The sequence below is a fragment of the Oncorhynchus masou genome, chromosome 32, assembly GCF_036934945.1.
Source record: "Oncorhynchus masou masou isolate Uvic2021 chromosome 32, UVic_Omas_1.1, whole genome shotgun sequence".
Classification (NCBI taxonomy): Eukaryota; Metazoa; Chordata; class Actinopteri; order Salmoniformes; family Salmonidae; genus Oncorhynchus; species Oncorhynchus masou.
Genome location: NC_088243.1, coordinates 33,463,605 through 33,714,443, shown reverse-complemented (window position 1 = coordinate 33,714,443; position 250,839 = coordinate 33,463,605). Strand labels below are relative to the sequence as shown.

Below are 250,839 nucleotides of genomic sequence, written 5' to 3'. Positions count from 1 at the left end.
CAGAACAGCGCAACAGAAGCAGCTCTGGCCTCTCTGCCGCCAACAGGCCTGCCAAGTACCTCATTAGTATTCCCAGCAGTGCCATTTGCCAGCCTGAGCGTTGCCGTGGTGACGCTGCCCACACAAGTGATGATAAATTGTGCTTTCACATCTACTCCCTCCCACAAAGAAGAGCAGTGAGCTGAGGAGTCCCTGGCCAGGCCCCAGGACACATCACCCAGGCTTGAGGCACCGTCGTCTGGGTGGTGCTGTGTGCTGCAGCCTGGATGTTTGGGGTAGTGTTTAGGGAGTAGGGAAGAGTACGTGGGTGTGTTGGAGATGGTGCATGTGAGCATGTGGGTGAGTTAAAAGGCAGAGAGTTAGTATAGTGGAATGTCATCTCGCATGGAGTGTAAGGGTGTGTCTCTGCATATGTGTCATCACACACTGAATTTTACATTCAAGACCCACCTTTAAGGCTATCTCACATTACTGAATTCGTTCATGTATAAGTTTAACTCGGATTCATTCCTGTGAGCACATTGTCATAACAATTAGCACTGATAAAACTAGAGCTAAAATAACCATTTGCAAGGACACAACCTCGCAGGAAGGCAGACTATAGTAATTATCTCCAACACAGAATTTCCTCAAGCTGAGGTAATTGCACTTCATTATAAAGTTTTAACAGTTGCATTTGTTATATATTGTCAAGGTGTCAAAAAGACCAAAACAATGACAGTTAATAGGCCTGCATCTGGTTGGCACAAGATTATTTTGACAGCGACTTTCATTTCTTTCCTCTGTAGGTGTCTCTTGTGGAGGCTTCATTTACCTTCCGCTGGGACACCATGTAGAGCTGTGGAGCAGGGAGGGAAGGAGGGAGGGTGGAGCAGGGAGAGAGGGTGGAGCAGGGAGAGAGGGTGGAGCAGGGAGAGAGGGTGGAGCAGGGAGAGAGGGTGGAGCAAGGAGAGAGGGTGGAGCAGGGAGAGAGGGTGTAGCAAGGAGAGAGGGTGGAGCAGGGAGAGAGGGTGGAGCAAGGAGGAAAGGTGGAACAGAGAGAGAGGGAGGGTGGAGCAGGGAGGGAGGGTGGAGCAGGGAGAGGGGGTGGAGCAAGGAGGAAAGGTGGAACAGGGAGAGAGGGAGGGTGGAGCAGGGAGGGAGGGAGGGTGGAGCAGGGAGGGAGGGAGGGGGGGAGGGAGGGTGGAGCATGGAGAGAGGGTGGAGCAAGGAGGAAAGGTGGAACAGGGAGAGAGGGAGGAGCAGGGAGAGAGTGGGAGAGAGTGTGGAGCGGGAGAGAGTGTGGAGCAGGGAGGGAGGGTGGAGCAGGGAGGGAGGGTGGAGCAGGGAGGGAGGGTGGAGCAGGGAGGGAGGGTGGAGCAGGGACAGAGGGTGGAGCAGGGAGGGGGGGTGGAGCAGGGAGGGAGGGTGGAGCAGGGACAGAGGGTTGAGCAGGGAGGGGCGGTGAGCAGAAGGGGGGGACCATGTAAATCCTCCTTATCCTCGTTAAACAGAGTAAGCTGTATTATTCCCACATTATGGTGCGCAGCTATGTTGGTATTAAGGGCCTGGTTGATGTGAGATTCCAAGGTGCTTTATTGGAAAAAATATTCAGCAGAAGTAGAAGGTTTCTTATTTGATATTTAAATCCTTTATTTGGCACCATAAGACTTTTAGATAGCATCTTTACTCAGAGTTTATTTTCAGCACAGTGCATGCATGCATTGGTGTAGCAACCACATTATAATTGAAATATTGAATTGTTCTATGATTTCATGTTTTATGCTTATTTTTGCTATGATTTCTTTTTTTACACATCATAATATAACTACTGGGCTGTTCTGGCGTGGACAAGTCTTACTAAATAAAGAAATATAAATCAAGGAGTCCCATGGCCATCCTTTTCTTACTATCACAAAAATAAACTAATTTCAGAGGTTTCAAAAGATACATTTTCAATAGATGAGAGCCAACTTTGAACGCCTAGCTGCGTTTATTAGCATACTACAATCTGTGTTCATTTTTCTCAAGGCTCTAGATTAATTTTGGAGTCAATGGCAGAGTAGTCCTGATTCATAGTGTCACAGCTGAATACACATCCACAACTCAATATGCCTCCCCTACGATAACTTCATAGAAGACAATTTGCAAAAGCAATTATAAAATCTCAAGTAATTATGAACCAACTGAGAGGCATACTCACAACCCCTCTACAATATTTATGTGAGGACCTAATGACAGATCTCGTCACTCAATATTTTTTACTTCACACATCACAGTCAGAAAGGAAGAATGTGTGTGGTAAAACAATTCCAGAACAACCGACTGCTGGTATTGTCATTGTTGCAATGACACAACAGCGAGCACAGACCCTCACCTCCCGTTTGACGAACTTGAGGATGATCTGACCCTCCAAATCAAGCCTGATTACACGTCTCTAGGACACTAAGAAGCAACCGACTTCAAAAAGACGAGAGACAATCGGCGAATATGAACCTCGGCCTGCCGCCCCCTCAGCCCCAGCCAAGCTGAACAGCCCTAGCCAGGGGGCCATAGCTATTAAAAGATAAATGTATTTCCCCTATCCATTATTCATGATAAGCGGGGGTGGGTGGGTGGGGGGTGGGGGGGTGAGTCAGAGGCTTAGCGCAGCAGTGGATCCTACTCGGCCATGTCGGGCCAAGCCCCCGCTGGACCACAGTCTGATATAGAAGACCAGGCGACAGCTGCGGGGAGAGACAGAGAGAGACGGAGAGACGGAGAGACAGAGACAGAGACAGAGAGATAGACTGCTAATATCTGCACACATGCACAAACACACACACACACTTAGATGACTATAGGCCTGCCACAGAGAGGATCAGACTGTGAGACTGCATAACCTCTCAGCCAATGATTGAGTGAAGGGTCTGAGCAAATATTTTGGAGTAATATTGGACTGGAAATATCGAGTTCTAAGAAGAACTGATCTGAAGGAAAAACAGATTAGGAGGACCTGTGTGTATGTGGTCACTCATTTAGAGTTTAGTCACAGTCCAGATCAGAGCAAACACACTGAAGTGAATGTCAAACAGCCTCAGCTCTTCTCGCCATCCATTCAGCCCTCCGCTAATGTTGGCCCAGATGAAGACAGTGATGAAATCATATAAAGAATATTTTTTGTACAATATTTATTTTATTTAATCCTCTTTAGTCTTGCCTCATAAGCAGACAAAAAAACACTGCTCAGTGTTTGCCCTAGGATTATTTTCAGCAGCAGTGGCAAAGGTGGGGGGGCCCGCAGGCCGCATTCGGTCGAAAAATGTATTATATTTCCTTGCCATCAAAATAAGCAAAGAAAGTCCTCTATCCATCACTTTTGGCATTTTAGATGCTACCTGACTGTCTAGCTTTTGTAACAGAGACTGTTAGCAAGCTGGACAGAGACTGTTAGCAAGCTGGACAGAGACTGTTAGCAAGCTGGACAGAGACTGTTAGCAAGCTGGACAGAGACTGTTACCAAGCTGGACAGAGAATGTTAGCAAGCTGGACAGAGACTGTTACCAAGCTGGACAGAGACTGTTACCAAGCTGGACAGAGAATGTAACCAAGCTGGACAGAGACTGTAACCAAGCTGGACAGAGACTGTAACCAAGCTGGACAGAGACTGTTACCAAGCTGGACAGAGACTGTTAGCAAGCTGGACAGAGACTGTTAGCAAGCTGGACAGAGACTGTTACCAAGCTGGACAGAGACTGTTACCAAGCCGGACAGAGACTGTTACCAAGCTGGACAGAGACTGTTAGCAAGCTGGACAGAGACTGTTAGCAAGCTGTACAGAGACTGTTAGCATGCTGGACAGGCACTGTTACCAAGAGACTATAAATGTAGGTCCATTATCTTTTCAGCACAGTTTGGTTTTAGTCAATATATTTTGGTTTGGCATACTTTGGCTATCTGTCTTTGTCCCAAAATGTGTTTTTTTTGCATCTCACATGGCTTATGATGAGAGACTGTGCCTGATCATTTTTTAATCAAATGCTACCCAAATTGTCTCATAATTGTCTATAATTGAACACACACTGTGCAATTTTTTTACTTCGTGCCAACACCTATTTACTGTAACTGTTCAAATGATGTTTTCATTATAGGCATCTCTACCAGACAAACGCTCCAGCCCCATTCTTTCATTCATTCATTCTCAAAGACGACACTTTCCCTGTAATATTTTTAATAGGACAACGATGTTGATGTTTACTGTGTGAATTTTGTAGAGAAACTTAAATTTCAAAATGCTAAAGATTATATTATTTGCGATTTATAAAATGAAATAGTTTTTTTTAAAGCAGGTTAAACCACCAGAAACAACCACCACAAACCACTTTAAACAGTATTCTCTAAGAGCAATTACAACAACAGAGTAGTCCTGTCCATTAAAAAGTATTTCCATTCAGGCACAAGTGGTCTCCATTACTTATATTTACATATCTGAGATATATTATACTGGCATAAAATGCACACTGGGGCTGTAGTGAAAAGAAGAGATACATTACAGCGTAGAGGGCATTCTGAACACACCACTACCCAGGACTTCATGCTGGGTTCATTTGTATTTAGACAAGAGGACACAAGAGTGGGAAAAAGAAGACGAGGAGGCCAAGAGATATGTGGGAGGTGTCAGGACAAGTGTGGTGTGTATGTGTGTGTGTGTGTGTGTGTGTGTCAAATCAAATCAAATTTTATTGGTCACATACTCATGGTTAGCAGATGTTAATGCGAGTGTAGCGAAATACTTATGCTTCTCGATCCGTCAGTGCTATAATATCTAACAGGTAATATTCAACAAATTCCACAACAAAACCTAATACACACAATCTAGTAAAGGAATGGGATAAGAATATATAAATATATGGATGAGTAGTGACAGAGCGGCTAAGATGCAATAGATAGTAAAGAATAGATAGTGTAGGATACAGTATACACATATGAGATGAGTAATGCAAGATATGTAAACATTCTTAAAGTGGCATTATGAAAGTGACTAGTGTTCCATTTATTAAAGTGGTCAAATCAAGTCTGTAAGTAGGCAGCCGCCACTCTGTGCTAGTGATGGCTGTTGAACAATATGATAGCCTTGAGATAGAGATTGAAAAACAGCTTCTCGGTCCCAGCTTTGATGCACCTGTACTGACCTCGCCTTCTGGATGGAAGCGGGGTGAACAGGCAGTGGCTCGGGTGGTTATTGTCCTTGATGATCTTTATGGCCTTCCTGTGACATCGGGTGTTGTAGGTGTCCTGGAGGGCAGGTAGTTTGCCCCCGGTGATGCGTTGCACAGACTGCACCCCCCTCTGAAGAGCCCTTCGGTTGTGGGAGGTGCAGTTGCCGTACCAGGCGGCGATACAGCCCAACAGGATGCTCTCAATTGTTCACCTGTAGAAGATAGTGAGGGTTTTCGATGACAAGTGTGTGTGTGTGTATGGGTCAGTATTCTTGTTTTCTCACTACAGCATCCCGGCTTAAATGAAACACAAAGACAAAAGCGTTCATATTTATGCTTGCATGTCAAGGATGACTTGTTCCATTGAATGTGTCTCCCATTATCTGTTCATCACTCTCTCTGACCTTTAATCTCCTGCTTGTTTCTGCTCAATGGCTTCCTCTCACCGTCTCCTGTCTAAAATGTAGTCTTTCTTTCCCTTTATTTTTTTTAACACTTACAAAACTGAAAAGGCCAGGCCTGGCCTGGGCCACCTGGAAGCAGCAATGGAGCTTTCTCCCAGGCCTGGCTCCCTGCCAGTTGCCAGCTGTAGCTTTGTGAGTGCCCATCTTAGTTAATTCCATGCATCGCAATTGTACTGGCCGCTGTTTACAACCACCTCCTACTCCGCCTGGGTCCCTCTCTGATTGTCCCGGGCCTCCCTTGTTTAATACTGTTTTGCAAGTTATTAAGCCCTGGAAGTCCATTAATCACAGTTCATGGGTTGTGTAAGCCCACACAACGCAGGGAGAGGAGGGGGAAGGAGGCACACTCGCTCCCCTGAATGGGCTTAGACGGTGGTCCATTCAGATCCTAACGAGATCATTACCTCTAACTAAATACAAACCTGACCCTGCGACCTGCTGGGAAATTACGTAGAGCCCCCGGTGCAAGACATTAATATGCCGTTCCTGCCCCCGCCCCTTTCTTGCACTGCTGCGCAAACGCCCACCCCCAACTCCAACTCCAACAACCCCCACCCACCCCCTAACCTCACCGCTCCCGCCTCCATTTTCACTTTCTCTCCAATGGACAGAAAACTAAACCTGTCATCAAAAGAAGCCTAATCACTGCTGTGATTGTGGTAAACCAAGCCTGACGGACATTTCACTGAGGCCTCAATGGCCACATCAGTGCCACCTCCCTGGCCAGCCCCTCTCCTTACCAGGCCCCCAGCCAATGAGCAGCAAACACCCGGGGCTTTTCAGATTACTTGACACACTGTGTCCACTTTTCTGGGACCACCTGGTAAGCTCATTTTAATACAAAACCAGTTCAGCCTTCTCTCCCTTTTTCTCCTCTAATTCTGCCTCTCAAGCCAAGCTACCACCATGAATTCTGTATAATCCATTGACCCCATGGAACATTCCTGGTTTACACTCCTCGGAAGAGGCTGGATTTGGGCGGATTACATGGTTCCAGTTCTGTTTGGAGGCACCTGCAACTGGGAACTGAGGGGGGAACAATCATGGCCACTGCGGAGAGAGATTCCCTTACCTCCTTTTTTTCTGTTTCTTTTGGATCATTAGCAGTCACCTTCCCTAATCTCTACCTGTAACTTTCATATTGTGGAGCCCGTGCCAGGGTGTCACAGCTACTCAGCATGGCTACAGTGTGGGCTGCTGGGAGATGGAGTAGGGGGTGGCAGGACAGGATGGGTGAGAGGGGGGATTGGTTGAGGGTGAGCACGGACTCTCTGTTTCCCCTCGGCTTATGTTAGGATGTTGTCACTTTCAGCATCTCAAGTGTCTCCACTTCAGAAGCTGGAGCTTAGCTGTAGCACAGAGAGGAGGTGGGGGAGAGTCTGGGAAGAGATCCTTGTTAAACAAACGCAACGTTAAACTTTGTCACGCAATCACAACTCCCATTTCACCATTTCTCAACTTCGCCTCTTTCTCCCTCGCCCCCCTCTCTTTCTCGCCCCCCTCTCTTTCTCCCTCACACCCCCTCTCTCCCTCGCCCCCCCCTCTCCCTCGCCCCCCCTCTCTTTCTCATTGGCACACACAAGCTCTCACTCTGTGGCTCTCAAGGACTCTTAAAGTAAATGCTCCTCCCAACGGACTGTCAAGTTTTCCCTGCAAACTTCATGATTTTAATTTGAGGTATTTTTTAAATACTTTTGAGCCTTTTGAGTTTTTAATTGTAAGTGTGGATTCTTAAGATGTGAATGGTAGGCAGATATGCATATTTTAAATTAGGGGTAATATCTCCACTCTAATCCTTGATAAGATCTCAATTGTTAGACGATCTGAAATGGAGATGTGGCGACAATTGGGTCTAAATTAAAAAGAAACCTTCATTTACCTGGATATTATCTTCCTGTGAAATATAATCACTTGCCTTGATAACTGAGGACACCAGCAAATTCTTATAATTGACTCTCACGATTGTCATGGAACATATTCCAACACAAAATGTTGAGATAGATTAGGAAAAGCCAGTCCTATACCCACTGATAAACATTTGCACACACATTTACATTATCATGCCGGAAAACACACTCACACACTTATAGAATTACTACACCAAAAATAGGCCCTACACACACACACCAGGCTTGTGAAGTGTCTGGCAAGAGCTGTGTTGATTGTTGATTGTTGATTGTTACTCAACATTGACCAATTGTAATCTCGTAATGATGATCTCTGGAATTACAAGTGATTTTAACCTGCCAATGGGCCACCCCCACATGTAGTCACAGAGCACAGATCAGCCCCCCGAGGTAAACAAAAACATTATAGGAGAGCGTTCCACATTTAAGAGCCCACTAATTAAAGTCATTCCTATCTGAAGTACTTTTTTGTGCAGTTTTTCTCAGATCACCAAACCTCCAAACCCTCTCATGTAAACAAATAAACATTCCCATAACAAAAGAGACAACACAAATAATGCAACACGCACTGTGAGAACTCGCTGAGGGGAAGAGTTGAAGAAGGCATAGCATCATGATGTTGTTCAGTGTGAAGCTTCAAGCTTCAGTGTTCTGTTGATCTCCAGTGAACAACAGTTCTTTCACACCGATCTCAACAAACCATTTCTGTATGGACCTTGCTTTGTGCACAGGGGCATTGTCATGCTGAAACAGGAAAGGGCCGTCCCCAACTGTTGCCACAAAGTTGGAAGCACAGAATTGTCTAGAATGTCATTGTATGCTGTTGCGCTAAGATTTCCCTTCACTGAAACTAAGGAGCCCGAACCATGAAAAACAGTCCCAGACTATTATTCCTCTTCCACCAAACTTTACAGTTGGCACTATGCATTGGGGCAGGGAGCCTTCTTCTGACATCTGCCAAAACCAGATTTGTCGTCAGACTGCCAGATGGTGAAGCGTGATTCATCAATCCAGAGAATGCGTTTCCACTGCTCAAAAGTCCAATGGCAGCGAACTTTACATCCCTCCAGCCGACGCTTGGCATTGCGCATGGTGATCTTAGGCTTGTGTGTGGCTGCTCAGCCATGGAAACCCATTTCATGAAGATCCCGATGAACATTTATTGTATTGACATTGCTTCCAGAGGCAGTTTGGGACTTTTTTGACGCACTACACGCTTCAGCACTCTGCGGTCCTGTTCTGTGAGCTTGTGGTGCCTACCATTCCACGTTGTTGCTCCTAGACATTTTAATTTCACAATAACAGCACTTACATTTGACCGGGGCAGCTCTACCAGGACAGACATTTGACAAACTGACTTGTTGGAAAGGTGACATCCTATGACGGTGCCACGTTGAAAGTCTCTGAGCTCTTCAGTGAGACCATTCTACTGCCATTGTTTGTCTATGGAGATTGCATAGCTGTTTATGCGATTTTACACACCTGTCAGCAACGGGTGAGTCTGAAATAGCCGACTCCACTAATTTGAAGGGATATCCATATACTTTTATATATACAGTATATAGTGCATTAACATCCTAATAACAAAACTTATAAGAGACGTCTTTGAGTACTCTGCTATTGTTTTGGCAATAGTTTTTGTCTGGAAACATTAGTCAAAAGGAAATCAAAAAGTAGTCACAATCTGAACTCATTCCATATTGAACACCTGACCCGACCGAGCATAAACTTTTTCCATAGGCTCTAGTTCCTACAAGCCAGGGAAGGCATGACTTATGGATGGCTAATTGAGAAGAGCCCAACAGGTGTAAAGGAAACAATTACCTCCAGCCGTATCCTGATACCCAGCACATGATTACCTCACCATGGTGGTGGTACAGCTCTGCTCTGTGGCTCATGGTGTAATCAGACAACCCTACTTGTCTTACCTGGTCTCATCCTCTCACCTCTGGCCATAGAGAGACAGCTGGGCAACTGGATCCTCTGGGAGCAGAGGTGGGAGGCAGGCGATGGTAATCAGAGCAGCCCAAAGCCACACAGCCCTCCAGGTGAGTCTATGTCTCTCGATTGGAGGATGAAATGAATCAGAAATGATGGAGTGTTTGTTTCCCAACATTTCTTTCCGCCCGGCCTCATCAGGGTTGAGCCTTGCAGACGTCAAGTGTTAATTTAACGCTCCCACCGAGCATGAGGTTGTCTGGCTTGGAGAAGGGAGGTGAGCTGTTGCAGAAAATGACCCTTATGGTCTGATTGTCTTCTGTGCCCAGAGAGGAAAACAAAGACAGGGAGATGTGGTTGAGAGCTAATGCACTTCCCTGCAATTAGAGAGGCTTACCTAACATCATGCACGCACACGCACGCGCGCACACGCACGCGCGCACAGACACACACACACACACACACACACATCACGCGCACACGCACACTGGCACACACACACACACACACACACACACACACACACACACACACATCAAAAGGCATAACTCATTGTCTTATAAACTGACTCTATCAGACTTTCTCTAAGGCACTCTCCCTCATCCTTTGTCTTTCACACACTCACACAATCACCCACAGCAATCACAACTTGTTACCTGCACCCAGTCCCACCGGTTGGCATCCCAGCACCTTTTAGCCCGGTGATTAATTGGACTGAGCTAAGATAGTTCAATCCTTTATTCTGTGAAAATTAAACAAAAAGACAGGACTCTCAAAAGATTACAGCAGCGCATTAAGCACAGAATGAACCATGAAATTGCTTTTTCCCCTCCCGCAGTGTTCAGACATAGTGGTCACTGCCAGTCATGGGGAATGTGCACAGACATTAGTGTTACATCACTGACAGATAACAAAACAACCACTCAGGGAGGAGCTTCTTCCTCCAATGCATGTCAGCTGACTGAATACAGCCAATAGCATATAGCCATGAAACGTATGTAAGGAAATGTACAGTGCATTCAGAAAGTATTCAGACCCCTTGACTTTTTCCAAATTTTGTTACGTTACAGCCTTACTCTAAAATAGATTAAATATGACTAATGCCTAAGCAATCTACCCCATAATGACAGAGCGAAAACAGGTTTTCTGAAATTTTGCCAAATTTATAAAACAGAAATACCTTATTTACATAAGTATTCAGACCCTTTGCTATGAGACTCGAAATTGAGCTCAGGTGCATCCTGTTTCCATTGATCATCTTTGAGATGTTTCTACATCTTCATTGGAGTCCACTTGTGGTAAATTCAATTAATTGGACATGATTTGAAAAGGCACCAGTCTATATAAGGTCCCACAGTTGACAGTGCATGTCACATCAAAAACCAAGCCATGAGGTTGAAGGAATTGTCCGTAGAGCTCCGAGACAGGATTGTGTAAAGGCACAGATCTGGGAAGGGTCCAAAAACATTTCTGCAGCTTTGAAGGTCCCCAATAAACACAGTGGCCTCCATCATTCTTAAATGAAAGAAGTTTGGAACCACCAAGACTCTTCCTAGAGCTGAGCAATTGTGCGAGAAGGCCTTGGTCAGGGAGGTGACCAAGATCCCGATGGTCACTCTGACAGAGCTCCAGAGTTCCTCTGTGGAGATGGGAAAACCTTCCAGAAGGATAACCATCTCTGCAGCACTCCACCAATCAGGCCTTTATGGTAGAGTGTCCAGACGGAAGGCACATGACAGCCTGCTTGGAGTTTGCCTCAAGGCACCTAAAGATTCTCAGACCATGAGAACCAAGATTCTCTGGTCTGATAAAACCAAGTTTGAACTCTTTGGCCTGAATACCAAGCGTCATGTCTGGAGGAAACCTGGCACCATCCCTACTGTGAAGTAGAGGTCGACCGATTATGATTTTTCAATGCCGATACCAATACTGATTATTGTAGGACCCAAAAAATCCGATACCGATTAATCGGCCGATTTTTAAAAATGTATTTGTAATAATGACAATTACAACAATACTGAATGAACACTTATTTTTAACTTAATATAATACATCAATAAAATCTATTTAGCCTCAAATAAATAATGAAACATGTTCAAATTGGTTTCAATTATGCAAAAACAAAGTGTTGTAGAATAATGTAAAAGTGCAATATGTGCCATGTAAGAAAGCTAACGTTTAAGTTCCTTGCTCAGAACATATGAAAGCTGGTGGTTCCTTTTAACACAAGTCTTCAATATTCCCAGGTAAGAAGTTTTAGGTTGTAGTTATTATAGGAATTATAGGACTATTTCTCTCTATACGATTTGTATTTCATATACCTTTGACTATTTGATGTTCTTATACGCACTTTAGTATTGCCAGTGTAACAGTATAGCTTCCATCCCTCTCCTCGCCGCTACCTGGGCTCGAACCAGGAACACATCGACAACTGCAACCCTCGAAGCAGCGTTACCCATGCAGAGCAAGGGGAACAACTACTCCAAGTCTCAGAGCGAGTGACATCACCGATTGAAACACTATTAGCGCTCACCCCGCTAACTAGCTAGCCATTTCACATCGGTTACACCGGCCTAATCCCGGGAGTTGATAGGCTTGATGTCACAAACAGTGCTTGAAGCATTGCGAAGAGCTGCTGGCAAAATGCACGAAAGTGCTGTTTGAATGAATGCTTACGAGCCTGCTGGTGCCTACCATCGCTCAGTCAGACTGCTCTATCAAATCATAGACTTAATTATAACATAATAACACACAGAAATACAAGCCTTAGGTCATTAATATGGTCGAATCCGGAAACTATCATTTCAAAAACAAAACGTTTATTCTTTCAGTGAAATACGGAACCGTTCCGTATTTTATCTAACAGATGGCATCAATAAGTCTGAATATTCCTGTTACATTGCACAACCTTCAATGTTATCTCATAATTACGTAAAATTCTGAGCCAGGCGGCCCAAACTGTTGCATATACCATGACTCTGCGTGCAATGAACGCAAGAGAAGTGACACAATTTCACCTGGTTAATATTGCCTGCTAACCTGGATTTCTTTTAGCTAAATATGCAGGTTTAAAAATATATACTTCTGTGTATTGATTTTAAGAAAGGCATTGATGTTTATGGTTAGGTACACGTTGTAGCAACGACAGTCCTTTTTTGTGAATGTGCACCGAATCGATTATATGCAACGCAGGACACGCTAGATAAACGAGTAATATCATCAACCATGTGTAGTTAACTAGTGATTATGATTGATTGATTGTTTTTTATAAGATAAGTTTAATGCTCGCTAGCAACTTATCTTGGCTTCTTACTGCATTCGCGTAACAGGCAGGCTCCTCGTGAGGCAGGTGGTTAGAGCATTGGACTGGTTGACTGTAAGGTTGCAAGATTGAATCCCTGAGCTGACAAGGTTAAAATCTGTCGTTCTGCCCCTGAACAAGGCCGTTAACCCACCGTTCCTAGGCCGTCATTGAAAATAAGAATGTGTTCTTAACTGACTTGCCTTGTTAAATAAAGTTGTAAAGTTTTTTTTTATCTGCAAAATCGGCAAAAATACAAAGGGTCTGAATACGATGTATATTTGATATTTCAGTTTTTTTTATTCTATAAACTAGCAAAACTTTCTAAAAATCTCTTTTAGCTTTGTCATTATGGGGTGTTGTGTGTAGAGTCAAGGGGTCTGAATACTTACCGAAGGCACTGTAGTTTGCATTAACTTTGGCTAATCTTCAGATAATGGGTTAATGTGCTGTTAAATCAAATCAAATTCTATTTGTCACAAACACATGGTTAGCAGATGTTAATGTGAGTGTAGCGAAATGCTTGTGCTTCTAGTTCCGACCATGCAGTAAAAACCAACGAGTAATGTAACCTAACAATTTCACAACAACTACCATATACACACAAGTGTAAAGGAATGAATAAGAATATGTACATAAAATATATGAATGAGTGATGGCCGAACGGCATAGGCATGATGCAGTAGATGGTATAGAGTACAGTATATAAAAGAGGGGGAGGGGGGGGCAATGCAAATAGTCTGGGTAGCCATTTGATTAGATGTTCAGGAGTATTATGGCTAGGGGGTAGAAGCTGCTTAGAAGCCTAGACTTGGCGCTCCGGTACCGCTTGCCGTGCGGTAGCAGAAAGTCTTTGACAATTTTTAGGGTCTTCCTCTGACACCGCCTGGTATAGAGGTCCTGGATTGCAGGAAGCTTGGCCCCAGTGATGTACAGGGCCCTTTGCACTGTCCTCTGTAGTGCCTTGGGGTCAGAGGCCGATCAGTTGCCATACAAGGCAGTGATGCAACCAGTCAGGATGCTCCCGATGGTGTAGCTGTAGAGCCTTTTGAGGATCGGAGGACCCATGCCAAAACATTTCAGTCTCCTGAGGGGGAAAAGGCTTTGTCGTGCCCTCTTCCCGACTGTCTTGGTGTGCTTGGTGTGCTTGGTCCTCTTTTTCCTGCAGTCCACAATCATCTTGTGTTGTCCTGGCACCACACGGCCAGTTCTCTGACCTCCTCCCTATAGACTGTCTCGTAGTTGTCGGTGATCAGACCTACCACTGTTGTGTCATCGGCAAACTTAATGATGGTGTTGGAGTCGTGCCTGGTCGTGTGGTCATGAGTGAACAGGGAGCAAAGGAGGGGACTGAGCACGCACCCCTGAGGGGCCCCTGTGTTGAGGATCAGTGCGGCAGATGTGTTGTTACCTACCCTTACCACCTGGGGATGGCCCGTCAGGAAGTCCAGGATCCAGTAGCAGAGGGAGGTGTTTAGTCCCAGGGTCCTTAGCTTATTGATGAGCTTTACCAAACATGTTACCAATACCAAACATGTTGGTATTACAGACTCGGACAGGGAGAGGTTGAAAATGTCAGTGAAGACACTTGCCAGTTGGTCAGTGCATGCTCCAGTACACATCCTGGTAATCCAGCTGGCCCTGCGGCCTTGTGACCTGTTTAAAAGGTCTTACTCACATTGGCTGCGGAGAGCGTGATCGCACAGTCTTCCGGAACAGCTGGTGCTCTCATGCATGTTTCAGTATTGTTTGCCTCGAAGTGAGCATAGAAGTAGTTTAGCTCGTCTGGAAGGCTCATGTCACTGGGTAGCTCTCGACTGTGCTTGCCTTTGTAGTCTGTAATGTTTTGCAAGCCCTGCCACATCCGCAGAGCGCCAGAGCCAGTGTAGTACGATTCGATCTTGATCCTGTACTGATTCTTTGCCTGTTTGATGGTTCGTCAGAGGGCATAGCGTATTTCTTATTAGCTTCCAGGTTAGAGTCCCGCTCCTTGAAAGCAGCAGCTCTAGCCTTTAGCTCAGTGCGGATGTTGCCTGTAATCTATGGTTTCTGGTTGGGAAATGTACGTATGGTCACTGTGTGGACGAAATCATCAATGCACTTATTGATGAAGTCAATGAATGATGTGGTGTACTCCTCAATGCCATCGGAGGAATCTCTGAACATATTCCAGTCTGTGCTAGCAAAACAGTCCTTTAGCCTAGCACCTGCTTCATCTGACCACTTTTTTATTGATCTAGTCACTGGTTCTTCTTGCTTTAGTTTTTGCTTGTAAGCAGGAATCAGGAGAATATAATTATGGTCAGATTTGCCAAATGGAGGGCGATTGAGAGCTTTGTATGCGTCTCTGTGTGTGGAGTTAAGGTAACATGCTGATAGAAATTTGGTCAAACAGATTTAAGTTTCCCTGCATTAAAGTCCCCGGCGACTAGGAGTGCTGCCTCTGGGTGAGAGTTTTCTTGTTTGCTTATGGCAGAATACAGCTCATTCAATGCTGTCTTAGTGACAGCCTCAGTCTGTGGAGGGATGTAAAACAGCTACGAAAAATACAGATGAAAACTCTCCTGGTAGATAGTGTGGTCTACAGCTTATCATGAGATACTCTACCTCAGGCAAGCAATAGCTCGAGACTTCCTTAGATATCGTGCACCAGCTGTTATTTACAAAAATACATTGTCCGCCACCCCTTGTCTTACCAGACGCCGCTGTTCTATCCTGCCGGTACAGCGTATAACCAGCCAGCTGCATGTTGACAGGTTCGGCGTTCTGCCACGACTCTGTGTAGCATAAGCTATTACAGTTTTGAATGTCCTGTTGATAGTTTAATCTTCCGCGTAGGTCATCGATTTTATTCTCCAAAGATTGCACGTTTGCTAGCAAACTAGAAGGAAGTAGGGTTTTATTCAATCGCCTACAAATTCTCAGAAGGCAGCCCGCCCTCTGGGTCCTAAATTTCGCCACCTCCTCTTTGTGCAAATCATAGGGATCTGGGCCTGTTCCCGAGAAAGCAGTATATCATTCGCGTCAGGCTCGTCAGACTCGGATTCTGCCAGTCCGTGGTGAGCAATCGCAGTCCTGATGTCCAGAAGTTATTTTCGGTCATAAGAGACGGTAGTGGAAACATTATGTACAAAACAAGTTAAAAATAAGTTAAAAACAACGCAAATAAATGAACAAAAAAACACAATCGGTTGGGGAAACGTAAAACGTCAGCCTTCTTCTCCGGCGCCATTTTGTGAGAGTAGGAAAGTGAAGTTTTCAAGAGAGGCCGTGGACATCAAATTAATTCCAAAAAAAGGTGTTTATGAAATTGTCGCGGCCGAGAAAAATGTTAATTCCTTAATTATTTCAATACCAGAAATAAATAATATATACTGTACCTTTGCCGTTTCTATCATTTAATTTGTTCATTTCGAAATTCATTTTATTTTCTTACAACCAAATTCAATCGGTCTGTGTTATGCAAATCTGGGCTGCTGAGATTGAACCCATTTAATCACCTGGTTCACCTCATGAGCGAGAAAAAATAAATTATTCCTCAATTTCAATCTGCCTTCCTTCTTCCTCTAACCATACAGCATCAAGGCTACATTTTACATAGCATCTTAATGTATTTTATCCTTGCGCAACGCTTTTCTCAGTATAATAAATGAGCAAGGCAGGGGATGCTCTCCTTCTATCTGCTGTTCTACAGTGGCTGCTGCCTCAGTCCTGGGGCTGGGCTGGGGCTGGAGCTGGGCAGGGCTGGGGCTGGGCAGTGCCGGGGCTGGGGCTGGGCAGGGCTGGGGCTGGGGCCGGGCAGGGCTGGGGCTGGGCAGTGCCGGGGCTGGGGCTGGGCAGTGCCGGGGCTGGGGCTGGGCAGGGCTGGGGCTGGGGCCGGGCAGGGCTGGGGCTGGGTAGTGCCGGGGCTGGGGCTGGGGCTGGGCAGTGCCGGGGCTGGGGCTGGGTAGTGCCGGGGCTGGGGCTGGGCAGTGCCGGGGCTGGGGCTGGGCAGTGCTGGGGCTGGGGCTGGGCAGTGCTGGGGCTAGGGCTGGGTAGTGCCGGGGCTGGGGCTGGGCAGTGCCGGGGCTGGGGCTCCACTACGATCCCTGTGTATGGAGGTGGGGATGTTTCAAGCCGGAAGTCCTTTGTTATGCTATTGATCGGTAACCACTAGACTACACTACTTACTTTGATCCTTTTGGCAACATTATAGTCTATTGGGGATTTCTATTCATTGGTCAGAAAAAAATAAATCAACTGAAATTAGCCACAGACGGTCCAATACTACCACCACAGACGTACAGTATACAGGTCCAATACATCACCACCACAGATGTACTGTATACAGGTCCAATACATCACCACCACAGACATACAGTATACAGGTCCATTACATCACCACCACAGGCATACAGTATACAGGTCCAATACTACCACCACAGACATACAGTATACAGGTCCAATACATCACCACCACAGACATACAGTATACAGGTCCAATACATCACCACCACAGACGTACAGTATACAGGTCCAATACATCACCACCACAGACGTACAGTATACAGGTCCAATACATCACCACCACAGACGTACAGTATACAGGTCCAATACATCACCACCACAGACATACAGTATACAGGTCCAATACTACCACCACAGACATACAGTATACAGGTCCAATACATCACCACCACAGACATACAGTATACAGGTCCAATACATCACCACCACAGACGTACAGTATACAGGTCCAATACATCACCACCACAGACGTACAGTATACAGGTCCAATACATCACCACCACAGACGTACAGTATACAGGTCCAATACATCACCACCACAGACGTACAGTATACAGGTCCAATACATCACCACCACAGACTACAGTATACAGGTCCAATACATCACCACCACAGACATACAGTATACAGGTCCAATACTACCACCACAGACGTACAGTATACAGGTCCAATACATCACCACCACAGACATACAGTATACAGGTCCAATACATCACCACCACAGACATACAGTATACAGGTCCAATACATCACCACCACAGACATACAGTATACAGGTCCAATACATCACCACCACAGACATACAGTATACAGGTCCAATACATCACCACCACAGACATACAGTATACAGGTCCAATACATCACCACCACAGACGTACAGTATACAGGTCCAATACATCACCACCACAGACATACAGTATACAGGTCCAATACATCACCACCACAGGCATACAGTATACAGGTCCAATACATCACCACCACAGGCATACAGTATACAGGTCCAATACATCACCACCACAGATGTGCAGTATATCTGGCCATTTTGAACCTGTAATCAAAACCACAATTGCTGATGCTCCAGATACTCAACTAGTCTAAAGAAGGCCAGTTTTATTGCTTCTTTAATCAGCATCAGCAGTTTTCAGCGGTGCCCAACATAATTGCAAAATGTTTTTCCAATGATCAATTAGCCTTTTAAAATGATACACTTGGATTAGCTAACACAACATGTCATTGGAACACAGGAGTGATGGTTGTTGATAATGGGCCTCTGTAAGCCTACGTAGATATTCCATTAAAAAAATAATCTGCAGTTTCCAGCTACAATAGCCATTTACAACATTAACAATGTCTACACTGTAATTCTGATTAATTTGACGTAATTTGAATGGACAAAAAAGTTGCTTTTCTTTAAAAAAACAAGGACATTTCTAAGTAACCCCAAACTTTTGAACGGTAGCGTATATGTATTCTTTTTGATTCTTCCTCTGTTCAGAGTTTGATTGACAGCAAGCCCGTGTCTGGGAGGCATGCGTAAAACAACTAGTATCACAACTTATATCTTGGAATAAGTCCAGGCAGCCCCAGCCCATGCATCCCCAGCCCCAGCCCCAACCCTAGGCCACTGCAGCCCCAACCCTAGGCCACTGCAGCCCAAAACCCAGGTCCCAGGCCCATGCAGCCTCAGCCCCATGCAGCCTCAGAACCATGCATCTCCAGCCCCAACCCCAGGCCCATGCAGCCCCATCCCCATGCAGTCTCAGCCCCACGCCCATGCAGCCCCAGGCCGATGCAAACCCCAGAACCATGCAGCCCCAAACCCATGCAGTCTCAGCCCCAGGCCCATATAGCCCCAGGACCATGCAAACCCCAGAACCATGCAGTCTCAGCCCCATGCCCACGCAGCCCCAGGCCCACGCAGCCCCAGCCCCAGCCTCAGCCCAAGACCCAGCCCCAGGGCTATGCATCCCCAGCCCCAGCAGGAAGCTAATAGACTGGGCCAGAGGAGACCCCTGAGGCTTAAGGAATTGTGTAAAGGCCTTGTCTACTTCACACATATTAAGGATCACATGCCACAATTTCACAGCACAGTGGGGGAACCAGCCCCAGCCCACCACTGATTGGCTTGAGTTAGATGGTGTTGACAGTTATAACAGTGTAGCATATTAATAGGGAGGTCAAGGTTGTTTCTGCCGTCACTGTCTATTAATGTATATCATTAAAGGTGTTGATGATAAGAACAAGTTGAATATCTATACCAGCATTGTGAGAAAAAAACATTTTAAATGGGCCCCCTCTTTACAGCGAATAATTGAAAAATATATATTTGTACTTCATTTTGTATCAATTCTACACATTTTGCCATGAGGTAGAAAGAAAATGTTGCGATTTTAAAGGAGGTTTGCTGCAATTATACACATTTTGCCATGGGGCAGAAAAAAGATTGACCAATTTTATAACAAATTCAATGCAATTCTACTCATTTTTGCCATGGGGTGGAGAGAAATGTTTGCAGCTTTTAATAGGATATCTGAGTGAGACTGACAAACCAAATCAATGAGCGCCCCCCCCCCCCAGGCAGTAATTCAATCAAAATAACAAGTTTAAATAGCAGGCCGTTACACTAACTTAGCAATCTAAAGATTGTTAGCTGACATGGGCTAATTGACTGACTATCAGTGACTGACATAACAAGAGAAAAATTGCTGGTGCATGAACAAATTTTGAAATTGCACATTGTGTATTTCACTATTCTACTATAACTCGCAACAGTAAGTGTAGACCCCGACTGTTGATTTGAGGGCCTTCAAATGGGGGGTGTGAGCAGCTAGTTGCCGGTCCCTGATCTATACTAAGGCAGCACAATAGAGAATTATAAAATTCCACGTCTAGTATATACAGTATGCTGCATTCACTGTCTATATCCAGTACATTCAGCATTCCATGTCTATACAGTGCATTCGAAAAGTATTCAGACTCCGTTTTCACATTTTCTCACGTTACAGCCTTATTCTATAATTGATGAAATAGCTTTTTTCTACACACAATACCCCATAATGAAGAAGCAAAAACTGTTGTTTTTTTAAAAATTGCAAATTTGTTAAAAATGGAAATATCACATTTGCATAAGTATTCAGACCCTTTACTCAGTACTTTATTGAAGCATCTTCGGCAGCGATTACAGCCTTGAGTCTTCTTGGGTAGGATGCTACAAGCTTGGCATACCTATATTTGGAGAATGTCTCCCATTCTTCTCTGCAGATCCTCTCAAGCTCTGTCAGGTTGGTTGGGGAGCATCGCTGCACAGGTATTTTCAGATCTCTCCAGAGATGTTCCATCGGTTTCAAGTCCGGGCTCTGGCTGGGCCACTCAAGAACATTCAGAGACTTGTCCCAAAGCCACTCCTGCATTGTCTTGGCTGTGTGCTTAGGGTCGTGTTCCTGTTGGAAGATGAATCTTCGCCCCAGTCTGAGGTCCTGAGTGCTCTGGAGCAGGTTTTCATCAAGCATCTCTCTGTACTTTTCTCCTTTTTATCTTTCCCTTGATCCTGACTAGACTCCCAGTCCCTGTCGCTGAAAAACATCCCCACAGCATGATGCTGCCACCACCATGCTTCACCGTAGGGATGGTGTCAGGTTTCTTCCAGACGTGGCATTTGGCATTCAGGCCAAAGAGTTCAATCTTGGTTTCATCAGACCAGAGAATCTTGTTTCTCTTGGTCTGAAAGTTTTTAGGTGCTTTTTGACAACTCCAAGGGGGCTGGCATGTGCCTTTTACTGAGGAGTGGCTTCCATCTGGCCACTCTACCATAAAGGCCTGATTGGTGGAGTGCTGCAGAGATGGTTGTCCTTCTGGAAGGTTCGCTCATCTCCACAGAGGAACTCTGGAGCTCTGTCAGAGTTTCCATCAGGTTCTGGGCTCTTCTCCCCGATTGTTCAGATTGGCCGAGCGGCCAGCTCTAGGATGAGTCTTGGTGGTTCCAAACTTCTTCCATTTAAAGAATGATGGAGGCCACTGTGTTCTTGGGTACCTTCAATGCTGCAAAAATGTTTTGGTACCCTACCCCAGATCTGAGCCTCGACACAATCCTGTCTCGGAGCTCTACGGACAATTCCTTCGACCTCATGGCTTGGTTTTTGATGTGACATGCACTGTCAACTGTGGGACCTTATATAGAACAGGTGCTTTTCCAAATCATGTCCAATCAATTGAATTTACCACAGGTGGACTCCAATCAAGTTGTAGAAACATCTCAAGGATGATCAGTGGAAACAGGATCCACCTGAGCTCAATTTCGAGTCTCATGGATAAGGGTCCGAATACCTATGTAAATAAGCTTTTTTCAGTTTTTTATTTGGAATACATTTGCTAACATTTCTAAAAACCTGTTTTTGCTTTGTCATTATGGGGTATTGTGTGTAGATTGATGAGGAAAATAATGTATTTAATACATGTATTTAATACTAAATGTGGAAAATGTCAAGGGGTATGAATACTTTCTGAACGCACTGTACATACTGGGGGGAAACGTGTTGTTGCCCATGCAGTGCCCTGCAACACGTGCATTTTTCAATATAACACTTCAGGTTGAAGACATTTCTACTGTCATTTTCCTCCAGTACTTCAGTGTAATTCTTTTTTCCCCCCTCCATTTTTCCAGCAAATGCAGTATGTGGCAGGCTGAATTGTGTGTTATTACCCAGCTGGAGACAATATCATTACCACATATTTGCTGTCAAGGGTCTGCAAAGAATAGTGCTGTCTTGGGCCTCACTGATCTAACAACCTCACACAGTGCTCCTGAATTACCCACTCCTGTCGCAGGGAAGTCAAACACTACCAGTTAAAGAGGTGAGTGAACAAAAGAGCTCTCTGTCTCTCTCTCTCTCTCCTGCTTTTGAGGAGATGACAACACACCTCCATAGTCTTAACACAGGGATCTATACTGCTCTCACCAACTCCATATTTGAAACATATTCAAATGCAGTATATTGGAGAATGATATTTGAAGCAAACAATGGCCACATATTTCTCAATTCAGACAGTTGTAAACCCATACCAAACACAAAAATGTTCCATAACCAGGGAAACAAAACAATAAGCCATGTGACTGAGAGAAAATGTTTCTGTTTTAAAAACAATTTCCTGCAGTCCTACACATATTCTCCACATTTTGCTATGAGGCTTAGAACATGTAGGATGTTTTAAGCAAATTTCCTGCTATTCTACACATTTCGCCATGATACTGAGAGAAAATGTTGCAGTTTTACAGGTAATTTCCTTCAATTCTAAAAAAATAAATATTGCCATGACTTATGACGTGTCCATATCCTATCTGGGGAGGGAGCGGGGTGAACAAAGAGATCCTATTAAAGAACTAGAGGGGCTATGTCATAAGCCCTCAGCGTTACAGAATGGGTTGAAAATGGCAGCCATATTGGTCAGGGGGAAATCCAAACCAGTCTAATTGGAATGAATGGCAGTCGAGGCTGTCACGCCTTGGTCTTAGTATTTTGTGTTTTTGTTAATTAGTTGGTCAGGCCAGGGTGTGACATGGGTTTATGTTGTTGTATTTCGTAGTGGGGTTTTTTAGTTATTGGGATTGCGGCTGAGTAGGGGTGTTGCATAGGTTTGGCTGCCTGAGGCGGTTCTCAATCAGAGTCAGGTGATTCTCGTTGTCCCTGATTGGGAACCGTATTTAGGTAGCCTGGGTTTCACTTTGTATTTCGTGGGTGATTGTTCCTGTCTCTGTGTAGTTTCACCAGATAGGCTGTACTTAGGTTTCACGTTCCGTTTTGTTGTTTTGTATTTTGTCTCAGTATTTTCATGTATTCGTCATTTGTTTCATTAAACAACATGAGTAACCAACACGCTGCATTTCGGTCCGACTCTCTTGCAACAAACGAAGAACGCCGTTACAGAATCACCCACCACACACGGACCGAGCAGCGTGTTAACAGGCAGGAGCCACAGGAGAGGCAACAGAAGCAGCTTCAGTGGGAGAGGCTGCACCACTTGGAGAATTGGACATGGGAGGAAGAACTGGACGGAAAAGGACCCTGGGCTCAGCCTGGTGAATATCGCCGCCCCAAGGAGGAACTAGAGGCGGATAAAGCGGAGAGGCGCTGGTATGAGGAGGCAGCACGGCGACGTGGATGGAAGCCCGGGAATCAGCCCGGGCAGGCACCGTGTTATGCAGTGGTGCGCACGGTGTCCCCAGTGCGGGTGCATAGCCCGGTGCGGTATATTTCAGCTCCGCGTATCGGCCGGGCTAGATTGAGCGTCGAGCCAAATGCCATGAAGCCGGCTCTACGCATCTGGTCCCCAGTGCGTCTCCTTGGGCCGGCTTACATGGCACCAGCCTTGCGCTCGGTGTCTCCGGTTCGCCTACATAGCCCAGTGCGGGCTATTCCACCTCGCCGCACTGGCAGGGCGACCGAGAGTATTCAACCGGGTAAGGTTGGGCAGGCTCGGTGCTCAAGAGCTCCAGTGCGCCTGCACGGTCCGGTCTATACAGTACCACCTCCACACCCCAGCCCTCCGGTAGCAGCTCCCCGCACCAGGCTTCCTGTGCATGTCTTCGGCCCAATACCACCAGTGCCAGCACCACGCATCATGCCTACAGTGCGCCTCGCCTCTCCTGCGCTGTCGGAGCCTTTCTTCTCTCCTGCGCTGTCGGAGTCTCCCGCCTGTTCAGCGCTATCAGAGCCTTTCTCCTCTCCAGCGCTGCCGGAGCCTCCTGCCTGTTCGGAGCAGCCTGAGCTGCCAGTCTGCATGGAGCAGCCAGAGCTGCCAGTCTGTTCGGAGCAGCCTGAGCTGCCAGTCTGCATGGAGCAGCCAGAGCTGCCATTCTGCATGGAACAGCTAGAGCTGCCAGTCTGCATGGAGCAGCCAGAGCTGACAGTCTGCTTGGAGCAGCCAGAGCTGCCAGTCTGCATGGAGCTGCCAGTCTGCATGGAGCTGCCAGTCTGCAAGGAGCTGCCAGTCTGCAAGGAGTTGCCAGTCTGCAAGGAGTTGCCAGTCTGCATGGAGTTGCCAGTCTGCAAGGAGCTGCCAGTCTGCAAGGAGCTGCCAGTCGGCAAGGAGCTGCCAAAGCTGTTAGTCTGCATGGAACAGTCAGAGCTGTCAGTCTGCAAGAAGCCACCAGAGCTGTCAATCTGCATGGAGCAGCCAGAGCCGCCAGTCAGCATGGAGCAGCCAGAGCCGTCAGTCAGACTCTTCCAGATCTGCCAGTCAACCAGACTCTTCCAGATCTGCCAGTCAACCAGACTCTTCCAGATCTGCTAGTCAACCAGACTCTTCCAGATCCGCCAGTCAGCCAGGATCTGCCGGATTCAACTGCCTGGCTGGGCTTCCTCTCAGTACTGGGCTTCCTCTCAGTGCTGGGCTTTCTCTTAGTACTGGGCTGCCCCTCAGTCCCGAGCTGCCCCTCAGTCCCGAGCTGCCCCTCAGTCCCGAGCTGCCTCAGTCCCGAGCTGCCCCTCAGTCACGAGCTGCTCCTCAGTTCAGTGGGGTTCTGGGTGAGGACTATTAGGCCATGGTCGGCGGCGAGGGTGGATCATCCCAGGACGCGAAGGGGAGGAACTATGACATTTATGGAGTGGGGTCCACGTCCCGAGCCGGAACCGCCACCATGGACAGACGCCCACCCGGCCTCCCTATGGTTTTGAGGTGCGTCCGGGAGTCCGCACCTTAGGGGGGGGGGTTCTGTCACGCCTTGGTCTTAGTATTTTGTGTTTTCGTTAAGTAGTTGGTCAGGCCAGGGTGTGACATGGGTTTATGTTGTTGTATTTTGTAGTGGGGTTTTTTAGTTATTGGGATTGCGGCTGAGTAGGGGTGTTGCATAGGTTTGGCTGCCTGAGGCGGTTCTCAATCAGAGTCAGGTGATTCTCGTTGTCTCTGATTGGGAACCGTATTTAGGTAGCCTGGGTTTCACTTTGTATTTCGTGGGTGATTGTTCCTGTCTCTGTGTAGTTTCACCAGATAGGCTGTACTTAGGTTTCACGTTCCGTTTTGTTGTTTTGTATTTTGTCTCAGTATTTTCATGTATTCGTCATTTGTTTCATTAAACAACATGAGTAACCAACACGCTGCATTTCGGTCCGACTCTCTTGCAACAAACGAAGATCGCCGTTACAGAGGCATATTGCTGATTTTATTGATGCAGGAAAACAGAACAAATGCATGTGATGTATCAGAAATTATAATTATTGTCAACCTTAAATATTGTCATATACTCATAAATACATTTTATACTGGTTTTATACCAATATTCTGTATAAATAGCCTCTAAATTATATTGTAAGACCATAAATGTCTACATTATTGTTTTCTTAGAAAGCTGAGAGTGCTTATTACATGATACAATATCAGTAGTTGTTGCATTTACAAGTTGTCTAAGTCCTATCATTGTCACGTATACTCCCTCTCCGGTCTCTAGGTCATCATGATGTCACCATCATCATGATACTCACCTGGACTCCATCATCTCCTTGATTATCTTCCCTATATCTGTCACTTCCCTTGGCTCTTTCCTAAGGTGTTATTGACTCTGTTTCATGTTGGTGCGTTGTTTGTGTTTCGTGTTTATTGTTCTGTTTATTTATTAAAACACTCACTCCCTGTACTTGCTTCCCGACTCTCAGCGCACTCGTTATAATCATCAACTGATTTCAGCCAGTGTATGGCTGTGGACTGACTGCATTGTTTGAATGGAATGTTGGCATATTGGCAGTTAATTACAAAAAATCATGGAATCATTCCTCTAAAACTGTCTGTCTCATTAGCTAACAAACATACAGTGCAGAAACATTCCTTAAATTCATTATTTTACACAATATCTTATCACAGAACTGGCAAACCATGGTTGACCAACTCCCTAACCAACATGGCTGACCTTTGGACCATCATAGGGTTAATGTCCATTATAGTAATCATTATTTTTTTTAATAATAAGGGATGGAAGCTTAACTCATGCAGTAATTGTCACAGCTACTGCAATTGAGTACTGTAGCACACTGCAATTGATTACTCCACCACAATATCAGGAGATGACAACATTGAGTTGGAGGACAGATACACTGAGGCGGGTGCAAGTGAGGAAATACACTATACCTCTCGAGGACCATCTACTTTTGTATTCTTCTCACTGAATCAAAAACATTTCTTTGTTCTATTTTCACCCTGGGATCGATATAATGGCACCGGAGGGGATTTAAAAAAATGTATTTCACCTTTTTTTAACCAAGTAGGCTAGTTGAGTACAAATTCTCATTTACAACTGCGACCTGGCCAAGATAAAGCAAAGCAGTGCGACGCAAACAACACAGAGTTACAAATGGAATAAAGAAGCGTACAGTCAATAGCACAATAGAGAAAAAGAAAGTCTATATACAGTCTGCAAATGGCGTGAGGTGGTAAGGCAATAAATAGGCAATAGTAGCAAAGTAATTACAATTTAGCAAATTAACACTGGAGTGATAGATGAGCAGATGATGATGTATGTGCAAGTAGAAATACTGGTGTGCAAAAGAGCAGAAAAGTAAATAAAAACAATTTGGGGATGAGGTAGGTAGATCGGATGGGCTATTTACAGATGGGCTATGTAGAGCTTCAGCGATCGGTTAGGTGCTCTTATAGCTGATGTTTAAAGTTATTGAGGGAAATATAAGTCTCCAGCTCCAGCGATTTTTGCAATTCGTTCCAGTCATTGGCAGCAGAGAACTGGAAGGAAAGAAGGCCAAAGTTGGTGTTGGCTTTGGGGATGACCAGTGAGATATACCTGCTGGAGCGCGTTGTTGTTATCGTGACCAGTGAGCTGAGATAAGGATGCCTGCAATTTTACGGGCTCCTAACCAACTGTGCTATTTTGTTAGTTTTTTCACATTATTTGTAACTCATTCTGTACATAATGTTGCTGCTACCGTCTCTTATGACCGAAAAGATCTTCTGGACATCAGAACAGCGATTACCCCCCTCAAATTAGACTTTAAAAAATTATTTAATGAGTCTGACGCGAAGGATATTCTGCCTTGTCAAGGCAAGGCCCAAATCCCTATCATCAGCTTGAAGAAAAGGGGGAGGAGCCAGGGTGTAAGAATTAGCCGACGAGTAGGTAACCACCACTTCCCTCCAAATTATTGGCCAACGTGCAATCATTGGGAAACAAACTGGACGATCTGTCACACACAGATCTGTTTCACCTGTCCTCATTATTGTCTCCACCCCTCCAGGTGTTGCTTGTTTTCCCCAGTGTATTTATCCCTGTGTTTCCTGTCACTCTGTGCCAGTTTGTCTTGTATGTTTCCAAGTCAACCAGCATTTTTCCCGTTCTCCTGCTTTATGCATTCTCCTCTATCTCGTCCTCCCGGTTTTGACCCTTGCCTGTTTCTGGACTTTGTACCTGCCTGCCTGACCATTCTGCCAACCTTGTCCACGAGCCTGTCTGCCACCCTGTACCACCTGGACTCTGATCTGGTTTTGACCTTTTTGCCTGTCCATGACCATTCTCTTGCCTACCCTTTTGGATTAATAAACATTGTAAGACTCCAACCATCTGCCTCTGTGTCTGCATTTGGGTCTTGCCTTGTGCCTTGATAGATGTACAATTAAGTCTATCCTACCAACGGGACATTAAAAACTGTAATATCTTATGTTTCACTGAGACGTGGCTAAACGACAACACTGATAATATAGAGCTGGATGGCTTCTCCATGTATTGGCAGGACAGAGCAGCTACAGCTGAAGTCCAAAGTTTACATACACCTTAGCCAACTACATTTAAACTCAGTTTTTCACAATTCCTGACATTTAATCCTAGTAAAAAAATCCTGTTTTTTAATTTTTTAATTTTTTAATTTTAATTTTCCCCCTTTTTCTCCCCAATTTCGTGGTATCCAATTGTTTTAGTAGCTACTATCTTGTCTCATCGCTACAACTCCCTTACGGGCTCGGGAGAGACGAAGGTTGAAAGTCATGCGTCCTCCGATACACAACCCAACCAAGCCGCACTGCTTCTTAACACAGCACGCATCCAACCCGGAAGCCAGCCACACCAATGTGTCGGAGGAAACACCGTGCACCTGGCAACGTTGGTTAGCGCGCACTGCACACGGCCTGCCACAGGAGTCAATGGTGCGCGATGAGACAAGGACATCCCTATCAGCCAAGCCCTCCCTAACCCGGACGACGCTAGGCCAATTGTGCGTCGCCCCATGGACCTCCCGGTCGCGGCCGGTTACGACAGAGCCTGGGCGCGAACCCAGAGTCTCTGATGGCACAGCTGGCGCTGCAGTACAACGAAAAAATCCCTGTTTTAGGTAAAATTAGGATCACCACTTTATTTTAAGAATGTGAAATAATAATAGAGAGAATGATTTATTGAAGCTTTTATTTCTTACATCACATTCCCAGTGGGTTAGAAGTTTACATACACTCAATTAGTATTTGGTAGCATTGCCTTTAAATTGTTTAACTTGGGTCAAACTTTTCGGGTAGCCTTCCGCAACCTTCCCACAATAAGTTGGGTGAATTTTGGCCCATTCCTCCTGACAGAGCTGATGTAACTCTGTGATGTCAGAAGGTGAATTCACCAATTTGTAAGTCGCTCTGGATAAGAGCGTCTGCTAAATGACTTAAATGTAAATGTAATGTAAATGTAACTGAGTCAGGTTTGTAAGCCTCCTTGCTCGCACACGCTTCCTCAGTTCTGCCCACAAATTTTCTATAGGATTGAGGTCAGGGCTTTGTGATAGCCACTCCAATACCTTGACTTTGTTGTCCTTAAGCCATTTTGCAACAACTTCGGAAGTATGCTTGTGGTCATTGTCCATTTGGAAGACCCATTTGTGACCAACCTTTAACTTCCTGAATGATGTCTTGAGATGTTGCTTCAATATATCCACATAATTTTCCGTCCTCATAATGCCATCTATTTTGTGAAGTGCACCAGTCCCTCCTGCAGCAAAGCACCCCCACAACATGATGCTGCCACCCCCGTGCTTCACGGTTGGGATGGTGTTCTTTGGCTTGCAAGCCTCCCCCTTTTCCCTCCAAACATAATGATGGTCATTATGGCCAAACAGTTCTATTTTTATTTCATCAGACCATTTATTTTTATTTATTTTATTTCACCTTTATTTAACCAGGTAGGCCAGTTGAGAACAATTTCTCATTTACAACTGCGACCTGGCCAAGATAAAGCAAAGCAGTGCAACAAAAACAGAGTTACACATGGGATAAACAAACGTACAGTCAATAACACAAAATAAAATCTGTATACAGTGCGTGCAAATGAAGTAAGGAGGTATTTACAGATGGGCTATGTACAGCTGCAGCGATTGGTAAGCTGCTCTGACATCTGACGCTTAAAGTTAGTGAGGGAGATATGTCTGCAACTTCAATGATTTTTGCCATTCTTTCCAGTCATTAGCATCAGAGAACTGGAAGGAAAGGCAGCCAAAGTAGGTGTTGGCTTTGGGGATGACCAGTGAAATTACCTGCTGGAGCGCATGCTATGGGTGGGAGTTGCTATGGTGACCAGAGGACATTTCTCCAAAAAGTACGATCTTTGTCCTCATGTGCAGTTGCAAACCGTAGTCTGTCTTTTTTATGGCAGTTTTGGAGCAGGTTTCTTCCTTGCTGAGCGGCCTTTCAGGTTATGTCAATATTGGACTTGTTTTACTATGGCTATACATACTTTTGTACCTGTTTCCTCCAGCATCTTCACAAGGTCCTGTTGTTCCTGTGCTGTTGTTCTGGAATTGATTTGCACCAACGTACATTAAGCTCTAGGAGACACAAGCATCAGGCATCTGGAAATTGCTCCCAAGGATGAACCAGACTTGTGGAGGTCTACAATTTTTTTTCTGAGGTCTTGGCTGATTTCTTTTGATTTTTCCATGATGTCAAGCAAAGAGGCACAGGGTTTGAAGGTAGGCCTTGAAATACATCCACAGGTACACCTCCAATTGAATGAATTGATGTCAATTAGCCTTTCAGAAGCTTCTAAAGCCATGACATCATTTTCTGGAATTTTCCAAGCTGCTTAAAGGCACAGTCAACTTAGTGTATGTAAACTTCTGACCCACTGGATTTGTGATACAGTGAATTATAAGTGAAATAATCTGTCTGTAAACCATTTTTGGAAAAATGACTCATGCACAAAGTAGATGTCCTAACGGACTTGTCAAAACTATAGTTTGTTTACAAGAAATTTGTGGAGTGGTAGAAAAACAAGTTTTAATGACTCCAACCTAAGTGTATGTAAACTGACTTCAACTGTCTGGTAAGACAAGGGGCGGGGGTGTGACTATTTAATAACTGCTTGTGCGCGATATCTAATATTAAAGATGTATCAAGGTATAGAATACATCATTATAAGCTGTAGACCACACTATCTCCCAAGAGAGTTTACATCTATATTATTCATAGCCATCTATTTACCACCACAAACCAAAGCTGGCACTAAGACCACACTCAAAAAACTGTATAAGGCCCTAAGCAAACAAGAAAATGCTCATCCAGAAGCAGTGCTCCTAGTGGCCTGGGACATTAATGCAGTCAAACTTAAATCTACTTTACCTACTTTCTACCAGCATGTCACATGTGCAACCAGAGGAAAAAGACCTCTAGACCACCTTTACTCCACACACAGAGACGCATACAAAGCTCTCACTTACCCTCCATTTGGCAAATCTAACCATAATTCTATTCTCCTGAATCCTGCTTACAAGGAAAAACGAAAGCAGGAAGTAACAGTGACTCACTCAGTACGGAATAGGTCAGATGACAGGACTGTTTTGCTTGCACAGACTGGAATATGTTCCGAGATTCATCCAATGGTATTGAGGAGTATACCACCTCTGTCACCGGCTTCATCAATAAGTGCATCAACGACGTCATCCCCACAGTGACAGTACGTACATTTCCCAACCAGAAGCCATGGATTACAGGCAACATCCTCACCGAGCTGATGGCTAGAGCTGCCGCTTTCAAGGTGTGGGACACTAATCCGGATGATTATAAGAAATCCCGCTATACCCTCAGACAAACCATCAAACAGACAAACCTTCAATACAGGACTAAGATTGAATCCTTCTACACCGGTTCTGACGCTCTGCGGATGTGGCAGAGCTGCTCGGTACCGCAAGTCTACCAGATGAGCTAAATGCCTTTTATGCTCGCTTCGAGGCAAGCAACACAGTAGCATGCATGAGAGTACCAGCTGTTCCGGACGACTGTGAGATCACACTCTCCATAGCCGATGTAAGCAAGACCTTTAAACAGGTCAACATTCACAAAGATACAGGGCCAGACGGATTACCAGGATGTGTATTCGAAGCATGCGCGGACCAACTGGCAAGTGTCTTCACTGACATTTTCAACCTCTCCCTGACCGAGTCTGTAATACCTATATGTTTCAAACAGACCACCATAGTCCCTGTGCCCAAGAAAGTGAAGGTAACCTGCCTAAATGATTACCGCCCTGTAGCACTCACGTTGGTAGCCATGACGTGTTTTGAAAAGCTGATCATTGCTCACATCAACACCATTATGCCGGAAACCCTAGACCCACTCCAATTTGAATAATGCCCCAAAAGATCCACAGATGACGCAGTCTCAATCACACTCCCCTTTCCCACCTGGACAAAAGGAACACCTATGTGAGAATGCTGTTAATTGACTACACCTCAGCATTCAACACCATAGTGCCCACAAAGCTCATCACTAGGCTAAGGACCCTGGGACAAAACACCTCCCTCTGCAACTGTATACTGGACTTCCTGATGGGCCGCGCCCCAGGTGGTAAGGGTAGGCAACAACACATCTGCCACTCTGATCCTCAACACTGGGTCCCCTCAGGGGTCTGTGCTTAGTCCTCTCCTGTACTCCCTGTTCACCCACAACTGCGTGGCCAAGCACAACTCCAACACCATCATTAAGTTTGCTGACGACACAACAGTGGTAGGCCTGATCGGCCACAACGATGGGACAGCCTATAGGGAAGAGGTCAGAGACCTGGCAGTGTGGTGCCAGGGCAACAACTTCTCCCTCAAGACAAAAGAGCTGATCATTGACAATAGGAAAGGAGTGCTGAACAGGCCTCCATTAACATCGACGGGGCTGAAGTGGAGCGGGTCGAGTTTCAAGTTCCTTGGTGTCCACATCACCAACAAATTATATCATGGTCCAAACACACCAAGACAGGTGTGAAGAGGGCACGACAACACCTTTCCCCCTTAGGAGAAAATATTTGGCATGGGTCCCCAGTTCCTCAAAAAGTTCTACAGCTGCACCATCGAGAGCATCCTGACAGGTTGCATCACCGCCTTGTATGGCAACTGCTCGGCATCTGATCGTAAGGCACTCCAGAGGGTAGTGCGTACAGCCCAGTACATCACTGGGGCCAAGCTTTCTGACATCCAGGACCTATATACTAGGCGGTGTCAGAGGAAGGCACAAAAATTGTCAAAGACTCCAGTCACCCAAGTCATAGACTGTTCTCTCTGCTACCGCACGGCAAGCAATACCGGAGCGCCAAGTCTAGGTCCAAAAGGCTCCTTAACAGCATCTACCCCCAAGCCATAAGACTGCTGAACAATTCATCAACTGGCCACCCAGACTATTTGCATTCACCCGCCCCCCCTTTGTTTTTACACTGTGGCTACTCTCTGTTTATTATCTATGCATAGTCACCCTTACATTGACTCAGTACCAGTGCCCCATGTAAAAAGCCTTGTTATTGTTATGTACATTTCTTGTGTTCCTTTTTATTTGTTTTATTTTATTTTATTTAGTAAATATTTTCCTAAATATTTCTTGAACTGCATTGTTGGTTAAGGGCTTGTAAGTAAAGAATTTTGCCTGTTGTATTTGACGCATGTGACAAATAAAATGTGATTAGATTTTTTTATTAACATATTCCTTGGTGACAGGAGCTGAAGTTTGAGCAAAGTGTTTGAAATCACATTTTGGTCAATACACAGAACATAATTTCTCTGCAGAAATAACTTCAGGATAGCCAAACATCCCGTTTTTATGGAGCCATGCACACTAGGCTAGGTGTATCTAAGACCAATAGAATTGCTCTCATTTTCTTTTGTGGACAGTTTATGCATACTGAGTGACAAAACCATCTATTTCCCTTCGAGAGAAAAAAATGAAGATATGGACCCTGGCAATTGAACAGCAAATGAGGGGAAAGAATTCTTCAAACTTCCATTCTCATCCAATTTCATTTATGCAAGCAATAGAAAATATTTGATTGCACTTGCATATCTGTTCATGTTTACAAGGCACAAAGTGTTATCTGACCCAGCAAAGCAATGTATAGTCTGAAACAGAGAATCAAAACTCTTCATGAAGAAATCATTAAACATCCCCACGCCTGCAGAATAAAACCATAGAGAGGAAGAAAGGAAGCACTTTGAAAGGCTCTTCCACAGCATTGAAGATGTAAACAGAAAGACTTTATTGAAGTATAGATGAGGCTACACCTCTAGTCTATTCTCAATCAGGCGAACCCATCAGATGGCAAGAGTCCTTGATTTCTCAGAACAATGGGTCCAAAGTACCCTAGAAAAAATACTTTTATATTCATGATGTAAACATTGGTGTTATAAGCATACTGGTATCATTTGGGTTGGGTGTGCAAAACGCCACTGTTGGCATTGCAGTGCATCTACTGATATAGTATTAAGTATTTTAAAATCATTAGAAGGCCTGTAAACTCTGTCAATACTGAATGGCTTTTCAACCACACTGACACACATACAGCACAAATACCGCAAGTTATAACCCAGATTAGGAATCAATACGATACTGTATCTGACATAATCATGTCAATTGACTACATTTACTCCAACAAACAGCGAGCACTCAAAGACACCAGAGTATTTGCACCAATTCGGTGCCTTTTGAGACTTACTCCCAAAAAACTTTGATTTCACCACATTTTTACATTTTTACATTTACAACTTAATAAAAAAAAGGTTTTACCATTTCAAGAGGTTAAATTTAAAAAAATGAATATAGTGCCTATTAAGTGCCAAATAAAGTAACAGGGTTGATGATTTCTTTTTAAATCAAATATGAATTCCCTTGTGACCGGGAAAATGGAAGCTTGTTGTGTGCAACATGGAGTGGCAATTGAATTCAAGCTTCACAAAATAAATGACGTTGTAAAAACTTTTTTTGTCTGTCTATCTACACTCTAACCTGTCTATCTACACTCTAGCCTGTCTATCTACACTCTAGCCTGTCTATCTACACTCTAGCCTGTGCTATCTAGAACATAAATTGTTTTGGGGCTGTACCCATAGGAGAACTCTTTGAAGAACCCTTTTTGGTTCTAGGTAGAACCCTTTTGGTTCCAGGTAGAACACTTTTGGGTTCCATGAAGAACCCTTCCCACAGATGGTTCTACATGGAACCCAAAAGGGTTCTCCTATGGGAACAGCCGAAGAACCCTTTTGGAACCATTTATTCTTTGAGTTTTTGGATAACAGGCGTGTTATGTGTTATAATGCGTTATGCTCGACATGCTCAGTTCTCCACCACAAAAAAGGCCAAAAGGGTAGAACCAGCACAGCACACCTGCTTTTACGCTATGATTTGACTATTAGATGTTCAATGTTTTTTGGGAAAAAAATATTCAAAAAAGGAATAGTTTCACCAAATTACAACGAGAGTTCAGGTCACGTAGCAGGGTAGACCTTAAAATGAAGGACAGATGTAAATGAATAATATGAAATAAATAATCATCTTCAGAAATAACTTTGTCAAAGCAACAAAATAACTTGCGCTTTACAATGATGGCGAAACTTGGGAGAAATGTGGGGAATAAGTGGGTTGATGAAGGGACATGTCAAAATGCAGAATTAGCAAGCCTGATTTATTAAATTCTCCATATGGTCGATATTAAAGGGCACTTCATTTAATATAACAGACTTTTAAAATTCAATATTGTTGCACAATTTCTACTTAAAACATCAAATGGACGTAAAAGCCCCTCATTTCATGAAACGACCCACCAGCTGATGTGGTGATATGAAGAGGTTTTGAAAATGTTGCCACCAAATTAACCTGATTCTAATAGGATTTGAGGTAGATAGCACGCCAAATGTATGTTTAACTTTCAAGCCAATACACTAAGTGGAAACTGCTACAAATTGATTTACATTTTCTCCTAGCTGCCTTTCCCCCCAACATTTTTTTCTCCTTTATTCGAGATGAGGAGAAAGAACATTAATATTATCTTATCACATCCTATAAAATTATTGGAGAGGATATGATTAGTTGAACAATGGCATGAGAACCTGCTTTATGGAAGCTATCCCACATCTTTGACAAATGGAGTGAAGCAGTCACAGAGTGGGACAGATAATCGGGAAGAAGACTTGTCTTAAATGGCCGTCATTGCCCTTGTCTCTGGATCTTGATTCGTACAGCAGGATATGTAAGAGTCCATGAGTTAATGATACATCCATGCCCATCGGTGCTAACCATTCACACACTATTACCATTTTATTAGTGTTTATAGGCCATTTAGGAAGGGGGAAGACAGTCCTGAGCCAATGCCAAAGGGCTGCTCTTTATCATTGTCTTTTGGGCTGGTTAAATGCACCATTAAGCCTTTTAAAATTAGCTCCACCCGTCGGGGGCCGAAAACGAACGTGGTTGTCTGGCTGTCAATGGGCGCCACTTTGAAGAAACAATGCTCTGTCGAGGCCCACCAGTTTTCTCATCAATGAACATCAAAGATGAATGAGCCCTCACTGACAGCTTTGTTTTGACTTTGCTACCCACAAAGGTCTGCTCCATATCATCCTGGGCTGCTCCTCTGTGCTCCCCTAACAGGTGCTCCCGGCTCATCAATGCACTGTTTGAGGGGATGCAGGGGGGCCCCTGGACTGCATCCGCCTTAATCTATCACACTATAAAACACTTTGAAAAACAAACATTTGTTTGGCCAAAGTCAAAGCCCTGGAGGACGGCTAGCTCGTCCGTCTGTCAGGCCAGACTTTCTGCTCTTTATACCAGGGCTTTTGTCAGGGCTTCAGCCCTTCCTTCCCTGCTCGTTTGAACAGGACATTAAATGATACCCTGGAGGATCCGATTCCCAGCCATTTCCCAGAAGAGTAACACCGGCCAATTGTCTGGATTATGACAACAGTGCCTGGAGGAGAGAAAAAATACAACAAGCCAAGAAAAAAAACACTGGCCTAATAAATAACACAGAGAGAGCAAACCAAAATGATCTTTCAAGTTATTCTTTAGATGGGAAGCGTCGTAAGATGGTTAATTTTCAGAGCGCTTTCTGTGCAAGACGGTGGGAAAACTTGAAATAGATAGGCCTAGCTACTTCATGGGAGATTAGAAATACTCCACTCAGGGATAGAAAGGCCTTCAGCCGAGGAGAGAGAGAGAGAGCCAGTGTTGAGCATTTTAATCTAAAGTTGTGGGAGATAAGATGCAATGGCAGATCAATATGTGCTTTATGGTGGCAGGTCCCCAAGACCTAGTCTTTCTGTGCCGGGGAGCATCCCGCAGTGAGGGATGCATACTGACTCGACATTGCCTGCCCCATGGCTCCATTTCTGCATGCAGCCATTATCTACACTGTCTTCCACTGACACACAAACTGGCATATTTAACCCAAGCATAGCAAGAAACAGACCGGGATTATCTAAATGGGATCCTCAGAAATGTCTAAAGATAAATCTCCAGTTAAAATATTTGACATCAGCCCTGTCACCTTAGGGAGAAAATGATAACAGATATTCATGGGGGTGATTAGATAAAAAATGCAAGAACTATATTTTGATTGTGGGTGATGCATAGCAATGATATGTGTATTGTGTACATTTGTCATTGGTGTAGCTGTGGCAAAAGCAAGGTATGCAGGCAGTCAGGTTAACATTATTTGTTCTCCTTCCCATAGCCAATGCATTCCATAATTTCAAATAATATCAGCTCTACTGTCTACATGAAACGCTTGATGACACCAACCTGTTGGAATATCTACCAATGCCTTTTAGAAGCTTTGGTGTGAAAGTGATTCACCTTGAACTCCTTTCATTTCCAGTCATATAGGCTACACCCTTAGAAAGGTGCTATCTAGAACCTAATAGTGTATAACACAATGTGCTATTGTGTTTTGAGGAGACATTTCCGGAAACTCTCATCCACATCAATTCAAAAGCATCTTTCCTCTCCATCCCATATTGCTGTGTTTATTATTGTTCTTCCGATTTCATCGGCTTGTAGCCTCTGAAGCTTTTGACACTGCTATGTTCTAACAGGATAAAATAATTATAGAAAATAAGCTATTGTCAATCATTGCTTGACTTTATTCTGGGCAACAGTTCAAATACTGCAAGGATACCAAGCTAAGTCATCTCTGACCAGCATCCAGAACAACCTATTAAGTAGAGCAGGGAATAAATATACATTTTTGCAAACAATACTGTACACAACAGCAGTGCTGGGGGTTTGGTAGGATTGGACAGGGTGTGTGGGGTTGGGGAATAACAGCCGAACTCACTGAGGAGGACTGGCAATCACCCCATTCAGTGCCTGCTGCCACACAGCTCATATTGTCACTTCCTGGTTTAAAGAAACCTTGAGCGGCTTCAAAGATCTTTTCAAAGCCTTAATCCTAATAGGTCGTGGTTTGTTCTGACACATCAGAAGGGAGAGCGGGAGGTAGAGGGAATAATGTGTCAGGGACTTTCAAAGATTCTTAAGGGGAGAAGATTGGCAGAGGATTTTCGGTGCGGGAGGACTGAAATCTGAAATATCAGCCTGCAGAATGCCTGCTGTAATAGATATGAAATAGGTCTTCTCAACACCATGAAAGGCTGACATTTCCCCGAAAGTTTGTCATGAGAAGGCCCTTTATTCCCTCTCATCTATCAGTGTTTGTACTGCCACCTTGTCCACGGTGGAAATTCGCAAGTGTCACTCTTACACGTTAGAGCAGGATTGGATATTTTCAATTTTTTCTTTCTTTGAATGTTTTGAATTTATAGTAAGAGACCAATTCAGTCAGGGGCCATTTTAGAAAAGTGCTTTTCCACAGCACTCAAGTTAAGATTCAGCAAAGAGCATCTGTTTCCTGGTTAGGAGGTTGACCCTGTGTAGCTACTACCAGTTCGATGACAATGCATGGTTTACTATGAGCCTTTACTGTATTTTATAGAGATGTATGAAGTAGGCCAAATAAATATTTATTTTCAATCAATCAAATGTATTTATAAAGCACTTCTTACATCAGCAGATGTCACAAAGTGCTTATACAGAAACCCAGCCTAATATCCCAAACAGCAAGTAATGCAGTTGTAGAAGCACGTTGACTAGGAAAAAGGCAGGAACCTAGAAACAAACCTAGAGAGGAACCAGGCTCTGAATGGTAGCCAGTCCTCTTCTGGCTGTGCCGGGTGGAGATTATAAGAGTACATGGCCATTAAGGCCAGATAGTTCTTCAAGATGTTCAAACGTTCATAGATGACCAGCAGGGTCAAATAATAACCACAGTGGTTATAGAGGGTGCAACTGGTCAGCACCTCAGGAGTAAATGTCAGTTGGTTTTTCATAGCAGAGCATTCAGAGGTCAAGACAGCAGGTGTGGTAGAGAGAGAGAAAGAGAGGGAGAGAGAGACAGAGAGAGGGGGAGAGTCGAAAACAGCAGACACGGTAGCACATCCGGTGAACAGGTCAGTGTCCCATAGCTGCAGGCAGAACAGTTTAAACTGGAGCAGCAGCACGACCAGATGGACTGGAGACAGCCACAAGTCATCAGGCCAAGTACTCCTGAGGCATGGTCCTAGGGCTCAGGTCCTCCGGGAGGGGAGGGAAAGAGTGAGAGAGAGATTCTTTCTCCTGTGTATAACAATGCTACAAGTAGGAGAAACATTTTTTATTAACCATGAATAACCATTAGTTATCCTCAGAAAATACTTCCATAAGAAAATATCATTATAACAATGACAATTACTTCCAAATGTGGGCATGTCAAGGCATGCAGTTACTGTGAGGCGTACTAGCCACTACGAACAGAGCATGAGTATCTCTTGTGTGTTTACAGCTAACCTCTCTGGCTTTTTATCTGTTGTTCAGTGCATCTCATGCATTTCTCCTGATACAATCAGGAGACAAAGAGATGGGGCCCATGTAGCAACACGGCACAAGTGTCTTGTTAATTAGCTGCCCATGGGAAAGCATCCATTGATTTCCTGTCAGCACATTTAGAAACATGGCTGTTTGTCTTTGCAATGGAGCATCGGACACCATTGATAACAGAGATAAAACAGATTTCACAGAGCAGCAAACAGCAGCACAACACGCCAGACACACATCTATCTACCTTCTCCCGTGGGAACCAACATATAACCGTGGCCTCTAATTGTGTGACATTTTGAGAAATAAAAGTTGTAAATAGAAGGTAGTAAACACAATTCACGACATGGACTGACTTTTCGAAGTCAAGTATAGTTCTGTATATTCACTTTGGTGAAGGTTAATGTTTGTAGACAGGTTTGATAGTGAACCAAGTGAAATCCCTCTAGTGCTTGTTATTTCACACCCCTGTGGCTAGGACCAGGGCCAGTCACTGCACAGATAACACACATGGGAGAGAATAAACTTTGGTACTAGTAGAGAACTTGGCTAATGATCCCCCAACTCAGGATCCACACACTGGCTCTCCCTGGCAACTCAACAGGTCAGGATCCACACACTGGCTCTCCCTGGCAACTCAACAGGTCAGGTTCCACACAGGATCCACACACTGGCTCTCCCTGGCACTCAACACTGGCTCTCCCTGGCAACTCAACAGGTCAGGTTCCACACACTGGCTCTCCCTGGCAACTCAACAGGTCAGGTTCCACACACTGGCTCTCCCTGGCAACTCAACAGGTCAGGATCCACACACTGGCTCTCCCTGGCAACTCAACAGGTCAGGTTCTCCTATGGATCTCTCATTACTGTTAGCTGTACAACACAGAGATAAACACACACGGAGCAAAGTGAATGAATATAAAGACAGGGACTGAAACATTGAAATTCCACACATTATCTCTATGGTTTGAATGATACTCTATACTCAATGAAGGAAGCTGTTATCTGGAAGCATCAACAGGTACATTAGTACCATCTCTGATCATGGTGCCAGATGGCTGTTGATCCAACCATACACAGTTAAAGACAGGCTCTGTTGCAAAGGGCAGTTGGCCACTGCAGGCATGGGCATTCACTGCCAATGATCCAATCACACATGGAGAGAGGAGCTGCACGTTTGTCAGGTATAGGGTCATGTGGAGGCTGGTGAATGGGCTGAGGTGGGAGGGTGGGGGCACTCACATAGCCAGGGTGAGGCAGAGGACTGTCTCTAACTGAGAGGTCACTACAGCCCTGCCTCTCATGTGTACGCCACCCTTCCCTTACCACACATATCAGGGACAGGGTTGGCTTCTGGCACCATCAGCTAAACAGGGATATCATGATTGGGAACTGCATGCCACTAGTCATGCAAAAGATTGCTTGTGGATAATGTCAAATGTCATTTTGGTTGAATGTCCCTTTACACGTCCTATTGTATGACTGTCTATACGATAACAATGGTAGATGGATAACATCATTAGGGATAAAGAAAAACTTCCCCTTGAATAATGTTTACAGGAGCCTGTTTAAGCGGAGCATTCTCTCTCAAGCACTTTCCTGTATGTCAGATAGATGTCAGTCTTTTAAATGCAAGGCCATAGGTTTAATGATGTGTCTTTCATTTTAAATTCAAGAATGTTCTTATGCTACCCACACACTGATGTCTAAATGAATGGACACATGATTTCAGCTCCTTAACTGGTATACAGTAGAAACCATTCTATGTTGAGCTTAACAGATGAAAGATTCTCATTCAGGAGGTAATTTTACATCTAAATGAATCCAATTAAATCATGGCCATTTCAATCAAAATTCTCCTCGCTTGTTGCTGTAAAGTAGACCACAAGTTAAATTGGAATCAGATTATGAAATGAAAAATACTGCAGAACTATTTTTCAGCATAGCATGGTATACATGATACAGACCCCTGCCATGCATAATCCACATTAATGGTTTAATTATCTTATTACTATTATAAATTTCACCAAGGGTGCAACTTTCACTGGTGCAGGGGGGACATGCCCCCCCCCCATATTTAGAAATTGCATTTACAGTCCCCCCCCCCATGTTTATCATTGGAATGTGATACAGAATGGGACAACGGTGTACTTTAGGACCATGAGGACGCCTCCGGGCGGTCGGGTAGGCGGTTTGGAGTGTTCATCCGACTGGATAAAAAAAATATTTAAAAAAATTGTTTTGTCCCCCCCACTTCTAAAACCAAAGTTGCACCCCTGCATTTCACACCAGGTTATCTCTAGAGATACAAGACGGTGTCCATATAGAGTTTTAATTAAGTGTTTGGTATGTTTCCATGAGCCGTTTATGTTAAACTCTGACTTATAATGCTCTTGTTTTAATTACTACAGAGTGTCTCTCATTAACCTTTTGGAAAATGTGCTCAAAAGCACCTATGCAATACAAACACTAGAGAAATAGATCACTATTCATCCACTGAAATGGACTACTGAACTATGCTCAAACATATCATTGGAAATCTTATAGAAATATTAATTCTCACTTGTAAAGAACAGGAAGGCTATCTTACAGTAGCTTTGATAAATACTGTATCGTGCATATTTTCCCATACCAATCAAATATTTTCAATAGATAAGAAAACCTTTCAAACATGTATCTGTTTCTAAAATGTTGATGAAGTGACGGTAGGTCTAAAGCAGTGTTTTGCATTCATCAAATAGATAAATGGATAGATAAATAGGCCTAATAAATAAATACTGCAGGTTACTCAAGTGCACCACGACGCCCCCTGGTGGTTGGAATTAGATGGAGGATAACATTTTAGTCTTAGCTGTTGCGAAAGTAGATTGTTCTTTGTATTGTCGGCCAACCCTGCATGCTCCATCACCATCCCACTGCATTCATGACCTGAAATGAAATAATATGTTAAACTTTTTTTAAAGTAATTAATTTGTAATTTAATTATTTAAGGTTAATAATTGCATCGTAGGCTGTAGGAGGCCCATAGGCTAGCCTACTGTAAATCAATTTCTGAAACTCGACCCGTTTTCTATTCAGGCACAAATGATCTTCTATGCATGTGATCTCATTTTCATCTTCACACAGTATCACGTTTCATAGCTCTATCTGAAGAAGTTGTGGGTGGTCTCTCACAGCTAAAGTATTTTTCCGGTAACAAGCCTTAGCCTTCTATCCTTACCTATGAATCTGTCCCCTTTGAAGTTTATGAGGGATGGAATGTTCAGCAATCCCATAGTAGGCCGATATTTATATTCAAAATTACATTGTCAATGATTAATTGTGTCATTATCCTCAACACCTCAATATGTTTTAATGGGATACATTAGCTTTTAAATGGCACTTACGTGTACAAAAAGGAAAACCATAACCATACAAGGAGAAAAGTATTTCCATGCACTTTGTAAGAATAATTTAGAGCAGACGGACCAGTGCTTTTCAGACCTTGGATTGGAATCAGTCTTCAGTCCTGTCTTGACAATATAAAAAAACATTTGTTGGGTTCTAGTGCCACCCTCTGTTTAGCATGTTAACTGCACCTTAATTTATTTATTTCTGTTTTGTGAGCCTTAACGATTGTAAAAAAAAATAGACCTTTTTAAAAGGATAAGATTTTCTGATGAATTGTAATTGTATTACTACAGATGTATAAAGAAAAACATTAACCCCAGTCCCTTTTGTTAAGATATTGTAGATGCCATTCTTTAGTCTTGTGATAACCAGTAACCTGCTCTTGATGAGTGGAGGTTTTCCAAAACAACATGGTAATGATGGTTGCAGTAATTAGAGGGGTGGATGATGCCCATCTCCAATAAGTGTGTGTGTGTGTGTGTGTGTTACATTCATCACTCCAAACAACAGGGTTTGTGTAATCAACATCTGTTGTGACAGGCAACCTCCCCTTTTCTTAGAATGGTCCACTTCAGATAATGAGTGTCATACCAAACTCATAGCCCATGGCTGATTACACTCCTCCTCTTTGTCCTCCACACTCCATCCCCTCCGTTCCATCTCCTGACATTCAATGGATGTATTGAGACTCGAAGGAAACCTTGGGAAGGAAAGATGGTCACAAGTACAAGCTGTCCCACAATATAGCGCTTCAGGTACATCGAAGTGACTGTGCTAGAGAAATAAAGACGACCAACCTCGCGTTCTACAGTGTGAACATTACATTTCCTGCTTGCCTTGATATAGTATCTGCAGCAGACATCTACTGACATTGTCGTGAAAATAGGTGAGGTTGAAAGATATTACGTGTTTGTATGTGTCAAAAGATCTACAATAAAAGCACATAGTAAAACAGGAGTAGCTTATGTTGCATTACTCAATGGTCCTACTGTATGCTCTGCAGAGCATGTGTTGCGCTGCCTGGCAACAGTGGTCCAGGGCTGAGGAAACTACAGGCTACATGAGATGTCTTTGCTATGCTCTGCATTTTTGCAGTTCATTCGTAACTTTGTTAAGGTCCTTTCAGTGACATTTGCACTTCAGGATTCTGGTCCGTCAGTCATGTGAGGCCAATGCCTAATCTATGCCCTTGACAAAGCCTTGAGAAAGTGCCTACTGCCTAGAGTACATTAATTACTTCATCCTTTTTCCATCCTCAAATGGATTAATAATATCAACAGTGTCTGTTTGGCCTACTGAATAGGCTCTTTGTCTCATTTATCTTTCATTTCAGAGTGAAGGTCTTGCATTTTCAATGTCTGCACGACTGGGAAATTGGATTCCTATTCCCCCACAGTGCATAGGTAAAACCTGTCATGGCCTTTTCAGGGCATTTGACATTCAAATGTTTCTACATTTTCTCCTCTCAGAGGTCACATATTTTGTTAGAACAAATGAATTAGACATTTTATATTTGTGTTCTAACTCCAAGGAGACACAAACAAAAAAGGTTGAATGAGGAGCCTTTGCCTTATGCGCCACCTTCTGGCCATTTCGGGAATCTTTTCCCAACCTTGTGATCTCAGCTTTGAGCAAATCAGTTCATCCATAATGACAAATAGGCATTAAACTCCGATTCTACCTCATTTAGCTATTGCATTGTGAGGCTACTCCCATATTTTAAAATACAACCTTAGCGTAGCTGTCTGTATAAGGGATTGTGTGATTGCACTGAATTTAAATGTCAGTTTTGATATTCATTCTTATTTTGAAAATTTGATTCCAATGCACTCTACGCCCATTTCTTCCTGAATGTTAATTAGCAACAATGCTTATCATTTTAAAAAACTCCATTAAAATCTCATGCTGTACCCCACCTAATGCAGCATAACCTTTAGCTCACTTTAACTACAGGAGGTCTTCTATTAAACCACGTCTTGGCAGGGAGGAGAAATAAAGCAGTGTTCCCACTGGGCACAGACATCAATTCAACGTCTATTCCATGTTGGTTCAACATAATTTCATTCAAATGACGCGGTAACAACATTGATTCAACCAGTGTGTGTCCAGTGGGTTGTAACACTTTGACCTTCGTCTGTGCCAGTCTTGTATTATGCCAAGCGGGGGAACAACAGTCTCCAATTGAACCAGGCCATCCTCTCTCTCCTGTATTGCTGTGTTCTGTAGGGTCACTTGGATGGCCAGATCAGATGTGTCCGTAAGACCTAGTGAGTCCTGACATAGGCTACAGTAGGTCAGAGGCCTACCACTATTGCATGCATCACAGGTGTAATCATTCTGAAATATGCCAACTCAGAGTAGGCCTAAAATACAATGGAGACATCTCCTGTAGAAAAATAAACATGGCCTACTCAGTTACTGCTTGGGTGTTGCTTGGAGTTGCACTATGGTGCTCCTTCATCAACTCTTTGACCAAATGTACATTTCACATAGGGAAGAACTCAATTGCACACTCCTCATGTCCTCTCTCCTTGTCAAAACCTATTGGAGGAGAAGGTCAGGAGATGAAGAGAGGAGAGGAGAGAAGAGAGAGGATGCGAGGAGAATGCAATTGAGGTCTTTCCATAATTTAGGCTTGGGGTGTGTTTAAATCGCTTGAACGTTTGCTACGTTTTGGAATGGTTTGTACTGGACAACAGGTTTTCACTGAATGTTCTTGAACAGACAGGTACATTTGCTTCATTTGGTGTCTATGTCAGGGTGTGGCTTGAAGCAATGACTGAAGTATTTAAAGGACAACGGTGCATTTTAAACCCACAACCCAACCGTCCCCGTTTTTCAAATGGTCATTCAGTACAGCACCGTTTCCTTTCAATTGAACGTTCTATTACGTTTGTATGTAATGAACGCAGCTCTGGCACATTCTCCCATTGAAATGCGAGCGTGTCCAGCCAACCTGACAATTGTATACACAATCTACCATTTAATTAAATTCTCTGATCACCTCTTTTGATATACATTAACGTAAAGAATATCAATTTACAATTACTCATATTTTGTTTCTTAGCTTCTCTCTCTAGGGAGGGCAAAAAATCTACCACAGAGTTTCATTTGCGCGAGTTGCCTGGAGAGGGTCATGATGTTTACTCTCTATGGAGAGGTGAACGGTGGTATATTTTCTCTTCACATTGTTTGAATTTAATGCTCAGCATTGTCTTATCGAGTGATGGTTAAAAACGGATATAACAATGTAAATGAGAAACATTGCATTATATGTGAAAAGGACATTAGTGTTAAAATGTCTATTTCCTGACTCGCCATTAACAGGAGAGGGTCATGATGTTTGTGCCTCTGTAGCCTTCTCGCTCATTATTATTCACGATGCATCATGATTATCCATAATCATGAAAGCATCCACATTCATGTAAACGTTTTCAGAAACATCTTCTATTCTTAATTACAATAAAAGTGATTGAAAAATGGACCAAGACATTATTCACCATTCAGTTACTATTGGGAGAAATATGATGCAAAACACAACCAAAACCAACTGCCTTTCATCCTACACGATTGTAGAGTCACAACTTAAACGTTGTCATTGTGTGCAAGAACTATGGGACAAACTACTAATCTTTTGACTACTTTAAAACACTGTAAGTGAATTTGTCTGAATGTGAAACACGTGCCATCATCATTGCTTTGCACAAAAAGGGCTTCACAAGCAAGGATATTGCTGCCAGTAAGATTGCACCTAAATCAACCACTTATCGGATCATCAAAAACTTCAAAGAGAGCGGTTCAATTGTTGTGAAGAAGGCTTCAGCAAGCGCCAGAACCGTCTCCTAAAGTTGATTCAGCTGCGGGATCGGGGCACCACCAGAACAGAGCTTGCTCAGGAATGACAGCAGGCAGGTGTGAGTGCATCTGCATGCACAGTGAGGCGAAGACTTTTGGAGGATGGCCTGGTGGCAAGAAGGGCAGCAAAGAAGCCACTTCTCTCCAGGAAAAACATCAGGGACAGACTGATATTCTGCAAAAGGTACAGGGATTGGACTGCTGAGGACTGGGGTAAAGTCATTTTCTCTGAATCCCCTTTCCGATTGTTTGGGGCATCCGGGAAAAAAACTTTTCCAGAGAAGACAAGGTGAGCGCTACCATCAGTCCAGTGTCATGCCAACAGTAAATAATCCTGAGACCATTCATGTGGGGTTGCTTCTCAGCCAAGGGAGTGGGCTCACTCACAATTTTGCCTAAGAACACAGCAATGAATAAAGAATGGTACCAACACATCCCCCGAGAGCAACTTCTCCCAACCATCCAGGAATAGTTTGGTGACGAACAATGCCTTTTCCAGCATGATGGAGCAGCTTGCCATAAGGTAAAAGTGATAACTAAGTGGCTTGGGGAACAAAACATCAATATTTTGGGTCCATGGCCAGGAAACTCCCCAGACCTTAATCCCATTGAGAACTTGTGGTCAATCCTCAAGAGGCAGGTGGACAAACAAAATCCCACAAATTCTGACAAACTCCAAGCATTGATTATGCAAGAATGGGCTGCCATCAGTCAGGATGTGGCCCAGAAGTTAATTGACAGCATGCTAGGGCAGATTGCAGAGGGCTTGAAAAAGAAGGGTCAACACTGCAAATATTCTCTCTTTGCATCAACTTCATGTAATTGTCAATAAAAACCTTTGACACTTATGAAATGCTTGTAATTATACTTCAGTATTCCATAGTAACTTCTGACAAAAATATTTAAAGACACTGAAGCAGCAAACTTTGCGGAAATTAATATTTGTGTCATTCTCAAAAATTTTGGCCACGACTGTACATTCATTTCAATAGATTAGGAACGCATACCATCGAAAAAGCATCACACTCAGATGTTGCTTGGGTGTGGAAAGGTGACAATACATATGTGATTAAATGTTTCTAGATAATAATATGTTTGTGATGGTGATACACATATTTAACAAGATACAATATATATTTACATGTATTTATATTATTTGACGTATTGTTAAGACAGGTACATTACGAGAAGGTAATTCATACACACTCATTACTGAATCCATACACTTACACACTCCCTCACACCTTTGCTGCTGCTAAAATGAGTATTGATTAGATTCATTACTACTATTACGCTGCTGTTCATTGATTATTGATTTCCATTACCATTAGTATCGATGTATTTATCCTTCTACTGGTCACTATTACTCCTACTTGCATGTATTTATTACTATTAGTATATTACCATAAGTATTTCTATATTCCTGCGACCAGTCACTTTCAACCCGGTGTACATGTATATCCTACATATACTATGTATATCCTACTGCAAGTCACTTTTTTATGTATAAACTTACCTCAACCACTCCAGTACCCATGTACATTGAATAAAGTACTGGCACTGATATGTTTGCATTCTCATGTTTCTTTAACTTATATTGTACTTCTTGTGTTTTTTTATTCAATTTTTTATTATTATTATTATTATCACTGCATTGTTGGGAAACAACTCTCAAGTAAAAATGTCACTGTACTGTTTTACACCTGTTGTATCATGTGCATGTGGAAAATAAAACTTGGAAACTTGAAACGAGCAGGAGCTTAAGCAGCAGTACCTAAAATAAACACCAGGTGATACTTTGGAGTTTACTTACCATTCATAGATCATTTTCTGTAAGGTGACATATCTAATATGTATCTAACTTGTATTTAAATTATCTTTCTTGAGGCAAGTGCAACATCCAGGGGTGCAACTTTTGTTTTAAGGGGGGGGGGGGCGACATAATTTGGCGGGGGGGACTGGGGGTCCTCCAATGTTTTGGGGGCATCTAAAGCTCATTTCCTGCATTTCTACACAATCTAATATGACCCATGGTCTTTATTTAGAACAACAAAAAGTCAGCAAAAATGCCCACAGTCATCAAGCTAGGTAAGGGATCATTATTGCATTTGTTTAAGTGATTGCTAAGACTGAACTAGATCAAAGGTAATTCAATAATAAATATTGTGTTACACCTTTAACCAATAGCCTAACATATGAACAACTCTTATAAATAAAGTACAAATATTTAACTTTTGATTGGCTTTATTAAGACGTCCTCTATATCTAATTTCAGCCAGACCACCCAGCCAACCCGAGCCGCCTTCAAGCCGACACCCACCAATCAAGCTAATAACTCAACTCTCTCCCCAACACAACTTCCTTCCTATCTTTTCTTTTGTTATATCTCAAGGGAAAGGTTTGGAATACAAACGTTTAAACAAAACCCATATACACCTACACATTAGCACACAGAAACAGTACACCCTCCATATAATTCATATTATAGGCCTAATAGTACTGTAGAGCTCTTTTAACTTGATAACAGTCTCCAGATTCGCCCTTCGGACTGCCAGATGGTGAAGCGTGATTCATCACTCCAGAGAACGCGTTTCCACTGCTCCAGAGTCCAATGGTGGAAATCTTTACACCACTCCAGCCGACGCTTGGCATTGCGCATGGTGATCTTAGGCTTGTGTGCAGCTGCTCAGCCATGGAAACCCATTTCAGGAAGCTCCCAATGAACAGTTCTTGTGCTGACACTGCTTCCAGAGGCAGTTTGGAACTCGGTAGTGAGTGTTGCAACAGAGGACAGATTTTTATGCACTACGCGCTTCAGCACTCGGTGGTCCCGTTCTGTGAGCTTAGGTGGCCTACCACTTCATGGCTGAGCCGGTGTTGCTCATAGATGTTTCCACTCAACAATAACAGCACTTACAGTTGACCGGGGAAGCTCTAGCAGGGCAGAATTTTTACGAACTGACTTGTTGGAAAGGTGGCATCCTATGACAGTGCCACCCTGAAAGTCCCTGAGCTCTTCAGTACTTTAGTTCACTATTTATATTTTTACTTTTACTTCACTACATTCCTAAAGAAAATAATGTACTTTTTACTCCATTCATTTTCACAGGAAAATGGTCCAATTCACACACTTAGGAGAACATCCCTGGTCATTCCTACTACCTCTGACCTGGCGGACATTGTTTTTAAATTATGTCAGAGTGTTAGAGTGTGCCCTGGCTATCCGTCAATAAAAAAAACTGGAGAATTGTGCTGTCTGGTTTTCTTAATATAAGGAATTTTAAATTATTTATACTTTAACTTTTGATACTTCATTATATTTGAGCAATTGCATTTACTTTTGATACTTAAGTATATTTAAAACCAAATACTTTGACTTTTACTCAGTAGTATTTTACTGGGTGACTTTCACTTTTACTTGAGTCATTTATATGAATGTATCTTTACTTTTACACAAGTATGACAATTGAGCAGTGGCGGTTTTAGCAGGTAAATCTTGGTGGGGCAAACTCAACATTTTTTATATATTTTTTATGCCTGCCAGCAAAGCCACTACACAACACAACACTAAACAATACATGAATTGCACTATAACGATGACAAACGGTGCTCACAAACTGTTAGGGCCTACATAAAGCTGTCCTGACAGCAGAGCTTTCTTTTCAGCACCATGGAGTGAATCCTTACCACCGCTACACCTGGCTATCAGCGGAGCCTTGTCTGGCAGCGAAACAGTTCATTCAGCCTCATTTACTGCCTTTTTTAAAAACATAGCTGATATGGCTGACTTGCTTAAACAAATGTGGTTTCTACTGACAATTGAGATGTACAAACTATGGCATGAGGGAATGATGAGCAGATAAGAGGCAATCCGTAATTTCGATAAGGACATTAATGAGCAAGCTAAGACGTGCGTAGTTGATATAAGTATTTGTTCAGCACTTTTGCTTATGTACAGAGGCAGAATTCAGAACATGGGCCGTTCTTACAGTATCCTCCTTGTACACCAAGTAAGAACCGTAGGATAAATAAAGGGGGCATATAAGCAGACAATGAAAGCTCTTACAATATTAGATGGTGACATTTCTCTAAAACAGGCTATAGGCTACATGTGCACCACCAAGTCAGAACAGTAGGTTAAGTTATGAGGGAGAAAGGGACCAAAGTATTAAGGTGAGGCACATGGGCTATTAACAGCTTACTATACATTATACAACGGGTAGGTCTGAATGCTGATTGGTTAAAACTGCATTCCAGACAGTGTTTATTTAAGCAATAAGACCCTAGGGGGTGTGGTATATGGCCAATATACCACGGCAAAGGGCTGCTCTTATGCACGATGCGATGCAGAGTGCCTGGATACAGCCCTTAGTTGTGGTATATTGGCCATATATCACAATCCCCCGAGGTGCCTTATTGCTATTATAAACTGGTTACCAGTGTAATTAGAGCAGTAAAAATAAAGGTTTTGTCATACCGTGGTATATGGTCTGATATACCATGATTGTCAGACAATCAGCATTCAGGGCTCAAACCACCCAGATTATAATCCACAATTTACCACCGGCTAAATCTATGATGTTAAAATGTCTATTTACTCTGTTACATCTGACTGTGCAATCCACTGTCTCATCAGCCCAGCCAGGCAATTTATAAACTTGATATCCACTATAAAAAAGCATCTAGACATTATCTCATTATCTAGACATTTCTAGACATTTCTTTTAGACTCGCATTTAGTTTTCAACAGCGGAGATTTGTATAAATGTTGCTGTCTGTCTCTCTGGCATTTGCAACATTGTTTCAATATTCAAATTCAATCTCTAGCTGTCCCATAGTAATGAATGTCTGGAGTCGGGACGAGACAGGCAGGCAGCGTTTCTCAGACAGTTGAAATCATGAATCAGCTGGCATGATTTTTATGGATATATACAGTACCAGTCAAAAGTTTTAGAACAACTACTCATTCAAGGGTTTTTCTTTATTTTTTTTACTACTTTCTACATTGTAGAATAATAAGAGTGTGCAAAGCTGTCATCAAGGCAAAGGATGACTATTTGAAGAATCTCAAATATAATATATATTTGATTTGTTTAACACTTTTTTGAATACTACATGATTCCATATGTGTTATTTCATAGTTTTGATGTCTTCCCTATTATCCTACAATGTAGAAAATAGTAAAAATAAAGAAAAACCCTTGAATGAGTAGGTGTTCTAAAACTTTTGTCCGGTAGTGTACAAAGAAATGTCAATTGAAGGTAAAGGTCAATCGAAACGAAGTGCAAGTAGTTTGCAGTCTTTCCAGCTTAAGTTTGAAGTGATTGTGTTAGCTGTGTTGTTGGCTAGCTCCTCTGAACAATAGTGTGTCCTGACGAGAGAGCACATTTCCTATGACAGGCGAAATCGCGCCTCTCTAGCTCATTGTTATGGATGTGTCCAAATAAATGTCAGTAGAAAACAGCTTAAACAAATGCAAATGCAGCTATTGTTGTTATTCTGGCTGCCCTGTTTGACATGACAGTGAGTTATCCGTAGTTGGCTAGCTAGCAAGCAAGGGATAAGAACGTTGCCAGCTAGTTAAGAACGAACGACTGGGTTGCGTCCATAGATACAGAACAAAAAGACTGAACGACTGGGTCGCGTCTCTGGCAACGAAACCGATAGAACGAATGACCAGCCGGCTTGGGTAGCAACCCTAGATATTTTTTGGGGACTATATATTGTGAAAGGATGAAATAGTGTGAATAAATAAACCAAAATAACGTTATTATGAAAATATGTAAATAATGTTTATTTATATGTCGGTAACCCGGTGTATTAAAGTGATAATGCCCTGCTTCTCGGGCATTATCACTTAAACATACACTTAGTATTAATTTCTTAGCCACATTATGCAGCAGCATACAATACATTTTTGGACTCACTATGTTGTGCTGTGCTCACTGGTGCGCCGGTCCTTCTTGTGGACACATTTTGTCATCGAACTTTGTCTTCAAAGTTTGGCATTTATGTTGCTTTCAAGACAACTGGGAACTCGGAAAAAAAGGTTGAATCACGACGTCACTGATCTTCAGGTCGGAACTCTAGAAAGAGGCCCAGGCTCCTGACTTGGAATTCCGAGTTGGATGACCGTTCAAAACATATTTTCTCTTCAGGTCGGAACTCTAGAAAGAGGCCCAGGCTCCTGACTTGGAATTCCGAGTTGGATGACCGTTCAAAACATATTTTCCCAGTCGAAGTTCCCAGTTGTCTTGAACTCACTGAAGTCTGCGATTTCCCAGTTCCTGAGTTTCCAGCAGAAGTCATGCTGGATTGACAGCATGGCCAATGTATTCAACATTTTCTGGCCCATGATGTTGCATGTGAATGTTTATCCCTTTAAGCTTGGAAAATAGACTTTTACACCCAGACTTGGGACCAATCACCCTCTCCACTGAATAGCACAGGCTAGTTATTGCTTGTCTTACTTGCTAGCTAATATTTTGATATTATGATGTTGACATGATCAGTCCAATCAAAGCTAAGGGAATATATAACTACTGTGACATCCTTTTATCTGTGGCCAATGGCCTTGAGCCTTCTTGGATGGGCACTTCTAATGTAAATCTATGGCAGCACCCAAGGGGGCTTGAACTTTATAGCTCTCCCTGTAGATTTTGCGGTGACTAGTGTCCCCATGAATGACAGAACACTGAGCCAATCACGGCGCAACTAGAGAACATTACCAACCCCTACGCTCTACATTTGCTGCTGGCTGCCCCACCACCACTACAGAAAGCACTGAACCAGGCTGAAACACCTGTATTTTGGAGTTGCCTAACTCAAGAAACAAAAAAGAGACCATGTTTGTATGCAGCTTTATTAACTCAAACATTTTTGAGGGGACATTGTTTGCAAACTGATATGTGACAGGTATTAATGCCAAAATAACATGCAAAACAGACATATATTTTTGTATATACTGTATACATTTTTTGTTAAACAGGTGGAGCTCAAAACTGGTGGTGCTCTGCACCATCTGCCCTGAATGACAGTTCGCCACTGCAATATTTGTATTTTTTTACACCACTGATTTCCAGCACCTGTTTGTAGACATTTGGCATGATACGACTAAAGCACACAACAAATATTTACTTAATTGTAGTCTTTTTAGATTCAGGGGTTAGAATAAGTCTTATATTACATTAAAATGGTTTGCTTTTAGCGAGTGCATATGATAAGACATTCTTAATGGATACACCTGGTGAAATATAGGTTAAAGGGTGCAGATACTGTATATAGGGGGCATGTTCTGATTGGAGACATCATTTCATGGAACTGTTCCATCAGACAATGACTTCCCATCAGAATATGCAACCCCCTGCGTGTTCTGGTGACATTATTCCATCAAACGACAGGCATGCGCCTCCTCATAAACCATGACCCCCCTCTTTCTAACATTGTAGCCTACACACGCTAGTTGTTTTAGTTAGTCAATATGCTTTGTATCTCATATTTATTTAGTATGTATAAGAAGTGTACTTGCATGCAGTGTTGAAGATTCAAGTCCAATTCACTGTACTCTTTGGCTGCGTTTCGACAGGCAGCCCAATTCTAATGTTTTTTCCACTAATTAGTATGTTGACCAATCCGATCTGAAAAATAAAAATACCAATTAGTGGAAAAATGATCAGAATTGGTCTGCCTGTCTAAATATAGCCTAATTTGCTATATTGGTGGCAAGTGTCCTGAAGATTAGGCTGTCTATTAATTTGAGAGTGGTGCATTTCTCCAAACCTCATCACTTGTCTCAGTTAAGTTTACCAAACAAAGTGGAGAGGTCAGGGGTGTAGTCATTACTTCTTGCAATGGAAACTGTTTACTGTTTAAGAACCAAACAGAAGACAATGGGGAGGGACCTACCTGAATATGTCCAATAAAATCTTGTTTTCCTTGCAAAACGTTACCAGTTTGGAGAAAATAATTTCTGTTGCAAAACATTTTCAGTTTGGTGAAATGGTTTCTGTTGCGAAACAGAATCAGCGTGATTAATATAGGCTGTCGAAACTACAGAATATGTCATTTAAAAGAATATCAGAGCAGGGCTGCCAACTTTTGAATAAACCTTGGAGTGAGATTTGCAATGTGAATTTCATTGCCCACTGGCACAAATTCTAGATGGGATCTGGGGGTCCTACCTCGGAAAAATGTTACTGTTTTAAAGCAAATTTTCTCTAATTCTACATATTTTGACATGGCTTGGGCTTATGACCAGGGTGGAAAATAAAAAAGATATTTCTCTCTTTATGTTTCCCAAGTCCTGGGTGTTTGAAAATGTTCTTGTTATAACAACACATTTTTCAAAATCACCCAACCTTCAAGAAAAAGCAAATTAATCAATATTCAGGTGGTTTATGCCTACTAGTTGAAGATCCTTGCCATCATCTTACTCTACATAGACAAAACATGATGTGTTTGTGATGTGTACAAACGAGCGTGTGCACAAACTAAAATGTCAAATATTATTCATTTGAGGCCAGGAGCATTTTACATCCAATGCTTATTTGTATGACTTATTCAAAACTGTCCATGAATGGCTACAAAAATAAATAGCCTCATATAATTAATTTTCAAAGACACAATTAGGCATATCAGATTTCAAATATGTGATTACACTGGCAAAATCTGGTGTGGGGTAGTGGTCTTGCTGACAATCACCCTAATTACCCTATATTTTAGTCCATTGTTAAGAATGGGAATTCCACTTATCAGGTTAAATGAAGTAAATAGATAATAAAATCTCCTTTAGACAAGATTACATACATTTGCCCCTACACCAAATTATTTGTATATTTATTGTCCCCCCTCTAGAAACAAACTTACACTTTTGGATTCACAATCTGTTTGACAAAATGATTTTCATAGTTGCAATTCAGGTCTGCCTACCAAACGTCCCTGCTAAAACAGACTGTAGGTTTCAGTGGCGTGTTTACCTGCTAAAACGGACTGTCGGTCTCAATGCCGTGTATTCCTGCTAAAACAGACTGTAGGTCTCAGTGGCGTGTATTCCTGCTAAAACAGACTGTAGGTCTCAGTGGCGTAAATTCACGCCCCCAAAAATACCACAAAAAAAACATAACAAATGACACTAAGTAATGTATCTTTCATCTGAATGTATCTCACAGCAGAAAGCACCCGAGCAAGCGAAACAGCGTCCCTCTGTCTCTAAGTGTATGCCATATATCTGATACTGTCTGGTCCAAACGAGTATGACATTGGTTTTTATTTTATTTATCTGTTTTTTTAACCTTTATTTAACTAAGCAAGTCGGTTAAGAACAAATTCTTATTTACAATGACAGCCTACCCCGGCTGTCTGGTACATGCCATATGCGTCGTGGACTTCATCGGACAGAGGTTGCTATCCGGTTTTGTGATAAAATAAAAGTGTGGTTGAATTTATTTTTCCACTGTCTTCTTGTTGTTTCGGCCTTTAGGCCAAATATATCACGGTCACAATTAATAGCAAACAACGCACCACTCCTGGTAGGTATGTCTGCTGCCTTTTCGTTGTCACAGCCTAAATGCCAATCACCAAACGAGGGGGCCAAAGCAAGTGTGGAATACATCAACTTTAGTACATGCTGTGAAAATGCAGCATTCTGCAATAGGGACGGGAGTAACAGCAACCAAATTTTGTTGACAACATTAAACATATAAACAGCGCTACCATGCTGCTATTTTTACAGTTTTATAAACTCAAGAGGAGAACGTTCTCTCGCTCCAAAGTTAACGCACTGACTTATTAGAAAAAGCAGTGCTTTTCAATGCATGAGATATAAGAGGTGTGGTGTGTGAGAAGAGGGTCAAATACGTGTTTCACCGCCAATGCGTGAGAGTTGGTAGCTCTCAAAGACAGTGGCACTATTAAGTTTGTGTGAAATTGTAAGCATGGGGCAAGCGCTTGAGCACTTGCTGGCTTCCTACTACAGGGGGCGTGGCCACGTTAGGAGCTGCGCTTCCGTGTTTACACACTCACGAAAAAGGAGGGGACTAGCGGCGCTAAGTATGCTCGCGGAGCAAGCGTAGAGCGGTGGTGAGGAAAGTGACGGTGTCACAGCATAGGCTCACTATATGGTAAAGAAGAGGTAACTTATTCTAGGTCTCAAAATTGCGTTTTACAGCGGAATGTTCACTCGAAGGGGCCATGGAGACGTCAAGAAATCTACACAGAAAGTTCTGGACCCAAAGAAGGATGTATTGACCCGACTGAAGCACCTCCGGTCACTGTTAGGTGAGTGACATGTCATCGAGCTTTGATGCAGCACCAGTGACTCGCTCGATTATTGATGGTGCCTGCCTCCCAGTAAGCTAGCTAGCTAACCTTTGAGTCCAATGTTTTTTTTTACCACGTCGAAAATATATGGTATCATGCTAACCTATATGATAAACGTGGAGCTGGCTAACGTTAGCTAGCTAAGCCATCCTTTGTGGTTAGCGCGTCTGTCTAACGTTCGTTTGCAAGCCACCAGTAGTGTCATTGTAGAACGGTTAGCCAGAGCTAGCTGATTAGCATGCCAGTCAGCAGCAGGCAGGTTACAAAAACCTAGCTTTGAGCTAACAAGGTGCTTCGCTTCACGTCCTAGGTACTAACTAGATGGACCGTTTTGTTTGCAAGTTGGCTGTTTGCTTACTAGCTATCAACCTCTAGTCCTCCAAGGGCTTGTTAGCTAACCTAGCAACTGGCACTGTCTAGCTTGCTAAACTCTATGAAATGTATATTGCTAGGCTAGCTAGCATTAACAAAAGAGCCATTCAGTAACGTTAGCCAACATTTGGAGATGACACCTGAACAGGATGCACATGACACTTTGTTGAAACATGTAACTAGGTAGCTAGTTTGCTAGTCCCACAAATTAAATTAGCCTTTGGGTGTACTTTCAATTTCTTACCTAGCCAGTTAGCTACATATTCAGATAGTATTGCATAATTCATAGGTGGTCGTCACATGACATGGCTACCTATTCTTATTGAATGCCATTTATTTTGTCCTAATGCAGGCAGTAGGAAATTATAGGAATAGCCAGCCAACAATTAGGTACGTTTTTTTCTATTAGCTGCAAGTAAAGTATCTTATCATTTTGTTTTTTTAAGACATTGTCTCTATATCAAAAACAAAGTGGAAATATAGGTATTGAATAGAAGATGCCTGCCTATTGTATAGGCTTAACAATACCCGGGGTAAGATAGATATCAGAGAAAGGGTGTGGGGGTGTGTGTGACAGGTGACTGTAGTTCAGCTAGTTTGTTCTCTTTGGGGAAATGAACCACTGTTTCAGTTAATTTTTGTGGAATTTATCTTACCAGGCTTTGTGTTTTAAATGTGTTTAAGTCTATCTCACGATCAGTTCCTACCTAGAGTTTTAATGGTCAATGTTGTTTCTATCACTCATCTTATGCAAAAATTCAGAAGCTTGCAAGGACAAGAAAATACAATTGTAAAAATTGCAGATATGTTTGGAATGACAGATTGTGGATCTAACTCTTTTTAATTGGACATACAGTCAGGTCCATTTTTGGCACCCTTAATAAAGATGAGCAAAAAATACTGCAATTACACTGAGCTATATTCTATACAACAAAACAAAGGGACATTTATTTTATACTACAATTGCTCAGAGAAATATTTTGTTTAACAATTAATACAAACAAATCTCAAGATACTGGTCAAAATTATTGGCACCCCTGTTTTCAATACTCAAGTCTTTTTATCAAATGTTTTGAGATTGGAGAACATTTTAGACCATTCCTCCATACAGAATCTTTCCAGATCCTTGATATCCTTTGTCTGCGCTAATGGACTGCCCTCTTCAATTCATGCCACACGTTTTCAATGTGGTTCAAGTCCGGAGACTGAGATGGCCATTTCAAAATGTTGATTTTTGTGGTCAATTAACCATGTCTTTGTTAATTTTGATTAGTGCTTGGGTTTTTTGTTTTTTGCTGGAAGATCCATTTGCAGCCAAGTGTCAGCCTCCTGGCGAGGGCAACCAGGGGTCTTGGCTAAAATGTCACGGTACTTGGTAAAGTTCATAATGCTGTTGACCTTAACAAGGGCCCCAGGACTGGTGGAAGCAAAATAGCCCCATGACATCAAAGATCCACCACCATATTTTACTGTAGGTGTGATATACTTTTCTGCATAAGCTTCTGTTTTTCAATGCCAAACCCACCACTGGTGTCTGTGGCCAAAGTACTCTGTCTGACCATAGTACCGGCATGAAAATAGAGCTCTTTGGCCACGCACACCAGTAGTTGCCCCAACGTGTTCTCCAACCTCATAAAACATCTTTATAAAAGGCTCAGTGTTGTTATCCTCACAAGGGGAGAGTGCTAGAGTATTGAACACAGGGGTCAAAATGATTGGCACCCCTATCTCTCAGATTTTTTTCTCATCACTTAAAATAATATAATATCAATTTTTTTTTGAGCATACAATATCTTTATCAAAGGTGCCAATAATTGTGAACCTGACTGTAAATCAAGGACATATAGACGCCTCATTATATTACACTCTTTCCCATTGAATGCTGTTAAAAAAAGTATCTTCTCAAGTTATTTGCAGATGGGACTCTTTTAAAGAAAGTCCTGTTTGTTAACCCAGGGTCTGCCTTTGAACAGGAAGTGTCATTCTGTGTTGTAGGCCTATGTCATATGCATACTGTAAGGTCATTTAGCCTAATTTCCCTCTGCATCAGTACCATTCCATATCAGACTCCCCCTCTCTTGTGTAGTGTCTTTTATGAAGCTCATTGTGGAGCGGTGTGCTAGTTGGACCATTTCAATTGACTCCCCTTGCCTGGGCCCATCTTTTAACAGGCTCGCTGACCTGTAGAACACCTGTAACCTGGGACTGGCCCCCTGTCAGGCACTATCTATCAACCACTTTACACTGTGTACAAATCTCCATCTCAAAAAAGTGCTGAACTAGCGCAAAGGTGGTTAATTTGTCAAAAGTCTAGCCTATCAGGGTACTTTCCTGCTGACGCTGCACATTCAATGTCAAGACTTGTACAGTCAAGACAGAGGTCAACAGTGGTCCAAGGGAGTCTGTTACTTCCCTACGGTTTTTCTTGTCCTCATGTGTGGGCAAAGATAAGGCAGGTCTGTTTGTGCAGCAGCTGATAGCTGGGCCTCCATATTGATGTTCGTTGGCCACCCCCCTCCCTCCTGCAGTCAGTGTTTTCAACACAGAAGGATTTCCTCCTGGTCTGGTGCTGGCTGGTTCCTGTGTGGACAGGAAGTGGGGATGAGTGATGGGGTGCTGGACACAGCAGGGAGTCTAGGGGAAACGTTGACCTCTTTTAAGAAAATAAAAAGATTGTGCTGTTATGTCATGGTGAAAGCTTACAAAGTTATGTGGTTTTTATTGTTGTGTTAAAAAGGCATATTTTGACAAGAATCTGGGCAGATTTTTACACACACTGACCAAAGAACACAGACAAATGCCACTCCCTCAATTCTTACAGAAAGATAAAATATGCCACTTCTGATGTTTTTGATATCAAGATTGGAATTCTATTAACGGTCCTTCTACATGTCAGGAACATCCTGAAACCAGTGAGAGTCTGGACTCTGTCCCTGGTGCCCCTATCCATGTTGATTCAGCTTGACCAGTGTTTTCCACAAGCACATGGAGTAGCAAGCCAAATAGAAAAAGAAGCCTGTGGGGGGTTCAGAGCTTATTTGGTGAAAAAAAATCTTGATTTTGGTAGCCTCTGGTACATTCTACAGCTGTTATTCCATCTGAAATACACGGTGAAATGATTGAATGCTTCATTGAGTTTACCTCCGAGTGAATTTTTTTGTGGTATTTGTTTGAATTACAGGAAATTACAGTGTATGCCTATTTGTTTTTCTTTGGGGGGGAATTGTCTAGGACTATTTCTTTTAAGTAAGAGACCTATCAACCTTTTTTTTTAACATTTAACCTCGTCTTCTCTTGAGATTTAAAGTATTGTACTGCAATATATGAATTTTCCCACCAGATATGAAAACAGAAGAATTAAGTAAAATAGCCCAAATTATCTTGAAATTGTGTGATGGGCACTTTTTTCAAATGGAAAAATGGGGTCTCGTAAATAAACAGAACAGATGCTCAGTTAAGTTATGGGTCCATATGTGTTAAGAGAGAACAATATCAGTTAAATTAGTGAAATAATTTGCAATTCTCTTTGTGAAGGCTTCAAGCTTCTTCTTAAGATGCATTTTCTCAGCTATTTGCAATACAGGTATGATTGAAGAATGACGCAGGTGTTAAACATGGGCTTTGCTACACAGAAAGTTGCAGTTAATTACTCCGTGGTCAACATTTTGATTACATCAGTAGATCTATATCAACATCTTTGAAAATACCATACAAATATCGTGGCTTTTAAAACATTTCTATCTGTTTTCTTTTATCATATTTTGGACCAGAGTAAGGCATTCTCGCCCCAAGCCTATCCATTGTTCCTGCAGTGAGGAGGATTCACCATCTTCATTGAATGTTTTTATAATTTATCTGCAGATAATTTCCAAAAAGCCTACCAGTATGTAAAATAGGGAGCCTAAACATCAGCTCTCTTACCAATGCGATTCGGTAGGCTACTGACAAGTCACTGACTTTAACGTCACTGTCTGGCTAGTCCTGATGGACTTTAAAATACAAACAAAACATATCGAAAATACAAACGAGATCTTTAGTTCACTTGTCCCGATTCGATACCATTGACATGTAACTACTGTCATGACGCTCCTGTGAGGATACGAAGGATCAGGTTACAGTGGGTCCGCTCTACAGTGCCCTCTCTCTCCCGCATAGGGGGAGGGGTGAAGTCGGACATTCTATGACATCGTAAATACCTTGTGGAAACTCTGACTTTGGGCTTTGCAGGAGGAGGGGAAAGAAACCTCTTTGTTACTAACAGTAACATCAAAGGGTTGAATAATGAAACAATATTTCTGTAATCCAACCATTTGGAATGGTCCGTGGGTACTGAAAGAACAACTATGTCAGAACAGTTGGGATCTCATGAAGGACGGTATAAGAACAACTATCTCTGAATGTGTATATTTCCCACTTATCAGATTTACATCTAAATGTTATGGAACTTATACAATTAAATATGAAACTATTTTTAAAAAGATGAAATGTGATGTTAGCCTTGTAAATGAGAATTGTTTTTCATATCAAAGTTTTAACCAGTCAGTGGCCACACTCACGGGAGCACAGACATTATGTTGGCATCATGGAACGCCCCTTTTGCCAGAGTTGAAAGAAATTTACATTAGACCAGAGAACGTGAGGATGCAGTCTACACACTGAAATGGTTGACATTTTAAATGGAGACCAGTTGCATGCAGCACCAGCTGATTACGTAACAAATGGTTAAGAAATTGAAATCTCTAGAGACCAGTACGTTGCTACGGGCGTGTAAAATGTTTCTAGCTCTACAATAGACCAGCGTGACCGACAGTGTGAGCTGAAAGGTACGGAATGGTTAGAAATTCTCTCTCTCGAAGAAGAAGGACTACACAGGAACATTCAGTCTGCAGCTGTTTAAGTACTTTAGTCTAGTAAAATTGACCGAAGACGAGAAGACGCAACAATTTACTCTCACCACTATAGATGCCTCTATTCTAACCAACAGAGCCCACTGAACAATATGGGGTAGACATGTGGAGGATCCGTTCTCACAGACACTCGGAAACCTACTACACTTACAAAGGACTTGGTGACCTCTGGTGGACAACCAAAGACTTTCTGTCAAATTACTCCCTGTAGGTGGAGAAATTTGAGACAGCAAAGACATACACACGTAAATATTAGTGATGCACCGTTATGACATTTTTGACCGATATCTGATATTTTCCTTGCCATAAAAAAACATGGCGATATTTAAGTTAAGACTCGGGACAATACTGCTCACTTTGGATGAATTGCGTGCCCATAGTAAACTGAAAAAAAATCAGTCCAAAATTGCTAATGTATGCATATAATAATAATAATAATAATAATAATAATAATAATAATAATAATAATTGAATAGAAAACACTCCAAAGCTTCTAAAACCGTTTGAATTATGTCTATGTATAGCAGAACTCATTGGCAGCCAATCTCCCAAACTATTTTTCTCATCAAGAAAGTTGGGCCAACTTTGATGTCATCGCCCCCACCCTTCCCAACCAGCTATGGATCTGGGATCAGTTTCTGTGTCTTCCGCGAGATGTCTTCTTCCAATAGAGCGTTTCATTGTGCAAATCCCGTGAGCTTTGACCTTTTGGCAGGCAAAATACTAGGTGTCGTGAGAAAATATATGCGCGTTCTGGCGCGAATCGTACACAGTCATTCCTTTGTTCCAGATTGTCTGAGAGGAGTTGCTTTTGTCCGGTCGAATCGCCAATTGTTTTGTACGTTAATAACATCCTAAAGCTTGATTCTGCACTTAGTTTGATCAGTTTAGTCAACCCAGACAGGAAGATCACGTCAGTGACTCAACCCACTCAAGTGACGCACCCCTCCTAGGGACTCAGCCCCTGTTATAGGGCTAGAGGCAGAGAATCCCAGTGGAGAGAGGGGAACTGGCCAGGCAGAGACGGCAAGGGCGATTTGTTGCTCCAGTGCCTTTCCGTTCACCTTCACACTCCTGGGCCAGACTACACTCAATCATAGTACCTACTGAAGAGATGAGTCTTCAATAAAGACTTAAAAGTTGAGACCGTGTCTGCGTCTCTCACATGGGTAGGCAGACCATTCCATAAAAATGGAGCTCTATAGGAGAAAGCCCTGCCTTCAGCTGTTTGCTTAGAAATTCTAGGGACAGTTAGGAGGCCTGCGTCTTTTGACCGTAGCGTACGTGTCGGTATGTACGGCAGGCCCAAATCGGAAAGATGGGTAGGAGCAAGCCCATGTAATGCTTTGTAGGTTAGCAGTTAAACCTTGAAATCAGCCCTTGCCTTAACAGGAAGCCAGTGTAGAGAGGCTAGCACTGGAGTAATATGATCACATTTTTTGGTTCTAGTCAAGATTATAGCAGCCGTGTTTAGCACTAACTAGAGTTTATTTAGTGCTTTCAGAAGATCTATTTGGTTCTTGGGACCTAGAACAAGCATCTCTGTTTTGTCCGAGTTAAATGAAGAACATTTTCAGCCATCCACAATTGCGAGGGCAATTTCGGGGCTCCACCATGTTTCATCGAAATGTACAGCTGTGTGTCATTTGCATAGCAGTGAAAGTTAACATTGTTTCTGAATGACATCACCAAGAGGTAAAATATATAGTGAAAACAATAGTGGTCCTAAAACAGAACCTTGAGGAACCCCGAGATTTACAGTTGATTTGCCAGAGGACAAACCATCCACAGAGACCAACTGATATCTTTCTGACAGATAAGATCCGAACCAGGACACAACTTTTCCGTGTAGACCAATTTGGGTTTCCAATCTCTCCAAAAGAATGTGGTGATCGATGGTATCAAAAGCAGCATTAAGGTCTCGGAGCACGAGGACAGATGCAGAGCCTCGGTCTGACGCCATTTAAAAGGTAATTTACCACCTTCACAAGTGCAGTCTCAGTGCTATGATGGGGTCTAAAACCAGACTGAAGCTTTTCGTATACATTGTTTGTCTTCAGGAAGGCAGTGAGTTACTTCAACAGCTTTTTCAAAATTACTTGAGAGGAATGGGAGATTCGATATAGGCCGATTTAAAAACTTTTTTTTAATTAAAAAAAAATAATATATTTTCTTGGTCAAGGTTTGGCTTTTTCAAGAGAGGCTTCATTACTGCCACTTTTAGTGAGTTTTGTACACATCCGGTGGATAGAGAGACGTTTTTAATATGTTCAGCATAGGAAGGCCAAGCACAGGAAGCAGCTCTTTCAGTAGTTTAGTTAAAATAGGGTCCAGTATGCAGCTTGAAGGTTTAGAGGCCATGATTATTTTCATCATTGTGTCAGGAGATATAGTACTAAAACACTTGTGTGTCCCTTGATCCTAAGTCCTGGCAAAGTTGTGCAGACTCAGGACAACTGAGCTTTGGAGGAATACTCAGATTTATCGTGCATCCCTAGTAAATATGTACATTGCAATGCTTTCGAATGAGCGGCCGTTCATGTGCAAATTATTCGCATTTCCGTGAGCATAGTAATCAGCTGTCTGTACAATCATGGAATTCCTTTGTCTCTCCCTTTCCCCCTCTTTTGAATCCGTCATTTTGTGTAACAAGCCGTCATACCGATTTAGTCTACTAGGGACTTTTCATTCCATTGTGTAGTAATCGATGTGAAAACTATCCTGTTTTTTTAATGTAATTCTGTGTAATTAGTAAATAAATAATGAAGCCAATTAGTTTATCGCTGATTCATCATTTATGCTAGGGTTCGTGCAGATATCCAAGAGTTCTGCGACATTCAGAATGAGACTGATATGAGGTAATAAGAATGAATGAATTGACTGACTGACGAAAGGGAGATGCCTTTAGAGTTTAGTCGGGAGATAATAACTCGTAAAATAACTTTTCCCGTGGTTCCCCAGATTACTACTTAATTAATTGTTACATGATTCATTTAATCGCGTAATAATTGAACATGGTATGTGTCATTATTTTATAAAAAAAAACACATTTAAGATAGTCAAGACTTGCCATTCCGAAATATAACATTGTGTCAAGAATATATGAGATCGACTTTATTCAGTCAAGCTTGCTGTTCATCAATCAACGTACAGGAAGTTGATGCGCCAACACTTTGTGGCTGCATATGAAACACGCAAAAGAAAATAACTGAATGTGCCAGAAAATAATAGGCTAAGTTGAGTTACCTCTCGCGGGAGAGGACTCTGCAGCCTTTTTTTCTGATTTGCTCATTGAAAAGGAGTCTAGTTAATTTAAGTTGAAAAAGTACACGGCTGAAAATTGCTGTGTAACCTGCTGTATTGCATACATTCAGCGCTAGTGGAAAACACTGCTTGACTCACGTTTGATTTAGGCCCAATATCACAGTATGACATGACAGCATCAGTAGGCCATACCAAGGTCTATGGTCAGGAAATGGTCACGGACCCAAAACTGCTGTAGCTTACTTGAAGGGGAATTCTGCAGAGAGTCTATTTTCAGCAGAGTTTTTTTGTTTGTTGGTTTTGTGCCCAGTGAGGATATCTGTAATGTTGAGTGTGTGAGCTGCTGCATGTTAAATTGCTGGTCATGCCTGACTGGATCTGCCTGAGGTTGTTAATTACAGGAGCTTGCTAGACCACCTGATCACACATGGCTCTGTGACTGGAGCTATGCATGGCTATTCCTTAACTTGATCACACGCACACACACACACACACACAGTACATGTATGCACACACCACAGAAGTGTGAGCAAGAGAGAGAAGACAGAATGTTGGCCACAGTGTCACTTCATCCTCTTTCCTCTTCATGCTTTTGCAGTGAGTGATGGTGGGGTCAGGGTCAACTAGGATGGCTGCTGTTAGGAGGTAAAGCTCTGGGGAAACAATCACTGCCACATCGGAAACAAAGTCAGGAAGGTCCTTTTCCCTGCTGAGTCAAGCTGAGACCTTGACATGTGATTTTCACCTTTTCGAAACACACTGGATAGATACAATCTTGTTTTCTTTCATCCCTGTCCACAGTGTAGCCTTCTTTCAATCACTTGCCCATGTACATTGTACCATAGCTTAACTCTTGATACTCCCCATCCCGGATCCGGGATCGTGAATAAAGCCTCAGGCTCATTAGCATAACGCAACGTTAACGATTTCTGAAAATCGCAAATAAAATGAAAATAATGCGCCTGCTCTCAAGCTTAGCCTTTTCTTAACAACACTGTCATCTCAGATTTTCAAAATATGCTTTTGAACCATAGCAAATCATTAATTTGTGTAAGAGTATGCTAAGCTAGCTTAGCATTTTGAGTAGCATTTAGCACGCAACATTTTCACAAAAACCAGATAACCAAATAAATAAAATCATTTACCTTTGAAAAGCTTTGGATGTTTTCAATGAGGAGACTCTCAGTTACATAGCAAATGTTCAGTTTTTCCTGAAAGAATCTTTGTGTAGGAGAAATCGCTCCGTTTTGTACATCACATTTGGCTATCGAAACGAACTGAAAATTCAGTCACCAAAACGTCAAACTTTTTCCAAATTAACTCCATAATATCGACCGAAACATGGCAAACGTTGTTTGGAATCAATCCTCAAGGTGTTTTTTCACATATCTCTTCATTGATATGCAGTTCGTGGAAGCCTGCTTTCCCCTCAGAATCGCATGGAAAAATACCAGCAGCTGAAAAAGACGCACCAATTTCGACGGAGGACACCGGGCGGACACCTGGAAAATGTAGTCTCTTATGGTCAATCTTCCAATGATATGCCTACAAATACGTCACAATGCTGCAGACACCTTGGGGAAACGACAGAAAGGGCAGGCTCATTCCTCTCGCATTCACAGCCATATAAGGAGACAATGGAAAACGGAGCCTCAAAAATCCTGCTGGTTTCCTGGTTGCCGTTTCATCTTGGTTTTGCCTGTAGCTCCCGTTCTAGGGCACCCACAGACAATATCTTTGCAGTTCTGGAAAATTCAGAGTGTTTTCTTTCCAAAGCTATCAATTATATGCATAGTCGAGCATCTTTTTGTGACAAAATATCTTGTTTAAAACGGGAACGTTTTTCATCCAAAAATGAAATTGCGCCCCTAGAGTTTCAAGAGGTTAATGCTGAGATGCTGCTCATGCGTCACAGTTTTTAAATGCACATCTTAGCAAGATGCTGCTTTTCATACTGCTTCTGTTGGCTTTCTGTCCGACTCCCGCCAGCTACCGCAGCTTTTCATACTGTTCCCACTGGCTTTCTGTCCAGCTACCGCAGCTTTTCATACTGCTCCCGCTGGCTTTCTGTCTGGCTCCCGCCCGCTACCGCAGCTTTTCATACTGCTCCCGCTGGCTTTCTGTCTGGCTCCCGCCTGCTACCGCAGGACCTGGTCCCGAACCCAACCGCGGTACCACAATGTTATTTTAGGCATACACTACCGGTTTTAGAACACCTACTCATTCAAGGGTTTTAATTTTTTTTAAACCATTTTCTGCATTGTAGAATGATAGTGAAAACATCAAAACTACAAAATAATACATTGAATCATGTAGTAACCAAAGTGTTAAACAAATAAAAATATATTTGAGATTCTTCAAATAACCACCCGTTGCCTTGATGACAGCTTTGCATACTCTTGGCATTCTCTCAACCAGCTTCATGAGGTAGTCACCTGGACTGCATTTCAATTAACAGGTGTGCCTCCTTAATTTGTGGATTTTCTTTCCTTCTTAATGCGTTTGAGCCAATCAGTTGTGTTGTGACAAGGTAGGGGGTATACAGAAGATAACCCTATTTGGTAAAAGACCAAGTCCATATTATGGCAAGAACAGCTCAAATAAGCAAAGAGAAACAACAGTCCATCATTACTTTACGACATGGTCAGTCTATACAGAAAATGTCAAGAACATTGAAAGTTTCTTCAAGTGCAGTTGCAAAAACCATCTAGTGCTATGATGAAACTGTCTCTCATGAGGACCGCAACAGGAATGGAAGACCCAGTGTTACCTCTGCTGCAGATGATAAGTTAATTAGAGTTGAGATGCGTCTGTTACTTGACACATCTCAACATCAACTGTTCAGAGGAGACTGTGTGAATCAGGCCTTTATGGTCGAATTGCTGCAAAGAAACCACTACTAAAGGACACCAATAATATGAAGAGACTTGCTTGGGCCAAGAAACACGAGAAAGGACATTAGAGCGGTGAAAATATGTCCTTTGGTCTGATGTCCAAATTGGAGATTTTTGGTTCCAACCGCCATGTGTTTGTGAGACGCATAGTAGGTGAACGGATTATTTCCGCATGTGTGGTTCCCACCGTGAGGCATGGAGGAGGAGGTGTGCTGCTGAGGAGTCTGTGATTTATTTAGAATTCAAGGCACACTTAACCAGCATGGCCACCAGCGATACGCCATCAGCGATATGACATCCATCTGGTTTGTGCTTAGTGGGACTATAATTTGTTTTTCAACAGGACAATGACGCAACACACCTCCAGGCTGTGTAAGGGCTATTTGACCAAGAAGGAGAGTGATGGAGTGCTGCATCAGATGACCTGGCCACAATGATGAGTTGTGGTTTGGGATGAGTCGGAGCATCAGAATGAAGGAAAAGCAGCCAACAATTGCTCCGTGTATGTGGGAAATCCTTCAAGACGGTTGGAAAAGCATTCCAGGTGACTACCTCATGAAGCTGTTTGAATGAATTCAAAGCTGTCATCAAGGCAAAGGGTGGCTACTTTGAAGAATCTCAAATAGAAAATCTATTTTGATTTGTTTAACACTTTTTCTGGTTACTACATGATTCCATATGTTATTTCCTATTTTTCATGTCTTCACTATTATTCTACAATGTAGAAAAGAGTACAAATAAGAAAAACCCTTGAATGAGTAGGTGCATCCAAACTTTTGATTGGTGTTTGTGCATGTATGTGTGTAATTATTTTTTTGTGGGGTGGGGGGGTCAAGGTGAGTAGGAGGATTATTTAAGATACTGTTTGAAGGGGTAGAGTTTTAGATATTTTTGGGAAGACTGGCACGGATGTTGGTTCCACCATTGGGGTGCCAGGACAGAGAAGAGCTTGGACTGGGCTGAGCAGGAACTGCCCTCAGTTTAAATGGGTAGGATTCAGATAATATTCAATTAATGTAGTACCCAACATCCAACCATGTTTTCCCCCCATCTGTTCAGAGAAATTAGTAATTGAAGTCGGGTTGCATTATTTATCATAAAGTAGTGTGAATGTACCAGGTTTTAACCAGTAAATGCCACTCCATGGCAGTCTTGTGTTTTCAATCAAATTGAAAATCAGCTTTATATTAGGGCTGGGCAGTATAGCATATTGTACTATATATCGGTATTGATGCAGGGACCGGTTTGGGCTTTTATTTGACCTTCTATAACGGTATTTTAATGTTTGGTTTGTTAAATGTGATACGTACTCTGGCGCGTTTTAATGTCCGCTTATCGTCTTTTTCCCTCACCACCTGCTGCATGCATTGCGGTATAGCAAGAATGTCTGCATGCCACCACCCTGCCCTACCCCCTGTCACTCAAGGAGAGAGCAGTTGCTCGATCAAGGAGCCTCAAGCACTTTTTTGCCATTCACTCTGCAGTCTGATAGATGTTGTTGGTGAAATGCTGCTTTCCATAAGCGTTCTATAGTTACACTATTAGTTTGTGTGTTTTACTGTCTGAAAAGTACTGCCTGCTAGTTTGTATTTTCTTAGCAAGTTGGGGCTAAAGTAAATCTTGTTAGCCGCTAATAGTAATCGCTAGTCAGAGGAAATATGGCTATCTAATGCGGCCTGGTACCAGTGCTGGTGTAGGCCTAGATAAGCCTGTTTGTTCAATGGCATTTTCTAAATCAGAGAGGAATAGGCGAAGCATGAATATGTTAGCTAGCTGCATGAGGTATGAAAACATGTAATGTAAAACCTAATTAGGGTCATCTGGGAACACTGACCAACCCTTTTTGTTCCTACCCTGTCAATTCCTCCCTGGCTTATTCAGTCGTCAAGTGTCAAACGTGTTCAAGGTGCTGCCCACTATATTCCAACCAGTGTTAATTTCGCCAACAATAACTACGACAAAAAATACTCGTCTACAACCTATTTTTCCTGACAGAAATTTATGATAACGAGACAATATGCCCTGGGGAGAAGAAAAAACGAGTACAATTTGCTTTTCTTTTTAGTCGACAAATGTGACGAGACAAATTCCACATGAGGACATTTAATTTGATATGAACCTCCTTTTCATCTGTTTTGTCCAATATTAGGAGTATAGTAATTGTTCTGGCATTTTTGTAAAAATTAAATTCTCTCCTTTTCAATTAAACCACTGTTATTTACCCTCTTGACGGCTCTGATGGGGAGAAAATCTTAGCTGTAAATTGATTAACCCCCCTGCCAAGGGTTTATAGCCTATATTGTTAATTAAGGCTGGTATTGGTTAGTCCCAAATAGCTGCCTGTCCCTTTTTTTAATAGCCGGGCAACGGCACACATTTCAGCATCTACTGTCAACGGCTGTTTCAAATAAATGCCGGGTCTAAATGAAGTGTATACGAGTTTACCATGAATTACCATTAATTGTTTGAGGTTTGATTTGTTACATTAAATCATTCAGTAATGGCTCAAAAAATGGTGGCGATCATCTGTTTTTCATGCCAGTAAGAACCTGACCCCCAGAAATCAGCCGATCGCCCTCTAGTGGCAAAAGTAAGAACTGCTGAAAATACAGTCTGGGGAGAATAATTATTGTCATGGATTTTTTTTCTCCCACAATAGGGCAATACTAAGATAAAAGAAACCTGACACAGTGTGTAAATAATAACACATTAGTGCAGGAAATGAAGAAATTGATTAAAATTCTGGAAGTGAATGCTGGAATTAAACAATTGAAATGAAAATGAGATACATCTGTGTGCATTAAGGAAATAGATGCCTGGCTTGAATAGAAACCTGTCTCTTAAGTGCCTGTTGTGTTCAGTGATTTAAGCTATTCATTTAAGTTTACTGTAGTTGGTCAAGGCTATCTTAATGTGCACATGATGAAAGTTAGAGGTTCCCTAAATATTCATAATTTAATAGAAAACAATGACTAAAATGGCTGTGACTAAAACTAGAGACATTTTCCAGAGTTTGTCGACTGATAATAACTAATGAAGGATGAAATGACTAATGTGTGACTAAGACTCAAGTATTTTAAGACTAAAACGAAATCTAAAGTAGCTGCCAAAATGAACACTGATTCCAACTATAGAATTAGAATAATCATTCTATTTCCATGATTCTAGCAGTTCACCAAATAACTAGGCCTAGTTTTGCCCATATCATGAAGCCCTGTGTGGCAGTGTGGAAATGATAACAAAAGTGTAGTAAATGCAGAAAGTATTTTAGTTTTATTTTACACTGTTCAATACAACTTCAATCAGCATGGAGAAAGCCCCAATGAAATCACATATAATGTACGTGTTGGCACCCTAGTGTCATGAACTACTTATAAAGCATATTTAGGACTTTTTATTATGAAAGATCAAATGTAGTCATAATGTGAAAAATATCACCCAGCCCTACTCTATATGTATTGTGATTAGTGATCTTTAGCATTAAACCCAACCCAATACCGTTACCAACAGGGATTGCAGAATTCTGTGTTTTTCACATGCAGGAAAAAATACAAATAAAACCCATAAATATCTTGCTGTGTTTTTGTCATTTCTGATCGGCATCAGACTAATTTTGTGCTTCAGTCGCACTCCTCCACTCGGATGAGAATTCATGAATGGGCATAGTGAGAAATAGTAATGGCGTCTTTTTGTAGGAACTAATTACGCCATGGTTTGCTGGACACAGCCAATGGAGAAAATGAATGGCGTTTTTTGGGATTAACGCCGGAAATAAGATCTTATATGTTTTGTTGGTGTAGCCTACTTTCCTCCGGTTAAATGCAAGATTAACTTGAAGCAAAGCGTTCGGAAATGTAGCTGGCTACTTTCTTTCTATGATAAATATTAGACATTTGGTGGCCATGACTCGTCTTTACTTGTGCGGCTGCCAGCCAAATAACGTTAGCGTTGCTCTTCTGTTGTCATCTGATGAAAATGAAGCTGTTTTCTGCCGAATGTGTTTCACTAATGTATTTTCTGTGAAGGAAAACTATAGATACACCCCCGATCACTGTATTGATTTTCAATCTAAAACGCAGCTGAAATGGTTTAAAATGCAGATTTTTAAAAATTTAAATCTGCATTTAAAAAAAAAATGCATTTCTGAATTCTATTGTGACCCCTGTACCATTGCAAAACACTATACAGTTGTTGTAACGACGTTCTTCTTTTGTCGAAAGAGAGTCGGACCGAAATGCAGCGTGTAGGTTACTCATGTTTAATAGTGAAACAAACAAAACGAACTATACATGAATAACAAATAAATACAAAACAACAAACGGAACGTGAAACCTATTACAGCCTGACTTGTGAAACTAACACAGAGACAGGAACAATCACCCACGAAATACAAAGCGAAACCCAGGCTACCTAAATACGGTTCCCAATCAGAGACAACGAGAATCACCTGACTCTGAGAACCGCCTCAGGCAGCCAAACTTATTAAACACACACACCCCTAATCAGCTACAATCCCAAATACTACAAACCCCAATACGAAACTACAATACATAATAAACCCATGTCACACCCTGGTCTGACTAACTAATAAACTAAAACACAAAATACTAAGACCAAGGCGTGACAGTTGTGGGACTTTTACAACTTAAGGAACATTAGAGACCATAACTTTGAGACCGTTAGTACTAATGATATGCATGAGCCCTGCCTCCCTAGGTCTGCAGGGCTCATGGCTACACTGACTCTGGGGGTGAGACTGAGGGACAGAAGAGAGAGAGCAGCCTGGCCTGATCTCACATAGCTGTTTCCTCCTTGCCACTCCCATGGTTGTCCGTTATGACTGTGTACTTGTTAGGCTGGTCAATACCAGGTAGTCATAGTGAACAGTGTTTTTCTGTTGGGTGAACTGTCTGTTCCTTTGAGATTCACACAGGGCACTATAGGTCTCAACTCAGCCAAGTGACGAGAATAACATTTACCATACGATGAGCTACAGTAATATATTAGCCATCATTCTGTTCTGAATCTACAGTGCATTCAGGAAGTATTCAGACCCCTTCACTTTTTCCACATTTTGTTGTTACAGCTTTTTCTTAAAATTATTTAAATAAAAACAAATTCGGGCTCACCTCTCGCTGCATGGCCCGAGGCTGATGATGGCTGGTGTTTGTGACATATCGAAGTCAACATCAAACCAGTGGTCTATAGTTCAGTTTGGCTGCAACCATTTCTATGAAACCGACATATTGTTGAAGTGCAGGCTTTGTTGCGGCAAATCTACAGAGTTTCTTTTATTTTGCAGTGGTGGCCAAGATTTTAGATGCATATAGGGGAAACACTGCGTATAGGAGAAACTGAAGAACAAGGTGGCTCCAGAGTGGCGCAGCGTCTAAGGCACTGCATCTCAGTGCTAGAGGCATCAGCCCCATTCCGGACTGAATGACAACCCTAGAGTTGCTGCGATGAGACAATGGAAATTGGGGAAAAATACAACAACAAAACCATTTTTGTTTTGTTTTAAAGGCTGAGGTCCAGAGGCACACGACAAGGACAAATGCAATGCATCAAAGGATGAGGAGTAACCTAGTCTGTTTTGCACTGAGTAATATTTATGTCCTTTACACAGGTCATGAAAGTCTGGTCAGACTGGTTTAATGGTCGCAAGTTCAAATAACAGAATACACCGAACAGGGTTGTACAATTCTGGTAACTTTTCAACATTTCCTAGTTTTTTAAATGTATTTTTTTATCCTGGTTGGAGGATTCCAGATTTCTTGTTTATTCCAGGATGTTTGGAATACCTGGGAATTCCTACAGGTGTGTGTTGCCCCAATACACAACCCTGGTTGTCATCTCCATTGAAATCTAAAGGGTGTTTTTTTCTTTTTTTTTTTTATGGTGAGGTAATCAAAAGGCATGGAGGGAAGACTACTCATGGGCTGTAAGGTAACTACATCAGTGGGGCTCAACTGGTTTTGCCTCGGGACCCAAATTCAACCCGGTTGTCCTACACTAGCTGGGCATGCTCCTAAGAACAGAATTCCTAGGCCTATCGTCAGAATTGATGAGCAAGAACATGAGCTAACCCATTTGTTCTTAATTTTTGGTTAGAGGTAGTGGTAAAATTAGATTTTGTTTTACTGTCCTTTGCAGCATGACCAGATAGCGACAACCAGGCAGCAGCTTGCCTCTAGCCCGCTGCTTGCCATCCCAGGTTAATTAAGGGAGGTATTTGAGGGCGACCTCATGAGGAAGAGAGGCATTCGGCAGCTGAGCGGCTCCCTGATCTGTGAACACAGACAGACTGGCCTGAGGTCAGGGTGCATCCAGCCACTGCTACATCCAGCCACTGCTACATCCAGCCACTGCTACATCCAGCCACTGCTACATCCAGCCACTGCTACATCCAGCCACTGCTACATCCAGCCACTGCTACATCCTGCCACTGCTACATCCAGCCACTGCTACATCCAGCCACTGCTACCACGTCTGTCAAACGTTCAATCTGTTACATGGTCCTAATGAAAGGCCCCACAGTTTGAAAATATGGCCTTTCATTTCCATGTTCCTGAAGTGTCAAGTATTGACTTTTGCACAGTATGTAGGGGGAAAACGTTTGCAAATGGCAATAGGCTAATATTACCAAGGTTGACCTGAGTGATTGTGTCTGACAGTGGCATGGCATGCTTACAGTAGCTGCTAAGATCACACCTCACTGCCTGAGAGGTGTAGCACGTCTGTTGACAGTCGGTTGTAAACCACTGTTATACGATCACGGTGGATGAGGAGGTCACATCAGCTGTACAACGACCTCCATTCCATTCACAGAGAGCTACTTCGCCCCGTGGCTTTACCCAGACAGTCAGGAGTTTATCTTCTGAAACTGCACTGCTTACAGAAGATGATGCATGTTGCTCAGGCTGTTTTTGGTGCCTTCTACCTTCACAGCCTCTGCCAGGTCTTAGCGACGTACGGACAAAGGCTTTCGACTCTGTCAATCACCGCATTCTTATCGGCAGACTCAACAGCCTTGGTTTCTCAAATGACTGCCCCCAACACTTTACTCAGACTGCATCCAATTTGCTATCACAGTGCCATCCATTTGATCACCAAAGTCCAATATACTACCTCCAGGTCATCTATTAGTCTTTGCTAGGTAAAGCCCTGCCTTATCCTGGCTCACTGGTCACCATAGCAACACCCACCCGTAGCACAAGCTCCAGCAGGTATATTTCACAGGTCATCCCCAAAGCCAACATTCCCTTTGGCCGCCTTTCCTTCCAGTTCTCTGCTGCCAATGACTGGAACGAATTGCAAAAAAGATCTAACTTTAAACATCAGCTGTCAGAGCAGCTTACCGATGGCTGTGTACAGGTACAATGAATTTGTAAATAGCACACCCAACTACCTCACCCCCATATTATTACTTACTGGGTTGCAAAAGAGCAAGAGGGTATCTTTACTTGCACATCATCATCTGCACATCGATCACTCCAGTATTAAGTGAAATTGTAATTATTTTGCCTCTATGGCCTATTTATTGCCTACCTCCCTACTCTTCTACATTTGCACACACTGTACATAGATCTTTCCATTTTTCCTTTCTTTTGTGTTATTGACTGTACGTTTGTTTGTAACTCTGCTGTTGTTTTTGTCGCATTGCTTTGCTATATCTTGGCTAGGACGCAGTTGTAAATGAGAACTTTTTCTCAACTGGCCTACCTTGTTAAATAACTGTGAAATAAAAAAAATATATATGATTGACTGCTCAGGGGCTTCAGTGCTGCTCTGCTGGTGTCCCTGGTTCTGGTTCATTTACTATCAGTGGGATCCTCTGTTTGTTAGGCCTCTGAATGACCCTGCTCCTGCTATCCTTAATTTGCTTCCTAGCACTACCCTTTCCCTCCCTGTGAATTGCATCATGTGACAGGCGGTAGTGAAGTTTCCCTCGCCGCAGCTGGTTGCTATGGATTTATCATGAACCTCTTAACGTTGTCCAAAGTCAGCGACTCAGCGCTGCTCTCCGAGGGCTGTGGAGGGGGCGCTCCGAGGGCTGTGGAGGGGGCGCTCCGAGGGCTGTGGAGGGGGCGCTCCGAGGGCTGTGGAGGGGCGTTTCCCGAGGGCTGTGGAGGGGGCGCTCCCCGAGGGCTGTGGAGGGGGCGCTCCCGAGGGCTGTGGAGGGGGCGCTCCCCGAGGGCTGTGGAGGGGGCGCTCCGAGCTGGGTTACTGCTGGTTGATTGCACCCCTTTTTTTTTGGGGGGGAGGGGTGTTTTCTTCCCTCCATTGCTTCTCTCAGGTTGGCTTCCTGGTACTTGGTTTTAAAATAGCTGAGCTGTGGCGGTGTTGAGATTCTGATTTTCTTAGCGGTTAGCACACTCAGAGAGAATGAAGAGGTGAGCTGGCGCCTGCTGTGCCCTACTGATGCCCCCTTGGTGTGGCTGTTGTGGATGGACGGGGGTGAAAGAACGGGTGCCTGCGATGTAAGGTGTATGGAATGAATTGAGGACACTGTGGCTGTTAGCTAGCGGTTCTGCTCAAGGTTTCCTTGATTGAGGCAGTGACATGGTGACTGAACTGAACTGCAGCACAGTACTGTATGGCCTGCCTAGTGACACAGTGACTACTGTCAAGTCTACACTCCTCCAATGGGGGGGGGGGGCTCTCTCTCTTTTATCCATCTCTCTCTGGCCCAAGGCACCAGCACTGAATCAAAACCAGAGAAAAAGTATGTTGTTTTACATTTACATTTAAGTCATTTGGCAGACCCTCTTATCCAGAGCGACTTACAATTCTGTCTGTCCCCTGTCTGTCCCTGTCTGTCCCTGTCTGTCTCTCTGTCCCTGTCTGTCTCTCTGTCCCTGTCTGTCTGCCTGTCCCTGTCTGTCTGCTTGTCCCTGTCTGTCATTGTCCTTGTCTGTCCTTGTCCCTGTCTGTCCTTGTCCCTGTCTGTCCTTGTCCCTGTCTGTCCCTGTCTGTCCCTGTCCCTGTCTGTCTCTCTGTGTCCCGGTCTGTCTCTCTGTCCGTCGGTGTCTGTCTCTCTGTATTTCTGTCTCTCTGTCTGCTGTGTCTCTTTCTCTGTGTGTGGGCCAGAGTGATGGGGGTTTCAGGTAGCTAACCTTGCATCCATCCATCCATCAGCCTCCACATTAGCAGCAGCTCTATGTTGTTGCCCTCAGGCGAGTTAGCCTGGCTAAAGACCCCCCCCCCCACCCCCCCACCAGTGTGCGTGTCTGCTCTGAGCCTCAGTCGCTCCTATATCTCACTCCTCCTGACAGGCGGCCAGAGCAGGGACAGAGCTAGGTCTAAATGCTAATGAGTCTGTCTGATCACAGGTTGATCAGCTAGGTCTAAATGCTAATGAGTCTGTCTGATCACAGGTTGATCAGCTAGGTCTAAATGCTAATGAGTCTGTCTGATCACAGGTTGATCAGCTAGGTCTAAATGCTAATGAGTCTGTCTGATCACAGGTTGATCAGCTAGGTCTAAATGCTAATGAGTCTGTCTGATCACAGGTTGATCAGCTAGGTCTAAATGCTAATAAGTCTGTCTGATCACAGGTTGATCAGCCAGGTCCTCCTGTAGGAATGTGACATAGCATATTAATGACTGCTTGGCTCCGTTCATCTCCCTGCAGCTAGGGAACATTTCACACACTTTTCTACAGTAAATGGCTTCTTGTCGTTATGGCTACAGGAAGTGTTTCAGTTTGAACAGGTTAAGTGTCCAGATGTTTTTACAGTGCAGTGTAAATATCCATGCGGCTTCAGATGACTGGATGACCAGTTCAACGTGATTGGCTAGGCCTAATGCACATACCAGTGGACCCTTAATCAGTTAGATCACCTCCTAGTTGTAATGTAGGTACCGTTAAACATTCACTAGTCTAGAATGTCAACCATGCATGCTTCTCACCCAATTCACTTTCTCCACCAAATGCATTCGAATTGTTTTAGTGTCTCCAGGTCTAGTTGATTTGGTCCGGAGTCATGTCGGAGTGGTCTTGTATTGTTTAACCGCCGATGGCGCTGACGTCACACCGACGCAGACAGGACTCCCGTGTTGACGTGATGTCATGTGACATCCCGAGACCTAGGTGTCAAACAGTCGTGACTTTTTCGATGTTATCTGACGTTTTGGAGCCGGTCAGAGAGAACAGTGAGGATAGACAGTCAGCACTATACATGTCAGCGTGGAGAACATGTTGTGTTTCGCTTCCTGAGTTACCTCCCTTTGAATATTTAATATGACCATCAGGTATCGGCTCATCTGAATAGCTGTTGCAGGTTGTTATTCATGGGGACTCAACAGCTGCTCTGATCTGACTGACAACAGGAGATCTTCCTGCACACGATCAGGAACAGTCAGTCGCTTGAAATACTTAGACCCAAGGCAGGATTCCTTTTAGTATTCCGTTGTGATTTCGTAAACAGTTTTTTTTGGGGGGGGGGTTTAATTTTCAGTGTAGAACACTTACTCCGGTAGCCCACTTCTGAACTCCTCTGGGATATGGCCTGTATTCTACTACCTCCCCCTACAGGGTGACTCAATAGTACTCTTGTGGCTTACTATCGTTTAAGATACAAAGCATTAGCTGTGTGTCCGGACTGCCATTGCCAAGAGGCGGATTAGCGATTGGCCGAGTGGAATTACAAATAAACTGTTTGGAATAGGAACTGACCCCGGGTCTGTTCTAGAGGTGGACCAATTAATCAGAATGGACGATTTAATTAGGGCCGATTTCAAGTCTTCATAACAATCGTAAATCGGTAATTTTGGACACCGATTTTTGCCGAATTTTTTTTTATTACATTTTTATTTTTACACCTTTATTTAACTAGGCAAGTCAGTTAAGAACACATTCTTATTTTCAAAAACGGCCTAGGAACAGTGGGTTAACTGTCTTATTCAGGGGCAGAACGACAGATTTTTACCTTGTCAGCTTGGGGATTCAATCTTAACTAGTCCAACGCTCTAACCACCTGCCTCTCATTGCACTCCACAAGGAGCCTGCCTGTTACACGAATGCAGTAAGCCAAAGTAAGTTGCTAGCTAGCATTAAACTTATCTTATAAAAACAATAAATCAATCATAATCACTAGTTAGAACTACACATGGTTGATGATATTACTAGTTTATCTAGTGTGTCCTGCGTTGCATATAATCGATGCGGTGCGCATTCGCGAAAAAGGACTGTTGCTCCAACCTAAAACCTAACCATAAACATCAATGCCTTTCTTAAAATCAATACACAGAATATTTTGAAACCTACATATTTAGCTAAAAGAAATCCATGTTAGCAGGCAATATTAACCAGGTGTAATTGTCACTTCTCTTACGTTCATTGCACGCAGAGTCAGGGTATATACAACAGTTGTGGCCTCCTGGCTCTTTGCAAACTAATTTGCCAGAATTTTATGTAATTATGACATAACATTGAAGGTTGTGCAATGTAACAGGGATATTTAGACATATGGATGCCACCCGTTAGATAAAATACGGAAGGGTTCTGTATTTCACTGAACGAATGAACGTCTTGTTTTCGAGATGATAGTTTCCGGATTCGACCATATTAATGACCTAAGGCTCATATTTCTGTGTGTTATTATATTATAACAAAGTCTATGATTTGAGAGAGCAGTCTCACTCAGCGATGGTAGGCACCAGCAGGCTCGTAAGCATTCATTCAAACAGCAGCTCTTCGCAATGCTTCAAGCCTATCAACTCCCAAGATTAGGCTGGTGTAACCGATGTGAAATGGCTAGCTAGTTAGCGGGGTGTATGCTAATAGCGTTTCAAACGTCACTCACTCTGAGACTTGGAGTAGTTGTTCCCCTTGCTCTGCATGGGTAACGCTGCTTCGAGGGTTGCTGTTGTCAATGTGTTCCTGGTTCGAGCCCAGGTAGGAGCGAGGAGAGGGATGAAAGCTATACTGTTACACTGGCAATACTAAAGTGCCTATAAGACCATCCAATAGTCAAAGCTATAGGAAATACAAATCGTATAGAGGGAAATAGTCCTATAATTTCTATAAAACTTCTTACCTGGGAAAATTGAAGACTCATGTTAAAAGGAAAAACCAGCTTCATATGTTCTCATGTTCTGAGCAAGGAACTGAAACGTTAGCTTTCTTATATGGCACTTTTACTTTCTTCTCCAACACTTTGTTTTTGCATTATTTAAACCAAATTGAACATGTTTCATTATTTATTGGAGGCTAAATTGATTTTATTGATATATTATCATTCAGTATTGTTGTAATTGGGGTGGCCTAGTGGTTAGAGCGTTGGACTAGTAACCGGAAGGTTGCAAGTTCAAATCCCCAAGCTGACAAGGTACAAACTTGTCGTTCTGCCCCTGACAGGCAGGAACCCACTGTTCCTAGGCTGTCATTGAAAATACGAATTTGTTCTTAACTGACTTGCCTAGTTAAATAAAGATAAAATTACAAATACATTTAAAAAAATCGTCCGATTAATCGGTATCTGCTTTTTTTTGGGGTCCTCCAATAATCTGTATCGGCTTTGAAAAATCATAATCGATCAACCTCTAGTCTGTTCTCTGCTGTTGATCTTGTCCCGAACTCCTTTAGCCACACTCAACAATCACACCAACACCTTCCTCTCCTCTCTGCTCCTCTGTACTGAGAGAGGTGCTATTGTGTCGGGATCAGTGAAATGTTGGCACTCGCTCACTTCCACACACAGAGAGGTCTCTCTGAGGAGCAGCAGTCCCTGTTCCCCTCAACAGTGAACAGCAGGACATTTCCTCTCCTCACATATCCATCCATCCACCGTAACAGTCAGTGCTGTGTGTAGATGACAGATGAATGGCTGGTGTTAGCCACATTCCCCCTCCTGTTTCATCATGCAGTCAGGCAGCTCAGCTCCTTGTTGATCCTGTAGCTGTTGTAGTCTCTCTGAAGGATTCAATATAACATCAGCCTCCTGCATTCCCCGGACCTGCAGAACTGGTTCTACGTCCGTCGGCACGGCAACAAGGGAACTGAGAGCCCATTGAGTGGGGGGGACGGGGTCCCACAGGGTTCAATAAAGCCCTACCAAAACTCATGAAAGCACTAACCGTGCAAAGGATGTCCATTGAAATGCACCAGTGTAAACAGCAGATCAACACTACTGTATTGTCTGTGTGGAAGATCTCTTGAGAATTCTTCCCTCTGTCAGAAATCGTTCCGTCTTCTCTGTGAACTTGTCTCTTGCTCCATCCGTCACGCTCCATAACCTGGCGAGAGGGGTTTGGTTTGAGCAGATGGAGAGCAGTGAGTCTGTGTGAGGTAGAAAGAGCCGGATGACAGGCTCTGATGGGTCTGTGACATGCAGGACGTCAAACAGAAATGATCCAACTCCACGCTCGCACACATACGCTCACACACACACACAAATACACACACACACACACATACGCACGCACGCACACACACACATACACACGCACACACACACACACATACACACGCTCACCGCCTCATGTTCAAGGGATTGGCGTAAACACAGATCTAGGTCAATCTATCAAATTCAGATGTTAATGATGGACAGACATGTAAACTATGTTGGTTGTTGACTAGAAGTTCAACATTCCAATTTCCCAGGCACACAATTTCCAAACCAGCCAAGTTGGCTAGTCGTTAGAACAAAATGTTTGTTATTGCATTCACTCTGTGAAGCTACTTTGTTGTCCAAAGAAGAACTCCCCCTGGACAATAAAGGTTAGTGGGGTTAGTGGGTCTCCTGACAGCTGTAGGACAGGAATATGGGAGGAAGTGACCTGGGAATGGCTTTATCACCTGACCAAAGACCCGCCGCTTGCACGCGTGCACTCCTTTCTCTTTTATGCTCTCTCTTACACACACACACACACACACACACACACACACACACACACGACCCTCAAGCCCTCTTGATTCCCTCCTTCCCTGAGGATGTGCCTGCTGGTCTTCTCTCCTCTCCTGTTCTCTCCCAGCAGGCTAGTGGGTTAGTGGGTGGGTACTGCTGCTGATGAGTCAACATGTATTCCTGAGCGGTAGGCAGGAAGCGCTCCAACACAATGAGCAGTGCTGAAAAGTGGACCATGTGAGGGGCTGAGATAAGAGCGCTGCCTTGGCCCTTGGTACTGGGTCTGTACTGTCTTTTGTCACTGGGAAAAGAGCTGGTAAGGTGCAGAGCACAGTGTGTGTGTTATTATTCCAGCCCCTGTCTGAATAGAGACCTTTTGGATTTTCACGTTCAGGTTATTAGACCTGAAAGTTATTCATTAGACCTAGTGGCCTAAGGCTAGCTAAAATGCTCAACGATTTGGCTGGCTCATTGGATCTATTCCTAGATCTACCACTGATTTGTTGTGCCTTGTGAAGGCATCCGCATGCTTCGATTTGGCTGGCGGCTACCCCAACTCGGCTAGTGTGCTCGTACACTCCCTTAAAAAACCTTCACATGAAAAAAGAAAAGCGGAGTTAGTACAGTTTGTCTGTTTTTAAGACACCGTATACAGTAGTATATACACACAGTAGCCAGTATACACACAGTATACAGTAGTATATACACACAGTAGCCAGTATACACACGGTATACAGTAGTATATACACACAGTAGCCAGTATACACACGGTATACAGTAGTATATACACACACGGTATACAGTAGTATATACACACACGGTATACAGTAGCCAGTATATACACACACGGTATACAGTAGTATATACACACACGGTATACAGTAGTATATACACACACGGTATACTGTAGTATATACACACACGGTATACAGTAGCCAGTATATACACACGGTATACACACGGTAGCCAGTATATACACACACGGTATACACACGGTAGCCGGTATACGGTAGCCGGTATACACACGGTATACGGTAGCCAGTATACACACGGTATACGGTAGCCGGTATACACACGGTAGCCGGTATACGGTAGCCAGTATACACACGGTATACGGTAGCCGGTATACGGTAGCCAGTATACACACGGTAGCCGGTATACGGTAGCCAGTATACACACGGTATACGGTAGCCAGTATACACTTCCTCAAAATAGTCGGAATTCATTTGGTCATTTTAAGAAATCTGTCATAAATTGTGCCGTTTTTGCAAAGGATATCTTAGTTTCACAATTTTGCATCTGACTCGGATGTTTGGTGCAGTATTTCTAAAGTGAACCAAATGTGAATGTGTTCTCTCATTGAATGACAGCAGGCACATTATTGAAGAATTCCTACGGTTGACCAATTGCCAATGGGGACATAGACTTGGGCGTTTGACTTGGGCTTGCCTTGAGAGGAAAAATAAATAAAACGTGTGCCCGAACAGCCCAAAAAAAACCTTGCTGAAGTCCTAAATGAACAAAAACGTCACACAATGTTGTCATAATATATGCACGAACTGTTTTGGCTGGGAAACACGCAGACAACTTAAAGCAGACACTGAGTTTTTTTATTGATGGGCTGAGGTGTGTGTGTGTGTGTGTGTGTGTGTGTGTGTGTTCTAAGTATGACAGTGTGGTGTGAACTTAAAGGACAGTGATTTAGCTCAGTGACTGCATACCAGCACCAGCATGCCAAATGAGAGAGGGGGAGATGAGATGGATGTTGTGAGAGTGGCAATGTTAAGCCCCCCCCCCCCCCCAAAGGATTCACAATCTTTCGAAAGTGCTTAGTTAGCTAGTGAGCGTGTGCAGGAAAGGGTATTATGCCAGTGTGTTATTAGGATCTGAATGGAATTTCCCTTGTTGCGAAATATGACACTTTGTGTGAAGGAGACTTATTTGCCATGCTGTTGTTTTTGGCACATTGCTTAGGGCAGTCAGGTCAAGTGTAAAGTTTAACCTGATCGAGTACTCTCTTATTTTGTAAACATTGCTTAAGGATTTGGAAATCTGTCTATAGCTGGTCGGGGATCTGCAGAATGTAATGAAAGGAGGAAGGATGAGTATGCAGGCTGGAGAATGGTCATCTCTGCTCTACATTTTCTTTTATTCTCGTCTCCCCCCCTAGTCCCAACATTTCACTGATTTATGTGCTACTGTGTGTTTTTGCCTGTTTTGCTGCCGGTATTAAAAGACAGTGTCACATGGGAATACTGCCGTATAAAATGGGCTACTCTGCTTCTTCTGCCGTTTTGTTGTTGTTATTATGGTTTTAATAGTTAGCCTAGTATTGTGGTGCTGCATTTCCGCTCTGTTGCAGATGATTGTGGGAATATTTTTTTATTTTACCTTTATTTAACTAGGGAAGTCAGTTAAGAACAAATTCTTTTTTTCAATGACGACCTCGGAACAGTGGGTTAACTGCTTGTTCAGGGTCAGAACGACAGATTTGTACCTTGTTAGCTCGGGGGTTTGAACTTGCAACCTTCCGGTTACTAGTCCAACGCTCTAACCACTAGGCTACCCTGCCGCCTCGAATAAGGCCTGATATGTCTTTCGATTCAATCAGAGCTGCAGTCAGATTAACCTGAGAACTAAGGACAAGAGCAGCTCCTGTCTCATCCAGGACCATTTACTCTGTGATGGCCGTTGTTTGCCTTTAACTGTGGGCCAAATCCATGGAACACCGATTCAAACTCTATTGCCAGGGCGATATCCATGATTCTTCATTATCGGTGTTTTAATCTGGGGGCAAACATAAATCACAAGACAGACTGTCATTGTCCCACAGTGGCTGGCTGGATACAACTACCAGCAGTCCCCCTGAGCCATTTACTGGAGACTGTCTGGGATAGGTTCGGGCCCCGTCCAGTTGACTGGTGGTTGATGGTGTATTTAACACAACTGAGGACCAGGACAGACTAGAGCCTCAACAGAAGGTGAATCTTAATTGCTCAATTAGGGGGAAGAAGTCTAATTGGTTTACATCCTTATAGGAACATGATGACATTCAAGCCTGGTCGCAGAGCGATGTGCTTTTTAGTCATCTTTGTCATGTTTTTTTTAGCATGCCAGCAAATACAAGAAGACTTGGCTGAAGAATAGATCTGCTAGCAGGCTAGAGCTAGCCAAGACCTACTGTGCATGTATGACTGCTGCTGGTCCTGTTCCCCCAGACATCACCTGAGGTCAACATGCCTCAACCCTGGCCTTGGAAACCTCTACACTCTCTCCCCATCTCCATAACAGATCACCCTCAACCACCAGCACAGCACCGCTCACACACCACACATGGCTAAGAGCTTTTACAGTTTGGTGAGCTATTAGTTTCATTTCAACTAATTTAACAAACAAAGACAAAAAAACATCGTTGAATCAAGGTGTTATGCAGAGGATTGGAGGAGAGTTGTACGGAATGTAGGTTAAAGTAAGGTTGTCCCAGATTCTGAAATTGGAAACAGCTTGCGCTAGTGAAGTCCCGTTGACAGATGTGTAATGGGCCTGTCCTCATAGAGCGAGGCCTACGCTCTCAGTTAAAATTCTATGGCTCTGCCCTCTCCTGTACCTCAGTATGTCCCTGCTCATCAGTGATGCTCCTTGGGGATTCCGTCCTCCACTCAGCCACGTGTATCCCCCCCTTTTTAATGATCTGCACCATTTAAACAGACAGCATCCACGGAGTTAACCGCTTTCTTTATAGCATGGTGGGCTAGCCTAATTAGACGTTTTCCCTCTCAAACCCCTTGGTGTGCTGTTATGTAAATCCTCACATCCGCTGAATTACCAAGGATGTTTAAGCTTCTGATTTATGTATGACAACATATATGTTTGATTGAGACACGGGAGAGAATTATGGATACTCTTCTCACTGGAATCTTTCATTGTTAGACTGTAATGGCAGCGATTTTTACATTTTGGCCAGTTTCACTAAACAACAATCCTTGTATTTTGTTTGTCTGGCAGTTGAAAATTGATCTGACGGTGTGTGTTTCTGTCTGTTTCCTTTTGCAGAGATCATTGAGAAGAGTGAATTGAAGACCTTCTTCGAAAGCAACTGTTCGCAGATTTATTTTATCTTCTATGAAAATTTCATTACACTGGAAAGTAACTTAAAGCAAAAAGGTAAGGAAGGGTGTGCTGCCTGTGTGTGTGTTTTAAAACAGGGCCTATGACTACTACCCCAGTAGTAGAGTGTATAACTAGCTGGGTAAACTACCCCACTAGTAGAGTGTATAACTAGCTGGGTAAACTACCCCAGTAGTAGAGTGTATAACTAGCTGGGTAAACTGCCCCAGTAGTAGAGTGTATAACTAGCTGGGTAAACTACCCCAGTAGTAGAGTGTATAACTAGCTGGGTAAACTACCCCAGTAGTAGAGTGTATAACTAGCTGGGTAAACTACCCCAGTATCTACCCCAGTAGTAGAGTGTATAACTAGCTGGGTAAACTACCCCACTAGTAGAGTGTATAACTAGCTGGGTAAACTACCCAGTAGTAGAGTGTATAACAGTACCCCAGTAGTAGAGTGTATAACTAGCTGGGTAAACTACCCCAGTAGTAGAGTGTATAACTAGCTGGGTAAACTACCCCAGTAGTAGAGTGTATAACTAGCTGAGGTAAACTAAACCCCAGTAGTAGAGTGTATAACTAGCTGGGTAAACTACCCCAGTAGTGGAGTGTATAACTAGCTGGGTAAACTACCCCAGTAATCTACCCCAGTAGTGGAGTGTATAACTAGCTGGGTAAACTACCCCAGTAGTGGAGTGTATAACTAGCTGGGTACCCCAGGAGTGTATAACTAGCTGGGTAAACTACCCCAGTAGTGGAGTGTATAACTAGCTGGGTAAACTACCCCAGTAGTGGAGTGTATAACTAGCTGGGTAAACTACCCCAGTAGTGGAGTGTATAACTAGCTGGGTAAACTACCCCAGTAGTGGAGTGTATAACTAGCTGGGTAAACTACCCCAGTAGTGGAGTGTATAACTAGCTGGGTAAACTACCCCAGTAGTGGAGTGTATAACTAGCTGGGTAAACTACCCCAGTAGTGGAGTGTATAACTAGCTGGGTAAACTACCCCAGTAGTAGAGTGTATAACTAGCTGGGTAAACTACCCCAGTAGTGGAGTGTATAACTAGCTGGGTAAACTACCCCAGTAGTGGAGTGTATAATTTTCAGCTCATTCAGAGCCGGTGTGTTCAATTCTGCAGGGGGGTTGTTGTTTTCATTCCATGACTTCCCTTAGCTGTTCAAAGCCAATTAGATTAACATAAATTCAGATCTGGTATTACATTGCAGCAGGTTAATGATTTGAGTGTGCAACCAAGGTGATGATCAGTGATTTTGGGACCATTCAGAGATGAAAAAGACAACTAGCAAGACGAGGCACAAAACCCTAAATCAAATCGAGCTTTATTTATATAGTACATTTCAGACATGAATGCAACACACTGTACTTCACAGGAAAAGCTAATTACATTTTTTATTTGTTATTATATATATTTACTACACAACAAACATGAGGATAAAAAACTAAAGAATCACAATAAAAACTGAAAGACTAGAAAAGCTAAAAAGATGTGTTTTAAGATCTCTTTTAAATATGTCCACAGTTTCGGCCTCCCTCAGGTTCTCTGGCAGGCTATTCCAGAGGCTGGGAGCATAATAACTAAAGGCTGTCTCTCCGTGCCTCTTGGTTCTAGGCTTTGGTAAAGTTAAAAGGCCAGTGCCAGAGGACCTGAGGGACCTACTGGGTACATAACTTAAAAGCATGTCTGATTTTGAAGATCTAGAGCTTATGTACTACATGTTCAAGTTGGATTTATCACCACCTCAGCCCACAGTGGGGGTTCTGAGGAACTATAGGAATGTCATTATTTTAAGGTTTGTTTCATACTGTTGAAGTCGGAAGTTTACATACACTTAGGTTGGAGTCATTAAAACTTGTTTTTCAACCACACCACAAATTTCTTGTAAACAAACTCTAGTTTTGGCAAGTCTGTTGTGTCATGGGCAAAGTAGATGTCCTATCATTTTTACAGACCGATTATTTCACTTATAATTCACTGTATCACAATTCCAGTGGGTCAGAGGTTTACATACACTAAGTTAACTGTGCCTTTAAACAGCTTGGAAAATTCCAGAAAACAATGTCATGGCTTTTTGACATAATTTGAGTCAATTGAAAGTGTACCTGTGGATGTATTTCAAGGCCTACCATCAAACTCAGTGCCGCTTTGCTTGACATCATGGGAAAATCTAAAGAAATCAGCCAAGACCTCAGAAAAGTAATTGTAGACCTCCACAAGTCTGGTTCATCCTTGGGGGCAATTTCCAAACGCCTGAAGGTACCACGTTCAGCTGTACAAACAATAGTACACCAGTATAAACACCATGGGACCACGTAGCCATCATACCGCTCAGGAAGGAGACGCGTTCTGTCTCCTAGAGATGAACGTACTTTGGTGCGAAAAGTGCAAATCAATCACAGAACAACAGCAAAGGGCCTTGTGAAGATGCTGGAGGAAACGGGTACAAAAGTATCTATATCCACAGTAAAATGAGTCCTATATCAACATAACCTGAAGGCCGCTCAGCAAGGAAGAAGCCACTGCTCCAAAACCGTCATAAAAAAGCCAGACTACGGTTTGCAACTGCACATTGGGACAAAGAGCGTACTCTTTGGAAAAATGTCTTCTGGTCTGATGAAACAAAATAGAACTGTTTGGCCATAATGACCATCGGTATGTTTGGAGGAAAAAGGGTGAGGCTTGCAAGCCGAAGAACACCATCCCTACCGTGAAGCACAGGGGTGGCAGCATCATGTTGTGGGGGTGCTTTGCTGCAGGAGGGACTGGTGCACTTTACAAAATAGATGACATCACGAGGAAGGAAAATGATGTGGCTATATTGAAGCAACATCTCAAGACATCAGTCAGGAAGTTAAAGCTTGGTCACAACTGGGTCTTCCAAAAGGACAATGACCCCAAGCATACTTCCAAAGTTGTGGCAAAATGGCTTAAGGACAACAAAGTCAAGGTATTGGAGTGGCCATCACAAAGCCCTGACCTCAATCCTATAGAACATTTGTGGGTAGAACTGAAAAAGCGTGTGTGTGAGAGGAGGCCTACAAACATGACTCAGTTACACCAGCTCTGTCAGGCGGAATGGGCCAAAATTCACATAACTTATTGTGGAAAGCAACCCGACACGTTTGACCCCACGTTAAACAATTTAAAGACAATACTACCAAATACTATTTGAGTGCATGTTAACTTCTGACCCACTAGGAATGTGATGGAAGAAATAAAAGCTGAAATAAATAATTCTCTCTACTATTATTCTGACATTTCACATTCTTAAAATAAAGTGGTGATCCTAACTGACCCAAGACAGGGAATTTTTTACTAGAATTGAATGTCAGGAATTGTGAAACTGAGTTTAAATGTTTTTGGCTAAGGCGCATATCAACTTCCGACTTCTGTCACTGAAATATGTCTGTACACAACAGACTGTGTAAAATGTTCCAGAGTAGAAAGCGTTTATTAGTACAGGGGGTCCCAAGCTTTCTTGCGTCTGGGACCCCTTGCGTCTGGGACCCCTTCTGTGATAGCAAATTCGGACCTCATAATATCACAACACAACTCCTACTTTAGAGTGCATTAAAAATAGCATATAAGCAGTTTTTACCTTGACTTCTGCCGTGCCTGGCCGGAATAATCAAGTCTCGGGTCCTGGGAAAGAACATTTTAAATGCCCCCCTCTTGGCATCAGAGAGAACATTTTCCAATCTAATTTCCCGCAATTCTACACATGTTGCCTTGGTGCAGAGAACAACATTTTTGGCGAATACAGGAAGAATGGAGTTGACAAAATTAATCAACGATTGAGTGCTGTGGATACCAATATCCCTGTGAGCCTCCCAGGCCCATGTTGTGCATCTCAGGGTTTAAGAACATAAATTGTGGATGAATAATATTATATTGTACCCTACAAACTTTTTAGTTTGTTGCTAGCAATATTCTTAAAAACCATCTAAATGCATAATAATAACATTTTCAGATCTGGATGCAGACCTCTGCAGTACTTCTCTTTGGGAAACCCTGGATTAGTATCGCTGGGAGCTAATAATAACCTAGAAAGTGCATCACAGCAACCGTACATTTCCCAGAACCCTCTCCTTCTCAGAACACCGAACACATACCACACTCCACACTGACATTACTCCTTGAGTTTAGTGCAGGATTCACAGAGACATGTACTCGAGGTAAACTAGTTTAGATAGAGGGAGGAGAAAAGCTTGATCTGGCCTGTTATCTAACCCAAGGTGGTGCTACCCCCCCCCCCCCCCCCTGCTGTCAGTCTGTTTGTTGATGAATGGGCTCTGTAACGCACACCCCTCTGTGGTTCCCCTCCCCAAGTCCCCTTCTAGCACTTACTGAGCCCTGCGTGACTGCCTCCATGTATAATGCATGCTCCATCGTAGGGCCTTCAATAATTAACCCCCTCCACATTCCCCATTCTCACTACTCTTTAAAGCACTGTTCTGATGACATGGTTGAGAGGGATGACTTCAGCTTCCGCATTGTCCTCCTCACAGCTTCAGACCCTAGCTCTATTTTGATCATGACCTTGGGAGGAAGTGACCGCCGGTATACCAGCAGCTGCCTTGTTGTAGTGCTCATAACTCGTAGAGATCTTTTACTTACTTACACACACACACACACACACACACTGTGAAGGGTTTATAGTACACAGACAAGATCAGGAAAGTCACACAACTGTCAGGGCTTTGGAATGATGAAGTACATTAGTGACATTCATCTTGGCCCTAGAGAGCTGCAGAGCCTGCCAGTTCTCATCCAAGTCATTATGTCTCACTTCATTGTAAGAGAGAACTCGCATCCCCGGTGTTGTGATCAATTAGGACTTACAAAAGTGATCTGGATGATAAGCAGATGCTGGACTGCAGAAGGAAGTTTGGAAACCACTGAAGTGAAATGAACTAAACATTTCTGACAGGTTCCAAACCCCAATGTTGAACTGTCTTTCCTCATATGGATGAAACTGACTCTTTTCTCTCTTTCAGGGAACAAATCTCAGAGGGAGGAGCTGGACTCTATCCTCTTTATTTTTGAAGTAAGTTGCTGTACCTTTCTGTTCTGAATCATGTTGATGATTCCCTGTCTGATGTCTAGTGACAGTTCCAGCAGTAGACATGGATCAGATCTGTCTCTGTGGTTACGGCATTTCAACCTGTTTATTCAGCTCTACAGTCAGCTGAAGGGAGGGGCCAACACCGTTTCCTTGGTGCTAATTCGACCTGCCTGCCTACTTCCCGAATTGACCTCAAATAGAAAAAGAAAGGGGGTTGTTAAGGAATAAATAAACCCTGCTTGATTGTTTTTCACCAGTCGTTGAAGGCAGCACACAGATGGCAAAAACCTTGCTGTGTACTGTATTCATTTGCAGGGTTTTTGTTCAGTAGAGATGAGTGATGTGTGGGCTACACGGTTTATAAACAGCTTGACTGATGTCATTCTCCAGTCTGGTGCTTCTCCTGGAGGTTAAAGTCCCCCACCTTGTTTTCCCACCTGACGCAAACAGCAGCTCCAGTTTCCAATACAAACAATACAAGCTGTCAGTGTCTAGAAGAGTGGTGGAGAGAAGCTAGAAGAGAGCATATGTCAAGGTCCTTTCAGTGGAAATGGAGTCTGTGTGTGAGGGGAGTGTTCTTCTCATTGCGTCGACAGAGGTCTTTCTAGCAGGGCAGGACAGAGGAAGAGGAGCCCAGAGCTGAGGTCTGGACATGGGCCCACTGGTCTCTCAGTGTGAGATTGAGTCTAAACGGTGTCAGCAGGCCATATACTCTACTCTAGGGACGGGCAACTGGCAGCCACTGTGGCCCCTCATGATGAGTTCAGATTTTTTGTGGCCCCCACTCCAGTCCAAGTTGCCTGTCCCTTCTCCACTCTGTCTGAGAGCTACCCAGGCATCTTCAACGTATTATCATTTTACATCAAATGTATCCCCATATGTGGACTGCGTTTGGCTTGTTATTCGCAAACTTACAGGTGTGAGGTGCAGAACATGCTATATATATTGTACTTTATTAGCATGCTGGTATCGCAGGTGTACATGATATCCTGTGTTATTGACAGTCAGCTGCTTACAGTCTTTCTCCTGTATTGACTGTTGAGCGAGAACTTCACCAACGGAGTTCAAACTGTATTTGTGATACCTGACTTTCACCTGAATGAACTCCTCTCTACGTACATTTTAAAAACCTGGGCTCCAGTCAAGCTGACATCCAACCCGTTATTGACAGGAAGTGCTCTCTGTCTGTTCATGTGGCACGAAGCTAGGCTTCAGTCTGGCTTTCTCTGCCTCCCTCCGCAGCATGAGAAGTCTGTCTCCCTCCACACGCACTCAGTCATATGGCCTCGGATTCCACATGCCTTTAAAAAAAATATTTCTAGGTTATCCTTTGAAAAAGAACTAATATTGAAAGCAGCTTAACCCAAGAGTGTTCCCCTTTAGCCCCGTGTGCTTTTACAGTGTGCCGAGAAGATAAGCTCACTGAGTGGTGTGTACAGGACCGATACGAACAGCTTTGATCCTCAACTGACACACGGTGTTCCCTTCTCTCTGAGCTGCTAGATTAGATATGTTGGATTGTACGTGGCTGTTTATAACAGTCCGGACTTGATATACCAGGTCTATCTGCGAGCGTACGCCTGGCACCTATGGGTGTCGTTTTGTGTTCGGCCCCCAAAGAAAGCATTCACTTCACAGTGTAAGGGGATAGATTTGTACAGTAGAAAAGGCCTGGAAATAGGTTCCCAGTAGAAGGTTTTGAAGGTGTGCACAGGTTTATTTCCTTCTGTTCTCAAGGGAGGGCATGTGCCTGTTGTCGGGGCCCTTCTGTGCGGTGTCTTTGTACTATTACTTTTGGATCAGATTCAAATTGCCGACATCTTGTGCTGGGAACTGCAATGCCCCTAGTACTGTAGCAGGTCTGTATCATCAGTTTTAGTTGGCTCGTCCATCAACCATAAAGTCATCCCCAGACAGCACAGAGGTGGGTGTGTGACTGGATGACTGCAAGGATAAAGCCATTAGTGACTCCACACTTTGACACTTTTTGATTCGGTTTGACAGACGGGCCAAGAATAAAGAATCTCTCTGCCTTCAATAAACCACTTCATGAATTCATCCCTGTAAGTCTCCCGATACCATACTAAAGGAAGCAAGCTCCTAGCTCCAGTTGTCTCCGCTCTCCAAGCTCCTAGCTCCAGTTGTCTCCGCTCTCCAAGCTCCTAGCTCCAGTTGTCTCCGCTCTCCAAGCTCCTAGCTCCAGTTGTCTCCGCTCTCCAAGCTCCTAGCTCCAGTTGTCTCCGCTCTCCAAGCACCTAGCTCCAGTTGTCTCCGCTCTCCAAGGAAAGATGAGAAACTAGGCTACAGATTCCCCATCTGTCAAACTAAGACCCCATCTCTGGGCCTGCTTGACGTTTCCCCATCGTGTTATTGTTTTGACCTGCCTGTGCTGTGGAGATGACCTTACTGTCACCGTGGTGCGGTATGTGAGCCTCCTTTTCTGAGGGTGGTTTGGGGGGGGTCATCCTCTGTGTAGCAGAGCCTGCTAGAGGGGTAATGGGTTTTTCTGTTCTCCCTCAACGCAGCACCCCCACCCCCTGCCGTCGTCTCCCGCCACCTCCCTGCCCTCTCTGCGTGTGGTGGCATTGTCAGGGGCAGCTTGCGCTGTTGCACTGGCGTGTAGTGTGTGTGTGGTTACACCACGGTATGATGAGGCGCAAGAGAGCCTGTGTACTGCTCTTCATGCCACAGACACAAAATGTCACAGCATACCTGTACGTCTGCCCTTCAATGCACCTCCTAACACGCACAGTTAAAGAGTTCAGTAACCAGCCTAATCAATACCTGCCCCTGGCAATACCGAACCGTTGTCCGTGCCGTCCCTTGTTCAGTCCATGTTTTGGACAACCTATGAGTGCCACAGATCAAATGCACAACAGCAATGGACCGAGTCCTCTCAGCCAGACCCATCACATTAACCGCGTATCACACGTTCAAAGGCAACTGTCAGAGGAGATGTCACAGCGTGACATAGAAGCTGAGGGCAGAGGACAGAGGGCTGCTGGCCTGCGCTACACGCTGCGTGTTTGCTAAGTCATGCTGTGAATACCACCTCTGAACTTGATCGACCCTGGCTGCCTCCCATGAAACACTTGCCTGCCTTCACTCTCAGATTGGCAGTGGGCATAACGGCTGCTTTCTCCCAGCCCTGGCCTGCCTCTCCCCATCACTTCCTCACTTTCCTCTGTGTCTTCACTGCCAAGAGGGAGCAGGCTTTGGCTAGGCCACTGCAGCGGACACTACACGCTAGAATAGGTACACACTGACTGCACAGTATCTGCCGCTAGCCTACAAGTGGGCTAATCAGTCAATGACAACATCCTTGCAGTTGTTCATATGTCGAGGCCACACTGGATGTAGATGCTTTAGGGTGTGTGTGAACACCTCCCTAATATTGAGTTGCACCCCGTTTTGGCCTTAGAATAGCCTCAATTGGTCGGGGAATGGACTCTACAATGTTGACTCCAATGCTTCCCACAGTTGTCAAGTTGGTTGGATGTCCTGTGGGTGGTGGACCGTTCTTGATACACACGGGAAACTGTTGAGCCTGTAAAACCCAGCAGCGTTGCAGTTCTTGACGCACTCAAAGCGGTGAGCCTGGCACCTACTACCATACCCCGTTCAGAGGCACTTCAATCTTTTGTCTTGCCCATTCACCCTCTGAATGGCACACATACACAGTCCACGGCTTGTCTCAATGCTTACAAATTATTCTTTAACCTGTCTCCTCCCCTTCATCTACACTGATTTGAAGTGGATTTAACAGGTGACATCAATAGGGGATCATAGCTTCACCTGGATTCACCTGGTCAGTCTGTGTCGTGGAAGTGTTCATTAATGTTTTGTACAGTCAGTGTAGATACAGAACATCAGCATCAGTCTTCACACTTTTCAACTAATTTACAGATCATTTCCTGCTGTACCGACAAATTGCAACACATTTGAGTAGGTGGATGAGGAACGCTGTGGGAGAGCGGCACTAAATACAGCAAGTGTATGTAGGTGGAAGTCATGGGACATCGCTCTAGACCTCTGGCGTCATTGTCACAAGACGGGAGCTCTGTGGTCACATGACAGGACTCCCAGACCCACTGACTCATGGTTATTTACCCTCCCTCATGGCAGAGGTGACGGGTCAGTGGACAGGACATCATTGGAAATTCGTGAGAGGCACACATAAAAAGTAAGTTATTTTTGTGTTCAATACACAAGTTTGAATATAGTGCATTTCAATCATAGATAAAAGACTGTTTTGTTGATCTTGGGGTTGTGCGATTGGCTGTGGCCCTGTGATTCTGACCAGGTTAGGGGTTGTGAGATTGGCTGTGGTTCTGACCATGTTAGGGGTTGTGAGACATGATGTGGTTCTGACCAGTTTAGGGGTTTTGAGACAGGCTGTGGCCCTGTGGTTCTGACCATGTTAGGGGTTGTAAGATTGGCTGTGGCCCTGTGGTTCTGACCATGTTAGGGGGGGTGGTACTGCCTGTGATTCTGATCAGGTTAGGAGTTGTGAGATTGGCTGTGGTTCTGACTAGTTTAGGGGTTTTGAGACTGGCTGTGGCCCTGTGGTTCTGTAACCAGGGGACCTCCGAGTGAAGTGTGTGTGTGTCTGCTTCCCCAGTATCCGGGCAGCGACCTGACTCTGAGCCCAGCATCCGTCACCCAGTCCCTGACTCACCACTCTGAGCCCAGCATACGTCACCCAGTCCCTGACTCACCACTCTGAGCCCAGCATACGTCACCCAGTCCCTGACTCACCACTCTGAGCACAGCATCCGTCACCCAGCCCCCGACTCACCACTCTGAGCACAGCATCCGTCACCCAGCCCCCGACTCACCACTCTGAGCCCAGACATCCGTCACCCAGCCCCTGATTCACCACTCTGAGCACAGCATCCGTCACCCAGCCCCCGACTCACCACTCTGAACCCAGCCATCAGTCACCCAGCCCCTGATTCACCACTCTGAGCACAGCATCCGTCACCCAGCCCCCGACTCACCACTCTGAACCCAGCCATCAGTCACCTAGCCCCTGACTCACCACTCTGAGCCCAGCCATCCGTCACCCAGCCCCCGACTCACCACTCTGAGCCCAGCCATCCGTCACCCAGCCCCCGACTCACCACTCTGAGCCCCACTCACCCAGCCCCTGACTCACCACTCTGAACCCAGCCATCCGTCACCCAGCCCCTGACTCACCACTCTGAGCCCAGCCATCCGTCACCCAGCCCCTGACTCACCACTCTGAGCCCAGCCATCCGTCACCCAGCCCCTGACTCACCACTCTGAGCCCAGCCATCCGTCACCCAGCCCCCGACTCACCACTCTGAGCCCAGCCATCCGTCACCCAGCCCCTGACTCACCACTCTGAGCCCAGCCATCCGTCACCCAGCCCCTGACTCACCACTCTGAGCTCAAGGCTGCTCTGACCTACAGACTGGGAAAGTCTGTTCAGAATACACAGAATACACTTCAATAGGGTGGTGCTCAGAGGGTTTTTAATATACCTTATTTGATGCAACAAATATGCCTTTGGGTAAAGGAGAGCAGATAGAAAAGGAGAGCTCTGTGAGAGCTAAATTGATGTTACTTTTCTCCACTATTTGTGGATATCAGCCAGCAACTGAACACTGTGGTTGTCTGTGTGTAGACCCTTGGGACTCAGGCCAGCCTACTCTCCAGTCAGTGCTGTAGTATAGACAGGACGGTAATCATGTTATGAAGGCAAGAGGACATGGAGGAGAGGAACGAGCTCGATTTACACAGCTCTCATGATTTACTGTGCTAGTCTCTGCCGTCGCTCACGGGGGCAGACGATTGGCCGTGATTGATGTCAGTTTTACTGCTCGCTGCAGAGCCGACCCATTAAAATGCTGGGTATGTAAATGTGAATGTTCCAAGTAGGTCATGAATAAAATAATGTCAACCTGTATTGTGGCTGCCCGTCCAATACCTCTCCTCTGGGTTAATGGCCTCATCTCCCCCTTCGTCCGCATCAAGGGTGAAAGAGCTCAATGGCTTTTTATTGGCTTGTTTTCTACTAGCCAACATCCTTCAGGAGAATGTACATGGAGCCATTGTGCGTTTTTCCTCCTCCGGTTTGGATTAGGATTGTCAGATCTTCCGCAGGAGACTTCTGGTTGGCGCTTGCAAAGTCAATGGTCGTGGGTTCGATTCCCGCCGGGGCCACCCATATGTCAAATAGGTATGCACGCATTGACTGTAAGTGACTTTGGATAAGGTGTCTGCCAAATAGCATAAATGTCAGCCTTCACCTGACCACTAGAGAGTTTAGATTTGTCATTTGATGCATTGCTGTCGAGTAGTAGTCTAGGCCTTCATTTTGTAGGTTGCTATTATGGTCTAAACCTCTGGGTATCTATTAGGCAACCGTCACTGGGTTTGCCTTATTTGCCTACTCTGCCTCACTGGCAGTGGGTTGAACTCGCCGGCCCTGTCAAAAACAAATCCTAGCTGATCATTAAAAGGTTTTTTTTAAGACCTGCTATGAAACGTAAGGGTCAGCGAATTCCGCTTGCTTTGACTTTGACAACAGTGGAATATGTGAATACTGATCGGACTGGTAATCATTAGCTTGAGGAAGAGCTACAGTGTATTGTTGCTGCCACCTACTGGTCAGAGAGTAGTATGAAGCCGTTTCACGAATGCCTTTTTGGTTATGTGTGCTACATTGCATGTCTGATAAGCTTGTTACGATCAAATGTAGATATCGCGCAAGCAAGAACTCCGTTTGATAGGCTACTTAACCAATCTGATCAGATCCATATTAGGCCTACTTCTATTTGATAGTCTATCGGCTGTCATCATTTGAGCTCAGCATCCATCTACTTCTACAAACGGCTGGTGATTTGGTTTCAGTGTAAATGAGTAATCCACTGTTTACACTGTGGGGGTTGGCCTGGAAACATTTTCAGTCTTCCACTGTATGACCCGACATTTTACTGTCACATATTATTTCACCACTGTAGGTGGTGAAGGCCTAGTGATCTACTGAACTGTCCTACACATTTGAGTTACTCCAACATTTTCAATGCAGGTTCACGCGATAGTTGAATTAAATGACAGTGAACTGTGACCCTGCTCTATTCGCCTGCTGTGGCTCTCTGGGCTGTGATGGTCACATGCCTGCCATGCCATTCACTCGCTACTCCACTGTGACTGACTGCCCTATAGAAACTGTCTCTGGCTCATATATGGCTGGTTTAAGAAAAGTTTCCTCATGTTTTTCTGGAAAGTACGCTCGCTCTTAACATGAGTTGAAACTCCACTGAATCCTGTTGACTTATTCACCAACTTTTCTCGTTGTTGCGTCGAAACAAGGATGAGAGAGACTCTACAGGTGCGGTGTTACATCCTACCAAAGTGAAGCTTAAATCAGTGGGTACAATGACAAAAACAAAGTCTTCAAAGTTCCCCTGAGGCTGTCTGTGAGCACTGGAAAGCCCTTGTGGGACACCTCTGGTAGAAGTGTATTCTGTGTCATGTACGCCCTGTGGCTGGAAACCTAAGTACGGATCATGTAAATGTGGTTGGAGTCGGACGCGTCCCTCCGTAATACCCCATCTTTATGCCTGGAGTACGTCTCCAGATTAGAGTAACTCAGTCAGCCCGCTCTGCTCAGCCCCTTTGTCAGGCTCACAGTGCTTCATATCAGCCAGTAAAGTCCCATTGTTGCGGCTGCCATTCCCACAGCCGCGGGGAGTCTCCCCGCTTCTGCTCTGCATTCCCTGCCTTCCCCTGGACGAAGGGTGGGTGTTACACACACACACACACACACCACCCTCCCTCTCTGGAAACCACACAGGCTTAGACTTACCCCCCACTGTTTTACCACCTAGAGTAATGTCTGCATCTCCAAGGAGAGCATCAGTGCTGGGAGCTGGGCATGTCTAATCCCAGCCGGGATCAATAGAAAGGTGCAATAGAGAAGGACATGTATCGTCACGCTCTGGATCAGAGAGGAGTCAACCAGGACACAGGGACACCAGGAGTGATGGCTGTCAGATTTCTGTTTCTATCACTGAGAAGGAGAGGGATTTAGACGGAGAGTGGTGTAGACACGAGGAGAGATGCACAACGAGAGAGAGAGGAGAGGTGGAGGAGGGGAGAAATACAGAGCGGGGGGAGGTGTTGATAAACCGAGATGTGCTGTACTCGAAACATGAGATGCGTTTTGGAAGCCATAATGTGACATGGCTGCTCTCCTCTTGGCTACTGATCCAGGATCTGGTCTCTCTCGCTCTTTCTCCGTGCTCTGCATGTGTGGACTCTTCCTTCAGTCTCTATTTCTCAAGACTCACTGCAAGTTCAGTTTGCATGTATAGCTACTGCTGGTGAGGACTTAATGTTCAGAGTCCTCTCTCTATCTGACTCTATCTCTATCTCTATCTCTCTCTCTCTATCTATCTATCTATCTATCTATCTATCTATCTATCTATCTATCTATCTATCTATCTATCTATCTATCTATCTATCTATCTATCTATCTATCTATCTATCTATCTATCTATCTATCTATCTATCTATCTATCTATCTATCTATCTATCTATCTATCTATCTATCTATCTATCTATCTATCTATCTATCTATCTATCTATCTATCTATCTATCTATCTATCTATCTATCTATCTATCTATCTATCTATCTATCTATCTATCTATCTATCTATCTATCTATCTATCTATCTATCTATCTATCTATCTATCTATCTATCTATCTATCTATCTATCTATCTATCTACCTATCTACCTATCTATCTATCTATCTATCTATCTATCTATCTATCTATCTATCTATCTATCTATCTATCTATCTATCTATCTATCTATCTATCTATCTATCTATCTATCTATCTATCTATCTATCTATCTATCTATCTATCTATCTATCTATCTATCTATCTATCTATCTATCTATCTATCTATCTATCTATCTATCTATCTATCTATCTATCTATCTATCTATCTGCTCTATCTATCTATCTATCTATCTATCTATCTATCTATCTATCTATCTATCTATCTATCTATCTATCTATCTATCTATCTATCTATCTATCTATCTATCTATCTATCTATCTATCTATCTATCTATCTATCTATCTATCTATCTATCTATCTATCTATCTATCTATCTATCTATCTATCTATCTATCTATCTATCTATCTATCATCTATCTATCTATCTATCTATCATCTATCTATCTATCTATCTATCTATCTATCTATCTATCTATCTATCTATCTATCTATCTATCTATCTATCTATCTATCTATCTATCTATCTATCTATCTATCTATCTATCTATCTATCTATCTATCTATCTATCTATCTATCTATCTATCTATCTATCTATCTATCTATCTAATCTATCTATCTATCTATCTATCTATCTATCTATCTATCTATCTATCTATCTATCTATCTATCTATCTATCTATCTATCTATCTATCTATCTATCTATCTATCTATCTATCTATCTATCTATCTATCTATCTATCTATCTATCTATCTATCTATCTATCTATCTATCTATCTATCTATCTATCTATCTATCTATCTATCTATCTATCTATCTATCTCTCAGATCAGAGCTTTATCATGCAGGCCAGGGTAGGGTTGCTCTACCAAGTGGTTCATCAATTACCCACAATCTACTGGCCATTACCGGACCAGCCGCCACACACTGCACATTCCACAGTGGTGTCCTCTCTTCTCACCCCCCGTCTCTTTTTTTATCCCCCCAGAGGGACCCAGTTAACCCCTCCCTCAGTGTAGGAGTAATTATAGCCTGCTGAAAGGTCACACGCTCTAATTGAGTTGTACATTTCATGGTCGGCGAGGTGATGACATTTCCAGCGTTGTCCCGTGTCACCGGGGCCACCCCTATAGCAGGCCAGAGACACACGGAGGAGGAGGAACGGACAGCAGTGTCTACTGGTTGACTGACAAGGCTGCTATGCTTTTTTTAAAGTGGGCTCTGTTTAGGATGTATGGCTGAGCAGCTTAGCAACATGGCCCTGTCTAGTGTGTGGTGTGCAAATGTGACTTGTTTAAAGCCTATCGAGTAAAAATAATTCTGTCCTCTCTCTATCTGTGATCATGTTTATCTGCTCTGTCTCTGTGTTCTGATTTGTCTGTACGGAGAAAGACACTTCAGGCATTTGTGGTAATATTTTACACGTTCCTTCCCATCTTCTCCAGAAAATTCTGCAACTTCTACCAGAACGAATCTACAGTCGATGGCAGTTCCACAGTATAGGTATGTCCAGTGAATCAGCTGTTTCTAAGTTGGTACTCACTCTACCCTCCTTGAATAGGCCTACAGTGGTAATATTTGCATTCTTCCGCATGGGTGCATTAGTCAAAGGTCTGTCCCCTCCTGTGTTACGACAACCACCGAAATAAACCACGGAAGCATAGATTATCGGCACAACCTCTTTAACAGTTTGTGTGAGAAGAAAATAATTAGTCGCGGAAGGAGAGGTAAATGAAAAATGCAAATGAGAGCTTCATTTGAAATGCAAATTGGTAATTGAATTATGCGTCGCTCGGTTTCAGCCTCGCAAGCAGCGATAACCTCAATTATAATCTTCTGTTTGTCAGCCGTTTCCCTAAAGCGACGAGGCAGAGATCGTCGCCGCGGATCAACCCCTGGGGCTTATTGCTCCCACTATGGAGGCTCATCTTCCCTCGGCAGTCCCCAAACACGCTCCCTCGTCCACAAAACACCAGCTAAAACCTGTCCCTCCTTCCCTAGCCTCATCCTTAAGGAGTCACCTCACCTAGACAACTGTTGCCTATCATTGACCCTGCTGCCCAAAGTAGGTAGAGGACAAAACTCATTAGCAACACGGACAAGGAACGCCATAAGCTGTAGAACTTATAGTGAGATGCAGAAAGACAGGGCTCAGTGATGTCTTTTTAGGGCCCCCTCCACTAGAGAAACAAGCATTTACAGACCGTCACCTGGTGGAAAATGTATCTCGGTCTCTCCTTATGTCTCATTTCCAATCTCTTGGAGCCCAGGAGTTGAGATTGGAAGCAATTTATTCTTCATTTTTTTCCCAACACATTGATTTAACCTGATGAGTGGAGAAGCAGGCATTTAGCAATCAGAGCAATGTCTCATTTGATTACCGCAGACCTGATTGGCTTCATAACTGCACGCCAGGCAATTGATGTTCATTTTCATCAGGAGAATGAGCAGCCTTCCCTCCCTGACTGGTTTATCACCACCCCCAAGGTCAATATTTACTGATGGAACAGACCGACGTGCTTGTCTCTCTGTGTTAAGTGTAACTATGTGCAGAGAGGAGTGTGTTGTATCTCTAGTACACATCAGGTGGAAGGCATATCTCTTTTGTTGGTGTCAGGGTTTGTCCTCTGTTCTTCATGCTTTCTCGCTTTCCGTTGCAGGTTCTATTCTGAAAAAGCTTTTGCACACTGGAAACTCGTTCAAGGTGAGACTTGTTTAGCGTTTTCTAACAAACTTGCACATGTTACTCCCACGTGACTGTGAAGGATCCTGTTCCGTGTACAGTAACCTGTCCTCTGTCCTCCTGCATGCAGATCAGATGTGAGGGAATTCGTCTGTTCCTGCTGTGGCTGCAAGCCCTGCAGAATAACTGTGCAGAGGAGCAGTTCCTCATCTTCGCCTGCCTGGTGCCAGGCTTCCCTGCTGTGCCCTCCACCAGAGGACCCTGCACCCTGGATACCATCATCTACAACCCTTTCTCCAACCCGCCCGATGGTGAGACCCCTCATCCTCTCTCACACACACACATTTGTTTTTACTATCGTTGTCGGGACCAAGCGATTGATTTCCATCCAAAATCCTATTTTCCTTAACCCATAACCCTAACACCTAAGCCTAAAATAGCCTTTTTCCTTGAGGGGGCCGGCAAAATGTACCCAGTTGTCCGGAATTTTCCTTGTTTTACTATCCTGGACTCTTTGTCCCTGCAAGGATAGTAAAACCAAACACACGCTCAGCACACCCCAAGGTGCTCCATCTTCTGGTCCCCTGTCCTTACAGTTGAATGTGTCTCAGTTTGCTGTTCAGACCTGTTTCAGTGCCATCTGGAAGTTGTGCAATTTGAGCTGGGGCAGCTGACTGGGATTGTCTGGGTCCTGGGGAACTACACTGATTATTTCATGAAATGGGCTGCTGGAGTGAGATGAAGGCCGTCTTCACTCCTCATTCCCTCTTTCGCTCTGTTTCTCTCTCTGGCTCAACAGCCAAGGTGGTGCCTGAGGAGATTACACCGCTGGTGCCAGCTGTGCCAGGGGAGAAGCTGGCAGACGACCAGACCTGCTACATCCTCCAAACCCTGCTCAAGTTTATGGTTGTCCAGGTGAGGCTCCTTCTACGATATTGTCCTTCCTAGACAACACTGGATCACTCTGTGGCCCTGGTCGAATACCTTCAAAATGCATAATCTAATCAAATGAGGCCATTCTTTCCTGTAAAAACAAAGTCATGTGTCCAGTACCAAGCTTGTATGGGGCCTATTGTCTGGCTGTGTTGTGACTCAGTCTGCCTCTTTGTGTCTGAAAGGCGTCCAGTTTAGAGTGGAAGAACAAAGACAACCAGGACACCGGCTTCAGGTTTCTCTTCAGTCTGTTCAAGAAGTACTACCTTCCTCACCTCTTCCCCTCCTTCACCAAGCTCACCAACCTCTACAAGCCGCTTTTAGGTGTGGGTGTGGGTGAGGCCGTGCATGTAGGGTTGTAATTCCCTTAGCAATGAGCAGTCTTTTTTTTTATATCCAGTTATGTCACCGTGGGTCAATTTGCAAATGGATTACTCCATTTGAGATTCTGAATGTGCAGCTTGACTCTAACACACTCCTGGTAGCTTTTTACATTTATTTTTATTTTTTTAAAGTGGCATGCAAATTGGGTATTAGCTACTCTCCTAAGAAGCAGCTTTGGATAAATGTTGTTTTTTTTTTTGGAGGGGAAGTGTAATATCATGCTCCTCTATTAAACCAGGCAAGTCAGAAGTTCTAATTTATAATTGCAGCAACAGGCCTTTGCCAAGTCAAAAACTTGACCCAAAAGCTAATTAATACAGTCGATGCACACAGATTCCTGAGGCCAGGCAATTTAGACATCTTGTCATGAACTTGATGTTTTCCTCCATTTCCCCTGTTCTAATGATCTACTCTGTCTGAGAGGGAATGTCTATTTTTAGCTAATTGCCAGTCAATTCAAAGGTATTCAACCCATGTTTAAATGAGGTTTCATGAATTATAGAAATTAAAATCCTTTGCAACATTAACCTGGTCCACGAGACTGTGGTTCACTGTAATTATCAGGGTTGTTCAGGTCAGTTACTTTGTGGGAATTAAATATTTTCATATAATGGCCAGTAACCGCAAAAAGAACCTGATGTTGACTAAAAGAGCAGCGTGTTTAGATCTTGTGTTAATATCCTTTCTCTAACTCCCACTGTGTATATATCACCCTCGTTTCCCTCTCTGTGTCTCTGATCCTTCCCTCTCCCTACCTCCCCCAGACCTCCCCCACCACAGACCAAAGCCTCTGTATGTCCCGGTGACCCGTAACAACGAGAGCACGTTCTGTACGAGAGACCAGTACCTGGCTCCCCGTGTGGCCTTCATCACCTGGCTGGTCACCTTCTTCCTGGAGAAGAAGTACGTCAGCACCGCCACCCCCAGCGCCAAGAACGGGACTAACGAGGTCATCCCCAAACTTATCCAGGTAGATCCGATGTCAAACATGCTAGTAGATGCCAATAGACTTCCAGTCACTGCGCTAAAACTAGTTAGCATTGGCTCGCGAAACGACCTCTAACTTACTTCATACTGGACGCAGAGTCATACAAATGGTATCCACAAGTTCATCTGACTCTAGGGAAGTAGATAAAGTATCCCTTTAATGCAGAAAGGATTGAACGGTCAGTTCCAAGGCGAGGTTTATTTTAATGTTGACTTGGAATAATTTTATTCAACCAACAGTTAATGCTATGTTTGTCTTGGTCTTTATAATTTATACTGGAACCCAGCCCTAAACCCTCTCACTGGTACCCTGTCCAACCCGCTGCTGTGTGTGTGTTCAGACTGTCACTGCAGGTAGTAGCAGTCAGGAGAAGGATAAAGACCGTGGTAGCGAGGGGGAGCCCAACGGCCCCACGGAGCCAGAGAAGAGCCACTCTAACAGTAGCACGCTGTCTGACCGGCGCCCCAGCGACTCCAGCCTGTGCAGCATCGACGAGGAGCACCGCAGCGTCTACGACATGGTGCACGCCATCCTACTCTCCACACGGGACAACATCAACTTCGTCAATGAGGTTTTTCACCAGGTACAGCCCACAGAGAGATGATGACAGTGTTTCCAAATGACTCAATGAGAGTATAAACTAGACTTTTCCTCTGCAGGAGCAGTTTTAGTTGTGAAGCTGATTTCCTTTGGTTCCCCACTAGCTTTGGAACATGATGCTGAGTAGGAAACCATCTTATCTGTTGTGTGCTGCCATCTAGTGCAAAGACACTATCACTACATCAAAGTGATCCTCTTAGCTGGAGCAAATTCAATAATTCAAGTTAATTCAGGTTAAATGTCCTTAGCCACCACATCTGCTTCGTGTCATTTAGCAAACACCCTATTAGGATCCTGAAAATACTTTTATTCATTATCCAACGCCCATTATCCTATTTTCTCTTGCACTATACTGTGTAATATCTGTCTATATCTCCAGGCCTTCCTGTTGCCCTCCTGTGAGGCATCAGCGACCCGGAAGGTGATCAAGGTGTACAGGAAGTGGATCCTGCAGGAGAAGCCAGGCTTCATGACGGAGCCGGAGAAGAGCAGACAGGCCGAGGTGGAGGAGAACCCAGAGCAGCTGCTCATCACGGAGCCCGATAGCACACACACACAGGTAATGGCAGTGATACACAGACAAACACACCCAGGGTGTAAGGTAGCCTAGTGGTTAGAGCGTTGGGCCATTAAACGTAAAGGTTGCTTGTTCAAATCCACGAGCCGACAAGGTGAACAATCTGTCAATGTGCCCTTGAGCAAGGCACTTACCCCTAATTGGTCCAAGGATCGCCATTGATAATGGCTGAACCTGCCTGTGACCTACTCTCCCCAATTTTGCAAAAAAACACATTTCTGCACATTGGGATAAACAAAAAACACATTCCATTTTACGCGTGTATAAAACACGAATATAAACACTAACCTAATTATTATTATTACACAACTACACACACACACACACACAGCACAAGTTAGTGGATGCGCAGACTAAAATGAACTCGGAACACTCAATTTCATACTCGCCACGCTGAATGGACGGTCGTGTCCTCCTGCAGGCGTTGGAGAGTCATGGTCACAAACGCTCGTCCAGTTGGGGCAGAACATACTCCTTCAGCAGTGCCATCAGCCGGGGCTGTCTCACTGAGGAACAGAACAGAGACATCAAGGCTGGCATCCAGCCCACCCTGCAGGTATGTGCGTGCGAGCGCGTTTTGTATTTTTTTGACACGTTTTTTGTTGTTGTTGTGCGTGTCCAGATGTATCTCATCAACCCTTGACCGTAGTTTTATCTCCATGCTCTACCCCCCCCCCCCACCCCCAGGTGTTCCTGACCAACTCGGCCAACGTGTTTCTGCTGGAGCCGTGCCCAGACGTGGCCAAGCTACTGGACAACCAGGTGGAGGTGTGCAAGGGGGTGCTGAGCATCTACCGCCACGTGATCATGGAGCACGCCATGAACACACAGACATGGTACGTCAGTCAGCACCTCATCGACGTGCATACTGAAATACACTAAGCATGATCAATAAAATGTCACAATAGAGTTCAGTTTGGCTGCTGGAGATCCCCCATCTACACTAAGTCCATTGACCACTACGTGCTGTTTTCAAGATTCATTACAACTATTTGGTTGTAATATCTCCTCTTGAAGAGTGTAGTCAAAACTACACATTTCTGATTCTTCCACATTTAGCTCTATCATCAGTTATATAGTAAACATCAATTGATCATGTATTTTCAGATGCGCGAGGGTCAGATCCGTTTGGCTATTCATTTGTAGCTCGCTAGCAGAAGCAATGTGTCTTTTAGCTTGCTTTATTAGAGATTAGGCTTTTGGAAAGAGCTTGACATTGTCCTGGTAAAGTTGTCTTCGGACTACTGTCATCACCGTAAATCAATCCATATTTAGATATAGTCATCTAGTTTATCCCCTGAAAGTTAGCTTGATTGACGTGGTCTGTTATTAGCTAGCTAGCCAATTTGACGTGGTCCGTCAATCAATGTAGCCTATCATGTTTGTCTGCAGCAATCGTGACTAAACACTATTTAAAAACAATGTTGAAAATGGAATAATGTTAGGCCTACCCAACGAAGTAAGCTATGTCTGTTGGAGAAAAAAGTACATACTTCTACTTACCGCCATGGTAAGCCAACTGTGCAAAGTTTCTACCGGTAGCTGCTACTTGACAGGCAGATCCCACAAAGGATGGGACAATTAACCTAAACCACTCAACCTGTCAGGTATAGCTCACTTTTTACATTTTACGGCACTCAAATATCCAATTAATGGTGGCCAATATTTTGAGATATCGTGAGGCTACCCTCCAGGTTTTTCACAATTTCTAAACAGGTTTTTAGGAATTTTTGCTAATTTCTTCTAAATAAATAACTGACCTTTTACAGACCCTTTACTCAGTACTTTGTTGAAGCCCCTTTGGTAGCGATTACAGCCTCGTGTCTTCTTGGGTATGACGCTACAAGCTTAACACACCTGTATTTGGTGAGTTTCTCCCATTCTTCTCTCAAGCTCTGTCAGGTTGGATGGGAAATGTCGCTGCACAGCTATTTTCTGGTCTCTCCAAAGATGTTCGATCGTGTTCAAGGTCGGGCTCTGGCTGGGCCACTCAAGGACATTCAGAGACTTGTCCCGAAGCCACTCCTGCGTTGTCTTGGCTGTGTGCTTGGTGTTGTTGTCCTGTTGGAAGATGAACCTTTGCCCCAGTCTGAGGTCCTAAGTGCTCTGGAGCAAGTTTTCATCAAGCATTTCTCTGTACTTGGTTCCGTTCATCTTTCCCTTGATCCTGACTAGTCTCCCAGTCCTTGCTGCTGAAAAACATCCCCAAAGCATGATGCTGCCACCACCATGCTTCACCGTAGGGATGTTGCCAGGTTTCTTCCAGACATGAAGCTTGGCATTCAGGCCAAAGAGTTCAAACTGGGTGTCATCAGACCAGAGAACCATGTTTCTCATGGTCTGTCCTTCAGGTGCCATTTGGCAAACTACAAGCGGGCTGTCATGTGCCTTTTACTGAGGAATGGCTTCCGTCTGACCATAAAGGCCTGTTTGGTAGAGTGCTACAGAGATGGTTGTCCTTCTCAAAGATTGTTCCATCTCCTCAGAGAAACTCTGGAGCCATGTCAGAGTGACCATCGGGTTCTTGGTCACCTCCCCGACCAAAGCCCTTCTCCCCCGATTGCTCAGTTTGGCCAGGCGGCCTGCTTTAGGAAGCGTGTTGGTGATTCCAAACTTCTTCCATTTAAGAATGATGTAGGCCACTGAGTTCTTGGGGACCTTCAACTTCGACCAATTACTTCGACCTCATGACTTGGTTTTTTGCTCTGACATGCACTGTCAACTGTGGGACCTTATATAGACAGGTGTGTGCCTTTACAAATCATGTCCAAAAATTGTATAAATTTGCAAAAAATTCTAAACACCTGTTTTCACTTTGTCATTATGGGGTATTGTGTGTAGATAGATGAGGAATAAAAAATAATTGTATACATTTTAGAACAAGTCTGTAATGTAACAAAATGTGGAAAAAGGGGTCTGAATACTTTCCAAATGCACTGTATATACTATTTGTGTACACCCACTGGCTTAAATAGGAAAACAAATTCTAAACCAAGCGGTTGCTTTTACCTGAAGGACTGTATTGTCAGACAGGCCTGGACAGTTCCACTGTGTTATATGATAATCTACTGATACACAATGATGGACTAATCATATATTCTGGTGTGTGTCTGGTGTGTGTAGGGAGCAGATGCTACAGGTGCTGCTGAGGATCACTGAGGCGGTGATGAAGAGGCCTCAGGAGAACCAAAGAAAAGACATTTTTGCTGAGAGCCTGGCTGCCATCCTTTTCCGGGTCAGTCAGCCTGGGGATCATACAGCCTCTCTTACTGTTAGAGTTGTTCTGATACCTCTGTTAGAAGAAGTCCAGCTGAGCTCCTGGAAATGGTTTTTTGCCCATGATGTTAATATAATGTGGAAACAATGTTACAGCTCTAATGGCTTGTTAGTGTTTTGATTACAAGCCAATAAGAACCAGCTGCCTGCCTATGGTGATTAATGAGATGTTCTGTTTTGTCCTCCTGTCTTTGTGCCCCTGTACATCCTCCCCCAGACGATCATCGTGGCGTGGGTACGGGCCAACCTGTGTGTGTTCATCTCTCGGGAGCTGTGGGACGAGCTGCTGTCTGTGCTGTCGTCTCTGACAGGCTGGGAGGAGCTGGTGACCGAGTGGGCCAGCATCATGGATTCTCTGACCGCGGTCCTGGCCCGCTCCGTTTACGGCCTGGACATGAGCAACCTGCCCCTGGACAAACTCAGCGAACAGAAGGAGAAGAAACAGAGGGGACGGGGTGAGGAGGCAGGGGGAGAGGGGGGGTGGAGTCAGGGCTCTAAAGTGCAACCCTTTTGGTTGCGAACGCTCCTTAATATTTGAATTTGGAAGCACCAGTGCGCCTAGAAAACATCCGCCATATAACAATTATTATAATGGTTAGGCTTAGCTGTATTGCTGTTTAGGAGTTCCCTAGAGGAAACACACAGATTCGTGACTGTGGTGGTTGTACCATTACTACAGAGAAAGCCACTTGTCTCTAGCCCAAACCATTCCAAAGTTGTGATCCATATCACTGCCTCTAGGTTTTTTTCATTGGCGTCGCAGCGGGATGCATCTTCATTGGCTGGAAGCATCTTCATTGGCTGGAAGCATCTTCATTGGCTGGAAGCATCTATCTCCATTGGCTGGAAGCATCTATCTCCATTGGCTGGAAGCATCTATCTCCATTGGCTGGAAGCATCTATCTCCATTGGCTGGAAGCATCTATCTCCATTGGCTGGAAGCATCTATCTCCATTGGCTGGAAGCATCTATCTCCATTGGCTGGAAGCATCTATCTCCATTGGCTGGAAGCATCTATCTCCATTGGCTGGAAGCATCTATCTCCATTGGCTGGAAGCATCTATCTCCATTGGCTGGAAGCATCTATCTCCATTGGCTGGATGCATCTATCTCCATTGGCTGGCCGTATTTTTTTACATTCATAAACCACGTCGTGGGATGTGCTAAAACGATTCTAAAACAGCTTGTTCAGTTATGTTACCTCATTATCTAGCAAGCTAACAACCTGGTAACTTTACCAGTACATCCAAACATTTCACGGAACAGAAACAATGGAAAAGGGATAGCTTAGGAAATGTTGCTTTTGAAACAATGTAGAAACCTAATATTCCACAAATTACTTTGTAATTTCAATGGCAGGTATTTGTATCAACATTTTAGCTTTTATAATAAACACATGGCTTTATAGACTTGTTCGTTTCTAGGGCACAACATAAACTCAGCAAAAAAGAAGGACCCTGTCTTTCAAAGATAATTTGTAAAAATCCAAATAACATCACAGATCTTCACTGTAAAGGGTTTAACACTGTTTCCCATGCTTGTTCAATGAACCATAAACAATTAATGAACATGCGCCTGTGGAACGGTCATTATGTCACTAACAGCATACAGACGGTAGGCAATAAAGGTCACAGTTATGAAAACTTAGGACACTAAAGAGGCCTTTCTGCTGATTCTGAATAACACCAAATGAAAGATGCCCAGGGTCCCTGCTCATCTGCGTGAATGTGCTTAAGCATACTGCAAGGAGGCATGAGAACTGCAGATGTGGCCAGGGCAATAAATTGCAATGTCAGTACTGTGAGACGCCTAAGATAGCGCTACAGGGAGACGGGACGGACCGCTGATCGTCCTCGCAGTGGCAGACCACGTGTAACACCTTCACAGGATCGGTTCATCTGAACATCACACCTGCGTGACCGGTTAAGTATGGCAACATCAACTGCCCGAGTTACACCAGGAACGCACAATCGCTCCATCAGTGCTCAGACTGTCTGCAATAGGCTGAGAGAGGCTGGACTGAGGGCTTGTAGGCCTGTTATAAGGTAGGTCCTCACCAGACATCACCGGCAACAACGTGGGAACAATCCCACCGTCGCTGGACCAGACAGGACTAGGAAAAAGTGCTCTTCACTGGCAAGTCGTGGTTTTGTCTCACCAGGGGTGATGGTTGGATTCGCGTTTATGGTCGAAGAAACGTTACACCGAGGCCTGTACTCTGGACCGGGATCGATTTGGAGAGTGGAGGATCCGTCATGGTCTGGGGAAGTGTGTCACAGCATCATTGGGCTGAGCTTGTTGTCATTGCAGGTAATCTCAATGCTGTACGTTACAGGGAAGACATCCTCCTTCATGTGGTACCCTTCCTGCAGGCTCATCCTGACATGACCCTCCAGCATGACAATGCCACCAGCCATACTGCTCGTTCTGTGAGTGATTTCCTGCAAGACAGGAATGACATTGTTCTGCCATGGCAAGAGAAGAGCCCTGTTCTCAATCTAATTGAGCATGTCTGTGACCTGTTGGATCGGAGGGTGAGGGCTAGGGCAATTCCCCCCCAGAAATGTCCGGGAACTTGCAGGTACCTTGGTGGAAGAGTGGGGTAACATTTCACAGCAAGAACTGGCAAATCCGGTGCAGTCCATGAGGAGGAGATGCACTGCAGTACTTAATGCAGCTGGTGGCCACACCAGATACTGACTGTTACTTCTGATTTTGACCCACCCCCCTTTTGTTCAGGGACACATTTTTCCATTTCTGTTAGTCAAATGTCTGTGGAACTTGTTCAGTTTATGTCTCAGTTATTGAATCTTGTTATGTTCATACAAATATTTACACATGTTAAGTTTGCTGAAAATAAACGCAGTTAACAGTGAGAGGACGTTTCTTTTTTTGCTGAGTTTAGCTAGAATTCATACCGGCCCAATAGAGGCTCTATCTCAATTTGTCTGGTGCTCCTAGATTTTATGTGGTGCTTTTAACTTGTTAAAGTTGGAATGCGTAAAAAATGCGTTTTTTTAAATTGAGAGCCCTGGATGGATGTAGGGATCGAGGGGGATGACGCTGTGTAAGCCTCAGAGAATAGAGCAACATTGGTCAAAAGATTCAGTTTCTCTTTATGCTTCTGTATTTATATTATTTGCGTGTGTCTGTCTCTCTTGTCTGTGTCTCAGGGGTGATCCAGGACTCCCAGAAGGCAGCAGCGGTGGCCAGGTCCTTCTCTTTGAGCTGGAGGAACCAGGGAGACCAGCAGGGGGTACAGGAGCCCATGAGGTTCCGCAGCGCTACCACCTCAGGGGCCCCCGGTGTGGAGAAGGCACGCAACAACGTCCGACAGAAAGCCACAGGTGAACATACACACACATGCTACTGTAATGAAGTCATATTTGGCTAGTGCCAGTTCTGAGTCCATCTATGACACTACAGTGTAGACCAGACCCTCCATAGACTCCACAGTGAGTGAGTGTATATAAAAGCAGGGCATATGTACATTAGCCCAGGTGCTGGTGAGGGGCTCCACTCTAAGCACAAAGCGATAGCAGATGGTCTCCATTGTTCCTGTCAGATGTCATTGGCCAAAGTCAACATGTTTCTGTGTCAGTTCCCCGGCGCACACACACTCCCCTGGTGACGGACGTTGTTGCTTCATTGTTCAGATACAGTGAACAACATCCACTTGACTGATGGAGATGTCTCAGTCTAATGATCAGTTGAGCTCTCAGGCGATCCAGAGCAGAGATGAGCTGTCTCTAAACTAGCTAATCCCTAACGGAAGGGGATGAAAGTGTGACCCGCCTTGCTTGTTTCCTCACCCTCCTCCTGTCTCTGTCTGTCTGTCTGTCTCTCTGTCTGTCTCTCTGTCTGTCTCTCTGTCTGTCTCTCTGTCTGTCTCTCTCTGTGTAATGACTGATAGCATCTCTGCTCGCTGAAGAGCTTGTTGAGCCTGGACCAGATGTAGTCGGGCCTGAAGGAGGACTCTTAAAAGAGTGTGTGTGTGCGTGCAGACATGAAACGCCACCGCCTTAAATTCTTCCTTTTCTCTCGTCTAATTGGATTTCTCCCACATTGATCATCAAACATCCTGATATCCCTCCTCCTCCACCGCCCACTTCTCCTTGATAGAGGGCCCACACATCAATCCATGGACGTTTTTGATAGTTTCATTAAGAGTGTAATTAATGCTCATTAATATGCATAAAATGGCTAACAGTAGCGGTCTGTAGTGGAGACGATGCTATCTCCAAATGAAAGTGACTAATTAAATTGTGGTGTAGGCAGAGAATAGAATCCTCTTTCTCTTGCAATGCTCCTCTCTCTTTTAGATTAGGCCTGAAGTGCTGTCCACACACACTTCCCCAACGCCTTAACTTTGAAAACTGAAAATGTGTGTAATCTCATTTATGCCAATACGTACTTGGCAATGTTTTTCTGATGAGTAATTCCTGCGACATGGTGTTGAAATGACTGGGAACTAATAATAAATATGGTCATATTGTCCTATTGACTGACGACAGATGTATGATCTGAATTTGAGCCAGGTTGCCACGGCAGGACAAATAGTCCCGCAGCGAAAGGAAATGTGGATTATAGCACATTTTACATTTTTATAGGGGTTGATCTTTTTTTCGTAAGGGAAAATCTTCAGAAACCCTTTTTTAAACCTCAATTACACGACACATTTCAAATGTCCTGCATTGCAGGAAGGTTCTCCTGCAACAGGGTGATCAAATTAAGATCCTAGGTCTACTCATTTCAAACCAGAACCTTATTCTTTATTATGGAAATAATGTACTAGAATGCGATATGTGCGACACATGAATTGTGTCACTATAAAAGCTTGCCCCACTATAAAAGCTTGTCCCAGCCCTTTCCAGCTGCCTTTTGCTTTTCGTTTTGTTCGTGTATTATTATGGGATCACGTTACAAAGTTGTGTGTGGATGGAAATAAGTTGTCTTTACTGTGATGCACTCAAAGCCAGTTGTATTTGTCCTCTTCTGTCATGTGCATAGAGAACTAATTCATCTGGGCTTCAAATAAAAGCAACGCGTTGCATAAATGATGTCTCTCAAATGTAGACGGGTTCATTTAAAACATTTTTTTTTTTTTAGAATATGCAACGACAAATCTGGTAGAGCAGTGTCTGTTTTGATGAAGAGCCCTCAAGTGTCAAATGAATACGAGATCCAGACTCGGGGTTTAGGCTTTAATATATTCTGTCTTTTTTCTTTACACGGAAGTCTCAGTTAATAGTTCTTAATTTCCTGTCTCAGTAATTTCACTCTGCCTGTTTGTTTCCCTCTTAATGCCTGAAGTTGGAGTCACACAACAACAAAAAACCTTCTTACATTTTTCAAGCAAATTGACATGAATCACAGTTACACCTGCAGATCTCAAATTAGGTTTCAACCTAAGTGGATTTTGTCTTTAGTTATATTTTTCTGCACTTTCTTCCCCTCTTACAATTTTTATGCAAATGGTTAAATGTATTTGCCAGTGTCCTTCTGCTATTCTGCTCTATGATCTTATTGACTTATCCCCCCCTTCTCTCTTCCTCTTCTTTTTCCTCCTTCCTTCCTTCTCTCTCTCTCTCACTCTCTCTCTCTCTCTCTCTCTCTCTCTCTCGCTCTGTGATGGAAGCTAAGCGAAGCCAGTCTATCAGCAGCTGTGTCCATCTTTACGAGGCTCTGCCCGCTACTAAAAGCGTTCCTATGCTGCTTCACACTGTGAGCTCTTTCTTGCCTGGTCTCTCCTCCTCTTCCGGTAACTCTTGCTCTCACAGGCTTTCAGGTAAAGTGTTTCTGAGAGCTGTCTGTGTGGTGTCCTGTCTGTCACTACTCTATCTCCCGTCTCCTATTCTCCTGTCAGTCCCTCACTGTTTTATTAACACTCAGTGAAGTTGAAACCCTTGTTGTTTCTCACGGCTACTTACTGTCGTTTTGGATTGAAAGTAAAAAAGGATAATTGTCTGAATTGTATACTAATCTGTTCTAATGTTGATTACTGCATGTTCCTATTCCATCTCACTATGTGGCTAAAACAATGGAACCATTTTATCATTTTAAAGGTGCTACACAAGATTTTCTAGAATGTTTTGATTGTAATTGCAGAAAATGTCTATCTGGCACTAATAGTAGAATGATAGTGTTTCACAGTATTACTTACCCACCAGTGTTGTGAATGGCTAAGATATTCGCCTATTGATTTCTCCCACCGGATCGTCAAACTGGGAAGGCTGTTCTGGCTATGTTATCTAAAAGTACACCTGCTTGTCATACATCTCATTACAAAATAATGGGCATTAATATTTCTGGAGTTGGCACCCCTTTGCTGCTATAATAGCTTCTGCTCTTCTGGGAAGTCTTTCCACTAGATGCTGGAACATCGCTGCTGGGACTTGCTTCTATTCAGCCACGAGCGTTAGTGAGGCAGCACTTTGAGATATCAATTGATGTACGAAGGGCTATATAAATAAATTTGATTTGATTTGTATGGACCTCACTTTGTGCATGTGGGCATTATCATGCTGAAATGGAAAGGGCCTTCCCCTAAACTGTTAACACAAAGTTGGAAGCACAGTCGTTCAGAATGTCATTGTATGCTTTAGTGTTAAGATTTCCCTTCACTGGATCTAAGGGGCCCAAACCATGAAAAACAGCCCCAGACCACTATTCCTCCTCCACCAAACTTTACAGTTGGCACTATGCATTGGGGCATGGAGTGTTCTCCATGTAACCATCAAACCCAGATTTGTCCGTCGGACTGCCAGATGGTGAAGCGGGATTCATCACTCCAGAGAATGCGTTTCCACTGCTCCAGAGTTCAATGGCTGCGAGCTTTACACCACTCCAGCCGACACTTGGCATTGCGTATGATGATCTTAGGCTTATGTGTGGCTACTTGGCTATGGAAACCAGAGGCAGTTTGGATCTCTGTAGTGAGTAATGGAGCACAGGCGATTTTTACACGCTTTCAGCACTCAGCAGTCCCGTTCTGTGAGCTTGTGTGACCTACCACTTCGCAGCTGAGTCGTTGTTGCTCCTAAACGTTTTCACTTCACAATAACAGCACATTTAACGAAATGACTTGTATCCTATGACGGTGCCACGTTGAAATTCACTGAGCTCTTCAGTAAGGCCATTGTACTGCCAATGTTTGTCTATGGAGATTGCATGGCTGTGTGCTCGATTTTACACACCTGTCAGCAACGGGTGTGGCTGAAATAGCCGAATTCATTAATTTGAAGGGGTGTCCACATACTTTGTGTGTGTGTGTGTGTTTATATATATATGTAGCGAGCTCCAGAATCTATAGCAACCAGGAAATTAACTATTTCCGCTACTCTATCCATCCATATATATATGGATGGATGGATGGATAGAGTAGCGGAAATAGCAAATTTCCTGGTTGCTAAAATTCTAGAGCTCGCTCTATTTCAGTTTTTGTGAGAAAAAAAGCACTGAAGAGGGTAGTGAATCATTGTACCATCTAAACTGGAAGAAAAAAAATTGTTTTTACAGGTGTTTGAAGCTGGTGGACCAAAACATTTACATTACATTTAAGTCATTTAGCAGACGCTCTTATCCAGAGTGACTTACAAATTGGTGAATTCACCTTCTGACATCCAGTGGAACAGCCACTTTACAATAGTGCATCTAAATCATTTAAGGGGGGGGGTGAGAAGGATTACTTTATCCTATCCTAGGTATTCCTTGAAGAGGTGGGGTTTCAGGTGTCTCCGGAAGGTGGTGATTGACTCCGCTGTCCTGGCGCCGTGAGGGAGTTTGTTCCACCATTGGGGGGCCAGAGCAGCGAACAGTTTTGACTGGGCTGAGCGGGAACTGTACTTCCTCAGTGGTAGGGAGGCGAGCAGGCCAGAGGTGGATGAACGCAGTGCCCTTGTTTGGGTGTAGGGCCTGATCAGAGCCTGGAGGTACTGCGGTGCCGTTCCCCTCACAGCTCCGTAGGCAAGCACCATGGTCTTGTAGCGGATACGAGCTTCAACTGGAAGCCAGTGGAGAGAGCGGAGGAGCGGGGTGACGTGAGAGAACTTGGGAAGGTTGAACACCAGACGGGCTGCGGTGTTCTGGATGAGTTGTAGGGGTTTAATGGCACAGGCAGGGAGCCCAGCCAACAGCGAGTTGCAGTAATCCAGACGGGAGATGACAAGTGCCTGGATTAGGACCTGCGCCGCTTCCTGTGTGAGGCAGGGTCGTACTCTGCGGATGTTGTAGAGCATGAACCTACAGGAACGGGCCACCGCCTTGATGTTAGTTGAGAACGACAGGGTGTTGTCCAGGATCACGCCAAGGTTCTTAGCGCTCTGGGAGGAGGACACAATGGAGTTGTCAACCGTGATGGCGAGATCATGGAACGGGCAGTCCTTCCCCGGGAGGAAGAGCAGCTCCGTCTTGCCGAGGTTCAGCTTGAGGTGGTGATCCGTCATCCACACTGATATGTCTGCCGAAAGTAACTTTCATTTTGGTCCACCAGCTTGAGACAGCTGTAAAAATGATATTTCACAGCGATTTTGATGGTGCAATGATTCCCTACACTATTCAGTGCTTGTTTTCTCAGATAAACTGAAATTGAGCGAATAGTGTAGAATTTTTAGCAACCAGGACATGACAGTGATTTTCAGTAGATAACACAAACACACAGTCAGAACAATTTTCCCGGTTTGACAACAGATGCCACTCCGTCGGGTGGAATCAATAGCCGAATATCACAGCCAATCACAACACTGGTGGGTAAGTAATACTGTGAAACACTATCATTCCACTAGTAGTGCCAGATATATTAGACATTTTCCGAGAAATCCTATGTGTCGCACCTTGAAGTTGCTGGAGTTCTGTGTGGTAGAGCATGTCTTGTGTGCCGGATATGAGATGCCTGATGCATTGCTCTTAACCCTCTGTCCTCTCCTGGCTCCCTGGTCGTGGTGCCCAGATGTGGAGGAGGGCCAGTTGTCTGAGTGTGGGGGAGACGGGGAGCTGGAGGCTGGAGACAGCCCTCTACCACGCAGCAGCAGCACCTCCGACATCACACAGCAACTGACTGACACCTTCCCAGGTAGGGATACACCAATGAGTGCGCGAACACACACAGCGTGAGGGCGTGTTCTAACGTAGGCCATTTCTGCTGCCCTCTAGTGGAAGTATCTATACTGCCGCTAACAATAAGCCCATCTATACAGTGGTTGATGTGCTTTGAAGACTACAGGCTACAACAGTGGTTCCCGACCAGGGGTACTTATTCTATCCACAGGGGCTACTTGAGAAGTCTGATGAAACCATAGGTCTGCTTGTTAAATGTACATGAGGGGGTACTTCAGGGGTACTCTGGGCAGAGCTAAATTCAGTTGGTGGTACAGTAACCGAAAAAAGGTTGGAACCTCTGGGCTACAACTCATTCTGATCATGCATCTGGAGGATGTAGGGATAAGACTACAACAGTATTTATGACCAGGGGCTGTCTGCTGTGGGGGGTGGCTGTTTGTGTGTCCAGTGTGATTAACAGTCACTGTGACCTCCAGGCCACAAGAGGGAGAACTCCCCCAACAACTCCTGTGGCTCCGATGGCAGGGCGTCGGAAGCGAGGACAGACGGCGACCCGCCAGTGGTGAGAAACACACACCCGACGCAAAATCTGTGACCCTCTTACTTTGTTTGGTTATTTCAGCAGGGCATCTGTGGCGGTCTGATAGAGGCATCTCTGAAACAACCACTGATGACTTCTCCCTCTGTGCTCCCAGATTCTGATCCGGCGGAGCAGCAGTCCGGTCGAGCTGGACTACTCTGTAGAGGGACACAACAACTATGCAAGGCCCACGCTCCAGGAGAAAAGTGTGAGTGTGAGCAGCGAGACATCCAACGGCTACTTGAACGACGCTGACGGCAGCCTGCTGGCCTGGCAGGCCTTTGAGGAGGAGGCAGACACCCAGTCAGCCCAGATAGATGTCACAGCAGACACAGGGAGCCAGAGGAGCCTGCTGCTCAGCCACAATGAGGCCCTGGCAGGTACTGAACTGTACTGGTTGGGGGGGGGTGTTGATAAGGTTTCTGGGAGGACTGATTTTGGTAACCGAGGCTAGGATTGCATTGGTTTATATGGGATAAATACTGTAGCATATGGCCTTCAGGTTCAGTAGATTTGTGTTCTTTGGGGTTTGTCAGATTCAGGTGTTTGTCTGTGGGTCGTGTGGGGATTAATCTCAGAGCAGCCTGACCTTTCAGAGGATTAGCATAACCTTCATAGCCAGCCTCTGTCTGCTCTACAGTATCTTCCCCTGCCCTGCCTGCCCTCCCTCACCCTGGCCTATGAAGCTTTACAGAGAAAATACTCCCTCTCTCTCCACCTCTATCTAGCCTTGGACGTGTTCTGGTTTTACCACCTGCTCAGGGGTCTTTATTCAGCAGGCAGCTGGGCCTTTTGTTTATTAAGCTGTTTTTGGTATTAGGTTAACGCAGTATGGCTATTGAGGGAGGGCACATAAAGATGGATTGATTACTACTGTTACATGTTGACTGGGAAATGTTAGGTGAGAGTCTCCTTGCTATGAAGAAATGTTAGGTACGTCTTTGGAAAGTATCTCAAAATATTATCGTGGTTCAGCGTAGGTGAATATTTGGAAAAAACTGCTGTGGCTAATAGCTGTCAATTCTTGTCAAAAAAGAAAGAGTCCCTTAGCATAACCCCTGACCCGACACCATCCCCACCTCGTCTGTACTCTTACATTGATTCATTGTGAATTCTTGTGTTTGTGCTCCGTCAAGCTCCACTGTCTTCTGGTTGTCCTCTTGTTTTCTGTCCTGAGTGTTTTCTCTCCCCACTCCGCACCCCTGTCCCACCACCAGCAGCACCCCTGTCCCACCACCAGCAGCACCCCTGTCCCACCTCCAGCAGCACCCCTGTCCCACCTCCAGCAGCACCCCTGTCCCACCTCCAGCAGCACCCCTGTCCCACCTCCAGCAGCACCCCTGTCCCACCTCCAGCAGCACCCTGTCCCACCTCCAGCAGCAACCCTGTCCCACCTCCAGCAGCAACCCTGTCCCACCACCAGCTTTGCTCGTGCACACTGAGTGCCGGGACTTCCCCCATCTGCTGGAGAACACCGTTAGAGGTCGACCGATTTATGATTTTTCAAAGCCAATACCGATACAGATTATTGGAGGACCAAAAAAAGCCGATACAGATAGATCGCACGATTTTAAAAATAAAAACTTTTAAAATATATATATTTGTAATAATGACAATTACAACAATACTAAATTAACACTTATTTTAACTTAATGTAATACATCAATAAAATCAATTTAGCCTCAAGTAAATCATGAAACATGTTCAATTTGGTTTAAATAATGCAAAAACAAAGTGTTGGAGAAGAAAGTAAAAGTGCAATATGTGCTTAGTAAGAAAGCTAACGTTTCAGTTCCTTGCTCAGAACATGAGAACATATGAAAGCTGGTGGTTCCTTTTGAGTCTTCAATATTCCCAGGTAAGAAGTTATAGGTTGTAGTTATTATAGGAATTATAGGACTTTTTCCCTCTCTACCATTTGTATTTAATTAACTGTTGTTTATTGGATGTTCTTATAGTCACTTTAGTATTGCCAGTGTAACAATATAGCTTCCGTCCCTCTCCTCACTCCTACCTGGGCTCGAACCAGCAACACAAAGACAACAGCCACCACATCGAAGCAACGTTACACATGCAGAGCAAGGTAAACAACCACCCCAAGGCTCAGAGCGAGTGAAGTTTGAAACGCTATTAGCGCGCACCCCGCTAACTAGCCATCCATTTCACTTCGGTTACGCCAGCCTCATCTCGGGAGTTGATCGGCTTGAAGTCATAAACAGCGCAATGCTTGACGCACAACGAAGAGCTGCTGGCAAAACGCACAAGAGTGCTGTTTGAATGAATGTTTACGCGCCTGCTTCTGCCTACCACGCTCAGTCAGATACTTAGATACTTGTATGCTTGTATGCTCAGTCAGATTATATGCAACGCAGGACACGCTAGATAATATCTAGTAATATCATCAACCATGTGTAGTTAACTAGTGATTATGATTGATTGTTTTTTTATAAGATAAGTTTAATGCTAGCTAGCAACTTACCTTGGCTTACTGCATTTGCGTAACAGGCAGTCTCCTTGTGGAGTGCAACGAGAGAGAGGCAGGTCTTATTGCGTTGGACTAGTTAACTTTAAGGTTGCAAGATTGAATCCCCCGAGCTGACAAGGTGAAAGTCGTTCTGCCCCTGAACGAGGCAGTTAACCCACCGTTTCTAGGCTGTCGTTGAAAATAAGAATATGTTTTTAACTGACTTGCCAAGTTAAGTAAAGATTAAATAAAAGTGTAAAATAAAATTTGAAAAAATAAAATCGGCAAATCGGCGCTCAAATTTTCCGATTGTTATGAAAACTTGAAATCGGCCCTAATTAATCGGCCATTCTGATTAATCGGTCGACCTCTAGACACCATACATCAGTCTGTGTTGCACATGCCTCAGGACCAGGGTACTGCTACACCCCCTTTCTAGCCTGAACTGCCCACCTCCCTCTGTGTTGCACTGTGTTAATCCTATACCCACCCATCATGTGTGTTCAGCTGTGTGTGACTCTGGTGACTGGGGAAAATAAACCTCCTGTGTTGAATCACCTGTGTCCGGGGTGTGGACAGGCCTAGAGTTCTAGTGTTATATACAGAGTTTATACAGTAGTAAATCAGAGTTCTCTCTCTGCTCTATCTGGTCTTGCAGACAGCCGTGAGTGTCTGACTGATGATGTCAGCATCATCGCAGGCGGGAGCCTGACCGGCTGGCACGCTGACTCCGCCTTTGTGCTCTGGAGAAGGATTCTGGGTATCCTGGGGGACGTCAACAGCATCCGCTGCCCCAGGATCCACGCCAAGATGTTCAGTTACCTCTATGACCTCTGGCACAAACTGGCTAAGGTAAGCACTGCCCAGCCTTCAAACACTCTTATCAGCCCTGATGACATGTAATGTACAGTAAATTTGTCTCAGTCAATATTTTGTTCTGTCTGTTTTGTTCAGTCTGGCTAATGCAGTAGTGCCCTAATTGCAGATCCGGGACAACCTGGGCATCAGTGTGGATAACCAGTCATCTCCTCCCCGGCCTGTTTTCATCCCTCCACTCAGAATGCTGGCCTCCTGGCTCTTCAAGGTAACTCAGCGGTTCAGAGGTCCACTGCCTCTACGTGCATCACCAAACTAAGAACTATCAAATACATGCATGTGACTATAACCGTGTGACCTGGTCTCTCTCCCTTCCGCCTCTCTCCTTCACTCCTGTTCTCTCCCTCTGTCCTCCTCTCCTTTTCCCCCAGGCCACCATGCTGCCTGCAGAGTTCAAGGCGGGTAAGCTGCAGGCCTATAAACTCATCTGTGAGATGATGACCAGGAACCAGGACGTGCTGCCCAACAGTGACTTCCTGGTCCATCTCTACCACGTCATGCACAAGGGCTTCACCAGCGTGGACCAGGTAATTTTCTGTTTTATCCTAAGCATGCTTTAACTAGCCAGTAGGAGGGGTTCATGTGAGACAGATAAGGCCAAGAGGAAGCCTGACGAAGAACCACAGTATTTGAAACATTGCCTCTATAACTCTGATAGCACCTAAACTGTGCTGTCATTCTCCTGTGTTCATGTGCTTTTCTTGATGTAGATTCCAGTAACTAAGGCCAGAAGAAGGAGCCACTGTCAAACACAAGAGAATGGGACTGCTCTTGCAGCCACCTGCCAATAAACTGTACAGCTGGGATCTGTTGCATTGTGGCTGTACTTCCACTCATAACCACTAGATGTGGCTATCATCAAAGGCATCTTAGGTTTTGTTCCATGGTCCTCTAGATAGAGGAGGAGAATGATGAGATGCTCGGTTGCCGGTACATAGCACATGTTTGTTGACATATGTCCTGCTGATGATGACATTGTGTATACCTAACCTTTACCGTTTTAACTTAATCTGGACTGGCTGAGGTAAATGTGAAGATGGTTGATGAAGCTGGTGAAGTATTATATTGCGTGTAGGTAAGGCTCACCTGGGTTCAGATCAGTGGAGTTAAGTGTTCTCTAGTCCTTTACTCTCTCTAGACCTCTCTCTCTGTCTCTTTGGGAGGACAGCCAACCGGTGGTGATTGTGATGGCACACTGTTTTGGCATGTTGTCTCGTCTCAATTCAGCATGGTCCTCCTCTAGCTAGCCACTCCCTGCCTAGCTGGCTGGCTACTCTTCACATTTGGCAGAGGTCCAGTCCAGCCTACTGAGTGGGGATAAAAGAGCCCCCCCCCCCCCCCCCCACACACACACACACACACAAAAACAAAGACAAGCAAGGGAGAGAGAGAAAGAGATTGATGGAAGGGGGGGAAACTGTGAATAAATTAGTTTGTTTTGTGCGTGTATGCTCTGCCCACGGGTTTATATTGCGCTTTGGCAGAGCGACAAGCTTATTAGAATGTTTTCCATGTCGTTAAATAATGTTTGAGCTCCTGCCGTGTATACGTGATTAATTAAGGATTGACGTCTGTTGCACTCCGTTGGAGTGACACGTTGGCTGGGGCTGTGGAGGAGAGGGGGGTCCTGGGGAACGCGCTGTGGAGAAATGAGGGGGCCGGTGCAGAGGGACAGCGTGGCATTCTCCTTTCCAGCTTTTGTTGTGCCTAAATATAATATGGGGCCTGGGCCGCCAGTGTTGAGCTGGCTGGGCGCTGGAGCGTGCTCAAATTGGCCAGAGAATGAGTCCTAATGTCACACAATGGAGGGACAGCCCAGCCGCACGCCTGCTTTACATAAGAACGTGCCTCTTACTCCATCCCCCTCCCTCTATCCCAGGGATGTTAAACTAATTTTGTTTATTTCCTTGTCGTCACAATTTGCTGAAGATAGTCCTCTATCCGTCGTTTTTGGAATTGTCGATACTCCCTGTCATCCCCAACTGTCTAGCTTAATTTGTATGATCATTAGTGAGCTGGACAAAGCCAAGAAACGGTATAAATATAGGTCCATTATCGCTACACAGTTTTGATTTGGTTTTAGTCATTTTTAAATATATTGAGTTTGCCCCTCCCCCCAACCACCAGATTGGACCCTTCCTGTGTATGTTGTACGTTTGACCCCTGTTCTATCCGCTCTATCCACCATTCCTTACAGTATCCCTCCAAATCTAATGTTCTTCTCTCTTTAGTCTACTCTGTCCCACTCCTACGCTCCCCACATATTTGTCCACATTTCTTTGTTTTTAATGGACTGTTTGGTACTTTTTAAAGCACTGCACGTTTGCAAATATAACATGGCAATGTTTTTCACTGAAAAGGAGGGGCTGTGAAGGAGTGTACACCCCATGGCTGCCAAGGTCAATGGTATTGTCCAGGCTCTCTCTGTCTCCGTCCACTGAGCCTGCCGTGGCATGGCCACGAGACAATTGGCAAGGCCTTGGGCCAATGGTAGTAATCTATTTTCTAACTCTAAGAGTGCTGTATGTATATCAGCCTAATGTGAAGGGTTGTTTTTCTTTTTTGTGCATCAAAATGGGCCTTCTATGAACCGTGTGTTTTGTTTGCTGGGTGTGAGCCAGTCAGTAAACATCTCTCTCACACCTGCTCTCCCTATGCACAACCATAGGTTTTTCTATTCACCTCAATTTATCAGTGAAGAGAACAGGGATTGTTTCATCTGTGTAACGGAGGCCTGGGGAGAGGGGGGGGGGGGAAATGTGACAGTTGAGTTCTTTTGCGGTTGAAAACCTCAGCGGCTTAGTTGATGATGAAACCTTTGAAAAGGACCTCTACACCTTGACAGATTAACAGGAGAGGTCTATCTATTAGCCTGGACTGGGAAACCCCTCTTCTACACACACTTGCTGTCATCAGAACTTAGTCATGCTATGATTTCAGTCTCATACAATAATGACCAGTAAATTGTGAAATATTTCATTAGTACAGAGCCTTTAAAAAGTATTCACACCCCTTGACTTTTTCCACATTTAAAAAAAATATATTTTTTTTTCTTTTTACAAAGTGTGATTAAAAATGTGACAGTATTTCGTGTAGATCATTGACGGGAAAAAAAACGTCAAAGTGGAATACAAATATGAACATTTGTAAAACATATTAAAATAAAAAAAATAACTCTAATAGTGGTGTTTCAGAAACGATTCATACCCTTTGACTTATTCCGCATTTTGTTCTTACAGCCTGAATTGAAAAGTTAAAAGTGTTTTTTTCTCACCTATCTACACACAATACCCCATCATGACAAAATATACTGTATATATTTTTTTATAGAACATTTATTGAAAATTCCGAATTATTTAATTTACATAAGTATTTGCACCCCTGAGTCAATACTTTGTAGAAGCATCTTTGGCAGCAATTACAGCTGCAAGTCTTTCTGAGAGCTTTCCACACCTGGATTCTGCAACATTTGCCCATTTTTTTTATTTTTATTTTTTTCTAAATTCTTCAAGCTCTGTCAAACCATTTTTAAGTCTTGCCATAGATTTTGAAACCGATTTAAGTACAAACTGTAAGTTCCATTCAGGAACATTCACTATCTTCTTGTTAACCAACTCCATTGTAGATTTGGCCTTGTGTTTTAGATTAATTCAGCAGTAACCTAAACTAACCTATCTCCCAGTGTCTGTTAGAAAGCAGACCGAACCAGGTTTTCCTCTAGGATTTTGCCTGTGCTTAGCTCCATTCCCTTTTTTAAATCCTGAAAATGCCCAGTCCTTAACGACTACAAGCCTATCCATAACATGATGAAGCCACCACTATGCTTGAAAATATGGAGAGTGGTACTCATTTGCTTTGCCACATGTTTGCAGTATTACTTTAGTGCCTTGTTGCAAACAAGATGCATGTTTTGGTGTATTTTTATTCTTTACATGCTTCCTCCTTTTCACTCTGTAATTTAGGCTAGTATTGTGGAGTAACTAAACTCAGCAAGAGAAGAAATGTCCCTTTTTTAGGACCCTGTCTTTCAAAGATAATTTGTAAAAATCCAAATAACTTCACAGATCTTCATTGTAAAGGGTTTAAACGCTTGTTCAATGAACCATAAACAATTAATGAACATGCACCTGTGGAACGGTCGTTAAGACACTAACAGCTTACAGACAGTAGGCAATTAAGGTCACAGTTATGAAAACTTAGGCCTCTTTAGTGTCCTATCTACTGACTCTGAAAAACACCAAATGAAGATGCCCAGGGTCCCTGCTCATCTGTGTGAACAAGCCTTAGGCATGCTGCAAGGAGGCATGAGGACTGCAGATGTGGCCAGGGCAATAAATTGCAATGTCAGTACTGTGAGACGCCTAAGACAGCGCTACAGGGAGACAGAACGGACAGCTGATTGTCCTCACAGTGGCAGACCACGTGTAACAACACCTGCACAGGATTGGTACATCCGAACATCACACCTACGGGGCAGTTACAGGATGGCAACAACTGCCCGAGAAGGAATGAGCGTTACACCGAGGCCTGTACTCTGGAGCGGGATCGATTTGGAGGTGGAGTTTCCGTCATGTTCTATGGAAGTGTGTCACAGCATCATTGGACTGAGCTTGTTGTCATTGCAGGCAATCTCAATGCTGTGCGTTACAGGGAAGACATCCTCCTCTTTCAAGTGGTACCCTTCCTGCAGGCTCTTCCTGACATGACCCTCCAGCATGACAATGCCTCCAGCCATACTGCTGTGCATGTTTTCCTGCAAGACAGGAATGTCAGTGTTCTGCCATGGCAAGCGAAGAGCCCAGATCTCAATCCCATTGAGCATGTCTGGGACCTGTTGGATCGGAGGGTGAGGGCTAGGGCCAATCCCACCAGAAATGTCCGGGAACTTGCAGGTGCCCTGGTGGAAGAGTGGGGCAACATCTCACAGCAAGAACTGGCACATATTGTGCAGTCCATGAGGAGGAGATGCACTGCAGTACTTAATGCAGCTGGTGGCCACACCAGATGGTGAATGTTGATTTTACTGGAGTTGCAGCAATGAGAAGACTGTAACTACCAATTGGATACCACAAAATTGGGACGAAAAAGGGATAAAAGTACCAACAACAAAAAAATGTGAGGTATAGATCGATCATTCTCATTGACAGCAAGTCTAAGAAGTGGTAGATCTGTTTGCTCTATTTCCATGCTTCCTGTTCTTTAAGTTATGTTTTTGCACACCAGCTTCAAACAGCTGAAAATACATTATTTTTGGTTATTGGAAAGATATTTCCCAGTAGTTTCGATGGTACAGTGATTCTCTACACTGCTTGCTTGTTTAGTCACAAACTTTAATTTGGCAAACTATTTGAATTTTAGCGATTTCTGCGTATTGCACCTGTTATATCCAAAAAGTATTTTTTTAAAGTATTCAACGAGAGCGGGTTGAATACTTACCGACTCAAGACATTTCAGCGTAAAATTTGTAAAAACAGAATTCCACTTTGGCATTATGAGGTATTGTCTGACAACAACAAAAAATCTAAATGTAATAGATTTTTAATTCAGTCTGTGATGCAACAAAGTGGAAAAAGTCCAGGGGTGTCAATACTTTGTAAAGGCACTGGAGAGACTGAGGCTCATTTCCTGTGTGCCTTCAAACACGGCGGAATGAAAGGGTTTTACGAAGCCTCCTGTCGGGGTAGTGTTAATGCACCTTTTGTTGAGAAGAGCAGAACAGGCCAATCCCACTGCCAACCCTCAGCCTCACCACACAGGACCAATTCCCATCTCTACTACCACACATTCATTTCACAACCAAGCTCCCTCTACTTACATGCACAATGGAAATGCTTTGTAGGTTTGTCGCTTGCCTTAAAATGCTCATTTCAGGCAATCAGCCGACAGTTTGTTGGCAGCTAATTACCACAGACTGTTCACCACATTACGCCTTTCAGAGGTCAATTACGTCAGAAATGACGGTAAAATGGGCCTCCAAGCCCTAATGCTCCAAACCAATTTCTGTCTTCTGCCGGCACTGTGTATGTTTTGACTTGTTCCTTATTGCCTGCTTGTTTTTATATTCTTCCTTTGTTCCCCCTGTTCTGTGTTTACAAAGGCTTCATTTGAGGTGATTAATGTAGCGGGTGGGTGGGTTGGGAGGGGCAGAGTGGGGGTGGAGGTGTGCAGTGTGCCGGGTGTTTGTTGAGGTGCACTGGGGCTTAGGACTCGGGGAGACACGGCCACTGTTTGAACGACCTGATTTACACACATTTACAGCTACCCAGAAGGCAGGTGTTGCCGGGCCTGGATTTTGTCTGTGCACACACACACACACACACACACACACACACATATACACACACACACATATATATATATACACACAAACTGGCTTAACAAAGATAAGCGGGCCAACCAGTCTCCCCTTATGTAGGCCTTTCCATTCTTATCTCATAAAGAATTTCAGTTCACTCCTGACATTTAAGGCAACATGGCTGTACTTTGACATCGGGGTAATAAGATGGTCGTCAACCATTGTTATTATGGAGCTGTACTATCTGCCCACGTATAGAGAAATCCCTCTTTTAATGTCAGCACCCATCTGGCCAGAGAGCGCACTGTGTACCTGAACAATACCTTATCCCTGGCTTTAATTACGTGCGTGGAAAGTTGCAGGTCTTTTGTTCCACCATTCTCCCCCCTTTGTGCTGTTATCAACCCATCTGCTGCTGCCTCTTTCTCCCATTCCCCTCTCTTTTCCTCCTCCACCTCGTTCCCCTCTCTTTTCCTCCTCCACCTCGTCCCCCTCTCTTTTCGTCCTCCACCTCGTTCCCACTAATTTTTTTGTTTTTGTATAAAGATGGACTGTGAAATTAGGTGCACTCCTGAGTGCACTGTTGTCATGTTTATGCTAATTTTGGAAGGACTACTATGCTACCATTCCTTTCCAGAGCTCAGTGCCTGTCCATTCCCACAAATACACTCAGAAATACATGCAACCTGCTTACAAAACAGGTGTGGTTTTTACTGACCATTCAACCAATCAATCCATTGACCATAACCATCTGTGTGGTATGTGTGTGTGGTCCCTCCCAGGACGTTCTGAACACGGTGATCCGTTCCTTTTCCCCGCGGTTCTTCTTCCTGGGCCTGCCTGGCTTCACCATGCTGGTGGGAGACTTCATCACCGCTGCAGCACGCGTCCTCAGCAACGACTCCTCCGAGGTACGCAGGTCTACACACTCACAATATGACACGTCTTACATTGTAATAGCTACAATTGAATTATATCAGTTGGCTAATGTAAATATTAAAATGCAATATTTGATGTAATAACATTTACGGTCATTAAACATAATGTACTGAACATCATTCTGAAGTTCAGAGTGGAGTGTGTTGAATTCAACACAAGGCCATAAGGCAGCCGCTCTTGGATGAATTTCCAGGAAGCATAATGTTTCATGTTCTGTAGCCGTGATGATGGAAGTCTTTTATTTTCCTCTGAAAGGCTCCGAGGATAGAAGCACAGACCGTCCTTGGGTCGCTGGTCTGTTTTCCCAACCTTTACCTACAGATTCCACTACTGCAGACCGTTCCCGGAACTGATGACATCGTCGTCGGGAACGAGGACATCAAGGTATTCAGAGTTCTTCCATGTCCTTTTGACCTTTTAGTAAATACTCAGACAGCAAACCCATTTAGAAAAAAATGTATAGCAGTTCCCTGTAGTTACAAAATGTGTACTTTGATGGATAAGATGGAATGTTTGGATGGTATGTGAAGTGGATTGATCATTATCATGTCTTCTCTCTGCCCTCTCCCTTCAGGACTATCTGGTCAACATCTTACTGAAGACGGCACGGAATGAACCCTATGAAGCGGCCAGGTATGGAGGGTTAGGGGTGCAGAATAAAGGTGGTTTGGAAGCAATGGGACTGATTTTGTATCGAGTGGATTAAGGTTCATATTTCAAATAAGTAGTGTATTGAAATAAAATATTTGATGAATTGTTTAATTCAAGAAAGAAGTATTGTGAGTTAGTGAAATTGAACAGAGATACAACACCAGAAAGTGAGTAAAATGGTCCCATAGCGTATATCAGTATTCTCACTGGTCTGCTGTGTGTTCTAGGTGTATAGCTGTATGTAGTCTGGGCCTGTGGGTATGTGAGGAGCTGATGCAGCAGAATATTCACCACCAGGTGGAGGATGCCATCAATGTTCTGGGCGTAACACTAAAGGTCAGTGTGTTTTATGCGTCAGCGCCTGTGAGTGACAACATGCTCTGTGGTGTGACTGAAACATATTTTTTTTGAAGACCTCTGCTCCCCTGTCCATCGGTGGTTAGATGCAGAGGGAACCAGTGCTTTCTGGGGTTTTTTCTGGGGGGGGGGGGGAGCTCGAGGGCTGTGGCGTAATTTCCAGGCCACTCGCTCGGGGGGAGCTTGAGGGCTGTGGCGTAATTTCCAGGCCACTCGCTCGGGGGGGGGGGAGCTTGAGGGCTGTGGCGTAATTTCCAGGCCACTCGCTCAGTGGATGCAGGCCAATTTAAGAAACCACATCTCCCCTCTAGTTTACTACTATTGCAGTACTTCTCTCTAATGGCGCAGTAATCACTTCCCAACCCAACTTGACACACACTCAGCTGGCCCAAAATAAAGGAGATGTTGGGGGGGGGGGTGGAGGCAAGGGAGGGCTGCTTTTCTAAAAGCAGGTGCTAAACTCTCACGGTCTCTTTTTGTGTTGGGCCATTTCTGCATTGTCTACCCGTGTTATATGTCAAGAGGCACTCAGCCAGAAAACAGGAAGTTCCATTTCTGTGCCCTGAATTCCAAATCACTATGTTCAGCTGTCTGCCAGTCAGTCCATTAATGAACTGTAATTTGAAAGAAAGGTCATTGCAGAACCAAGACATTTTCATACGTTTTTCTGTTGTGCCAGATGGTCCCCATCCTAGTTTTGTACAACTACTCATCCTACGACTTCCCGGAGTTTTTAACCTGGATATCTTGTTCTCCTGTCCCTTCTCTGGTCAGTTTGGGAACAAAGCTGTGGCTCAGGTAGCCTGTGACCTGTTCCAGCTCCTCATCTCTCACTGGGAACACCTCCAGAGGCTAGAGCGCTCTCTCCCAAAGAAAATCATTGAGGCAGGTTAACACAGCTCCTCTTCACCTTCCTGATATGAGACATGCATATTCACTATCACTCGCGAAAAACATGTCGTCAAAGTATCCATATCTTGTTTTTTTCGTCCCATGCAGATCTTTGTGGCCACTATAGCATTTCTGTTGCCGAGTGCAGAGCACTCGACAGTGGAGGCTGACAAAAAGGTACAGGAAATTGAATGAGCATAAAATGGCTGAAGTCTGAAGGAGCCTTTCTTTCTAGATGTAGCAAGTGCATTTGCTCAGGAATCTTGTTCTGTCTCCCCCATCCTGCTTTTTGTCTCTTTCTCTCTCTCCAGCCCTGACTCTCTCACTTTCAGTCCCTCCTTACCTCTCACCATTGCTCATCTCCTCCCTAGCTGCTTTACTAATTATATTTGCCTGCATGAGGCTTCATTGTGTGTGTGGAGGGCACTGGGCTAATGGAAAAGCCTCTCCTCTCTTTGTGTGACTCAGCTAATGGTGTCTTTGCTGCTGTGCCTGCTGGACTGGTGCATGGCCATGCCCCTGAGTATGCTGCTGGAGCCCATCACCATGCCGGTGCTGGAGGACCCCACATCCCACAAGGCCCCTCTGCTCGACTACATCTACAGGGTGGGTAAAAGAAAAGAATAGTGTCGTAGTAATTTGTCTAACCCCCAACACAGCCCTCTTCAGAAGCCCTATTTGACATTTAAAATGTGTTCCATGCCGCCTTGGAAATTAAGTTTCCAATTTCTGCTTCCTGTTTCTACTGTTATGTGAGAATGTCCACCAAACTACCTCACCTGTTTGGTAATGCACATGTGATACTCAAAAACATACATTTATAACAGGGAAGTATTTTATCTGACTTTTTCCCCGATTGGGTGTTTGAACACCTATTTGGGGCGGCAGGTAGCCTAGTGGTTAGAGCATTGGACTAGTAACCGAAAGGTTGCAAGATCGAATCCCCGAGCTGACAAGATAAAGACTGTTCCTAGGCCGTCATTGAAAATAAGAATTTGTTCCTTTACTGACCTGCCTAGTTAAATAAAGGTAAAATAAATGTTTTTTAAAAAAGACTCATTTTGTGATTAAACGCAGAGGAAGAGGCTGAGAAATTAGTTATTATTCAGTGGAGGTTTGACAGATGCGGTCAAAGACACCTTTATTTGGATGTCACCCCTGATAAGAAATGGTCAAATTATTTAAATATGCCTTTGTCCTCTTGATAAGCCTGGATTTAAAAGCCTGTCTACTTTTTGAGTTGAATATCTCTTAATATGGGAGAGACTGCAGCTGCTATGTAGGAAATAAATACATTTCATTGGTTGTTCTATTGTGCACATGCAAGTAAAGTGTCCCTTTTTAGTATCATCATTGGTTAAGCAGCGTCCCTGAACTTACTGAAATGCTGGTCCTCTTGTTTTTTATTTGGACAACATTTAATGTAATAAAACCAGAAAAATATCGCAATCACACAAAATACATGTCCCTACTGGTCTCCCATACCAAACAGACTTTAAACTATACCCCCCCCCCAAAAAAAAACACTTTATTTTAAATATTTTATTCTCAGTCTTTTCAGCTAGGCACTCATTTACATACCAGTAAACCTCACAAAATGAGTAAAGCGTTTTGTCTAGTTTGTGCATCTCTTTTGGATTTGTTATAGTAACTATTTAGTTGTTTCTCATACCGAATCGTCAATGAACAGATTCAACTTAAAAGTGACCCATTCATACGCCGATGAATAAAGATGGAACATTTCTGCACCTCTGCTGAGGATTTGAGCTTTTGGTCGTTGGTGTATTTGTGTCTTAACAGCATGAGGCTGGTCTGTGCAAAAGGCATGATTGCTCTGGACCTTATTGGTTCACTGGACCTCCATGCCGTGTACTCCATCTGCTCTCTGCCTGCCTCAGCAGCTGCACCCTCGCTCTGTTGTTGTGTGTTTGCTTGTGTACATGTTTTTGTGCATCCATGAGTGTGTGTGCATATGTGTCTACACGTATCCATGTTTGTTCGGGTATGTGTTACCTTCCTGGAACTGTTGCTATGCGAGGTGCAGCCACTTAGTCGTCAAGCAAGCAGAAGCTTTTTTTCCCCCCGTCCACAGAGGAACCACTTTGGGGCTTTGGTGTGGCAGCTGTTTGGTTCTGGTCTTTTCACCATAAACCCCCCCCTCCCCCCATGCCCAGAGGACTGTAAGGCATTATAATCCACATACTGTCTGCATTTCCCCACACAATACTGTTTCAGATGACAGGACCTGCACCTCTCCTCTGAGGCTCAGCCAACTGTGTGTATGTGTGTGTGTGTGTGTGTTTTGAATGGGATTAGCCATTCATTTACATAGACCAGCCTCCACAATGGGTTTACCAAGTCCACCCTCTGTGTGAGAGGCCCCACAGTTGCTATTGTCTGGTATGTCAGGCGTAGCTTCCAAATGGTCTTTTCCTTTTTACATTTTTTACATTTTTTTTATTACAATAAACAAAAACCTACTTTGACAAAAACCAGTAGACAACTTATCATTTACATACTTCCACCTACTTCCAAACATAGGTGTTTGTGTGAGTGTCTGAGTGCGTGTGTTTGTGTGTGCATGCGGGTGCTTGTTTGTGGCAACATGAGCAGAGGGATAAAGTCTTAATTAAATCAAACAGAGGTAACCTGGCCAATCAGTGTAATCAACTGGACTACCACATCTTATCTAGCCCTGCCAAACCAACGGACAGATGCCGCACCATCTGTTATGCAGATCGATACTCACTCATCACAGGAGAAATGTGGCAGTGAAGCACCTCTTCTCCCTCAGGTGGAGGCTTACCATGGCAACAGACCATATAGTACCCCTACGTATGTGCCTGAACCATTCAGTGCTCGCGTCCCTACCCGGACCGTCTGCGTTTGAGATTACTGTATCCTTTTACATTGACTTGCCTAGTTACTTCCTTACTCTGTTTCAGTTACTGGAAGGTCAATGTTGTTCAGGTGTTCACTGTCTCCCGCTGCCGGCTAGTCCCAACTGATATTCTGTAACTCTCAGGTAGACTGAGTACTGTTTGTATGAGTGTGCAATGTGTCTAATTTCTGAGTCCCATGTATTTGTTAATGCTGTGCAGTTAGCCACACAAAGAAACCACAGCAGTGACTGCATGCAAGGCTCCCACTGTCTTTCTCCTGTGGTGTTTTTAACTCCTACCCTCTGTCCCGTAGGTGCTACACTGCTGTGTCTCTGGCTCCAACCTGCACACCCAGCAAAGCCACTACCTCCTGAGTCTGTCTGACCTCTCCACTGACTACGACCCCTTCCTCATGCTGGGCCAGGTCCAGAGCTCAGAGCCCCTTCTCTCGCACACCGCTGCAGACTTGGGCAGCCTGCTCACCGTGGCCGAGGGTAAGGAGACCAGAGACCTCGCCGCCGTCCCCGGCCTCACTACTGTCTCCAGCACAGCGTGGGGCAGAATGGGGAGACGAGGTGCCACCCGTTTAATACCTGCTGTGTGGGAGATTGCGCTGGGCTGACGACGAAATGAAAGGAGGGCTGTGTGACAGTGTGCGTTTGTGACAGAGAGTGTGTGTGTGTGTGCGTGTGCGTGTGTGACAGAGAGCGAGAATGCTTGTGAGTGCCCTGTCATCTAAGGTGTGTGCCTAGCTGCTGCTGTTGGTTTTCTACATTACTCTTCCTCTTCCAAACCACCTGGGAAATGAGCAGTGGGTGAACTACATGGCGATGTAACCTTTAATATGTTCCCTTCCATTTGGAGCTTGCTACTCCATTAAATGTAAATGTTTTTAACTAACATTGACGAGACTAACTCATGGAATGGAATGTTTTAAGAGGTAGGCATTAGCGCTCTGCCCCAGGGACAGGGCCCATTTATAAAAGAGACATCTAAAAATGATTTTTATTAGTGACCTTGTAGTGTCATTAGGTTATGTATTAGAGTATTCCTCTGCTCATCCAGAAGTCCGTTATTTCGACAACAAGAACCTAGCCGTTGATGCAATGTTGGCGAAGCCTAGCTGAAATATCTAGCTTATGTCATTACTTTTCATACAGCGCTACAAAGTCCAGATAGAAATAACAAACGGCCTCAGAAGACCAGCCAAAGAGCACTATGCATTTCCCTTTCAGCTCACATTGATTAAGTCTCATCAAAGGCCCTGTGCATCTACAATGCGGCGCACCGCCCGCTCTCTAAAGAGCTTTCTCCACTTTGATGAGCCATGATGGTATTGATAGCACTGTCACTATGCAGAGCTTGTCTTGTTTTCCCCACGTCGTAACATGGCATCCCTTTTTCATTTTGGCGTAGTCCTGAGCATGTGGATCATTTACATAGATCTGATTCGGGGGAGTAGTGCTCTGTTCACTGTTGCTTTAAACTTGTCCGTCTCATTAGCACCCTGCTGGTCTTTTCTCTCCTGCCGTTGTAACAGACTCAATAGCCTTTTCAAAGTCGTCTCCTATGATTAGATGCTACCTACTTGCGGCAGAGGTGTGCCATTGTGAGAAATGAAAAACGACCCCATTAGTGATTTTATAATGGGTAAGCTAGCTTTGTGTTGAAAAGGTGAGCGGATTGAGAGCACGTCTGCCCGTGGGTAATGTGGTTCAGAAAGACGGCGGCCCAAGTTCAAGGTGTTCAATTCTGTATCCTGACTTCACTGTATGAAATACACTGATCACATCTGGCGAATGCACGCGGACTTTGAAATGGTTTGTCTCTGCCCTACAGAGAAGAAAAGGCGGAACGTGGAGCTGATCCCTCTGACAGCACGGATGATCATGACCCACCTTGTGAACCACCTGGGCCACCATCCCCTCAGCGGTGGCCCCGCCCTCCTGCACAGCCTGGTCAGTGAGAACCACGACAACCCCTTTGTGGAGTCATCAGAGCTCTCCTCTGAGGTGTTCAAGAGCCCCAACCTGCAGCTGTTTGTGTTCAACGACAGCACCCTGGTGTCCTACCTCCAGGTGCCCTCGGAGCCCTCTGGTCCAGGGGAACCCCACGACAACTCCTCCCAGGTGCGCGTCATCGTCAGGGACATCTCTGGGAAGTACTCCTGGGACGGAGGGGTTCTCTACCGCACCCAGGAGGGAGTCAATGGGATGCATCAGGCGAGTGAAAACTCCTCCAACCACTCCACCACCAAGCCCACCTCGCCGGGGACCACTGAGCTCTCCTGCCCCCCAGACTGGGACTCCCAGTCAGGCTGTGAGGAGGTGGATGTCCTGGACCAACTCCTGGAGGACCTTGGCAACAGCAGCCCGGAGTGCCTGCCCCAGCCCCGGCTGAGGCTCAACCAGCCAGCCCCCTCTCCCTGTGGGATGAACCTGGAGCTGGAGGGGGCCATCGTGGAGGCCATCCTCAGGCAGACACAGCAGGAAGAGGAGCAGGTGAAGAGGTGGAACGCAGACGTGAGCGTCAAGGCCGCCAGCCAGAGAGAACCCACTCCACAGGAGCCTAAAGCCCCTTTCTACTTCTGCAGACTGCTACTCAACGACCTGGGCATGAACTCATGGGACCACAGGTACAGAGCCGAGCACAACACCACCACGAACACAGCTGTAGACTAGTTAGGAGAATACCTCGCAGAGAGAGAGAAAAAGAAAGGCCGGAAAGGCATGGCAGGGTGTGTAGCCTGTTAATCTTCTCTCCACAGGGCAACTGTGCCCAACTGTTTTCACTCAGGTCCACCTCGACAGGTGGCATCCTTGTAATGAGAGGCTCGCACCTCTGGGGAAGGAAGCAGAGACCCCCTCCAGTAGATTAGTACTGTCTCCGAGCCCAATTTAAACCTCTACACCTGTTATTCCTCAGACCAAAAACCCAACTGAAAACATGGAACTTTCCTATCCTACTTTCAGTCTGTCTTTTACCATTCAAATAATAATTAACAGGCACAAGCTTTGCATTGGTACACTGTAAAGTACCATCTGGTTGATACTTTTGAAAATTCTAATTGTCAATGGGTGCATTCAAGTTCAGCTTTGTTTGTTCCTTTTCAGGAAAAGTTTTCATCTCCTGAAGAAGAACTCTAAACTCTTGAGAGAATTGAAGAATTTGGATTCCAGGCAGTGGTATGTTCTTACCTGCTAATTATTTAGGGCCTCTTCAGCACACACTGTATCCCTAGATAACATTGGTCCACATGATGTGCTTCTTGTTAGGTATTAAAAAAAATAATAATCATAATTTTTTACTGAATGATGTATCATAGTGTTTAATTTCCAATGAAGGCCTTTTTTTTTTTTTTTTTAAATAAACCAACCTAGATTTCAGCTGGCTATATTTTAGTTAAGCCTAAGCCCACAAATGAAGCATCCTTTCCTCAAAATCAGTAAAGATCACACTCTCAAAGCGACCCGTCTAAAACAGCTCCACACTTCCCTCCTCCTCTCCTCCTAATCTGCACCGTCTCAGGCTGATCACAGCTCGGCAGCACACACACGCACAGCGATCAATAGGCACTCCACACTGTTAATGACCGGGGCTTATTAAAGAATGGCCCCAGGATCGGGCCTCGTTCTGCCAGACCAGCGAGCATACCTGGGCCGCTCATGGCAACCTGTGTCGAAACATGCAAAATTCCCCCGATTTAACACAGAGCCATGCACCACCATGGCAACACTGAAGCACATGGGTGGAACTCTGCACTTGTTTTGTTTGTCACATGAGGCTGGGGGGTATGGGAAAAGTAAACACACGTACTATTGTGCACTCACTCTAACACACACGCTGCTCTAATATTAGACCATATTTGCAGTATTGTTTGGAGGTGTACGTTTGGAGGTGTGTGGTTCACATTTCAGAGCACGCTGATCTTAACAGGGTTGAGTGTGGAGTAGGGATGTGCACGGATATTAAAATACTGAGAGAGAAAAATTATAGGCCTATTGTAACACAAAAGCTTTTTCTAAATTAAATTACAATATTAATGTGGCATTGTTACATACAAGGATATATTCAAATTATTAAGGTAATAAAAGCAACAACAACAACAACAAAAAAACGTTTCAATGTAGATTGTATGATGTGCGCCCCATGAAAATGACTGGTTGCCTTCGTGTGTAGTTTGTCAATGTTTGCCAATCAAAGCCACAGAGGAAACATGTGTAGTGAGTTCACGAATGCAATGCGATATGGACTACAATTACGGAATTAAAAGTTACCGAAATGAGAAGGAGTAGGCTACAACGAGCAACCAAACAGGTAGGCGATAGATTCTCTAGGCTACTCCAGTCGAGACAGACAAGCACTGTTATATGGAATGATAAATAACAGTGCGCCTGCTACACGTTAGCTAGTCTTGATTTGTAGCCGAGTTGCGTCTCTCTCTCTCTGCCTCCATCTGCTCACTCCCAAATCACCAGCCGCTCCACAGCTGCAGCAATAGAGCGCCTCACCATCTCGCAGCCGTGCTCAGGTTAAAAACGTATGCTACCAAAACCACACACATTTAGAATATCCAGATATCCGACCGCAATTCATCATAGCAGTCGAAATCATTTCAAACCGATGTCGAACAGTGTAACATCATCAGGGCCATTGTTCTAACAACAAGTCTCGTGTGTTTCGTCTTACAGCAGAGAGACGCACAAGATCGCTGTGTTCTACATCGGAGAGGGTCAGGAAGATAAGTGCTCCATCCTGTCCAACAGCGCAGGCAGCCAGGCCTATGAAGACTTTGTGTCTGGCCTGGGATGGGAGGTACACACACCCCTGCCGCATCTCTCGTCTAGCTCTCACACACTGACATCACTCTCCTAACCGTGTTGTGTGCCTTCAGGTTGATCTAGCCACCCACTGTGGCTTCATGGGAGGGCTTCAGAGGAACGGCAGCACAGGACACACTGCTCCATACTACGCTACCTCCACGGTGGAAGTCATCTTGCATGTGTCCACACGCATGCCGTCCAACTCGGACGACTGCCTCACCAAAAAGGTACTATTACTCCCTCTAGATCCAAGAAGTTAACGTCAGAAAAGCCTGCAAAAGGGAAGACAATCAACAATAAAAACGTATTTGTTGGTTTGCCATTGACTGAAAAAGCACCTTAACCTAAACTGGTTTAAATGCCTATCACTACACTAATAATGTAGTACGGTCCACAGTCCTTCAAACAATGTAATGACTGCGTACAAAACTAGGCTCCAAACACAGTGTATACAGAGTGAAATGGCCTCCGAGCCGTGCCCTGTCTGTCTGTGTGCCGTCTTGGGTCTTCAATCAGTTTAGCACAGAGGTCAGGTGGTGTAACTCCTGGGTTCTGGCACTGATTAGTAATCTCTGCGCGGGATGCGGAGTAGAGAGAGAGAAGCAGGCGTGTAAGAAGGGGCATGTGTGGCTATGGTAATGACCGTGATTCCCAGACCTGTTCCCCCCTCCCTGGGTGCTGTGACCGGGGCCCAGATTCAGCCATTAGCTGTCCCTGTCAGTGCAGGCGCCGGGCCGATGCCTGCAGGACGTTTTTATCCCATTCCGGCTGTGACTGCGGGAGCGATCGATGGTGCTTCAGCGGTTTCCCTGGCTATAGCACACCAGCAGCAGTTAGCATGGAGAAATGAGCCGCGAGGCCCCTGCCCGAGCCACCAGTCTTCTCATATGCTGTCCCACGGAGAGAGGAAATTCATCAGGCCATCCTCATATATACCCCCAACCTCCATCGACACATCTGCCCTTCTCCCCCTAAAAAAAACAGCCCTACACCGACCCCATACTGAACCTGTGCTCAGCGGCTGCGGAAATTAGTTTGATTTTGGCTAGCTGGTGTGAGGCGCTGGAGGGGTCGGCGCATGCCTTCAGCCCGCTTCGATTCATTTGATTGGGAGCCCCTGTAATTGCACCCCATTCTTTCCAGAACCCCACGCTAGCCAAAGGCGAGACAGATATTGGCAGCTCGGCGGCGCGTGTGTAGGCTAACAGGGACGGGAGGGATGGGGATAAATAATTGGGATGAAAAAGAGGCTTTATCGGGTAGGAAGTTTCTCAGTCAATTTCCGAATAAAACTTTCAGCCTCGTCCGACCGCCTGCTCTTAACTGCATACTGTGTCGGGTGGGGGAGGGCGAGGCTTTCGCTGGCCAGAGTGTCTGAGGGAAAGAATCAATGGGCCCCAAGCTACACCAAGAAGGAAAATGGGGGGGGAAAAAAACATTCCTCCAATCCAATTGTGGGCTTTAGGGCAGAGTGGTGCAGCGCCTAGCAGCAGCTGGCTGTAGTAATGCAGTTGTTGGAGCGCCTGGGAGGTGGGGGTCAGGCCACATAGGGTCCTAATGTCAGAGCAGGGGGCGCTCGGCCGGCCCCACACTCATAACCAGCACCAGGTCTGAACTGAGCTCTGTGTTTTTAGAAGGGAGCACTTGCGCTGCTGAGAGGCCTGCTGTGCTATGTGGATGGGAGGTCATTGAGGGTTAATTGGACAAGGGCCTTTGACTTAGGCCACACACAGGTGTGATTCTATTGGCACACATAGCTTCAGGGATGTGATTCTTCACCTGATTTAATCAGAATTTCCTGTCTTTCTCACATCCCCCTCTATCATTGAAATCTACCTACCCACAAACCAATATCCTCTTTTTCCTGACTTTCCATGTTCTCCTGACTCCTAATCACATCCCCTGGTCTTTTACTGAGTTACAGTTTAGATGAGGAAATCAGTTAATTGAAATAAATTCATTAGGCCCTAATCTATGGATTTCACATGACTGGGAATATAGATATGCATCAGTTGGTCACAGATACCGTAAAGGAAATGGGCCTTAGGATCTCGTCATGGTATCTCTGTGCATTTAACTTGCCATGGATAAAATGCAATTGTGTTTGTTGTCCATATCTTATTCCTGCCCATACCATCACCCCACCATCACCACGGGGCATTCTGTTCACAATGGTGACATCAGCAAACCACTCACCCACCTGAGAAAAGTTAGAACATTAAATTCTCTGCCAACAGTTCTGGTGGACATTCCGGCAGTCAGCATGAAAATTGCACACTCCCTCAAAACTTGAGACATCTGTGGCATTGTGTTGTGTGATAAAACTGGATATTTTAGAGTGGCCTTTTATTGTACCCAGCACAAGGTGCACCTGTGTAATGATTGATGTTTAATGAGCTTCTTGAAGTGCCACGCCTGACAGGTGGATGGATTATCTTGGCAAAGGACAATTACTAACTAACAGGGATGTAAACAAATTTGTGCACAAAATTTGAGAGAAATAATGTTTTTGTGTGTATGGAAATTGTATGTGATCTTTTATTTCAGTTCATGAAACATGGGACCAACACTTTACATTTTGCGTTTTATATTTTGGTTCAATGTAATATTCAAATGTTAATTAAAATCCTTAGGATTTTTGTCGGTAACCTCGACATACATATTCAACATTCTTGGTTAATTTGTGCCTGTCTGATCTGACCTGCACTGGAGTCATTGATCCTTGTACAGATGAGATGTACCAGGGAGCACGGTGTTCAATCACTGTGTTGTGGATTTGTTGAACATTATCCCATTACCATAATTAAGGGCTTATAATAGAATGTACTAATTGCAATTTTTTTGGGTGGCGAGGCCATGTTTTCTTAATGGCTCATTAGACCCAAGTACATTGGCAGATGTTTTCCTCCTCTAAGTGAGTCAGTCGGTGAGGAGGCAAGGCCTTGATGTTGCCACATAATCAGGGACAGGAGTTTTTTTGTCTAACCCTTACTAGGCCCAGTTTATCCTTATCCAAGTCACAAAGAAAAAAACAGGTTTCCCCACGAGTGATGGGTAAAGGCCAGTGAGGTTGGAATAGCCGCCCTTAAACCCATCACTCAATGTCCATGTCAGCCACAATACCGAGGGAAGACTGTTCTCTCACTTCCCTTCTGCCTTGGTTGAAAAAGTGTTCTACAGTACATTAACTATCTGCCAATTTCCTGTCATTTGTGTAATTTCTGTCCTAACTTCATTTGTATTTATGAATAGAACATGGAAATTGGATGCAATTTTATGTCTTTGGGGTAGGGTTAATTTCAATGATTGGTTTTAAAATGCTCAATTTAATGTTTTTTTGTGGTTTGAATTTCCAGTGGAAATTCAAATGATAAGAAGCTTTGTCACAACATCCAGAACTGTGGAAATCTCTAACCTAATATTAAAAACCTTTCTATAGGAATAACAAGATGTTCTTTCTCACCGTTGTGATCGCTGTAGCCGTGTCTAAACCCTGTGGTTTGTTCTGGTGCAGCTGCGTCACCTGGGCAACGACGAGGTTCACATAGTGTGGTCGGAGCACAGCAGGGACTACCGACGCGGCATCATCCCCACTGACTTTGGAGACGTGCTGATCATCGTGTACCCCATGAAGAACCACACGTTCTTCATCCAGATCATGAAGAAACCACAGGTACTGGTACTACAGATCAGCTGGCAAGCTCAAAACCTAAATGGCTTTTGGCGCTTGTTTCTGCACTTGCTTGATTATTTTCCACTCAAATCTACCTGTGTAATGGATACACTATTTTACTTACTGTCTTTTTAGCACTAAACAAATATTATGGGACTCCTTCAACATTTCACTGCTTCAGCATATCCAACTCTTTGTTTGGAAAAATCTGTCTGATCTTCACTTAGAGAACCCCTCACCTTACTCATGTCCCTCCAGACTGCCTTGTTGGTTGAGTGGGTTACCTGTTTGTCTGTCGGTCTGCCTGTGTGACTCTGAGATGGACGCTCTAATGCCCTCCTCTTTCACTCCAGTCCATTACCCTCACTGTGGGTATGTGCTCTGAGGCAGTCAGTGTCGCTCAGCTAGCTTTTATCTTGGTTCTGAGCCGCTGCACACACAGCTCTGGATAGACTGACTGGCTGGGTCAAAGACTACAGGTCACAATGTAACCGTCTACGGTATGCTAGGTTATTATATACAGTGCCTTCAGAAAGTATTCACACGCCTTGACTTTTTCCAAACATTTTTGTGTTACAAAGTGAGATTAACATTTATTTAATTGTCCTTTTTTGTCAACGATCTATACAAAATACTCTAAGTGGAAGAAAAATTTGAAAAAAAAAGTTAATGCATGGAAGTATATGTATGCATGTATGTGTGTAATTAATATATATATATGTATATATGTGTATATGTGTGTGTGTGTGTATGTGTGTGTGTATGTGTGTGTGTATGTGTGTGTGTGTGTGTGTGTGTGTGTGTATATTTATATTATATTTTATTTTATTATATATATTTATTATATTTTATTATATTTTATTATATATATATTTATTTATATTTATATATATTTATTATATTTTATTATATATATATATTTATTATATATTTATATATATTTATATATATTTATTATATATTTATTATATATATATTTATTATATATAATATATGAGAAAAATCAAACACTAATATATCTTGATTGGATAAGTATTCAATCCCTGAGCTTCTTGATATGACACACCTGGCAGGTGGATGGATTTTCTTGGCAAAGAACAAATGCTCACTAACACAGGGATGTAAACACATTTTTGCACAACATTTTTGAGAAATAAGTTGTTTTTGTGTGTGGAAAATGTCAGCTTTTATTTCAGCTCATGAAACATGAGACCAACACTTTACATGTTATGTTTATATTTTGGTTCAGTGTAGAATCACATTTGGCGACGATTACAGATGTGAGTCTTTCTGGGTAAGTCTCTAAGCTTTCTACACCTGGATTGTGCAACTTTTGCCTATTATTCTTTTACTTTTCAAAATTCTTCAAGCTCTGTCAACATTCGCTGTCTTCTTGGTAAGCAACTCCAGTATAGATTTGACTTGTTTATTGTCCTTCTGAAAGGTAAGTTAATCTCCCAGTGTCTGGTGGAAGGTAGACTGAACCAGGTTTTCCACTAGGATTTTGCCTGTGCTTAGCTCCATTCTGTTTTATTTTTTAATTCTGAAAAACTCCACAATCCTTTACAATTACAAGCATACCCATACCATGATGCAACCACCACTATGCTTGAAAATATGAAGAGTGGTACTCAGTAATGTGTTGTATTGAATTTGTCCCAAATATAATCCTTTGTAATCAGGATAAAAAAGTGAGTTACTTTGCTATGTTTTTTGCAGCATTACTTTAGTGCCTTGTTGCAAACAGGATGCATGTTTTTAATACTTTTATAATGTACAGGCTTCCTTTTCACTCTGTAATTTATGTCAGTATTGTGGAGTAACTACAATGTTTTTGATCCGTCCTCCGCTTTCTCTTATCACAGCCATTAAACTCTGTAACTGTTTTAAAGTCACCATTGGCATCATTGTGAAATCCCTGAGCGGTTTCCTTCCTCTCTGGCAACTAAGTTAGGAAGAACGCCAGTATCTTTGTGTTGACTGGGTGTATTAATGCACGATCCAAAGGGTAATTTATAAATTCCACACTCTCAAAGGGGTTTATTCAGTGTCTGCTATTTTTAGTTTATTATTTTTTCATCTACCAAAAGGTGTCCTTCTTTGCAAGGCATTGGTCTTTGGTTGAATTTGTGTTTGAAATTCACTGCTCGACTGAGGGAGCTTACAATTATCTGTATGTGTGTGGTACAGAGAAGAGATTAATTTAAAACGTGACTTGTCAAGCACATTTTTACTTGTGAACTTATTTAGGCTTGTCATAACAAAGGGGTTGAGTACTTATTGACTCAAGACATTTCAGCTTTAAATTTTGTATTAATTTGTAAAAGTTTCGAAAAGCATAATTCCACAAGGTGTGTGTGTGTGGGGGGGGGGGTATATCAGTGACAAAAAATCTAAATTGCTCTAAATTCAGGCTGGAACAAAACAAAATGTTGAAAAAATGAACGGGTGTGATTATGTTCTTATGGCACTAGATTGGTATACTCTAATATTCATCCTAAACGTGACCCAAAAAAATACAATTGGAAGTCCATCACTGGGACTTCCACATCTCAGATCTATAAGAAAACCTCACACAATATCTCCAGTCGCTTCTAAAGGGTGCCGAAAGAGACTGTGTCGGCCAAACAAGGGGCTTTGGTGTGTTGGAGCAAAAGATGGGGCCAGAATGCATGGCAGCTTTCTCATTCCACTGACCTGCCAGCAGGACTCTGCCAACCTGGGGATGATGCCCATAGACCTCTGTCTGGCCATCCACCTAGGCCTCCTCCCAATATCCACACAGACAGACAGAAAGACACCACCAACAACCACCCAGTCTGCAGCCCAAACCTCCACCATAGAATCCTACGGCCCCCATTACACAGACCCTTTATTGTTCTAGAGCTTCATTGTCCTGAGTTGACCTCTAGAAGTTTGGCTTTTTTTCTTCTTTTTTTTTACACCAGTAGAGATTGAATGGGCTAGCTGTCAGTTTGAAGTGTAGTCTAATTATTGAAGTGGAGGGACTGTCTGTATAATGAGCTATGCCATGTCAAGTAGACAGCAGGACTTATGGAGAGGCTCTGACACGCACGTCACATTCCAGGTCAATGATCATTAAACTCAGCAGATTTAAGATCTCCCCAAAAAGCATGAACAGACGCATGTGTCACACACACACACACATGCACGCTGCTCTCAAACACAGAGAGCTCCCACTGTATTTGTTCAACAGTTCAATCAAAGTATTTTCTCCGGTATTGATTTGCATTAGATGTGTGTGTGTGTTTGTTCTATGATAAATAAGCTCAACACTTAGTCCTAAGTCACTCAAACGTGAATCTAACCCTGTAGCAATATTAGATATTGGGCTGGGAGTTGCCAGGGACCCCAACAAGATAATGTTATCATGATACTTAGGTGCCAATAGCATATCTAATGTGATTCAATACTTGTAATTTATTGCGATTTGATGCTCCAAACATATTGCTCACTACAGTGGCAAGAAAAAGTATGTGGACCATTTGGAAATAGCTGGATTTCTGCATAAATTGTTCATAAAATTAGCTTTCTTCTTCATCTAGGTCACAACTATAGACAAACACAGTTTGCTTAAACTAATAACACACAAACAATTATGCATTTTCATGTCTTTAATTGAGCACACCGTGGAAAAAGTACATTTATTAAAAATAAACAGAAATACCTTATTTGCATAAGTATTCAGACCCTTTGCTGTGAGACTCGAAATTGAACTCAGGTGCTTCCTTTTTCCTTTAATCATCCTTGAGATGGTTCTACAACTTGATTGTAGTCCACCTGTGGTAAATTAAATGATTGGACATGATTTGGAAAGGCACACACCTGTCAATTTAAGGTCCCACAGTTTACAGTGCATGTCAGAACAAAAACCAAGTCATGAGGTTGAAGGAATTGTCCGTAGAGCTCCGAGGCAGGATTGTGTCGAGGTACCAATCTTGGGAAGGGTACCAAAATATTTCTGTAGCATTGAAGGTCCCCAAGATCACAATAGCCTCCATCTTTCTAAAATGGAAGACTCTTCCTAGATCTGGCCAAACTGAGCAATCGGGGGAGAAGGGCCTTGGTCAGGGAGGTGACCAAGAACCCAATGGTCACTCTGACAGAGTTAATTGAAATGCATTCCAGGTGACTACCTCATGAAGTTGGTTGAGAGAATGCCAAGTGTGTGCAAAGCTGTCATCAAGGTAAAGGGTGGCTGCTTTGAAGAATCTCAAATATAAAATATATTTTGATTTGTTTAACACCATTTTTTGGTGTGTTATTTCATAGTTTTGATTTCTTCACTATTATTCTACAATGTAGAAAATAGTTAAAAATAAAGAAAATCCCTAGAATGAGTAGGTGTCCAAACGTTTCACTAGTACTGCGTTTGAATAGCATTTTTATTTTTATGACGCACATTTTCTCCTTCCCTCCGCTCTTGACTGCATTTCTCCTTCCCTCCGCTCTTGACTGCATGTGCTCATGCTCATGCATGGGCGGGAGCGTTGCCTAGGCAACCAGACTGGTTTGTTACAGCACCTTGCTTGTTTCAGCACGGAGCAACAAAGTTTCATCATGTTGTAATGAGTCCATGTAACCGCGGAAACAGACTCAACCACACGAATGCCAGGCCGTCCTGTCTTCACTTTTCCTTCCACAGACAAAAAGAAGAATTCAACGGTTATGACGTTTATTTAAGATGGTAACTTTCTCCCTCCCTCTCTCTCTCCTTCCCCTCGTAGGTCCCCTTCTTTGGGCCTCTTTTCAACGGCGCCATCGTCACCGGAACGCTGCTGCCCAGCCTTGTGCGTGCCACCTGCATCAACGCCAGCAGAGCTGTCAAGTCCCGCCTGACGCTTTACCAGAGCTTGTATCCTTTGTGTGAACTCTTTACTCTGTCTCCCCTACCCTTACAGCCCTGTCTGCCTCCACAAGGTTAACAACTGACCACAGAGCCTCAGCAGTTAGGCCGTGCAAGTTTTTCCAGGGACGGTTATCTTTTTATATGTGTTATTTTTTATATGAATTAATATATTCCTCACACTCCGATGATTGTTCTCATCTGTGAAAATATTGAATTTCTAAACGTGTTGATTGTAATCACGGCGTTAGCCCTTCTAGTGGTTGGCCTGGGTGGATTCCCATGTGGTGCGTGTAGCGTGTTGGGTGATCTGCATGGGTGAGCGCTGACACTGATCTTGATGCGTTGGCTGATTTGCATACAGCGATTAACAGCGCACCGGGTTGAGGTGTTGGGGTGTGTCGCGCAGCCCGTAGTGACATGCGAGGACGCATGTGTCCGTCTGGGTCTGTAATGGGGATCTTGTGGAACCTCTGTCGTCTTGTATGATGCAGTAGGTTTAGACGACAGCAGCAGAGACATGACTGTCATTAACCCGTCCTCCCCTCCATCCCTGTAACAGCCTGCCTGTCGTTAAGGGCCTGATCTCCAGCTGTACATGTCAGTTGGTTTAAGACGAGCGTAATCAGCGATGGAGATGAATTTGCATGTGAATAAGTTGAGGACTGAAGGAGGGGAGGGACGTTTTTCTGGAGCGGGCCCCTGTGGGTGAAATCTGATCTCCCACAAAGCCTTGCAGTTCCACCTCTCCCCGGACAGGGACAGGCTGTACAGAGTGGCCTCGCAGGGACCACAGTAGCTCTCTGGGTGTTGCCATGGCGACCAGCAATCTCCAGTTTTTGAGGTTGGACCCAAGTTGTGCACCGCTCTCAAGTATTTATTTTGTCATTGGTTTACGGTTTGTAAGGAAAGTGGGCAAGGGTGCGCGATAATGTCAGTAGCCTATAGTATGTTTTTAAGCTAATAATGTGCACTAAACTTTGGCTACAGGTGTATGTGGCTGTACATTCTGAGTGTTTGATGTGTATGTGCTTGCATTTGTATGCACGGGTGTCATCCCACCCACCCATCAGCGAGGCTCATATCAGCCCCTCTCAGGGTCCCTGGGGGCATCAGTGGGACAGCAGAGAGGCAGATGTCTGTAACCCAAAGCCAAGTGAATTACTCCAGTGTGAGATGTGCTGAGCTGCCAGCGCTGCCTAGCTACCATAGGCCAGTCTGCACTGGGAGCCAAGGGGGAAGGGAGCCAGGGCCGGGACGGGCCGGGCCGGGCCAGACCAGGCCTACCTGGCATTCCTTAGCAAGAAGAGAGCAGCACGACGGCCTGATCTGCGAGATGAGATGATCACTGGCTGGGCTGGAGCGTTGGCAGTGTGAAGCAGCCAGCCAGGGTGAGGCCCCACATACTGCAGATCTGGAAGATGAGCTGACAAATGTATGCTTCAAGCCAATGGATGCTGGCAATGCCAGCACTGGTGTCTGTGTGTGGGACATTTTTCTGGATGGCTAGAGGATTACGTTTAAACAAAGAAATAGTCATGAGTCATCGAGGCGATGAGACCTATTTTTTTTTTATCAAGATAGGGCGCACATACAAACAAACACAAACTATTTTGTAATTCAGAAGATTTCTCAGGATTTATTAAAAGAAAAAATACTCCTACCAGTAAATAAAGTTCTGACTATTTTTGGATGAATGTTTTAAGATATAATTTAGAATGCTATTTGAGTTTTATTAACTCAAAAAAGAGCAGGAACACCAAAACTAATGATACAGTTCCAACCGCCGTGTCTTTGTGAGACGCAGAATCGGTGAATGGATGGTTTCCGCATATGATTCCCACCATGAAGCATGGAGGAGGTGGTGTGATAGTGTTGTTGTGCTTTGCTGGTGACAATGTTGGTGATTTATTTAGAATTCAGGGCACACTTAACCAGCATGGCTACAACAGAATTCTGCAGCGATATGCCGTCCCATCTGGTTTGCACTTAGTGGGACTGTCATTTGTTTTTCAACAGGACAATGACCCAACACACCTCCAGACTGTAAGGGCAATTTGACCAAGAAGGAGAGTGAATGAGTGCTGCATCAGATAACCTGGACTCCACAATCACCTGACCTCCACCCAATTGAGATGGTTTGGGATGAGTTGGGCCGCAGAGTGAAGGAAAAACAGCCAACAATTGCTCAGCATATGTGGGATCTCCTTCAATTCTGTTGGAAAAGCATTACTCATGAAGCTGGTTGCCAAGAGTGTGCAAAGCTGTCATCAAGGCAAAGGGTGGCTACTTTGAAGAATCATATATACAACATATTTTGATTTGTTTAACACTTTTTTTGGTTACTACATGATTCCATATGTGTTATTTCATAGTTTTGATGTCTTCACTATTATTCTACAATGTAGAAAATAGTAAAAAAAATAAAGAAAAACCCTTGAATGGTGTGTCCACACTTTTGACTGGTACTGTATCTAGACTTGACCCAAAGTCATGACCCATTCCTCCTTCTGCTGAATGGTTTCTGCATTGTACCACTCCTCCATGTATGCTCCCTTCTCTTCCTCATCTCATCTGCCTCTCGTCTTCTGCAAAATGTAGGTGTTTTATTTTGGGTTGGAACAATAACCTTGGCTCTTTTCAGAGCAGGCTGTTTTTGTAGCCGAGATTAAATCCCTATCCAGCGTTTCCCCGCCCCGGCGCTCCCCAATCTGCTGTCTGTAGCCAGGCCGCTCTCCAAGGTCATTTGTTTAATGTTTCTACAAAGAAAAGCCACATGACCTCTGCGTCCCCATAAAGGCAGGCCTGGCTCTGTGGTGCTCTCTGGTTTCCTCTCTCCCGCTCCGTCCGCCACAGAACTGGAGTCTCCAGCAGCCAGGCGCTCTGCTGCGCCATCACTCTGGCTAATTGGATTTGATATTGAAATATGACCACCAGCCACATTGCTGGAGACACACACACACACACACTAATCCTCCCTTCCTCTACAGTCCGCTGTTTCCTTTTTGGCTCTACACCATGGTACTTGGAGTAGTTCATGTGTGAGAGATTTTGTTTGTGAGTTTTTGTGTGTCTGTGTACGTGTGACACATGGTCAGCGTTTAAGATGTCTATCCAAGTGGGTTTACGTGTGTCATTCCACTCCAACTATGTACAGCATTCTGCTCTATTCAGTGACAACGCAGTGATGCTATTTCAGAGCCCTCGGCGCTGTGCAACGTGAAAGAGAGGGTCCTGACCCCACATACCTTTATATTACAAGGCTGTCAGAAATCACCCGTGTCATTAACATGGCCCTATTAGAAGAGGGTGTGTGAATGGCTGTGTGAATCCTAATAGTCACCCTGTATGAACACTGAGCAGCGTGCTGCAGTCTCCTCCACTGCCAGAGGGGAACGCAAACTCACTGTGAGTGATGAGGACCTGACGTGCGGGAGGAGAATACGCTTGACGGCCAAGTTCCCGCTATTTAAGTAGCACACCGTATATCAAGAGAATTTCCCCCTGACATGCAATGTGTCATTCATCCCAACTACTGTATGTGGTCCTACTGTAGTTGTTGGTCTCGTATTGGCGCTTGCAACGCCAGGATAGTGGGTCGCTTTGGATAAGGTTCTGCTAAATGGCATATTTATTATAGATATTATATGCCTGTGGTGGACTCCCTCTGCTTCCACATAGCCTGTTGGGTTTCTGACGGGAGGCTTGATCCAGTCACTAAGTGTTATTCTCTCCTAAACAAGCACTCACTCCAGAGTAACGTGTGCTGTGTGTTTAGGTAGCAGGAGCCTCTAATAGAGGGAGGTGAAGTAGAGCTGACCTTCATTCTGAAACGCAACATCCCCGCTGGACAGAATCAATAGCTTTTTCGCCCCAGTGCCCTTACTACCCTCCCCTAAGACACACACGCACACATACACAGAGAGATCCGTCTCCGGGCAGCAATCAATAGCCATAATCTGTTCCTGCACGTGGCCAGTCATGCGAGCCGGACTTTTAGGTGGCATTGTGGGGGACATGCAGTGTAGTGGCAGAGAGAGGTTTCATCTTCTCAGGGAGGCTCACAGAGCCCAGTGGAACCTTGGGCTGCCAACCTCCAGAGGTGCAGGTCCTTGCCTCATCTAGCCAACCGTCTACCAGATCTGGAGCTCTGCCTTTGCATGCTCATGAAAACATCATATATGTGTGACTCTTGCCACTGATATTGGCCTACTGCTTTGTGTACCTTCTGAATAAGGTTTTGTTTCTCTCTCTCATTGTCCCTACATGGATAACAATGTGTTCTTTAGGACAAGAAGTTTCATTACCTAGTCAGGAGGAAAGCATCTTTTGGAGTCTTTGAAATGAGGTTATGAATGGGAGCTGCCATGTTAGTGTACTGTAGCTGAACATGTACTATTTAGTGTTGCTGATAGGCTCTTATTTGTCAGCTTGTGTGCCATAACAGTCTCCTGCAGACATCTCCAAGCCCATGAACTGAGTGCTTGGCTTGGCACAGTGAGAAGGGTGAGCTGGGCCGTCTTCCCTCTGTCATAAGCCTCTCAGTGAGAAGTGATGTGTACAGCCCTAACTCTCCTCTGTGTCTTTGCCTTTCGAATTAAAGGCTCTGTGACGGTGTGGAAGAGCAACCTGCTTCCAATAGGTTAGGGTCTTGTTCTGTCTCCAGTCCAGCTCTGTCACCGTCCAGCTCTCAGTTCTGTCACGGTCCAGCTCTCAGTTCTGTCACGGTCCAGCGCTCAGCTCTGTCACGGTCAAATCAAATGTATTTATATAGCCCTTCTTACATCAGCTGATATCTCAAAGTGCTTTACAGAAACCCAGCCTAAAACCCCAAACAGCAAGCAATTCAGGCCTAGAAGCACGGTGGCTAGGAAAAACTCCCTAGAAAGGCCAATACCTAGGAAGAAACCTAGAGAGGAACCAGGCGATGAGGGGTGGCCAGTCCTCTTCTGGCTGTGCCGGGTGGAGATTATAACAGAACATGGCCAAGATGTTCAAATGTTCATAAATGACCAGCATGGTCAAATAATAATAATCACAGTAGTTGTCGAGGGTGCAACAAGTCAGCACCTCAGGAGTAAATGTCAGTTGGCTTTTCATAGCCGGTCATTAAGAGTAACTCTACCGTTCCTGCTGTCTCTAGAGAGTGGAAAACAGCAGGTCTGGGATAGGTAGCACATCCGGTGAACAGATCAGGGTTCCAGAACAGTTGAAACTGGAGCAGCAGCACGGCCAGGTGGACTGGGGACAGCAAGGAGTCATCATGCCAGGTAGTCCTGAGGCATGGTCCTAGGGCTCAGGTCCTAAGAGAGAGAGAAAGAAAGAGAATTAAATTCACACAGGACACCGGATAAGACAGGAGAAATACTCCAGATATAACAGACTGACCCTAGCCCCCTGACACACAAACTACTGCAGCATAAATACTGGAGGCTGAGACTGTAGGGGTCAGGAGACACTGTGGCACCATCCGATGATACCCCCGGACAGGGCCAAACAGGCAGGATAAAACCCCACCCACTTTGCCAAAGCACAGCGCCCACACCACTAGAGGGATATCTTCAACCACCAATTTACCCTCCTGAGACAAGGCCGAGTATAGCCCACAAAGTTCTCCGCCACGGCACAACCCAAGGGGGGGCGCCAACCCAGACAGGAAGGTCACGTCAGTGGCTCAACCCACCCAAGTGACGCACCCCTCCAAGGGAGGGCATGGAAGAGCACCAGTAAGCCAGTGACTCAGTCCTTGTTATAGGGTTAGAGGCAGAGAATCCCAGTGGAAAGAGGGGAACCGGCCAGGCAGAGACTGCAAGGGCAGTTCGTTGCTCCAGAGCCTTTCAGTTCACCTTCACACTCCTGGGCCAGACCACTCAATCACATGACCTACTGAAGAGATGAGTCTTCAGTAAAGACTTAAAAGTTGAGACCAAGTCTGCGTCTCTCACATGGATAGGCAGAGACCATTCCATAAAAATGGAGCTCTTTATAGGAGAAAGCCCTGCCTCCAGCTGTTTGCTTCGAAATTCTCGGGACAATTAGGAGGCCTGCGTCTTGTGACCATAGCGTACGTGTAGGTATGTACGGCAGGCCCAAATCAGAAAGATGGGTAGGAGCAAGCCCATGTAATGCTTTGTAGGTTAGCAGTAAAACCTTGAAATCAGCCCTTGCCTTAACAGGAAGCCAGCGTAGGGAGGCTAGCACTGGAGTAATATGCTCAAATGTTTTGGTTCTAGTCAGGATTCTAGCAGCCGTATTTAGCACTAACTGAAATTTTATTTAGTGCTTTATCCAGGTAGCCGGAAAGTAGAGCATTGCAGTAGTCTAACCTAGAAGTGACAAAAGCATGGATTCATTTTTCTGCATCATTTTTGGACAGAAAGTTTCTGATTTTTGCAATGTTACGTAGATGGGGAAAAAAGCTGTCCTTGAAACAGTCTTGATATGTTAATCAAAAGAGAGATCAGGGTCCAGAGTAACGCCGAGGTCCTTCAGTTTTATTTGAGAGGACTGTACAACCATCAAGATTAATTGTCAGATTCAACAGAAGATCTCTTTGTTTCTTGGGACCTAGAACAAGCATCTCTGTTTTGTCCGAGTTTAAAAGTAGAACGTTTGCAGCCATCCACTTCCTTATGTCTGAGAAACAGGCTTCTAGCGAGGGCAATTTTGGGGCTTCACCATGTTTCATTGAAATGTACAGCTACGTGTCATCCGCATAGCAGTGAAAGTTAACATTTATGTTTTCGAATGACATCCCCAAGAGGTAAAATGTATATGGCAACAATAGTGGTCCTAAAACAGAACCTTGAGGAACACCAACATTTACAGTTGATTTGTCAGAGGTCATACCATTCACAAAGACAAACTGATATCTTTCCGACAGATAAGATCTAAACCAGGCCAGAACCTGTCCGTGTCGACCGATTTGGATTTCCAATCTCTCCAAAAGAATGTGGTGATCGATGGTATCAAAAGCAGCACTAAGGTCTAGGAGCACGAGGACAGATGCAGAGCCTCGGTCTGACGCCATGAAAAGGTCCAGCTCTCAGCTCTGTCACGGTCCAGCTCTCAGCTCTGTCACAGTCCAGCTCTGTCACGGTCCAGCTCTCAGCTTTGTCGCAGTCCAGTTCTCAGGGACATCCATTCCCAAAGACCACCCTGACCCAATAGGAACTCAGAAGTCTGGGGCAGGGTGGATTGCTCGACAGGGTGGAGGTTGGGGTTGTCAGAGGCAGTTGGGTTGGAGACTGTTGTTGGGAGAAGCAGGACTTTGGAGTAGTTTGAGTTTGGTGGGGGCTGAGGAGTGGATGAAAGGGGGGCTATGGTTGGGGTTTATGACATTTTGGGATGGAGGGAGTTTCCTCTACTGAATATTTTAACTTAATCCCATTGATCAGTGGGATTAGGTCCACTCCTTCACCCTCAACCCCTCCACTCCTCCGCCCTCCGCTCCTCCGCCCTCCGCTCCTCCGCCCTCCGCTCCTCCGCCCTCCGCTCCTCCGCCCTCCGCTCCGCCCTCCGCTCCCGCCCTCCGCTCCTCCGCCCTCCGCTCCTCCGCCCTCCGCTCCTCTGCCCTCCGCTCCTCTGCCCTCCGCTCCTCTGCCCTCAACCCCTCCGCTCCTCCGCCCTCAACCCCTCCGCTCCTCCGCCCTCCACTCCTCTGCCCTTAACCCCTCTGCCCTCAACCCCTCTGCTCCTCTGCCCTCCACTCCTCTGCCCTTAACCCCTCCGCCCTCAACCCCTCCGCTCCTCCGCCCTCAACCCCTCCGCTCCTCAACCCCTCCGCTCCTCCGCCCTCAACCCTCCCCCACATTTCTCCAGCTGACCAGCTGTTCCTGGGGCTCACGACAATGTCTGATGTGTTCACATCACTGAGTCCCCTCCCCGCCCACACACCACCACTCCACGGCCGCTCCGCTCGGAGCAGAAGACAGCTCTGCCGCTGGGGCCTAGAAGGGCCAAGGGAGCAGAGGGGGGGGACACGCACAGACCTGTCAAACCCAACCTTGACTCAGGAGGCAGCCTGGCCGGATGGCATATGGCGTCTAGCTTCATACAACATGCAAAAGTACCCCCCCCCCTGCTGCTAATGCAGAATGACTCACAGCATTATAGTTTTTTCCCTCTCCCCTCCATCTCCTCTCCACCCTGCCTCTAACAAAAGGCGTCCCCCACTCACCCTCCCAGTGAAAGCCCTGGGGGCCGGTGGCTGAGCGGCGGCTGAGCAGAGCAGGGCCACTCTTAAATACAGGTAGAGCAGGCATGGAAACAGACGGCTGATGGCAGGGGCTGGAGGGCTTGATGACAGCACAGGGCCCTGAAAGACCATAAAGACACAGTCTGTGTACTGATCCTGGGGATGAGAGCAGCACAGAGTTGATGAGGAGTTACTGTGGGTTTGTCGGAAGCATTGAAGTGCTATTTATTTTTTCATCTTTTTGTTGTGTTACGGGGTGGGGTATGTTTTACTAAGGTTGTTAAACTGTCAATAGTCTCCAAATGGGAGAATGTAACCTATAATTTTGTCTGATCGTTGTCCACTCTTGTGATTGTGTTACCCAAGGGAATTTTAAAGGGGTCTTTTTGAAAAATGTTAGTTTAAAAAGATTCGCCGTCCGCCATTTGCAGAACAGATCAATTTTTGTTTTCTATACTTGTGCCCACCCCATCACTAAATATTTCAAGTCCTGGGAATGTACACACATTACAGCACAGCGTGTTACTGAAAGAATGTCATGCTCCGTGTATCTTTAAACTTGAACGCCTCACAACCCTCCCCTCCCTGCTCCGTCTGTTATGCATTCATGCCTGACATCTGTCTGTTTTGTAAGAGTGCAGTGAAAGGCTGAGAGGTTGCCAGGTCTGCGTGGGATCCCCTTCTCTCTCCCACCATTCAGCCAGCCAGCCCCGGTAGGGAGGTGTCGGGTAGCGTTACTAGTATCAGACTGGCTGTATCATTATGAACCTGTCGGGTGAAGCCACAGAGGTGTTTGGTATCCACTAGACACCCCTAGTTCTGATAACTGTGAAACCTGTCTCTATCGCCAGCCATCAAAACCTAGGCCATTCTTCCATATCTTGTTGTTATGGAAATCATTTATCTTTTTATCTGTGGAGGAAAAACATACTTTGAAGGAATCCCTGGTTGAAAAGTATTTATCTGAGAGGACTGGTGCTGATGGATGCTAGGTGTTTTGTCTTTGTAAGCAGTCATAACCGTGGGCTACAGTGGTACTACTCTGTGCACTTGTGTGTGCATTCCACTGTTCAACTCCGTGGATTGGCCAGCCCCAGTGTGCATCAATACTTTTAGTCCTTGTATATGGAAGGCCATCCGCTCTGCCGATCAGACTCCGTAACGGACTTCAGTGCCGGTAACGCAGTACATTCCATTTTAAGAGGCCGTGTTAATAGGGATTGATGTGTGTGTGGTTCTACGGCGGGTGTAAAACCGGTCTGTCTGCTTTAAGTGATTAGCATCCAACTAGCCATTCCATCTGTTCCCCTAGTCCTGTTTAATTAATGAACTTTCTTTCTCCTCCCAGCCAGCCAAACGCCACTAAAGGAAAGCTGTTAGCCCTCTCAGGTTATCCAAATTGATGCTTGTTCTTGTTTCCACTACAATGGCTGCGTTGTCATTGATTAGTTCGGTTTTGTTTCTTCTCTTTTGTCTCAGGGTTCTTGAGGGAGGGTTAATGAGCTTCCCTGGGAAGCCTCTGCACATTTTTAGTATTTTTAGTTTTTTGGGGGGCAGAAAAACAGAACCGTGCAGGTGTGTGGCATACGTGTTCATGTGTGTCTGTGTGGATGTTTATGAATAGGATGGGGAAGGTTTTAGCGATGGAAGGGTCCTGGGAGTTTTCTGGTGTTGCTAGTCCATTATTTCTCATCGGAAGCAGAGGGCCTGGAGCACTCAAACACCGGGCTCTCTTCCCCTCCCTTCTCTAGTCTCCAGTTTCCTTAGGCCTGACATCTTGTAGAAGATGGCGGAAAGAATATATGTAAAGCCTCTCTCGCCTTCTCTCCCTTTCTCCCTCTGTCTCTCTCTTCCTAGTCCTCTCTCTCCACTCTCCTTCTATCTCTCTCGTTACAACGAGGCACTGGACAGCCTTTGTCCACATAAAGCTGGCTTCTTTGTGTGCGCAGCCTTTTGCTAATCGGTGTGGTCGTGTGCCCATGTTTTAGCCCACATTTCACGCGCAGCTCCCCTTTTGTCTGAGGCCTGCCCCGATAAGGATCCCAGTTCTAGGGCTGCTCTGATATTGAAATCCTTCAGCGTCGCGGAGAGAGCCTTCAATCATCCATTGTCTGCGCACCAGTTATTACCATTCAATCTCTGTGTCCCTCATCATCACCGGCCCGAGCACTGAGACTGTCCCCTGAAAAGACCAGGGCTCTCTCTCCTCTCTCGCTCTCTTCTGTCACATTCAAGCATATCCACAGATATTTCTGTAGTCGTCTCGAGACGGCCCGTGTTCAATGCTACCGGGAAATGTCAGCAAAATGTCACTCCTCACATACCCCAGGATTCTCTGTCTCTGTGACGTGGCCCTGGGTTAGGGACTTCTTTTGTCTGGAAACCTTTGGCCTCGCTCTGTTTTGTCCTAAAATTGGCATTAGGCTAGCTTTTCAATTCTCTTTTATCATAATGAGACTAGAACCACTGTTAGTTTAAAGATTTTCTTCACATTGCGTTAAATGTCACAGCCTTGTGGTGGTTATTTTAAAGAGCAATTAGTTTATTATATACATGTTGCCTCTTTAAACAGTTGAAAGGCAGCACCTATTCCTCTGGCCAGCTCCATTGTTTCCACGTGTAGGAGGTCCTTGTCCTGAGCATTTGCATTTTTGCATTAAATGAAATTTTCTAAATAGAGAGACAAGCGAAACATTAAAGTGTGTATAGTGCATTTTCTGCCATTTCCAGAAGGCTCCCTTTGATGTGGTAATGGAGAGAGTATGTGTACGTTGTCAAGTGGCAGCCATTGATTTGGCCACAGAGCAACATACTGTACAGTAGGCCTTTCTATGATTGGCATTGTCATTTGGTGGCCTGAATGTATTTGCTGTGCTGCTGTTGTTGCTCTGGACAAAGAGAAAGCTTGGTTGGTTATCTGGTCATCAGCTCTAGATTTATAACCTCTTAGTAGTCTCTTTCTAAAAACAAGACTTTCGGCTCCCTGTCATTGTAGATGTTCCTCTCTAGGTTTTTCCATTTTAAATGTTGACAGAAAACCTTGTTTACCAGACCTGCACTCCTCCAAAAGGCTTTGGCAGGAAAACAAAGGCCCTGAGCTCTTCAGATTTATGTGCTGTGCACATCTTCATTAGTTATGTATAGCCACTAATTACTATTGATGAGATTCTAGCAGTTTGGGCTACAAATCTATATGTATTGTCATTGTAATGAGTGTTATTTACTCTCAGATCTTCAGGGCAGGGGGATATAGATGGAATGGCCTTTGTGGAGGCAGATATGGCCCTGGCTGCTATAGTCTACACCCACTTGTTTTTGTATCTGCCGACTTTGACCAAATCCCGCTTCCCTCCCCCTACTTTGTCGCGGCCATCTGCAGAGATGTATAGCACTTCCCAGCTCCTCCATCTGTTTTTGTGCGTCCATGAAAAGGCCCATTATAGTCCCTCGCTGTATGTGGACGCACCTCGAGTTGCTAAACAGGATGGAATCCTAGAGGCCTCAGTCCGTCGGTTAATTATTTGAGCTCCCTCTTAGAGATCTTCATTTGAACAAGTTTTCTAAACAACGTTGTCTCCGTACATCCCCATAAAAAGACAGCCAGTCTTGGATGGGGCTGAGGCTGGTAAATGGGATCCATGCAGCCAACACTAGGCTAAGACAGGCTCCTGATTAACTCTTGAGTGACTAGCTAATGTCATTGAAGTAGGACCACCTGGCGATGAGACTGTACAGTCAGCTGCCAGTGGAGGGCCAGAATGGGGAGGACCAGGTGTTAGGCTCCAGACCCCTAATTGTTGCCATGTAATAGCCCGCTTGACTGCATAGTGTGGCCCCAGGGCTAGGATTAGAAAAGGCAGTTGCCAGCACAGAAGACATCAGTTGTCTTTCTGCCCAGTTTTTTTTTCATACCTCTTTCTTGCCATCCCACCCCCACTAATCATTCCAGGTAGTAGGGAGACTCCCCATCCCTCCCCCACCTCATTCACTCCAGGCCTACCCCACATCCGGCTGTGCTTTCAGGCCTGGGGAGGGGCGGCGGTGGGTGGGTTTGAGGAAGGCTAGAGAGAAAGACAATGAAAGAAAAGAGGGGGAGGAAAGAAAAAGAAGGGGCGTCAGACAGAGCGGGGAGTTTTTCCGGTATTCCAGAGCAGCCGAGTCCGTGTCTATGCGGGAGCTTTTGGAACTCCATCTGCTCCTCCTAACCCTTCACACTGTAGACTAGAGGAGGGTCCCATAGTTCTGCCCTTCACACTGTGGACTAGAGGAGGGCCCCATAGTTCTGACCTTCACACTGTGGACTAGAGGAGGGCCCCATAGTACTGCCCTTCATGCTGTAGAATAAAGGAGGGCCCCATAGTTCTGCCCTTCACACTGTGGACTAGAGGAGGGCCCCATAGTTCTGCCCTTCATGCTGTAGACTAGAGGAGGGTCCCATAGTTCTGCCCTTCATGCTGTAGAATAAAGGAGGGCCCCATAGTACTGTCATAGTACTGCCCTTCACACTGTAGAATAAAGGAGGGCCCCATAGTACTGCCCTTCACACTGTGGTAAAGGAGGGGCCCCCATAGTTCTGCCCTTCACACTGTGGACTAGAATAAAGGAGGGCCCCATAGTACTGCCCTTCACACTGTGGACTAAAGGAGGGTACTGCCCTTCATGCTGTAGAATAAAGGAGGGCCCCATAGTACTGCCCTTCATGCTGTAGAATAAAGGAGGGCCCCATAGTTCTGCCCTTCACGCTGTAGACTAAAGGAGGGCCCCATAGTTCTGCCCTTCATGCTGTAGTAGACTAGAGGAGGGTCCCATAGTTCTGCCCTTCACACTGTGGACTAGAGGAGGGCCCCATAGTACTGCCCTTCATGCTGTAGAATAAAGGAGGGCCCATAGTTCTGCGCTTCACGCTGTAGAATAAAGGAGGGCCCCATAGTACTGCCCTTCATGCTGTAGAATAAAGGAGGGCCCCATAGTACTGCCCTTCACGCTGTAGACTAGAGGAGGGCCCCATAGTACTGCCCTTTACGCTGTAGACTAGAGGAGGGCCTCATAGTTCTGCCCTTTACGCTGTAGACTCGAGGAGGGCCCCATAGTTCTGCCCTTTACGCTGTAGACTAGAGGAGGGCCTCATAGTTCTGCCCTTTACGCTGTAGACTAGAGGAGGGCCCCATAGTTCTGCCCTTTACGCTGTAGACTCGAGGAGGGCCCCATAGTTCTGCCCTTTACGCTGTAGACTCGAGGAGGGCCCCATAGTTCTGCCCGTTACGCTGTAGACTAGAGGAGGGCCCCATAGTTCTGCCCTTTACGCTGTAGACTCGAGGAGGGCCACATAGTTCTGCCCTTTACGCTGTAGACTCGAGGAGGGCCCCATAGTTCTGCCCTTCCCTATGCGCTCCCCTCATGTGTCACATACATTTATCTCACACTTCCAGTCCTCCAATCTGACACTCACTCACACCCGCATTATTACCGTGATCTTCAAGGAGAACAACGTGGAGACGATCCTGAGGACAAATTGGCCAGCGATACGGTCTACTACTGGTTGTAATTTTTTGCAAAGAGCCCCAACCGCATTATGATTGTAACGACATTGATTGAAATATGGCTGTAATGCAGAGATGAGGGCAAATTAATTACCTTTTTGTCCCTGTAACTAACCTTGGCTCTCCAATACATTCATAACGCGATGATAACTGTGGTCATCTGTAGCCCTGTGCTTATCATTAGCATTTCCGCTAAATGCCTGCCGTTCTGCATAAGGCTCGAGAGCTCTATTTACTGAACCTTTCACTGCCAGGCTAATGTAGGGGCGGGAGAAGGCACTCTGGAGCATGAATCCAGACGCCGCCTCCACACGTTAACGCATAGCAATCATTTCCCCGCACCTGAAAAGTTCAGAGGCCTCACCTGTGTGGTAAATGTTTCATTAGCATTCTGTGGAACACACACCTTTGGCATAACACCGTGTTGTATGTGGCCCTGCAGGCTATTACGGACGTCAGAATCTCTCTGTGGAGTGGGGCTGACGTGTCAAACGGGCCAGAGGCGGTCTCTCTCTGCTCTGTTTGGGATTGAAGCAGGATACAGGTGGTACGACTCACATGTTGAATACATGTCTGAAAATATCCATTTTGGTCCACGGTTTCATATTTGATGTACATGTCATGGACACGCATTGTTCAAAGTCATGTCCACCCAGGCACTGCACATACATATTCACCTCCCCTGCTCTGTTGAGGCCCACCATTATTCCAGCCAAACAAAGTGCCCAGGCCACGGAAGCTTTCATCCAAACCTGATTACTTCAGCTCAGATTGGACCAAAAAAAAAGGCCATCTTCAAAGGTTTCTCTGACCACCCCACTTCTAGTCTCTTTCTCCTTGAGCATGTCGGCCAGGCAATCTTCTGTTAATGTGATGGAGCCCTGTGACTGGCTGCTTTTAATCATCTCTCTGGGTTTGATCAATCATGTCTCCGTTGTGCTCCACATCTAAGGCGCACACGTTACTGGCATGGATCAATAGACGGCCCTTTGAACAGGAGATTTGTTCCACATCGGAATACTCATCTGACTACACAACCAGCCCTGCCCGTTGATGGCGAACTGTTATGTTGGAATAACCAATTGACAATGTCCGAATTTATTACGTTATCAGAAAAAGGATAATTGTTATCCCTGGATATATAAACGACTTAGTTACCCATAAAGTATACCTTAATGTAAAGTGTTACCATCTCAACACTAAGAAGGAGTCTCTATGGCTCACCATCCCCAGGTGACCCATCACTATGGCATAGTTTTTAGTCCAGTCGACCATAACTCTGGTAAAGATTGCGTTTATTTGATTTGCGATGAAGTACTAATCGATTTTTAGTGCGCCTCAGGGAAATGTAAGCTGGCGGTAACATGGCATGCTTGAGAGAATGGGCTACTTCTTCACTGTGGTCCAGTCATAAATAAGGGTCCATGCCAGCGAGCAGACACAGCCCTCTGTCTGGATTGGTGCTACTGTAGCAGTGATGTCACGGGTTAGTAGTGATGTCACGGCCATAACTCCTCGTGCCTCTGTCTCGCTCTTAGATGGACGGTGGTGAGGTGTGGAGGTTGGCTTGAGAGGCTGACGCCGAGGGGGACTCATCCCCCTGAAGGTGTCGTTAACCTGGCCTTAATGCCAGCGTAATCCCCTGGGGCTCTGATCCTAATTAGGCCCCTTGTTAAAGCTCCTGTAACCTGCCATTACACCACAGACTGCAGTACAGAACATTTTGCATCTTAGCCAGGTCGTTTCTGGAAGCTTCTCAATTCACATCCCAGGTGACAGAATAGAAATCAATTTTTCTATCTTTCTCTCTCACCCACTCCGTTCTGATTCTCACAGGAACAATCTGTCTAATGAGACACCATGGGTACTTTGTGTACTTAGCATGTGGAGTAGTTTCTGGAATACGCTCTCGCGCACTCTTTATCCCCTCTTTGTGTATTTCGACAGTTCCTCTCGACCTGAAACCAACTTGTTCTCTGAAGCAATCGCACCTCTCTCTCTCTGTTCAATTCAATTGAAACGGCTTTATTGGCATGGGAAACATATGTTTACATTGCCAAAGCAAGTGAAATAGATAAACAATGCAAATGAACAGTAAACATTACACTCACAAAAGTTTCAGAGGAATAGAGACATTTAATGTGTAATATTATGGCAGTGTTATAACAATCTGAAAATAGTTGAAGTACAAAAGAGAAAATAAATATAAATATGGGTTATATTTACAATGGTGATGGTTATTCACTGGTTGCCCTTTTCTTGTGGCAACAGGTCACAAATTGTGCTGCCGTGATGGCACACTGGTATTTTACCCAATAGATATGGGAGTTTATCAAAATAATATTTGTTTTCAAATTCTTTGTGGGTCTGTGTAATCTGAGGGAAATATGTGTCTCTAATATGGTCATACATTTGGCAGGAGGTTTGGAAGTGCAGCTCAGTTTCCACCTCATTTTGTGGGCAGTGTGCACATAGGAAAGGCTATCTTGAGAGCCAGGTCTGCCTACAGCGGCCTTTCTCAATAGCAAGGCTATGCTCACTGAGTAGGTACATATTCAAAGCTTTCCTTAAGTTTGGGTCAGTCACAGTGGTCAGGTATTATGCCACTGTGTACTCTCTGTTTAGGGCCAAATAGCATTCCATTTTGCTGTTTTCTTTTGTAAATTCTTTCCAATGCGTCAAGTAATAATCAGCTTTTTTTCTCATGATTTGGTTGCGTTTAATTGTGTTGCTGTCCTGTTTGTGAACAGAGACCCAGGACCACCTTGCCTCTTCTCTAGGTTAATCTTTCTGTATGTGATGGCTTTGTTATGGAAAGTTTGGGTTTCTCCTCCTGTTAGGTGGTTGTAGAATTTAACAGATCTTTTCTGGATTTTGATTATTAGCAGGTATCGGCCTAATTCTGCTCTGCATTAATTTCTTGGTGTTTTACGTTATACACTGATTATGTTTTTGCAGAATTCTGCATGCGAAGTCTCAATTTGATGTTTGTCCTATTTTGTGAATTCTTGTTTGGTGAGCAGACCCCAGACCTCACAACTAAAAAGGGAAATGGGTTCTATAACGGATTCTAGTATTGTTAGCCAGATCCTAATTAGGATGTCAAATTTGATGTTCCTTTTGATGGTGTAGAAGGCCCTTCTTGCCTTGTCTCTCAGATCATTCACAACTTTGGAAGTTACCTGTGGTGCTGATGTTTAGGCCGAGGTATGTATAGTTTTTTTGTATGCTCTAGGGCATGTATTCATTGTGGGTGTAAAAGATCTGGCGGGCTGCCGGTTTGCTGCGGTCTGGGTGTTCTAATAATAAATCAAGATCATCAAACTGGGGTATGCGCAATGCCGTTGGGATACTCCAAATATACATTTTTTTGTTGTTGTTTTTTTTTCACATTTTCAAACAGTCCGTTTATATTCTCCAACGGGGCTATACATTTGGGTGAGTTTTTTTTTTCACGCTTGAGTAGCCTCGTTTCACTGCCGAAAATAATATTTAACCATCTAGTGTTAGGCGAAATAACAACACAATGTCAAATACAGCTAGCCTAGTCAAATAATTAACATCCAATCACATTACTCATTTACCGTTACACTCTTGCGGAAATTCCACTAACAGTCCTTATGTAGCCAAATGTAGCTGCTACTCATTCCATTTGCTCGAAAATGTATAAATGGTTTTAAAAAGGTACGGCCCATGTCAATAGAGACACATACCAGCTCTACTGGTAGTACTGCTACTACCAGCAGTACTACACCAGGACCTGTCGACGATACACATTTGTTCTGCTTCCACGAGCACATCCAATGCTAGCATCAGTAATTCTACATTTGTTGTTAGCCCAGCTAGCATGGACACTGACAGTTGTGAATCTGAAGCACCAAACAACACAGGGAAACAATGCTGGTGCAAAGGCCAAAAAAAAACAATACAGACAATGTCTTCATCAAACAACACTGTTTCATGATGCGTCAGTGACATGGCAGGATATGTTTTGAAACAATTACTGCTTTGCATACAAGCCAGTGAATTCTATGTGTTACAGCTTGATGAGGTCAACAGACTTGGCGGCCTGGCACAGCTCCTGTCCGTTACGTTTATGGGGGTCAATTAAGGAAGACATCCTCTTCTGCAAACCACTGGAATCAAAACCACAGGAGAGGATATTTTTTAAGTTCTTGACAGCTTTGTGACATCAAATGGACTTTGGTGGTCAAGATGTGTTGGTGTCTGTACTGATGGTGCAAAAGCCATGACAGGGAGACATAGTGGAGTGGTAACGCGTGTGCAAGCAGTTTCTCCTAATGCCACTTGGGTACACTGCAGCATCCACCGAGAGGCTCTTGCTGCCAAGGGAATGCCTGACCACTTGAAAGATTTTTTTGGGACACTACAGTGAAAATAGTTCACTTTGTTAAAGCAAGGCCCCTGAACTCTTGTGTATTTTCTGCACTATGCAATGATATGGGCAGCAACCATGTAACGCTTTTACAACATACAGAAGTATTGGCATGTTTTTTTTAATTGAGAGATGAGCTGAAAGTTTTCTATACTGACCATAATTTTTACTTGTCTGACTGCTTGCATGATGACGAGTTTCTCACACGACTGGCCTATCTGGGTTATGGTTTTTTTCGCCTGAATGATCTGAATCTATGATTACAGGGACTATCCGCAACTATTCAATGTGCGGGACAAAATTGAGGCTATGATTAAGAAGTTGGAGCTCTTTTCTGTCTGCATTAACAAGGAAAACACACAGGTCTTTCCATCATTGTATGATTTTTTTTGTGTGTGCAAATGAACTCAAGCTTACAGACAATGTCAAATGTGATATAGCAAAGCACCTGTGAGTTGGATGCGCAATTATGCAGGTGCTTTCCAGAAACGGATGACACAAACAACTGGATTCGTTATCCCTTTCATGCCCTGCCTCCAGTCCACTTACCGATATTTGAACAAGGGAGCCTCATCGAAATTGCAACAAGCGGTTCTGTGAAAATGTAATTTAATCAGAAGCCGCTGCCCGATTTCTGGATTGGGCTGCACTCCGCATCCTGCCTTGGCAAATCGCGCTGTTAAGACACTGATGCCCTTTGCAACCACGTACCTATGTGAGAGTGGATTCTCGGTCCTCACTAGCGTGAACACTAAATACAGGCACAGACTATGTGTGGAAAATTATTTAAGACTGAGACTCTCTCCAATACAACCCAACATCGCAGAGTTACAGTTGAAGACCAAAGTTTACATACACCTTAGCCAAATACATTTAAACTCAGTTTTTCACAATCCTAGTAAAAATTCCCTGGCTTAGGTCAGTTAGGATCACCACTTTATTTTAAGTATGTGAAATGTCAGAATAATAGTAGAGAGAATTATTTATTTCAGCTTTTATTTCTTCCATCACATTCCCAGTGGGCAGAAGTTTACATACACTCAATTACTATTTGGTAGCATTGCCTTTAAATTGTTTCACTTGGGTCAAACGTTTCGGGGAGCCTTCCGCAAGCTTCCCACAATAAGTTGGGTGAATTTTGGCCCAGGCCTCCTTGCTCGCACACGCTTTTTCAGTTCTGACCACAATTTTCTATAGGATTTAGGTCAGGGCTTTGTGATGGCCACTCCAATACCTTTGTTGTCAACTTTGGAAGTATGCTTGGGGTAATTGTCCATTTGGAAGACCCATTTGAGACCAGGCTTTAACTTCCTGACTGATATCTTGAGATGGGGCGGCAGGGAGCCTAGTGGTTAAAGAATTGGACAAGTAACCGAAAGGTTGCAAGTTCGAATCCCAGAGCTGACAAGGTACTAATCTGTCGTTCTGCCCCTGAACAAGGCAGTTAACTCACTGTTCCTAGGCCGTCATTGAAATTAAGAATTTGTTCTTAACTGCCTTGCCTAGTTAAATAAAGGTCAAATAAATTTTTAAAATACTTCACTATATCCACATCATTTTCCTACCTCATGATGCCATCTTTTTTGTGAAGTGCACCAGTCCTTTCTGCAGCAAAGCACCCCCACAACTTGATGCTGCCACTTCCGTGCCTCACGGGATGGTGTTATTCGGCTCCACCTTTTTCCTCCAAACATAACGATGGTCATTATGGCCAAACAGTTCTATTTTTGTTTCATCAGACCAGAGTACTTTTCTCCAAAAAGTACCATCTTTGTCCCCATGTGCAGCTGCAAACTGTAGTCTGGCTTTTTTATGTTGGTTTTGGAGCAGTGGCTTCTTCCTAGCTGAGGTTATGTCAATATAGGACTCATTTTTCTGTGGATATAAACACTTTTGTACCCGTTTCCTCCAGCATCTTCACAAGGTCCATTGCAGTTGTTCTGGGATTTGCACTTTTCGCACCAAAGTACGTTCATCTCTAGGAGACAGAACATGTCTCCTTCCTGAGCGGTATGACGGCTGTGTGGTCCCATGGTGTTTATACTGGTGTACTATTGTTTGTACAGCTGAACGTGGTACCTTCAGGCGTTTGGAAATTGCTCCCAAGGATGAACCCAACTTGTGGAGATCTACAACTTTTTTTCTGAGGTCTTGGCTGATTTCTTTTGATTTTCCCATGATGTCAAGCAAAGAGGTACTGAGTTTGAAAGTAGGCCTTGAAATACATCCACAGGTACACCTCCAGTTGACTCAAATGAAAGCCATGACATCATTTTCTGGAATTTTCCAAGCTGTTTAAAGGCACAGTCAACTTAGTGAATGCAAACTTCTGTTCCACTGGAATTGTGATACAGTGAATTATAAGTGAAATAATCTGTCTGTAAACAATTGTTGGAAAAATTACTTGTGTCATGCACAAAGTAGATGTCCTAAGTGACTTGCCAAAACTAGTTTGTTAACAAGAAATTTGTGGAGTGGTTGAAAAATGAGTTTTAATGACTGACTGTAAACTTTTGACTTCAACTGTATGTGCATCCTTTCAAGCACACTCTTCTCATTAAACTGTGGTGATTTACTCATAATTTTCAAGTAATAAATAAGGTTTTATATGTATGATGGTTAAATAAATTGTATTATTTGTGCCCTGGTCCTGTAAGAGCTCATTGTCACTTCCCACAAGCCAGGTAATGAAAAAAACTCACTCATTCTTATGTTTAATAAATGTATACATTGTGTATGGCAGGCTTACAATGATGGCCAAAAACATTTGAAAGTGCACTGAACCTGGTGCTAGAGGGGGTACGCAGCTGGAGGTTGAATGTTTGAAGGGGTACGGGACTATAAAAATGTTGGGAACTCTAGGCCAACAGTGTCTAGATGGAATTTGTATTTGTGGTCCTGGCAAGTGGACCTTTTTTGGAACACCATTAATTTTGTATTACTGAGATGTACTGTCAGGGCCCAGGTCTGACAGAATCTGTGCAGAAGATAAATGTGCTGCTGTAGGCCCTCCTTGTTTGTGGACAGAAGCACCAGATCATCAGCAAATGGTAGACATTTGACTTCAGATTCTAGTAGGGTGAGGCCGGGTGCTGCAGGTTGTTCTAGTGCCCTCGCCAATTCGTTGATATTTATGTTGAAGAGGGTAGGGCTCAAGCTGCATCCCTGTCTCACCTCACGGAAAGAAAGCTGCATCCCCGTCTCAGCCCATGGAAAGAAAGCTGCATCCCCGTCTCAGCCCATGGAAAGAAAGCTTCATCCCCGTCTCAGCCCATGGAAAGAAAGCTTCATCCCCGTCTCAGCCCATGGAAAGAAAGCTTCATCCCCGTCTCAGCCCATGGAAAGAAAGCTGCATCCCCGTCTCAGCCCTGTGGAAAGAAATGTTTTTTTTTGCCCATTTTAACTTCGCACTTGTTTGTGTACATTGATTTTAAATTGCTGTATGCTTTTCCCCAACACTGCTTTCCATCAATTTGTATAGCAGACCCTCATGCCAAATTGAGTCTGCTGTGTTGACACATATTCCACAGTAGTTATTGGGGTTAAATTTGTCTCCACTCTATGGATTCTTCAATGACATTGAGCTGATTTCTGACGCGCTATTCCTTCTTTTTTCCGTGGTGTATTTCTGTATTTTAGTGATTCACCTCAGTGAAGGCGTAGGCTCAGGTTTTCTGGGTCTTTATGTTTTTGGTTGGATAGGTTTCTCTATTGCTTAGGTTTTTGAATTCTTCATCAAACCATTTGTCATTATAATTGTTTTTTCTTAGGTTGTCCGCTTGACATTTTTTGATTTGATAGGGAAGCTGAAAGGTGAAATATACTGTTTAGGCTTTCTACTGCCACGTTTATACAGTGAAATGTTTTGTCCAGGATTGTTGTGTAAAAGAGATTGTATTTGTTGTTGCCTAATTGTTTTTTTTGGTTGGTTCCTACACTACTATATTTCAATATTTTGCAGTTCATTTGGCTTTGCCAGCAGCATACCACCCTGCATACCACTGCTGGCTTGCTTCTGAAGCTAAGCAGGGTTGGTCCTGGTCAATCCCTGGATGGGAGACCAGATGCTGCTGGAAGTGGTGTTGGAGGGCCAGTAGGAGGCACTCTTTCCTCTGGTCTAAAAAAAAATATCCCAATGCCCCAGGGCAGTGATTGGGACACTGTGTAGGGTGCCGTCTTTCGGATGGGACGTTAAACGGGTGTCCTGACTCTCTGAGGTCATTAAAGATCCCATGGCACTTATCGTAAGAGTAGGGGTGTTAACCCCGGTGTCCTGGCTAAATTCCCAATCTGGCCCTCAAACCATCACGGTCACCTAATAATCCCCAATTTACAATTGGTTCATTCAGCCCCCTCCTCTCTCCTGTAACTATTCCCCAGGTTGTTGCTGCAAATGAGAACGTGTTCTCAGTCAACTTACCTGGTAAAATAACAAATAAATAAATTTGATGCCTCATGATTGAGTGTATTGATCAGTTCAAGTAGACTGATTTTACTATGATCTGATAGGGGTGTCAGTGGGCTGACTGTGAACAGACAGACTCTCGGTCGTGGTCAGTCAAAAAGTAATCTACAGTACTACTGCCAAGAGATTAGCTGTAGGTGTACCGACCATCGGAGTCTCCACGAAACTTACCATTGACAATGTACAGACCCAACGTGTGACAGAGCTCTCTCTATCTCGCTCTCTGTCAATTCAAAGGGCTTTATTGGCATGGGAAACAGTAAACAAAAGGGTAATTAACAAGGGACAAATGTGTAAACATTACACTCACAAAAGTTTTAAATGAATATAGACATTTGAAATGTCTCTCTCTCTGTCCCTCTCTCTCTCTTCCCCATAATCACCTCACACATCTGGGGCTTTCCACTGGGACGAGCTTCACACCTTGGCATGCTCTGTGACAACCAGTACCGCTGGCCTGCCTGGCACTCACCACCCAGCCCCTGTCCAATCAACACCTGCACTCTCCCTCTCTCTTTCTCCCTCACTCTCCTTATCACTCTCACTCCCTCTCTTAAGCATCTCTCTACTACACTCTGCCTGTGTAATGGCTGGTGTCTCCTTTCCTCCTCTCCACACCATTTATTTTTAGGAGATGACACCTTGACACTTTATTAATTTGAATGTCTTCATGCAATGCCATACACACCTACCAGGACCAAATTAATGAGATATGTACATAATCCACTTTGACTAATGGATGGTGGGTGTGTAGGGGAATAGGGGTGGTACATTTAATTCAGGAGGAAGGAGTCGTGTGTGTGTGTGGTATTCCTGTTCATGTGGCACTAACATCGCTGAAGTATCAGGCCTTTTTCCCCTCTTAACGGGCCGATTATGTGACTGCTGCTAGTAAATGCGGTGGCCGCCCCCACACTCCTCTCCTCTCCTCTCCTCTGGAAGGTCAAGCTGATTGGGAGATTAATGGGCGGATCTGAGCGAGAGAGGGTGAGAGTGGGGGTCAAGCACCCACAGGTAGTCTACCCCGTCTCAACTGCGAGAGGTCAATTAGCAAGAGGACTTTTATACCAGCACGATTAACCTTGGCTCTTCATTCTCAGCGGTTACTTACTCTCTAGTGTTGTAGGAGAGACTGAATTCTCTGTGCGATTCTGTAATTACCTTGTTAGAGTGTAATACTGGAGGTAATACAAATAATAGATGGTGAAACGTCAGTTTAAAGGATAGTGAAATGGTACCAATCCTAGTGGCTACTGACTGCTTAAATAGAGGCTAGTTGAGTGTCTCTTGGGTCAATCCTTCACATGTATCATAGCAGCTCAGTGGGGTGTGGGTAGCAGCTCGGAGCGGAGTGTGATGTGCGTACCACTCAGAGCAAAGACAGCCTCTCCTCCCCATAGAGAGAGGCCAGAGCCTGGCTGCCAAGATCCTTGATCTCATTCAGGCTCCTGCCCTGGAGCCCTATGTTTCTAACCTGGCTCCCAGTCAAGTCAGGTTGAGGGGACTCTGGCCACTACATAGGCTCCCCACTGCAGGCTCTGAGTGGAGCTAATTGACCTGTATGGCTCCTGTAGTATCTTCAATAGAGCAACATATAATTGGAGGACACAGGATGTAATCTTTACTTGTCCTTTCTAGGAACTGATTTACACTGCTGTCTATCATGGAGACCAGTACTCAACTTGCTCTATTGCTCACAGAGCGGTTACCAACCGAGGACCGGTGATAGCGCCGCCTATTGGTTAGATGAGCCAGCATCATTTATCACTCCAACACTCCTTCCCCCATAAATCTGAACTAACTCTTGGTTAGTTTAACATTTTCAGATCTAACACCTACTATATGAATATTCCAATAACAGTAACCATTCTTATTGTAGCTGGTAAGTCATCTCTTCACTGAGCATTAATAAAATGAGCTGGAGGTTTCCTAACTCTTTGAGAGTGTCGCAATTCCCCTCTAGGTGAACCTTTTGTTGGTTTCCTTAATTTAACAAGTGCATTGTCCGTTGGTGGCCGTGGAGTACCTGTGTCCTGTGGTAACTCCTTGCCTGCTGGACTGGGCTTTGTGTTGCATGTCACTGGCTCTGGATCACCATGCCTACGTACTCCTCTACTATCCCCCACTATCACAGTGTACAAAACAGACCCAGTGATTTCTTGAACCAACCAAGTTATCCATTTAGATCCACACCCAAAGTTCTTGGTATACACTGAGTCTCCAACTACAAAACTGCAAGCTTTTGCGTGTTTGTCACGCAAAAGCTTGCTTAGGCTGCACCTTACTCTTTAGGTCTGTGTGTATCAAGTCTAACGTGCACCTCAACTGTCCTCCCCATCATCATCTCAGCCGGTAAAAGTCCAGTGGGCCGTGACGCGTTAGCTAAACAACACTCTGCTCAGTTTTGTCTCCAAGTCACCTGCTCTCTTTTTCATTCGCTCTTTGAATGTCTGAGCATCTCTCTCTACCAAACCATTCGACGCAGGATGGTGTGGTGCCCAAGTGACGTGTGTGATTCCATTCTTTGTCATGAACTCCTTACTGTTCTCACACACAAAGCACTGAGCATTGTCTGAAACAACAAACAATGAGACATTAACTCCCCTACCCCGTAGGGGGAGGCATCACAGGAAAGTATCAATTATTTTCCTTCATCATAATGCACTAACACTCTGCTCGACTGCAACAGTTCTTTTGACAGTTTGAAGGCCTTTTGTTGTTCTGATCGCCAACACCATGGCGTATCCTTCCTCAGCAGCTTGTGCATAGGAGCTATTATAGTAGTTTAATAGGCCGAGATACGATTTCAGTTCTGCGACTGTGGTAGGCATTGGTGCGTCCTGCACCGCCTTTACTTTCTCTGGCGCTGGATGCCGTCCAGTAGCGTCCACCCTGTGGCCTAGGAATGTCACTTCCTTCTCCATGAAGCTGCACTTACTCCGTTTCAAGCGTAGCCCAGCCTCTTCCAGTTGCTGTAACACTCTGTCCAGTGTTCGGATGTGGTCCTGATCATTTCTTCCTGTCAGGAGAATATCATCGAGGGACACTGGGTAATCCCTTGTAGAGTCTCCTCCATAGTGCGCTGGAAGATAACGGGACTGGAGCTGACACCGAATGGGAACTTGGCATATGTGAACAGTCCCTTGTGCATGTTCACTGTGACATATATTTCTTTGAATCTTCATCTAGCACAATCTGCTGGTAAGCATGACTCTTGTCTAGTTGGTGAAAATTTTCTCCTCCGGCTAAGGACGTGAACATGTCCTCCATTTTAGGAATGGGTACTGTTCTAGTGATAAAGTAACGGTAAACAATCTCACTGTACCGTCTGGTTTTAACACTGGGACTAACGGTGCTGCCCAGTCTGAGAACCTCACTGGTTCCATGATTTTGTTGTCCTGGCAACGATCTAACTCAGCCTCTATCTTAGTTTTCATTTTCAAACGGTACTGACCTTGGTTTGAAGAAACGGGGTGTGGCATCACTTGATAAACGCATCATAATTCGTTGTTTTTGTCCACACAGAAGACACACAGGTTTTCCAGCTACCTCCGTGTGACTCCCACCTTATTTTTGCTTTCAACGTGCCCAACTCATCGTTGAACACTTCCTCGTGTTTCTTTAACACTTCCTGTAGAGCATCTTTTGCTGTCAAGCATCATATTCATGGTATGCCAGTCCACATCCAACATGGTGATCCACCCTCGCCCCAGCGGGTTTGGTCCTGACCCAGCTACAACTATTTGACTATTCTTTTGTGTTCAGCTTTCACATTAGCTGATCCTACAATGTCCACTTTCTGTCCTGTATATGTTTTCAGATTGATAAAACATGTACCTGGCTCTGGAACCTTTGCTTTCTTCCCTAGCCTAGCATACTGTGACATTATTGTTATGCTACAGCCAGTATCTGTTTCTTATTTCACTTTTCATCCCATGTACTGTTAAATAGTAACTGCAAGTTCAAACCCCCAAGCTGACAAGGTACAAATCTGTCGTTCTGCCCCTGAACAGGCAGTTAACCCACTGTTCCTAGGCCGTCATTGAAAATAAGAATTTGTTCTTAACTGACTTGCCTAGTTAAATAAAGGTTAAAAAATATATATTTTAAAAATACGGTCTAAGCGGGGGTACCTTTAGTAATGGTTAGTGTCCGTGTTGTGAATAGTAAACACATCTGCACGACACTCTTCGTCTTCCTATATGAAATTTGCATTTTTCGAATGTCTTTCTCTCCCCCCTCGAATCGTCATAGGAGCCTTCGTGCTCATTTTGTCTGCGACTGTAATTCTATGCTTTGTCAAATGTCCAAAATCTCCTCAGATAAAAAGCTCCGCTGTATCTTATCCTCATTTACCCCACATACTAATCAGTCACGTAGCATCACTGTGAGGGTGTCTCCATAGTTACAGTCCTGTGCTAGCTTCCTTAGCTCCGCCACATTTATTTTAGTTTTTTTAAATGTTGAGAATTTCACAATATTCTTCACACAACTGTGTCTTGTTGTCAAATGGTGCCGCCGATCCTACTGTGCCTGCCATCCTGTCCGTCGTCCAGTCACTGCTGCCAAAGAGAAGGCAAAGTATTTCCTAGCTTCCCCACGTCGATGGCTCTCACTCACTTAGCTTAGCCTTTCCTAGCTAACTAGCATGCTAATATTCACTCACGGTAGTTTCACCGTCCAACTCGACCTCCGTAGTCTCACTGAAAACTTCTGATTTTTGCCTCGTCGCCGGATGTAGTATCTTGAATGCACCAACATATAATTGGAGGACACGGGATGTCATCTTTACTTGTCATTTATTAGGAACTGTTTTACACGTCTATCTATCATGGAGACCAATACTCAACATTGCTCACAGAACGGTTACCAACCTAGGACCGGTGATAGCGCCGCCTATTGGTTAGATGAGCCAGCATCATTTCTCACTCTATAACTGTTCCTTTCTAGCCTGTGAGAGGGAGACCTCAGGATGGGGTTTTAAAGCCCTTTTCTCCTCTGGACTCTAAACTAGTAGTGTGGAGCCCCCCTTCTGTGAGGCCCTCTCAACAGATTAACCTCTTGGTGTGTCCTGAACTCTCACACTGCCAGCTCCCATCCCACAGACTAAAATTGTGGTTTCCTTTTGCTTTGTACAATTCTCAGAGGATGAGAGGGCTGCTTTCCAGTCCTCTGGAAGTTCCACTTGAAAGAAAAGGAAATACTTGTTTTCACACTGCTATCCATTAAGTCTGTCCTTGTGCTGTTCTGGTGAACTAATAATCCTAGTCCTTTGGCCGGTATGAATGATAATCCCAGCAATGTATGTGTATGTCCCTCCCTACTCTGTGTGTAGAGCACTATGTGTGAGTGATGTTGTGCAAGGTAGAGGTCTGCACGGGACTGATTTCTTCATCCCTCTCCCGCCCGCTACCGAAGCTTTTCATACCGCTCCCCCTGGCTTTCTGTCAGACTCAAACATGCTACAGCAAGAACTGCTCTCGAACCCAACTGCAGTCCCGCAAAGTTATTTTAGGCGTATGTGACACAGCTCACTTGCCAGCCATGGTCCCAGCATTTGTGTGCCCTATAGACAATATCAAAATGCGTAAACATAACATACACTGGCTCTGACAATCGTCGGATGTGGCAGGGCTTGTAAATTATTACGGACTGCAAAGGGAAACCCAGCCACGAGCTGCCCAGTGACGCGAGCCTACCAGGTGAGCTAAATGTCTTTAACGCTCGCTTCGAGGCAAGCAACACTGAAGCATGCATGAGAGCGCCAGCAGTTCCAGACAACCGTGTGATCACGCTCTCCGTAGCTGATGTGAGCAAGACCTTTTAAACAGGTCAACATTCACAAGGTCGCGGGGCCAGACAGATTACCAGGACGTGTACCCGGAGCATGCACAGACCAACTGGCAAGTGTCTTCACTGACATTTTCAACCTCTCCCTGACCGAGTCTGTAATACTTACATGTTTCAAGCAGACCACCATAGTCCCTGTGCCCAAAAAAAGCTAAGGTAACCTGAAATGACTACTGCCCTGTAGCACTCATGTTGATAGTCATGAAGTGCTTTGAAAGGCTGGTCATGGCTCACAACAAGACCACCATCCCGGAAACCCTAGACCCACTCCAATTTGCATATTTCCCCAAAACATTGGTGTGGTCGGCTTCCGGGTTAAGTGGGAATTGTGTCAAGAAGCAGTGCGGCTTGGTTGGGTTGTGTTTCGGAGGATGCACGGCTCTCGACCTTCGCCTCTCCCGAGTCCGTATGGTAGTTGCAGCGATGAGACAAGACTGTAACTTAAATCAAAGTTTATTTGTCACGTGCGCCGAATACAACAGGTGTAAACCTTACAGTGAAGTGCTTGCTTACAGGCTCTAACCAATGGTGCCTTGTGAAGACTTACAGAAAACGTTTGACATCTGTCATTGCCAACAAAGGGTATATAACAAAGTATTGAGAAACTTTTTTTATTGACCAAATACTTATTTTCCACCATAATTTGCAAATAAATTAATAAAACTCCTACAATGTGATTTTCTGGATTTTTTTTTTCAGTTTGTCTGTCATAGTTGAAGTGTACCTATGATGAAAATTACAGGCCTTTCATCTTTTTAAGTGGGAGAACTTGCACAACTGGTGGCTGACTAAATACTTTTTTGCCCCACTATATATCGTGAACAGAGAGTAGCAGAAGTGTAAAAGTTTTTTTTTTTCACTACCAATTGGACACCGTGAAATTGGGGAGAAAAAGAGAAAATAATGATGAGTGGACACTTGCACTTTCAAAAATGTGGGATTTCACCCTGACTAAGGTTGGTTGAGCGTCCTCCACTTTCCATTATCAATATTTATGTACAGACACTGTAGTAAACTATAGCCTATTCCTATTTTAGTACATTTCCTTGGAAAGATAACTGCCTGTCATTCTCTGCCCGTGCATAGTCGGTCTACTCTATTTCATTTAGAACACACATATACTAGGCACTCTTGATCTCGCAAGCCCAACTTGAGAGGAAGGCCACTGGATTCTGAGAGTGTGAATAATGCAGCAAAGATACAATAGGTAGGCCTAGGCTAACGCATACAGTCGTGGCCAAAAGTTTTGAGAATGACACAAATATTAATTTAGACAAAGTTTGCTGCTTCAGTGTCTTTAGATATTTTTGTCAGATGTTACTATGGAATACTGAAGTATAATTACAAGTGTTCATAAGTTAACAAGTGTCAAAGGCTTTTATTGACAATTACATGAAGTTGATGCAAAGAGTCTCTGCAATCCGCCCTGGCATGCTGTCAATTAACTTCTGGGCCACATCCTGACTGATGGCAGCCCATTCTTGCATAATCAATGCTTGGAGTTTGTCAGAATTTGTGTTTCTGTTTGTCCACCTGCCTCTTGAGGATTGACCACAAGTTCTCTATGGGATTAAGGTCTGGGAAGTTTCCTGGCCATGGACACAAAATATCGATGTTTTGTTCCCCGAGCCACTTAGTTATCACTTTTGCGCTATGGCAAGGTGCTCCATCATGCTGGAAAAGGCATTGTTCGTCACCAAACTGTTCCTGGATGGTTGGGAGAAGTTGCTCTCGGATGATGTGTTGGTACCATTCTTTATTCATGGCTGTGTTCTTAGGCAAAATTGTGAGTGAGCCCACTCCCTTGGCTCAGAAGCAACCCCACACATGAATGGTCTCAGGATGCTTTACTGTTGGCATGACACAGGACTGATGGTAGCGCTCACATTGTCTTCTCTGGACAAGCTTTTTTCCCGGATGCCCCAAACAATCAGAAAGGGGATTCATCAGAGAAAATTACAGTCCTCAGCAGTCCAATCCCTGTACCTTTTGCAGAATATCAGTCTGTCCCTGATGTTTTTCCTGGAGAGAAGTGGCTTCTTTGCTGCCCTTCTTGACACCAGGCCATCCTCCAAAAGTCTTTGCCTCACTGTGCATGCAGATGCACTCACGCCTGCCTGCTGCCATTCCTGAGCAAGCTCTGTACTGGGGGTGCCCAGATCCTGCAGCTGAATCAACTTTAGGAGACGGTCCTGGCGCTTGCTGGACTTTCTTGGGCGCTCTGAAGCCACCTTCACAACAATTGAACCGCTCTCCTTGAAGTTCTTGATGATCTGATAAATGTTTGATTTAGGTGCAATCTTACTGGCAGTAATATCCTTGCCTGTGAAGGCCTTTTATGTGCAAAGCAATGATGACGGCACGTGTTTCCTTGCCGGTAACCATGGTTGACAGAGGAAGAACAATGATTCCAAGCACCACCCTCCTTTTTGAAGCTTCTAGTCTGTTATTCAAACTCAATCATCATGACAGAGTGATCTCCAGCCTTGTCTCCTCGTCAACACTCACACCTGTCTTAACGAGAGAATCACTGACATGTCAGCTGGTCCTTTTGTGGCAGGGCTGAAATGCAGTGGAAATGTTTTGGGGGGATTCAGTTCATTTGCATGGCAAAGAGGGACTTTGCAATTCATCTGATCACTTTTCATAACATTCTGTAGTATATGCAAATTTCCATCATACAAACTGAGGCAGCAGACTTCGTGAAAATGTATATTTGTGTCAACTTTTGGCCACGACTGTAGAAAACAAAGACCACAGTTTCCAAATAATCTGCAGGTAAACAAAAATGTATCATCCCAAGTTGTCTGTCTGAAATGCCTGATAGGGAGAGGACAGGGGCGTGGGGGATTCGCGGAGGTTCAATATAAGTCCCTCTGGACTGGGAGGGTGCAGAGAGATACTGAGGACGGATCCCTCTGGAGGGAGGGAGAGAGGGTGTAGGGGTCCTGGGCCAGAGCAGCCTGTTAAGAGCCATCTGAGGCCCTATTCACCTTGAACATGGCCCACTGCTGCTGCCTGACCTTGGTTTTGTTCCATAAAGGCGCTTGACCCTGGATTCCCCCTTGGCCACCCTGCCATCTGGACATTACGGTCAAAACACACACACACACACATATGCATTAACACATGCACGCACACGTGCACTATTGTGTGTGACCTCTGTTTCAGGGAACACACATCGGCTTGTTTATAAGAGTGCCAGAGGTGGAGGCTCCATGTGTGGTGTGTGTACAATTCACATCACCCAACAGCCACACACCGGCTTTATCTGAGCCATAAGTCACTGCCTTTTGTCCCAGTGAGCACCATGGGGGTAGAGTTAGGGGACGGTCTTTTATAGAGCTGGAGGATGACCTTTATCTACTAAATGCCTACATTGTCATTACCATTGTCAAGTGGATTTGAAATGTGCTTTTTTTGGGGTCATAACCAATACCTTTGATTTCTTCTTCTCTCACAGTTTCTTTTAAAGGCTGACCTTGTTGGTGAGTGACGTCAGAGCGTTATTTTACGTTACAGGTTGTTTCCAATCTCGTCTGACTGAAGAGGTTTGTCAGTTGCTCACGCAGCGTTCTGACACGCTTCACAGACATGATATTCCCACTCCTCTCCTCTCCCTAATGGGATTGTGCAGCTGCTTGGAACTTGGGGGAATATGCTTCTGGAAGCCTCTCGACCACTCTTTTTTAACTTAACAGTTCAACTGTGAAATGACAATTATTCTACAGATGACTTGTATTACGTTGATACTGCGGAAACTTATTGTTGTTTTCATCCTGGCAAGGTCCCTGTAGTATAGCCTAATGGTTTTGAGTGCCAGAGGCCTACAGTAGCCAGGGGCCAACAGTAGCCAGGGGCCAACAGTAGTAGCCAGGGGCCAACAGTAGTAGCCAGGGGCCAACGGTAGTAGCCAGGGGCCAACGGTAGTAGCCAGGGGCCAACGGTAGTAGCCAGAGGCCAACGGTAGTAGCCAGAGGCCAACGGTAGTAGCCAGAGGCCAACGGTAGTAGCCAGAGGCCAACAGTAGTAGCCAGAGGCCAACAGTAGTAGCCAGAGGCCAACAGTAGTAGCCAGGTACATTATCAGTAAATGATAAATAACATACCAACAGCCATCTCTCGGGTAATGGCCATTCCACCTGAAGAGGTAATTCCTTAACAGATATGTGTTGCCACAGAGAGAGAGAGACCGCATGTTTGTCGCCCAGGGAAGGGTCAGTGGGTTTGGCGAATGTGACGTGGACATGCTTTTTCCGTCGTTGTCCTTTGATTTAATTACTGGGTGCTAGGCAAGCAGGAACAGCTTTTGTGCACATGTAGGGGAACATCCTGTACCAAGCCTATAGTCGTTAGTGACAGAGACAGAGGGAGGGGACAACCATATAAATAGAGTCTCTAGTTCAACATTACCACTCACCTTGTATCTGAGCTTTTCTAGGGATATCTGTGCTACGAGATTCAAATCCGCAGAAGCCGTGCATTTACTGATTGCACTCAGTCGATTCTCTTTCCATCTCTTTCCTGATCTCTCTCTATCTCCCTGTTGGTTATAGTGGGTAGAGGAATCGACAGAGTGTAGGAGAGGTGTGTGTCAGAGGAGAGTGGAGGGCCACCCCAGCTGGAGTCAATATTTGCTCTAAGAATCTCAGTAATAGGCCGGGACAGTCATCTGCATCTCTGATAATGGACAACCATATGGCTCTGTTGGCTCAGTGGACTGGAGTTCTCTCGCTCGTTCGCTCGCTCTCTCTCGATTTACAGATTTTCTTCCCCCCCCCCCTCTTCACGTACATTCATAAAACCCGGGATTTGACCCGTCACATTGTGCTGTGACCTGGGTTACCATGGCAGCAAAGTCTGTGATGTTCTCTATTGTGTCCCCACTCCTGGTTGAATCGGCGGGATCTGGAGGCAGGTAAAAGATCACTGTGCAGCCTCACTGCTATCTTTACTGGCAGTCTCACACACAGCTCAGGTGATCTTAACCCATGCCCTTGTGTTGCCCTTACTCCGTGGATTTAGAACAGACTTGCTGCACCAATGAAGCTTATCTCCCTCTCTTTCTCCATGCCGCTCTCCCTCCCACCGTGTGGTGAGCAGCTTGCCTGTCCTCAGGCTGGCCCAGGCCCTAGGCTCAGGTGCCCGTCAGCCCCAGTTTGAAACGGCTGCCTTTCAGCCATTCGTCATGCCTGCCTCAACCCCTGCTGTGCCAGCATGTGCCCAGTCCATTCCATTTTAGCCAACCCAGCTTAGTCCAGCCCATACACATTCCCAGTAACATCTACTACCAGTGCCAGCCCTTCTTCTCACCAACACACTACCAGAGCAGAGGGGCCCTAGCAACAGCCTAGCAACACTTACTACAAGCAGCAGTCTGTTAATGAGTGCGGAATGAGGCCAGCAGGTTCCTGGAGTCGGGGGCTGTAGTAGATGCCTGTTTGGGTCGACTCTTGACGGGGTGACTGAATAACCATTTGTTAGGTGCAGTTATTTAGAAGGAAAGACGGAAACCTACAGCTAGCATAGTTAGTGACATTCTAACACACACACACACACACACACAGAGAGAACAGCATTTTGAGCCCTTTTTGTTATTCTGTTATGTTCTATCCTGACTGACTGTCTGTATCCATCCGGCACCATATTCCCAGGTTGCTCTCCCTGCCTGCCACTCTGAATTTGAAATGGCTACAATTTTCTCCCTGACGGGTTGGAGAAGTGCCAGGGTGGGAGGGATGTCCGAAAGCATCTCTCTGCCTCCAGCAGGGGTTCTATTAGAGTGCCCAAGGGTTTTTATTTTACCTTTATTTAACTAGGCAAGTCAGTTAAAGAACATTCTTATTTTCAATGATGGCCTAGGAACAGTGGGTAAACTGCCTTGTTCAGGGGCAGAACAACAGATTTTTACCTCGTCCGCTCGGGGATTCGATCTTGCAACCTTTCGGTTACTAGTGCTATGCTCTAACCACTAGGCCAAGGAGAGGCGAGAGGAGGGTCATGCCTGTAGTGTTTTTATTTGGTGACTGCTTTCCCATTTGTTGCTGCGTGGCCAGGCTGAGTGTCCTCTCCAACGGTCTGGTTATTGCTACTCCTCTGTCGACTCATGCTGCCTTTTGTCTGTGTCTGCTGCTGCTGTTGTTGGTCAGAGAGGCTCATTTCTCTATTATGTGACGGTGCGATGGGTTTTCTTCACCGGTTGTTTTGTCTTGATTGACTAAGTTCCTGTATTGATGAATTTAGCACTTTTGTTTCGATTTCATTGGGCTGTAAATTATCCGTTTTCTTGGTCTCTTCCTCTGGTTTTCCTTAACCCTGGCCCCAGCTATGAGGAGCGGGCGCTGTACCTGGAGGCCATCGTGCAGAACCACCGGGAGGTCATGACCTTTGAGGACTTTGCCTCGCAGGTCTTCTCCCCTTCACCCAGCTACTACCCAATGAGTGGGACAGGTAAGAATCCCATGCTCTCCTCCTCTCTTCCTCCACTTCCTCCTTTCTTCCTCCTCAGCAGCACACCTGTTAGCCCTCTTCAGGCCCCTCCATCTCTGTTTCCTGGTCCTTGTCTCCTCACACCCACACTCTGATGAATATCAAAGGCAACAGGGCCAATCTCTCTCCACTGTCTGAGCAGCACCATCAAAGACTTCACCCGTGGCTCAACAACTTAGTTGGGCCCTGCTCCTTGTCTCGCTGTGGACTGTTTCATCTCACCTCCTCTTTTCTGTTTTTTATCTCCCTCTCATTTAATGAGCCTGATCGAAATATACATATGACATGATTGAATGTGGGTCAAGCCAAGTGTATGTGATCGGACTCTTCTTATCGGAGCCTCCGTCCCCGTACCAGAGATGTGTAGTAACGAACAGTCGAGGGTGAACACTGGGCTCACACAGCTGTCCTCCAGAGGTCAGGAGGAGGAGAGGGAGGGGGACTTCATTAAACAATGTCTCCTCTTCCTGTCCTGCCTGGCCTAGATCTGATGGGTCTATAACAACAACAACAACACCAGCACCACTTTCATCCAATCGATACAGCAATGATAAAACTGGACACTTGTGCTGTTCTACTTTGTGATAACTGAATCTGTTATCGCGTGTGTCTGGTCTACGCGTGTGTGTGTGTGCGTGTGTGTGTGTGTGTGTTGTCCAGATCTCAGCGAGCAGCCCCAGAAGGCAGGGTTGATAAGCAGACTGGCGGAGGCAGGGGGTAGCAGGTCTATTAACATAATTACAGTCTGCTCCCTTTACTGCAGAGGTGGACAGGAGTCCCAACCACACCTGCACACTGTTTTTATTTGTTTATCTGTATTGTTGTCTATCAATAGTTTACTTTGGTGCAAATAAATATTTTCTAAAATAAAAGAAGTCCCAAACTGACCTCTTGACCTTTTTCATCATCCAGAATACTAAACAGGGACTATTCCTCGGGGAGAGGGAGGAAGTGGGAGGGAGCGATAGAAAGGCAGAGGTAAACGGAAAGGGAGAGATTGAACCAGCGAGCGAGAGAGAGTGATGGAGAAAAGACATGTAATTACCCAGCGCCGGGTCATGTCTATCCTCTGCTGTTGTGGGTTATTTCAGCAGTGGGCTCTTCTGTAGTGGGGCAGGAGTAGGATACCTGGTTGGCTCCTCATTGGGATTATGGGAGCAGAGGCCAGACAATTAACCATTATTTTCTCATATTGTTAAATGAGGATTGGTTTCACAGTATTGTGCATCAGCTGTGTCTGCTGAGAGCAGCCAACAGCAAGATGTAATATACTAACCCTCTTTAATGCAGTGGAAATATAGAAATAAATGGGTAAACATCATTTTTGGGCTATTGCTTCTGTTTGTGTGTCTATGTAAAAGTGTGTGTGGTGTATGCATACATTTGTGTGTGTCCAGGATTTAGGCTTTTGTCCACAGTGGGTTTGTAATCAGCTGGCCCTCTGCATCAACTGTTTTTTGGCACAGTTCCACGCCACAGAGATGCAGGGCAATTTCAGGACTCATTCTTGGTCTGCATGCGGTCTTCACCTGGTAATCTTTCAAACAAGGGGGAGGTTAAGTCCTAGTAGTACATTCACCCGCATACGGGCGGCAGGTAGCCTAGTGGTTAGGGCATTGGACTAGTAACCGAAAGGTTGCGAGATCGAATCCCCGAGCTGACAAGGTAAAAATCTGTCGTTCTGCCCCTGAACAAGGCCGTTAATTAACCCACTGTTCCTCGGCCGTCATTGAAAATAAGAATGTGTTCTTAACTGACTAGTTAAATAAAGGTAAAATAGAAATGAACACACACATACACACAGGTGCTTGCAGCTTCTTCCAGTGATAAACCAGGCATTCCTGTCTTTTCTGAGAAGTTGTTTTGAAATGGTAGTTTTTTTGTCACCATATTTTCATGTATTTCTAGCAGTAGTCACTAATATATCCTCACAACAGGCTCCTTTAGTTTTCTCCCTGTTAGTGTATCGTTGCTGTGTACTACCCTCTAATACAGGGTTCCCTATTTTATTTGGCCCACCAAGTTTTTGAACAAGGAAAAACAACATATTGTTGGACATAAGACCGTTAAAAACACCAGCAAATCTGCTCCAAGTGATTTTAATTTAGGAAATCTGCCCCAAAGTATTCTCACGCATAACAGAGCGATATAAGTGATCGTACAGAAATGTAAGGTTTGAAATGAATGTTTCAGTCATATCTGTTTCAGCATACACTGAGTGTACAAAACATTATGAACAGCTGCTCTGTCTATGACAGGCTGACCAGGTGAATCCAGATGAAAGCTATGATCCCTTATTGATGTCACCTGTTAAATCCACTTCAAATCAGTGTAGAGGAAGAAGGGACTGGGTTAAAGAAGGATTCTTAGGTCTTGAGACATGGATTGTGTCTGTGTGCCGTTGAGGGTGAATGGGCAAGACAAAAGATTTAAGTGCCTCTGAAAGGGTGGTAGTTGTAGGTGCCTGGCTCACTGGTTTGAGTGTGTCAAGAACTGCAACGCTGCTGGGTTTTTCCACACTCAACAGTTTCCTGTGTGTATCAAGAATGATCCACCACCCAAAGAACATCCAGCCAACTTGATACAATTGTGGGAAGCATTAGAGTCAACGTGGGCCAACATCCCTGTGGAACGCTTTCAACACCTTGTAGAGTCCATACCTCGGCGAATTGTGGCTGTTCTGTTTAGGTGTTCCTAATGTTTTGTGCACACAGTGTATATGTTCTTGCGGGCGATTGACAAATGATTTGTAATTAGGTTCTGGCCCCCTGACCGTGCGTTTTAAGAGGAAATCGTCCCGCAGCTGAATCTATTGTGGTGCTTGTCGTTCCATATGCTGCTGCAGTGTGTGTGCTTGTCAATACTCCTGCTTTGGCTCATTGCTCCACTAACATGTCATCCATGATGTGCAGGTGTTGGCCGGGGATGGTTTGGGACGTGGAGCACCCCTGGGCCAAGCTGGATGCCCATTGTCTACCCGCCACCAGCAACATTAACCTGTCCTTCACCTCTGACCCCACAGCTACGCCATCTCAGTGAACCTCAATCCCCCCCCCATCTTCCTCCTCCTGCATGTCCCATCTTGAAACACACAGTAGATTGCTGTCATCCTCCGCACTGAGGGTCTGCAATGTCACTCATTAGAGGGTTGTGCTCTGTCTGTCTGGATTTGAATTCATGTGGTTTGAGTGTTTGTTGGCATGTTGGATTGCCTATGGACTGTGCATTTTCCTATGGAGTTCTACACTGGCTGCAATACATGTGAAGTTGGAGTTACACATGATTATTCAACGGGTTGAATAAATGTGGATTTTAAGAGGTAAACAACTTCTCTCATGAGACCCAGCTGCTAATGGATTCAAACTGAGGAGCTCTCAACTCCCCAGAGTCTAGACAGGCCTCCCTCTCTCACCCTTAAACCACTGTCTGTCTGGAGACAACAGCTCTTCACCTGCTTTCCTCGTCTACCTCTGCTTTAACTGCATCAGTTGGCTACTGAAGAGCCTCTAGCTTTCACCATGTGTCAGAGAGGTTAACCTGGTCGGTGGTTTTTGTTTGTTCGCGGGACAGCACGCTGTATGTACTTCAGTGCAGATTAATTGTGTTATCATATACACATACACAAGCACTGTTTCATTAGTACGTGGTATATTTAAGCACTAAGGCATGAGGCGCTGTGGTATATGGCCAATATACCACGGCTAAGGGATGTTCTTAAGCACGACACATCGCAGAGTGCCTGGATACAGACCTTAGCCGTGGTATATTGGCCATATATCACAATCCCCCGAGGTGCCTTATTGCTATTATAAACTGGTTACCAATGTAATTGAGCAGTAAAAATACATGTTTTGTCATACCCGTGGTATACGGTCTGATATTCCACGGCTCTCAGCCAATCAGCATTCAAGGCTGGAACCACCCGGTTTATAATGAGTTGTAAAACACAGATATGGTAATATGCCTTTTTTTTCCTCTAACACTAATCTCTATCTCATGGTGTTTAACTGGTTCAGGAGCTTTTCACATAATTCAGCCCAACATATTCTTATTTTATAATATCAGTCATACCAACCAATGCAATGTAAAGTTACAGAAGTCATTTACCAATCAAGAGCACCCAAGAGACTCCAACCAACACAAAAGTGGACGTCTCGCTGTCTGATAATGCTGCCGTCTCTTAACATATTAAATGTCTTATTGGATGTGTACTGTTTCCTTGTTTCTTGTATGACTGTGATCCTCACTGTGACAATAACTAACCACACAGGCTTCTTGAATGTCCCCCTCACCTCTCTCCCTGACTGTCGGTCTACAGCAGGGCTGTGTTGTGGTGACTGTCTGTCGGTCTACAGCAGGGCTGTGTTGTGGTGACTGTCTGTCGGTCTACAGCAGGGCTGTGTTGTGGTGACTGTCTGTCGGTCTACAGCAGGGCTGTGTTGTGGTGACTGTCTGTCGGTCTACAGCAGGGCTGTGTTGTGGTGACTGTCTGTCGGTCTACAGCAGGGCTGTGTTGTGGTGACTGTCTGTCGGTCTACAGCAGGGCTGTGTTGTGGTGACTGTTGTCGGTGCAGGGCTGTGTTGTGGTGACTGTCTGTCGGTCTACAGCAGGGCTGTGTTGTGGTGACTGTCTGTCGGTCTACAGCAGGGCTGTGTTGTGGTGACTGTCTGTCGGTCTACAGCAGGGCTGTGTTGTGGTGACTGTCTGTCTTAATGTGACGCTCTACTGTCTGTTTTTCTTTTAGATTAAAACATGTTAAAGGTGTCATTACAGTAATTGAACAAGGTAAGCCCCGAGCACCGGCCGGAAGCTTGTGTGTCGCCCTAGAGCCTACCCTCGCTCACCCGTTCACTCATCTCTGGTTTCTCCTTTATTTGGTACTAACACGCTTTATTTACCCAACTACCGCTTTTTAAAGGAACGTTAACATAAAGTTGTATGGGGGTTGATATGACGTTATATGGGGATTGTGTTCTCTATTTATCCAGGCGGTAATTGCGAGTGACGCTGCACGGTTCGGGACAATTAGCACCTCAGTAGTAGCATGAGCAACACAGCCACTCTTTTCTCTGGCTAAGCTTCTGCATGTCACGCCTTTATATTTATCTCCCCAGCGCTGTTTTTCTCCCCTGTTTGCCTGGGGCAGAATGTGATACTAACACCTGCCCTACTGGAAGAAAACGTCTGTCATTTAAGCTTTTTTTGAAATGCTGCAGGGGACCGATGGGGATGAGGCCCATTTATGTCCTTTGTTTTTTTTTTTTTTTGGGGGGGGGTTGTCTCTCTCCTTTTTCTCTCTCACTTTCTCTCTCTCTTTCTTTCTCTTTTTTTTTCTTTCTATGAAAAGATCTCTGATTAAAGGCACCATGTGCAGGTCTCTGCCCCATCATGGCCTCTCTCAGGATAGTTGTTAAAGAGATAATTCAGGATTTTGGCAATAAAGCCCTTTATCTACTTCCCCAGAGTCAGATGAACTCGTGGAGACCAGTTTCATGTCTCAGCAGGCAGTTTAAAGGAAGTTACTAACTAACGGTAGCGCAATTGCTAACTGGCGTTAGCACAAAGACTGGACGTCTATGGAAACTGCTAGCATGCTAGTAGATATTGCAACGACTGGAAGTCGATGGTAACACTAGTTTGCACCGGCTTGCCAAACGACTTGTGACTTCCTTAATGCTGGATGCAGAGACATAAATTGTATCCCTGAGTTCATCTGACTCAGGGGAAGTTGCCAAAATCCCGAAGTATCCCTTTAAGGAGGAGCTCAGAGGAATTACCTTGGTTGATCTGAGTCTTAGTGTTATGATGAACCAGTCAGACACTGGCCAACTGAAGTCTTGGGAGATTTTTGTTTCACTCTGGAGATATATTATGCATGTGTTATTTTAATAATCAACTTAAGTTTGTGTCATTTTTGGGCTGCATATGATATATGCAGCCCAAAGTGCTGCAATTTGAAACAAGCATGAGTGTGTTGTTAATGGGTATTAAACCGATCACTCAATCTATAGAGGTGTCCATTGCATGGGTGGGTTCTAGGTAGCATGCTGGTGGGCTAGTAAATGTAACGTCTGTGTGGAGGCCTTTACCTGAGAAGGCTATCTTATCTGTGGCCCAGCAGGCAACTTCCCTCCCCATTATCCAACAACTCTACGAGAGGGTGGGGCGTGGCAGGGCCAGCGGGGAAGTTCAAGTGGTGGAAAGGTCAAAGGAAGCTAGTGGAATTCTGGAGTTGGAAGTGGGGCTGCAGGGTTGGACTTGGTTTAGGCCTGCCCCTACGTCGACTCACAGCCCTCCTCTGTTCTTTTCACATGCATCATGAAGATCCATTCTGCTAACACACCCACACACACCCTTAACCCCTCCCCCTCTGACTGAGTGGAAGTCGGGGATGCTTGTGTCTGCTGGGCTGAGTGTCTGTTACTGCAGCCATCTGCTGTCCCTTTTAGCTGCAGGAACTTGAGATGCTTCAGAAAGATGGAGAGAAAAAAGTGGAGGAAAGAAAATAGGCAACCAGATGCCATCTTGGCCAAAGCAGGAAAGTTGTTTAAACTTGAGGCATCGCTAAGATGCGTTGGGGGGTGTACGCAAAATATGTTTGCTCTTACCGGCCTCCCCCTCACGTTTCACTGCTTGCAGCCTGTAATCATTTTTATTTTGTATTTATTTAACCTTTACTTAACTAGGCAAGTCAGTTAAGAACAAATTCTTATTTACAAAGACTGCCTACCCCGGCCAAACCCTAACCTGGACGACGCTGGGCCAATTGTGCACCGCCCTATGGGATTCCCAATCACGGCCGGTTGTGATACAGCCTGGAATTGAACCAGGGTCTGTAGTGATCCCTCTAGCACTGAGATACAGTGCTTTTAGACCGCTGCACCACTCGGGAGCCCTGATCCACAATGTTGAACAAAAGGCGTCTCTCCACATGCTCGCGACATGCCTGTCCAGTTAACATAATGTTCCATTCACTTTTTACAATACACCATTTTAAAACTTGAACAATCTGTCACATCCTCTTTATGCTGAACAGCGAAGGCAATTTTATTCTTAGGACCACGTGGTTTAAAATAGATTGCGTTTTTTTTCCCCTACTCATGCAAGCATCTGCCCTCCCAAACCCAAAGTGTTGGGAGAAATATCCAGCTTCTCTCCCCAAGTAGCCTCTAGTCTGGCCAGTCAACGCACGTGATGAAAGAATGGTGAACATTGCATCTGATTGTGTATATAGCTTGATCTAGTCCACACACGTGCCACTTTGCAAACTGAGGAATTAAAGGTTCAAATCAATCTATACGCCTGTTTCGGTTTTGTTTTTGGTATTATACATTTGACCTTAGAGGGAGTAAGCCGTTTGGGGTGTCTGCTTTGGGGGACAGGGAGCGATGACATGCATGGCAGTCAGAACATGGAGTATGCCAGTCTTATCAGCTCTATGTTAGCCTGCCACATCTCACCACTTCTCTCCATCTTTCTCCCCCATTCTATCCCTTCTCTCATCCCCTCCCTCTCTCTCCAGGCTCTCTCAGCGGCAGCACGAGTGCTGAGCTCAGTGTTTCTTTAGGAACGGACCAGGCGGACCAGGTCTCCCCCACGATTCCCCGTGCCACAAAGAACAGAGTTTCCGGAAAACTCCGCCGATCAGCCAGCGCCATAAGCAAATCTTCCAACTGAGCTCTCTCGCCCGACCCACCTCCCAAACCTTCCCTGCTTCGTCTTTACTACAGGTCCTGCTGTGAAACTTCATACCTTAACCCCTCATGACTGCAGTTTGGGTGTGTGCGTTGTTTGTTTTATATCTCGTTTAAAAATATAACTGGAGCATATTGCAATGTTTTATTTATGTGGCAGTTATTGATTCTTTGATACATTTCCAATTGTTTTACTGTTAAACTGCATATTTGACCTGAAGAAAAGATTTAAGCTATTGAAGTTTGTTCCGATGTTGCTGCATTTTCTGAAAGAATCTGATTAATATCACTTGTCAGTCAGTACAGCGATTAAATATAGACAGGGAATTGACTGAACAATCATGTCTGGTGGCTTAAAGTCCACATATCATCAACATTTCAAAATTCCCTTTCTATGTCACAACAAGGATCTCTATGGTTGTGACATAGAAAAGGAATATGATCACCTATATGCATTTTGGTAAAGGTCTTTCCACAAAATGAGTTCCTTTTGTACCACTTTGATATTTTTAAGTAGAAATTGTGCACCAATATTGAATTTTAAAAGCCTCTTATATTAAATTAAGTGCTCTTTAAAAGACTCCACATGGAGAATTCAATAAATCTGTTTTTCTTTCATGAATAAAGACTTGCTGAAGTGCCAAAATGCAGCGTTTTGACATTTCCCTCTGACTTTTCGGAAGATGTTAACCCACTTAACCCTCAAATTCCTCCAAGTCTTGCTTTAACAAAGTCATTCCCTCATTTTAAGGTCAACCCTGCTATATGAACTTTTACTATAGTGTACTAGTAATAATTTTTTCAAAAGAAATGTTGAACATCTCATAGTAAAATCCTAGTGTAAAAGCAGGTTCTTGATGAGCTGGTTATCTTTTTGCCTATTTTCTGGTGTTTTGTGTTGGAGAACTGAGCGGGTCGAGCATAACACATTAACCCATAGATAGACAGGCTAGAAATGTTGTTGTTTTTATTTCTAAAATGGTGAAGCTGCATTCAATTGCCCCTCCCTGTCCCTGAACACAAGCTTCCAATCCCCCTGTCGCAAGGGGAATTATGGCAGATTTAAGAATTTTATTTAAGCTTTTATTTAACTAGGCAAGTCAGTTAAGAGCAAATTCTTATTTACATTGACGGCCTAGGAACAGTGGGTTGACTGCCTTGTTCAGGGTGAAATCATCAACCCTGTTACTTTTTTTGGCACTTAATAGGCACTTAATCTTTTTATTTAACCTCTTGAGATGGTATAACCTGTTTTTTATTCAGTTGAACATGTGTTCTTTATGAACACATGTTAAATGTTAAAATTATATGAAATACAACTTATTTTTCTTCACCAAGTTACACTACCCAAAAGGGACTCATTTCATGGTTTTCCCATCTCATGCCCCCCCCCCTGCAATTCTGCTCTGTAAATCACTGATACTCTTGCTGCTGACAGGATAGGATCATATTTAAGTGTGTTGTTTTGGCCTTGGCCTTGAGCCATGGAAGCCTGTGTGTCTGTTTAGACCATACTCATCCTCATGTTGTGGAGAGGTGGAAGGGCTGACATAGGAGGTGCTGCTCTAGCATAATGCTGCACCACACCACACACTTCCTGGTTACGGAGGGCTGTGAGCCAATGCAGTAGGAGTCTGTTTTTAATAGTTATGAACCTGGAGTGGACAATCAATGATGTCTTTCCAACCCCGAGGTGAATCGAAACTTGTGTTGGGTTTTTTATCGCTGTAAGGACCTTTTTAAATGGATTCTGATGGGTTTTTGTCTTCCTTTGGTTTATGCAACTCTGCTAGAAATGAGAAAAGACTGCATTTGTAATTGTTTAGTGATGTTACCCTGTGTAGGATTGTTTAACCTGGGTTCATAACCTGTAATCCAGTAACTTCCATCTGGCTCTTCCTCTGCCATTGTTCTCTCATGTTGTAAAGTTAAGAATGACATTCCAATGTTCCTACAGATGAACTTTTGCACTCACTGTCGTTGATAAACTAGCAATGAATGTGTATTTTCTCTTTATTCTTGGATGTAAATTGCTTTATTTGATGTTTGTGGTGTTGTATAATGTATACATGTGTTGTTTTAGAGGAAAACGCCACCAGAGCCTCAGGTGAATCTTAACTCCATGCACTGGTGTGTGTGTGTGTCTGTATGGCTGTGTGTATTTGTGAAGGAGCTTCTCGCAGTGCCTGTGTAAAGTCTGTCCACCAAGATCCATTCCAAGAACCCCACCACTGTAAACCACTGTTAGACATCATTGGATTTATTTTGTTTCTGTCCATTGCAAGAGCAAAACGGCAAGCCTTGCCTTCCTGTCTCATGTCTTTGTTCTAGAGGGAGAGACTGTTTTTTTCCCCCTGTGTGACTGTAAAGGTCAGTGTCTTGTCCTCCCCGTCCTCACACGTTTTATATGAACAGAATGACTGGGTTTGGTCCACTTTTGTTTCGTCTTTATTTGAGGTGCTCTGTTCTCCTTTCTCTCTGAATTGGAATCAAATGGCACCTACTCCTCCTATTTCCCATGATGCACCCCGAGTAACCTCGTGAGGCCACAGTGGAGGGGTGAGGGGCTGGGGAGTTAGAAGGCATACCAGCGCTGTACTCTGGCGACCCTCTTAGCAACAGGCAGGCTGGCGCTATGCTACTCACGCTGCCTCCTTCGCCACAACCTGCGCCTTTGGGTTGCCATGGAAGCCAGGTGTTACGCACACATTATGCAGGGTTCCATCAGAGCTGCATCCCTGTCTGTTGCACTACTTTGCCTTACCTGTACATCCTCTCTTTCTTTCATTTTGTTCTCGCTCTTTTTTTTGTGTCCCTTTCTGTCCCAAGCACTGATTAATAACATAGGAGGCAAGAACGGAGAGCTCGTTCAGAGATAATGAAGTCCATTTTGTGAATTTGAAGAATGTATGTAAATACTGACCTGAGTCAGATCAATGCTTTCACCTTCCCAGTAGCCACTGTAAAGAACTACCCAGCTCTTTTTACCAGTCTTCTTATGGAGTCTAAATTGTAGATTAGATGTTGTGGATGGGATCCCTGTTATATATGGGAGTAAATGGGTGTAAGGTTTGATTTGACCAGGGCAAGGATTGTGTCTTACTCAAGACTGGTTCAACTCATGTGAAGCAACAAAGTTAGTGTTAATTCTAGGTTTTGGTTTAGGAATCCTGTACATTGTGTCAAATCGAGGGTTTTAGTCCTTTACCATAAATATATTAATGCCTGTAATATAATATTTGTATAAGAGGAAGAGGGGAAAAAGGCTTGAAGATTTCATCATTACTTGTTAACATATCAAACCGTTTTTAATGACTGAAGTCATGCTATCTTTATTAGAAATGTGAAAATCAAAAACATTTCATTAAATCAATTTGAAATCCTATGTGTTTTCTGTGTTATTTGTATGGGTCTATTGATCTGAATGTTTTTTTTTCATAGCAGTGGTGCAGAAGTAGAGAAAGTAAATTCAACCTTTTCCTTTAAAACTGTCATTACAGAGATGGTTACTACCTAACCCTGTCACAGTAATGCCTATCATCCATGAATCATCTTGTGAGAATCTGCTGCTTTGGCTGCAGTGACAGGTTGACTGTAACCTCTGGCTTTGGGGGAAGGGGGGGGGGGGGGTCGATGGGGTGTAGGGGTGACTTGATGGTGCTGTTGTCTTGGTTTTTCAACCCTGGCCCAGAAGCAGCAGCTGGGGTAACCTGACCCCCTTCCCATCTGTTCCCCTGCTGCTCCAGGAGAGGAGGCTGGGATAATGGGCCCCCACCGAAGGTACAGGTGCAAAGTCTACAGCACCTAGCCAACACTGGGAGGACTGTTACTTGTTAGACTTAAGAGGATACTTGGTGATGTGTGTCTGTCCGTCTATCTTGCCTGACCATGTCCCTTTGGACCGTCTGAAGCTCTCCTGCGTTTGTCTACATTGTGATTTGAATATTCACAAGTTAAGAAAGGAGACTAAAAGTGATCTGCAGAAGCTATAGGTTCAAGACACACTGACTATAACAAACATTAGGAACACCTTACTAATATTGAGTTTCACCCCCCCCCCACCTCCTCCTTTTTGCACTCACAGCAGCTTCAATTCATCGGGGCATGGACTCTACACAGTGATGCTGGCCCATGTTGATGCCAATGCTTCCCACAGTTGTCAAGTTGGCTGGATGTGCTTTGGGTGGGGGACCATTCTTGATACACACTGGAAACTGTTGAGCGTAAAAAAAACTTGACACAAACCGGTGTGCCTGGCACCTACTTCCATACCTCGTTCAAAGGCACTTAAATCTTTTGTCTTGTCCATTCACCCTCTAAATGGCACACATACACAGTCTCAAGGTTAAAAAATCCTTCTTTAACCTGTCCCTTCATCTACACCCATTGAAGTGGATATAACAAGTGACATCAATAAAGGATCATAGCTTTCACCTGGTCAGTCGATTTCATGGAAAGAGCAGGTGTTTATAATGTTCTGTACACTCAGTGTATGTGAACAGTCTATTTTTCACATTGTGACATATCAAGAGTTCCAAATGTCTACTGATTACTGTCTAGAGGCCTGTCCTCATTAGTGAACAACATGATGGTATCCACAGTCCTGACCTAACAGTGGTCATTAACCCCTCATGTGCTGTCTGAAGCCACACACGCACTTCTGGAAGTTGATACACTCCCCATGGAGAGAAAGATTGGTATGTGAACCTGGATGTTCAGCCTCGACAGTCAGGCAGCCATTTAAAAAGGGGAAATCAAATTCTGAGTCTCCTCAAGAAAAGAGAAATGTCCTGATCTTGAGGTGAGTTGTGTGGTCATCACCTCTGTCCTGAGCCATGTTCTGACCAAGCATTATGGCAATTTATGACTGTAAGCTAAGTGCTCTCTGTCTCTTCTTTTATAGAAACCAAAACCAGGCTTGAATCATCATATCAATAATACAGTGACGATCAATTTAGGGTATCTTTTCCGTTGCCTAGAAAAAATTGCTGGCATCGGATGCAATCCCAGTTAAATGAAACCTGAAAGGGGTCTACGAGGAATTAGGTTGGTTTGTTTAGAGGAGTACAGTCCTTGAGAAGTCTCTGACATCAGTCACATCATTGTAGAAATGATGCATCCGTAGTGAATATGCCTGCATCATGGCTTGAGTATCCATGGTAATTAGGCTATTATACATCCTTTACTAATTACCCACTTGAGTAGGCTTCATCTATGTTTTGTTTTGAGCTTTCACATAGCCCGAAGATTCACATAAATAGACAAATTAATGTTGTGAAGCTGAGGGAAATTGTATATGATATTTTGTTGTGTAGGCGAAGTCCAGTGGAGAAAATGAAAGAATAAGAATGATTTTAAAGACAACTTTTTCCTCATATGCACCCATTTCCCAATAGCCTACCATTTAGAATTATTCGGCGGAAGATTGTGTCTCTTGAGTTTCTACCCAGGTGGATTTCCATAATATATAATTTACAGGATAAAAATTGTATTGTTTTGTTTTTCTAAAGGACAAATAATTATTTCTGACATCCATTTGAATGAATAATTCCCTATAGGTCCGTTTATTTTCTTGTTGATATGACTTGAAGTCAGGGAGGGCAGGCAGACCTGGGTGATGTAGGAGTAGTATTATTCAAGACAGTTTGTGTCAATGTCAAACTATAGCAAAATAAATGGTTTCATTTTGAAAATATTTTTTATTTCGATGGACAGATAGATGACAACAGTGTACACATACAATCAAAGCGCTATAAAAGCCAACATTTAAGAAAATAAAAATGTTCGTAGAAAAAGATTGCATCTAAGATAAGAGCTTTACGTTTTACAAGAGCTGTGGAGATTGAAGATTTAGACCGGTCCACGACAATTATCACAACTCCTAATTTTGACAAAACATTTGGCTACCACATATGAACTGCCAGAATGACACAGAATAATCACACAATACAACAATAAATTACAGAATAGAATTGCAAATAGAATAAATAAATAAATAAATACAAGTATTATGACGAAACAATATTGCAACAATTAATAATAAAATATGTGCCAGCATTCAAAATTAAAACAATCATTATGTTGACTTTTTTAAGGCAGTTGTACAGCAGAGTTTCGATGTGTTTAGGCTATATTCTAAAGGCATTTGTGGTTCTACTAAAAGGGAATGATTCGATATTTGCACGTTTTTAAGACCACGTTGATAAGTCTGTCCTGTGATTCATAAGTTAGCATAAAGCTTAATGAAACAGAAATTCACAGTCTGTGAATTAAAAGGCTTTTATGAGGGAAAATGAAACAGTTCTTAGGTCTAGAAGCTATTAGGCTACTTGAGCACGTGTGCAGCTGTCCTACAAAAATACCTTCAACAGTCAAACTAACACTTTGTTTTCTTTCAATAAACTATTTGAGAGAAATCTCAAAATATATGCCTATTTTTTATTTCAAGAAATAGATAAGCATTCAACAACCATCTGATTGGCATGGATAGGACAGCTCTCATTGAACACACAATCAAAACATCAAGTTGCCTGTCTTTCAGTAGTGTAGGCAATTCACTTGTTTTCCAACGCTCCCTTTGCTCAGCAAGCAGGGCGCACGGGCATTTGAAGCAGGATCACCTGTCTATTTTCCGACGGATGACATTTGTTGATGTGCCTCGTGAGTCCCGGTGAGCTGTAGAAAGTGGCAGAGCAGTACTTGCAGGAATACACCTGGGAGGAGTGCATGAGACGCAAGTGTCTCTCCTGGCTGGCCCTGTTGGGGAAATTCTCCCCGCAAACGGGGCAGAGAAGGCAGTCCACGGGGCTTAGATTCAGGGGACTTTGGTTTGTATTTTCCTCTGAGATTAAGGACACTGGCACCTGCTCTTCCACTCTGTCGCTGTTTTGAAACGTGTGGTCCTCGAACATTTTATTCTGCGAGGCTTGGTGTCCCAGGATGTGTTTTCTTAGGTATGCTTGGCGCTTAAACCTCTTCCCACAGTGTTGGCAGTTGTATAAACCGTCTTCTGAGCCCGATTCAGACATACCCGGGCTGGGGGAGTCTCTGTCACTCAGAAGCTCGATTCTTGGGTCTTTGGCTTCCTCTGGGGTGGACTTGACACCTGGGGGGATTTTGGCGATTTCAGATTTGATGCTCGGGGTAGATGGTATCCCGGCTGCACTCTGCGCTCTCGGTTTGTGCCAGCGCCGGTGAGAGGCGAGGTTAGCCGGGCAGCTGAACATCTTATCACACTCAGGGCACCTGTACTCAACTCTCACTATCCGAGAGCACTTGTGCTGGGCCAAAGAAAATGGATCAGCGTATGCTTCCTTACACAATTGACAGACAAACTCTCCTAACGGCTTCCCACCTGCCGACGTCTGCGTTCTGGGTTTAAAGTCGACAGGAGCCTCTTTGATTTTCAAACCAAGTACCGGAGACGTTGTCATTTCGTCTTCAAAATTCAGTTTTCTGATGGCTTTGGGTTTTTTGGAGGCAGGTTTGCTCTTGCGCTCAGTGTCGGATGCCGGCCTCTTAGTACCGCCCCTGATGGCTGTAGCAGGGATCCTGCTGGTGGTGCCGCTGCGGTTGCTGTTGCTAGTGCCTATTTTCAAATCCACGGGGGCGAACAGGAGATGATCTAAACTGCTGAGGGAGGCAGGTGTCGGGAATGATTCAGCAGAAATTGGCGAACCTAGATTAAAACTTCTTTCGTAATATCTCCTCTCGTGGTCCTTGCTGATGGGCCTGGTGGGGCTGTAGAGGGCTTGGTACACAGCCTCTTGGTTGCCAAACTGAACCCCTTTAGCATCCAGACTGGGGACCGGGGCGTCTGCTGCGATGTCTGGTGATGGAGCTGCGCGGTCCGGACTGGACGCAATAGAGACAGGCGGAGAGTCCACCTGACTCTGAAAGGCTGGGATGTGATGCTCCTGCTCATATTCATCTGTACGAGTCCTGTAGGAAACATGTGCTGATTTCCTGTTTCTTTTTACCAGGAATCCTTTAGGCATCTTTGCGAATGACAGAAAGGCACTTTGGAGAGGTGGGCGAAGGCTCGGATGATATCCAGGTTTGTGAAATTACAGTCACGCCAGGAGCCTCGGTTGCTAAATTATATTTTCGCTAAGCTATTGATCTCTGTGGTGCTGAAATGTTTTCTTCTCCAAGGCATAGCTGCACTCTTTTTATACCAGAATGATGCTATTGTTCTCGCCCCTTGTTGCCGCATCCTCAACCAATCAGACGAAACGAAGATCCCAGTGGATTTGGATGTGGGAGGGTTCAAAGCCTGTGTTTGGTGGATTTCGTTGAAGGATGTGCAGATAGCTTAGCAGATGTACTTGCGGTTTATTACATTCATGTGTGCGCTCGGCCACTCCCCGACAGAGGCACACGCCGGGCCCTCCTCCTTTTACGGTTTGATGGTTCTCTATACAAATACACACGTGCCACGGCTTTGTGCCTCTCCTTTGGGGGCCACGGAGCTGCCAAAAGGAAATGTCCATCACTGCCACAATCATCAGAATTGTGAATTAAGACGGGGACTGGACTGGAGAGGGGTCCGGTTGAGAAGGCAACAAAGACGTTGCAAGGGGTTATTTGCATTACTAGAATAAAAGACAACAAAACGAAAATCTAAACACTTGGGCAGAAAGTGACGTTAGTGGCGATAGTAAAGCAATGGCACACGTGTTGTTGTAGGCTATTGTGGTTTAATGGGACTTTCCCCCCAGTCAAAAGCAAGCTTTACGCACGAACCTCCAACAACATAACAACATAACAACATGTGTGTGTGTGTGACATTGGTACAAGGCCCTATCTTCGAAAAGTCGATACGCAGTGTTGTTTTACACAAACAAGGCAAGACTTGAAAATAAACATTATTTGGTACGAATGTATTTATTTGGGCACGAGTCTGTCTCGGCAGTTTAACTGGAGTTATACATCAGACATCTGACACTATAAGTTATAAGAAGGGTTCTGGTCATGGTACACAATAGCCACGGGAACGTCTGCCCACACTGGATATCCCGTTTTTGTTTGAAAGGCAAATTGACCCCTTCACTGTGAAATAAGACTCACCGCCAATCTGTCCGAGAGATAGGCGCGTGCTGTGTGTAATCACCGCCCGAGCGCGCCCAATGTTGCTCTGTCTGGAATGTGATATGGATGTCATGTGCAACGATAAAACATTTTTACGTCTGTAAAAATATCCTTTTACAAACTGTTCTTGTTTGACAAGGTTACGTTCTTGTTGGAAACAAATCCATGCATCTGTATCCGACTTTTACTAATTTTGTGAAATATTAGTTGGTTTTCAAAGTTTTACTCTGAAGTTTACATTTGGAATTAATATATCGTCTAACTTCTTCAAATCAAGATTGGTTTGATGTTTTTAATTTAGGCACTTTAAGTTGCATGTAGGCTATTATAAAACACTTTCAGAAAATCAGAAATCTTTCATGGTTCAATTCTTTGAAAATGTATTTCCAAAGGATATGTAAATTGAGCATTTCCATACTGTGTTTTGTAGTCAGGGTTATTTCTGGTAATTTATTGTCAGTTTTGTGCATACATTACATTTAAATGTAGGCCTATACAATCTTACAGCCATCAAGTTTAGAGAGTACGCTATATGCTTACAAGGTCGATCATCTACGATTATTTTTGTCTAGTAGACCTAGAGTTATGGTTGCCTGCGTTTTATAATAATATCTTCAGATGAGCGTGCATGCATCACTTGGCAGAGCGTGCTTTCTTTTTCTCTGCGTGGGGAAGCAAGGCAAGAATAATCGGGGAGGCCTATTGTTCTCCTAATTTGCATAAAGCTGCTGTATGACCAAGTCAAATAATTACACCATCTTTAGTTGAAACATGCGCCTTTTGAATGGGTGGCTCTGTTCTGATGCGCTTTCGCTTGTTTGAATGCAAACCGTTAGCTTTGTGCAATTCACATTTTGTCTCTCTTAAATTATACATATATAGCAACGTCTTTCTACGTTTAACTTTTTACATTAACAAGTTTAAAAACTAGTTTTCTCCCCTTATCAGGCCATAGTGTTGTAAAAATGTTAAATAGTCAACAATATATAGGTCTAGGCTAAAGGCCAGTCACATTATAGGCCCACGTAGGCCTACAACTGTTCATAAATCGGCCCTTATACATTTGAAGTCGGAAGTTTACATACACCATAGCCAAATACATTTAAACTCAGTTTTTCACAATTGCTGACATTAAAAAAAAATCCTGTTTTAGGTCAGTTAGGATCACCACTTTATTTTAAGAATGTGAAATGTCAGAATAATAGTAGAGATAATTATTTCTTTCAGCTTTTATTTCTTTCATCACATTCCCAGTGGGTCAGAAGTTTACATACACTCAATTACTATTTGGTAGCATTGCCTTTAAATTGTTTACATTGGGTCAAACGTTTTGGGTAGCCTTCCACAAGCTTCCCACAATAAGTTGGGTGAATTTTGGCCCATTCCTCCTGACAGAGCTGGTGTAACTGAGTCAGGTTTGTAGGCCTCCTTGCTCGCACACGCTTTTTCAGTTCTGCCCATACATTTTCTATGGGATTGAGGTCAGGGCTTTGTGATGGCCACTCCAATACCTTGACTATGTTGTCCTTAAGCCATTTTGCCACAACTTTGGAAGTATGTGTGGGGTCATTGTCCATTTGGAAGACTCATTTGTGACCAAGCTTTAACTTCCTGACTGGTGTCTTGAGATGTTGCTTCAATATATCCACATAATTTTCCTACCTCATGATGCCATCTATTTTGTGAAGTGCACCAGTCCCTCCTGCAGCAAAGCACACCCACAACATGATGCTGCCACCCCCGTGCTTCACAGTTGGGATGGTGTTCTTCGGCATGCAAGCCTCCCCCTTTCTCCTCCAAACATAACGATGGTCATTATGGCCAAAACAGTTATATTTTTGTTTCATCAGACCAGAGGACATTTCTCCAAAAAGTATGATCTTTATCCCCATGTGCAGTTGCAAACCATAGTCTGGCTTTTTTATGTTGGTTTTGGAGCAGTGGCTTCTCCCTTGCTGAGCGGCCTTTCAGGTTATGTCAATATAGGACTCGTTTTACTGTGGATATAGATACTTTTGTATCTGTTTCCTCCAGCATCTTCACAAGGTCCATTGCAGTTCTGAGATTGATTTACACTTTTCACACCAAAGTACGTTCATCTCTAGGAGACAGAACGTGTCTCCTTCCTGAGCGGTATGTTGGCTGCGTGGTCCCATGGTGTTTATACTAGCGTACTATTGTTTGTACAGATGAACATGGTACCTTCAGGTGTTTGGAAATTGCTCCCAAGGATGAACCAGACTTATGAAGGTCTACAATTTGTTTTCTGAGGTCTTGGCTGATTTCTTTTGATTTTCCCATGATGTCAAGCAAAGAGTCACTGAGTTTGAAGGTAGGCCTTGAAATACATCCACAGGTACCTCTCCAATTGACTCAAATGATGTCAATTAGCCTATCAGAAGCTTCTAAAGCTTTGACATCATTTTTTGAAAATTTCTAAGCTGTTTAAAGGCACAGTCAACTTAATGTATGTAAACTTCTGACCCACTGGAATTGTGATACAGTGAATTATAAATGAAATAATCTGTCTGTTAACAATCGTTGGAAAAATTACTTGTGTCATGCACAAAGTAGATGTCCTGACCAACCTGACAAACTATAGTTTGTTTACAAGACATTTGCTGCGTGGTTGAAAAACGAGTTTGAATGACGATAACCTAAGTGTACGACTTCAACTGAATATGTTTTGGCTATAGTCCGTGTTTGTTCCACAACGTTTTTGCTGGCAGTTCTATTGTTTGTGGTTCGTGGAGCTACACGCTTTGATGGCATTTTAAGGAGTTCCTCTCCACCCTGTGATCAATTCTAAGAGCGCGTGGGCCGGTATGTTGGGGTTTCAGCGGATGCGTGTACGTGTTTGCTCAGTGGCGCGTGCTGCCCTGCAAGAGTGGAAGCACTGAAGGATCGGCGCATCATTAGCATACAGCTGCCTTTCCATCCATCCATAAAGTAATCTTAATCTGCCCCTAAATAGACTATATATTTGGAGCCCTGAGCCCTATGCCACAACATCACTCGGCCTGTCTTAATGTTGGAAAGGGGGTCTTCTCTCTAAATGTCAAATAATGTTTAGTGATGTGGGGAACCATTCATGTCCAGAGTTTCTGCTTGTTAATGCTGCTCTTTTGATTGACTGATGTAGGCCTATTTAACAAAATACAATTCCCTAATGTGCTGCAAGTGGCAAGTTTTAATAAATTACACTAAAGTTAAATTTCAAACATTGTATGCCACTTTTGTACAGCATGATGATACAGGCCTACAGCATTTACCCAGAATGAATCTCTTTCTGTGTTCATTCAATTCGGACTCAGCTCACAGTCTGCCTATTTTATAGCACCACCTACAGGTGAAATTAGGATGCAGAAATTGAAGCAAGGGGGATCACCCTGAATAACTGTTGGCTCCCTTTCTGGTTGAATCCTTTTGGGTTGCGAGATATGAAACATCATTTAAAAATATTGCAAAAACTATCAAACTATATTTCTCTTTACGATAAATAACACCCTCTTAGGCCTCACTCCCCCCTATCTGAGATATCTACTGCAGCCCTCATCCTCCAAATACAGCCCCCGTTCTGCCAGACACATTCTGTTAAAGGTCCCCAAAGCACACACATCCCTGGGTCGCTCCTCTTTTCAGTTCGCTGCAGCTAGCGACTGGAACGAGCTACAACAAACACTCAAACTGGACAATTTTATCTCAATCTCTTCATTCAAAGACTCAATCATGGACACTCTTACTGACAGTTGTGGCTGCTTTGTGTGATGTATTGTTGTCTCTACCTTATTGCCCTTTGTGCTGTTGTCTGTGCCAAAGAATGTTTTGTGCTGCTAGCATGTTGTGTTGCTACCATGCAGTGTTGTCATGTGTTGCTGCCTTGCTATGTTGTTGTCTTATGTCTCTCCTTATGTAGTATTTTGTTGTCTCTCTTGTTGGGATGTGTGTTTTGTCCTATATTTATATTGTATTTATTTTTATTTTTTGATCCCAGACTCCTGTCCCCACAGGAGGCCTTTTGGTAGGCCGTCATTGTAAATAAGAATTTGTTCTTAACTGAATTACCTAGTTAAATATAAAATAAATAAATGACCACCGAGATATCCATTTCACCTATTCCGTTCGCCCACTGTCTGAATCTCACCCACCCCCATCCTGTTAGAATGCTCAAAGGATGTCACTGTAATTTACGCTCATCATGACATGGGCTCCATGAATGGCATTGTCAATCAATGATTGTCATGGATGAGCTGTAGGGCCATTGTGCTTGTGTGTAATCTGCTAGGGAGAATCCATTCAGCATCAAGGACAGGGCCAGTGAGGAATCTAGATTTAATCAGGGACTTGGGGGTTTCTAAGAACCAGGGCAGAAAGTCTTACAGACTTTGTCTCCTTGCAGGTGGACAACATGTCTGTCCGACATTTGACCTATTAGATCCTGAAACAATATTTAGGAAATCATTGTTTTTTATAACAATATTTTACGATATACAGTACCAGTCAAAGGTTTGGACACACCAACTCATTATCTTTATTTGTACCATATTTTTCACATTGTAGAATAATAGTGAAGACATCAAAACTATGAAATAACACATATGGAATCATGTAGTAACCGAAAAAAATGTTAAACAAATCCAGATGTATTTTATTTTCTTCAAAGTAGTCACCCTTTGCCTTGATAACAGCTTTGCACACTCTAAGCATTCTCTCAACTAGCTTCACCTGGAATGCTTTTCCAACAGTCTTGAAGGAGTTCCCACATATGCTGAGCACTTGTTGGCTGTTTTTCATTCACTCTGCGGTCCAAACCATTTCAATTGGGTTGAGGCCGGTTGATTGTGAAGGCCAGGTCATCTGATGCAGCACTCCATCACTCTCCTTCTTGGTCAAATAGCCCTTACACAGCCTGGAGGTGTGGGTCATTGTCCTGTTGAAAAACAAATGATAGCCCCACTAAGGTCAATCCAGATGGGATGGCGTATCACTGCAGAGTGCTGTGGTAGCCATGCTGGTTAAGTGTGCCTTGAATTCTAAATAAATCACAGACAGTGTAACCAGCAAAGCACCCCACACCATCACACCTCCTCCTCCATGCTTCACGGTGGAAACCACACATGTGGAGGTCATCCGTTCACCTACTATGCGTCTCCAAAAATCTCCAATTTGGACGTCAGACCAAAGGATGGATTTTCACCACTCTAATGTCCTTTCTCGTGTTTCTTGGCCCAAGCAAGTCTCTTCTTATTATTGGTGTCCTTTAGTAGTGGTTTCTTTGCAGCAATTCGACCATGAAGCCTGATTCACAGTCTCCTAACAGTTGATGTTGAGATGCGTCTGTTCCTTGAACTCTGTGAAGTATTTATTTGGGCTGCAATGCGAGGTGCAGTTAACTCTAATGAACGTTTCCTCTGCAGCAGAAGTAACTCTGGGTCTTCCTTTCCTGTGGCGGTCCTCATGAGAGCCAGTTTCATCATAGCTCTTGATGGTTTTTGCGACTGCACTTTAAGAAACTTTTAAAGTTCTTGACATTTTCCAGGTTGACTGACCTTCATGTCTTAAAGTAATGATGACCTGTCATTTCTCTTTGCTTATTTGAGATGTTCTTGTCATAATATGGACTTGGTCTTTTACCAAATAGGACTATCTTCTGTATACCACTGTATACCACGCCTCACAACACAACTGATTGGCTCAAACGCATTAAGAAGGAAAGAAATTCCATAAATGAACTTTAACAAGGCACACCTGTTAATTGAAATGCATTCTAGGTGACTACCTCATGAAGCTGATTGAGAGATAAATTGACAGCAGAATCTAAAATGTAAAATATATTTTGATTTGTATAAAACATTTTGGGTTACTACATGATTCCATGTGTTATTTCATAGTTTTGATGTCTTCAATATTATTCTACAATGTAGAAAATAGTTTTTTTTTAAAAAAAAAAAAACTTGAATGAGTGGGTGTGTCCAAACTTTTGACTGGTACTGTACAAATATCTGAATTGTACACTGATTTCTTAAATAACACCTTCCAAATGTTGAGTTTTGCCTTCAGAACATTCTCATTTCGTTGGGGCATGGACTCTACAAGGTGTTGAAAGCGTTCCACAGGGATGCTGGCTCCTGTTGACTCCAATCAAGTTGGCTGGATGTCCGTTGAGTGGTGGACCATTCTTGATACACACAGGAAATTGTTGAGCGTGAAAAACCCAGCAGCGTTGCTGTTCTCGACACACTCAAACCAGAGCGCCTGGCACTTACTACTATACCCCGTTCAAAGGCACTTAAATCTTTTGTCTTGCCTCTCACCCTCAGAATAGCACACATACACAATCCATGTCTCAATTGTCAAGGCTTAAAAATCCTTCTGTAACCTCTCCTCTCCTTAGCTAGCATGTGGAAATGGTTCCCTGAAACATGATGTCTCCTAACCCTGGGGCATAAATTCAATCATCTGAAACTTCCGAGAGCTGCTCAGAAATCTCTCCAGTCCGTTGGTTGTGTTCCACCAGAGCCTCCTGTCACCAAGCATGCCCTGGAATGTTACATTGTTAAACGCTAATTCACCTCAGAGCCATGGAGGTGGATAAAGTGATTGTTCTATCTGGGCTGGTTAAAATGTGATGCCCTGTCTCTCTCCTCAGGGTTCACCTCTGTCATTCCACACATTCCTTTTGTCTATTCATGAGCGAACCACAAAGAGCAAGCGGTGCGACTGCTGTGTTACAGATAATAAGGACAGCAGGCGCCAAGCTCACCACTGCAGGTTTTCTCTCTGCTACAGCTCATTCAATTATCTGACAAGAGTTCTTTGAGACAGAGCTGCACTATGGGGGTGCAGAGAGGGAAATTGAGGTACATACGGGTGGAGACACACACATACACACACACACACACACACACACACACAATCCAACCATTCTCCAAATGCATTTTGAAACAACAAAAGCGCAGGTTTTCTTCCCTGGTGGATTCTATTAACAGATGTTTACTCATGACTGTAGATATTATTGTCTGTAGTGCGGCAGCATGGTGACCTAGTGTTTTTTTGTTGTTTTTTTGTTACGGCTGTGTATTTCTTTTCCTTTAAGATCAGAATGTACTGTGATGTCCATTTACACCCCAGGTCATGAACAACCAACCATAATGACCGTAGTGACTCAATGTACAGAAATGAAACGGGAAACATCGCTCATATGGATTCTTTTTTTGGGGTCACCATTATCTTGATGAAACTGCTGAAGACAGAGGCATCATCAAGAAAGATGGCCGCTCAGAAACCTAATGAGCCACATCCTCCCTCGATTGACAAATGGAGCCCTCAGCACTTCATCTTACATTCTCTATTTTCCTGTGAACCATACATCAACCACCATCCCCTTTCATAACCTGCCAGAGAATCAGGTCACAGCTTACCTACCCCACTGTTCAAATTTAAAATAGTTAAGGTTAAGGTTAGGGTTAGAGTTAGGGTTGGGTCAGGGTTAGGGTTAGAGTAGGGGTTCAGGTTAGGGTTAGGGTTTAGGGTATTTTGACAAATCACATCAGAACACAGCCTATAAGTATGAATGTAGGCCTATTCAAATCAAATTTTATTGGTCACATACACATATTTAGCAGATGTCATTGCAGGTGTAGCGAAATGCTTGTGTTCCTAGCTCCAACAGTACAGTAGTATCTAACAATGCACACAAATCTAAAAGTAAAAGAATGGAATTAAGAAATATACAGTGCCTTGCGAAAGTATTCGGCCCCCTTGAACTTTGCGACCTTTTGCCACATTTCAGGCTTCAAACATAAAGATATAAAACTGTATTTTTTTGTGAAGAATCAACAACAAGTGGGACACAATCATGAAGTGGAACGACATTTATTGGATATTTCAAACTTTTTTAACAAAAAAAAAAAAAAAATCTCCGTCCCAGTCTCAGGTCTTTTGCAGACTCCATCAGGTTTTCTTCCAGAATGGTCCTGTATTTGGCTCCATCCATCTTCCCATCAATTTTAACAATCTTCCCTGTCCCTGCTGAAGTTAAGCAGGCCCAAACCATGATGCTGCCACCACCATGTATGACAGTGGGTATGGTGTGTTCAGGGTGATGAGCTGTGTTGCTTTTACGCCAAACATAACGTTTTGCATTGTTGCCAAAAAGTTCAATTTGGTTTCATCTGACCAGAGCACCTTCTTCCACATGTTTGGTGTGTCTCCCAGGTGGCTTGTGGCAAACTTTAAGCGACACTTTTTATGGATATCTTTAAGAAATGGCTTTCTTCTTGCCACTCTCCCATAAAGGCCAGATTTGTGCAATATACGACTGATTGTTGTCCTATGGACAGAGTTCCCACCTCAGCTGTAGATCTCTGCAGTTCACCCAGAGTGATCATGGGCGTCTTGGCTGCATCTCTGATCAGTCTTCTCCTTGTATGAGCTGAAAGTTTAGAGGGACGGCCAGGTCTTGGTAGATTTGCAGTGGTCTGATACTCCTTCCATTTCAATATTATCGCTTGCACAGTGCTCCTTGGGATGGTTAAAGCTTGGGAAATCTTTTTGTATCCAAATCCGGCTTTAAACTTCTTCACAACAGTATCTCGGACCTGCCTGGTGTGTTCCTTGTTCTTCATGATGCTCTCTGCGCTTTTAACGGACCTCTGAGACTATCACAGTGCAGGTGCATTTATACGGAGACTTGATTACACACAGGTGGATTGTATTTATCATCATTAGTCATTTAGGTCAACATTGGATCATTCAGAGATCCTCACTGAACTTCGGGAGAGAGTTTGCTGCACTGAAAGTAAAGGGGCTGAATAATTTTGCACGCCCAATTTTTCAGTTTTTGGTTTGTTAAAAATATCCAATATATCCAATAAATGTCGTTCCACTTCATGATTGTGTCCCACTTGTTGTTGATTCTTCACAAAAAAAAATACAGTTTTATATCTTTATGTTTGAAGCCTGAAATGTGGCAAAAGGTCGCAAAGTTCAAGGGGGCCGAATACTTTCGCAAGGCACTGTATTAATATTATATAGAGAAATGTCAGACTGGCATTGACTAAAATACAGTAGAATAGAATACAGTATATACATATCAAATGAGTAAAACAGAATGTCAACATTATTAAAGTGACTAGTGTTCCATTATTAAAGTGACCAGTGATTCCATATCTATTTAAATGGGGCAGCAGCCTCTATGGTGCAGGGTTGAGTAACCGGGTGGTAGCTGGCTAGTCTCAGTCCAGCTTTGATGCACCTGTACTGACCTCGCCTTCTGGAAAATAGCGAGGTGAACAAGCCGTGGCTCGGGTGGTTGATGTCCTTGATGATCTTTTTGGCTGAGACATCGGGTGCTGTAGGTATCCTGGAGGGCAGGCAGTGTGCCCCCGGTGATGCGTTGGGCAGACTGCACCACCCTCTGGAGAACCCTGTGGCATGTTCACCTATGACTTGTTTGCAATGTTTTGATCGATATCAGAAACTGTTGGTAATAGTTTTAGTGCTTTGACCTGAGACACCCACCAAGCTGCTAAAGGCCAGAGTAAAGGATATCACTTCAGAACCCTCTGGATGGAGAGCGGCACTGTGGTAGCTGTCCATGGTGCTGTATCTTAACTCATGACTTAGAAAGAGGGGAGATGGGATGAAGAAGACATGACTGGGTGTGTGTTGTAGGACTGGGTGTGTGTTAGGTCAGTTAGTCGAATCCATTTAATTTATCCGTAGGTGATTATTAGGCTTACCCTTCTTCTACTCAGAATACTTAGCATTCATTTGTCATTCTGATGTACAGAGGAGAAAACCCTGATATCAAAGAGGCCTAAATGACTTCATCGGCTAAGAAACGGATGAATGTTTCATGTTAATTAAAGTTTGTACTAATGTATCAATGAGATGATTCATTCAGCTGATTTGTCATGAATCATTTGTATATCTGTTGCAAACTTGTCATCCTTTGTTAATTAATTAATTTTTCCAGTAAGATGTTCTTCAATGCATGAGAAATACAACGATTCGATGGAATAATTTGAGACTCAGACAGTCCTCAAGTATACACAACATATACACACACACACAAATGACCATGTGTGATGAGTTTTCAATGTCACATTTCCCAAAGCTTGTCCAAAATGGACACACTCCTGATTTAGATGGCATAATTAGCATTCTTCTTTGATTATTAAATGATCCCCCTAATTAGTCACTATAATGGGGTTAATCAGACTCTGCTCATCACACTTATTATTTTCTCCCAGAAAAAAATACTTAATTAATTATATCAATCTTTTCATCAGCAAGGGCACCATACCTCCCTCCGAAATTAATATCATGTTGTAAATGGAAGTAAGGAGCAGGCCGGATCCAGACAGATGAAAGATTCCTCTCATGTTAATTAAGTCCTAATTATGCAGTGGGAGTTGGGAGCCGTTTGCATAATAAACTAGATGAGATCAGTCATGGAGTGGCCTGTGGAGTTGCTCCGAGACACCCTCCACCACCTACCCCTACTGCCTCCACCACCTACCCCTACTGCCTCCACCATCTACCCCTACTGCCTCCACCACCTACCCCTACTGCATCCACCCCTCTACCCCTACTGCCTCCACCACCTACCCCTACTGCCTCCACCACCTACCCCTACTGCCTCCACCCCTCTACCCCTACTGCCTCCACCACCTACCCCTACTGCCTCCACCCCTCTACCCCCAGTGCCTCCACCCCTCTACCCCTACTGCCTCCACCCCACTACCCCTACTGCTTCCACCACCTACCCCTACTGCCTCCACCCCTCTACCCCTAGTGCCTCCACCCCTCTACCCCTACTGCCTCCACCCATCTACCCCTACTGCCTCCACCACCTACCCCTACTGCCTCCACAACCTACCCCTACTGCCTCCACCACCTACCCCTACTTCCTCCACCACCCCTACCCCTACTGCCTCCACCCCTCTACCCCTACTGCCTCCACCACCTACCCCTACTGCCTCCACCACCTACCCCTACTGCCTCCACCCCTCTACCCCTACTGCCTCCACCACCTACCCCTACTGCCTCCACCACCTACCCCTACTGCCTCCACCCCTCTTCCCCTACTGCCTCCACCACCTACCCCTACTGCACCACCTACCCCTCTACCCCTACTGCCTCCACCTCTCTACCCCTACTGCCTCCACCACCTACCCCTACTGCCTCCACCACCTACCCCTACTGCCTCCACCCCCCTCTACCCCTAGTGCCTCCACCACCTACCCCTACTGCCTCCACCACCTACCCCTACTGCCTCCACCACCTACCCCTACTGCCTCCACCACCTACCCCTAGTGTCTCCACCACCTACCCCTACTGCCTCCACCACCTACCCCTACTGCCTCCACCACCTACCCCTACTGCCTCCACCACCTACCCCTAGTGTCTCCACCACCTACCCCTACTGCCTCCACCACCTACCCCTACTGCCTCCACCCCTCTACCCCTACTGCCTCCACCACCTACCCCTACTGCACCACCTACACCTACTGCCTCCACCTCTCTACCCCTACTGCCTCCACCCCTCTACCCCTACTGCCTCCACCCCTCTACCCCTACTGCCTCCACCACCTACCCCTACTGCCTCCACACCTCTACCCCTAATGCCTCCACCACCTACCCCTACTGCCTCCACCACCTACCCCTACTGCCTCCACCCCTCTACCCCTACTGCCTCCACCACCTACCCCTACTGCACCACCTACCCCTACTGCCTCCACCTCTCTACCCCTACTGCCTCCACCCCTCTACCCCTACTGCCTCCACCACCTACCCCTACTGCCTCCACCCCTCTACCCCTACTGCCTCCACCACCTACCCCTACTGCCTCCACCCCTCTACCCCTACTGCCTCCACCACCTACCCATGTACTCTGTGACCCTGTAGAGAGGCCTGTCAGCCAGCTGGGAGTGATGAAAATGTTAACATGGAGCTTAGCGGTTCAGCTAGTTAGGCTTCTGCTAGTATTAGGTAGGGTCACAGAACCTGGAGGATATTAATAATGTGCATACAGTATATATGTGTTTCAATGTATCTTGAGTGGCTTGAGGTCCTCCTTTAAAACAATGCTCCATTCTGGGTACAGGGTAGTGAACCCTATTGTCCCACCTAATCACAAACAACCTGCATGCATTTGCCAGAGGATTAAAATACCCCAATACTGCCTGCACTGGAGGCTGGCTGTGACTGAAATAAACGCTGTACCTCGTAATTGTGTGGTTAATCACTGCCATTCTGTAGTGTATGGACTTAGGTTCCTTGAGCTGATTTGCTCCATACCCTTAACAATCAAGTGTTGGAGTCCACAGTCATGCGTTGCCCTCCACGGCCGAGTGGGATTACAAAGAGTATGATTAGTTAATCAAATCAAGATCCCCATTCTCTAGATTTCTGTCCTTTCTATGTTTGTGTGTACACCTTATCTAAATGGAAATTATACTGCGTTGCACTTCAGGGAGGATGAATCTGCATGTGAATGTTGATAGTAGGCAACAGACAGTAGTGAATATATGATAGGATCTTTCACTCTCAATCATAGTGTTATGGCATCATAATCCTATAGTTTAACTGCGCAATTATCCGTGTTATTCACAACTGAGGACTCAATCAATGGTCAAGAAAATCATAATTTGCGAGAAAAACTGCACTTCAAATGTATGTAAGGATACACAAGACAGAAAAGTGCATTACGTGCAATACGTCAAAAGATAGGGCAATTTCTCATTTTAAAAACATCAAATAGCATGTGAAAGACACAATAGGCTGGCACAGTACTCAGCTCAGGAAAATCATGTTCATTCTATTGTATTGGTGTGTACCCCTGGGGTTCAGGACAGACTGTGGCGTCCAGGAGAACAGGCAGCTATGTCAACAGATAAATGGGGTTCTGTCCGGGGCCTTCTGATATTTCCTTCCAGGGGCAGCTAACTTGACCTGAGCACCATGCCTGGGACCAGCTCAATTATCTACCAATGACAGAAGCCCATTGTGAGAGTGTCTTTACCAAGAAGATACAGGGCCGTGGATGCCCCCATCCATCTCTGTCCCGGGGGCGATTGATTGTGACGTGAGGTCGGGGGGATTCCATTCTGATGACTGATGGGAGGACCCCTTTGACTCTCAGCACATGGTGAGCAGAGGCAGGGGTATGATGAGGGGTCAGGGCAGCTGGTGGGGGTAACAGGGGTTGGATAGGGGGGGGGGGGGGTTGCCGGTATCACAAGATCGAGGGGTGCCTGGACAAAGCACCCCAGCCAACCCCCTGAGTCTATCAGCCACCCCATCCATCACCCGCTCGCTTTGTGATTAGCCTAGTGTCTGCTAATCGTTTCATCATCAGAGGGATATAATGGTGATGACAACAGACGCAGGCTCACAGTGAGGCCCTGCTAGGAGTGTCAGTCCACGGGGACCTAAGTGCCCGCAAGGTGCCGTATGCCAGCAGGCCAGCTGTATTAAACGTGTGTCCCTGTATGCTTTCTTCCTCGTGTTTCTAGCAACTGAGAGTCAACACTGCAGCCACCAGAGAAGGTGTAGTTATGACCAGATAGGTCATACGATATTGTGTTTGAAGAGTGGTTAATGGTTACACAAGGAAGAGGCCGACATAGGTGTCTATTGAGTTTGGGTATTCTGAAATGAACACCTGCCTTGTTCAGTAATAACTACTGAACCATTGCCATGGTGTTTTTGAGTTTCTCGAGAATATAACATTTCATTGAAAATCAATTTCCATACCCAACATTAGGAAAATGGAATAAAGATGATCTCTAAATCTCATTACACCTGAGCAATGTTCCAGCTTGTCTCCTCTTCGTCCTCCAGCGCTCCCAGAAATCTGCCAGTGAGAGTATGATATAAGAGTTAACCAGCAGAGAGAGGATGCCTTTGGAAGGTTGTTAAACACAGCCTCGCTCCACTGGCCTGCTCCAGCAGCTTAGCACCCTAATCAGCCTGAGAGGCCCTTATGACAAGCTCTGGAGCTCCACTCGGAATACGCTGTTGCTGGAGGGATGTGGGGATACATATGAGATAACCTTGGGCGAGGCTAGGCGTTTTCCCCCGACTTCATGACCAGAAAAAACACTGGGCTCTGGTTCCAAATCAAGTGCAATTCATCTATCTCTAATAGTTGTCTATAGTTGTGATCAATGTTCCCTCTAAGCTGCGCACATAAGAAATATCAACACGCCGCAGAGAAGCACGAGATTGAACTTCACTCAGTTTTCCCCATTAGTTAACACCATCAACATTTCCCTTTACTGTGGGATTTGTGATTGAATCAACACAATATTAGTCACTTTCAATGCAGCATACCGAAACAAAAGAAACTATGCAAGACATAGTATTCAAAACAAACTATGCAAGAGATGTTGTAGGCAGAATACATCGGAGTAGGATTCTATTGCATTGACAGGCATGACTCAGGGCCGTACTCCACACAGACCTGTGGCCATAACCTATAAGAGCTGCAGTAGGCCTATAGGCAATAGACCATTTATATTTGGATCTGCCATTCATTTTGAACTGGACTGTTTTTATAGCATGAGCGGTCGTCAGTTGATGCACTTGCTTTGTTGTTGATCAAAGTGAGTGCTACATGTAGCAACATGTGCATATTTGTACATTTGTTAATATCCTGTGCTCGTTAGTGAGTTATTAGCCCAGTTATAGATCATTTGTAGTCAGCAATGGGGGAGGGATTGCTTCCTACAGGAGCACAAATCATGTGCATTTCTAGACACCTTTTGAAATGCAAGTCAGGAAAATTGCTTTTTTGTGTGTTAAAGGGGCAGTGTTGTATTTTGAGACAGACTTGAATAAGCTAAGTAGCCAATAGGCAGAGGGTAGCATAATTTGTCTGATTCGCTGTAATGGAATGGTAATAATAATGTATTTTATTTTGTGAAGTGGTTTCTTGCGTCAAATAAAACAACATTTTCAGTCACAGTGGATAAGCATGTTTTTTTTCAAAAGTCTCATTGAATGTAGGCCTACATTGAACACCACAAATTGTCTGCTGCTGTTGGCTGAATGATAGAACAGCTATTTCCATCTTTTAATGTTATGGGAAGCATTTTCTCTTTTGTTTTTGATGGTAAGCAACTCTGGTAGGCACTGAGATGCAGTGCCTTCGACCACTGCGCCACTCAGTGAGCCCAGTGGGAGCCCATTCACGGAGTCAGTGAATGCACTATTTGTGTGAAGGCACTGCCAAACATGGTCAGTCTATTTCTAATAACAGGAAGTTGTGCAACCTATTGAGAAGCCACCCAGCCAGGTGAGAGCAGGGTGAGGTGAGGCGCTCCAGGATGCCACAGGTAACCTGATCTGATGTTGACAGAATGTGACAGGTGCTCTAAGTCTGACTGGATCCAATTCACATATGCTGCAAGCAGGGCCAACCTTCGCCTTTTGGGGGCCCTATGCAAGAGTTGGTTTGGGGGACCCCCCACCTCGTGGGCAAGACATTTTAGTGGCTCCCCTCTTGATGGCGGAGAGAAGCATTTTTAGTTTTAAAGTACATTTCCTGCAATTCTACACATTTTGCCATGACATGCCATGTTAATGTGATGTCTGAGTGAGAGTGACTAACAAAATCAGTGAGGGCCCCCTGGCAGTCAGGGCCCTTGGGCACGTGCCATTTGTGCCCAGTTGATAATTCTGCCATGATTTCTGCAAGTTTTGATAGCTGGGTAGACTAACTTACCAATAAAAAACATTTTGTTTGCTGACAGCGCTAATTGAGTGACTGTCAATGACTGACAGAAGAAGAGGAAAACTGCCGATGCACAACCACATTTCCAAATTGCACCTTGTTTATTCTTCTAATCTAACGCTCAACAGTAAGTTGAGACCCCGACTGAACCCCCCCCAATATATTTTAGATTCTTCAAAGTAGCCACCCTTTGCTTTGATGACAGCTTTGCACACGCTTGGCTTTCTCTCAACCAGTTTCATGAGGTAGTCACCTGGAATGCATTTCAATTAACAGGTGTTAAAAGTTAATTTGTGGAATTTCTTTCCTTCTTAATACGTTTGAGCCAATCAGTTGTGTTGTGACAAGGTAGAGGTGGTATACAGAAAATAGCCCTATTTGGTAAAAGACCAAGTCCATATTATGGCAAGAACATCTCAAAAAAGCAAAGAGAAATGCCAGTCCATCATTACTTTAAGACATGAAGGTCAGTCAACGCAGAAATGTCTAGAACTGACATTTTCTTCAAGTGCAGTCGCAAAAACCATCAAGCTCTATGATGAAAATGGCTCGCATGAGGACCGCCACAGGAAAGGAAGACCCAGAGTTACCTCTGCTGCAGAGGATAAGTTCATTAGAGTTAACTGCACCCCCGATTGCAGCCCAAATCAATGCTTCACAGAGTTCAAGTAACAGACACATCTGTCTCCTGTTCAGAGGAATCAGGCTTCATGGTCAAATTGCTGCAAAGAAACCACTACTAAAGGACACCAAGAAATTCGAGCAATGGACATTTGACCGGTGGAAATCTGTCCTTTGGTCTGATGAGTCAAAATGTGAGATATTTGGTTCCAACCGTTGTGTCTTTGTGAGATGCAGAGAAGGTGAACGTGTGATCTCTGCATGTGTGGTTCCACTGTGCAGCATAGAGGAGGAGGTGTAATGGTGTGGGGGTGCTTTTCTGGTGACACTCAGTGATTTATTTAGAATTCAAGTCACAGTTAACCATAATGGCTATCACAGCATTCTGCAGTGATACGCCATCCCATGGTTTGCACTTAGTGGGACTATCATTGTTTTTTCAATAGGACAATGACCAAAAACACACCTCCAGGCTGTGATGGAGGAGACTGATGGAGTGTTGCATCAGATGACCTGGGCTCCACAATCACCCGACCTCAACACAATTGAGATGGTCTGGGATGAGTTGGACGGCATAGTGAAGGAAAAGCAACCAACAAGTGCTCAGCATATGTGAGAACTCCTTCAAGACTGTTGGAAAAGCATTCCTCGTGAAGATGGTTGAGATAATGCCAGGCGTGTGTTAAGCTGTCATCAAGGCAAAGGGCGGCTACTTTGAAGAATCTCAAATATTAAATATATTTATATTTGTTTAACACTTTTTTGGTTACTAAATGATTTCATAGTTTTGATGTCTTCAATATTCTTCTACATTGTAGAAAATAGTAAAAATAAAGATAAACCCTTGAATGAGTATGTGTGTCCAAGTTTTTGACTGGTAATATCTATATATATGTGTGTATATTTTGGGGGGTTGGGGCCCCCCTTGCGGTCGAGGGCCCTAGGCAACCACCTATGTCGCTTATGCCCAGGTCTGGCCCTGGCTGCAAGCTGTAGGTGATCTATTAGACAACTACAGTAATTCAGAGCTCTAAGACTCCCTTCTGTTCTCCCTTACCTGGTTGCCATGCTACCACATTGCAATAAAGTTTATTTACCTTATGTTCACAGTGGATAGTTGTTTGAAACATGAATAAGGAGAATGACTGGACTCGACTGGACTGGAGGGGTATAACATAGGTTGAAACTATGGAAAGAACTTGTTAGTCACCCATTTCTAATAACTATTATATTTACTTGATTCACATAAAATAATTTGTTATAGTTAAAGGGACAACATCCCAGCATGTTAAAAAAATTGTTTGTTCAATAGGCCTACAAATCCGATTTTAACATCCAATCATATTCAGATCCATCAAAAAAGATGATGGCTTAAATAGTCGATTGGATAAACCTTGACAAATGTCATGATCAAACTCTCTTCCCTCTCCTTCCATTATCCCCGAAACAGCACCATATGCCAAATACAGGTTAACAGGCAGAGATGTGACATCTGCTATGTCCTGATTGGCTAATGGGGATATGATATGCTGCTCACCTGTTATCCACACACCAGTGCATGGTAAACACTCCCAGTCCGACCTGTAAGAGAGACCATCTGGCCCAGCGCATTAATACCACCTCTTTAACAATGGCTTCTGGGAAGGGAAAAGGGCAGATTGCACCACAACGCCCAATAAAGAAAAAAGGCTATGCATGACATTTAGCTCCTAATACAGGGCTTTAGCTCCACACAGGTTGAACTGTACTCTGTGCTCTACCAATAAAAGACAGGGCATTTCAGAGAGTGCAGGTTGCTTTGTGTAAAAGTCTGTTTTAGTCAAGGATGTCATGTTTTTCTTTGCGGGGATGGCGAAAGACTATACAATTAAAGGCAGTGATGATTCCCATGTTGCTTTCAAGTGAACTTCAGGTGATCTAATAGCCCATAGGTTTTGTTACAAAGGGTGAATATCATTATATTCTTCAATTGGGGTTGACGCATTCTGAAAAGAATAAGGTACAAAAAAGTCTAAAAATGATTTTTGGGGTGAAATGTCATGCATTTACCTAGGTGGACAGTGTGTGGTTTGTTGATAACTGAACAGTGAATATTGTGGTCCTTTAGGTGGATTGTATGTCAAATAAATGCAATTTTACCATGAAGACTTGTCAAGATGTTGCTTTTGCAGAACAGTGCCCTCTTGTGTTAGATTTGTCTTCCGAAGAAGAAAATGTTCAATGTGTGTCGACGTTGGACAAAAGAATGATCACTGTCTGGTCAGTGTACGTCGTACAATCAAATTCTAAATAAAAGCTGAAAATGTGACACAATTCAGCCACATCTCGGGGTGGCAGGGTAGCCTAGTGGTTAGAGCGTTGGACTAGTAACCGCAAGGTTGAAAGTTCAAATCCCAGAGCTGACAAGGTACAAATCTGTCGTTCTGCCCCTGAACAGGCAGTTAACCCACTGTGCCTAGGCCGTCATTGAAAATAAGAATTTGTTCTTTACTGACTTGCCTAGTTAAATAAAAAATCTCATGGTCAATCTAATCCTAACCCTTTGCACGTATGTCCCCTTAGTTATACCCACCTTTCTGAGGATTCGGTAAAGTATGTCAATATGAAGACCAACACAGTAAAAAAAACTGTCTCTCCAAAAAAAAGGTCAGAGAGCAAATTGCATTATATCCTTGACGTTTGTATTTGTGAGCCGCTAAGGTGGGAAGGAGAAATGTTTGAACTAACATCCTTGTGGGTTGCAATTTTCTCGTATTTGTGATGTCAGTAGTTGTCATTGTCATAAAATAGATTAGGACTTAAAGCCATGGGCTGGTTGCCCAGACACAGATTAAAAGTTCTGGACTAAAAAACAGAAGATCCAGTGGTTTTTAGGCCCTATGGGCCCTACTGGCCCTGGTAAAATGTAGTGCAATACATTGAAAATAGTGTACCATTTGGAGAGCAGCCAGGTTAAATGTATGTTAGTCCTCAGGTCCTGCAAAGAGAAGACCCTACAGACTGGTTGCTGTCAGCTTTGGGCTGCAGTGTGTTCTGCACGTCACTCTGAACATCTCCTTGCCTCTGGCCCACTGTGAGTCCAATATCTTCTATGTAGGGTGTGATTTTTAATTATACGCTTTATCGCTAGATTGCAAAATGAAGAAAAATATCTGGCACAATGAAGAAAAAAGAATGTAAATTTTTTAAATGAAGATACAGATCTGTTGAGCAGGGCTGTAGCGTGGAAATGTCACCTTTCTTTCAGATGTTCTCAAATGATAAGCACGTTTCTGTGTACTGATGAAATAACTGATAGACTCACAGCTTCTTTCAGGACACTCAACCACAGCTTCCTGTCTTATTCAACCACAGCTTCCTGTCTTATCCCAGCTAACTTATGGCAGGAACTAATAAAATGGTTAGAGGCCAATTATATCAACCTGACTAAAGAGAGAGATCAGCTGCAGATCAGTCACAAGAACCTGACTAAAGAGAGAGATCAGCTACAGATCAGTCACAAGAACCTGACTAAAGAGAGAGAGATCAGCTTCAGATCAGTCACAAGAACCTGACTAAAGAGAGAGATCAGCTACAGATCAGTCACAAGAACCTGACTAAAGAGAGAGATCAGCTACAGATCAGTCACAAGAACCTGACTAAAGAGAGATCAGCTACAGAGTCAAGAACCTGACTAAAGAAGAGAGACAGATCAGTCACAAGAACCTGACTAAAGAGAGAGAGATCAGCTACAGATCAGTCACAAGAACCTGACTAAAGAGAGAGAGATCAGCTACAGATCAGTCACAAGAACCTGACTCAGTCAAAAGAGAGAGATCAGCTACAGATCAGTCACAAGAACCACAAGAACCTGACTAAAGAGAGAGATCAGCTACAGATCAGTCACAAGAACCTGACTAAAGAGAGAGATCAACTACAGATCAGTCACAAGAATCTGACTAAAGAGAGAGAGGATTCAGTTTGAGCTGGGTAAGTAATAAAATGTGTGTGTATGTTTGTGTGTTTGGGTGTGTGTGTTGGATCAACTAATAGTGCATACAAACGCCAATGAATAGAAAGCAATTCACATTGTGTATTCTTATTGCTGTCTGAAAGAATGGAGGAAGTTTAACTCCAGCTGGTATTACATCTCCAACCAGTATATAACATTACTGTCTGAACAGAGGAGCAGACAGGACTGTCTGAAGAGAGGAGCAGACAGGACTGTCTGAACAGAGGAGCAGACAGGACTGTCTGAACAGAGGAGCAGACAGGACTGTCTGAACAGAGGAGCAGACAGGACTGTCTGAAGAGAGGAGCAGACAGGACTGTCTGAACAGAGGAGCAGACAGGACTGTCTGAACAGAGGAGCAGACAGGACTGTCTGAAGAGAGGAGCAGACAGGACTGTCTGAAGAGAGGAGCAGACAGGACTGTCTGAAGAGAGGAGCAGACAGGACTGTCTGAAGAGAGGAGCAGACAGGACTGTCTGAAGAGAGGAGCAGACAGGACTGTCTGAACAGAGGAGCAGACAGGACTGTCTGAAGAGAGGAGCAGACAGGACTGTCTGAAGAGAGGAGCAGACAGGACTGTCTGAAGAGAGGAGCAGACAGGACTGTCTGAAGAGAGGAGCAGACCTGGCGGTCATAAACAGCGAAGAGGAACAGATGAGAGAGGGCGGGAGAAAGAGAGAGAGAGAAAGAGAGAAATTACCCTTTGAAGTTTTAAGATTTTTCAAATCTTTCAAGATTCAAACCAATAACCCTCAGGCTACAGGTCTCATCACGAATGCATTGCATGCAGTGCAGTTGCATTATGCTACAGGTCTCATCACGAATGCATTGCATGCAGTGCAGTTGCATTATGACTTAACTGTTGCTCTCTTTCTTCCAAGGTGTTTATCAGTGGACTGAACAGCAAGCCCTGGCTTGGTCTGACTGATAGAGTTTCTGAGGGGACCTGGAAATGGGTGGACGGAACCCCACTGACCACAGCGTAAGAGATGGTGACCTGTTTTCATCACCTCAACAAGTCTTAATACACAGGATTTGGAATATGTAGGTTCTGGAATTCTGGAGAGTCTAATAACAGAGGTGGGGATGGAAACTGTGTCAGCCTTGGAAACTGTCAGCCTTTACTACCATACTACCAAATCTGTGCTGAATAACTGGAATGACCTGGCATGCTACGCTTTGATGAAATGGACCAATGGGATTGTAGTTGACTGTTCTACAGACAAACAAACACACAGACACACACAAACAAGCACAGACACACACATGTGCGCACGCACACGCCCATACGCAAGCTAGCAAGCTGGTATGTAGACACACACACATACTGTAAATACAAACATATTGGTGGGCAGATATACAAAACCACATGCAGGTAAACACACACACACACACACCTTTAGAGAGCTTTTAATTGCTTTTAGAACACCAAAATGTTTTTCTTATTTATTGTTTTTAATGAACTCATTTCAGGTATTAGATTCTACTGTAGCTATTACTACATTTTTAAAAAAGCGTCTGTTGTATTTTAGCATGCAATCTCACTGTAAAATCTAACAAGTCATATTTTTTATGTACAAATACATGTTTGTAAATGTAGTCCCTCTCTGGTAATACGTTACATTATAGTGCCCTTATTACTGTGCCACTACTGATGTAATTACAGTGTAACAAGTAATGTAATAACTCACTATTACACTGTACTCACAGCAGTAACCCTAACCCTAAACCTAACCCTTACCGCGTATCGCTGACTCAATTTAAGCGCTGTATGTACTCCACAATATCCTCTTCAGCTAATTCTGCTCCCTCTCTGACCACTCCTGTTCCACACCAATCCTCATTAAATAGATGGGCATTCAGGCAGATGGAAGAGACTTGGCAAAGGCATCCAAATATTACAAGTATAGGGCGTAGATGTGTCAATTCAATTCAAAGAGCAATATCCCTCAATGGACAGTAATGCTGGGCAAGCATATCTGTTTTTTGTAAAAAAAAATATATATATATTTGTGAACATGTCAAATCAAATCAAATCCAATATATTTATATAGACCTTCTGATATCTCAAAGTGCTGTACAGAAACCCAGCCTAAAACCCCAAACAGCAAGCAATGCAGGTGTAGAAGCACGGTGGCTAGGAAACACTCCCTAGAAAAGCCAAAACCTAGGAAGAAACCTAGAGAGGAACCAGGCTATATGTGTGTTACTATAAGTTAAATAGAAGGTTGGGTTATACCCGTTGAGATCTGCTCCTCGGATGAGCATTGGTGCACAGTGAAGAGAGAGATGGTTGGGGTGGGGTCTGAAGGGCTAGCCACACTGAGCTCTCTACAGCTGTTGTCACTAATGAGGATAATTACCACAGTAATGACATTACCGTATCTGAGGGAATGGATGGGAAAACAAGTGGTAGTGTGTGTGTGTGTGTGTGTGTGTGTGTGTGTGTGTGTGTGTGTGTGTGTGTGTGTGTGTGTGTGTGTGTGTGTGTGTGTGTGTGTGTGTGTGTGTGTGTGTGTGTGTGTGTGTGGGTGTGTCACTCGTTCTTTCCTGCTTTGAATTACAGTAAATTGACATAACTCTCTCTCTCTCGCTCCATTTGTATATATCAATCATTCTCTCTCTCTCTTTCGCTCTCTCCCTCTTTTGCTCTCTCTCTCTCTTTCTTTCTTGCTCTCATTCTGTCACTCGCTCCCTTAATCTCAATCTGTCTTTATTGGACTGCAATAATTGTATTTGTGCCTCATATCCGCTATATCAGATTCTAGTTTGTACAAGGTAATTAGCAGAGGAAGGGGAGCCTCCACACCAGGAGGAGATGTCTCATTATGACATCATCTCTTTGCACGCAATCGGAAAGATTTTCTTTTCTATCTGGCTGGTCCCTTCAGAGATGAGTGTCAATGAAAGGTGGGAGAATGGAATTAATGAGAAGAGAATGGGAGAGAGGTAATACATGTGTGAGAAAAAAAGGGGATGAGAGAGAAAGGAGAGGTGGCGGGAAAGAGAGAAGGTTGGATGGACTGTGTCTCCCCCCAAGTTTCTAATCTCTTATCAGAGTTGACTAACATAGAACCTTTCACAGCAGTCTAAGTGCTAATGCAGGCTGCTATTCAGATGAAGCCTCTGTATCCAGCAGGGACCAGTGGATGAACTGAAGAGAGGAGAGGATTAACAAGCCAGGCAGGGAGTGGCACACACACACATTCCCTCTGGTGGGTCACATATTTCAGTCCTTCAGTCAGTCTCTCTCTCTCTCTCTCTCTCTCTCTCTCTCTCTCTCTCTCTCTCTCTCTCTCTCTCTCTCTCTCTCTCTCTCTCCATGTATTTTTGCCTCTTCCTGTCTCTCTGCTTATATTTCTCCCAACTTTATGTCAGCTTGATCTTATTTACTGCAGCTAACAACTGCTTGCCATATTTCTCGAGTGTGTGGAGAGAAAGAGATGGATGACCAGCCTGTCGGCTGGAAAATATAGACTACGTCCTTGTTTCAACAGAACCACTATGTCAATAGTATCTCAATGTAAACATATACAAGACCTAAACAAATATCAGATCTGCAAACACTAAGGACATGGAACTATAGGAAGGGACCAGTGATTTACAAACTCCCAGTAAGTATTTACAGTTTTTCTCAATTGCTAAAACACTAAAACCCATTTGGCTGAACAAAGTTCTCAGTTGCCTGGACTCATTTAGCTAGTTATGCAGTCTGTTGTCAATACCTTAAACCATTTCACATGGTAAAACACAGTCTGTTGGCAATACCTTAAACCATTTCACATGGTAAAACACAATTTGCAGATCTCACTTAGTCTTTTCAGCAAAACTCTAAACACATTCTCAAAACACATTCGGCACTCTAATGCACATGTCATCCATACTGGTAAACACAAGTGGCAACAATCAAATACAAATAGAGAACATATGTCATTGCTTGAACACAACCACTCAAAATTGATTTAACCTGTTTCAAATGATGCGACACAACCAATATAAGCCAGTTCAGAGAGCAAACAGGTTGTTGAAGGTGGGAAGGAGAAAGTCTTGCGAATGGATAGAAGAAACAATGTGAGAGGACGAGGACGAGTGTGTATGCGAGGTGGGCGGCGAGGAGGAAGAGGAGGAGGAGGGCAAGAAAGAGGAAAAGGAGGACGAAGAGGAAGAGGAAGACAAAGAGTGGAAATATCTGATGAAATTCGAGCAACAGTTATAGACCATGTTCTTGTCCATGGGCTGACAATGAGGGAAGCAGGACATAGAGTGCAACCCAATTTGAGCCGATTTTCCGTGTCCACCATAGTAAGGACATTCAGAGAAAAGAACAGGTACAGTTTACTACTGTATTTTTGTAATTGCAAATTTACTGTACTATATGCAGCTGTTTCAATAGACATTTGTGAAGTTAATCACTGTATGTATTGTACTGCATGAATATGTTTTGTAACTGCACAACTACTTTTTGTAGAATTGCAAGGCTGCCACATTCAGGTGGAAGGGCAGCTATATTCACTCGGGGGCAAGAGGCTGTTATAGTTGGCATGGTCCTTCAAGATAATGCAATACGACTCAGAGAAATCCAGGAACGTGTGATACAAGACAACACACACTTCCAGGGAATTGACAGTGTGAGCATTTTCACAATTGACCGTGTCCTCCATCGTAACAGGATGCGAATGAAACAAGTTTACAGAGAACCTTTTGAGCACATCTCACTTAAGGGTGAAAGAACTGCAAGCTCAGTGTGTGCAAGTAAGTGTAGATTCAGAAACATTTACTGTAATCCAGATTGTCTACAGTACTAACACATACTATGTGAATGACATTACTCTTCAGTACATACAATGTATGTGAATCAGAAGCCTAATTGTACTCTACAGTATAGCACTGTCTCTGTACGACTTACAAAATCCTACATACAGTATATTGTATTTCTACACAGACAAAATTTGACTTGGAATCCTTGGACAGACCCCATGAGTTCATCTTTGTCGATGAAGCAGGCTTCAATCTAACAAAGAGGAGAAGGAGAGGCTGAAACATGATTGGACAGCGGGCCATTGTTGAAGTCCCTGGTCAACGAGGTGGTTAATGTCACAATCTGTGCTGCTATCAGCAACCATGGTGTTCTACATCACCATGTTATACTCGGGCCATATAACACCCAGCACCCTCTAAGATTTATTGCCAATCTAAGAGATATTTTATTTGAGAAGCAGGTTCAAGAGCAGCAGGGTCAAGAGCTAAATGAGAATCCCATTCCCACCTATGTGATAGTGTGGGTGTCACGTTCTGACCTTGATTTCCTTTGTTTTGTATTTATTTAGTATGGTCAGGGCGTGAGTTGGGTGGGCAGTCTATGTTTGATTTTCTATGATTTGGGATTTCTATGTCTCGGCCTAGTATGGTTCTCAATCAGAGGCAGGTGTCATTAGTTGTCTCTGATTGAGAATCATACTTAGGTAGCCTGGGTTGCACTGTTTGTTTGTGGGTGATTGTCTATGTTAGTGGCTTGTGTCAGCACCGGTCTCATTTGTAGCGTCACGGTCGTATTTGGTTGATTGTTTTTTTACTCTTTTGTATAGTGTTCTCTTTATTAAAATTCACAATGAACACATACCACGCCGCATATTGGTCCTCTGATCCTTCTCGCCTCTCCTCTTCAGATGAAGAGGAAGACCGTTACAGTGGGACAATGTCAGTTTCCACCGAGCTGCTCAGGTATGGGAATGGTTTAACATCAATGGGCAGTTTATGAACTTGTACCTCCCTCCATACTTTCCTTTCCTGAATCCAATTGAGGAGTTTTTCTCCTCTTGGAGATGGAAAGTGTATGATAGACCACTCTACACCAGAATAAATCTGCTGCAAGCCATGGATTTAGCCTGTGCTGATATAGGTGAGGAATCATGTCAGGGCTGGATACGGCACACGAGGCTTCTTCCCCCGTTGCCCCAGGAGGGACAATATTGCTTGTGATGTCGACGAAGTGCTCTGGCCTGACCCAGCCCAAAGACAAGAAGAAGCACAGTGATCACATGTTTACTGATTTCAAGGTTTTACTGCTAACCTACAAAGCATTACATGGGCTTGCTCCTACCTATCTCTCTGATTTGGTCCTGCCGTACATACCTACACGTACGCTACGGTCACAAGACGCAGGCCTCCTAATTGTCCCTAGAATTTCTAAGCAAACAGCTGGAGGCAGGGCTTTCTCCTATAGAGCTCCATTTTTATGGAACAGTCTGCCTACCCATGTCAGACGCAAACTCGGTCTCAACCTTTAAGTCTTTACTGAAGACTCATCTCTTCAGTGGGTCATATGATTGAGTGGTCTGGCCCAGGAGTGGGAAGGTGAACGGAAAGGCTCTGGAGCAACGAACCGCCCTTGCTGTCTCTGCCTGGCCGGTTCCCCTCTTTCCACTGGGATTCTCTGCCTCTAACCCTATTACAGAGGCTGAGTCACTGGCTTACTGGGGCTCTCTCATGCCGTCCCTGGAAGGGGTGCTTCACCTGAGTGGGTTGATTCACTGATGTGGTCATCCTGTCTGGGTTGGCGCTCCCCCTTGGGTTGTGCCGTGGCGGAGATCTTTGTGGGCTATACTCAGCCTTGTCTCAGGGTGGTAAGTTGGTGGTAGAAGATAACCCTCTAGTGGTGTGGGGGCTGTGCTTTGGTAAAATGGGTGGGGTTATATCCTTCCTGTCTGGGGGTGTCCTCGGTTGGGGCCACAGTGTCTCCTGACCCCTCCTGTCTCAGCCTCCAGTATTTATGCTGCAGTAGTTTGTGTCGGGGGGGCTAGGGTCAGTTTGTTATATCTGGAGTACTTCTCCTGTCCTATTCGGTGGCCTGTGCGTTCTCTAATTCTCTCCTTCTTTCTGTCTCGGAGGACCTGAGCCCTAGGACCATGCCCCAGGAATACCTGACATGATGACTCCTTGCTGTCCCCAGTCCACCTGACCGTGCTGCTGCTCCAGTTTCAACTGTTCTGCCTTATTATTATTCGACCATGCTGGTCATTTATGAACATTTGAACATCTTGGCCATGTTCTGTTATAATCCCCACCCGGCACAGCCAGAAGAGGACTGGCCACCCCACATAGCCTGGTTCCTCTCTAGGTTTCTTCCTAGGTTTTGGCCTTTCTAGGGAGTTTTTCCTAGCCACCGTGCTTCTACACCTGCATCGCTTGCTGTTTGGGGTTTTAGGCTGGGTTTCTGTACAGCACTTTGAGATCAGCTGATGTACGAAGGGCTATATAAAGAAATTTGATTTGATGTTTACTCCTTTGCTTTTTGTCCCTTTTAGTATTGTATGCTGTAGTACAGTGCATTGTAGGCTGTATACTGTACAGTACTGACTGTATTACAGTTTTTCTCAATTGCTAAAACACTGAAACCCATTGGCTGAACAAATTTCTCAGTTGCCTCGACTCATTTAGCTAATTATGCAGTCTGTCAATACCTTAAACCATTTCACATGGTAAAACACAATTTGCAGATCTCACTTAAACTTTTCAGCAAAACTCTAAACACATTCTCATTCTCAAAACACATTCTGTACTCTAATGTACATGTCATCCATACTGGTAAACGTGGCAACAATCAAATACAAATAGAGAACATGTCATTGATTGAACACAACCACTCAAAATTGATTTAACCTGTTTCAAATGATGCGACACAACCAATATAAGCCAGTTCAGAGAGCAAACAGGTTGAAAGTGGGAAGGAGAATGTCTGAGAATGGATACTGTAATACAGTGCATTGTAGGCTACTGGACAAATTGTATGGCCCTGAACATTGTGCTTTCCATTTATTAGTTTTTCTCAGTCGCTTTGGTGCATTTTTCACATCCCTAACATGTGCAAAATAAGTGCATTTCTCAGAACAATTTGTACAAACTGCCATATACAATAGATATGTTTCTAAAGCTCGTCAGCCACTAAAAATCCTTAGTACATCTCTCAAAAGTAAATATTCATGTCAGTGTCATCAGAATGATAAGTCATTGAGTCATTGTTCACGAACAAGGTCGTCAAAATGTTTAGGCATGTTGTCAATGTAACTGTACTTTGACAGTATTACCTGATGTAAACTTAGGCTACAGTTTGGATGACAGTTACTGTATTGAAAATGCACAAGGCTGCACTTCTATGGCATATCAATTTCAACAGTACTATTTACATATTACTGTATGTGGGGTATGGATTGAAAGAGACTGGACAACCCAAGGGGCACAAAGGAAAGAAAACGAAATTAGAAAGAAACACAGGAAACCACCCCTAAGGCACAACTTTGCCCGCAGCACTGTTGTGCTGTCTCTACACATCCAGACGTTCCTGTCTGTCGGCCCACATATTCTCATCCACATCACACCGGATATTTTCCCTTCCAACGCAACGTGGAAAGAATCTTTTGGAATGCCTTATCCATCCTCTGCAGGTGTCTACTGTGATGTCCTCACATGCTGCATCCATTGCAGCCAGCAGGGTCATCTGTGTGTGTGGCTGACGATCGTACACCTTCCACCTCCATGCTGAAAAGAACTCCTCAATTGGGTTAAGGAATGGTGAACAAGGTGGGAGTAATTCTATGAGCATCCTCGGGTGGGTCATAAAACCATTGCCTTATGATGTTTGATCGATGGAAACTCACATTATCACAAATGACCACATACAGTGCCTTGCGAAAGTATTCGGCCCCCTTGAACTTTGCGACCTTTTGCCACATTTCAGGCTTCAAACATAAAGATATAAAACTGTATTTTTGTGTGAAGAATCAACAACAAGTGGGACACAATCATGAAGTGGAACGACATTTATTGGATATTTCAAACTTTTTTAACAAATCAAAAACAGAAAAATTGGGTGTGCAAAATTATTCAGCCCCCTTAAGTTAATACTTTGTTTCGCCACCTTTTGCTGCGATTACAGCTGTAAGTCGCTTGGGGTATGTCTCTATCAGTTTTGCACATCGAGAGACTGAAATTTTTTCCCATTCCTCCTTGCAAAACAGCTCGAGCTCAGTGAGGTTGGATGGAGAGCATTTGTGAACAGCAGTTTTCAGTTCTTTCCACAGATTCTCGATTGGATTCAGGTCTGGACTTTGACTTGGCCATTCTAACACCTGGATATGTTTATTTTTGAACCATTCCATTGTAGATTTTGCTTTATGTTTTGGATCATTGTCTTGTTGGAAGACAAATCTCCGTCCCAGTCTCAGGTCTTTTGCAGACTCCATCAGGTTTTCTTCCAGAATGGTCCTGTATTTGGCTCCATCCATCTTCCCATCAATTTTAACCATCTTCCCTGTCCCTGCTGAAGAAAAGCAGGCCCAAACCATGATGCTGCCACCACCATGTTTGACAGTGGAGATGGTGTGTTCAGGGTGATGAGCTGTGTTGCTTTTACGCCAAACATAACGTTTTGCGTTGTTGCCAAAAAGTTCAATTTTGGTTTCATCTGACCAAAGCACCTTCTTCCACATGTTTGGTGTGTCTCCCAGGTGGCTTGTGGCAAACTTTAAACGACACTTTTTATGGATATCTTTAAGAAATGGCTTTCTTCTTGCCACTCTTCCATAAAGGCCAGATTTGTGCAATATACGACTGATTGTTGTCCTATGGACAGAGTCTCCCACCTCAGCTGTAGATCTCTACAGTTCATCCAGAGTGATCATGGGCCTCTTGGCTGCATCTCTGATCAGTCTTCTCCTTGTATGAGCTGAAAGTTTAGAGGGACGGCCAGGTCTTGGTAGATTTGCAATGGTCTGATACTCCTTCCATTTCAATATTATCGCTTGCACAGTGCTCCTTGGGATGTTTAAAGCTTGGGAAATCTTTTTGTATCCAAATCCGGCTTTAAACTTCTTCACAACAGTATCTCGGACCTGCCTGGTGTGTTCCTTGTTCTTCATGATGCTCTCTGCGCTTTTAACGGACCTCTGAGACTATCACAGTGCAGGTGCATTTATACGGAGACTTGATTACACACAGGTGGATTGTATTTATCATCATTAGTCATTTAGGTCAACATTGGATCATTCAGAGATCCTCACTGAACTTCTGGAGAGAGTTTGCTGCACTGAAAGTAAAGGGGCTGAATAATTTTGCACGCCCAATTTTTCAGTTTTTGGTTTGTTAAAAAAGTTTGAAATATCCAATAAATGTCGTTCCACTTCATGATTGTGTCCCACTTGTTGTTGATTCTTCACAAAAAAATACAGTTTTATATCTTTATGTTTGAAGCCTGAAATGTGGCAAAAGGTCGCAAAGTTCAAGGGGGCCGAATACTTTCGCAAGGCACTGTACTTTGGCAAATCCTCTCTAAACAGACCCCTCTCATCATCAGGGATGAAAGCCCTGTAGAGAGTCTCTAAAAAGTTGAGTAGATGCTGGGTGTTGTATGGCCCTATAAGGGGGATATGGGTTAGGACACCATGCTCCGAAATAGCAGCACACATGGTGATATTTCCTCCCCGTTGGCCTGGAAAATCCACAGTAGCTCTGTGACCGATGACAGTCCGACCCTGCCTTCTGCATTTGGTCAGGTTGAAGCCAGCCTCATCCACATATACAAAGTTGTGAGAGGGTTCACTTGATTCCAACTCCATTGTACACTATATCCCAGAACACACAGTTGAATTTGTTTTGGTAAGGAAGAGTGACATAAAATGTATATATATTGCATGTTCCTTTCACAGCAATGGAAATGTGTGCAGTTTATGCTTATTGTACTATGTATCACTATAAAATGTTGCTGTAAAGTAGTTACATAGATATGTTTTACCTGTACATACTGGTACAATAGCTCCTTAACTCTGTCCTCATTCCTTTGGAATGGTACACGGTACAGCTGTTTCATACTCATCTGGTCTCTATGCAGCAACCTGTCGATGGTTGAGATGCTAACCATATGGATGTTTTCAAAGACATTGCTGTCTTCTATAATGGTCCTTTGTATTTCCCTGAGTCTCATGGCATTGTTTGCTAGGACCATGGTGCAAATAGCCTCCTCCTGTTGAGGTGTGAAAAGGCGTCCTCTGCCACCGGTTTGAGGTCATCTTGCAGTCCTATTTGGGGAAAAATGCAGTGATGCATCGCACACTTTCACATAGACAAAAACTATGCGAACACACATTTTACTGTAAAACATACAGGTGGGTGCATGTAAGGTGCAGTATGTATCTGTATAGAGTATATTTCTGTATGCTGTGAAATACAAGTGGACTACTGTAATATGAAGCATTGCAGGAAGTATACAGTATACTGCTTTTATACAGTAACAGTGCACTGTACATTGGTGGACATACCTGTTCTCTCTTCGAAACGTTTGAACTATTGAGGACACGGTTGATCTCCCAATATTCGGCTGCACCCTTCGACCCACCTCAGCCATTGTAAGGCCATGATTGACATCATGGTCTACAATAGTGGCCCTTATGTCATCAGATATACGGTTATGTCCTTTTCTACCTCTTCCTCTGTTTTGCCTTCCACCACGCATCCTTGCTCCTCTTCTTCCTCCTCTTGGCTGTTGACCCTGTTCGTTTCCTGGTTCGTCCATTATTGGAAAATTTCAACTCTGTGTTGTGGTCTGTCTATATATGCTTGCCAATTGATTCTTCATGAGATGCACCTTTGAGCAATTTAGACAACTGGATGATTGTTGGTTGAACTAACACTTTACATTCCTTCATGAGTGAGGGTCAATTTCACCTGCACGATTCATCAATTCACGTTTTTGTACAAAAGGTCTAAAAGAAATGTGTAAAACTATGCTTGATAGTTTATGACAAATAGTTCAACAATTTTGCATGTAATGGCTTATGCAAGGAACTAATGCCTAGATGTTTTGAGGGGTAAGACTATTCAACAGAGAACCATCTACTAGATTTTGATCAACACGACATGAGCAATTGATAATGTGGAAAAAGCTTACACTTGTACATTATCAATTGCAATTTGTTCAAAGGAATAGGAAATTGCTTTAATGATGTGCACAAGTGACTAGATGATTTGGAATTTGTACAAGTAGTATCAAGAATTGCACTTTTGATCTAAGAAAAGCACCAAAGCAACTGAGAAAAACTGTAACAGTACTGACTGCTCAATAGATTTTGACTGGTTGCAGGTTCATATCAACAAAGAACAAGAATTACAGTATCACAGAGACAAAGGACAAGTTTGTGAGATACAGGGTACAGTACTGTAAAAATAGGGGTACAAGGAGGAGGAAGAACAAAAAACAAAATTGCAAAGCAGAGTAGTAATTTCTGATCAATTTTGAGCTACTATGATAGACCATGTTTTCATTCATCAAAAGACAATGACGGAAATATATGAATATTTTTTTAGATTAAAAATGTACTTCTCCCTGAGAATTGTATGTTTTGAACAATGTGTTTTCTATTTTTCAGTGTATTGTTTACTGAGTGCTTGAGAGTGTATATCATTTTGATCACTTTGTTTATGATTTGAGAGCAGTGTTTGATTTTGAACACATGTAAAATTGTTTTGAGGCGAATGTTTCATTTTGCGAGAGGAGTCAGAGGTTATGTAAATAGTGTTTGAAGATGAGGTTTTGTGTTTAATGTTTTCAGGAAATGGAGCAAGGTTTCAGAAATTGTGTTTTAGCAATTGAGAACAAGTGTAATGCATGGGCATAGCACCCTCTGCTGCTGTGATTCAGAACAACATGCAGAATGCAAATGGCAAACAAGTTGCAAATAATGACATACAAACATACAAAAAGTTAACAACAGTGTTTTATTGTCTTCGTGCTATGATAATGCGTGCCATAGTATGATACACTAATAGAAAAACTAGTCTATTGATATGTGGTATTCTACGTATGAGGATATTTTGTTAACAAACATCATGCTCAGACTACATGCTCTTGCTCCTCCTCTCCTTTGGTCAGTTAGTTCATTTTCTGTAAGTTAAACACTGTTGTTTTTATAAAGACCCACAGTTCATCCCAGGTAGTCTCCAGATTCTGTCTGCCCATCATCGCTGCCTTCCTCAGTGTCGTCATAGTAATACTCCTCTTCATCGTCCTCTTCATTCAGACGGCCTTTCAGAACCCTCAGCTCTGATGTAGAGACAGATCGGGGGGGGGGATGAAGAAGCCAATGGTGAAAACACCCGTTTCAAATCATATGCAGTGTTGGACTGGGATCTTACAGATGGAATGCTTTATGGATAGTATTTGCTGCCCTGTCTCACCCTGTCTGAGCACCGTGAGACGGGCGGACGCAGACGTCTCCCCCAGTGCATTGTGGGAGATGCAGGAGTAGATCCCTGCGTCTGAGAGGTGAAGATTCTGTATCTGCAGCCAGGTAGAGACTGTGTACCTCTGGGGGCCACCTCGAGCCTGGGAGGAGGAGAGGGAGGGCGGAGTCTGGGTATACAGGACCAGACACAGGCCACATAAATACACCAGATGTCACGTGCAAGTCCAACTTCATCAACGGAATGTAAACTTCAGTAAACTTTGACATAAATAAATAGTAAAGTGGTACACTGGTGACATCATTAGACCTGGACAGAGATGTGTGGATCGTCCCCTGGCAGGAAGTTGTCACTGCCCTTCTTCCTCCAGCTGAGGTTGGGCAGAGGGAAGGCAGAGACCTCACAGCCAAACACAATGTCGTTTCCAGTGTAGTTGGACAGGTCTCTGGGGGCTCTGGAGATACGAGGAGCTGAGCCAGAGAGGAACACCATATAGAGACCAGGGTATACATTGTGGCTCTTTTCACAGAACATATCAACATTACTTTTTAAAAATATAAATAATGTAGTGAATCTTTAAAGCTGTAGCTCTTTTAAGACCTTAAAACCATGTCACAGCAGCAGTCTCTCTACTCTATTATTAGACCAATAGCTTTAACCTGACTGATGCTATAATAAGAATTGACTATAGTCACCAGAGTAGCATGGTCCCTGTCCAGTGAGCCTCAGTGTGGTTCCTTTCCGGCTGGCTGCCTCTCTCAGCTGACACAGGTTGGGATAGGTGCGTCCATCAGAGCCACACACAGAGCCCTGTGCCTCACACACACACTTTGGTTCTGGTTCACCCCTCCTGCGGCCCCTCCGTGCTTTCCTGGTTCTCCTCTGGCAGACCAACCCCTCTCCACAGCGCCCATAGAACAACTGCGCCCCATCCGGGTCACATTGCTGACCCTCCACGTTGCCACACTGCTCACAGCAGCCGCAGCTGTCTTGCACTTGCCCTGCTGGACAGTTAGAGGGCGCTAGAGGGCAGCGCTCCCTCTCACACTCCCCACAGCCCTCGCCCTCCTCCCATAGACGCAGCCAGCCACGGTGCTGGGGGGGTACCCCAAGGATCAGATGGACAGATACAGTCACACCGACACACATACACAACCACACCCCAGCCCAGGCCATGGTATGTGCTTCCCTTAACAAACACACAAGCGCAAATGCTCTCTAAGTCAATCACTGTCAGAGCAATTTCTCATTGGAAACTTACAGAAAGAGGAGACACTGCAGAACCCCAAACCAGCACCAAACTGCAAATTGTTCGTTTCTGTAGAACCCAAACCCCTGGCTCTGTCCAAAGCTGGAGAATGTTGATCTGGTTGTTATTGTGTAAAAGCCTGTGGCTGTGTTGTTCTTCTCTGAGCTGAAGTAATATAATAAATGTTCCCTTCTGTCTTCAGTGCCACGTTGGGTTGGTCCTCCTCTGGATTGTTGGATTTCTGTGTTTGTTCCAAATGCCTTCTTCTTTTGTTCACCTTTCTCAAACAGTGTCTCCCGTTTGTGTTTCTCCAGTTTTAGAGAAAGCGATTCAATTCTGCACGTAAAGGAGGTGTGAGGAAATTGTGCCCACCGAATACTTCTCCCGTCTTCTCTCCTCCGTCACAATGACTGCCTTTCTTCATGTGCCAGTGTTCCTCGGCAGGCCTGGAATGGTGCAAGAGTTTCAAAAATGCCACACCATATAAAAGAATGCCCCTCAATGTCTATTTCACATAGGCCTCCTCTCCTACAAATCTGTCATCCGCACAGACCATAAGTAATCTCCCATACACACTGAAACATGTATCTACATTAAGATGGCACGTGTCAATTTACGATGACATCCTTTCGATTTTATCATCCCTCTCTCTCTCTCACTTTCTATCAGAGCCACTCTGGCTAGTGGAGCCATGTGACATTCCTGGGTCTGGCAATGCTTTGTGTCTGCCAGTGAATCTGTCTGCATTTTGGGAATACACATGCAAGAATGTTATTTAATATCTCTCAGTTGTTTTGTGCATTTTTGAAACACATGTTTTTTGTTATTATTTGGTAAACAAATTGTTTAAAGCTGAGATACAAAGAAACATATTGTTCTGCCTTGGTATCATTTGCAACGATATAAAATCATCTTGGATAAGAGGATGGCTTGAATCATGTCCAAATTAGAATGGAAGTTTGCATTTTTTATGTTTTTAAATATCTGTTCATAATGATGATTCATTACTTCCTCCTGCCAAAAAAATATGCTAACGATGCTTGTACATTTTTTGTGTCAGGGTAATAATTTTTTTCTAACTCTGTAGTTTCTGTTCCTCCAATGTGGCCATAGCTGGCCAATCCAATGCACAAGCTCATTGCCACCACAATTACGGTACTGTCTTTAAATAGTCAAAGGCATGGTTTCATCCGGTGAATTCTGACGTCAGAGCATGTGAGGCTTCGTTGTTTGACGCCGTCCACGTATCAGTGCCAAGAAGTTAGCGCATGTGGTCCGTAAATGTTCCAACTGAACTGGGTGACGCTACAAAAATAAAACTCCTCTCTGATAAATAGAAATAGAAAGTCAAATATGATAATTTCTGATAATACAATTATAACATCTTTAAGTCTCTAAGAAAATCGAGCTCTTCCTGCATTAATTATATCTGCTTAAAAAGTTAGGAAAAAGGCTTTAAATGGGCTTTTAATTTGAAAGAACGGCGCATACGCTACCGGATGTAGTATTTGATTGTTCTGACTTACGCGTGGTCCACGTATCTGAACAGGAAACAAGAAATATGTCCAAACAACTGCACTGGACAAGGGAGACTTATTTCAGGTGACGTCTTTATTTTTTATTGACAGTCGTTGACACACACTCTATCTGTACTATATTCTTCGGACGTCATCTTTCCCGCGAAGACAATTCCTGGAGAAGAGTAAGAGTAAGTATTTTAATTCATGTATGATCTCCTGGGTGAATGACAGTGGTAACGTTCATCCAGTGGTGACAGCTTAGCTGCAATAACTCAATCAGAAGAGTTTCATGTGAATGTCTTGCTAACTTTACCACATCAATAATGTTCTTGTTAACTGCCCATTTTAGTTGGACAATAGACTTCATACTCTAGTGGCTGATGATTTACAGGCAGGATTGTCACGCATAATATAGCAGTTCAGTTGCTTTTTAGAATGTAATTATGTTGCTGATGTGTCTTGATAAAAAGTTCTGCCTGGGCCCAGTCATATTCAGGTTATGTCATGGAGTTAATTGCAACTGCAGTATAATGTGATCTGGCAGAGACACTTTCTTCACTGCACCCTACAGTGCGTTCAGAAAGTATTCAAATATATTGAAAATGAAATAGAGAACTCATTTACATAAGTATTCAAACCCCTGAGTCAATACTTTGTAGAAGCACCTTTTGGGGGTGATTACAGCTGTGAGTCTTTTTGGGTATGTTTCTAAGAGCTTTGCACACCTGGATTGTACAATATTTGCCCATTGTTCTTTAAAAAAATGATTCAAGCCGATTTAAGTCAAAACTGTAACTAGGCCACTCAGGAACATTCAATGTCATCTTGGTAAGCAACTCCAGGGTAGATTTAGCCTTGTGTTTTAGGTTATTGTTCTGCTGAAACGTGACTTTGTCTCCCAGTGTCTGTTGGAAAGCAGACTGAACCATGAAAAGTATACCCATAACATGATGCAGCCACCACCATGCTTGAAAATATGAAGAGTGGTACTCAATGATGTGTTGGTAGCTTTGCCCCAAACATAATGCTTAGTATTCATGACAAAAAGTGTTTTTCTTTGCCACATTTTTTTGCAGTATTACTTAAGTGCCTTGTTGCAAACAGGAAGCATGTTTTGGAATATTTTTATTCTGTGCAGGCTTCCTTCGTTTTCACTCTGTCATTTACGTTAGTATTTTGGAGTAACTATAATGGTGTTGATCCATCCTCAGTTTTCTCCTATCCCAACCATTCATCTCTGTAACTGTTTTTTAAAATCAACATTGGCCTCATGGTGAAATCCCCTGAGCAGTTTCCTTCCTCTCCTGCAATTTAGTTAGAAAAGACGCATGTATCTTTGTATTGACTGGGTATATTGACACACCATCCAAAGCATAATTAATATCTGAAAATATGTGGAAAAAGTCAAGGGGTTTGAATACTTTCTGAAGGCACTGTATGTTACCTTTTCATCATCTGTTTCCTGGTTGTACAGGTGCACTAAGTGGTGGGGTGGGGCACTGAAATTGAATAGTTGAACTACATACCTCTTGCCATTTATTTTCTAGCTTTACAAGCACTCCAGGTTTTATGGGTTGTTATCTCGAAGACAAAAGGAAACCTGGGCTGTCCTGAAATATTGTGACGGTCTCATTAAAGCCAGGCATTGATCTAAGGTAGACCTGAGGCCGAGCACATCTCTAGAATGTTGCTATGTGCACTAATGATTGTTGTGTGTCGTGTGTTTCTGGTGTGTGATGTGTTTTGTCTTTGTAAGGCAGGGGGTCACGATGGCACAGAAGGTCCTGGTGACTGGGGGAGGAGGCTATATCGGCAGCCACTGTGTGGTGGAACTGATTGAGGCAGGATTCTGCCCTGTGGTCATAGATAACTTCAGCAATGCCGTCCAAGGTAAATGTCCTTCGTTTGCCTAGTGCGGCTTTGCGAGTAGGCTAATACGGCCTATGATACTCTATCTGTTTGCCAGTTACTGTTTGTTTTGTGTGTGATGCTGATAACTCTTACAGTATAGGTGTGTTTTGTGTATGTGTGTTGATCATTGTTCCACATCCTTTTGTTTTTTGGAGGAGAAAGGGATGTCCCTGAGAGCCTGCAGAGGATAGAGAAAATCCTGGACACCAGCATTGAGTTCTATGAGCTGGACCTGCTGGACCGCCCAGGACTGGAGAAGCTCTTCAAACAGGTTTAAAACTACACATGTATCCCTGCTGAACAGTGTTCACAGGCTTCAACTAGGCCCCAGAGGATTTCCTCTTCAGGTCATGGAGTCAGGGACAACTCTTGGCCCTATTAGCATTTTTGCTCAAGACCTTTTGTCTTTGTTTCAGTTTCTACCTGTTTGTCTCTGTCTTCATGTCCTAACAGCATTCATTCAGTGCTGTAATGCACTTTGCTGGTCTAAAAGCGGTGGGTGTGTCCGTTGAGCAGCCATTGAGGTACTATCAGGTCAACCTCACTGCAACCATGAACTTGCTTGAGGTAAGCGAGAACACCTCAATCTTAACTTGCTTTGCATGTTTTTGAAGCAACCTATTACGTAATGGCATTCACTGCTGCTTGCCTAGAACTGCTACCAAAGTGCATGATTGCTTGTGGGTTGATTTTATTACGTTGTAGCACTGTACTTGTCTTTTACTTTTGACCCATTACTAGTGTTTGTGTCGCTTGCAATAATCTCAACCCGCTTCCTGATGTTAGTCTGCATGCTTAAGTGTGTGTGTGCCTTAGATTGCTGTCTCAAGGGCTGCTGTCTGTCCGTGTGTGTGTGTGTGTGTGTGTGCATTTGCATGCCTCCCAGGTGATGCAGACTCATGGCGTGCGCAATCTGGTCTTCAGCAGCTCAGCCACGGTGTATGGAGACCCCCAGCGGCTTCCCATAGACGAACAGCACCCTGTTGGGGGGTGCACCAACCCCTACGGCAAGACCAAGTTCTTCATAGAAGAGATTATTATTGACCAGTGTAAGGCAGAGAAGGTACTGTACCTACCCCAGGTTCTCTATTCAACATCACACACACCCTGGCCATCTGTTACATACGTCCCATGCATGATAGATGTCCTGAATAACAGTGTGTACCAATGTGTACAACAATACTACTGTATGCATTCGCAGGACTGGAACGCGGTGCTGCTGCGCTATTTTAACCCGATCGGGGCTCACTCCTCTGGGCTCATCGGAGAAGACCCTCAGGGCATCCCCAACAACCTGCTGCCCTATGTCGCCCAGGTAACCACAAGCAATGTTTATCCACCTTGAATGACGCGATATATACCACTTTGAGTTATTCCTTTTCTAATCTCTGTTCTTGTCACTGGGATGTAGTAGTGTAATTGACTTCACTTTATGTGCTGTGGTTCTCTTGTCGCTAACCCAGGTGGCCATTGGGAGAAGAAAACACCTCAATGTGTTTGGGAATGACTACGATACTATTGATGGAACAGGTAATGATGACTGACTTTATGCTTAAACAAAAGTGGGTTGATTGACATTGATTGAAAACAACATTGAATAGAATTAAATCTAAATCATAACCGTCTGATGGTAAATGTCAAGTCATATTTTTTTTTTGTGTGAAATGCATTCAATTCGGAAAATAATCCTTCTCCTCTTTCTCTCTTTAGGAGTGCGAGATTACATCCATGTTGTGGATTTGGCCAAAGGACACATAGCTGCCCTCAAGAAACTGAAGGACAATTGTGGATGCAAGGTACAGTATACCGACTGCCTGAATTACCTGAACACACTATTACCTGAGTGATTTTTTTCCCCCTGTCTTTCCTCATTCAGTCACAATTTCTCAGGTCTTGGCCATGTTCATATAGAAATGTGACATTTCCCCCCTCTCTCTCCCTCCCTGTATCTCACTCTCTAGGTGTATAATTTAGGAACAGGAACCGGTTACTCTGTGCTCCAGATGGTGAAGGCTATGGAGAAGGCCTCAGGGAAGGAAGTGAGTGACTTGAGACTCTTTAAAAAAACTTCAGAGCCTTCATCCATCAGTATTCCTAGATTTATTTCCTCTTGATTGTAGGGAATGGTATCATTTTTAGAACTACATGTGTAGAAAGCGGCTACTTCAAGCAATGCCTGTCTGACGGCTAATTTCAGATCAAACCATTTCACGTGGGGGTGGTTGTACTGTAATGATTGTCTTTGCCACAGATCATGTACCTGATCGCCCCTCGGCGAGGAGGAGATGTAGCATCCTGCTATGCTGACCCCCTTCTGGCTGAGAAAGAGCTGGGCTGGAAAGCTGACTTCGACCTGGAGAGAATGTGTAAGTACACCTTTATTGAACTACTACTACCCTTTTACTTTCATTGTTACTCTGAGTCTGTACATCATTTGTCAACACAACACGACAATTCCAGGCCTCAGTTCAATGCACAATCTTGATTACAAAGAGCAAATGTTTATTCTCATAATGTCATACCTCTGGTTGTCTCCAAAGGTGAGGACCTGTGGCGCTGGCAGTCCAAAAACCCAACCGGATTCACTAATAACAGCCCGTCTTCAATATGATGTCACTCAATGCTCATCTTCACGTACTCCTATGTTCCTGGGCCAAAGCAAATCATAAAGTTCTTTATTTTTCTTTCGCGTTCACACATGAAGAGACCTCAAGACAAAATGAATGATTTATATTCCATAATGACTTAATATTATGTTGTTGATTCCATACAGGTACTTCTCTAATGCTTAGGTGAAAAATACCATGTCTTGTCATTTGTATGTATTGTCATAGACATTTTCTCTAATGATATAATAGCTGAGTCAATAGCCATAAAAATGGGGAAATAAATACATTTTCTAAACAAAGAAAATATATTGTGTCATTGTGAAATCATTTTTCATTGACCCTGGTAAGAGATGTTGTAGTGTATATGGTGCATGATTGAATGGATTGTTTGAGTTAACCATATAACTGAGTGGTAGTTATAGTGCTACAATATACATGTGGGAGGGCTATGTTTTTGGAACAATTAGTTCAAATTGGTTTTTTTACAAAAATTAAGATCTGGTTGGACTAATCTTAGGAATGTTATTATTTCAATACTTCCAAATGTCAAGCCCTTAAAAAGGTGAGTATAGTCTCTAAAAGGGGGCACTTGTACTGTCAGTGGCTCCTTGGTCTTCGGGCGCTCAGCACTGCCTGCACTGCCTTTTTTTTAATCGTCTAACAAATGGGTTTCGGTCTTAAGGGCTGAGCAGGAAGTGAATGTAGAAAAGAAAATTGCCCAATACTTTTATTTTTTTAAGTGGCAATGATGACAGAGATGGAGGCGAATAGAGCATATCGGGCACCGGGCGAACCAGGTCACCGTAGAATATCGATACCTTTGAAGTGGTAGAGCATTGGCAGAGACCGGGCACATGTAAGCAGGATATTGGGTATGGGGAATGATTCAGGTCAAAATTAAGCCTTAGGCAACAGTACCACCATGTGGCTGTCGTCTGCTATTGAATGTCCGGCTGAAATGAGGTGATACCAATGCCTTACTAACGTCTGCGTGACTCCTGCGTATGAATAAAAATCCTATAATCCTATAGTTTTATATTTGTACCGTTTTCCCCATGCAAGCCAACATACCGATGTAGCTAGCCACATTGGCCTATAGTGTTGCCTACAGCTTGTGTGTTTCTGGCTATTATGGCCTAGAAAAGATTACGTCTAATATATAAGTAATTTGGCTTTTCCTCAATACCTCATGGGATAGTACGTTATCTTATCTCGCTGTATACAGATCTAAACATTGTTAGCCAATCACAGACTGTGTTGTTACCAGTTCGCACTACATCAGACAACCAATAGGGTTTATATTTTATTTTTTATAAAGGGTGGATCGGCTTAATATTGCGAAAAGATTGTTGCTTCCATCAATGTAATTGGCTGCATCATTTCCAATCCCCCATATATATATTCTTGTAAATATATATTTCCATATACATACACATATGTATACATATACACATTTATACATACACATACCTACAGTGGGGCAAAAAAGTATTTAGTCAGCCACCAATGTGCAAGTTCTCCCACTTAAAAAGACGAGAGAGGCCTGTAATTTTCATCATAGGTACACTTCAACTATGACAGAGAAAAAAAAGCATTGAAAAAAAAGCATTTATTCCCAGTGCTGAGCTAGTAGTGTAAGTGACGTGTAATGTTAGCTAATGTTTCATCCCTTCTCAACTGAAGTTTTGTCTTAATTTAGTAGCTAGTAGCTACCACAGCCAGTTCAGCTCTAGCTTCTTGCTATCTGTCAGGTAGCAATATATAACAGCTGTTGTATGTATGGAAATGTTTTGTAGCCTTTGTTTTGTCCCGTCTCAATAGAAGTAAACATTTTCGCCAGGTAATGTACCATTAGAGCTAGCCAAAAGTTGTCTAACATTAGCTATTACTTTTGCCTCAATCACACTAGACCTGAATCAAATAATGAAACTAGCGACCAAATGATTGAAGACGGATATTCTGACGTTTTTTAAGAGCGCAATGTGAGTTTTTATTTGAGTCAGTATATGTAACGTTATTGATCTGTCAGTTTCCCTAGGTAATTCCTTATTTTTCACACTGACATGTTATGAACAGCTTCACTGTCATGGTGCACAGTCAGTACACAACACTATGCTCATCATGTCTTAGCAGGATCAGATGGTGACAGGTGTCCCAGCAGGGTCAGACAGTCAGAGAAGACCAGTCTATGGAGCTCAAGGGAATTGTGCAGTTTATTATAACAGTCAGTGAATGGATACAACGTTCCATCTTGAGTTGATGGTCAGGCTACAGTCTGAGATCTGGGAATGATGGACATTTCAGTAAATTAACCATTGATTCTATTCTTGGATAATAAAATGTATAAATGTACACCAAGGTAATTATGCGTCTTGCCTCATCGGAGCAGGATCAGATAGTGACAGGGATCACAGCAAGGTCAGGCAACCAGGGAAGACCAGTGTGTGACGGCGCTAAAGTGAACGTTTGCAGATGTAACACATTATTCCCTCTGTGCTGCAAACACTGGACAGGCCAGAAGCTTCAAAGATTTAAACTATTCTAAAGCAGTCTGACAAACCTCTAAAGTTAATTTACAAACTGTATCAAGGGTTAATAGAGGCTTTTCCCAATGACACAAAATATATAGAACAATAATGTGAGGAAGACCTGGGAGACACTATTGATGATGATGAACGGATACCCAGTCATATTCATATCATCTCAGACATACTCAGGCATTACTGCAGTTTAAGACCATCCATAGAACGTACTATATGCCAGTGAAACTGAATATCACGCACTCAGAAATGCAATTCCTCTGCTGGAGATGTAAAACACAAAAGAGGACATATTTGCATATGTTATGGTCTTGTCAAGGCTGGCTGAATTTTTGCAAAGAGTATGTTATTTTATCTCAGCATGTCTACACACTCTACCCTCTCCCTGTTTTTGTTTGCTTGGAAATGTTGATACTGGAGACTGTTATCAGAAGAAACTGTGTAACCTAGCATTTATAGCGGCTAAGAAATGCATTGCCATTCATTGGAAGGTTGGGTATCCTCCCACAATGTCACAATGGATGGCAGAAATGTCAAATTATGTATCACTAGATTTGAGTTATTACAAAATGTAGAGTATACTGTGGAACTTTCATAAGTTCTGGATGCTTTATGTGGAATACTGTACGACAAAAGGAGCCTGTATTGAAATCACGCCCAAATCAGGGGATATACAATATATATATATATACAAACGTATGTCGATACCTCTTCGAAATAGTGGATTCGGCTATTTCATCCACACCCGTTGCTGACAGGTGTATGAAATTGAGCACACAGCCATGGAATCTCCATATTGGATTTAGTAGAAATGTAGGAAATTAGCTTTAGAAGCCCAGACCCCCGTAAGACCCCCCCCCCACACACACACACACACACACACACACACACACACACACACACACACACACACACACCACACACACACACACACACACACACACACTTCTAAAACCAAAAACAGACATATTTGAGAGCTCGCTAGCAACACAGACATGAATTGTTTTTGGGGGGGGGGGTTAAACAAGAAAAACTATGGCAAAGAAATGGTACACTATACAACAAGAGAAAGGCGCGATTTTCGAGTCTGCCCCAGATAGACGATTAAAAATAATTCACAAGATGTCCTTGATCCTATTGAGGAGTGAGTATATTTAAGTTCTGATATTGTTATAAAATATTTAGGCCTACTGTGTTGGTAAGGCAAATATGGTTTATTTGAAAATAAGTACTTTTTGCTGAGTTGACAACGTATAGTCGAAGGCACAAAGGCAAATTTATTTACTGTGTCGATAGTGGAGTAGGCTAGTATACAATAATAACGTAATTTGATGTATGGTATCATTTATTTAATGGATTAATTCAATTGTAAATTAAAATATACACACGGGGTGCTATATATAGGACATGTACACGTTTTACATTGTAATACACTACCCCTACATGCCATTGTGTGCTGGAGCTATGGGACATTCACACCCGGACTTAATTGAATGGGGGATGCATAACTACTTTTCCATGAAGGACGGAAATGAGATACAACATACAACTTTGATTGAAGACCTAAGATCACGCCAGTATCATAACGGTATCCTATTATAGTGTAGATACAGGAGTAGCCTGTTCTACAATAATGTAACTGTATGTGCTTGTATTATTTATCTAATTGATCAATTAAATTGTAAATGTGGATGGGTACGCTACTTCATTCAATGAGTACAGCATTGTACAAGGTAGATACAGGAGTAGCCTATAGTCTACATAATAAAGTCATTGAATGTGCTATAGGATTATTTATTTATTTTTAGAATTAAATTGTATATGCGGAATGGGTAGGGTAGCTACTTCATTCAGTGAAAACGGAATATCTTGCTATCTCTGGGACCATGTTAATGAAGTCTATTCAGCTGTTGAACTATGACAATTTCGAACAAATTTCTAAATCAGTCTTTCTTTTATTCAAGATGATGTCATGAGCCAGATCAACCAATCAGCTTCACTGAAACTGTTCAACCCACTACACCCACCACTCTCCCTCTCCTGTTCAACTCATTTGCAGCTGCACAGAAAAGGGCTGCACATACCTCTGTGCCTATCTCAGTGCAACACGATTCAACCAAGGCCTCAGTTGGACGCCTAAAATGTGAGAAATGTAAACAAGATGCTACAGACGTGTGTGTGTGTGTGTGTGTGTGTGTGTGTGTGTGTGTGTGTGTGTGTGTGTGTGTGTGTGTGTGTGTGTGTGTGTGTGTGTGTGTGTGTGTGTGTGTGTGTGTGTGTGTGTGTGTGTGTGTGTGTGCGTGCGTGCGTGCGTGTGTGTGTGGTTATGGATGGAGTTCCAAGAAAATACATGAGTGTGATGTGCCTCTCTGTGTCAATGTTGAAATGCCATACATGGAAGATGGCAAAGTGATGTGAGTGAGAGCATATGAAAATAAAGGCGCCCTGGGATCTGAAATTAATTTGGGGTGTCCTCTTGTGTCCTCTTTTTGTCCATTTGAGGATGCTCCAGTCTGCCCTGGTGGAAGTTTTTGGAACTGCTATTTAAGTCTCAATAGAGGTTAACGCGCTATGTTGCGTGTTATCTGGATTACCAGGCAGATTTTTGTTGAGTACAGATGTAACTTGTTGTGTACTCTTGAAAAAGAGGTTCCAACAGGGTTCTTTGGCTCTCATCAAAGGAGAACCCTTTTTGGTTCCAGGTAGAAGTATTTTTGATTCCAGTAAGAACCCATTTTGGTTCCATTTAGAACCCTCTGTGGAATGGAACCAAAAAGGGTTCTTCAAAGGGTTCTCCTATAGGGACAGTGGTAGAATCCTTTTAAGTTCTAGATAACACCTTTTTTTCCCCAAGAGTGTAGGCCTATATTGTATTGGTGGTTCCATGGTTTTCTGGTGGTGAGTTAAGATAATCAGAAATATAATGAAACATCCCCACTTTTAGCATACATTTGCAAGCAGGCAAAGTAGCTTACTTCTACAAAAAAGACACGCTCACACGCCAACAAAAGACCATGAATAAACTGACAAAACAATGAAGAAATTGACAGAATTCGTATATGTTATGAAATAAGACAAAACTTATTGTTTTGTGTAGCATTTCAAATTGCATGAACAGAAATTGCCGTAAATCAACATTGAAGATGATCAAATATGGGAATTAACGGTGAACATTTACTGGTGGTGAATTCTAAATAAATCATGGTCGAATTGCTGCAAAGAAACCACTTCTAAAGGACACCAATAAGAAGAAGAGACTTTATTGGGCCAAGAAACAACAAGCAATGGACATTAGACTGGTGGAAATCTGTCCTTTGGTCTGATGAGTCAAAATGTGAGATTTTTGGTTCCAACCGCCATTATTCTACAATGTAGAAAATAGTCAAACATAAAGAAAACCCTTGAATGTGTAGGTGTGTCCAAACTTTTGACTGGTACTGTATATAACGGAATTGATCGACATCAACAAACAAAAGGTAGCCTAAACAATTCACACAATGACACAATTAAAACGCACGATTTGTCAGGAGACAGAAACATGCCTTTGGTGCTCTTCACCACACACCCATTCCCACCTTGTTGTCTAGTCATTGTTTTTTATTCCACTCAGTACAATCTTTACAGGGAACAGGCCGAGGCGTAACCTTAACAACGTGGTCAGGTATAAAGCAGTAGTCATTTATGGAAAACAAATGAAAAATCAAAGTCCATGCAGAGCATTGAAAACAATTATTGTTAATGGTGCCTTTTTAATAATAAAAAGCAGAAGATAGTAAATATCATTAATCACAATGGTTAACCTATGCAAATGAATCTGAAAACATCGCAGCCTTATTAATTCAATGTGATTCTGAGAGATAAAAATGTTATCTGTTAAGCTCTTTGCTCTATGAATAGACCAATACTGCTTCTATACTGCTTCTATCTTTTTGGTCTTTTGTTATAGGCATAGCCTACCACTAATATTCTAAATTGCTGAGCATTTAAAATGACCATATTTATCTTGGGATAATGACTCCTCCATTACATTTCAAAGTAAATGTTTTCATAAGCCCATAGGCCTACCAAGAACCCTTGTTGAGGCTGGGCAAGACCTGCAATAGGCTAGTAGACTTTGCAGAAATAATCATGGAGTTAATCATTGTTATAGCCTAGATCGCTTTATATAATCTGGACTGTTGTTTTTTCTACGGCTAAGCTAACGTAGCATATGCTTTTTGCCCTGCCCTGCTTTTAACCATAAGACATCTCCATAGAAATTACTAGCCTAAGGACTGCATGGTGACAGCGACTGTGTCTGTTAAACAGGTAACTTGTGGTAAACTGGGAACTCTGGGGGGGAAACGACGTCAGAAAGATCCGAGTTTGGATGACTGTTCAAATGTTTTTACTTATTTTTAATTCCCAGTTGTCTTGAATACACTGAAGCCGGAATTCAGGGATTGCAGAGTTCCGAGTTCCCAGTTGTCTTGAATGCACTGAAGTCTGAATTCAGAGATTGCAGAGTTCCCAGTTGTTTGAACTCTGTGCTAGAGACATAGGCTACATCTTCTTTCTGAATAGGGCTCCATCCAACAAAGAAGCCATCTTTGTCATGTCTTATTATGTCTTGTTCCTGTTCTTTCTCTTCACTCTGTCTCTCTCTGCTGGTCTTATTAGGTTACCTTCTCTTTCTCTCCTTCTCCAGCTGTTCCTCATCTCCTCTAACTACCTCGTTCACCCTTTCCCCACCTGTTCCTTTTTTCCCTCTGATTAGGTCTCTATTTCTCTCTCTGTTCCTGCTTCTTTCGGTGTCAGATTCTCGTTTGAGTTTCTCATGCCAGAAACAAGCTATCGTCTCGTTTGCTTCATCCTTGTCCTATCCTGTCGGAATCTGCCTGGCAGGTGCATCCTGTACTCAGCTAACTGTCTTTCGTCTGCACTGTGTCCAGTTCATCTGATGCTACGTGAGATCAGGTACCACTGTTCCTCTACGACCCGCACCTACCCAGAGCGACCTGCAGCCTGTCGCCGCTAACCCAGCTATTCTCCTCTGCTGCTAAGAAGGGGACTCTCTTGTAAATTATCAGAGGGACTTTGTGTTTCATTTGTCGCCCTCTCTGCGGGTTGTCTATTTTTCCCATGATCTACATCTGAAGAGGATCTATGTCTTTCCTGTGTGCTCATTAAAGAACTCTGTTTTTGGTTAAACCGCTTTTGGGTCCTCACTCAAGTGCATAACAATCTTGTCCTTGTTGATTTGAGAAATAGGCATACCTACACGGTAATCAAATTATATTGATCACATGGTTAGCAGATGTTATTGCGAGTGTAGCGAAATGCTTGTGCTTCTAGTTCCGATAGTGCAGCAAAATCAACAATTAATCTAACAATTCCACAACAACTACCTAATACACACAAATCTGAAGGGATGGAATAAGAATATATACATATGGATGAGCGATGACCGAGCTGCATAGGCAAGATGCAATAGATGGTATGAAATACAGTGTGCATATGGGATGAGTAATGCAAGATATGTAAACATTATTATTAAAGTGGCAATAATAAAGTGACTAGTGATCCATTTGTTAGTTTGGCCAATAATTAAAGTCTGTATGTAGGCAGCAACCTCTCTTTGTTAGTGATGGGTGTTTAGCAGTCTGATGGCCTTGAGATAGAAACTATTTTTCAGTCTCTCGGTCCCATCTTTGATGTACCTGTACTGACCTCGCCTTCTGGATGGTAACGGGGTGAACAGGCAGTGGCTCGGGTGGTTGTTGTCCTTGATGATCTTTTTGGCCTTCCTGTGACATTGGGTGCTGTAGGTGTCCTGGAGGGCAGGTAGTCTGCCCCCAGTGATGCATTGTGCAGACTGCACCACCCTCTGGGGAGCCCTGCGGTTGTGGGTCGGTGCAGTTACCGTATCAGGCGATGACAGCCTGACAGGATTCTCTCAATTGTGCATCTGTAAAAGTTTGTGAGGGCTTTAGGTGACAAGCCAAATTTCTTCAGCCTCCTGAGGTTGAAGAGGCGCTGTTGCGCCTTCATCACCACGCTGTCTGTGTGGGTGGACCATTTCAGTTTTTCCGTGACATGTACACCTTCTCCACTGCTGTCCCATCGATATGGATAGGGGGGTGCTCTCTCTGCTGTGTCCTGAAGTCCACGATCATCTCCTTTGTTTTGTTGACGTTGAGTGAGAGGTTGGTTTCCTGACACCACATTCCGAGTGCCCTCACCTCCTCCCTATAGGCTGTCTCGTTGTTGGTGGTGATCAAGCCTACTACTGTTGTGCCGTTTGCAAACTTGATGATCGAGTTGGAGGCGTGCATGGCCACGCAGTCATGGGTGAACAGGGAGTACAGGAGGGGGCTGAGGCACATGCACCGTTGTGGGGCCCCAGTGTTGAGGATCAGCGAAGTGGAGATGCTGTTTCCTACCTTCACCACCTGGGGGTGGCCCGTCAGGAAGTCCAGGACCCAAACGCATAGGGTGGTGTTGAGACCCAGGCTCTCCAGCTTAATGATGAGCTTGGAGGGTACTATAGTGTCGAATGCTCAGCTGTAATCAAAGAACAGTATTCTTACATAGTTAGCATTCCTCTTGTCCAGATGGAATAAAGCAGTGTGCAGTGTGATGGCGATTGCATCATCTGTGGACCTATTGGGGCGGTAAGCAAATTGCAGTGGGTCTAGGTTGGCAGGTAGAGGTGGAGGTGATATGATCCTTGGCTAGTCTCTCAAAGCACTTCATGGTGACAGAAGTGAGTGCTACAGGACGATAGTCATTCAGTTCAGTTACATATGCCTTCTTGGGTACAGGAACATTGGTGGCTATCTTGAAGCATGTGGGGACAGCAGACTGGGATAGGGAGAGATTGAATATGTCAGTAAACACACCAGCCAGCTGGTCTGCTCATGCTCTGAGTACACGGCTAGGGATGCTGTCTGGGCCGACAGCCCTGCTATGGTTAGCACGTTTAAATGTCTTACTCACGTCAGCCACGGAGAAGGAGAGCTGGCTGCAAATCAACTAGCCATATACATCTTTTTTATATAGAGGTGAAATGCATATTTGGTGAGATCTTTAATGAAAACAAAACTTTCACATAAAATAATATGTGACACATAAGTATCGCGTGTACACAACGTGAAAGCATGATGTACATGTAGATGTTATGTAGATGTTTTTAAGGCTTTCAAGGTGAGATCTTTCATAAGAAACGTCTATATGATGTGTCACGTGACATGAGATGAACATGACATGAACGTGTTGGCGGTTTGACGCCATAGAAAAAAACTCCATTGACAATCCATGTTAATTGATGGCAGTATCTTATTGCGCTAGGAAAATGTTAGGGGACTTGGTGAGAGGTATCAGTAGCTTCATTAGGCTGAATTCTGTCCTGAATCACTCCCCATAGGCATAGGACAAATGATTGTGTAGTTTCAGTGGATAAAGTTGTGTGCGTCAACTGTAGGGGTGCCCATGTTGTTGGGGATTGGAAGTGTCCGGTGCGAGAGAGGCAGATTGAAATGCCCAGCAGAGTCAGAGTTGTGCAGAAGGTGTCATATGATGAGGCAGTGAAGAAAGTGGAGGAGGATGGGGTCAAGGGTGAGGGATCGTGAGAGTAGATTGGTCCCAGAATAGAGGGATAAGCCAACGAGTGAAATATGCTTCAGTAAGGTTGGCTTCTTAGCGTTCATAGCAATGGTTATCTTCTGTGCTGCAGAAATGGAGCGCACTGTAAATCACAGAAAATAGATGTGGTGGCAGTTGCAGAGAAGTATTTGGGTTTACGAGATTTGACTTCAGAAGAGTTACAGGGTGTGTTGAGTAGTGGTGTCCCGTCCTCCCAGGCCGTTGGCATGGTTCAGGAGAAGTTAGGGTCAACATAGTGGAATGG

At 44.0% G+C, this 250,839-nt stretch overlaps 4 protein-coding genes across 10 annotated transcripts; 2 read left to right on the top strand and 2 right to left on the bottom strand.

The window, feature by feature from the left end:
• Positions 1-56,468: 56,468 nt before the first annotated feature.
• Positions 56,469-193,828, top strand: LOC135525985 (ral GTPase-activating protein subunit alpha-2-like). 5 transcript variants are annotated; one of them, XM_064953975.1, is made up of 40 exons: positions 56,469-56,713; positions 86,096-86,206; positions 91,169-91,218; positions 101,464-101,521; positions 102,679-102,722; positions 102,832-103,012; positions 103,501-103,616; positions 103,820-103,958; positions 104,783-104,988; positions 105,347-105,589; positions 105,986-106,165; positions 106,605-106,739; positions 106,871-107,019; positions 109,307-109,418; positions 109,677-109,914; positions 112,633-112,806; positions 115,098-115,247; positions 118,407-118,529; positions 118,993-119,078; positions 119,212-119,476; positions 122,219-122,412; positions 122,546-122,644; positions 122,808-122,963; positions 129,514-129,642; positions 129,926-130,054; positions 130,245-130,303; positions 130,549-130,657; positions 131,453-131,563; positions 131,678-131,746; positions 132,038-132,175; positions 134,765-134,945; positions 136,291-137,086; positions 137,565-137,636; positions 139,143-139,266; positions 139,346-139,501; positions 142,789-142,947; positions 144,197-144,241; positions 147,696-147,823; positions 182,587-182,711; positions 190,274-193,828. In XM_064953975.1, the coding sequence occupies exons 1-40, from the start codon at positions 56,608-56,610 to the stop codon at positions 190,426-190,428; spliced, it is 6,000 nt and encodes a 1,999-aa protein (XP_064810047.1). In that variant the 5' UTR covers positions 56,469-56,607; the 3' UTR covers positions 190,429-193,828. The 5 variants fall into 5 exon arrangements, with proteins under 5 accessions (XP_064810047.1, XP_064810049.1, XP_064810050.1 ...); XM_064953977.1 differs by lacking the exon at positions 144,197-144,241; XM_064953978.1 differs by lacking the exons at positions 115,098-115,247; positions 190,274-193,828 and adding an exon at positions 183,411-185,800.
• A 2,293-nt stretch (positions 193,829-196,121) lies between these two features.
• On the bottom strand, positions 196,122-198,615 carry LOC135525984 (insulinoma-associated protein 1b-like). The gene has a single exon (XM_064953974.1). It carries the CDS (start codon positions 198,440-198,442, stop codon positions 197,027-197,029), a length of 1,416 nt encoding a protein of 471 aa, XP_064810046.1. The 5' UTR covers positions 198,443-198,615; the 3' UTR covers positions 196,122-197,026.
• Positions 198,616-232,638: 34,023 nt separating this feature from the next.
• Positions 232,639-235,047, bottom strand: LOC135526977 (kazal-type serine protease inhibitor domain-containing protein 1-like). Of its 2 annotated transcripts, none has more exons than XM_064955648.1 (4): positions 233,818-235,047; positions 233,432-233,592; positions 233,117-233,264; positions 232,639-232,982 (listed from the first exon to the last, which is right to left on the bottom strand). In XM_064955648.1, the coding sequence occupies exons 1-4, from the start codon at positions 234,296-234,298 to the stop codon at positions 232,864-232,866; spliced, it is 909 nt and encodes a 302-aa protein (XP_064811720.1). In that variant the 5' UTR covers positions 234,299-235,047; the 3' UTR covers positions 232,639-232,863. The 2 variants fall into 2 exon arrangements, with proteins under 2 accessions (XP_064811720.1, XP_064811719.1); XM_064955647.1 differs by having other exon boundaries at positions 233,117-233,291; positions 233,818-235,046.
• Positions 235,048-235,889: 842 nt separating this feature from the next.
• Positions 235,890-240,717, top strand: LOC135525983 (UDP-glucose 4-epimerase-like). Of its 2 annotated transcripts, none has more exons than XM_064953973.1 (11): positions 235,890-236,079; positions 237,648-237,781; positions 237,961-238,073; positions 238,256-238,369; positions 238,689-238,865; positions 239,004-239,117; positions 239,266-239,332; positions 239,513-239,598; positions 239,764-239,841; positions 240,054-240,168; positions 240,343-240,717. In XM_064953973.1, exons 2-11 carry the CDS (start codon positions 237,661-237,663, stop codon positions 240,411-240,413), a joined length of 1,056 nt encoding a protein of 351 aa, XP_064810045.1. In that variant the 5' UTR covers positions 235,890-236,079; positions 237,648-237,660; the 3' UTR covers positions 240,414-240,717. The 2 variants fall into 2 exon arrangements, with proteins under 2 accessions (XP_064810045.1, XP_064810044.1); XM_064953972.1 differs by having other exon boundaries at positions 235,891-236,079; positions 237,958-238,073.
• The last annotated feature ends 10,122 nt before the right edge of the window (positions 240,718-250,839 follow it).

Excerpts from the sequence above, each read along its gene's own strand:
- LOC135526977 (XM_064955647.1), bottom strand. The coding sequence starts at position 234,298 with ATGGCCTGGGCTGGGGTGTGGTTGTGTATGTGTGTCGGTGTGACTGTA. Across the intron at positions 233,593-233,817 it reads ACAGGGACCATGCTACTCTG|CTCCTCGTATCTCCAGAGCC; the intron begins GTGACTATAGTC and ends TCTCTGGCTCAG. Across the intron at positions 232,983-233,116 it reads TCTCACGGTGCTCAGACAGG|AGCTGAGGGTTCTGAAAGGC; the intron begins GTGAGACAGGGC and ends TCTCTACATCAG.
- LOC135525983 (XM_064953972.1), top strand. The coding sequence starts at position 237,661 with ATGGCACAGAAGGTCCTGGTGACTGGGGGAGGAGGCTATATCGGCAGC. Across the intron at positions 237,782-237,957 it reads CTTCAGCAATGCCGTCCAAG|GAGAAAGGGATGTCCCTGAG; the intron begins GTAAATGTCCTT and ends TGTTTTTTGGAG. Across the intron at positions 239,599-239,763 it reads AGGACAATTGTGGATGCAAG|GTGTATAATTTAGGAACAGG; the intron begins GTACAGTATACC and ends CTCACTCTCTAG.
- LOC135525985 (XM_064953975.1), top strand. The coding sequence starts at position 56,608 with ATGTTCACTCGAAGGGGCCATGGAGACGTCAAGAAATCTACACAGAAA. Across the intron at positions 131,564-131,677 it reads TCCCAAAGAAAATCATTGAG|ATCTTTGTGGCCACTATAGC; the intron begins GCAGGTTAACAC and ends CGTCCCATGCAG. Across the intron at positions 182,712-190,273 it reads CTACCCAATGAGTGGGACAG|GCTCTCTCAGCGGCAGCACG; the intron begins GTAAGAATCCCA and ends CTCTCTCTCCAG.
- LOC135525984 (XM_064953974.1), bottom strand. The coding sequence starts at position 198,442 with ATGCCTAAAGGATTCCTGGTAAAAAGAAACAGGAAATCAGCACATGTT.